General features: G+C 34.4%; 4 protein-coding genes and 1 long non-coding RNA gene across 11 annotated transcripts; 3 read left to right on the top strand and 2 right to left on the bottom strand.

Annotated features, from left to right (window-relative positions):
• Positions 1-1,407: 1,407 nt before the first annotated feature.
• Positions 1,408-21,315, bottom strand: LOC147078133 (uncharacterized). 2 transcript variants are annotated; one of them, XM_085961225.1, is made up of 12 exons: positions 20,640-21,312; positions 19,575-19,762; positions 19,258-19,399; positions 16,725-16,913; positions 15,819-15,951; positions 13,774-14,914; positions 12,888-13,316; positions 11,539-11,768; positions 9,909-10,094; positions 8,126-8,268; positions 6,120-6,478; positions 1,408-4,357 (listed from the first exon to the last, which is right to left on the bottom strand). In XM_085961225.1, exons 1-11 carry the CDS (start codon positions 20,980-20,982, stop codon positions 6,156-6,158), a joined length of 3,447 nt encoding a protein of 1,148 aa, XP_085817351.1. In that variant the 5' UTR covers positions 20,983-21,312; the 3' UTR covers positions 1,408-4,357; positions 6,120-6,155. The 2 variants fall into 2 exon arrangements, with proteins under 2 accessions (XP_085817351.1, XP_085817352.1); XM_085961226.1 differs by lacking the exon at positions 1,408-4,357 and having other exon boundaries at positions 5,208-6,478; positions 20,640-21,315.
• LOC147078134 (uncharacterized) lies at positions 2,081-5,735 on the top strand. Its single transcript, XM_085940176.1, has 3 exons — positions 2,081-3,088; positions 3,238-3,468; positions 5,619-5,735. The coding sequence occupies exons 1-3, from the start codon at positions 2,081-2,083 to the stop codon at positions 5,733-5,735; spliced, it is 1,356 nt and encodes a 451-aa protein (XP_085796302.1).
• Positions 21,316-21,624: 309 nt separating the features above from the next.
• Positions 21,625-82,812, top strand: LOC147078132 (uncharacterized). Its single transcript, XM_085961234.1, has 12 exons — positions 21,625-21,743; positions 25,648-25,704; positions 27,200-27,299; positions 33,279-33,394; positions 35,439-35,568; positions 41,572-56,875; positions 57,383-63,181; positions 67,374-70,265; positions 70,581-70,798; positions 74,253-74,438; positions 78,550-78,692; positions 81,317-82,812. The coding sequence occupies exons 3-12, from the start codon at positions 27,211-27,213 to the stop codon at positions 81,484-81,486; spliced, it is 25,047 nt and encodes an 8,348-aa protein (XP_085817360.1). The 5' UTR covers positions 21,625-21,743; positions 25,648-25,704; positions 27,200-27,210; the 3' UTR covers positions 81,487-82,812.
• A 14,811-nt stretch (positions 82,813-97,623) lies between these two features.
• On the top strand, positions 97,624-228,288 carry LOC147078130 (kelch-like protein 36). 6 transcript variants are annotated; one of them, XM_085961236.1, is made up of 17 exons: positions 97,624-97,847; positions 98,127-98,178; positions 205,559-205,698; positions 208,590-208,673; positions 208,856-208,987; positions 209,161-209,334; positions 209,593-209,754; positions 210,210-210,357; positions 211,424-211,576; positions 212,614-212,868; positions 214,431-214,546; positions 218,875-219,073; positions 220,670-220,879; positions 223,232-223,375; positions 223,578-223,796; positions 224,952-227,420; positions 227,959-228,288. In XM_085961236.1, the coding sequence occupies exons 2-16, from the start codon at positions 98,145-98,147 to the stop codon at positions 225,386-225,388; spliced, it is 2,607 nt and encodes an 868-aa protein (XP_085817362.1). In that variant the 5' UTR covers positions 97,624-97,847; positions 98,127-98,144; the 3' UTR covers positions 225,389-227,420; positions 227,959-228,288. The 6 variants fall into 6 exon arrangements, with proteins under 6 accessions (XP_085817362.1, XP_085817361.1, XP_085817366.1 ...); XM_085961235.1 differs by having other exon boundaries at positions 97,638-97,847; positions 208,578-208,673; XM_085961240.1 differs by lacking the exons at positions 97,624-97,847; positions 98,127-98,178 and adding an exon at positions 145,955-146,709.
• LOC147078131 (uncharacterized) lies at positions 143,291-145,015 on the bottom strand. The gene is made up of 3 exons (XR_015069253.1): positions 144,915-145,015; positions 144,321-144,526; positions 143,291-143,896 (listed from the first exon to the last, which is right to left on the bottom strand). It is a non-coding gene; the product is annotated as an uncharacterized LOC147078131 (long non-coding RNA).
• Positions 228,289-242,052: the final 13,764 nt, after the last annotated feature.

Genomic DNA, 242,052 nt, shown 5'->3' with positions numbered 1-242,052 from the left:
GAAACAGATCAAATAATTATGTTAGCTTATGTCAAAATGCTTTTTCACTCAGTGATGCACTATTTATACGTAATTTTCGATTAAACAAAGAGCTTGTGAGATATATTTTACAAATTCTCACGCCATATAGGTTTATTAGGTATCTTAAGTTTAATGTTACTACCTACCTACAAGCGTGAAGAGTATACAATGCGAAAAAATGAATATGGTTGTATAGATTAAAATTAATCAAAGACATAGAAGATGTATGTTATATTTTGACACATTATTACGTTTATAATAGTATATCCATGGAGAATTAAAAAGTCGTAGGTAGGTATAATGTTGAGACGGACATAACCTCACATACCTCATTTCAATTAAGATCACTTAATTGAAACCTCTCCATTCTTTTGCTACTTTTGCACGACGAAGGACGTGAATTCATGTAGGTACATATTACCCGATTTCCATGTTTATTTTGATATTTCGTTTCGTATGTGACAGTGACCTTGAAAATCAAAACGTCAAAATGAATGAGTTCGCTGACGGAAAGAACACGGCATTACCAATTTATAAACAATAAAGATGCCCAATTATTATATTACCTATTCACAATGTTACTTAATACTCTGTTATCTTGAGTTCAATTAATTATGTTAATGTTTTATAATGGTTTGTAATGAATAAATACCTAGGTACATAAAAATAAATGTTATTGAAGACACTGTGTTTATTTTGTTAAATCTTGTTTTACAGTGTAATAATATTATATGGTTTCGCATTTATGTAAGGTTATATTCTACGTACATATATCTATATCATATTATACTAAATCAATCGAATATTGTAGGAATTATACACAAACATAACCAACAAAAATAATGATTTCGTTTGACATTTCATTTTTGACGTTTCATCTTGTACCATAGACACCGATTTTCTCGGTTTTGGCGATGTTGCCAATTAGTCACTCGCGAGTTAAAATAGTCCGTAGCGAGTGGCTTCAAAAATAGGTGTTATCGTATACGGTATGAAACGGGCGATACTAACTTGTCATACCACACGGTTTTCGACCATACGACTCGCAAGTTCTAACATACCCGCCCTGGTTGGAAACAAAATGAATTAATTAACATAAAAGGTTTAACAGAACTGTAATTTTTTTGTCGGGTTCGCAATGTCTAGTTTACTTCCGTTACTCTTCGACGTCATTGGTGACCAGAAACGACACGTGCACGGATGATAAAAAATGGGGCAGCATGTTGGCGCTGCCCAAGGGCGGCATTTTGTCTAAGGATGTCATTGCAAAAATCACTAAGAATGCGGCAATATCTGACTTTATCCTTGTCTGGGATAGAATGGTGATAATATTTTCCCCTCAATTCACATAGGTCAGATCATGTAGGTAAAAAAAAACACATTTTAGTAATAGGGATATTATTATTTTATTTATTCTCACAAGAAATAATGAACGTGTAGTACGGTTGGGACCAAAGGTTGGTATGACTTCAGTGGGGTATGCCTTGATGCCAGATCAGGTGTGCTTCCATTTGAAATGCTGAGTATGTCGACTATCCATGATAACTCTGCCAACAAATCCTACCTCTAACCTCTCCGTGGGGGTCCCTAGGCAATGCAGCATGCTGTAGCAGATAGAGGAGGGTGCAAGGCGAATCACCAGCGCCTAAAAACTGGTACATTCTGGCTACGGGAAGGAAAACCCCTACAGAAAACCAGGGCATGTTCACGGGCCCTAAGGTGGCAGCCCCACCAGTGAACTCGGGTGCTGTGGGATGATCACCTGCACACCCTAAAACAACAGATTAATCCAAGCACAGGGAAGCCTCGGACCCCCGTTTCCATCTTGACGACCTCGCCTGAATTCGGTAAACGATTTTGTTTTGGAACCTACAATATCCGTACTCTAAATGTTCCTGGAAAGGCCGAGCATCTAACAGAAATACTTTCTCAATACAAGTTAGATGTTCTCGGGATCAGTGAGTGTCGACTCACTGGCATTGGCGAAAAGTTTATTCGTGGGTTTCGTCTATTGTACTCCGGACACGCCACATTGCGACGTAGTGGAGTCGGATTGCTGATGTCCAAGGAAGCTTGCAAGTGCCTCACCAGCTGGGAACCTATCTCCGAACATCTACTCCGCGCTACTTTCAAGACCAAGTCGGGCTCCATCACTTTTCTGCAGTGCTATGCTCCCACAGAGGCTGCTAGCGATGCAGATAAGGATACATTCTACGAAAGTTTGGCGGAAGCCGCTGGAAATATCCCCAGCTGTGATCATGCAGTTATCCTTGGTGATCTTAATGCCAAAGTAGGATCTGACCCCTCGCGTGGACCCTTTGTGCTGGGAAAACATGGCCTTGGCCAAATGAACGATAATGGTTCCCGTCTGGTAGATTTTGCCTCAATGAATGGTCTTGTGATTGGTGGTAGTCTTTTCCTTCATAAGACCATCCACAAATATACATGGACATCGCCAGACGGTAATACAAGAAACCAGATCGACCACATTTTGGTCAAAGCGAAATACCGGCATGAACTGCTAGACGTGCGGACATATAGAGGTGCAGACATCCACAGTGACCACGAACTCTTGGTCGGGAAATCCCGTATAGACCTCAAACGAGTCCCAAAACCCAAAAGGACGGTCAGACTCGATGTGGAAAAACTGAAAAGTACCCGTGTGCGTGCAACCTATGAGCTGGAGCTGCAGAAGCGCTTATATGATGCTAGAACTCTCACGTCTTCCATCGACTCGGATCCCTTAGAAGGAAAATGGATATTATTCCGGGATGCTATAATGAGCTCCGCAACTACTGCATTAGGAGAGCGGCATACGCACAGACCGGACTGGATGTCACCTCATACATGGGAGATGATTGAGAAGAGGAAGCTCCTGAAAGAATTGCGAGACAATGGTACATACGACCCACAGCGCAGCGCGGAATACCAGACAATGGACCGCGTGGTAAAGCGTTCTGCCCGCCGCGATAAGCGCCGACGCCTGGATGACCTATTCGGGATGCGGAATCTGCTGCCTGCAAGAATAATCCAAGTGCTCTCTTCCGCATCACCAGAGCAATTTGCGGTAAGAAACGTCCGGTGGTCACTGCATTACGCAACTCTGACGGAGTGACAGTCACCGAACCTGCAAAGGTCCAGGAGCTATGGCGCCAACATTTCAGTGATGTCCTGAATCGCCCACCTCCATTGCATCCCTTCGATATTCCGTCGGAGATCACTGCCCTCGGAATCACTACTGCATCGGGATTCTGCGAAGATCCTCCGACAACTGCTGAAGTTAAAGAGGCTGTCAAAAGACTGAAGCGCAGGAAAGCTCCTGGAGATGATGGCATCCATGCAGAATTTCTGCTCTGCGGACTGAGCGCTGTATTGCCGTACTTGTGTGACCTTCTGCACGAGGTGTGGGAAAGGGAGCAGTGCCCCAAAGCCTGGAGGGATGGTACCGTTGTTACTCTGCACAAAAAGGGTAACCCACAAGACTGTTATAATTACAGAGGAATCACTCTCCTCAGCGTTCCCGGGAAGGTGTTGGCGCAGATTCTCCTGTACAGGATTAGAAGTCCCATGCTGGACGTTTTGCGTGCGCAGCAGAGTGGATTTGTCCCGGGGAAGTCCTGCTCAGAGCATATTTCAACTCTCCGAAGCCTTCTGCAACAGTACCAAGAGATGAATATACCTGTCGCCTGCTGCTTCGTGGACTATGAAAAGGCATTTGACAGTCCTCATCGTGAATCTCTGTGACAAATTCTGCTAGGATATGGTGTCCCACGGGAACTGGTCGCCGTGATAAGTGCTCTCTACACCAATACAGAGTGTCGCGTGAGAGCAGCCGGAACATCCTCTGACCTCTTTGAAATCACGTCAGGAGTCAAGCAAGGATGTGTACTTGCGCCCTTTCTTTTTATCATCATGATGGATTTCATAATGCGTAAGACGGTTTGCCCCGACAGTGGGATACGCCTACATCATGATGACACAAGCGATCTATGCGAAGAAAGACTGTGCGACTTGGAGTATGCAGACGACGCAGTCGTGTTTGACTCGACGATCGAGAGGTTGGAGGTGACCGTGAACAGGCTAGCCGCGAACTCGATGCGTGTGGGTCTTCATCTGAATGCCGCTAAGACCAAATCCATGTGCAGTGCTGCTTGCATCGACGCCGACACTCCTCTGCGGGTTTCTGGTCTGCCCGTCGAGCTGGTGTCCAGATTCAAGTACTTGGGTGCCACGGTTGCCGATGATGGTGGTATTTCTAGTGAGCTTGGAATCCGCATGGGTGTGGCGGGCTCTGCGTTCAACCAACTTGGAGTCGCATGGAGGTCAAGGCTGTATTCTGTGAGGACCAAATGTCGTTTGTTTAACGCGTGCGTGCTACCTGTGCTCCTGTATGGCTGTGATCTTACTAAGCTTCAAGAGTCACGGCTTTTGAGCTTTGAGAATCGATGTCTCCGCAGAATCTTAGGGGTACATTGGTACGACCGCGTTACAAATATCCGAGTTCGTGAGCAGACACAACAGCCTTCGGTGATTGAAGTTATCACGAAGAGACGATTCACGTGGCTGGGACATGTATTCCGGATGCCGCCAAAGAGTGCGGCACTTCGTACCCTTGTGGCACAGCCTCAAGGGTTCCGTCGCCGTGGCCGGCCCTCCCTCACCCTGCAGCGATGCTACAAAAGCGACCTACGTGCTGCAGGTCTGACATGGCGGGAGGCACAGGAGTTGGCGATGGACCGAGGGAAGTGGCGCCAACTTGTGCTTGCCCTATGCCCCAATGTTGGGACGTGACAGGGTGAAAGAAGAAGAAGAAGAAGTACGGTTCAGAAATGTTTTCAAAACTAATATGTCCAAAGACGACGGAGGATGAATATTTTACTCGTATAGTTCATATATAATAATAAATTCACTCAGAACTCAGTAGGATGACTTATCGGTCTTTGTTTCTATAGCGGCCACGTTGATTTTTGTAAATGCTTGATGCTGATTGGCTGTCTACAAAGTCACATGGACTTATCGAAATTTGGAACAAACCGCACTGTGGACTTAAAGTAGTTAGGAATTCATCGTGATTTTGAGACTCTCTTTGAACTGATCAACATTTTATTACTGTGGAAATCGGCCGGCAGAACAAAATTTCCTCATTATCTTTTATTATTCTTTCTTATTTTCTTTTATATTTCTTTCATTATATTTTAAATCATGGTGGACTTATCGTACCTTGGAACTATACGACTCATTTATTGTACACAGTATTTTATTAAATTATTGACTCACATGATTATTTTATAATATGAGCCTTATCTCATAGCGTAAAGTCACTGAAAGCATAAGAAACGTTTGAATGCATAGAATTTATTTACTAATATGAGTCGAAGATAATAAAAAAAACCTTCATGAATACAGATGAAGAGTAAACATATGAAAATTAAGCGAAAAAACCATCCCCGTGTCCACTAATTCAAGCAGACAACGCTCAGCATTACTAGCCCTCACTAAGAGACTTATAGAACTACTTCCATTAGCTCGTTACCTGTCTTTGCTCGAGTACTTCTGCTAGACTTGCAGATTCAAGGCTACACGATTATCCTGCTCAGAGTTCGAAGGTTGGCAGTATCACAATATCGCCGCCGCCTGGTATTGATTCTTCGGGCCGATACGCTCAAAGAGTTGGTGTATACACTATGGCATATGACGCAGAATTGCGAATCTGAGAAGCGATGGACCTCCTCTTCCAAGGGCAGACAGACAGTTGTTTTTTCCAAATATAAAGTGGCAGATGAAGATAACCAAATTCATGTCCAGAAACTTGTACGTATGCAGTTGTTCATATTGAATCTAATAAAATTGGAGACCGTATAGTATATGGTCATATCTTTCCGATAAGAAAGCTCATGGCAAACTGTGCACTGTGAAATGTTTTACATACAATTTACATGTAACCAACCAAATCGACTCCAGGGCATTAGACTTCTCAGTTCTTAGGGTAAACTATTGGTATTAGAGTGTATATTGTACGGAACACATAGTGACAACTCAAAAACTAACACACATAAATAGGTTATGTAAAAACTGCTCCTAAATCATTTTTTACTTACATGTCACATGCAGTCTTTTAACAATCGGTTCCATAATTACGCACATTCCACGACTCTATGCGTAAACATATGTCTTTTGAGATGTGCATTTCTTTTAAACGTCTTAACGCACAAAGGAGCGGTGCACTGGAACGGTCTGTCTGGCGCATGCGTGGCCTGATGCTTAGTCCTGTCTCCACTACTCAAGAAGGTCCTCGGACACAGGCCACAGCGATGAGGTCTTTCTCCTCGATGCCCTCTCGAATGCGCCTCCAATGTAGCTTTTTGAGTGAACGACTTTGAACATACGTGACACACAAAAGGTTTTTCTCCCGTGTGGATACGTAGGTGCGAACGCAGGGACGATGGCTGGCGAAAACCTGTGCAGGGAGATAAAATTTCAATTATGATTCATGTCATATGTTTCCCATCATTTATTTAATTATCTATATAAATCCATTCATCAAAACCCAACAGTCGATTAGTGGTAGAGCGACAGTTACTCTGAAACTGTGAAGATTAGCAGCATTCGCAATTTATATTATTTTATTGACAGTGAAATTCCACAGGGTTACTGGCACGTCAGAAAAATAATCTTTACAACGGTCAAAGGTTTCACAAAAATACAGTAATCTAAATTTTAACGTTAGAATTTTGGTACCAGATTACAAGGAAGGAAGCTGAAGATTTGTTGATGAAACATCATTTATTCACTTATCCATAGTTGCTATTATGTAGTCGTTGCTGAGGGTTGGGGCTGAAAGACAATTGACAATGACTACAATATATCTGATGCCCTTGACAATCCTGAACCAGTCTTCACTACATCTTAATTTCTGAAGATTGTTATAATGGTAAGAACATGGCAATCTTGTGATGAATTTAATAGATAATGAAAAGACATAGGTGCCTACGCAAATTATAAACCAAGGAAGCATCAGCAAATTTTAAGAAACTGTTGATATATTCTTTAGAATAAGTAGATTTTCGAGTCAATCGAATGAGATATTCTAAATGTTTTTCTTAAAATCTATTCTTAAATAGTACGTACATGGTTATGCAGTAAACAAAGAAATGGTAAAATAATATGACACAGTTAAAATATAAAATACTGACTATTGTTTTCTGCCTCCTGAAAAGTTAATATGTTGGCGAATTAGGTAAATCAATTCTAAGGCAACATAATAGCACCTGTACACGTGCATGGATTTACTGGCAGCAATAGTGTGTATGTTAAACTATCGTGGCAATAACTGTTTACACGTAAAAGTACTGTTCCTCCAATCTCATTCTTCAAAAGTAAGCGAGACACAATGTACTATATGGTACTATTTGACAGATAGTGAAAATCGGTTAACCTCGAAATGAGTATAGTTAATTTTTTTGCTGGCAGGTTCGCCACTATCATTCTACTGCGCAGGCGCAGATCGAAAATATCCCTGTCGCATGAAAATTCAGAAGCTTCCAAACTTTTTTGATTCATGCATGCAAGCTTGCAAATGCAGGATAATACATATTTACCCATACGTTATGGCCTCGATAATACTTACTGTCAAGAATAAATCCATGCACGGGTAAACGGGGTATTACGTTTTTATATACAACATACGAACAATAATTAATATCGATTCCGACCATGTCCGATCCTAATAAGATCGTATAGGTCCACAGAGTGCAGGTTTGTATAACAGATTTTATTTTTACGAGTAATGGATGTCAGCCACTTGCTCAATCTATTAGGTCCATACTCTGACCATACACAAATTGACAAACAATATGTGTACTTATTAGACCCAGGATTCGGACCTGGGACCCACGACGCTATAGGCCGACGCTTAAGCCGCCAAATGAGAAATATTTACATACTTAGAGTAAAATAAAATTTGATTAACATTTTGTATAAGACACACGGCAGAAAAAATACCATAAACTCATTTTAAATGTTATGGTGGTGCTGAAATACATTAATTATGTAAAGGATAAAATTACAACACGTAGAATTTTGAACTGGAAAAATATTTACGAACCCTTTCCACAGAGTTCACATTTATACGGCGTCTCTCCGGTGTGGATGTTCTGGTGCAGTTTCCAGCCGACACGGTGCCCGAATCTCTTGTGACAAACGTCACACTCATATGGTTTTTCGCCAGTATGAGTTTTTATATGAGATCTGCAATTAAAGTAAATGAAACATTTTGTGGATTAACAGCATCGCTGCCTCTGGTTCCGATCGGAGCCGCGTCACCACTCATAGTCGGTGCCGCCGTATCCGATCGGAGCCGCCTGTATAGTAATCACGAAATTGTCATTATTTCACTGGCACTACCATTGAGTGAATTATTTCTTAGCTGGCATCGTAGATGAATATGTTACCGATATTTTTCGCTAATTGGTTTTTAATTTGTTTTTTTTATAGACATTTTTCGGCACTGTGTTTTATAAGGTCCTATCTACATACCACTTATCATTATCACTTATCACATGTTCAGCAGTGGCAGCATTAGGTTATTTAGAATATTTTTCAGTATGATTTTATAAAGATAAAAAGTTTTTTAGTCAAGCACGCCACTGTTCAAAGAAAATATTAATTGTTCTTCATATTAGTGTTACTAAAGTGGATTGCTTTGAAATTTGATACTTTTCATAACATGGTGAACACCAAATCTCATAAAATCAATTAGGGAAGGATAAATTTCATTATCTCAGGCCATAAAAAAATCCATAAAATAAATTGCATACCATAATAATATTTTCGAGCATTTTACAAGGGCCTTCATTCACAAATTCAATTCAATTCAATTATTGTAATAACATAACTTATTTATAAGAATACGGTTCAAGTTCAAGAGCAGTGCCGCTGGCTCCGACCGGTGACATTATATTTTACTGCCGTATTGACATGTTTATCTACTAAAAAAATATTATGAATATAGTCATCACTTGTTTTCATCTACCTTGACCTAATTTTTACGTTTTCGTGGATTGGCACATGGGGTCAATTCTATAGTATATACTAGGCAGCGAAACTGTTAATCATTGTAGGAATCTATTACATTGAAAAAAACGGTAAAGAAACATTTTAGGAACATTAGGATTTCTTTTAACAGGTCTATTCATTAAGTGGCACATAAATGCTCTGGCAAGTCTCACAAATTATATTTGACAGTTATCAAGCATTTCTGAATCCAATTTAATATCAATACATTCATTCATTGATTTATGTGATTTTTCATAATACATACGTATTCTGTTAGTTTTTTTTTAATTATACAGTCGAACTTGGTTATTACGAGAAAGATGGGACCGACTGAATTTACTCATTATAAGCATTACTCGTTATATCGTTATATACCATTTTTCGCGCCACGTTCTATTTAAGCATAGAACATAAAAAATCTGAAAACCATCGTAAAAATCCCCAAAACAAGCATGGCAACTCTTCTCATGGAAATTTAAAATAATATCAAAACAGAAATTGCCAGTTGATACTTAATACATAATGCATTTGAAGGATCATAAACAAGCCACAATGACCTACATTGGCTATTTTGTCTATTACTTATCCAAATGATGTCACGAAGCCTGATGAATAACTCTGTGAGTATATGTAAAACTCTACTGGATGTGAAGATGGTATGGATTACATTTATGACAAGAATCTTATGTACAATTGCCATACATTGACGATGGTAATGTTGACGACTATGAAAATGGCGAGCAAAACAAATTGTTTCACTTCTGTCATGTGTGCTCGCTACACTATTTTTTTTCAATACTTTGTCATCATAAAAATAAAGCATTTAAAATTACTTGAGATGCGTAGAGTTGACGAAAACTTTCCCGCATAGAGTACACTGGTAGGGCCTTTCCTTGGTGTGAGTCCGGGAGTGCTCCTTCATTTGTCCACTTTGCGTGAACCGGCGTGGACAAAACTGACACTGGAACGGACGCTCACCAGTGTGGCATCTCATGTGAACCATCAATGCATGGGATAGTCTGCAAAATCATCAGTAAAAATTGCAGGTGTACAGGTAACATACATGAACGGTGTGTGTGAAATATAATACTGGGAATAATACAATGACAATAACGGCCACTGTGAGTTAGTTGGACAATGCTCTTATAATATTATATAAACTGAGGAGCATTGTTTCAAAGTGAGACCTAACCTCTTTGTGACAATTTTCAGTTGATATGACTGAGGATCGTGATCGGGATAATTTCTTCTCAATGGGTTGGCCACACCCACTCCTTTCGGCATTTTAAGACACGCAAAAGAACCGTGGCACTCATGAATTGATGCCATCTGAGGCATTTAATTTTGCTTTAATATTCTAATGCAGCATGTTGTCACCTCCGAAAGGAGGGGGAGGGCGTAGGACGCGCTGGACCCCCCCTGAGATGATGTAAAGTCTAGGTTATGTCTGTTTAGGCTTTTTCTTTCGGGGACATGCGGGTTTAATTGACAACGCGGATTTACGGCGGAAACAGGGCTTTTTATTGTTGTAATATATATACAGTAACCAATACAGCGTCTAAAACATGATATTTAAAAAAAAAAAAAATTCGCGGAGGTGCGTCGGTTCCGAGCGACCGACACGAGAGAGGAAAAAACCTGAATCAATCTCTCTGGCAATCTCGCTCGAAGCGACCGGGCGGTCTCTTGCGTATGCGTCGGCGCGTGCTGACTGAACCATCTGTCATTGCGCACCCCAGAAATAGATTCGACTGCGCAGGTGACGCCATATTGATTCGATGCATGATTTGACATATTTTTACAAAATAACGATATTTCTTACGGGCTAGATATTTCTGTATCATAGTCGATCTGATCATGTCTGCATGAATCCGCCCAATGATGATTCAGGCCTCATGGCCTTGGATCCTCTGAGGATGCCATGGTTTAGGTTTAGGCGGTATCAATGTCTAAAAGACAAAACAACGCGGACAACATAAACGGTGCTTAATTATGATCGTTAGGCTATGCGTATTCAATAACCACTTGTGCATGCGACAGTTCGTAATAACTCGTAGATGATCACCCTTAGTTATACCTACATGCCAAATGATTATCACAGGCCTCAAAGTATGGTGTGTCTGAGCATGGGAAATGTACCAGGAAAAGTGAGGGTATCCACGATTAAATCAACAAGAAGCTATAAGTAGTAGACGGGATAAATGTGAAAGTCAGTGCCATCTGCTAAATTTTGTTAATCCCGCCCACTTCTGTCACCTTAAAAATCCATAATAAATTATTATAGATATTTTTTTTTTGAAATGAACCCCCCCTAGCCCATTTTTCTGTGTGCAAGCCTGAACAAAATATCACAATAAACTTGTGCTTCATTTTAAAATTAATAGCTAGGTACTCCAATGAATTGAAATTCGAATTCCATCAAGTACCCTCGATCGATAGTATTAGTAGTAAATAGCTACTCACTTGAACACTTTCTGACAGTCACTGCAAGAGTGTTCCTTCGGACCGTCTTCAGTTTTCCTTTTTTTAAGATTTCCCGATTTCCGTTTCTTGCTTGTCTTTCTTATAACTTTGTCGCCTTGAGATTTATTGAAAGCAGTACTTTTTACTATATTTTCATTTGCAAAGTTACATTTTTCATTTTTAATTGTCACAGAATTTTTTCTGGAAGTTATTATTCTTTTTGAAAGTGGCTGTAATGAAAAGATAACAATAATTAATAATATTAAAACGAGTAATTGACGCACCACCATCGCACGCCCATAGAGGTATTAAATAAAAAGAGGGGCAAAGAATCGGCTTTCTCATGCAACTGAATGAAGCAGGCCAACAATAGCCGACAACTTACGAGAAATGCAGGGCATCACGGAGGATTTACTTTGGTTATTATAACGTACCCATATAATATATTATACATTATAATGTTAACGTGGAAATTTTGCCACAAATTGATTACCAGCCCGCCGCACCATACTAGCCTGCTTCACCATACTTTCATAAAACCTGCCGGCCCTCTACCTTCACCTCAAGCCAACCCCTGCTATTAAACCACTACATATTTGTGATTTTCAAGCGTACTATTTTCGAAAATTTTTGAGTCGAGATAAAATTTTACGAAATCGGTGCCAGTTGTGCAGGTAAAAGTTTTTGACAGGCAGGCAAAAATTTTAAAAAACAATATTTTGCACTCGATATCCTGTAAAGGTCCCAGGTTCAAATCCTGGGTCTGGCAAATACACATTTTGTTTTTCAATTTGTGTTTGGAGTCAAGAATATGGACCTAATAGGTTGAGCAAGTGGCTGACATCCATTTCTCGTAAAAAACAAAATCTGTTATACAAACCTGCACTCTGTGGAGGCCTATGCGATCTTATTAGGATCGGACATGGTCAAAAAAAAAAATCCTGGACAAAATGATGTTCGAAATGCAAGTATTTCAAAATCACAGATATACTTCAATTTTATTTAATAGTATAGATCAGGGATGGGCATACATGAGGTCAACGAGAGCCACATTCTGAATTTTCATATATATAAAGACCCACACTATTGCCACATTCTCACGTAGTATTAAATACACAAATTCAACTTACTAATTGATTAATTTAAAGGAAAACTCACAAAAATACAAGTATAATGGGAAAAGAAAATACCTATAATTTTATCAAAAAATATTGGGAGCCGCACTTAACCCAACGAAGAGCCACATTTGCCCACGTTTGGTATAGATACAATACGTGGATGTACAGACAAGACATATGCTAATGCACAATCTTACTGCGTCAAAAATATACAAATCATTATTAATGTACCATATTATCGTCTTCTTCTGAGGAATCATTTAAATGATCGGATCCATAGTCATTCAACTCATTCAATTTGTTATCCATCCCATTATTACGAACTTCAGCATCCTGACTGCTAACATTAAATCCTAATGTATCACCATTATCATTGACAAAATTCTTTTGATTTAACAGACTTTCAGCTTTAAATCCTTCATTATTGTCTCCATTTAAGTCATGTGACATTTCTTGTGTTGCAATATTTTCAGTGTTACCATTTACAACAGGGATACTTGAAGTAATAATACTATTATTGTCTATGATTGTTGCTTTGTCATTTTTATTCACAAAATAGCTATTGACGATTGTTTGGAGTATTTCTTTGGGAACTATTTGAAGCTTCTTTCTAGGTACGATTTGGACCTCTTCTAAGATGCCTGATTTTGGATTTGTCACCTGTAAAAAAACATAACATTAAAGTTCAAATGTAAATATATCGACATTATGTAAAACTAACCCATTATAAACCCTATGCATAGTTGATAGTTTAGCAAAACAATAAATAACGTGACAATCTCATTTTGATGATTGAAAGTTCTGCCATTTTTCCTAATAATGCTTTTCAATTTTATTGACATACAATGGCAAACGTACGAGAACCCCACAATATAAATTCAATAATTATAATGTAATGTAATGTAATTAATATTATAAACATTATGCAACTAATTTAATAGTTGCTGTATCAGCGGTTTAATTTAATTGAATAAATACACGCACTACAGATAGTGTCCCCAAGTGGATAGTAGGAGAATTTATTGCAAGTATTGCGACACTACGTCAGTTAACACATGGCAACAACAAATGTCAAACTAATTTCAATAAACAAGGATGTAGGTATTTAAAGACATACCAGTTTTGTATATCTCATAGAAGAGGCATTATTTTTGTGTAAATTGACATGTTCCGTCAACTCGATCTGCACTGTAAAACTCTCATCGCAAATTCCACACTGCCACTTCTTGCAGTTCTCCGAAACTTTAATATTGGCCTCGTCGCAACTCGCCTTCAGGCAATAATTCGAATTTTGATACCGCCATTTTAAACTGTTTTTAAAATCGCAGCTCTTATTCTCCCTCTCGAACGATTGCGTCGCCAGTTTCTCCCGCATAAATTCCCCGTTTTGCGAATGCAACTTAGCGTAGACGTTCTCGATCTGTTCATAATTGCTGTAGCTCTTCGCACCGAGCAATTTGCAATCGTAACCCAAATTAATATTCCTGTCATCGAAATGATCCCTGGTGTTCATGTTAGCATTAAAACAATTTTGTTTATTTTGTTCTTCGTAGACATCTGTTGGATACCGGCAAAAGTTATCATTTAACTGCTTGTCATGACCGTCAACTAAATCTATGTGTGACACATCTATTGTATTCAACCGTTGCGCTTTATTAAATTCATCATGTAAATCAACATTCTTATCACAGATCATAAAAGAATCCAAAATAGACGTATCTCCTGAATGATTTCCAGACATCCTGCCGTTATTCGGCATAACATAATTGTGATAATCCACCATCGGCGCATGGTATCCATTACTTAAATTAACATTAGATTTTTGATTTAAAATATGTGCAGAACTGTCGTAACACGAATTAAACTGATTTAATTTGACAGAATTACCGATATCGTCTTTAAATTTATCGTAAAACGAACCAATATTATTTATTTCGTCGGTTAATACATCACTATTGCAATATTCATTGCCCAAATTATGACTTGTCTTGATAAGTTCATTGTCGGGAGGTATTTCATGTTTAGTGTTGCCGCTCTTTGATGTTTTTTTGTTTCCGAAATGTATTTTCATATGGCGTGTCAAGTGGTTGCTTCTTCCAAAACAGGAACTACACAGTTCACACTTGTAAGGCTTGACTCCAGTGTGTATCCGAGTGTGTTTCACGAGATCCGAATGACTTATAAACTTCTTTGAGCAAATTTCACAAGTATATCGCTTGTCGCCTTTATGCATTCGTAAGTGGCATATAAGAACAGATCTGAAAGAAAACCGAACATTAAAGGTTTATAACAAAAAAACAAAATATGTAGATACCAACAACAATAATTTATAGCGCCTGTACACGTGCATGGATTTACTTGCACCAATAATGTGTATTTTAAACAATCGCGATAATATCTGTTTACATGTAAAAATGCTGACTATCTCCCCAATTTCATTCTTCAAGAGTAAGCGAGACGGGATGTTGTCATTATATAGTACTATTTGACAGGTCGTCAAAATTGCTTAACTTCAAAATGAGTATGCGGTGTGGTTCGTTTTTTTACCGGCAGGTTCGTCACTATCGTTCTACACGCAGGCGCAGAGATATAGAACGAATTCCAATAGCTGTGTGAAAATTCAGAAGCTTCCAAACTTTTTTGATTAAAGCATGCAATATTGCAACTTGCATGATAATACATGTTTACATGTGCATTTTCTTATTATGGCCACGATAATATGTACTGTCAGCAGTAAATCTATGCACGTGTAAACGGAGTATTAAAGTTTGAAGAATTAATAGCTCACAATTGCGACATTAGTGCCAAAGTCACACCTTAAGTACAGCTGATGGTCTATAGTACATAATTCAGAACACACTAAAAACATCCCTATTGCTATCGAGCGGGACTCGAACCTGCATCTATCAGATTCTAGTCAATGTGCTTTATCAATTAAGCCACCGGCACCATACTTAATCACGTTAAAATTAACTAATAACTATAATACAAGGTGTTTCATGAACAATTTCAACAGCAGCGCATATGTATCTATTTAAACGACCTGTATCAACCGCAATATTCAGTCTGTGTGGATTGAGCCTAACAACTTGCAAGTCAAAAATAAATTATAGACCAATTATTGTTTGATGGTGAAGTAAAAAATGGGTAAAATGTTTTTACCTTTGAGCAAAGCATTTGGAGCAGATTTCACATTGATACGGTTTCTCTCCAGTGTGTGTTCTCATGTGCGAAGCCAAGAGGAACTGCGTAGTAAAACATCGACTGCACACACCACATTTGAAATGTTTCTCACCTGAAAATTTAACAATCTCAGTAAAATATTAAATTATGACCTTTAACAAAAAAATTGTGCTAAAAGTTTATGCTGTGGTAAAAATACTGTAAAGTTGCATGTTGGGCATAAGGCGTAACGATCACAAAAGAACACAAGTACGCGTCATAGAGGTCGCTGAGCAGATGAAATGGCAATGGGCTGGACAAATGCCGTGATACAGTGGTACCCAAAGGGCACTAAACTTCCACAGCCCTAAAACCCACTAGATAGACGAGCTCATAAAGTTCTGTGGATGTACGTGGCAACAGAGAACTAGGGGACCGAGAAGAGTGGAAAGAGCTATGGGGAGGGCTTCATCCAGCAGTGGATCGTCCCCTGCTGATGATGATGATGAAAAAAAATCATAGCTGCAAAATGTATAGCATTTTCAATACAAAATAATTTTATTGGCGATATGTAGAGAAACACTAATAATTAATACCTATGTACATATTTACAAGATGAATCTCACTGTCAGCGATAGTGAGCTTGCTGACCTACATGCTAGCCTCGATAAACATTTCTTTGTCAGCAAGAAACATTTTGATTTCCTCTGTCACTGAGAAGTAAGATAATATCCAACCAGATTTTGTTGGTGCACAATGCAGTGTTTTACGAGGAGACACGATCCCATCGTTTGCTTCAATTATCACACGAATAGTTTTTTTTTATGTTCGAACAGTTTTTTTTTATTTTTATTTTTTTATTTAATTTTTTTTTATGTTACGAACAGTTTATCACAAATAACTTACCAGTATGTCGTGTTGCGTGTGTTTTAAGAGCAGGCAGATGCGAGAAAGTGGCCCCACACGTGACGCACCTGTAGGAAGGTGAATTGGCTTTCTTTTTCTTGCTTAAAGATTTGCGTTTGCCGCTGCCTTCGTCAAGATGCCGACTGTGTGTCAACTCATGGCATTTTAAATGTGCAGCTTGCGTGAAACCTAAATTAGAAAATGTCATATCTTCAGAATAAGTTGATTTTAAATGTATGTAACTCATAAAATTATATTATGTTGCACAATTAATAAAAGTATAAAAGATTCAGTTCTATTGTATGGAGGTGGCAAATTTTCGACACAATAAAAAGAATGTTGATCCTTAGTAAAAATCATACATAATTGTATCACTAACAGAAACTGATAGAAACCGGCTATCTGCCTAGTGAAACTAATTTGTTCTTACACTATCCTATGAAAAGTCTTATGCTGCGTTCTCACATGTAATTTTTTATCGTTCAACTGCATGTTGAATGACATTTGAACGTCAATTGATATATAAGTGGAAACCATATTTCAACAAAGTTGATAAAATTGTAAGTTGAATTGAACAAAGTTGAGCTCCCTTCTACTTTTAGTCGATTCAACAGTGAATCATCATGAGTCAACTAGTTACCTTGGTAAACTTAACAACTCGCATCGACACGTGAGACTTATTTGGACATGCATGCGATTAACCGATGATCCTATCAATTTCTTTTGCAACAGTCAATATAAAAACCTGCAACAAAAATCGACATCTGCTAACGCGGCATTAGAAAGAGTTTGCAGAAATATGTGCTGATTATCATAGATCAATGATTACAGTGATAATTTAAAAATGAAATTTCACTCTATAATATTGTGAGATTAATTGGTTGAAAGTAAATAAAATTACCATTTTCGATACTAAGCCAAGAATATGGGCATTTACAGAGCGGAGGTTATAATAATAGATCTTTTTAAGATGAATGATTGTTAGCTATTCACCCTATGCTGTCCTTGTACTGGATCAAACACACTATTGAAAAAACAATGAGATAATTTTAGCAACCGTTGTTCAACATGCAACTGTCAGGGCACTCTGCTAACTGGGCCACTGTGGGTGCAATCGCTTAGAAATAAGGTGCTCATACAGAATCGAATTAACGAAATGACTACATTGAGAAAAACGACTGAAGATTTTATGAGTCTCATACCCCATTTACACGTACATGGATTTACTGCTGACAATACGTATTATTGCGGCCATAACAAGAAAATGATCATGCAAGTTGGAAGATTGCATGCATGATGTGACGTTGCAGATGTCACCAACGGCCTAATTAACAATTTTAATTAGTGGAGAGGTTTTTCTCTCGCGGGCAACACAAAAATCCTGCGGTTGGTACTTCGAGAAAGCATACGGGTTTGATGAGTGGTGGGTGGGATCGTTCCTTGGGCGATCGATTTCCGCTCGCATCTTTCTTTTTCTGGTAGAACTTTGACACAAGAGGTTGTTGGACGAGCGGCTGTAAATACCTACGTTTAATTTTTATTATTAATTAATCTTAAGTTATTTGTCTTAATTATAACCTCACTCACATGTGGATATTTTGTTTAAGCTAGGTTAAGTTGCCGAGGATATATTCTATTAATATCTTAGTTTGCAGACGATAGTGCGTTTTTTGTGTAACGTAAATATTCGTTTATGTATTATAATACCATCGTTTATGAACGATGGTGATTTGACTTCGGCGTTGTACCGCCATTATGTACTTTCGTAATTATTTGATATTACGAAATTGTACCATTGACTTTTAATTTACAATGTCATATTAAATACAGTGAGGTTAAATTATCACGGTGTTTCATTTAATTTAATTGTATCCTATATTATGTTCTTTTACGTTCTTTTCTTTCACAGAAAAGGCTTTGGCGTCCAGTTCGAGTTTAGTTTTCAATGCTCGCAATTAACCGCTGCAACGGTATGATAAACCCATCCATCGGATACCAATTGATTCCGATGGTCCTTTCCGTAACAGGATTGGAATTCACCAGAGAGATAGTGCGAAAACCCTGTACCCTGAGCTAGCGGTGCCTGTTATCCACATAGACTTGGATAACAGTGTTAATGGATCGTTAGATGTTATAAATTCTTTTAACAATGAATCAAAAAAGTTCGGAAGATTCTGAATTTTCATACCACAGTTGGGATTTTTCGATCTATGCCTGCGCAGTAGAATGATAGTGGCGAACCTGCCGGAAAAAAAACAAACTACACCGCAGAGAGACTCATATTCAGTAGTACCATAAAATGACAACGTCCTGTCTCGCTTACTCTTGAAGAATGAGATTGGAGAGACAGTCGGCACTTTTACGTGTAAACAGTTATTGTCACGATAGTTTAAAATACACACTATTGCTGCCACTACATCCATGCATGTGTACAGGCGCTATCATACTGTTTCGACAGTTTTAATTTAGAATTAATGAATAAAAAACTGTAGATGAGTCATTGTATTGTGAGGCGTTTATTAAAAAGAATTACCTTTCGAACATAACTGACAGACATAAGGTTTTTCTCCAGAATGGCTGCGTAGATGAACTTTCAAGGAATGACTGAGTTTAAATGCAGAACCACAAACTTCACAAGAAAATCGTTTTGGCATATTTTTGCGGTCAGGAGTGGGCTGGAAAAAAAACAATAATATTTAAATACAGCAGTTAACTGGAAATACATACATCAATAAGAAGTTAAATTATCTATTAATTACGAATTACATGTTTACAAATTAATTTACAATAAATTACACCAATACTAAAAATTACAAATCATTAAAAAAATTCTAGAGCAGTCCTGCTTACGTATTTATACTGAGACCCTCCCGTATGTAGATTGGCGTGCATTTTGAGTCCATTGAGATGTGAGAAGGACCTACCGCAGTGTGCACACGTATACGGACGTTCGCCGGTGTGCGAGCGAAAATGGGCGCGTAGGTGTGACCCATTTGTGTAAGATTTACCGCAGGACGTACATTGGTAGGGTTTTTCTCCTGAAATAAATATTGAGAACATTTTTCATTTTCAATTTGAACTAAGCAAATTGATATCTTAAAAAGTTCATAATATCAAATTTAAAAAATTAGTAAACTAGAGTGGAAGCCCGATTTTAAATAAGTTTTCCGTTATTCACATTTTACTATTATCTGACCATAATTTCTGCAGTCTCGTTTCTTTTTAGCATATTCTAGTACATTTAAAACCCGGTTTTATGTTTTTATTTCTGGCAATTTATGACCGAATTATTCAAAATTCAATTTAAATTATTAAAATTATAATTTCAACTTATTTTAGCACACTGAAGACAAATTTCAAATTTAGAATAAGAAAAATGGAAGTCAGGTTTAATTTTGTAATAAAAGTGCTGAGTACCTACAACTTTGTAAGTGTTTATAAAGTCAATATATTTTTTAAACTTGCTAAAAATTTATAATTTATATAACTGCGACTGGCGCGTTTGGAGTCGTTGGCCATTACATATAATTAACGAGTTATTTAAATGTCGTAATTAAAAGGTAATTAAAAGGTTAGCAGTGATTGTGTATAAAGTATAGAATGAGCATGTAAGCAAATATGAGAAAATTCTATGTAATCATGTATCAGTAAAGATAAATGACGGCAGGGCAAGTCAAGATTTTTGTTTTATTTTCTAAACTTTCTTTAAGCACCAAGGCGCATGGTTGCTACACCAGCCTCGTGCAGCTTCGTTTCGGGACAAGGAAATGCAGCACTAAAATCTTTTCATTCTGACACGTTTATAGCGTCATGAAAGACGGCCGTGCACAAATCGAGTCTGCATATACATAAAAGGTGGAGATGGGGTAACTTAAATCATTGCTCTAATGGTCAATATTATAGAAATTCAATTACCTGTGTGTGTTCTTGAATGCTCACTGAGATGTCCAGACTGTGAGAATTTCTTATTGCAAACTTTACATTGAAATGGTTTTTCTCCTGTATGCGTTCTCGTGTGGGTCTTCAACGTGCAACTCATTTTAAATGATTTTTCACAGTATTCACATTTAAAGGGTTTACCATCAGGTAACTCTACATTTTTATTCGAACTCTGATGTATATTTTTACTCCCATACAACGAGATTGTTGGTGTATTCAGCATTTCCGATTGAATTTGGAGGTTATTTTCTTTCCGACTTTCCAAATTTGAAATTTGAAATTCGTAAGATAGCGGTATATTCTCTGAGACGTGATCCATGATACTTGTAAAGTTAAGGGGAATGTCAATAATTGTTCAAAATCTAAATCTATTGGAAAACTGAATTAGTGTCATTATTTTTTATCGATTGTGCACAAACATAAAAGCTGTCAAAATATATTTTGTTATGAAAATATTAAAATTAAGATTCAAAAAGCGTTGAATTATTCAATAATTCCTGTTCATTGTTTATGAACATTACAATAACTATGGTGAATCCTACGAAAGATATAAATAAAATTAGTTAAAGATTGATATTCTTTCTTCGCTGCCAAAACATTGGAAATTATAATAACATAAAATAATAGACAATGTTATTGAATTGTCTATACTAAGGATCGCCTGACGCGATGAGAGCTGCCACATGGGAAAATATTATTATATATAAATGTAAATTATATAAATATTACTTTCAAAATTTCATTTGAAAACTTGAATGATAAAATTCAAAATACATCCTCATCAGTCAATTTGGTAAAAGATAAATGAGTTTTTCATTTTAAATTCATAGAACCAATGACGTTCAAATCGACCAAAGCCGTTATTTTAATATAGCCTAGTAAAAGAAAGTGGCATTCGAAAAAATATTTTTAAATATAGCAATGGTATTGACAGATAAAAGATAACCAAACGATTTTAAGTACATAACAATGAATTTTTCCGAACGTCAGGTTATGTTTACAAACTGTGCGTAAATTGGAATTTATTCCCATAATAAGTTGCTGATTTGTTTCAAAAGAATATGGAGTGCGTACACTAAGGTTTGTATTTATATTTTTGCTTAACATGTTCCTATGCTCGGATAAACTATCGGAATCGTAGTAAACAACATGTTTGCCGAGTTGTATAAGGTGCATGACAACATTCCTTAGAAACGTTGCATTTTCACACTATGAGTAATTACTGGACATTTTCAACTATTAAATAATTCCAGAACGGAATAAATCGTTACCAATTAAAGTCCTTATGAAATCTATATTTATTGTTTTTAGACGCTTTTGTATGGTTTTGACATGATCCTGATATAGAAATGAAAGTTTTCTCAACTTTGATTCCCTACACATAATACCTCAGATATACAGATTATGCTTTATCTATTATAAGAATGGCTTGTTCAAATTCTTTTATCACTTTTTCATTTCGATGGTGAGACAATACTGACTGGTCAAGATATTGGCCTAGTTATACAAAAACAACCGACACAACACTAGTTAACTGGTTTTAATTAGTAGACAATGCATTTTTATGTTGATATACAAGATGTTTTAATTTTAGCATTGCTATACAGGCCGTAATTAGAATATTTTATACCTTTGTTATGAAAATATCTAAAGATATACCATTAATGTAACGATTAAATAAGTATTCATGGAAACGGTTGCTTTTTACATAATATTATACAATCAACTTTAATTTTAGTATGTACCTAGTTAATTAGGACATAATTATTCAATTTACCACATTTTAATATTCCACCAATGACTTACATCAATTATTGAGAAACAATCAACTGTCATTTTATGGAATTCTATATTTTAAATTTCGATTCTTTATTCTTTCTGAGTGCAGGCATTATTAACCATAACTAATTTATTATCAATATAATACTAATGTAACATAGATAACAGTAATTTATTTTGTAAAAATGACAATTGAATGCAAAATAAATTATTGTTGATTGTTAGTTATAGGTTAGGTTTGTTTGCATTTATTTTTTGGTAAATGTGCTGCAGAGGTGGACATGAGATTTTACAACTTTCTTTTTAGACCAAACCAAACCTAATCTAACCTAATCTAACCTACCACAACCTAATATTACCTCATATAATCATAGTTTGTGATAATTGTTCATCAAAATGTACGAAAATTTCACATTTTCAATTAACGATTATTGAATCGAAAAGCTGATGCGCCGACAGAAAAAGGTACTTATTATAATTGTCTACATGGAATAAACTGTTTTCGAAAAAAAAATATAAAAGCTCATGGCCACCTCTGCGGCACAATTACCTACCTTTTAATCAAATATTTACAACTGTTTAATAATGGATTACAAAAGCAATCAATATAATAGGTAATAGTGCCACAGATACCCGCATGAGCTTGTATAACTTTCTTTTTAGACTAAACCCAACCTAACCTTTTTTTTTTTCGACCATGTCCGATCCTAATAAGATCATATGGGCCTCCACAGAGTAGAGGTTTGTATTAACAGATTTTGTTTTTACTAAAAATGGATGTCAGCCACTTGCTCAACCTATTAAGTCCATATTCTGACTCATACACAACACTTGCTCAACCTATTAAGTCCATATTCTGACTCATACACAAATTGAAAAACAATATTGTGTACTTGCCAGATCCAGGATTTGAACCTGGGACCCACAACGCTATAGGCCGACGCTTAAGCCGTCTAACCTAACCTACCCCAACCTAACATAATCTTAGTGTGTGATAATGATGCATCAAAATGTATGAAAATACCAAATTTTAAATTTACAATTTTATTATTGGATTGAAAAGCATCTGCGCCGACAGAAAAAGGTATTTAATATAATTGTCTACATAGAATAAACTGTTTTCGTAAAAAAAAGATTATAAAAGATCATGCAGCCATCTGCGGCACTATAACCATATAATATTACAGCTAGATGGATGATATTTTATATAAAAACGCCTGTACACGTGCATGGAATTACTGTCCGTAATAGTGCTTATTTTAAACTATCATGACAATAACACGTAAAAGTGCTGACTGTCTCTCCAATCTCATTTTTCAAGAGTAAGCGAGACGCGATGTTGTCATCTTATACTACTATTTGACAGGACGTATTGAAAATCGGTTAACTTCAAAATGAGTAGTTCGTTTTTTTACCGCAGGTTCGCCATTATCGTTCTACTGCGCAGGCGCAGATCTTACTTGCGCATAAAAAATCAACACAATTCAGAAGCTTCCAAACTTGTATGCTTCATGCACGCAATCTTGCCAACTGCAGGATAATACATGTTTCCCCATACATTTTCTTACTGTGCACAGTAAATCTATCCACGTGTAAACGGGGTATAACTTTATTAATATTGACAAAGCCCTGCAAGTTATTGCTTTCTCTGAAGGCCAAACTTTCTCTTTAATAATAATAATAATAAATATATAATGTTATCTTGTTTTTCCACAGTTTTAAAAGTAATTAAAAGACAGTTTACTTTATCATGAGTATATTATTATAAGTTTGTCAATCTATGAAATTATTATAATTGGCTATGGGCTATTTTGAATAGATGACACATAGGTAGTAGTGACTCGGTGCATTATTATTATGTTGCTATATTTAATGGCATTTTCCAAGACGTTCATGTAATCATCAACCTGGATCGATAATTCATTGCTGGATAAAGACCTCTCAAAGATAATTTGATTCCATTAATTACATTACCCTTTTTCATTGGGTTACATGCAAATTGTACGTATTACATTTCACCGTACCACAGTTCACCGTGAGCCTTCTTATCGGAAAGAGATGACCGTATACTATACGGTCATCTTTGATTTTGGCAGAATTCAAGAATGAAAACCTAACCTCACTTAACAAATAATCCAGTATATCGTCTATTTTCAAAAATTGTTTGCTGTGGTTTCCTGTAAATCGACAAGTACCAAGTTTTATTTAGACATGAATTTTATCTCAGTACTATACGACCCAAAGAGGTTGGACGGTCTTGAATATACAACCATTTATTTCCGATACAACATTTCACGGTGAAGCGTGATACGGTGAATTGCATACGTACATATTTCCGGACACGTTTTCATTGACCCTAACCTTGTTGGCCTAGTACATAGAGCAGCCGTTGTTGTATAAATATGAAACGATGTATCTCGGGTTCGAACCCATGGCTGGTCAAAAAATTCATGTTGTTTTGTATTGTATGTGCATTTATTTTATCCAGTGCAACGGCCTATTGGGTTGAACGAATGGCTAACAACTATTTCTCGTAAATAAATCTGTTACTACAGATTATCCCCACTGAATCTGCACTGTGCGTCCAAACACATATTAAAAAATAACATGTGAATTTGTCAGATCCAGGATTCGACCCTGAAACCCATCACGTCATTAAATTACTTATAGCCCTACCATTGTATCATGCCTGCAAATGTCTTAGTGGTGATCTGCAGAGCTATAAATTCCCACACTCTTTCACATATATCTACAGCATGACCCACACTCCTGTCTTTTACACTACATACATCGCCATGACATTTTGGTTATAGAATACATATGTTATTTTAAAATATTTTTCTTAGCGCTTCATCCCAATGCAGAATTCGGCCTAACGGACCTGCTCTTTAAGAGTCCCCTACGTATTTCTATTCCTCGTCAATCCTCTCCAGTTTCCAGGCCTTTCAATCCTATTTCAGTACCCCCCCACACTAATGCACACATTTTGGGGTCTGCCTGTAGGTTTCTTTCACACTCTTTCAATTTAGCTTATCCAACGTAGTCTTTGTAACTTAGATAATCTAATATCAATAACATTCAGACTTACATGTAGAACGATCACTATACAAATACCCGCAACGCATTTGTCCACTTTGAAAACCACCGTTCTAAATAATATAATTTCCAATGTTATTAATGATGGCATATTTAATATTTCTTTCAGCAACCGGATGCCAACATTCCGGATGATCAACAGCCTATCCAATATCCCGGAATGAACGTAAGAACACCTCTTTGCAACTTAAAGGAAGGATCCCCCGTCAACTGACTATTCCGACAATGGCTTTTATCTTCGTCACATAATAATATATTGAATTACACACTTTTCAATGAGTACAATATACGTGAGAATTGTGTTTCAGCAATGATGAAATTACTGATTATTCATAATTTTTTTTACATATGCAATATTGTCAACAATATAGCGTGAGAAATTAATTGCGTGGCGTTAGAATATAATGACTAATGAAAAAACTAGAACTGTGGCATCAGAGTTATGTTATTTTTCTTATTATTTTATTTAGATTTATCAGAAAATTGACTGTCTCGCAATTTCTTTTTAACACATTCACAGACACATGTTAGTGATATGACATAATTGAAATTATTGTATTAAGAATGTTTTCTTACATTTTTTAACTTTTCGATTTAGATATATATAGAAATGAAGTTTTAAGATACGACACTATCTAATGGAAATATGTTCACACTGTGACACAAGTAGATAAGGAACATATTGTTTTAATCCAAAATACGAATTCTTTAAACGTTGTTTCGTATTCCGTTCCACAGTAGAGGACGTCAATGGACGTCCTGTCATATCACATCTTACAGAATACGACGTTTATAGACGTCATGTCTGCGAACGTATTAATTGTAAAGTCATTTTATAATATGTAATTTCAATTATTTATTTACTTAAGCTGGCGCTACAGAACATTCATGTCCATGGTCGACTGCATAGGAATTTCTATATTGAGCTCTTTTACTCCAGTCGACACACTCAGCCTCTCTCTTAATTTGATGTTATCAGCTCATTTAATCCTGGAGCTGCCCAAGGACCGAATGCCTACTGGGATTCTTTTATAAACTTTATGGAGAGCTCAAGATCCATCGCGGATCTCTAGACTTTGCGCCCTCAAGACATTAACTATATTGGGTTTAAATTATTTACAGAGCTCAGCATTCGTATGGGTGCCATCTTTGGGTTTGTTTAATCAAGTATTCTTTGGGATTATGTTTCCAAATACTTGTATAGCCTTCTATTGTCAGTCTCCGGTTTCCCATGAGTTTTTTCAATTAATCAATAATTATTCTTATAATATGTTGTAAGTTGAAGGCGTAAAGCCCACAGAAGGCGCCAGATCGATAACACATAATATGTCAATAATAGTCTAATTTGTGTGTATGGTACCCCTTCAACCAACAAATTATGAAATAAAATTGGTATTACCGAATGACAGTATAATCAAAATTTGCATGGATTCTTTTGAAGTTATTGTCATTTTTTTTCTCTCTATTGCATTGCTTGAATAAAAATCTAATGCTAGACTTAAATTGCGCGTTAATTAAAAACCTTAGTTAGCAATTGCGGATGTCAATATTATTTTCTAATGTTGCCCATGATTTTAAAATCTTCACTAATTTTTAATGAAGTTATTCAATTTCATGTGCCAATTGTTATCCCTCATTTGTTTATAATAATACATTTGCAGATTTTGCAGAGATGTCCAGTTCAAAGAGCGATCTTAGAACGCACAGGAAAGAAAAGCCACATGTCTGTCAGACATGTGGCAAGGGGCATTCCTCCAAGAGGTAATTAACTATGTAATTTCATGGCGCAATGTTACCCCGTTTATACAGTAATCAATTAAAAATAATGTGTACCTAATCTATATTTGTGATTTAAAATGGTTTGCCATTGTACAGTAGTTTGTAGTGTTGCATGCTTGCGGTTTGTTGGTTTAGGGCTGGAATTCACATTTTTTCTCATTTATATTTGAGATTGGTGCTATTATATATCCTAAGAAGTATAGTATAGTATAGTATCCTAAGAAGATCATAAATAAGGGGCTACACTGAGTGGCAGTTGTATTAACAGATTTATGTTTTTACAAGAAATAAATGTTAGCCACTTGCTCAACCTATTAGGTCTCTCAGGTCCAAACACACATTGAAAAAATGTGCATTTTTTTGCCAGACCCGGGATTTGAATTCGGGACCCACGACATTATAGGCCGATACGTTACTGCCAAATTCCTAACTCTCACTCTACTCCTTCCCGACGATCATTTCCTATATTTTTTTTACATTTGACATAGTCTCAATGGTACGATTGGTAGCGCGCCCACTTGTCATTATTAATTTGTTTCTTTAGTTGCATTAGTTTAAACAACTACGTATCCGTGAATATGTTGATAAAATTTTTAATGCAGTGTATTGCACTGTGATCATATTTCCTTGTATCATGTTATGCTAGCTTGGTTTTGACAAAAGACGAGTGGCGGCTCGTCCATATGCACTGCGGAACTGCAGCACCCCCAAGCAAATTGAGAAAAATGTAATATTATAATATACATAAATTTATGTATATTATATGAAAATATCAATATTATTTCGTTGGTGTTTTGTAAAAAGGGCGAATCAACCATTTTGGCGAAATCGAGATTTTAATGAAAATATAATATGTACCCCACTAGCTTTGTTGTATAAAAACGGCGAATTTGTATCTCCACAGGAAAGTACTTAAAAACGATAATCGACTAAAATTAAATTAATTAAAATTACAAATAAAAAGCTAATGTGACATATTAGGCCATTTAAAATATTATATAATAATGCCTATTATAATGACAGTATTCTTTCTAAGCTTTCTTATAAACTTGTTAGATATTTATAATCATCCACAGGTCATAAACAAATAAATGTCAATAGTTAAAAATCCTCCTCCTGTAAAATAGCATTTTGGTTAATTCGCCCTTTTTACAAAACACTGATGATTTAAGCATGTAATAACCTCGCCCGCGCACAGATATATCCAATGTCCAATAGTATTATCATACACCGCGTTGGGTACTTGATTTTGCACAGTACCGTTTCCGATAGAATTTGTTCGAGTTGACGAGGGGGGGAGTGGGGCTCGCCGCTGGAAGCTTCATCAGTACTGCGGGTCAGACAGTCCGATTTCAGTATTTCGCCCATAGACGTATACATAAACTTTCGCCGTTTCTGCATCGCACGTGAGCACGCCCGCCACAGCAAGGAAAGAAATATAGCTATAATGATTTATTAACATTGTTAAAAATTATTTCTACATGCAATTTATGCAAAGTTCTTTATTTTAATTATTAATATAATTAATAATTAACAATTTATATTTAATTTTGATGTTAATAGTAAAATATAATCCAAGTATACATTTTTTTAATCAACCGCAGCACCCCCAAATATCTTATCCACGAGCCACCACTGCAAAAGACTATTACAATGAAAATATTCCTTATTAACAAATATATATCTAAACTTTTGTCAATCTACACTAAACTTAAAAAAAAGTGCATTTTTTTGGTTAAATTAATGTAATGTTCATTAATAACATCCATAGAGTTGAAAATATCATTGGTTTCTAAAACGTTTTTGGTGTAAGACGCATTTTGGCTAAATCTAAAAACAGATATAGGTAAACTGTTTGCCACATATTTAAGAACATTAAATAAGTTATAAATTTGAAGTTGTGAAAATTAGAGTGCAATAGATTAATAAGATAAAATACGAAAGCCAGTCGCCATAGAACAAGACTTTGACAGCAGTTTAGATTTATGACTCAATGAGGGGCAAGCCATTTAACACAAGAAATAGAGAGCTACTTGAATGTCATCAAATACTACCAATATTGAATACGCATTGCGTGTATGTGACACGTGACAATGTGTAAATATTAAAATAACATCATTTAACACATGTTATTTTTCCTATATTTCTTCACACTCTGAAACTAAAAACTGTCTATCTCGCTATAAAACTTAACACTGCCAAGAGAGGTGCTGTTAAAACATAGCACGATTAACTTATTGTAACAATTAACCACCTCAATACATAAATATGATGAACGACCCTCAATAGCCGCCGATAACAGCCTTGTGTATAGAATAGATGGGCAGAAAAGTAAATTTATTAACACACTTTAAGCATACTCAAAATACTGATTTTTTAATTAAAATTTGTTGCCAATTCATTATCTATTACGTTTTACTATGTCTATGTGGCCAATTTTAAAATTCTGAATAAAACATCCACTGTTGGCGCAGCAGCTGAAATTGTTGTCTTTTCAACAGAATAGACAAGAATTATATTTTAATACATTACGATATCTTGAGAATGACCTCTGCAATGAGTCCAAATGTCGACGAAGAACCTAAAAACAAATTACAATGACAGAAAACTGTGAAAGTCTCAACCAATATAATCATGAAATATTATGCACTATCATCACCTTGGTACATTCTTAAGGCTGCCCACCATACATACATATATGTATTTGCAAATAAATTGACATTGCGAAATATCAAATGTCTCGAAAAATTGCAAAATGCAAAATAAAATGATTTAGTTGTTGACACAGGCACACAGACATACCATTGTGTAATCTGATATTATTGTTACTATGGCTGAGGTGACCATATTTTCTTTGTCAGAAATATTCTTCTATGCATAAAAAATATCCAAAATTATGTATGGTTTAATGCATGGAGGTATTTTTTAGATAAATGAATATTTTTTTATCTACTATGACTTGGATTAGGCAGGGTTTAATTTAATTTTAAAAACTAACCAGCACCTTCTGCAAATTGTATTATTAGTTCAGTGAAAACAAATAAGTATGACTGGTAAAGTTTAGTGTGCACTATTTATGTCGAATCCAGCCTACCTCCACCTAGAGCTTCTAAACCTGTTTAAACCAGCTAAACGAGTATTCACGGGTTTCTAAACTAACTGAAAACCAGGTAATTTTACGCGGTTAACCGGCTAAATTCTAAGAAAAAATAGGATTATGTAAAAACCGCTGCGCAGCGCAACATACATAGTTTTATGTCTTCATTAAAATTTAAAGAAAGTATGGTTTTTAAAATAAAGGACACTCAAAAACAGACTGATGGTCAACATAACTAACTTAAGCTAGTTTCAAATCATGAAATCTTAGGATGGAAACATAAACTGTAATATGATATAAAAAATTCCACATAGTTATAGATTAAAATGTATTCTTAGCATTTAGTTATCTTTTAAGGCATATTTTCTTATTATAATATGACTAAAATAATCTAGTGCCATTTGCTGTTGAAAGAGGCGAAAGGAAAAATTGTTGATTGTACCCTATTTTATAGTTTTAAATATGGTTACAATTATATGACATCATGAGTTACTCATCGAATCCGTTTGGAATTCATTCAGTTGCCTGGCAATAACGTCGATGTGATGACGGATCGACGTTGTAAAGTTACACAAATCTACAATCTCCAACATCTTCTCGGTCACGTGTGGTCACACGCTAATCAGTTCATTGGCATGTCGGCTGGAGGATGCTGGGTGCTTATGGGCTCCCACCCGAAACTGTGACAATAATTGAAAATATTTGTGGACAGATTTTGCGCTGTTTCAGAAGTGGTGATAATGCTGTCGCACGATGGTTAGAAGTCACAACTAACTGGAGAGGGTTGTGTCCTTTTCGACTTCATACTGCAGAATTTAATTCCACCTGACCTAGGGATAAGTTTCCACGGCGACTACCTAGAACACACCGATGACATTATTTTATTCGAAACCCTTTTTAGGGCTATTCAGTAGATAATAGACAAACTGCACAACTGTTTGTTTTGTATTGACCTGAAAATAATTACATAGCAAGCGAGCATTGCGTGCACTAGCACCTGTCCCAAAAAACATTGCTCTTTGATTAACGATAGCCTGTGTTAATAGATTTCCAGAAAACTGTACGTATGCAGTTCACTGTATCATAGTTCACCGTGAACTATTGTATCGGAAACAGATTGCCGTATAACATTGAAGTAAATTCAATGTCTAAATAAAACTGTTAAAATATATGTAAAAAAACCATTGTGATATAAGGTAAAGGCAGAAGAAAACAGGTATGTAAGTTAATTATAAATACAGTCATATTATCATATATTATAGAATTCTGAATGATTCAAAAGTACGTGCTATTATCAAATATATGATAACAATCAATATCAAATTATTGAATCTAATAACATTACTGTCTGCAAACACACATCGCATCTAAATGGTTTTATAACATATTGTGTACTACTTACTTCATGGTGAAATGCTCCACGAACAACGTGTATTTTTATTTATGTCAATACTATACGCCCCTCTCTTTCTGATACAACAGCTCACATTAAACTGTGTTGAGGCGAATTACATATCTATAATTTACATGTATACACCCTAGGTATTCAAATCACTTCGGAAAGAGAGCTCATTATTCCAATAGGAATAATGCGGTAGTATTTAACTCAGTGCAAAATGTCATGTGTTCAACGCTTGCATTCATGCAATGTAGCTCTACGGTAGCGATTGATGGCACCTTACGTGGTATTGACTTCCGCAGTATAAAGTCGAAAAGGATGATGAAGAGAAACTTAGCAATAAAATTTTCAACAGTCAATAATATAGATCAGGGGTCAGCAACCGGCGTACCTCATTTGACCCATATTATGTGCATTTTTTGTTCCCTATAAATGGTTTACCATAGTAACATATAGGTTCTGCATGTTGAATTTATTATTTTAATTTGTAATAAATTTTATTTGAACAAAAAATCATAAATAATCTATTCTTCTATCCATAAAATATCTACTACTATGGCTTGGATTAGGCAGGGTTTAATTGAGTTTTAATATCTAACATACACTATCTATATAGTCTTAGTTCAATGTTTGTGTGTTCAAGTGACAAAGTTTAGTGTATTGTTTATGTCGGGTCTTAACAACCTACCTCCACCCTTCGCCACTGGTCTGACCACACGAAGTTCTTGTATATATTGTCATATAATTCTTCGAAGTACTTAATTCAATTGACAAATATCCTGTATCAGAATGTAGATCTTAAGTGTCAAAATGACGTGACACACAAAAATAGGCTTTATAGTTTTAGTCCCCACTGGTCACTTCGCCAACATGAATATCATTGTCACTTTCCCTCTATGGATTATTCGACATAATATTTTATGGACGTAAAATACTAGTAGGTATATGTTTAAAGCACATATATTAATTTATTATTATAGGCTGTTAGTTCAGTGAACGAGACAGAACATAATATGTTCTCATATTATGAGCCCACAAGAAGTGAAGTAGGCCAAGTGACATAATGGTGAAACTTTATTATTGAAGATTTTAGTTTAACGAACTTTTTACATTATTTTTTGTATGGAACTGTATTCATTTTTTTATATTAAATGGAAGTTTATTACATAAACAAATAGAAAAAAAGTATTTATGGATAATATTGATTGTAATAAGATAATAAAAGGGGTGGGTTTACTTCACCTTTACTTATTAATGTCACTTGGCTCACTTTAGCCTATGTTAGTCGTGTTCACCTCTACATACTAATAGTAGTTGGCTCACTTTTAGGTAAGTTAGTCATGTTCACCATTACAGTAACCTTATCTAATATTATTTATTATATTTTGATAAGTGACTATACTTAACCATGATGTGACAATCTAATGTCGTTGTATATGCTGTAATTTCGCTTGTATCTGTGTAGGGGACTCGCCATTCACGCCAATGTCCACACGAGAGAAGAATCACACAAATGCGATGTCTGCACGGAACGCTTCTCATCTCAGAGTCTGCTCAAGATCCACAAGCTTTCTCATACTGGTGAGTTAAAACAATTAATCATTCTTATCCGAGAAGTAAACTGGATTATTAGAAAAGTTCAACTTTTTCATTTTGTTCTTAGTCTGTAAAACGAATCCTTTATGTCAGTGTTTCTTAACCTATGGGTTGCGACCCAAAATTGGATCGATTGGTATATTTAGTGGGTTGCGAAATATTCTCAACAGAACAATATTCTTGACGGCATTTATAGTATATATGCCGGCAAGAATATTGTATTGAATACAATATTCTGGCAACACTGTTTAACGTTAACGTTTCATGTGTAATACAAGGTGACGAAACACTTCGCTACTCTTTTAGCAAAAGCCCCGAGTCTTTGTGTGCTCTTTGGTTGAATTTAAAAAATGAAAATAATTGTAAACGAAGCACTGAAAGTTCTACTGCCCTTTGCAACAACATACATGTGCGAATCAGGATTTTCTGCTTTGAGTGTAATAAAATCCAAATTTCGAAATAAGACTACAGCCAGAAGAAGACCTAGGATGCAGCCTGTCTAATATAACACCAAACTTTGATGAGCTCTCAAAGGTTATCCGAAGCCAGGGTTCACATTAATAGGATCAAATGCTGTTTATCAAAATAATAAAAAAAAAAAAAATTTCAGTTCATGCTATTTTATTTATTTTATCTTGGGTCGCGAACCGAAATTATTACCCTAAATTAGGTTGCAGATCAAAAAGGTTAAGAAACGCCGCTTTATGTAAATGCATTGACCTGAGATATTGGTCTTTTGCGGCAGGAGTCAGGCTGTTCCAATCACAAAAAAGACAGATTTTTATATTGTAGTCCCGAGGTGCGTGCATAGCAAGCATTCATCTATATTTTTAACACAACAACAGTCCATGCATGAGGCCCGACCCGACGGCCATACAAAGTAAATCTGAATTCCTAATAAAATAATTGTATAAACACAATACAGCAGGCGCTCAGTAATCCGGCATTCACCAATCCGGCACGTCCAATAGTCCGGAATTTTGCAACTCAGCTCTCCTGTTCTATAATCCGGCAGGTTTCACATTAAACTGCCGGATTAGAGCGGAGAGCCGTTCGCTCGGCAGTTGCCCGACTTTGATTGTGATAGAATTATTTCCTATAGAAATCCAATAATCCGGCATTTCTGACAATCCGGCATAGGTGAAAAAATATGGGTGCCGGAATCCTGGGTCTGGTAAGTACATATTGTTTTTCAATTTGTGTATGAATCGGAGTATAGAGGTAATAGGTTGAGCAAGTGGTTGTCATCCATTTATCGTAAAAACAAAAATCTCTTAATACAAACCTCCATTCTGTGGAGGCCCATATGATCTTATTAGAATCGGACGTGGTCGGATGATGATATTTTTTATCTTTGATACAAATCTTAATTCCATACTTGTAGATTCTGACGAGAGATGTGTCTGTTTACTTTTTACTTTGTAATGTCTTTAGTCTATTTTACTTAAAAGGTAGGTTAAAATAATCGCCTAGTTCGGCGATGGCAAATACGTGGCATGCTAGTTTTCGAAAACACGTCAAAATTTAATTTTTTAATATTCAAAACGATATATAGCGGAAAATATAAAATCAAAGCGAAATCATGTTGATGTATATGTACTGAAATTATTGATTTGTAATCTAATCCTATTTGGACAGAAAAATTTGCAAACATGTGAAAATGTATAGAATAGGAATGTCATCGGCTCTCCCAAATTGATGAATCGGAATGCCGAAGAAATAAATAATTAGATTATATCATGAATTGTGTAGACCTAAAAAGGCAGATATTAAAAAAAATCAAATCCTATTTACCATCCTTTGCCTAGTCCATATGTCCAGTGGCACTGTCCGTGCTCCAAATACACATTGAAGAACAACATGTGTGACTTCATTAGCAGAATCCACCACGAATCATTTGCCATCTTGCTAATTGATTCAATGATACCAACTTAGGGCAGTGCAAATTATTGATTGGCAGAATGTCAACCGTCTTTCAGCACCCTTTTGACAACTCAGATTAATAAAACTCGGTTTTGTATAATTACAGAGGTCAAGAAGATTACATGTCCAATATGTTCGAAGCAGTTTACCAGTCAAGTGGAGCTCACTTCTCATATCGTGATCCACAAGGCAGAACGACCGCATCAGTGCGACATTTGTGGCAAAAAATTTGACAGGTCTGTAGTATAATAACTTGGCTCTAACTTTTAATATGATGACATCATGTCAATCGTATTTGGAAAATTTGTACGTATGCAGTTGACCATATCACAGTTCACTGGGAGATATTGTACCGGAAATAGATGGCTATAAAGTATTGTGTCTAAAAAAACACAAAATATAACAATTATTTTGCAAATATTTATATAAAATTCTGGCCAGTGCTCGGAAGTATCAAGTTGTACCTATCAAATATCTGATATTAACCCTTTGATTAGTGAGTTAAATATTTAGAATATACATCTCGGGAGTGAGTTAATTTTGAAGATTTTCTTTTATTAAGTATTTTATTTTGGGTTAATTTACAAGTTTTTAGAATATTTTTTTATTATGTACCTACTATTACTATTTTTATTTCACAATACATTATAGCAGTGCTTCCCAACCAGTGCAGCAACAGCACAGTATAGAAAAAGCAAGGTCAGTTGTTCTCAACATTTTATAAAAATATATTTTTATAAAATATATATTTTTATAAAACTATATAACTACTTGGATAGTAAATTATAGTCAAATAAATTCAGTGGCTCTCAACATTTCATAAAAAGTTTTTTTTCTAAATAATTTTACCTCAGACTTTTTTCGAATGATTATTATTACACCTATTATAATTATTTTGATTGTATAATAAATTTAATTTTCTACAATTATTATTATTATACTTACTATTCTTATTTTGGTTGGATAGTAAAATATTGTAAAATAAATTCAGTGGTTCTCAAGATTTTATAAAAAGATTTTTTTTTCTAAATTCACCTCATATATTTTGTTCCAGCGATTGATATTCTACTATAATTATTTCGATTATATAGTAGACTATAGCAAACCAGCGGTTTCCATTTTTTGTACTTTATTTAATTTTTTTTCAAATGTTTATTATTATTCTGTTCTAATTTTGATTGGATATAATGAAATAAATTTAGCGGCTCTCAACATGTTATAACAAGAAATCTTCTTCTTAGTGTATCTCACATTTTTTTTCATTGATTGTTATTTTGCCCTGCTAAATTTCAATTATGAAAAAGTTGTTCCTGTCATTTCAAAAACCTCTAATAAAATTATGAAAAAGTGTAAACAATAAATGCATAACAATGATAAATAGTGTACTTGTGCAAGACAGAAACTGTTGAACAGACTGATATATTTCAACTATCTACCTAGGTAAGTTTATATAATAAGACTCAAGAGAGATTCAAATATTATGCCGATTTTAGGTAAACCTCACCCTCTGCACAACCCTTAGCAAAATATTTGGATATTATTTAGTTTTTTGCTTGAAGTCGGATTGCATGCATTGAAATTGGATCGCGATAATAATTATTCGATATTATTTATTTTGTGATTTTGCCATTTTATATCTATTTTTTACTATTTTTATTACACAATATATTATAGCAGTGCTTCCCAACCAGTGCAGCAACAGCACAGTATAGTAAAAGCAAGGTCAGTTGTTCTCAACATTTTATAAAAATATATTTTTATAAAATATATATTTTTATAAAACTATATAACTACTTGGATAGTAAATTATAGTCAAATAAATTCAGTGGCTCTCAACATTTCATAAAAAGTTTTTTTTCTAAATAATTTTACCTCAGACTTTCCTCGAATGATTATTATTGCACCTTTTATAATTATTTTGATTGCATAATAAATTTAATTTTTTATAATTCTAAATTTGGTTGGATAGTAAAATATTGTAAAATAAATTCAGTGGTTCTCAAGATTTTATAAAAAGATATTTTTTTCTAAATGCACCTCTTATATTTTGTTCCAGCGATTGTTATTCTACTATAATTTATTATTTCGATTATATAGTATATAGCAAACCAGCGGCTCCCATTTTTTTTGTACTTATAAGAAATTTCTTTTTTTTTCAAATGATTAGATATTATTATACTGTTGTTAGTTTGATTGGATAGTAATATAATGAAATAAATTTAGCGGTTCTCAACATTTTATAACAAGAAATCTTTTTCTCAGTTTACCTCACAATTTTTTTCAAGCATTATTATTTTGCCCTGCTAAGTAAAAAGACAGTGTTTGCGGTAATATACTATGACTATATTTCGATTACATAATAAAAATCAATTTCAGTGGTTCTAAACATTTTATAAAAAGATTTTTTTCAAAGTTTATCTTGCACTTATTCCGATGGTAATTATTATATTATATAATAGTTATTTCGAATGCGTTATAAACTATATAGTAAATCAATCAGCGGCTCTCAACAATTTATATAAAAAGATTTTTTTTCTAAATTTATCCCGCACTTTTCCCAATGGTAATTAGGTCTCATAAAAATTATTTTTATTGTGTAATAAACTATAGTAAATCAATTGCAGTACATTTTATAAAAATATTTTTTTATCTAAATTTATCTCACACTTGCTACTCTTGTTTTTCTTACATAGTAAAATATAGTAAAACATATTTTCTGACTCTCATCACCAAAAAGAATATTTTTATATTGCAATATATTGCAAAAGAAAGTAGGTATAGATAAAGTCTTATTATATAAACTTACCTAGGTAGATACTTGAAATATATCAGTCTGTTCAACAGTTTCTGTCTTGCACAAGTACACTATTTATCATTGTTATGCATTTATTGTTTACACTTTTTCATAATTTTATTAGAGGTTTTTGAAATGACAGGAACAACTTTTTCATAATTGAAATTTAGCAGGGCAAAATAACAATCAATGTAAAAAAATGTGAGATACACTAAGAAGAAGATTTCTTGTTATAACATGTTGAGAGCCGCTAAATTTATTTCATTATATCCAATCAAAATTAGAACAGAATAATAATAAACATTTGAAAAAAAATTAAATAAAGTACAAAAAATGGAAACCGCTGGTTTGCTATAGTCTACTATATAATCGAAATAATTATAGTAGAATATCAATCGCTGGAACAAAATATATGAGGTGAATTTAGAAAAAAAAATCTTTTTATAAAATCTTGAGAACCACTGAATTTATTTTACAATATTTTACTATCCAACCAAAATAAGAATAGTAAGTATAATAATAATAATTGTAGAAAATTAAATTTATTATACAATCAAAATAATTATAATAGGTGTAATAATAATCATTCGAAAAAAGTCTGAGGTAAAATTATTTAGAAAAAAAACTTTTTATGAAATGTTGAGAATCACTCAATTTATTTGACCATAATTTACTATGCAAGTAGTAATATAGTTTTATAAAAATATATATTTTATAAAAATTTATATTTTTATAAAATGTTGAGAACAACTGACCTTGCTTTTACTATACTTTGCTCTCGCGACACTGGTTGGGAAACACCGCTATAATATATTGTGTAATAAAAATAGTAAAAAATAGATATAAAATGGCAAAATCACAAAATAAATAATATCGAATAATTATTATCGCGATCCAATTTCAATGCATGCAATCCGACTTCAAGCAAAAAACTAAATAATATCCAAATATTTTGCTAAGGGTTGTGCAGAGGGTGAGATTTACCTAAAATCGGCATAATATTTGAATCTCTCTTGAGTGATTGAAACAACGATACCTAATGACCCGAAAGCAATCAAGCTGTCAACAAGTGTGAAAAAAATTGAAATGTGGGACACATGTATGGCCCTTATTCTTGTCGCGCCGCCGCGTTTGGTTATCTAAATGTAAACAAAATAGAGCTGTATTGGAAACTTTTGAAAATAATATTTTTTATAATAATTTGTAGACATATTATATGTATAAATGAATTTCTACATATTTGGGATCCAAACAGAACTGAAAACTGAAATTGCTATGCATAAAAAAATATTTTCGTAATAATTTATAAAATTTTGAACACATAGTTGTTTCCAATTTGGGCCTGGAATCTTCGACAGAACATCTGTTTCTGATGGTAGAATTTAAATTTTTTTTCAAAAGAGAATAAAAGGGGATGTAGGAATTTTACGGAATTAGATTTTGTTCGTAATAGTTGCGTTTATTTACGTATTTTTTTCTCACTAGAAACAAATATTTATTTTATAATAACATCTAAAAATTGATGATAAATGTATTTGTGTTGTCTGTAAATAATAATTACATCGAAATTATTCTATTATTATCTATTATTATTGAAAATTTCGAATGAAACGGTGTCGCCGCACATACGCGGCGATACTCTATTTGGATTACTACAGTGTCGCCGCATACGTGCGGCGATACTAATCAAAGGGTTAAGCTATTGTCAGATATTTGGTACCAATCAATATCAAATTAACGTTTAAAGTAAGTTGCACCAATGTGTTGCAAGCATATATTTATTTCAATTTGATTAAAAAAAGAGAAATTATTTTTTTTCATGTACAGGTTCCATACACGATTTACCATAATTCACCTTGTCCATAAAAACATTGCCAAAATGCATCAAGTCCATAAAACTTGTGTCAAAAATCTTCTTGTCCAAGACAAATGTTTAAATATTTCAAAAACTGTGTATGATATTTTAGAAAACAATGTGTTTTTCGCAAGCTTATATTTATTTGAATTTGATTAAAAAAAGAGAAATTTATTTTTTCACGTTTTTCTTGAATATCTCTAAATCAAACAAAATGGACAATTGTGAACTTTGGAAATAGGCGACTCATATATCAATCAATTAAAAAATTACGATTTACAGCATTAAGAATTAACATTGTGTTGCCATTAAAATTTATTAAAATCGTACTACTGAAAAGTACCATTTTGCAGTTACGACCTTATACTTGGGAGGTGTCGAAATGAGGACAGTGATCTGAGCGATTGTCCATGAGCTGGTAATATAGTGTACTTCTTCATTTCAATGACTGTTGGATCCCAAGTACACCGTTTAACCTGAAGTACAGTTCGTACTACTCTTGAATTGTTAACCACAATGAAACTTTTTCATTTTTTTAAATTATGTTTATTTAAGACGATACTTCAGTCAAACGGCAAATAATTTTCAACTATGGGTGCGACGAAATTTTGGACTCGCTGGCAATCGGAGAGCGAACATCGAGGTGTGAATACGTCAATTTGTTTCGTGATGGCGACGGGGTTATTAATTCTTAAATCGTGTAAAGATGACTAAAAACGTTACCCATTTACTTGAAAAAGAAAACATGTCAATGAATATATTATTATTGTTACTAATAGAACAATAAACAGAACGCATGTTAGATTTATATGACAAATTATATTTCGTTCGACATGCGTCGTTTGCACAATCTTCATGTCGCGTAGTCACGATCGTTTTAGACCGTGCCCCAGCTGAGGTATAGCCTTAAGGAGATTTAATTATTCTACAAAAAGAATTGAGTAAAAAACAATTTTATGACAATACAATATTTAGTTTTCTTGGTGACAATTTAATAATGTTCTGTTGTTTTGTAGTAGAGTTATGCATCGATTACATTATGATCACGTCACATGTTGTCACCGCGACAAATTTAGTCTATAGTTTCATCATTCCGCAGAGTATTTTGAATAATCACTATCTCTATAAAGTCAACTATGGAAAGTGCCGACTCTAATTAATTTATTAGTATTTTGAAATATTATTAATTATTCATGGTAATTTCAATTTATTTTAACAGATTCTATGTGTTCATTGAGTCATGCAGTTGGTGATGTAGCGCGATACGCATGAGGTGTCCTCATTGTTGTTCTGGCCATTTCAGCAAATTTTGCGAATCGACAATGTTTGTTTAAAGGTTCAAAATGAGCTATGGGATGTGAGCACCGGTCTAAAAACATTTTAAATACCAAGAAAAACGACTTTACACATTGTTTCTCGTAGCGGCAGCTTACTGTGACAGCATGTAACGTAATGATAATGTATTTGAAGCATTAGTGTCCTATCCTATATATGTAGTTGATAATAAGTATCATAAAAGTTACATTATTTCAGGAAATTAGTAATTTTCAATCGATAGATATTTTATGTTGAAATCTCTTAAAATTTTAGGCTAATTCTACAATGTCACATGGTAATACAAGAGGGAGAGAAGCTGTACCTGTGCGACTTGTGTTTCGAGCTCATCTCCAAGAGATCAGAACACAAGAAGCGGAAAACGGATGCAGAGAGGCACAAAAAGATACAGGAAGATGCAGAAAAGTACAAAAAGACGCAGGCGGATGCTGAAAAATATAAAAAGACTCAGGCAGATGCCGGAAAAAATAAGAAGACCCAGGCTGATGCAGAGAGACACAAAAAGACGCAGATACATGCTGAAATACAAAAACTTTCGCAGGCGGACGCTGAAAAACCCAAAAAGTTGCAGTCGGATATTGGGAAAAATAAAAAGACCCAAGCTGATGCAGAGAGACATAAGAAGGTGAAGGTAGAGCCAGAAAAACAGAAAATAGTACATACGGATGCAGAGAGACCCAAGAAAACGCAGGTGAATACGGAAAAGCAGAAAAAAGTGCAGGCAAATACAGATAAACACAAAATTTCGCAGTATGATGCAGAGAAACAGAAAAAACTTCAGGCAAATGTGGAAAAACAAAAAAAAGTGCCGGCGAAAGCAGAGACATACAAGAAGAGCCAGGTCAATGTGGAAACACCGAAGAAACCGCAGACAAATACAGCCAAATACAAAAAGACACAGACAGGTGTGGAAAAATATAAAAAATCACCGACAGATGTGGAAAAACACACAAAGACCCAAGTAGATGTGGAAAAACATAAAAAAGCACAGGCAGATACTGGGAAAAGCAAAAAAACCCAGGATGACACAGAAAGACACAAGAAAGTGCAAGTAGATACTGGAAAACAAAAAAAGGCACGGGTGGATGATACAGAAAGATCAAAGAAGACACAGATTGATGTAGAAAAGCAGAAAAAGGTGAAGGTAGGTGCAGAAAAGCAGAACAAGCCGCAGATAGATTCAGAGAAACTCAGAAAGGTGGAAGTGGAAAAACAGATAAAGCCAAAGGTGAATACAGAAAAACGTAATAAGGCACACGCCGATGTGGATAAACAGAAAAAACACCAGGTGGATTTGGAACAACATAAAAAGATACACGAAAATGCTGAAAAACAGATAAAGGCACAGGGTAATGCAGGGAAGCATAAAAAAAGCCTGGCAGATGTGGATAAACAGAAAAGAGAGCATGTGGATTTGGAAAAATATAAAAAGGGACAATCAAAAGTGGAAAAACTGACAAAAGTACATATAGATGTAGAAAAACAGAAAAAAGCTCAGGAGGATTTAGAAAAACATAGACATACGCAAGTAGATGTGGACAAACAGAAGAAGTCACTGGTACATTTGGAAAAACGTAAAAAAGTTCTGGAGAATCCGGAAAAGCAAAAAAGTGTACAGATTGAATTGGAAGTTCATAAAAAGGCGGATGTGAAAAAACAAAAAAATGTACAAATGGATTCGGAAATAAATAAAAAGGCACTGGAAGATCTTAAAAAACAGAGAAAACTACAGATGGATAATGAAAAATGTAAAGAAGTACAGATGATTGTGGAAAGGCATAAAAAAACTCCTGAAAAGCCAGATACCGATAGAACCAAAAAGACGCAGCCGGATGCGAGAGAACATAAGAAATCACATTCAGATGCAAAAATTTATCCATGTAAACTGTGCACTTCCAATTATTTAAGCAAGCAGGATTTGAAAAAACATGTTGAAAAACATACTCACCATAAAACTAAACCAGCCCAAATCGAGGAAACTATAGGAAAGGTAAACGACGCCGTAGAGTCGCAGGTGCCAGCTGATAAGCCGGTACAGAAAACTATTGAAACCAGAAAAAGTCATTTAATTGTTGACTATTTTGCTAATTTAAAACGTTTCATAAAAACTAAAGAAGATAGCTTGAACAGTTGCAGCACTGCACCGATTACGCTCACTCAAAAGGAACGTACTCCCGTCTTGACACCTGTAGTATCCGATGAAGATATCAGGCAGGTGGGCAGTGCCAGTGTTCCAGATTCACGACTGTCACAACCGACTTCTGTTCAAACAGAATACAGCAGAAGTGATTTGCTCGGTCGTCGGAGTGATGACAGAGTCAAAGATAAGACCGAGAGACACGGAATTAACGAAGACAGTGACAGCGTCAATGAACAGGAAGCCATGTTTTTGCGCGGCATCCGAGACTGTCCCATGATTGACGAAATGGCAATAGATGAAGAAAACGACATGCTCTCATTATTGAGCACCGATCTTCTACACTCCCAACATATTAATCTTGAAGAACAAATCTGCGAAAGTTACTCGCAGATGCATGTCAATGATTACTTCAACATAGACCTGCAGGAAATCGCCGGGCAATATGAAGACAGTGACCTTCTCAATCCTGAAAATTTTGGAACTGACATTCAAAGCACTTTGATCCCTAATGAGCATCGTGATATTTTAAATTGTGAATATAAGACAAGTGGTAATATCGATGACAGCTGCGATAGTAAAAATGCAACTCAAAATAGTGAACCTGATTCCAAAACAAATGATGATAAAGAAGTTCATCAAAATGATTCACAAAAACTTCACAGTAGTTCTAAAATCCCTCACCAACAATCAGGAAAACATTATAGACACCGAGTTAACGTTACTTCTGGAGATACCAGTAGTTTAAGTAATTCTTTAAATCGATTAAGTATAGACCCACAAAATGCTGTCCACCAAAATGATGTTGACGGCCATTTAGAATATGTCGATATTGAAGAACAGAATACGGAAAATTTTACGTCGTTACTCGTCAATGATCAATTCAGTATTGTCGATCATGGCGGTTTTGGCAATCACGATGATGATAAAGTTCACAGAAATAATATTAAAATTATACCAGCATCGCTCAGTCATCAGAGAAGCAATAACAACACTCTGCGAGATTTTATGGTTGACGATAATGATCTTGATTATTTGTATACTGATGGCGAGTTAAAATTGACAGAAAATGAAGTTCAAACACCGAGTGATAATCACTACGAGACGTATCACAAAAACATTGCAACAAAAAATGACTCTCATGTTCATCCTGATTCCGATGCAGAGTTGCAGAAAACCATTGCTCCAATGGCTGTCAATTTAAAACCTAATGAAGAAATTAAAAGATCACCTCATAGTAGATCAGATGATACCGAAAATAATTCATCTTTTCTTGACCGGAAAGAAGTGGGATTAAAAGATGAACTCAGTGTAGATAACAGACTTCAGGAACATGTAAAATCTATGGATGATACTTTAAACAATCGTCGACAAGAAATTATGATTGATAGACATTTAGAAGTTAATGAATTGAAAAATTCTGGAAGCAATCCTCCAATATTCATTAGTGCCGTTTCAAATACAGAAAGTGATGGTTCAAATCCTGATTGTCCAGAAATGATGACAGAAAATGATTGTCGTGCCAATCATCCTAAAATTCTTCAAGTAACTGAAGAACACTATGAAAACACCGATGATGAAATTGACAGACAAGAAATTGATTTTGATGATGCTTCTTTGATACCAGTCAACGTTTGCGTAAACAAAAACGATATCAGCGCATGCATAAATGGTGATCATGTGTCCCAATTAGATGTTAAGAATCAAGTGTTCACCGTCCATTTGGAAAATGAAGAAGAATTTAATTACGACACCCATTTGAATACTGAAAAGGCAATGCTTGAAGGGGAAAAAAGCATAGATTCACAAATTCTCATTTCTGATGAACAAGAAATTCAAGAAGACGATGGTGGAAGTATGGAAACTGTAAAGTGCGATCAGGAAGAATTGATAGATGAAGAAAGTTCACAAACCAGACTTTCTTGCCATGACAATGAAAGTGAAAGTGATGGATATGTCGAAATCAAAGATGTTTATGTAAGGTACGTTTACTGTCATAATGATAATGATACAGAATATGATACTGAAGAATTTGAAATACCCATTGATCACCAAGAGACAGTGAAAGAAGATAGTGAACAAGATAACCAATTACTTGAATATGAAAATTCAACCAATGATATTCAAGAAAGTGAGGTAGAATTCATTACTAAAGAAGATTCCACAAATGCAACCGATGAAAGTTGTAGCGAGATCAATGAACCTTCAACGGTAGACTATCAAGAAGATCTATATGACGAAAAAGATGAGCAACTCTCCGTTAGTGATAGTCAAGAAAATATTATCACAGATGGCGATGACGGTTTGACCACTGATAGCCGAGAAACGGTAGTATCACATGAGGAAAATAATAGCTCGATGGCTTCAAATGACAATTTAATAATCGACCAAGAAGGAAATGTTTTACAGTTTACTGAAAAAACTGATCAATCGCTCGTTAATAAAAGTTTGTTTATTGATCATCAGGAAATCATAGGACAAGACTCCAATACTAGTGATTCAAATCTTGCGCAAGATTATCTAATTTACGCAAATCAAGAATATGATTCTGATGTAAATTTGAGTTGTGATACTAACCAAAATGAATCCCAAAATAATTTTGAATGTCATACAGGCATTGATGGAGAAATCGTACAATCTACCGACTTACTTACCAGTTCAAATGATAGTAATATTGATCTAGATACAGAAAATGCTGAAGCACCAACAATTGAAACTCGTAATTATGAAATGGATGATGAAAACCGAGGAACAATTCAGCTTGACAGTGAAGCCGATCAAACGAGAGATGTAGAATATGTCATTATTCAATGCCAACAAATTAAATTACACGACAGTGATAGGGACAGCCAAATCAGTACTGTAAAATCTTTTGATATCGACAGTAATATTGTTGAATCAACTGGCAACTGTGAAGACCTTCCAATGATGATTAAAGACAAATCAATGGTCTGTCATCAAGAAGTTGACGCAGAAATAGACCACTTGGAAACCGATCGTCAAGGTGTTGATTTAAATGATCAACAGAGTGCCGCTATTTGTTTTGATTATCATGAAACAGTAGTGCCAACTGACGACAATGAAGTCATTTCTATGGAACATGATGATCGCCAGCACATCACAAGTGATGATAGCAAAGTAGTGACTGCCATTTCTAGTGGTAATCATTTGACAGCTTCCATTGATCAAGGTAATCTTTCAAGCGATGAAGAGAATGAAATTGATTTGAAAAATAATATGAACGATGAAATAGTGTCTATTTGTGGTGATGAACTAAATGTTAATGATCAAGAAATTACCGTCCAGAAAAATGATCCCGATTCTGATATGATGAAAGTACAACATGATAAAAATGAAATCCTCACTAATAATGGTGTTGTAGAGTTGAAAGATTCAGAGAAAGAGAGCTCAGCACATGAAGAAATTACTATACCAATCCAAAGCAGTGAAACTCCAGTTTTGGAACATTCCAGTACTGATGTACACTATATAGAAGCTTCTGAATTAATCGATTACAGCACAACAAAGGAAGGAGATGATGTAAATGATACTATTATATTGATAAACGAAAAATTGACATTGAATGATCATCCAACTAAGTTGAACGCAAAAAATAGAGTCACAGATAAATGTGAGGTGGCAGTCCAGGGTAAAAGAACCACATTAAATGATGATGCAGAACAATTACAAACTGATGACACGCGTAGTGTAGAACTTTCCGAAATTAAAATGGCCAACACCCTAGAATATAACTCGGTAATACTTATTGATGAACGGGATTTTGTAGAAGCTCAAGAGTCTGAATTGGTATTTGATTACAGTAAAATAATGAAAAAATATTATAGGAAACGTGAGTCAACCATAATTGAAAAAAAACCTTCCGCTTTGATCGTGGAAAAACTTGGAAACAAAGTCACGCCCGCTGAAGAATATGTTTCAATTATTGATGAGGAGGATAGAAGCCAAGATATCACATTCCCAGAATATGATATCAATTGTCATATGGATGTGAGCAATCGCTTTATTGTCGATCTAAATACACTGATTGATCAATACAGCATTGCAGGGTTACAGAGTTATCGCTCATATGGCGAAGAATTAGATATCGTGGTTTATCCAGAAGTTGACGTCGAACTTGACACAATTCCGGAAGATGGAGCAGTTGATCAAATATCTATATCTGAGGGTTACGAAAACAATTCGTCTGCTATTAGTGAGTGTTATGATTCAGAAGCCCAGAACAAAACTGTTGGGTTAGAAGAAATGAATATTGATAAATGCAGTAATGTTGATCAAACGATTGAATCAATTGAGGATAATTCAAATAAAAGTAACGATATCCAAGAGCAGAATGAAATGAAAGAAGATTGTCAAATATGGGACAAAACTGGGACTGAAATAGTGAAACATGAATGTACAATTGGAACCTTTAACTATCAGAATAGTGAAGTTGAAAAGAAAGCCACAACGGATTCAGTAGTTACGAATTCTGAAAATAATTGTGTATCCGATGGTGTAAACGATTCCCAAGAAACCTTCATAAACAAAAATATGACTGCTAGCGAATCAATTGAATGCACTGTCAAAACCGAACACACTCTTTGTGGAAACGATGAAATCACTTCACTAGATAATATGAGTCTAACCATCATTGAAGAATCTGTTGTTGATTCATCCAAAGAATCTGATGTTCACCTTCCAATAATTCAGCCAATTGATCAGTCCAATATTGAGCTGGACGAAATAAGGGCCATGCAACCTGTTATTGATGATGCTAATTCTCAAGAATCAGATAATGTAGAGGTCAAAACTGTCAAATTTGAAAAGTATCCAGACCACAGTTTACCTGAAATCATTGACCAACGAAATGAAACGTTTAAAATGTTACTCGGACTGACACTCACGCCATTAAATGAGAACTGTCTTAATACCGAGTCAGAAAATAGTAACTCGTCAAACGTCCACGATTTGGTGTCAGTAAAACATGAAATAGAGGATTGCCAAACAATGATTACGGATGTGGTGATAGATCATGATGAAATTATTGACCCACGAAATGACAGAGATGTATCTAATGATGTCTCAAATTTCCACCATCTGAACAAAGGAAATCATGAAACAGATGCCGATCAAAGGCGAATGACTGCCCTGATTGCAGTTGGTTTAGAAACTATTGAACTTCAAAATGTGTTGATGAAACCGGCATTAGCGTCCTTGAATGTGAGCTGTCATAACATCAACTCTAAAGAGCAACATGACGAATCGATTAAAGACATAATAGTTCATGGTGAAGTTCTTGAATCACAAACTCAACATCACGATACGTTACTCCCACTTAAGTTGAGACCTATAATTGACGTCAAATCAGAAAATAATGGTTACCAAAATGAAGGAAATGGTGTCGTCAGCCAGATAGCAACCAATAGTCTAGTGCTAACACCTTTGGATGAAGTTATCAAATCAGAAAAAAATTATGCAGACGAAGACAAGGTGTCTGATGATGCATTTGGACGGGAAAATCAAAGTTTAAATTTATTGGTTCAACCAGAATTAGCACCTTTGGATGAGGGCTGTCACGATGTCTTTGAAAATCGTCAGAAAGTCAAAGAAATATCCGCTGTGTCATCAAATGTCCACCAATTGATTGAAGGATATCATGAGACACAGGAGAACCAAATACCACCCACTGACAAAGTGACTGCTGAACAAGAAATTATTGAACCGCCAAATGTACAACCAAAGATTTTGGGTGATGAATATCATGATGTTATATCAGAAAATATTCTAAAACCGGACAGTGTAGTGCCTAATGATCACTTGTCAAATGGCCAAAATTTGAGGGAAGAAAATAATCAAACAGAGAATAGACAAACGCTAAATACTGAACTGTTGACAGTTGATGTAAAAACTACAACGATACAAAAAGAATGTTCAAATATGTTTGTTGAACCAGCAATAAATGCATTGGATGGTGAGTGTCATAATGTAGTATCTGAAGATAGCCGAAAACTGGAAACTTCACAAACTGACTCATGTGAGTTGACACCCATGAATGAAACTTCAGAATCGTATAACAGAGGAGATGCAAATATAGATGCTGTGGAGTCTGATGAAACAGTTCATAGTGAAATTATTGATTCACAATCTGACTCGTGTGGGTTGACACCCATGAATGAAACTTCAGAATCGAATAACAAAGGAGATGCACATATAGATGCTGTGGAGCCTGATGAAACAGTTTGTTGTGAAATTATTGATTCCCAAACTGACTCATGTGAGTTGACACCCATGAATGAATCTTCAGAATCAAATGACAAAGAAGATGCACATATAGATGCTGTGGAGCCTGATGAAACAGTTTGTAGTGAAATTATTGATTCACAAACGGACTCGTGTGAGTTGACACCTATGAATGAAACTTCAGAATCAAATGACAAAGGAGATGCACATATAGATTCTGTGGAGCCTGATGAAACAGTTTGTAGTGAAATTATTGATTCACAAACGGACTCGTGTGAGTTGACACCTATGAATGAAACTTCAGAATCAAATGACAAAGGAGATGCACATATAGATGCTGTGGAGCCTGATGAAACAGTTCGTAGTGAAATTATTGATTCACAATCTGACTCGTGTGAGTTGACACCCATGAATGAAACTTCAGAATCAAATGACAAAGGAGATGTACATATAGATGCTGTGGAGCCTGATGAAACAGTTTCTTGTGAAATTATTGATTCACAATCTGACTCGTGTGAGTTGACACCCATGAATGAAACTTCAGAATCAAATAACAAAGGAGATGCACATATAGATGCTGTGGAGCCTGATGAAACAGTTTGTTGTGAAATTATTGATTCACAAACTGACTCATGTGAGTTGACACCCATGAATGAAACTTCAGAATCAAATGACAAAGGAGATGTACATATAGATGCTGAGGAGCCTGATGAAACAGTTTGTAGTGAAATTATTGATTCACAATCTGACTCGTGTGAGTTGACACCCATGAATGAAACTTCAGAATCAAATGACAAAGGAGATGTACATATAGATGCTGTGGAGCCTGATGAAACAGTTTGTTGTAAAATTATTGATTCACAAACTGACTCATGTGAGTTGATACCTATGAATGAAACTTCAGAATCGAATAACAAAGGAGATGCACATATAGATGCTGTGGAGCCTGATGAAACAGTTTGTTGTGAAATTATTGATTCCCAAACTGACTCATGTGAGTTGACACCCATGAATGAATCTTCAGAATCAAATGACAAAGGAGATGCACATATAGATGCTGTGGAGCCTGATGAAACAGTTTGTAGTGAAATTATTGATTCACAAACGGACTCGTGTGAGTTGACACCTATGAATGAAACTTCAGAATCAAATGACAAAGGAGATGCACATATAGATGCTGTGGAGCCTAATGAAACAGTTCGTAGTAAAATTATTGATTCACAATCTGACTCGTGTGAGTTGACACCCATGAATGAAACTTCAGAATCAAATGACAAAGGAGATGTACATATAGATGCTGTGGAGCCTGATGAAACAGTTTGTTGTGAAATTATTGATTCACAAACTGACTCATGTGAGTTGACACCTATGAATGAAACTTCAGAATCAAATGACAAAGGAGATGCACATATAGATTCTGTGGAGCCTGATGAAACAGTTTGTAGTGAAATTATTGATTCACAAACGGACTCGTGTGAGTTGACACCTATGAATGAAACTTCAGAATCAAATGACAAAGGAGATGCACATATAGATGCTGTGGAGCCTGATGAAACAGTTCGTAGTGAAATTATTGATTCACAATCTGACTCGTGTGAGTTGACACCCATGAATGAAACTTCAGAATCAAATGACAAAGGAGATGCACATATAGATGCTGTGGAGCCTGATGAAACAGTTTGTTGTGAAATTATTGATTCACAAACTGACTCATGTGAGTTGACACCTATGAATGAAACTTCAGAATCAAATGACAAAGGAGATGCACATATAGATGCTGTGGAGCCTAATGAAACAGTTCATAGTGAAATTATTGATTCACAATCTGACTCGTGTGAGTTGACACCCATGAATGAAACTTCAGAATCAAATGACAAAGGAGATGTACATATAGATGCTGTGGAGCCTGATGAAACAGTTTCTTGTGAAATTATTGATTCACAATCTGACTCGTGTGAGTTGACACCCATGAATGAAACTTCAGAATCAAATGACAAAGGAGATGTACATATAGATGCTGTGGAGCCTGATGAAACAGTTTCTTGTGAAATTATTGATTCACAAACTGACTCATGTGAGTTGACACCTATGAATGAAACTTCAGAATCAAATGACAAAGGAGATGCACATATAGATGCTGTGGAGCCTAATGAAACAGTTCATAGTGAAATTATTGATTCACAATCTGACTCGTGTGAGTTGACACCCATGAATGAAACTTCAGAATCAAATGACAAAGGAGATGTACATATAGATGCTGTGGAGCCTGATGAAACAGTTTGTTGTGAAATTATTGATTCACAAACTGACTCATGTGAGTTGATACCTATGAATGAAACTTCAGAATCGAATAAGAAAGGAGATGCACATATAGATGCTGTGGAGCCTGATGAAACAGTTCACAGTGAAATTATTGATTCACATACTGACTCATGTGAGTTAACATCTATGAATAAAACTTCAGAATCAAATGACAATGGAGATGATAAAATGTTACATTGGTTTTTGCTCACATTATCCAATGAGGTCCGTGTTAATACCGATTCAGAAAATAATTCAACAGACAAGAAAGTATCAGACGATAATTCGTCAAATGTAAACGATTTGGCAGCCGTAAAACCTGAAACAGAGAATGGCCAAATACCGATTACAGACACACTACAAACAGTTCATGGTGAAATCATTAACCCACAAAATGAATGTTATAAAGCTGAAGAAGCCAATGACAAAGCTGATAAACTAAAAGACGTTGTGGAACCTCATGAAGATAACCGAAAACTAGACCAGAAGATATCAGATAATCAATCAGATGAGGGTCAAACACTGAATTCCGACATAATGATAGATCATGATGAAATCATTGACCCAAGAAATGAAATCAATAAAATGTTACATGGGTTGGTGCTCACATCATCCAATGAGGTCTGTCTTGATATCAAATCAGAAAATAATTCTACAGATGAGAAAGTATCGGATGATAACTCGTCAAATGTACATGATTTGGCAGTCGAAAAACTTAAAACAGAAGAATACCAAATACCGATTACAGATATACTACCAACAGTTCATAGTGAAATTATTAATTCACAAACTGACTCTTGTGAGTTGCCACCTATGAATGAAACTTCAGAATCCAATGACAAAAGAGATGCAAATATAGATGTTGTGGAACCTCATGAAAACAACCTAAAACTAGAGAAGAAGATGTCTGATGATCAATCAGAGGATGGTCAACAAAATGAAAATTATAAATTGTTACTTGAACAGGCGCGCACACCATCATCTGATGTCTGTCTTCATATCAAAACAGAAAATTCAATAGACAAGGAAGTATTTAATGATAACTCGTCAAATGTAAACGATTTTTCAGTCGAAAAACCTGAAACTGAGCATGGCCAAATACCGATTACTGACATACTATCAACAGTTCATAGTGAAATTATTGATTCACAAACTGACTCGTGTGAGTTAACACCTATGAATGAAACTTCAGGATCAAATGACAAAGGAGATGCACATATAGGTGTTATGGAACCTCATGAAAATAACCTAAAACTAGACAAGAAGATATCTGATGATAAAATGTTACATTGGTTTTTGCTCACATTATCAAATGAGGTCCGTGTTAAAACCGATTCAGAAAATAATTCAACCGACAAAAATGTATCACATGCTAATTCGTCAAATGTAAACGATTTGGCAGCTGAAATACCTGAAACAGAGGATAGCCAAATACTGATTACAGATATACTACCAACATTTCATAGTGAAATCATTGTTCCACAAAATGAATGTCATAACATGTTACCTGAGCTGGCTCGTTCACCATCACCTGATGTCCATCTAAATATCAAAACGGAAAATAATTCAACTGATGGAGAAGTATCTAATGATAACACGTCAAATTTAAATAATTTGGTGGAAAAATCTGGAACAGAGGGCAGCCAAATAACAGTTCATAATGAAATTATTGAATCAGAAGCTGATGGATATACGTTAATACCTGTAAATGAAACTGCAGAAGAAAATGACAAAAGAGATGCAAACATAAAAATTGAATCACAATGCAGCAAAAATATCAATACAACTTCAATTGACCTTGCAGAACATTTATCTTCACATGAAAGAGATAGTGAAATTGTTATTGAAGGACATTCTGATGTCAGTATGGAAGTACCTTCGCATGATCAGTTATCTATGAACCAAATAAAGGATGTGAATGATATTTCAAACATAGACAACTATGAAACTGATAGTACAAGCATTCATAATTTAAATAATGGTCCGGTTAATGATCTACTTGGTAGAATAGATAACAACACAGAGCAGCCCAATAGTTCAATGCAAATAGAATGTTTGACCGAAGTCACCCCAACACCGATTAGTGATGACTTGATAACCCCGGAAACAGTTGGAACAGCAATGAGACACGATGAAGATGAATGTGCAAAATCTATCGACAAAATGAATGCTGACATATTGACAAACAATGATTCGACAATCATCAAACAGGAAATAGAAACACAAGCTGCTCAACAACAGCGCAATACAGAAATAGAATCTAATGAGCAGAAATGTGTAAACATTGTTCAGTGTTTTTTAAATGTTATAAATAACCAAGAATTATCGATCTCTCACCTCAGTCAAACTGAACTCACCGAACAACAGACAGTTATAGTTAAACAAGAACATCGTGATGTACCAGTGGAACAGGTATGTGTTAAACTTGAGGATACTCAAAATAGTGATGTAATTGATCATAAAGAATCGCTCAGTAATATTAACGACCGACTGTTACAACTTAAACAATCCACAGAAGATAGTCAATTAGCGATAACTAATCAAAATTCTGATTCACCTAATGAAATTTTGAATACTGAATCTAATGATATAAAAGTTGACTTCATTAAAAGTGAAGTAACTGCAATACATCTTATAGACACTTTAAATTTTGATATTCATGATTTGAAAGTGGAATGTGATGAAGATGGACATTCACAACAAGTTAATGATCATTCAAATCTTAGTTGTCGAGAAATTGTTGTGCCAACTGAGGAAACGGGAAATAAAATAATTACAGAGCAACATGACAGCCTAACTGAAGAAAAATATTTGATCGATCACACCCCGACATCAAATAATAACGTTTTACCGATTGACCAACAAACACCTGAAGTTAAAAATAAACAAGTGACAGTTGAAGAAAATGATAGTCCACAACCTGTTGACACTTTAAATATTGATGGCAGACGAGAAGATGTAACGGCACTCGATGAAATAACTGTCATCGAAGAACAAGAAAATCATGAAATTTTAGTGCCAATTTATGAAAGTGTTGAAGTCAAAAAAGAAAATATTGAACAAACTCCAAATCTTGTGTACAGTAAAAATTTCATTAATGAAGAAGTTGTAAATCTAACTGTCGAAACAACCACCATTTTAGAACAAGGGGAAATTTTAAATGACAAACATAACACAGAACACGAGGGCCCGAACTCCATTGACAACTTTGTTTCACCAATTGCTGAACTGAGTGCTGATGAGAAACAGAATACATTTTTGAATACTGAACAACATGGCATCGTTACACTTGTTGAGAATTCAACATTAATTTGTCAAGAAATTGTTGCACCATCCAATGACACAAATATTGAACAAGAAAATTCGAAAGTTATTAATGAAATTTCAGATATGGATTGTCAAAAACTTATGTGTCCCATTCAAGAAACAGATGCTCTTCAAGTGCAATATAAACAATTGAATATAGAAGAAGAGTGTCCAACATTTATTGATAATTCAGATATCAATTGCCATGAGGTCGGTGTAACAATTAATGATACGAGAATAGTTGAAGTAGATAATGAACAGGTAAATGTTGAACACCTTGAAATAAAACAATCTCCACAAATTGTTGACCGTTCAGATATCAATTGTCAAGAAATTGTAGAGCCGATCAATGAAATAATGGTAGTTGAACCGCATAACTTTAATATTGAACACCATAAAATGGAAGACGAGGGTTCTAAAACAGTCGACAACTTAGATATCAATTGCCAAAATGTTAATGTACCAATCAATGAAACACATGTTGTTGATATACACGGTGACCAATTGAATATTGAACATCAAATAGAATATGTAAACCAAAAACTGGTTGATGATTCTAATATCAGTAATAACCGAGAAATTACAGTGAGCATTGACAAAACTCATACTGCTGAAGAACAAAATGTACAGTTAAATATTGAACAACAAAAATTTGTTGCACCGATTAATGAAACGAATTCTAATAAAGAACGAAATATATTTTTGAATATTGCACGGCAAATTATAGAGCAAAAAATACCAAAACTTGTTTACAGTACAAATATCATTCTCTATGAAGAAGTTGACACTACAATTAATGAATCGAGTGTAAGTGAAGTAGAAAGTGAACAGATTGAACAGCTTGTTGAGCAACATGAAATTATGAAAGGATGTCAAAAACTAGAAGATGAAGAATCGAATGTTGTTGAAGACAAAAGTAACTATGAAATAGAAAAAGAAAGTTTAACACCGATTGAGAATTTAAATATCAACATTCAAGCGGATGAAGTTTCGATTGATGGAAGAGATTCTTTTGGACTACAGAATAAACTTACAAATGTTGAACTACATGAAGTACAACAAGAAATTCCAAAATCTGTAGGCATTCTTTCAAATACCGACCTACATGAAGTACAACAAGAAGTTCCAAAATCTGTGGGCATTCTTACAAATACCGAACTACATGAAGTACAACAAGAAATTCCAAAATCTGTGGGCATTCTTTCAAATACTTACCTACATGAAGTACAACGAGAAATTCCAAAATCTTTGGACATTCTTCCAAATACCGACCTACATGAAGTACAACAAGAAATTCCAAATTCTGTGGGCATTCTTTCAAATACCGACCTACATGAAGTACAACAAGAAATTCCAAAATCTGCGGGCATTCTTTCAAATACCGACCTACATGAAGTACAACAAGAAATTCCAAAATCTTTGGACATTCTTCCAAATACCGACCTACATAAAGTACAACAAGAAAGTCCAAAATCTGCGGGCATTCTTTCAAATACCGACCTACATGAAGTACAACAAGAAATTCCAAAATCTATGGGCATTCTTTCAAATACCGACCTACATGAAGTACAAGAAGTTCCAAAATCTGTGGGCATTCTTTCAAGTACTTATCTACATGAAGTACAACGAGAAATTCCAAAATCTGTGGGCATTCTTCCAAATACCGACCTACATGAAGTACAACAAGAAATTAAAAAATCTGTAGGCATTCTTCCAAATACCGACCTACATGAAGTACAACAAGAAATTCCAAATTCTGTGGACATTCTTTCAAATACCGACCTACATGAAGAACAGCAAGAAATTCCAAATTCTGTGGACATTCTTTCAAATACCGACCTACATGAAGAACAGCAAGAAATTCCAAAATATGTGGGCATTCTTTCAAATACCGACCTACATGAAGTACAACAAGAAATTCCAAAATCTGTGGGCATTCTTTCGAACACTGACCTGCATGAAGTACAACAAGAAATTCCAAATTGTGTGGGCATTCTTTCAAATACCGATCTACATGAAGTACAACAGGAAATTCCAAATTCTGTGGACATTCTTTCAAATACCGACCTACATGAAGAACAGCAAGAAATTCCAAATTCTGTGGACATTCTTTCAAATACCGACCTACATGAAGAACAGCAAGAAATTCCAAAATATGTGGGCATTCTTTCAAATACCGACCTACATGAAGTACAACAAGAAATTCCAAAATCTGTGGGCATTCTTTCAAACACCGACCTGCATGAAGTACAGCAAGAAATTCCAAAGTCTGTGGGCATTCTTTCAAATACCGACCTACATGAAGTACAACAAGAAATTCCAAAATCTGTGGGCATTCTTTCAAACACCGACCTGCATGAAGTACAGCAAGAAATTCCAAATTCTGTGGACATTCTTTCAAATACCGACCTACATGAAGAACAGCAAGAAATACCAAAATATGTGGGCATTCTTTCAAATACCAACCTACATGAAGTACAACAAGAAATTCCAAATTCTGTGAACATTCTTTCAAATACCGACCTACATGAAGAACAGCAAGAAATTCCAAAATATGTGGGCATTCTTTCAAATACCGACCTACATGAAGTACAACAAGAAATTCTAAAATCTGTGGGCATTCTTTCAAACACCGACCTGCATGAAGTACAGCAAGAAATTCCAAAATCTGTGGGCATTCTTTCAAATACCGACCTACATGAAGTACAGCAAAAAATTCCAAAATCTGTGGGCATTCTTTCAAATACCGACCTACATGAAGTACAACAAGAAATTCCAAATTCTGTGGACATTCTTTCAAATATCGACCTAGATGAAGAACAGCAAGAAATACCAAATTATGTGGGCATTCTTTCAAATACCGACCTACATGAAGTACAACAAGAAATTCCTAATTCTGTGGGCATTCTTTCAAAAACCGACCTACATAAAGTACAACAAGAAATTCCAAAATCTGTGGGCATTCTTTCAAATACCGACCTACATGAAGTACAGCAAGAAATTCCAAAATCTATGGGCATTCTTTCAAATACCGACCTACATGAAGTACAAGAAGTTCCAAAATCTGTGGGCATTCTTTCAAGTACTTATCTACATGAAGTACAACGAGAAATTCCAAAATCTGTGGGCATTCTTCCAAATACCGACCTACATGAAGTACAACAAGAAATTAAAAAATCTGTGAGCATTCTTCCAAATACCGACCTACATGAAGTACAACAAGAAATTCCAAATTCTGTGGACATTCTTTCAAATACCGACCTACATGAAGAACAGCAAGAAATTCCAAATTCTGTGGACATTCTTTCAAATACCGACCTACATGAAGAACAGCAAGAAATTCCAAAATCTGTGGGCATTCTTTCAAGTACTTATCTACATGAAGTACAACGAGAAATTCCAAAATCTGTGGGCATTCTTCCAAATACCGACCTACATGAAGTACAAGAAGTTCCAAAATCTGTGGGCACTCTTTCAAGTACTTATCTACATGAATTACAACGAGAAATTCCAAAATCTGTGGGCATTCTTCCAAATACCGACCTACATGAAGTACAACAAGAAATTAAAAAATCTGTGGGCATTCTTCCAAATACCGACCTACATGAAGTACAACAAGAAATTCCAAAATATGTGGGCATTCTTTCAAATACCGACCTACATGAAGTACAACAAGAAATTCCAAAATCTGTGGGCATTCTTTCAAACACCGACCTGCATGAAGTACAACAAGAAATTCCAAATTCTGTGGGCATTCTTTCAAATACCGATCTACATGAAGTACAACAGGAAATTCCAAAATCTGTGGGCATTCTTTCAAATACCGATCGACATGAAGTGCAACAGGAAATTCCAAATTCTGTGGACATTCTTTCAAATACCGACCTACATGAAGTACAACAGGAAATTCCAAATTCTGTGGACATTCTTTCAAATACCGACCTACATGAAGTACAACAAGAAATTCCTAATTCTGTGGGCATTCTTTCAAATACCGACCTACATAAAGTACCACAAGAAATTCCAAAATCTGTGGGCATTCTTTCAAATACCGACCTACATGAAGTACAACAAGAAACTCCAAATTCTGTGGGCATTCTTTCAAAAATCGACCTACATAAAGTACAACAAGAAGTTCCAAATTTTGTGGGCAATCTTTCAAATACCGACTGCCAAGACATTATACCGATTATTGAATCGAATACTATTGTAGAACTGAGTGATCATTTAAATATTGAATCACATGAAACGGAACATACAAGTCCAGAACAAGTTGACGATTCAAATAACAACTATCAAGAAGTCATAGATCCAATCAATGAATCAAATATAGTGGAAGTACGAAGTGAAGAATTAAATATTGAACAACATGAAATGAAAAAAATAAGACCAGAACTTGTCAAAAGTTTTTTATATATCGACTGCCAAGAAGTTACGGCGCCTGTTGATGAAATGAACACTGATGAATACAAAGATCCTTTGAATGTTGAACACGGCATAAAACATAAAAATCTAAAACTTGCTGATATTTTGCTGACAATTTCAAATATAAATCGTCGTCGGGTTGATGCACTGATTGATAAAGAGCGGAAATGTGTTGTAATTCTTGAACGACTAAACCTAGAACAAGTTAGTCTAAAAAAAAATCATAATTCAAATGTCCACCGCCAAAAATTTGTATCGCCAATCGTCAAATCAAATTTTGTCGAAAGAAAGAGTCGGCGTTTGAATTCCAAACTTAATAACATATATCAAAAACTTATAAAGAAATCAGGTATTAATGAATTTAAAAAACTTGCAGTTCGAATTGAAAGAATGAATTTGACTCAAGAACAAGAAAAACATAAACAGTCAAATGTTAAGCACAACATAGAAATATATAGTCCAAATAGTGCCATTGCATCATCAATTGATAAATCAAGTAGAAATGAAAAACACGATGAATTTTTGAATATTGAGTCAAATGAAATTAAAAAATTAATGCCAAAATTGGTTGATAATACAAGTGTCATTTTTCAAGCGGTTGCAGTGCCGGTTCATAAAGAAAAAACTATCGGAGATGAGAATAAACTATTGAATTTTGAAAAACATAATACATATGAAGAAAGTCAGAAACGTATTGATGAATTTTTGCCAATATCAAATATTGATGGCCAGGTGGGTATTGCACCAATCAATAAACCAAATGTTGATAACGATGAGGATAAACTTATTAATGTTGAATTACTAAACACCAAACAAGCGAGTGCAAAGTATATTGATAATTTATTGACGGAATCAAATATCTATGATGTTCCACCAATAAATGAAGCAAATGTTGATGAAGAGGAGAATAAAGTCCTGAATTTTGAATCATGTGAAACGGAACAAGACAGACTAAAACATGTTGTCAATTTGTTGACAAAAACAAATATCAATTGCCAAGAGGATGTTATACCAATCGATGAAGTAAATGTTGATGAAGTGGAAAATAAACTTCTGAATGTTAAATCATCTGAGATAGAACAGGAAACTTCAGCATGTGTTGATAAAGTATTGACAGTACCCAACATCAATTGCCAAGAGGATATTTTATCAAACAAAATAAATGTGGATGAAGAATCAAACTTCGATGAAGAGGAGGCTCAATTTCTTAGTGCAGAATTATCAGACACCGAACAAGCAGGTACAAAGCATATTGACAATTTGTTGACACAATCAAATATCTATAGTCAAGAGGATGTTCCACTAGTCAATGAAACAAATATTGATGATGAGAAAAATAACTTTCTGAATGTTGAATCATCTGAGATAGAACAAGAGAGTCCAAGACGTGTCGATAACGTGTCAATAGTCCCAAACATCATTTGCCAAGAGAATATCTTACCAATCAATAAACCAAACGTCGATGACAATGAGGTTAAACTTCTTAATGTAGAATTATCAAATGATGAAAAAGAGAGTCCAAAATACATTGACAATTTGTTGACAGAATCAAATATCTGTAGTCAAGAGGACGTTCCAACAATCGATGAAAGAAATGTTGATGAAGAATCAAATGTCCATTGCCAACTGGCTGTCGCACCAACCAATAAGCCAAAAGTCGATGACGATGAGGTTAAACTTCTTAATGTAGAATTATCAAATGATGAAAAAGAGAGTCCAAAATGCATTGACAATTTGTTGACAGAATCAAATATCTGTAGTCAAGAGGACGTTCCAACAATCGATGAAAGAAATGTTGATGAAGAATTAAATATCCATTGCCAATGGGATGTCGCACCAATCAATAAGCCAAATGTCAATGATGATAAGACTAAACTTCTTAATGTAGAATTATCAGACGACGAAAAAGAGAGTCCAAAATACATTGATAAGTTGTTGACAGAATCAAATATCTGTAGTCAAGAGGACGTTCCACCAGTCAATGAAAGAAATGTTGATGAAGAATCAAATATCCATTGCCAACGGGATGTCGCACCAATTAATAAACCAAATGTCAATGATGATGAGGATAAACTTTGTAATGTAGAATTATCAGACAACGAAAAAGAGAGTCCAAAAGACATTGACAATTTATTGACAGAATCAAATATCTGTAGTCAAGAGGACGTTCCACAAGTCAATGAAAGAAATGTTGAAGATGAAAATAAACATCTGAATGTTGAATCATCGGGGACAGAACAAGATAGTCAAAAATGTGTTGATAATTTGTCGACAGAGTCAAATATTCACTGCCAAGAAGTGGTAGATCAAACAAATATTGATGTAACTAACAATAAACTTCTCAGTGCTGACTTACCGAATAGTGAGCAGGAGAGTCCAAAATTTGTTGACAATCCGTTGACAGAATCAAATATCCATGGCCAAGAAGGTATCCCAAAATTCGAATCATTAGACCCAAAACAAGAAAGTGGTAAACAGAAAAATATAGATGATGACATTTTCAATAATAGTTTTGAAAAATACAATAGTGAAAAAATTGTTCAAAATGATTCGAATTCATACATTGATCAATCTCAATATTTAACAATCCCTGATTCACGAGATATTCAGATGGAAAACGATAAAAAGGAAACTGCCGATTCAGCGATAACTATTTTAAAATATTTTAATCCCGATGAAAATATTGTTATTATGGAACAAATTGATAAATTTATGAATGATGGTGACGTCAACGAAAAGATAAATGGCGCTTTGAATGTAAATCATGCAGGAATCTGTGCAGACCCTAATAAAGTAATCGTACCCCTAATCACCGATGTCGCCGAGTTGATTTTGGATCCATTTAATGAAGCTGAAAATTTAGATGACGAATCAGACGACACAGATAATCGTTTGATCATCGACGAAGATGCAGTCGAACAACTTCAAGAATTGGATCTAGTGGATATTGCCAATGAACTTCCAGGTGAAAATTTAAATGATTCTCGAGAAAATATAGAAAACGATCCCGGAGTACTGATCGAGTATATCGGTATGGATAATAGCTTTATTGAAAAGGTTTATTCAGGAGAAGATTTCCCGTTGATCAACGACGATGATCAATTGGTTGATCTGGAGAAAGATGATCAATTGGTTGATCTGGAGAAGGATGATCTAAATCATGACCAAAATGTGCTCATCAACCAACAAGATATTAAAATACATACAGAGAATAATACAGACGGAATTTTAACACAGCGGGACAATCGCTATGCATTGAATATCGATAAAGGATTTTTCAACGATTTTGGCCCATTGAATAAGAGTCGTGTCCTTAAAGTGTTGGTCGGTATTGAAAATGAAAACGGTGACGTTGTTTATAAAGAAATTAATACCAGGCTAGAAGACAGCGTGAACCAAACCATTTTGAATCCGAATGAAGACAAATCTGGTAATCCAGCAAAGGATTTTATCAAGGTAATGATTTTGAATTTATCATTTATTTAGTTAAATTTGCCCATTCAATACATCATATTATGGCACCGATGTGATGATTATGAAATTTTCTGCCTTTTCATTTTTGGTCTAGTGCAGGGTTGGCGAAGCTTTTTACATACGCTTGCTAACATTTCCCAAATATTATTTTTCGACTTGACGTGCTGAACAGTTTTTCATGGGAAAAAAATGAAAATTTTTTTTAAGAAACCTATTGAAAAGAAAAATTACAATTAAGATCTCGAGACTCTATCTTTCACAATGTTTCTAGCCGAATGCATATCTTTTATTATTTGAATAATTTTTTCCTTGTTCTCAAAATTTGATTTGAGGAGATTGTGGGAGCCTTTTAACCACGCTTCTTTAATATATTCCCCATCACTGAAAGGTTCTTCATCTTTAGCAATTATGTTTGAGGCAACAGCTGTTATATTTGAATGACAGCCGATACATTTTATTAGGTTTATTGATTGAATATTTTTACTAATAAAACCAAAAAAATACGCATTGCTATGTCGTCACTATATTTTAATATTATATTACACATAAGTATACCTATCTAGTTGTATTTTTTTGTGATTTAAAATTATTTAATTAAAATAAATCATTTGCGTGCCATGCAAAATTATCTCGCGTGCCATAGGTTCGCCATCACTGGTCTAGCACTTCATATCGTCACCGTTCAGGCAAAAGTCACCAACCCTAAAAACATAGTTTTGAGATATCGCAATTTGAAAGTTTGAAAATGCAGGAAAAATCAGATTTTAATGTTTTTAAGGTTTTATCTACATTAAATTATTTTCTCATGTCTTCTTAATAATTTCTTTAAGGTACTTTCACTTTTTGATGCTAATTAAAACATATGGGAGGTTTTGAAGGAGGCAAGGTAGCTCAATTATGGTTTGGTGACTTTTGCTTGTTAATAATCTGAACAATGTTAGCCAAAAGAAGTATCAGTAAAACTCACCATCCATAGTATAGTGACTTTTGCTTGTATATTTATAACGAAGGATTTTTTTTTATAGAGTCAATAATGTCTATTCACCTATAATGACTTTTGCTTGTTAAGATTTTATCGAAAGTCATTTAGTGAAAAACAAATAATTCGGATTTAAGCAAAATTTTTCTAACTAATATACCGTGGTGAGTTTTGCATCTTAAAGAACATAATTTTACGCTTCGGGTGACATACTCAACTCAAAACTGCCATTTTCAGGGTTGGTGACTTTTGCCTGAACGGTGACGATATTATATTTTTGCGCGTGTATATACTTTTCAATTAATCATGTTGCATTATAACGTATTTACTGAACCTGACGTATCTATAAAATAAATAAATATTTTGACTGCTTGCGAATTTCATGTTAATTAAAATGTGTATTAATTTTTCTTCTTATTTATTTACACATTACATACCTATATACATATTAATATAGATCATCGTTTGCTAACGTTTTGTAATATATAAGATGAAATAATTTTTTAAAAATTGAAATGAATTTTTTTCAACAAGAAAATACAAAAACCTATCATAGTTTATATGTGTGCGTCTCTGCATTGTGTTTATATGACTTACCAGACGTGTGAATATTTTACTACAATCGTAAATCAATAAATATATATTTTTTGATGAATGGGCATTTGTTTAGAAACATCTGAATTTAGTAATTTGATTTTTATCAAACATTGCCGGTATTTGGCGTAATTTGCGTGATAAAGGTATGTAAAGTGTTGCAACAGTACATGAGTGAAACAAAAAAATTTGCAAGTTCACGAGACGCTTGTTTTTATAACAAACATCTTATGGATAAAATGACATAATATGATTCTTTTGGAAAATACATATTTATGTGAATATGAAGTATTTTTTATGTACTTATATACATTTTGTGTGTTTAATCAATTTTCAGAGATTATTTTATAATCCAACACAAACAAAATATCAAAAGTTCTATTGATAAGCTATTGTTTTTTTTTGATTCACTTCTAAATTAGATCGCCTTAACATAAACCATTTAAAATATTATTACACCGCGACATGTCTGTCTGTCAATGGTGTGTCAGATTCATTAGTCATGCGACGCCTCGCTAAGCAGTGTGATTTTGATTCCGCCACATACATTTTCAACCGCTGGATAGTAATTTGAAACACTAAATTATGACTTAAAAACTATATTCTTGCCCTTGAAAAATAAATCATTTCAATAAATATTTATCCCAGCACGAAAATAGTGTTAAGAAACCACAATTCGGATCTATTTAGTTAATGTAGAGCATGAATTATGTTATCTTGACGATTTTTCATTGGTTTTCACCCAAATTCAAAAAGCGGTGTTCATGTGATGTATTGTAGATGTAAAAATGGCATATAGCTACCAGTTTCCTTTATTAGGTATTTGAATACCTATATAGCCTCCAACCAGCATCTGTTTTTATAGATATTGTTTTATAAATCCTTGATTATCAAACGTGATTCTTTTTATTGCTTTTATTGCTAATATATTAATAAAATATATAATATAAATATATATTAATAAAAATATGATGTACATAATTTATTGTTAATCTTTTTAAGGCATTCAAATATTCAGTGTAGCGATTTTTGCTGATTTCGAGCGATTCAACAATTTGTTGCAAATTGTTATAAATGTTTCTACTATGTTGGTTTATTTAGACTATTATTAATGAATTTTTCTGGATCTAGGATGATTTGGCGCCGGAACAACTGGGCGCCACGCAATTCGAAAATAAATAGCCGTTAGGTACTTATAGATGAAATGAAAATATAATTGATATTAAATTCTACAGGTTTTTAAAAAAAAGGATCGACAAACCTTTTAGCTAATTTAAGTTGTTTTTTATATAATATTTTATCTACCATTGATGTTGCATATCCATTACTTAAGGCAATTTGTTTAATGGTATGTAGTTCATCCTACTAGATCCTGCTAGATCAACAATATACCCTAACGTTAAAAATTCAAATCGTTATTACAAGTCCATTGCTTATCACGGCATTATTTCAGACAAAAATTATCAAGAAAATTAAACATAGCGTTAACGTAGCATTCAAAGCTAATAATAATCTAGGATTAAACTTAAAAAATAGTAAAGATAAAATCAACAAACTGGAGAAAAGCGGAGTTTATAAAATAACATGTGGCACATGTAGTCTATGCTACATTGGTCAATCTGGCAGGTCAATAAAAACTCGTTTCGAAGAACACCTCCGGTCTTTCAAGAACGGTTAAACAGATTCTCAGTTTGCTAAACATTTGATATCAAATTCGCATAGCATCAGTAATAATATGGCGCCGGAATGTTTGCATATATGTAATAAAGGTCCAAAATTGAATTTACTCGAACAGTTGGAAATTAATCGCGAATTATCCAAAAGTAATCACATAATTAATGAAAATTTGGTAATGCATTCGTCGCCACTATTAAATATAATTTAAACACACGAATAATACAATTATGCTAATAATATTTTAATTGATTAATATTGTCAATCTCGAACACTGTAATTTTGATAAATTTTGATATCCATTAAAAAACCCACTTAGGGTTTTCAAAGTATTAATAATATTACAATTAATAATAAGTGTACAAATTCATAATATTGCTGGAACGAGTAAGAGAATGTATTCTGTCTCTATCTATACACGTGTAGTATTTAAGCAAGGGCAAGCGGCCTATCTGAATAGTCTTGATAATGGTGTTACAACCGAAATAGCTATCGACAAACCTTTTTTTTTAAAAACCTGTAGAATTTAATATTAATTATATTTTCATTTCTTGTAAAATGGAATTCTACCAAGTAAATGCTAACTCAATTAATAGTACTTATAGATATTTAAATTATTATATTATGATTTAATACTAGGTGAGAATTTAAATATGAACACGTAAATAATGATTTAATCATCTCAGGCATAATAATTCTCAATCTGCAATAAAAAACATTATGTTAAGGTCAAAATGAATTAAAACTACTAAGTAGTAGATAGAAACTGATCATAAATCCTCATCTATGTATTGTATAAAATCATAACCAATGTCTATTTATTTCATTCGACAGTGCGGCGTCCAGTTGTTGCATTCCCATTTTGTTGATCGTTTTATTGCTGCGGTATGATGAAATGTGCGCGAAACGTTTATTTTTATGTTCCAGCTCGACAATGACAACCGTGAGACTCGCGAGTTGCCACCGTCTGCGATCGATCAACCAGTCGTATCAGCGAGTGTTGATCAGTCAAAACCCGTCATCGATCAAAAAGTAAATTCTTTGCCACAGTTTTCCGGGTGGAAGAAGTACACAAAATACTTTTCTGAATGTAAATCAAATGGTAATAGCGCCTCAAAAGAATTGTTGACAAAGTTGAAAAAGAAGAGTGGCGATGTCGGTGTGGCGCTGGAAGGGCTGAAGAAGGCTAGTCCGTCAGTTCAAAATGTCTTTAATGAAATGCACGCACTGAAAAAGTTGGGTAGCGCGAGTGACAACTACGCAACTGGTGATCATCCCGAAAGGAAAAACAGAGAACTTAATACTGCCATTCAAATCTTTAAGAAAAGAGTGACAAAGAAAAATGATAAAGAAAAGAAAACAGAAAATAATATTGACGAGATATTAAATGTTGATGAAATATCAAATGATACTGACACATCTCTCAGAAACAATTTTAATGCACTGTCTAATAACTTTCAATTAAATACTATTAAAAAGAAGAAACCCATTTTGTGTCGTAATGTGAATCGTTATAATCCGGAAAATATACCAACCATTGGGCGTCCGAGAAAAAAGGAATCAATTTTAATTTCATGTATTTCTAGCTTCGATAAGTCACCTGAATCTCGAGCCACCATTGAGAATCTTATAAAAAAAATAACCACGCCATCAAAAATAACCGATAATTTAATACCTTCAAACGAAAATGGCGATGTCGCTACCTGTTCACTGGAGAATATTACCGATTCGTCACTTCCTATGACTAAAAATTCAGACACTAGCGATGCGAATAGAAAAATTAATAAAAACTTGTACCCTACAAAAATTAGTGATATATTGTTTGAAACTAATAAAAAACTAAAATTATCTTCAAAATATGTTAATCAAAATTCTACTACTAAACTAGACACCGAATACACCGGTAATAAGTTGGCTAACAATACAACTATATTAGATGCTGACTCAACTGTTATCAGAAATAATACTTACAATGAAATACGCCATAGTGTGTTATCAGACAAGAATATATCAAATGGAAATGAAAGCTCCAAAGTTATCAAGCCTGGTAGAAGGTTATTTAAAGTTATACGACGCAAAGATGAAAATATCAGCAAAGCACCGATGGAAAATAATGACATCACAAGTTTGGATGTCATTACTGAAGATTCTACGTTGCTAAATAAAAAGACCGAAATTGATTTAACTCCAGCGGTAAAAAAAAAGAATCAAATCTTGGAAAAAATAGTGCACACAAATGATTTTAACGAAACAACAATCATTCATTGTGAAAAAAATTTGGAATGTCCTTTGCCTAAATTTGTGATATCAAAAGTAAACAGTGACAAAGCTGAACAAAGCTCACTGATAAGCGATGGAGGCGATGTCAAAAAAAGAGTTAAAAAACCTAAAAGAAGAAAAAGTTGTAATATACCGCTAGAGGAAACTGCCGATAACAAAATACATATGTATAACACAAGAACAACAAAAGGTAGCCAGAAGAACAATAATACTTCAGGAACAAATAATGAATCTACTCTAGAAAATCACCTTCTAGACAAGATTGTCAAAAATAATCAGAATGTCATGAAAACCTTAGAAATGTATAGTATCTCTGATGAAGCTAGAAGTAATTTAATGGGTGTTAATAAAGATGGAAATATTATAATTAATGAAAAAGCTTTCGGTGAACTGCGGAAAATCATTGATGAAATAGAATTACCACCAGACATATTGAAAACCAATGACATATCCAAAATAATCGGAGAAAGAGCTGTAAAAGATAATGAAGCCACCGCCGATTTGACAATCGATAAATATGAATCGCAAAAAATCAAAGATTACATGCTCAACGCGATCAACAAGAGAAGGGTTTCAATGAATGTGATCGAAGATCTTGTTTCTATTCTTAAAAAAAGTCATAAAGATTCGAGGGTCATTGTAGATTCTTTGAATACTAATGATATTAACGGAAAGACAAATTTAGAAACGATGAAATATAGTCAAGAACTGTTGAATAATAATTGTACACCGAATACCAAACTAGGGGATGCCAATTTACCAACGAAACGACGCATCATAAAGATTCATGCTAGAAAAAGACAACTAAGTTATCCACCACTGAATATCAATGAAGAGGTTGTTAAATTGAAGAAGTTTGATTTAGATTCTGCAGTGAATATTAAAACAACAGAGAGCGGATTATTATCAGAACAGAGTAAAAATAATGAAGACAAAATTTTATCAAATAATAATGTGTCGAAAGAAGTAGAAGACGATGAACCGATTGTACATATTAAAAATGCAATAATACAAACAGGTATCGTAAAAAATACAACAGAAGTACAAAGTGATATTTTGAAAGAAAAGATCAATAATTCTGGGCCAAATAAGATTGTAAAAAATAGAATCAAAGTTTTTATTCGTAGAAAAAATCCAATAGCAGATGAAACAGCAGGTACAACCATTGTAGCAGTAAAACAACAAAACGCCTTAGAAAATACGGCACCATCTTTAGTCCAGAAAGAGCAAGTCAAAGTTAAAAGTGTCGCTGAAAAACGTAGAAAGAGTACAAATAGTATGGATAGTGAAGAGCCGTTTTCTCTATTAAAAAAGAAGATCAAAACAGCCGGAACTTTGACTGATGACATAATATCGTACTCAAGTTATGACGCTGGGAAAAAATCAGAAACTGAGGCGTCCGTCGGTGAAAACCAAGAGTCGTCTCAGTTGAAGCAAAAACAATTTGAGGATATTAAACTGCTCGACGAGTTGAAGGATTCTGATGACTTTATACTTCTCGTTGTCGGTGACAATAATAAAGCTATTGATATTCCAGAGGTAAGTTTATCAAAAAAATTTCATGGATCCATAAATATGTCGAAAATTCTTTGACGGTATTTTAAATTCGAATTTGTTGTATTTTTGCGACCAGGGTTTTGCATTTTGACATATTCAGGGAATATTTTTAAGTGCAAAGTAATACAGATACAGTTCCGGTCTTTAAAGGTTTGTTTTTTTTTGAAAAAGTTTGTGAACCCTTTGCTTTCAAATTCAATGTGGACATTCATATATACGAACTGTGGTTTCTGTGACAGCCAAATCGGGAGTTTTTGTTGATTACATAAGATTTAATAATAATCATTTGTTATTTAGTTGCCGGTGTCTGATAATATGGTCATTAAGGCCACGGATAATACCAAAACGAAGAAAAAGAAGAAAATGAGAAAAGGTAAAAGGACAATGATGAAGCCGACTCGGAAAGTCACCGGCAAACAGGGACCCAAAAATAATCCTGTCAAGAAGAAATTTAGAGTCCGAAAAAATTTTGGAGTCAAAGAATTTCCTTGCCCCAAATGTGGCAAAGTCTTCAAGTATGTATTCAATGAGATTTTTTTTTTCAATTATAACTGTTTTACATTCATGTAAACTGTATACTTCGATGGTAGTGCTAGATATCGATCACACTTCGAATGCAATTTGGTAAGCTGTACAAAATTATAACTCTTGCATGTTGAAATAAATAGTAATAATTTGAACAAAATATGCAATCGAAAATTTTCATTTATTGCAAACAGGTTACCGCATTGCATCGATGATAATCAATAATAGTAGTCGGGGTTTATATCTCTACGTCTGCAGAAAAGGCCGGGTGTCAAATTTTTGAAACTGTTTAGGAGTGAGCAGAATGTAAAATAATATATTATGGCTATGGTCTAAAAAGATCGCGGCTAGGCGATGCACGGATTGTGCAAATGACGCGTGCCGAACGAAATATAATTTGTCATATAAGTCCAACATGCGTCCATTTAATGTTCTGTTTATTGTTCTATTAGTAACAATAATAATATATTCATTGACATGTTTTCTTTTTCAAGTAAATGGGTAACGTTTTTTAGTCATCTTTACACTATTTAAGAATTAATACCCCCCGTCGCCATCACGAAACAAATTTACATATTCACAGCTCGACCTTCGCTCTCAGATTGCCAGCGAGTCCAAAATTTCGTCGCACCTATAGTTGAAAACTACAGTACAGTGTTACAGTACTAGTACAGTGAGAGTTTATGAAAACTTTGAAATTATAACTTTAAAACGAGTGGTTCCGTATTCAGTAGAGTGAGAGTTTATGAAAACTTTGAAATTATAACTTTAAGACTAGTGGATCCGTATTCAGTACAGTGAAAGTTTATGAAAACTTTGAAATTATAACTTTAAGACAGAAAATGCCCTCAGTTTCATGTTAATTTAAAAAAATGTCAACACCAAGTACAATAAAACTTCAATATAGCGGACTAATGCGGTTGAGGGGGCGTCTGTTATATAAAAACACAAACAAAATCCTATTTATTCGTCTTCGGATGACATATCCAGACACACCCGTTGTGGAGTGACGTTAATGTTCGATGTCGACACACAGTGACGTCCCTAGATAAAATGCCGCCCCTAGGCAGCGTCAAAATGCCACCCCATTATACAGTATTTTTTATTATCCTTTCATCACTCAATATCTAAGAAATACATTACTAACAAAATATATACTGCAAAATTTTATTTAAATGTCATCTCTACTTCAATAGACAACATTGCGAATCCACAGTTTCAGATATATTTAAAAATACACCTGACAACTTTCAAAACTCGTGAATGACTGGCAAAAATATTTAGATAAATTAATTAGATACCTACCTAAGTATGTACCTACCTATAATTCAAATATAATTCGCAAATCTGCACGTGTCATTGCTGGTCATCAAGGAGTGATGTCCAAAGACAACGGAAGTAAACTAGACATCGCGAAACCAACGAAAAAATACAGCATTGTTAAACCTTTTATGCTAATTAATTCATTTTGTTTCCAACCAGTGAACTGAATTTTTTAATGGAAAGATATTTCCGTTATTACTAAGTTTAGGTACTTATTCCTATATGAGGCGCCGAGTGCCAAAGGAGCTCAAGCGCCAACTTTACGATTTTTGACATTTGAATGTAGGTTTTTTCTATAAATCGATATGTATCATGCCACAAAGTCTTATCGCTCAAATAATTATAGATATTTTACAAAAGAGATTTATTTTCTGTGGCATAATTGTTTTGGTCGTTATGTCGGCACGCCACAGAAGCTTATCCGCCATTATACTATGGAGAGCGCGAGACCAAAACAGCTGTCAGATTTGTCTTATTGAATATACGTTCTCAACAGTGAAAAAGGCTAAAAATGAGGTCAAGAAGGATTAGAAAAATAGTTTCGATCTATGTTAAACCTGTAAACGAGGAAAATCGCGGTAAGTTTAACAAGTTTTATCCGTTTTACTTTCACATACGTTGTTGTTTAAAATATTTTAGATGACTTTTGAAATATGGTTATTAACGTCATTTTAGTAATTTTGTCCACTAAACTTTTACTTCCATGAAGGAAAATAACTTCTATTTCTAATTTCATCTTGTTTTATATCCAATTACGATTGAGTTACACTAAAAAAAGTATTTAAAAAATCACCCGAATCCTTGAGAAAAAAATGATGGTGTTAAATTTGAATAATGATTTTCTTATTTTGGCCAGTTTGGAGTAACGATTTGATTTAGTATTATTAATAATATTGGGTATATAGACGGTTATTACAAAAAAAAACAATCCAAAGGCTTTGAAATCATTGCCGTAATGGCAAAAACGTATTTAATATTATAAGGCAAATTTTATGCCAAACAAACTCATGTAACAATCATAACAAATTTGACCATTTTTTTCAGTGTTTATTTGGCATAAAAAAAATTTTATATCAAAATGTTTTTTTATTGCTATCCAAACCCTTACATTTAAACATTTTTTAAAATAATTGATTTTTTTAAATTAATGCCATTATTTGAGTTTGAAAATGTTAATGCCACAGAAGCTTATGCAACAAAAAAAAAGTATCAAGTGCCACCTTTTTTCATTTTTCTATATGCCAAAGAGGCTCAAACACCATTTTTTTTGAAATCCAATAGATATTTTTCATTAAATATTATTGCAAATAAAACTTTGATTTTTTTAAATTTACTTTGCTTAGAAAATAATTGTCCATTTCAACATTCAAGTTTAAAATTAAAAAAATAAATTCACTGAAAACTTGTCGGCCATTTTGTAGCACTTTTGTTAAATGGTGCTTGAGCTCCTTTGGCGCTCGACGCCTCATATATATTTAATGATTCTCCTCGATTTGCCGCCCCCAAGTAACGCTCAATCTGCCTACCCCCATGGGACGTCACTGTCGACACACTTTTTGATAATACTGCTTTGAAAAAAGAATCAAGTTTCGTTTGCACTTTTGAAGTCTATTGTTTTTATAATAGATTGTCGAGATGCGAAGTTATCACTGATTGATAACTTTGTTTTTGGGCGTGTTGTTTCTTCTTCCTCGCTATCTTCACTTCTATCCTCATTTTCCAAGATCATAACTTCATCTGCTATTTCACTTTCAATCATGATGTGATACGCGGGGTCGCCACCATCTACTTCTGACCATTGTAAACTTATTGAATGGAGAAATAGCATCCATTCACTTCGAGTAAACATATTGACTGTTGTGTAACTGTGTGAATTAGCGGCCAGCGTTGTAAACGTCAGTGCTAAGTTCAGTCTACGAGCAGGAGAGCATTATGACTTGAATTCTAATGCGAGAGTTATGACGTGATTACCATGCGCAGAAAATTGTTTACAAGCGATGACACTGAATTCAAACATAATAATTTTCACATTTAACCGGATATTTTTTCCGTTATATCGAGGTTCTACTGTATATGAAGTTAACATGATTATAGTAATTAAACAAAGATGTTTCTTTTTAGGTTCTCAAACGCATTACTTGTTCACATGCGAATCCACACAAACGAGCGTCCCTTTGTATGTAACCTGTGCAACAAGCGCTTCAAGGTCAAGAGCGCCCTCAAGTGTCACTATGTCGTCCACACGGCGGACCGCCCCTTCCAGTGCGAAACCTGCGCCAAACTGTTCAAAACAAAGACAGTCCTGGAGTAAGATGACATTTTCATTGAATACCGAACACATTCTGACTAACCGTCAAAATTTTGTAGTACTCTATAATAAATGATCTCTCTAAGGTAAAAATTTGTCTGCAGAAATGTTTAGAAACTCCACACTGATATTTTGTACAAAGTTGTACACAATAAGAGATATTTTATTTGGAATTGACACGTCATATAGTTTTTAACATGACGCATGTTCCAAAAAAATAATTACTTTCGTGTTAGGTAGGTAAATTATTTTGTGGCATAATAGCACCTGTACACGCGCATCGATTTATTGACACCAATAGTGTATAAATTAAACTATCGCAATAATAACTGTGTACACGCAAAAATGCTGACTGATTCTTTAAACATCAGCGACTTGTTTATCATTGTATTATCATTGTATGGTGCTATTTAACAGATTGTAAAAAACTGGTAATCATCAAAATGCTCTGCGCAGTGTAATTTGTGTTTTTTCAGCAGATTCGCCACAATTGTTCTACTACGCATACGTCATGCAAGTAGTAACTATCATTTGAAAATTCAGAAGGCGCTTAAATTTTTTGATCCATGCATATAATACGTGTTTATATTTGCATTTTATTGACAATACATAGTTCAGTCTGTAAATCCATGCATGTGGAAACAGGCAATGATTGACGAGTTCATTTATCTACGCAAAATATGATGAATATTTGCACACTTTTTACAAAATTTACTGTTCATATGAGTGTATGATCCGCACACATGATTGAATAATTAGAGGGAATTTTGGCTGTAATTTAAATTCTATAAATATAAATTAATGAAATTTATCGTCGAGGTGGATAACTGCTGTCACCAATAGTGTGTTGGTTATAGCTTAATATTTCAAATTCATGTATATCATTGACACAATACTATTATCTAATGCTGCCACACTTCCTTTCATCTCTGTCGTCAATTTGAGTTTACAATGTTAAACGGGTCGGGTCTAACAGCACACATTTTTAAGCATGCGTTTGTGTCTATTTTGTGTACAATTTTTCCATTTTTTCCTGCATTACAAAAAACATCCGTATAATATAGCAATACAAATTGGGCTGTAGCGAAGGGTGGAGATAGGCTGTTAAGATCCACCTTAAAAAGTGCACATTAAACTTTGTTAGTCATACGTATTTGTTTTTATTGAACAAAGACTACAATTTACAGATGGTATTGGTTAGTTTTTAAAAAACAATTAAACCCTACCCAAACCAAACCATAATAGTTTTGGTATATTTTGGGCGATACGATAAAATTGTGCACACTTTATCATTCATGCTTATTTGTTTTCTTTGGATTATGAATACATATTACACATATTGTTGGTTTTTTTTTTTTTAATTCATTAATCCTTGCCTAAATCAAACTACGAGGGTGGGTCAATAAGTCCTTAGAAAAGCCGACAGGTGGCGCGACTAGTACTGTAAGCGGTTTGTTTTCATGCAGCGGCACTACCGATTCAGTATGCTGCGAAGTTTCAATCAGATTGGTCGGGTTGTTGTGTGTTTCTCGTACATTTAAAAAAAAAATTTGCTTGTGGAAAATGGAAAAATGAAAAATGGAGAAAATTGAGTTTAGAGCTGTTATTAAACATTTTAATATAAAAGGGTTAACAGCAAAGGAAATAAAAAATGAGTTGGATTTAGTTCACGGCATATCTGCTCCTTCACTTGCAACTATTTATAACTGGTTAAATGAATTTAAACGTGGTCGTACATCAACAAAGGATGAACCACGCTCAGGACGTCCTGTAGAGGTGACTACACCAGAAATGATCAATAAAATCCACAATATGGTGTTAAGTGACAGAAGATTAAAGTTGAGTGAGATAATTGAGGTTACAGGGATCTCAAAAGGTAGCGTCATTTCTATTTTACATGACAAATTGGGCATGAAAAATATTTCTGCAAGATGGGTGCCGCGTTTGCTCACAGTCGACAATAAACGCAATAGGGTGGTGGCCTCTAAAGCCCTGTTGTCGCTCATGCAACGCAATCCGGATAAATTTTTTCGTCGCTTTGTGACTGTAGATGAAACATGGATACACCACTATACTCCTGAGACGAAAGAACAGTCAAAGCAGTGGATTGCGAAGGCAAACCATGTCCAAAGAAGGCGAAAACCGTAAAATCAGCTGGTAAGGTTATGGCTACTGTATTTTGGGATGCACGTGAAATTATTTTCGTTGACTATTTGGAAAAAGGAAAAACAATAACAGGGAATTATTATGCATCTTTATTGGACCAGCTAAAAAACAAAATTGAAGAAAAACGGCCTCATTTAAACAGGAAAAAAATCCTCTTTCATCAGGACAATGCCCGTGTTCACACATGTTTACGATCAATGGCTAAAATTGAAGAATTGAAGTTCGAATTGGTCGACCACCCACCGTATTCGCCAGATTTAGCCCCCAGTGACTTTTTCCTTTTCCCAAACTTAAAAAAATGGCTAAGTGGACAACGTTTTTTTTTCAAATGAAGAAGTCATCGATCGGACAAATGCTTATTTTGAGGACCTTCCGAAAACTTATTTTTCTGACGGTTTAAAAAAAATTGAGAAACGTCTAACCAAGTGTATTGAGCTCCAAGGAGATTATGTTGAGAAATAAAAAAAAAATACAAAAATAAAAACTGTTTTAATGCTTTTTTCTAAGGAATTATTGACCCACCCTCGTATAATAGATAAAAAATATTATTCTATCTTTAAAATATTCAAAGTTATGTATGATTTAATTGCATAATTTTAGATATTTTATTGATAGACAAGTATTTTTTGACTAAAATCTATTATGACTTGATTTTCGCAGGGTTTAATTTTATTTTAATAACTAACCAACACCATCTGTAAATTGTAGTCATATTTCAATGGAAACAACTATGTATGACTAACAAAGTTTAGTGGGCACCATTTATGGTGGATCTTAACAGCCTACCTCCACCCTTCGCCACTGATATACGGTAATCTACTTTAATAATTTTAACATATTGTGGCGAATTTCATTTCTTATTCGCCACACCTGTGGCAGCCTTGATAAATAACTTTGACTAGATACTTTTGATCTTTTAAGTTATGATCGGCAGGTATGTCACGAAAACCGCCTTACAAAATTTAGTTTCTGCGCTTGCTTAAGTTGTTTAAAATACAGTATAATACACAACATGTCTATCGTTGCATTTATAGATTCATTGCGTTGGGCGTTGTATATTGATTGCAGTGTCGTTTGCAATTAGCTTTGTTGAACTTGCATCACTATTGTGACTTTTTGGATTTAAAAACAGCATAATATGGAGACTTCTCTTATCAGCTCAGTAAACAATATACCTAGTTGCAATTGTGCATTTTGTCACATCAAAAAATTTTGAATTTCAACTTCTTATATATAACTAAATAATGACAACAACATTAACCATTTGCCGTTACTGTATATAAATTCCATTGAATATATGTTATAATTGTGTTGAATATATCGCACCGTGAGTGTAAAATCAAGGCATCTGCAAAAGAGATATTTTGGATATATTAGGGTTTGAAGTCTTCGTTTTGTTAGGACAAATAGAGTTTCTAAAAAAAAACCATAATATTTGGTTTATATCTACATTATATTGCATGTTCTTTCAGTTACTTCACTTTTATATTATCAAGTTCACGACTTTTGCAGTTGTTTTGCATTTAATCTCGAAATTGAAAAATTTGCAGATGCCTTGATTTTACACTCACGGTATGATATACGTAGAAACTGTTAAAATTAATTTTAATTAGCATGAATATTGAATAATAATTCAAAATACTAATATATTAGAATTGTCACTCTCCATCATTGAATTTTTAGAGATAGTGATCATTCAAAATATTCTGCAGAATGACGAAACCATAGACTAAATTTGTCACCGTACCACCATGTGACAGTACCGTGACGTGATCATAATGTAATTGAAGCATTAGTGTTTATTTAGTTATAGAGTTTTTGCTGGAAGGGGACAACACTGTTTTATGATTCCTCTTTTCTTGATATTTGCCCTGCGTTAAACCTGCCATTTTGATAACCTATAATTTAATAACTTACCTAATATTGTAATATCATTTCCTTTAGCTCTCACATGCGTTTCCATCTTGGTGAGAAACGCTTTGAGTGTGACATATGCAACAAGAAGTTCATCCAAAAACAGGGCCTGATGATCCATCTAAATTTTCACACCAGAGCCACTCCATGGGGCTGCGATATTTGCTTCAAGAGTGAGTTGATTTTTTTTACTTAAGCTACTACTTTTTTCAAAAAGATTTTTTCTATTGGTTATAATATATTTTCTCAGAAGTGTTTTTCAAAATTATGTATGTTCAATAATTAGAATGGTACATTCTTAAATCTTGTGAATTATTCGTTCAATAAAAGAAATAGGTAATTAAAAATTATTAGCAAGTTCGAGTAAGTCACAACATAAAATATTGGAGAAATCCGTGACATCGGTTAGTAATTAAAGTAGTAGGTACATACTTTGATTTAATAAACAAAAACCGATTGCCAATAGTAGCTTGATTTGGAAGAGCGCTGATGAGCAGGTATTAGAAGGCCAATAGTTAAAATTTGTTGTAATTAGTATGTCACCTTGTAGCATAGTCGACAATGCGCGGATAGGGCGTAAACCCAATAGATGCAGATTCGATTCCTGCCGGGTGTCTTACTATTTTCAAAAAGATTTTTCTTATTGGTTATAATATATTTTCTCAGAAGTGTTTTTCAAAATTATGCATGTTCAATGATTAGAATGGTACATTCTTAAATCTTGTGAATTATTCGTTGAATAAAAGAAATGGTTAATTGATAGATATGTTTTATTTTCTAAATTATATGATAGAAAAAAGTGACGATGATTTGATTATATTATATTGTCAGCACTTGGAGGCACACCCATACTGATTTCAATCAACGATTTGATGATATTCTTAAAATTAACATTCCGATTGGGTTTTGGATCCTTTTCAAATACAGACAGAGAAGAATCTCTAAAATTACAAGAAGAACTTGAGGGCTCTGGAAACAAAAGTGGCAGTTTCCATTTTCGCAATATGTCCTCGAGTCATTAAAAATGTGTTCCCATAGTTAATACAAAGTTAATATAGTTGATTTTAATAAATATTTTTTTAATAATAAGCATCACTCATTTTTTACAACACCATCTTCCTTTACAATGTTTTGTTTCGTAGGTAAAAAGATAGATATGTACACAAAGGAATAAAAATCTTCCTTTACAATGTTTTGTTTTGTAGGTAAAAAGATAGATATGTACACAAAGGAATAAAAAATTGCCACAGCATCTTTCTGTTTTCTTGTTTAACAGGTTCTATGCCTTCAGCGTGTTATTTCGTCCGGCTTTAAACTCAAATTAATAGCGACTGTCGATTGATTTGCATTATCTAAAAATTAAACACACAGTGACTTCTGTTTGAATAATTATGAAATACTAAGCCACAAACTATCGATATTACAGCGATTTTAGTAAGAGCTTCGCTCTGCATTCAACGTGTGTCATTAAAATTTTGCAGCCTGTCAGATACTGCCGTAGTAATATCGTGAGTAGGGAATCCAATCCCGAGCCAAAATTTTGATCCCGGGATTTCGGGATTACAAATTGACAATCCCGGGATCCATTTTTTTTCCATAGTTGATTTTAATTATTATATAATTATACAGATAACATTGTTAAAATCGGTCAAAAATAAATCTAGTATAATTTATACTATGTATTAAGACATGGAAATACATAGGTTTACTTAATGGAGTAAATAATATTGTAATATAAATAATAATGTGAAAGTAAAACAGTTTTATTTATTAATGAAAAGATAACAAATAAAATACAATTTCAAATACATAAATAATAATATATTTTGATGAAAAAAATTAAAGATTTACGTAATTAAAACATTATTCTGAATAATATGCCCAAAGTAATCTCCAGAATAGCATTTTATGGTAGTGCGCAATGGTTTACTTTCTATAAAAAGAAGACAGCTTAGGTGTAAATGGCTAAAACGTCTAACTAAATGTCTCTTGATTTATTTATTCTATTTCTCTAATTCACTTTACGGATGTTACCTGCATCGTACATATTATGTGGAATTTTTAATTTATGTTAAACTATTTACAAATCTAAGCGATTTTCATTTATAAAATTTCATAAAATTAATATTGTGTTTAGTGTTTAAATTTATTATATGAGATTGCTGTTTCTGATAGTAAAGACTTAATGAATGGGTTAGCGAGATTTAAAATAGTAAAGCAAATCATGGTGTATTGCCTTTCCGCTTCATGAATTATCTAATTAATCAGCCAAATATGAAACTGCCATAAAACGTATGAGATCATGGTGGAATTACTTTGTTGAAAGTGCGAAGCATTGTTTTTTTCCAATCTTTTTCATTTTTATTAAGTTATGTGTAAAAATAAAATGAATTGGCAACTTACACATGGGTAATAAATCAAACTTCATTCAAACTCAGTTTATTTCTAATGTAGTTATTTGTTATTAAAAGTATTTTTTCTGTTATATTTTCGTTTTTATTTTCCATATAAATTGATAAAAAAATCAATCCCGAAAGTTTCGGGATTATATTTACTAATCCCGGGATTCATAGGTCTCAAAAATAGTTCGGGATCCTGGGATTAGAACCCCGAATTGTGAGGCATAGAAACGATTAAAGAAGATAGATTTCCATGGAGGCAGTGGGCCAAATAAGTTTGGAAATCTATGGGTCTTACTTACATGATGTTCTTCAACTATTATCATATTTAATTTAAAATCATCAAAATGATTATTAAAGTGAACGGTGGTTAAAGAACATCTATTTTGTTATTCCAGGGTTCAGGCAGCCGGCATCCCTGGTAAGACATCACCGTAGTCACACCAACAAACACATCTTCAAATGCAAGAGATGTAAGGAAGTGCTCCCGACTCTGGCCAGCCTCAGAAAACACTCCAAAGCACATCTCAAAGAGAAAGACGTTTTAACCAATCTGTTACCGCCGTGAATGAAAAAAACTGTTGAACGCGTTGAATTTTTTTGTGCTGATTGACCAATGTAAGTTGGCTATCATGTAAACACGCTGCAGTATCCGCATAAGATTGTATTTCTTCTATATCCACAAACTGTTTATGGTAAAACTAATATACACTATAATGGTTTTGAATTTTTTCTTTATTGATTTTATGATATTTGAATTATTTATGTTGACAGCTCTTTCAAGCTATAAAGCTATCTTCAGAACAATCTAAATATAACTAATACCCCATTCACACGTGCATGGATTTACTGCTGATAGTATGTATTATCATGGCCATAACACAAAATTGCACGTGTAAACACGTATTATCATGAAAATTGCAAGATTGCATTCATTGATCAAAAAAGTTCAGAAGCTTCTGAATTTTCACTCAACAATTAGACTATGGGATATCTGTGCCTGCGCAGTAGAACGATAGTGGCGGACCTGCCAGTAAAAAAATAAACTACACCACGTAGACCCATTTTGGGGTTAACCGATTTTCACGACCTGTCTAATAGTACCACACAATGACAACACCGCATCACGCTTTCTTCTTGAAGAGTGAGATTAGCAAGACAGTTAGTTTAAAATACACACTATGGTTGCAAGTAAATTCATGCACATGAACAGGTGCTATAATGCTACAAATTCAAATCACGTCAGAAGAAGAAGATGTATTCTGTTATATCCATCTGCCTCGCCCCTTGCATGCGGCAATGGCATAGTTTTCATTGGTGATCCTTGTAGTCGAATGTATTTTCTCAGGCATGGGTGTTGCTGTGATTGTTTCACTGTTACCACTATAATACCACAAATGCATGTCATGGTGCTATTTTTTCATAATGAACATTTCAATTGACAGATTTCAATGGCTTACTAAAGGTTACCTCGTTTTCAATCGATCTATGCTCCATACTTGCATTAATTATATTTAGATAATTTTTATGATGGGTTTATATCCTGAAACACCAGTCAACATAAATAACTTAAATATTGCAACATTAACAAAAAAGAAACATTTCAAAAACATTGTAATAGAGTTATATCACATAAATGCCAGTTCAATTTAAACTAATACAATCGGTGATCTTATTAATAATTTAGTATTACACAAATGTTTTGGCAGCTTCTGCAATTTTTAGATCGTGGTGATCACAGCTCCGAATTCAACCAACAGCCAACTTATATAGGTTCTTTCGCCTATAATACTGCCTTACTGAACACAGATAGGGTGTCCACATTTTATTCATGTTGGGGAAACCATACATAAGCAATACTTTAAAAGTTTTTTTACCTACCTACCATAATTTCAACAAAAAAATTCGTACTAGACTACATTTTTGAGCTTAGATTATTGTCATCAACATCTTTAAAAATATACATTCTAAATTTGAAAAAATTATCTCTATCAGTGGTGAACAACTGTATTTTAGCGATGGCCAAATTAAATAGTAAAACGGCTGCATTTATACAATATGTAAGTAGGTATGTATATTTTTTTCGCAAAACTATCCAAACCGAATATTTTACAAAACAATAAAATCTTATTCCTTCTTCAACATGTTATTATAAAAAAATCTTTACTCTGTTGTAAAAAATCACTACAGCTGTAGGTTGCTAATCACTGAATTGTGGATTGTGCCGATATATGTGTTTGGTATGGCAGTATAAATATTGTATGAGTGAACTTCAGTGACATTTGTTCCATTTTCGACAGTGTTGTGTTACGAAGTTTATCTTTCATAAAACGACTCCCATTGGTTTAAGCTCGGAATAAATATGAACCAAAATTGAAAGAATCATGGAAGCCTTCTTATCTTATGCTCTGATTACATGAGCAGACTCGACGACTCAAACCCATAATAAACATTAAATAACAATACTCTACATGCCACGATTCAGGTACCAATTCGATCATCTCGACGCGCGTTTTGATTCTTTCATGACATACTAGTGCATCTTTATTGGTCAGCTTAGTGGCTATACTAAATAGTGTTATCTCGTATTTTCTTACATCAAATGTCACTAAAATTGTGGCTGATTGTATTTGAATAGGTAAGTAACAAGTTGAAAATATTATTTTTGTTTTGTATTATTATTGCATCAAGTCTACTATCATTATAAAAGCAAACGTCAAGCTGACAGCATCTGTCACCCCATTCGTAGAGCTGTATAAGGCTAAAATTGAAATGTTTTAATTTCACTCATGACTCAATAAATGGATTCAAAATGACATTTCTCGATAGGCCCAAATGGTCAGTGGTAGTTATTGTATTAGCGAGTCTGCTCTTGTAATTTCGGTATCAACTACTAAAGAAAGGATTCACTTTGAGTTGACAATAATTTGACATTTACGATATCTCATTGTATGAATTATGTACCATAACAATGAAAAACAATCGAACATTTTGCATTTCACACTGTTTATCTGTTTATGATAATGAAAATATTGTGACAGCTTTATTTCAATATAATGGTAGCGTGATGGCAAACGGTTATAACTGCTGTTTACACAATTTTACAAGAGAATGCAAACAAAGTTTTTAAATCAGTCTTAAGCGTCAATTCCATTGAGCTACTTTACGAGCTGTTTGTTGGCGAATTTAATAGCGGGCGATTCAGCTACTGCGATTATGATGATGACACACAAAACTTTCCATTCGCTGAGAAGCCATAAGCCAGCGACTATTTTGACAGAACGTAGTTCGTTTTTTTACCGGGAGGTTGTTACTGCGCAGACGCAGTAGGCCCACACGCCGGCGTGTAGTGTGTAAAGTTGACCGGCTTTCAACTTTTCTCGGTAGAGTGTTTACAATCTGCTTGTTAGCTTGTTCGATGATTAGACTGGGCGACTTTACAGGCAGATTGTAAATTCGCCAACAAACAGCTCGTAAAGTAGCTCAATGTAATTGACGCTTTACAAGTTAGTTTATAATATAATTTAAAGTGTTTTATATTAATAAGCGGAATTTGCATCCCAACATAAAACTTTAATGTCTTTTAAAAAAATTGAAGTTTTATTGTTATCTCGCATTTTATGCAGATGTGTATATATTTTTGCCTTATCAACCTTTTTTCACATTTGGTCAGATGCAGATATCTTTTAAACATTACTTTGTGACTAATAAAGTTGCAGCTCTGAAATTTTGTCACATCAAAGAATGTATAATTTGGAACATATTATGGAAGAAAACATAAGAAGTGAAAAAACCCCAATTATAACCGTCTGCCTCCACAGTACCGAAAATGCACACAAATGTAACAGTTGGTATAGTATTGTGTTCACTATGCTGGTTATAGTTGAACATTTCAACATTATTCAAATAAATGATCGGCCAATAGCAACCGACAACTGTTCTGATGATACTTAATGTTTTCTAGGAGAGCCTAGTAAAAGATGAAACCAAATAACAACCATTTAAAATTTTAATGGTTTATTTAATGTTGATTGAAGAAACAGAATCAATCTAACTTAATGTAAAAAGTAAATACTCAGGTCTAGGACAATTCGGCGCCACAGACTAGACCTCAGAACAACTGGACAACGGACATCTGGGTACCGCACAGATTAATGAAATGAACAAAAAATATGTGTACATTACGACTTGAACCAGCAGATAGACAAGCAAGTCTAATATAATGTGTCTACCTATAATAAAGCGATGTGTATGCATGTTGAAAGATGATGTGTATTCATATTACAATATTGCGTTGACCTCATGGCTCGAAATGAACCGGAGTACCATTCCGGTTCATAAAATTCCCAAAATTATCCGTCATATGGAAAAATTGATTTGACCGTCTGAAGTAGATTAGCCATATAACAAAGAATCTAACACTATTTTTTTTTTATAAAATACACATAAAATTAGATAACTATATATTTATCTATGTAAATATTTTCGTAAAATTATTGAGCGCTCCGGTTCGTAAAAATTTTCATTTCGAGCACTGATTGACCTGCAGAAACAAGGCAATAGTCCACAAATCATGCAATATATTTCAATGAACTTTCGATGGGCACAATATATTGCACAAACCTTTATTATAAAGACCAATCAACCAACAGTGTTGTTCAATATTTGAGATTGACCAATATTGTTAGTATTTTTATCAACATGATTGTACAATCTCGTATATTGTGCTTGCCGCCTGTAGATCGTTTGACCGATGTATTGTGTCAATCAAAAGGTTTTTTTTATTGTTTTATCTGTCAATTCATGGTGTATCTGCATTGTATTGTTAATCAATTTAATAAAAAAAAAATTTTAGTACTTATTCCACCTTTTAATAAATAAATCTGTACCAGTTTCGTCCGCCTCAGAGGGACAATTTCAAATGAAAATTGAATTCTGATTTGAGAATCCAAAAGTTGTTCCTCAAATTGCGGTATATTGCTCAACTTTTCAATATCAATGCAGTTCAGTGCAATATTGAAATGTGAAAGCACACCATCAACATATTGTGTTTTTGCAATAGCTACAAATTTCCTAGTAAGTAAATTACCTACATTATAATATTAGACTTGCCTGTCTACTTGCTCGTTCAAGCTGTAATGTATTTCTTTGCGCAATGTATTCATCTGTCTGGTACCCAGATATCCGTCACCCAGCTGCCCTAACGTCCAGTTGGTTGTACCATACCATCCAAGACTCGATAAATATGTACCATTCGTTTTAAACGTGGTGAATATTAATGTTAACAAAAAATATTGATTGAAAGACTGAAGAAGTCCAATTCAAAGTAGGGAATATTAATTCATTATTTGTAGTGGCAATATATAATTTTCTATTTGTTATTTAAGGCTATTAATAAAATCGTTTTGCATAATTTATACTTTAAAATCCATTCAAAGCAGTATTTATAACCAAATTAGTATCATCCATTTAATTAAAGTCTTTTCCATCCTAACAAGTCGTCCCCTTATTGCAGAACTAGCCTAACTGGTTTTTTGTGATTTTTTTTTTATTTGATAGAAAAATTCCTTTTTTGATTCTCTATCTGGAGTCGGAACAGGCGTATCTGAATTATCAATATAAAAAAAGTTATCAGCTTAGTTCATTCCAAGCCTAAATTCAATATTAAAAATATTTTGGAACTAAATTAGCCTAACTGACGTTAAGCTAGTTCTGCACGCAAAAGTACACCTACACGTTGGCAATATCGCCTCTTTCTATTGCAGTTAGGATTTATTTGTACTAGTTCGCTGTCAATGTCAACTGCCAACGTAATTACGCTGATGCTGTAATTACCGACAAGTATTGCAATTATTCTATGGACCATTTAGTGGCTCCTTCCACATCTAATTCGGTTGATGATGATGAGATAGTTATCACATTTTCTACCGAAATCAGTGGCATGACTGTAGTTCAATCAACACCAAATCGATTGATCCCGCTGACTCCAAATAACGAAGGAGAAATCAGTGCCACAGTGGCCCACTTTACATTAGAACAACGAGGTAATTATGAGTTTTATTTTTCACTTTTACAACAAAAATAAACACTTTCTTGACTGAAATAAGAACTGCAATTTGCTTCTATCCCGCACATTAGCTCAATGATGTATATATTTTCAGACTCTGTAATCATCGACAAGGTTTGCAATAATTTTATGGATGATCAAGAGGTTCTTTCGACATCTGATTACATTGATAATGATGGGAAAGTGGAACCATTTTCTACCGACAGTGGATCAGACTATGAACCACCACAGCATTCACTATCATCACACAGTGATGAAAACTCATCAAATGGTATTGGTAATATTGTAAATCGACTTTCAGCACCTGTCCTAGAGGTGTATAACTCAAGTCAAGCAGGAAAAAAAGACTAGGAAAAGACATCGTAATGAAGCTCTGTGGCGCAGAAATGTAATAAAAAAGCAGCTAAATTCTGGAAACGAATTTATAAACTGGAAAAACAATGTAATATGTGAGCGTCAAATGAAGGAACCCTCTCCTCAAACATGCAAATTTGGTTGTTCTATAAAAATTACCCAAGAACAGAGGGTTGCAATATTTCATCAGTTTTGGAATTTAGGTGATATAAATCATCAACGTGAACCGCTTCGTTGAATTTAATAAAAAAAAAGAACTACAATTGATATAAGTGAAGGTCGAGAAAGAAGTCATCGTAAAATGACTGAGAACTCAAATTTTCTTTCAGAAGATCTTAACAAGATTAAAATATGCCAATTGTTTTTAAACTCATTGAGCATACGTTATCAAATGGTTAAGACTGCTGCAAAGAATTCATACGACCTTAATTCAAGCACGGTTGCTGATGACAGCAGAGGGTCGCAGAGGATATTTGCAGTAAGCGACCACATGAAGCAAAACGTGAGGGATCACATTAACAGCTTTTCTACAGTAAGCAGCCATTATTGCCGAAAAAAGACCACGAAGCAGTACTTGGATGCAGCATTAAATATAACAAAGATGTTTGACCTATATAAAAAGGACCACGAAGAAAAAAGCTTGACAGTAGCCATTGCTTTAATGTACCTACATATAGAGGCATATTTTGTAATGAATTTAATTATTCTTTACTCCGAAGAAGGACCAGTGTGACTTTTTCTTGAAATATGAGCAGAGCAGTAATGAAGAAAAAGATATTATAAAAGCAGAATATGATACTCATCTAAAAAATAAAGAAATTACCCGAAAGTTAAAATAAATGTCAAGGAGCAGGCAAACTTAAATAAAATGTTCCTATTGCGCAACAACAAGTCTTACAAATCCCAGAGCAGAAGCCGCACAACTATACTATAAGCATAAACGAAAGTATGCCACATACAATCTCAGTATTTATGATCTAGGATCACAACAAAGTCATTGTTTTATGTGGCATGAATCAATTGGAATGAGAGGAGTGTGTGAAATTTGGAAGCTGTGTCTTTGATTTCATCAAACAACAGTTATCGGAAGGGATAAAAGAATTCATATTTTTTTCAGATAATCGTACTAGAAAAAATTGTATCCATTTCACGTACTGTATGTACATGTTCTGTGCGGCTCCAATTTCTCTTGTAAAATAACACATATCTTTTCAGAAAAAGGTTACACGCAGAATGAAGTTGATTCGATTCATAGTGTTATTGAAAAGGCTGCCGAGAAAATACCAGTATATACACCGAGCTAGTGGTATTCAATAGCACGATCAGCATGTTGGAAGAGACCCTACGCCTACATTGCTTGAAATCAACAACCAAAAATTGAAATAAGGATGAACGTGGAATCAAATTTTCTTGGCAAAAGATAAAACGAATCTCAGTAATGCCATAAAATCCACACACACTCCGAATCGAGTACAACTTTGAAGATTCGCCTGCACCAGTTAATACAGCTGAGCGTAGCCGTGGACCACTAATTCAAAAGATAACTGACTTCAAATTGAAGACAGTAAGAAGTTCGGTCATACCAATTATAGCTAAGCTAAAACATTGTGACCTAATGTATCTTTGCCCGGAGAAAATAATCCCTGTTGACTACCATTCTTTCTATACAGGACTGATCACCTCACCACAAGAAGTGAATAGGGATGAAACAGACAGTGATTAAATTAAAAATAGTGCTTATGAGTAATAGGTTTTATTGCCTTTTCATTTATATAACTTCTTGAACTCTAACTTTCATTAATAACTACAGTATATTATAAGTACCCATGTTCATTGAAGTGTTTGGTAGATTTTGTGAATAAAAAAACTATGTCGTGAGATTTAATTTTTATTTTGTAGTGCTATACAAATTTAGCCTAACTTCCTAATGCGCTAAGGTACCATTTTTTATTGCCTTATGTTCGCGTTCAAATACCTTAACTCAATTAAGATAGTTCTGATCTGAATTATTGTAGTACAACTATATCCTAATAGTTATGCAGAACAAGCTTAACTCAAATAAGATAGTGCTGATTTCAAATACTGTAGTGCAAAAGTAGCCTATCTGCATAAAATATGTGACGGAATATACTTTTTGGCATTTTTTTTTCACATAAACAAAGCATTTAACCAATGCATTATCATATATTTAAATCAATTTTTTTATATTTACAGTTTTCAAATTAATGACGAAATAAAGTTTAAAAGTGCTCTCCTGTAAAATGTCTAAAAATCAGTTAGGCTAGTTCTGCAATAAGGGGACGAAGTGCTCTAACAAATAAAAATCTGCAATTTTATTCTAGAACAATTATTTAATATAGAAAATGATATTAAATTTAATTCCTCTGAATAACCACCCACTACCACCAATATCTAAATTACACTCAAAATAGAAAACAATATCTTGGTAATTTGGAGAAAAATTTAATTACCATTCCATAGACAAGTAGATAAATAAAAATAAAAACCTAAAAATAGGTATACTTGATTCACATCTCGTATTTTTAGGTAGGTATCTAATATTGTATTGTTTATTCATTTTATAAAATTATAAATACACAAATCAAATCATAAAAATGTATACTGTAAGGCAAGGGAGTGCACAGAAGCCAACGTGGCTGGGGGTGGCATTTGCATGACTCTGGTGAAGCAGTAACTTGTCATATTAGATTCATTCGCGGCGAAATGAAATGCAAAATAATATATTTGATGTTAATCTACTTTTTGTCATAATTTATTTTGCTGCGTATTTTCAACTGGTTCAACTAACTTGATTGCCCTAATTGACAAAGCTTTTTTTGTCCGATCCTAAGAAGATCATAAATGGGCCCCACAGGGTGAGATTTGTATTAGCAGATTTTTGTTTTTATGAGAAATGGATGTTAGCCACTTGATCAGCCTATTAGATCTATACTCTGACTCCAAACACACCTTGAAAAACAGTATATGTATTTGACAGATCGAGGATTCAATCCTGGGACCCATGACATCATACGCCGACGCATCCATCCATCCACCTTAGTACGTTAAAATAAATTATATCCGTTATTATTTTTTTTAACTTCGACCAGAAAAAACCAAATGCATTTCATGTACCTATTTAAAACTTAAATTTGTAATTTGTTACAATGACCCAATGTAGAATGTCAAATGGTAGTTTTATATAAAAAGATTAATAATCTAACCAACTATAAAGCGCCCACGATAGTTGAGCGGCTTACGAGTCTACTTATAATGTCGTTGATCCCTGGGTCTGTCAAATACACATATTGTTTTTCAATTTGTGAAAGGCCAATTATCTTGCTTTTCAAAAATTTGCGGCATCTTACTGCGGACGTGAAGATCTCTTCGCATAAGTTTTGCTGTCCGTATGATTAGCTTCGTTTATTACATATACCTTAAATTCTTTTTATTTTTGTAATTTCCATGTGCTCTTCTCTCCCCGGCACTTTGCATTACAGTAAATTCATTAAATTCAGTCAGAGCTCACTTAGAGCGTAGCAACCTTAGTCTTGGGTATCTGCTCCCAGGACATTCCCAGTTATACATTAAATAGATGCTTCACATCGCCACTGTAGGGTCCCGTGATACGCTCGATTAAGTCTCGAGTGTGGTGTGGGGCGGGTTTGGCTTGAAGGGATTAACTTCAATGTGTGTTGGATTCAGAGTATGGACCTAATAGGTTAAGCAAGTGGCTAACATCCATTTTTCATAAAAACAAAAATCTGTTTATACAATCCTCCACTCTGCGGAGGCCAATATGATCTTATTAGGATCAGACATTGTCAAAAGAAGAAAGAATATAATTTTAACACCACATTCAGTATGATCCAACATTTTATAATAGCAAAATAAAATACGTGATCCACACGCCACTTTGTGGTGAGAAAGTGACCCGTCCCCGTCCTGTCACCGGCAGGCCAGTTGGTGTGTTGTTTTTTAATATTTTATTTTGTTTGAGTGCTCACACTACTCCTTAGAGTCGTGTCTACGCCACTGCCTCACCACACTATGTGTTCTCCACACCTAAGAATTCAGCAATGAACTGATTATGACTGACATGTAGTTTTATATTACTAATTTAGATGTTTAATTTCACATATTTGTTAAAAAAAATCATTGCTTGAGCCCGGTCTCTATCTACTTCTGCTTTGTATCGGAATCTTCAACTGCTACAAGACATCACTACTGAAATTGGCAAAAGCAACCCAGTTTTCCTCAGCTCATAGGATCTCGTTGCAGTTTCATTTCAGTGGGCATGCCTTGCATAAGAACAAGTGTCTGGGTTTAGGAGATCCCTCATTTCACCATATTGATTTGATTACACCCTATTTTCGTTGGAAATCTGTTGAGGCCCTCTTTATCCACTTCAGGATATAGACTTTTTACTTCACTTCTCTCCGTCCTTGCACTGCTGTAGACCATCAATACCACGTCCCAAAAACTATTCCATTACCTCGAAGGTTTTTCAGTTGTATATTATGATCTCCATTCACTTCATAAATCACAATCTGTCGCCTGGCATCTTCGCAATAATATGTTGGGCACATTTCTACTTCAACCAAGTAATCCTCTCCAGTATCTTGCTGCGAATCCACCCATTTATCCTCCTATCCGTTGTGATGAAAGGGAAATACTGCACTATAAAATAATCAGATATATTTTGTAATGTATATTAATTTGAAATACTTTAAAAAACTTTTAAAATTAAACATTTTTTTATTTTGATGACTGACACTGGATGTTAACTGAGATAGTTTTAGTATCGAATTCATTTTAGTATCTAAATTACTGTTACAATTTAGTATTAAAAAAAAATCTATTGTACATAGGTACTAATTTTAGTATTTTCTTGTAAATATTAATATTGATTGCAAAAAAATAAAAATACATTTTACAAAATAATTTAGCGATGCTATTTTTGGAATTGTGACAAAATAATGTTACACAAACAAATTGCATCCATTATAAATATAGCCTTATGTTGTTTTGTTCGCATAATATGATATTATGTTGTGCATGATAATTGAATGCAAGCTTGAACCTGCAGAGGTGTATTGAAATGTAAAAAAATATGTATCTCACAGTCTTTAGTTGTGTTTTCCCTTAGTGTTAAACTATAGAATATTGATTTCATATTTATTTTATATTTTTAATATTCCCATTTTTGAAAGATAATTCGAAAAGTAATGGTTTATAAAAAATTATATTAATTTGATAATTTAATATGCATATATTAAAATATTCCTCTTTTGCAGGTTAATAAAAATAAAATAAAAGCTTTAATAAATTTTAATTATTTTATCTATTATTTTTTATAATACTTCGAAAATATTGTAACATATTATAATTTTTATTCATAACAAAGTATGTTGAATATTTTTTTTTAAATGTAAATGTATTACAAAGATATTGAGGAAATCTTTCATCTGTATAGACCAGTGGTGCACAAGCTTTTTGAAAGAAGGGCCAATTTATCCATTTTCTAATTTTTCACAGGCCACAAAGGATAAAAGTGTTGAAGAATAATGATATACTAGCTGAGCCAGCTGGCTCTCGCCAGTCTGTCTCGCTAGGTCTTGCAGACAGCTTATATTATACTAGATGAGATATACATTTTATGTTTTATTTTTAATTTAATTTTTACATAATTTTATCAGCAATTTCAATCACTCTCCACTCCGCATTACGTGCTTATTTGCACTCATTGTAAAAAGATGAATTTCGGTCGCAAATCTAAACCCGTGAAAATATAATCATGTTAAATAATAAAAAATAGCATTAAGTTTTCTATTAGTGACGATTCAGATTATATACCGTTGCTACTGCATAATTTTTTCACATATTTTTATCATATTCAATGAAAAATTTGGTGATGAAGTACTTGTTATTTTGGGCCGCAACAAATGGCATTTCGGGACGCATGCGGCCCACGGGCCGCATTTGTGCACCACTGGTATAGACAGAACCTAAACATACGAAAATCAGGCAAAACAGGATTTCTCCGAATACTACTAATTTTCATACAAACTATATTTTAGTACAGTAGAACCTCGATATACCGTACAAAATGTGACAATATCCTGTTAATGTCATATATGCTTAATTCCAAATGTCATTGCTTGTAAACAATGTTCTGCTCATGATAACCACGTCATACCTCTCGCACTCGTATATTGAACGTAGCACTGACTTTTACATTTACAACGCTGGCCGCTAATTCACACTGCTGTACAGCAGTTTAATTTGTTTACCCGAAGCGAATGGATACATTTATTACTTCATTCATTAAGTTTACAATGGTTAGAAGTATATGAAGTTGACCATTGGTATCATGACTGATTTTCTTAATTTTAGACAGTTGATTATTAAAAAAAACAGTAGACTTCGTAGAAGTGTCAACAAAACTTGGTTCTTTTATTAAAGGAGGATTACTGAAAGCAAACGCGTCGACATCTAACATTAACATCTCTTCACAACATGTGTGTCTGGATATATCATCCGAAGATGAATAAACAGGATTTTGTTTATGTTTTTATATAACGGACTTTCGGCCTTAACGGACACCCCTTCACCCGCTGTTATATCGAGGTTCTACTGTACACCTATTGATAATTTTATATTAATTTGATTCAAAGTCAGTCAATCAGTCATAAGGACATGGCAGCCTTAGAGAATTTTATAATTGAATACAATCAATTTATACAATAGCTATTGTCAAAGCTTATAATAGCAAAAAATGTTAAGGTACCTCTATCTATACCATAATTTATTTTATTTTTTTATTAAATTTTACATTTTGAAAAATATCTATGGTTTTAGAGATTTTTTATTATTTATTAATAACAGTCTTATTTCAAATGTATTGTTTTATCACATTATAAATTTCATAGCTTATTTAATGTTTAGACATAAACAACTCGTATCTTTTTCTACCATTTTCATTATTTTTTCTGTAAATATTATACTTAATTATAATTTTTATAATAAATTAGCAAAATGCGTGATCTAATTATAATGTGAATATTGATTTTAGTACAATAAAATACCTTTTTTAATAATATTTTTTATTGTGTTTTATGGTGATTGTATGGACTGCCACCCTGGTGCCAGCCCAAAATTGCCCCCCCTCCCTAATACTTTTATAGAAAAGAATTTTTTAGTGGAAAGAAATCATATAACAAAAATAATGACATTTACCTATTGCATTGTAATATAACATTCTGAATTTGTAGGAACTTAAAACAATCTTGATGGAGTGTGAAACCATAATTTTATTTATAAAAAATATATTCATTGACATGGAAGAAAATTGTTCCGCAGGCGACTTTTTTTAGTATTCGTGAGAATTCGTAATTCATGAGAAAATTTGTTTTTTTATAAAATGTATCATGCCTCAGTTCATTATTTGGCGCTCTTTGTCGTATAAAGAATTATATTTTTGCATTTGTAATTATATATTTTAAAATGAGTCGCAGCTAAGTACATACTAGATTTTATTAACCTTGGCGCGCTAAAAACAAAAATAAATTATGGATAATTTTTCGAAATGTCAAGAACTTTTTTTGCTCCCTTCCTATCAAACAATTCGTCAATATGATCGACAGAACAGATTAATAAATATAATTCTGATAGGCTATACCTGCAATACAGTCAGTATTCGACGTATGACGTATTCTTGACACCTGTTTAAGTTTATCCTGTATTCTTCGGCACTCGAGATAGGTTGCCTGCTTCTCCACACCCGTTGGGTCCAGTCCAGAATTCAAGCCAAGAGCTTTTTCTATTTTATCATTTATTTCGAGTTCGTAAGGTTTTAACATGATGTTTTTAATTTTTAATCTCATGATGCTAGGTATTTATTTTCTTAAAAAATATTATTGTTTTATATACTCTGCGACACACTCAATACTCCAAGCGACCCAATTTTGGGTCGCTATACATAGGTTACAATGGGTACATGGGCATGGGACATTAATGAGCTACCTACACTATCAGAGTAATCTACGATTTATTTTGTAAATATTAAGGTTGTACCTCAGTTGAGGCACGGTCTAAAAAGATTGTGGCTAGGTGATGGGCAGATGCTGGTCGCGGGTGCAAATGACGCATGCCAAACGAAATATAATTTGTCATATAAATCCAACATATGTCCATTTCATGTTCTATTTATTGTTCTATTAGTAACAATAATAAAATATTCATCATCATCAGCCGGGGTCAATCCACTGCTGGATGAAGGCCTCCCCAAGCTTTCTCCAACTCTCTCGGTCCTGTGTCGTTCGCTGCCACGTATTTCCGCCGAACTTTACCAGTTCATCAATCCAGCGGCTCTTAGGGCGACCCTGTGGCCGTTTCGTACCCCTTGGGTACCACTGGATGACGGCATTTGTCCAGCGGCCGTCCTTTCGGCGAGCAATGTGCCCCGCTCATCTCCATTTCAGCTGTTTGGCAACGTCTATTACATCGCGTACTCTTGTCTACTTCCTAACCCATTCGTTCCTCTTACGGCCCTTTCGCGATGCCCAACATGCACCTCTCCATGCCTCGCTGTGTGACTCTTAGCCTTTGGACATCTCTCGTGTTGAGGGTCCACGTCTCGCAGCCATACGTGAGCACGGGTAGCACACATTGGTTGAACACCCTACGCTTAAGACATAATGGTAGGTATAATAATAATAATATATTCATTTACATGTTTTCTTTTTAAAGTAAATGAGTAACGTTTTTAGTCATATTTACACGATTTAAGAATTAATACGCCCGTCGCCATCACGAAACAAAGTGACGTGTTTTCAGCTCGACGTTCTCTCTCAGAATGCGAGCGAGTTCAAAATTATATAATAGTTGAAAATTATTTGCCGTTTCACTGATGTATCACCTTAAAGATAATGAGGTTTGATTTTTTTGCTTTACTGTACAAAAATCATACAGAGACACTTCAAGTTTGAGTCTCCTGCTCACAGGGCTCTAAATAAACCAGAGCGCCGTCCCAGTTCATAAAATTCCCAAAATTATCGATCCGTCTTGTAGAAAAATTAATTGGCCGTCTGAGCTAGATAAGCCATATTATAACAAAGAATCACACTTATTTTTATAAAATACACATAAAATTAGGAAACTATGTGTGTATATATATATTTATATACTTAATTTAAATATGTTCGTCAAATTATCGAGCGCTCCGGTTCGTAAATGTTTACATTTCGAGTGCTGCCCGCGCCTTAACTCATTGCCAACGTACCACATAATACGACTAAAATTAATGTCCCCAATTGCCTTCGAAATCGTCAAAAACGGCGTACTAGTCAAACCTATGCGATGTGAGCTATAATCTGTACATAGTATGGTAAACAGGTAAATCAATAATTGTCATTTTTTAATTCAACAATTTACTAACCTTCGTCCCTACGTGTAATACAGGTTTGTTCCTTTGACATTTAAACATAAGTAGGGAAAAAGAGGCGTTTTATATTAAAACAATAAAATATGTATCAATATTTGTAAAATATCTAAATCTTCAAAATTTTGTATATAGGACCTACCTACTGTGTTTTGAATAAAGTTTTTAAAAAATCACATCTTGTAAAACAACGCGTTATCGTGTCCTTAAATTTCCCGCGTTACAATTTAAAAGTTGCCATACACAAGTTTCTCTAATCCAGAGTTATCGATGTAAAGGATTTTTTTGAAACAATTAATTTCATCTTTGCTTTTTACAAGCTACATTTGAATTAAAACGAATAATCTTTTAAATCATAATCAGTATTATTAAATCTATGTCAATTTTATTGCCAATATTTAGTTGACTTAGGGGCAATTTTTTCATTTTTTAAACTCTTATACTTACAAATAAAATATGAGCCTTGTAAGTAGCTATGAGATGTGCTAGCATTGAAGTCAACTACATTTAAAAAAGCAATGATAATCAAATTGATAAAATCCACCATAATGGTGGATTGATGTTTATGAAGATAATGATTGTTAAATAATTAGCTTTGACATTGTATTCTATGAGAGAGAGAGAGAGACACGCAGTTGAATATTATCGTCACTAAAATAATGTCTATCTATATTCTATAACATAAAAAATATAAAACCTTATTAATTTTATAAAAAATTATAATAATATGAAGCTTATTCGATTAGAAAAATGTACTATTTTAAAGAATTATTTCGAAAAATATAAATTTTCATACTAAGATTAAATATCATTAAGGCTTTTTAGGGAGTCCAAACAATAATGTAGCAACACCGCCGTCTAGTGTCTGCTTGCTTGTCAAACATGGTGGCGGAGTCGTGTGTTGATATTTTGTATCTCGGTTTCTCCGGTGCCTAATGTTGTGAAAATACTTAAACCAGCGCAGTCCTTTTATTGTTTTAACCCCACAACTTAATTTGTGTTGATGTATCTTTCATCTTGACGACGGACACTCACTGGATCCGATCGCGTCTCCACTTTTTATCAGGTCCGAAATCATCAATGTTTTGACCATGCTTCCTTACACTTTGACGTGTGTTTTCAATTGAATTTATTCACCGACTCGAAGGCCGCTTTGTTCTACCATAATAATTGATATGCATAACAGCATATTTACGACATTTATCTCATGCCAAAACAATTGAACTTGTTTAATGTTAATTGTAGTGTAAAATCATTCAGTCTGGGCGCTTTGTTTCTTGCATTGTTTACGATGATTTTTACCTGTAAAACGTGTGCGCGATTTATAATTTATTTACCGTTTTAGTTTTGAATCTTCGAGATCATGGAGCAAGACACAGAGGCGTCAATCAATGAGGGTGAGTAACTTTTTTTCCTATACATTTTGCAACTGAATAAAATGCCTCGAATGTTCCAGCGTGTTATCGCGAAACGTAGAATGCCATAATTCGACCCATTTTGAAAGTACTACGATTTCCGACACGGCTACCAACAAAATATGCCGCCTAATATTTTAATTATCAAGCACTTCATCAAAATAAATATAGTACAATATACCTATTTAATTAATGACACGATACGTTTATTAATGCCACAGAAGCATATATACTAGAGATACTGGAAAAAATCACATTTGAAAAATTTGTATTTTTCCAACTAATTTTTAGATGTTTTAAGATAAATCAGATGATTTGATTACACACAATAATTTCTTAATTTATTATTAAAGAAAATCTTATCGAAAGCAGGGACAAATAATTGGGTATTAAGTAGTTATTTTTCGTTTACTAGTGCAGAAGACCATAGATAACAATAGGCATAATAGAATAATTAATAACGTTTTTCGAATTGCCATCATAAAGTATTTGCGTATACACTACAACTAAGTTTTAACAAAAAAAGGTTATTCGCATTTTGTTTGGCAGGTACATAAATAATCCACGACCTTTCTTAGAAGAAACTCGATTAGACATTTCGATAACATCAACAAGGGAACATTTTCTAATTTATATACGCATGTACACCTCTAAATCCCTCTCCGATCGTATCTATTTTTCTACATCTTCCCAATTAAAGTGACAGAAGGTTGTGAATTAAACTTTTTAAATATTGTTTTATGTTCTAAAGCTGGCATGAGCAAAATCTTTATTACAACGTTTTTCTAAGCTCGTATTCTTATTTGTCCGGTGGTTCTTTGTCTGTTACAAATCTTGCAATCGATTTTTAACTAACTTCCCGACTAGCTAGACATTTGAAACTTTTAGAATATATCAGAACACGATGCCAACGCATTTTTTAAATACTTTTAGCCATCTTTAAGTAGAATTGAATTAATTTTCAGTTAATTCTATTTTGTATGAAAAGTTATTTCGACACCATTATTGGTTGCTAGGGGTCTGGGGTCCTAGCAACTAAATTATTAATATTATATACGTGCGTTACTACGGAAATCAATATGACATGTCAAAATGACATTTCAGTATTATTTCCATCAAGTACAATTTTTTTGATCGTTTAAGCTAGTCAAGTCAGGTCAAGTTTATATGATTCAACAGAAAATTTAAAAACGTTGTACTTATATAAAAAGTTCTTTTTATCTTGTATTTTTTTTTTAATAAGCGTATGTTGAAACCACAGCACAATTTCTGGGTGAAACAGATGTAAATTATTACTCCTCGATAGTGCGACACTATATTTTGTAATTTGTATTCTTAGGCCTTTCGCTCAAGGAGAAACTAAAATCCGACGCACTGGTTGCTGATGGAACTCATAAACTGGTTGACTGATGCTTCGCACACGGCGCTACTGAAACCCACTTGCAATAATAATCTCATAACCTCAAACTGTCAACCCCACTATCTTTCCTACTTCATTCTAAGCCTTTTCCATAATATCTTTACGGGAATATTCTGACAGCCTATAATTATACAGACAAGAGTATTTCTCAACTTCTGCCGCAAATTTTAAAATAAAAATCGGTTCGCCCATCTTTAACTTTTTACGTCTTGACTTGTTATTGCTTGTTCAGTTCAGTTAAGTGCTACAAATTTTAGTAAGAAAATATGATTTTTCATCGAATCTACTGATATTGGCACCACTGTTTTGTGGGAGACTGAAAACTGAGAGACTGGGAAACTGGCAGACTGGCAAGTCGCGTCTCTTCAGTTTAGTAGTGAACGTTTTGAAACTGAGAGATTCCAGTTTTGCCGTAAGCGAGTCGTGAGCGGAAGGCCTCAGTTCAATGAAAACAAATACGAAAGACTGGCAATTTTTTTTTATTTTACCGAGGCTTTGACTACGACTCGCTATCATATCGCCTGTTCTCATCTAGAAGAGGATCCGCCGATCAGGCCCTCACTCCAATTCTGTTAAAGAACTTAACAATTCTGCTAAAGAACTTTACAATTCTGCCAAGCTCTACCGCCCTACCCACCGCCAGGGCACCACTGGCAAAGTTTACTTAGTGTGCACTATTTATGTTGCATCTTAACAGCCTACCTCCACCCTTCGCCACTGCATTGGATCCGTTGTCCTCTCATAACGTCAGCCTTTTTCGAAGGTAAAATGTTATTAAAATATTGATTAAATAAAATAAAATACAATTTAAAAAAAAACGATAAAAATTTTGTTTTAAAATTTCACCACGCAACAAAAATAGATTTGCGCCTGCCTATTTTGGGATACGCATAAATTTATTGTTAAAATATTATAGTATTATTTGCATTGTTGGAGTTGTTAAGAAAACGTTTAAATATGTTAGTTTGTTATCGTATAACTTAGATAGAATGACTGGTATAATAGATAATTAATAAATTATATTTTTTCCTTGTCTCTGCTTTTACATAATAAAACGAAATAGAATAACGTTTCGAGCATGTTTAATAAAAATGTTTCTTCCGTGAGCATAACATTATAGAATAATGGATGTCTAATTTTAATATTTAGGCTAAACGTTTCGACATTGAACTCATTTGTGAGATTGATCGATGCGCATAATCATACAATAATTGCCCTATCATTTAATATAACTATATAACTGTAACATGTACCGCACATATTTACTTAACATTTATATATGATTTATAATGTAAAGACAAAAACTTCGATGAAGTTAGGGGAGAAAAAAATTAAGCTCATTTTGAGGTAGTATTAAATTTGATGCCACATCCGTTCCTAGGCCGAATGTATAATATTTACCGACCCCAAAATCAACTGGATACATATTGTGTTTGTAGGTAAATCACAATATTACATGTGTAATATTATTATATAGTATTAGTTCTTAGGGTAGTATTTATTATGTATGTAGTAGCTATAACAATATAGAGAAATTAATACGTTTAAAAATTGGAAGTAGTTCCCGTGGGGGTAGGCAGATTGAGCGTCGCTTGGGGGCGGCAAATCGAGGAGAATCATTTGATATATGAGTATAGAAATAGCTACCAAACTTAGTAATAAAGAAAATATCTTTCTATTAAAAAAATCAGCTCACTGGTTGGAAACAAAATATATTAATTACCATAAAATGTTTAATATGACTGTATTTTTTGTCGGGTTCGCAATGTCTAGTTTACTTCCGTTGCCCTTCGACGTCCTTGGTGACCAGAAACGACAAGTGCAGATTTGCGAATAATTACAATCTGACTATTTAACCAGTGCGCATGGAAGTTGCGTTGGCCGTCAAAACTAAAGATGTCAACGATTTTAGTCTGTATCGAAGTGTCGCGCCGTCATTATATAGATAATAGTGCTTAAACCTTTGCGATCTCAGGCTAAAAAATAATATCATTACAAATAATGTCGCCAAGATTTGTGAAGAAGAAAAGCGACATTGATCGCCTTTAATTCCTCAAGACAGTAAATTAATGTATTTCAAAAATAACATGTAAGAATAATTACCAACATCAAAAAAAATCCCCACTTTTAGGGAAAATATTTTAAATTAAATTTTGTATGTTTTAGTGGGTGTATGTTTTGTTATTTCTTAGATATTGGGGTAATGAAAGGATGATAAAAACATACTGTATAAAAAATGGGGCGGCATTTTGGCGCTGCCGAGGGGCGGCATTTTATCTAGGGACGTCACTGGGTTCAGCGGATCTATTCTATACACAAGACCGTTTTCGGCTGCTATCGAGGGTAGTTTTTCATATGTTTGTATCGGAGAATTATAATTGATGCAACAAGTTAGCCGTGCAAACACTCCAAACTGTCTATCTCGCTCTAAAATTTACCACAACCAAAAGAGGTCCTGTTAAAACCACTTATTGTAACAATTATTAAGTACAACTAACTTATTGTTAATACAAAAATATAAAAAAACTACCGTCGATAGCTGCCGATAGCAGTCTTGTGTACTTGTGTATAGAATAGATGCGCAGGGACCGAAAAAGAAATAAATTGGTAAGGGCTCGTCCAAACGTCAATATTACCTGATCGAGGCATATCTGTCACCCCACGGTACAGCCCTGCTATAACTAAAATTCAGAGCATTCAAGAGAATGTCACAGAATTTTCGGTATTTTTCTGTATTCCCCCCCCCCACCCCTCATTTCGTTAGACTTCTTCACATATTTTTCTGTTAGATAATTAGTAATCTGTTAGAAATTATAATTATCGATTTTAGTTGTTCTCACGGAATATTTTCTTCTCGGAACAAATGAGTTCATAAAAGGTTGGCTTTGTCACAACTCATCACGTCATGTTCGTCGCCATGACGTCCCTTAAGGGAGCAAATACGGATATTGGATATGATACATAGTGACAGGGACCACGACGCTCAAACCATCGTTGGATAAAAATGTCATCCAGTGGTACACACTAGAAAATTTGTTGATATTAAAAAAACCTGGATAATCAGATTTAGTTTTTGGTACGTGGCAATACTTAGACAAGACGTGCATAGAGATACGCTAAGAGCGGAATGCACAATCTAAGATTTCGTTCCTAAGGATAAGTCGCCGAAAAGCATGACTTAACTATAGACAATCCTGAGTATAGAGTCAAGGAATCCTTAACCATAGACTACTTTTGTTATGAACACGCCCCCTTCTGTATTACCATTTACCACTGACAGCTGCTGTCAAAATAAATTCGCGTGTCTATAACACAGTCCATACACTCAAATTCATTTGACAATGTATCTCAATATGGATATTGATAGTGTTAATTCGTTTGGCATGTACTTGCAGAATATTATTTTATTTTTATACGCCAGCCCGCAGAAATACAAAATACCAGATGAAGAATGACACTTGATGCTAGTGTTACCATGTTAAAAAAAATCTTGTGGTGCCTGTGGAATCACGTATAATGACTTATAACGGAAACATAAGAGTATTATAATTAAATATTAATATGTATTTATAGTTATTGCATTTATAAAATGCAGTTGTCATATTTTTGTCATCGTTTAACGATTATAAAATAATTTACCTAATTTACCTAACGATAATTTTTAAATATGGTATTATTTTCAATAAAAATGATCTTAACTAAGGACAGTGTTTCTGCATAGTGTTTTCTGCTAAGGAAATTTTAGTTATGACAAATGTTTCTGCATTCCGCTCTAAGATGATAATAGTAATTCTATAAGTTCGATACATAAATCAAATTTTTCTTTTCCTTCATGTCCAGTCTCCGATGACTACGTTGTGTCTCTCTAGTATCTATAGAAGTTGGTAAAGGCAACAACATTTACTCACCCTGCAGAATCTTTTTTTTTTTCGACCATGTGCGATCTTAATAAGATCATATTATGGGCGTCCACAGAGTGGAAGTTTGTATTAACAGATTTTTTTTACGAGAAATGAATGTCAGCCACTTGCTCAACGTATTAGGTCCATACTCTGTCTGACTCATACACAAATTGAAAAACAATAACAGAATCTTACCGTACATTAAAACATTGACGTTAATGGCCCCCACCAAACCACTCCGCCCCGCACCACACCCGGTCTTAATCGGGCGTATCACGGGACGCTATGTTTGGTGTGAAGCATCATTTCTTTATGCCTGGGAATATCCCAGGAGCAGTTACCCAAGACTAAGGTCGCCATGCACTCAAATGTGCTTTGACTATTTTTACATTAAAACAAAATGGTTGAATGACGTTCATTTCGTAGTCCACCGAAACCTTATCGCTTATTTCACCACACATGATCTTAATATTATGGTTCGCTTTATTTAAGGGTTCTATGTACGTACCTCTTGTCACTCTTTGCCATATTATTGTTTAACAAAAATGATGATGACTCACAGCTTCCATGATGCTTATCGAGGCGAATTTGACAACTGGTAACCTTGATAATAGTCAATTATCAATGACGGAAAGATTCACTGCACGATTATAGTTTTGTTGTTTAGAAGTGCGTATATTTTTTATCGTTATTTATTTACGGAAATATCTACCTACCTATTTATTCCCCATTGAAAATGTGCATGGTACGCGATTGCACGTGATATTTTCAAACGCGTTCTTTTTAAGCAGGCATGCCAACGTAACGTTGCCAACCCACTTGGTTTTTAATTAATGACGTAGATGATTCATAATAAAATATTATGTAGCTCGTTGATGAATTTAATATTAGACGCATTAGATGTTTTTTTTATATATTGATTCCACGATGACAAGATATAAAGCAGGCACAGGACCGTCATGAGGGATATAAACGCCGTTGTGCGAAAAAATGTTGCTCTAAGTTAGATATTATAATCTAGTAATTAAATATTTTACTCTTTCATCACTGCATCAGTGACACATTTCGCATATAAAACGCTTTTCTCGCATACATAATAATCGTAAATAGCCGATCATTAACGTCGCGCACTTCAATATTTCAAATTTCGTTTATATTCACACTGTCATCATATTAAATATATCACACCAATTATCATTGTACTAAATAAAATACGCCGAAATAACAACACCCTCTGTGTATGTAAAATTATATTGATGACGTTCCCGTAGCTACGCCTGCGGGCACTACCGAATGTCCCCGTATACAATTCCCATGTCCGAACCGTCCCTAAAATAAACACCTGGCCTGACCTCTAGAGGCGTAGAGCCCCATGCAGAATCCAAGATTTCGATTTTAAGGATAAGTTGCCGAAAAGCATGACTTTACTATGTATATACTGAGTATAGAGTTAAGGAATCCTTAACCATAGACTACTTTTGTTATGAACACGCCCCCTTCCGTATTACCATTTACCACTGACAGCTGCTGTCAAAATAAATTCGCGTGTCTATAAAACAGTCCATACACTCAAATGTATTTAACATTTTATCTCAATATGGATATTGACAGTGTTAATTCGTTTGGCATGTACTTGCAGAATATTATTTTACTTTTTATACGCCAGCCCGCAGAAATACAAGATGCCAGGCAGAATGACACTTGACGCTAGTGTTACCATGTTAAAACAATATTTTGCGGTGCCTGTGGAATCATGTATAATAACTGATAACGTAAACATAAGAGTATTATAATTAAATATTAATATGTATTTATAGTTATTGCATTTGTAAAGTGCAGTTGTCATATTTTTGTCATCGTTTAACAATTATAAAGTAATTTACCTAAACTATAGGAAACAGAATTTTTAAATATCTTATTATTTTCAATAGAAAAAACGAACGAAGCTTTAGGACGAGGTGAACCATAGACAACATGATCCTAACTAAGGCCAATGTTTCTGCATAGTGTTTTCTGCTAAGGAAATTTTAGTTATGACAAATGTTTCTGCATTCCGCTCGTAGTTTGCGCACACCCAAAATCAAAAAGAAAACAATGCTAAGTTCAGCGAATATTTGAATATCCGGCAGTGGCGAAGACTGCCCGTTGGACGGAAGTAAACTGATATAGCAAACGAAAATAATAACACTACGTAGGTATTTACACGTTTAGACAGTAGTGAATGTGTTACAAGTTACAATATACCCGCAATATATATTATGTGGTAACGCTAGCGGCAATTAGATATACATAATATTATTCGGTTTTAGTACCCCATACAGCTGAATCTGTCCCATGAGTTTGTGATTGTCACGGGGAAGAGCCTTCCCTGAAAAAAAATATTAATATTCTAGGCAGATAATTTTTTGTACAACTCTCAAGTCAAATTCGGATCTACCATACAAAACTTACTATTAGATAATATATTGGGGCTACTCCGATTATTTAGCCGCCAAATGCTGGTTCTGCGCATCTATTCTATACACAAAACTGCTATCGGCCGCTTTCCGCAGCTATCGAGGGTAGTTTTTCATATTTTTGTATTGAAGTATTAGGCACTTATTGTAACAATTACAATAAGTTAGTTGTAATTGTTACAATAAGTGCTATGTTTTGACAGCACCTCTCTTGGGTGTGCTAAATTTTAGAGCGAGACAGTTTTGACTGTTTAGACGGCTAACTTATTTTAACAATTATACAAACATATGAAAAACTACCCTCGATAGCTGCCGATAGCAGCCTTGTGTATATAATAGATGCGCTGGTTTGTTTTCGGAGAGCGCCCAAAATGTAGTTATCAGTATGTACCTGTCTATTGCGTTGTCGTATTTAAATTGTTTTTACGCAGTCTCTGTTACTGCCGTCAGATTGTGAAAAGGGTCGGAAAATTTGACATGCCTAAAATCAGTGTACGCATAGTACATGCAAACATCAACCAGTCTAGACCAGATTGAGTATGCAATACTATTTTTCACATCGTACATACACACGTAGTAAACATGAAGTGTAAATTTTGATCTCATATAATATTGTCTTCGCCTATACGGCAGACACCAGACGTCGTGATTCCTCCATATTCAAAGTTCAACGTGTTGTTTGTTTTTGCGAACAAGATGATAATAAGATGCCAAATGTTTACTTCAGAATATATTTGCGAAATGTTTTTGCGGTATGGCCAAAAATACAATTTGCGTCAATTTGGTAAGGAGTTTCAATTATGTGGCTCTTAATTTCTTCAATAAACATTGTTAAATTCTTTATCTCAAACATGAAGGGGAGGCTATACTGGTATTTTCTTTTTGAGATGAATGCTTTGAATATTTAAATAGTGATCCTCCTTTACTCGGGGTTTTATGGATACTATCCTAATATTTTCATATAAAAGTAAGTTTAAATCTGACGGCTCTAAAGTATTATCCCTATCCCCGAGAATGACCCCGCTTGACCTTAGTGATGTAATCCTTATTATACCTAATTAAAATTAATTACATTGCAACACTGATTGTGATTTTACTGATTATGATTATTGATTAGTAATTGATTACTGATGTAGTGATGTGTTTAGGCATTACAATAATAATAAAATAATTAATTAACATATGATTGCTGTTTCTAATTAAATTGTGTATGGTTTCGTTTACATACATATTCGTAGTTTGTGCCGTTGACTTGTTTTATCATAGGGTAACAAAATATCGTCGGTGTTTTGTAAAAAGGGCGAATCAACCATTTTGGCGAAATCGAGATTTTAATGAAAATACAATATCACAGAACAGATAATAAATAGAATACCGATGGACTATATTCAATACCCTGCACGTTGAAGCAGGGTTTTTAAATGTGTGAGTGTCCTACGAAAATGAAACACGCATTATGCACGTGCAATAGTGTGTGTAAATGAGCGTAAATGCATGAACCGAAAGCAGTTTTCAGTATTCGACGTACAACGTACTTGACACGTGTGTAAGTTTAACCCGGGTCCATCCTTACTCGAGACGGTTACCTGCTATCGCCTTACCCGTCGGGTATTTCAGTTCCCATTATTTCTGAGTTCCCTGTACAATATGTACCTCACTACCTTTGTTGTGTAAAAACGGCGAATTTGTATCTCCACAGGAAAGTACTTAAAAACGATAATCAACTAAAAATAAATTAATTAAAATTACGAAATAAAAAGCGAATGTGACATATTAGGCCTTTTAAAATATTATATAATAATACCTATTATAATGACAGTATTTTTTCTAAGCTTTATTATAAACTTGCTAGATATTTATAATCATCTACAGGTAAAAAACAAATAAATGTCAAAAGTTAAAAATCCTCCTACTGTAAAATAGCATTTTGGTTAATTCGCCCTTTTTACAAAACACCGACGATATGTAGGTACCTCCATGTGTGTATTTTGCGAGCATGGACTAGACCATAGAGGAATTAAATTAAAAGAGGGGCAACGGATCGGTTTTCTCATACAGCTGAATGAAGCAGGCCAGCAATAGCCGATAACTTACGAAAAATAGCGACGCGATAAAAAAAATTCAGGGCATCACAGAGGATTTACTTTGGTCATTATAACGTACCCATATAATATAATGTTAACGTTCAAGTTTTGCCACAAATTGATTACCAGTCCGCCCCACCATACTTTTTCGCCATACTAGCCGGCTTCACCATACTTTCATATAACCTGTCGCCCCTAGGACTAGACTCAGTTTGGTTCCACGCATCAATATTCATTTCTTTTATCGCTTTTTTGTTATAAAATCTACCCAATATGTACTATAATATTATGTCTATACTTATTAATGGTAATCTGCTGAACTATGATCCCCCCGCACTTTCAGGTATATTCTATACGCTATTGGTAGAGTATAGGTACGCTTTTATAACCATTGCACTTTTTACTACACTGTTACGTCTCTGGCTGATTATAAAATTAGATCAAATGATATGTTCGAAGGTAGGTAGGTATCAATTAATTCCTTAATTACTAACCGACGTCGCGGATTACTCCATTATTTATTTTTTATATCGTACTTGGACTTGCTAATAATTGTTAAATTTGTAAAACATACTGTCGCGAATCCTGCGGATACAGGTTCAAGTCCCGTCGGGTGTCGTATTTTTTTCTGCAAAACGATTTTTTCTAGTGTATATGAATGGGATGTTTTCAAATTATGTATATTCATGATTTAATTGCATAATTTTAGATATTTTATAGATAAACGAGTATTTTTTGACTATTGTATTCTATTATGGCTTGGTTTCGCAGGATTTAATTGAATTTTAAAAACTAACTGTTAACACCATCTGTAAATTGTAGTCTTATTTCAATGAAAACAAATACGTATGACTGACAAAGTTTAGTGTGCACTATTTATGGCGGATCTTAACAGTCTACCTCCACCCTTCGCCACTGCTACCCTACTGTACTCTCGAGTGCTAATTCCACTATAGTAATTAACTTATAATCTTTTGTACATAACCTCTTGTGTCTTGAGTCTTGACATTCACACAAGCGCAACCTTCTTGATACATAATAATATTATATTAAATTAATATACGCTTATTTTACTTCTATATCTTTCTCCTCTCACATCCTGAAAAGGGTTTGAGCGTACGACTTATAGCCGAGTCTCGTATAATCATGTTATGATATTATATTATGCCCATAGGAGCAGAAATGTTGATTTACACGAACAAATTTATTATAAGTATTAACATATTATAATTAAGCGTCAATTACATTGAGCTTTTTTACGAGCTGATTATTGGCAAATTTATAATCTGCCTGTAAATTCGCCCAGTGTAATCATCGAACAAGCTAATAAGCAGGTTGTAAACACTCCACCGAGAAAAGTTGAAAGCCGGTCAACTTTATAAGCTACACGCCGGCTTGTGGGCGTATCGCGTCTGCGCAGTAGAGCGTGGTGGTGGAAAAACGAACTACTCATTTTGAAATTTACCTTTTTGACGTTTAATGGAAACATTATTATGGAGCGTAGCGACCTCCCGGCAAAAAAACGAACTACGTTCCGTCAAAATCGCTCGCTGGCTTGTGGCTTATCAGCGAATGGAAAGTTTTGTGTGTAATCATGAAGTCGCAGTAGCTGAACCGCCCGCTTTTAAATTCGCCAATAAGCAGCTCGTAAAAAAGCTCAATGTAATTGACGCTTTACGGTTATTATATCTAGGGCGCTAGTTTTTTAGTCAAATCTCCCGTTTTCTTTCCACCCCTTTAGCTTTAAATTGCGACTGAGAAACTAGAGATATATAACTAACCAAAAACATTTTCATTTAATGCGTTACAATATTATTATCAAACAATAGAGCATAGCGAAATTATATGAACGGCGTAGTACCCGCTACGCTGGTCGTAGAGGAAAGACGGGAAGTGGAGGCTGTGGCACGGAGGGGAAGGGGAGATCTTTACAACTTGTGGAGCGCTCAAAATCGCACGTAAGCCGAAAATGAATGGTATCTACGGTGCTTCAGCATAGCTTTAGCGAGTAATTGTTGGTTGTTGGGGGCTATTCGCCCATTCTTTATATGGATTTAAACAAACCTTGATTGAAAAAAAAACATCTGAATTTTACCCAGCTACGAGAATTGTTCCCGCAATTCATTGATTCATCAATGTGGCCACAATCCAATGTGGGCCTTGACTGCTTCCACGAAACTCTCCACCTGACTCATTACTGTATGGCCCGAATTTATATGCTAGTGCATGTTTTGTTAGGGTGTATGCACAGCTATGAGAGTTGCATAGAAATCTGTTTTGAAAGGCACAGAATCCAAAAATAAAATTTTATTGTGCATATAAATGCATATTTGAGACGTTAGTGCATATTTCATAAATAAATGCATATTTTAGAGTTTTTGAATTTATAATTTTAGTATTTTAAATTATTTTATCGAAATATAACCAAGTTAGGAAGGTAGATAGTTTAGATGCACTTGCATTTTTAATGCCATCTCTGAGCTGTGGATTTATCAGAAAAAGTCAACTCGGGCACTTTTATTTAAAGTTTGCCCCATCACTTCTGTGGACGTTGAAAGGTCGTTTTCCGTATATAAACAAAATACTAACTATGCGGAAAAGTGTGTCGTTTTTATTTTTTTAAGTTATGTTTGGTTTACATTGCATTTATTATTCAATTATTTGTACTTTTTAACTATTTTGAAAATTGTAATGGATTACCTTTATATTCATTGTTTGTGTTTTTTTGTTCTGCTATCGTATTATATCGAACTAGTTATTCGATTTTTTGTCAGTAATATTTGGTAAAGTGGGTATTTACAATTTTTTTCCCACAAAAATGTCAATTTTTATTAACTGCATATTTCTTCGGTTTTAGTGCATATTTTATTGATTTTAAGTGCATACGTGCATGCATATAATCATGTGTTTTGCTGCACATAAAACCGCTCCCTACTCATTAGCTCTGGTGCGTTCGTAAATATAACACAAAGGCCCCTTTATTCGAATGCAAATGCCTCCTATATTATATCGAACGCGACACCGGTGTCCCGGGCCTAAATCCATGCACGTGTAAACGGGGTATTATAGTTCCGACTTATATCACAGTCTTCTTAAAATGGGACAAGTTATATCGAAAACATAATATATAATTGATTATAGGTATTTGGTACGTGTCTAACAAAATTGACTAAACTGTGCCATGCAATATAAAATTTATTCAATTAATGAACACAATTCATTCAATGAACATAGATATAAAAAAAAAACATTTTGATAAAACTATCACATAGGAAGCTTTAATACCCACACGACGAATATCATATTATATTATTCTAGTAACGTACAGTAGCCAGTTGGCACTCAGGGTTAAGCTTCTAGAAAAAGATTATTCCAGACCGAAAGATTAGCAATTTCACTAGAATGAAAAGAAATGCATATCGTCGTTTCCATTGCAAAATTGTATATCTGCAAAATATGCGTTTTTGACATTTTTGTATAATTAAAACCGCAAAAATCACCTTTACACACATGCAAAATAACACAATTTACAAAAATTGCATTATCGATTAAATTATGAAAACCTTTTTTGAATTGATTCAAGTGCCACACATTTTGTAAACTGTTTTTATGCTCCCCTGAAAACTTGAGATTTTGCAGATATTCAATTTTGCAATGGAAACGACGATATGGTCCTTTTGCTTACCTATGTAATTCATACTGGTGTTAGTTTTTATTGGACCCTCTGTCAACACGTACCGCGTTCCCCCTTAATTTAAAATAATCCTCAATTATTTTCCACCTAGCGGAGTATTGTCCAACCGAATGATATTCTGTCTCTGGTCCAGTGCTGCCAATCGTACTATAATACTTATAGTATGTGTACTATAAGTTTGGCTAGATTCGCGTAGTACACCCAAAATACTACAATTTAGAATATCGGAAAAGTACTAAAAGTTTGATATTCCCGTACTATAAATTGGTGGCAAGTACTATTATAATTTTACAATAGAAGAAAATTTGGTGAACCAACAAAAAAAAAGAGGTAAAACAAGCCTTTGACTTTTTCGGTTTAAAATGAACTTTATTAAATTCGCCGGGAAACATTTTTGATCAGAAAGGGTAGGTACCTTAAATAAAAAAGGCCTCGGAATTTCTCATATTCTCCGTTATTTTTATTGATGAAAAACAAAAATCATGTACATTTTCAACAGGTGATAACGCATACTATATTTTTTTCGAAAATACTATAATTTTTGGACTTGGCGTACTATAATTCGGCAACGAATAAGATGGCAACACTGCTCTGGTTTCCGGAACAGTGTTCCCAACTTACTATAATTATAGTATTATTTGTACTATAATTTTGAAATTTCGGAAAAAAGAAGAAACAAGAGGAAAGTCGCCTGAGAGAGCTAAAAAATGTCTCTTTACCCTGCATTAGAACGGATTTTTTTGAATTCGCAATCATTGGCTGTAAGACCTAAAAAAAGGTTCTCGACTCTCAATCTAGATGGACTTATTTGATTTGGCCGCTAAGAATTTTGGTCGGACGAGCTAAAAAAATCTCTTGTCCTTCATAATTTTTGTAATTTTGTTCAAAATTCGGAAAAGTATTTAACGAATACTAAATTTTTTTTTTACGAAATACTATAATTTTTTCGTCTGCGTACTATATTTCGGTGACAAAAATATGGCAACACTTCAGTCTGGAAGGAACTGGAATGGAATCTGGATTCAGTCAAGCCTTGTCTGCCGCCGTGCACAGACGTCTTTTTCCGGCGCTCAGTGTGACGCCGCGACGCTTGCGCAGAATTCGCAACAGTTTCCGATCGATATTCGTTTGTTTTGAACTGCGTGCGACGAACCTGCACGTATGTATGGCGAGAAGAGGGTAACGTAGAAAAGTGTCGGCGTCCGAAATATTAAACCGTATGGAAAGCTTTCTATTTGTGAATCGTATAATATAATTTTCTTAAAAAATATTTTTAACTGGAACATTTTGATTGTTATTAATGACACCGGCTTTGCCTTTAGGCGTCTTCAAGCTGCACGCGGCGTGTGATTTGTTTTCAAATATATATTTTTTCCACATTAAAGACCGTACACACTCAAGTTGACAACGTCACAAAAATGGCAACTCGCGTACCAACTCTTGGAAAAACGTAATACAAATTGGACATAGTTATGCAGAAAGTAGCCAGTCCACAAAAAATAAAAAATGGGATATGATATAGATCAGATGCGAGAAGGTTTTCTCTACATTCTGCTGAAAATAGCCAAGCCGCAAAAAAAATATTCTTGAAATAAAATACTATTTACAATTTTACATACATTTTTTTAAGTCATGTTGTTACTAAAGTGTCATTATCTCAGCTCGACATTATTGTGGACTGGCTACATTCTGCATAACTACGTTCAATTAGGCTGTTGATAGCTCATCAATCCATTACCATTACATTGTATGGTAAAATTAATTAAAACAATTATTTTGTTCTCAACTTTTTTTATGCACAGCTGTAGATCATTTGTAATGTAGATCATTATACTTGCTCCTGCTTTCTCCCATGGCCATATTGTAGCTTATAATATGGTGCACACGATATGTACGAAATGTCTATTCGACCAATCTGCGGAGCTCCATTTGGCAAAGTGTGTTTTGTGAATAACGATGACATCACATCGACGCATTCGACACGTTGCAGGCGGACGAGTTTTGATGTGGGAGCCGGCTGACGCATACTGCTTGACGAATGCTTTCTCACTTGCACTTATGGTTACCTTATAGATTTGTATTTGTTGTAAAACAGTATTTTTCTATTTATTAGATACAAAACTATAAATAATATTCACCTCTTACGGTTAGGTTTTCTGATTCAGAAAACGCGCAGTGTTTTCAGCGAGATGCAATGTGAAAAACCGGCCCTCCGGATTTGTTGTGACGCCGTTTTCCACAATGCGAGCCGGTTCTTACTTAACTGAACGGGTTGAATGACAAATGATGCATTTTCAAAATTTTAAATATTTTATTGTAATACTACTAATAATAACCCATGTTTATTGATACAGTATTCAACATGTCAAAACGAGAATCGTAAATGTACATACCCATACGCCACACGCCAATCGAATTGAGCGGTTGTTTTATCGCGGGTTTGTGGTCATGCATGCGATTGCCGTGGCATTGCGTATCAACAAAGAAACAATATAAATTAGTACGGATTGAATGGAGTGGATTGCCAGTAATTATTATTGTAATGAAAACATCATTTTACGCCTAGACAACTAAAAATAATATAATATGTATATTTATTGGTTTTGAAATCCAGAGATTTCGAAACACGGATTCACGCTCGATTGCAATCTTGGGGATTAGGGATTAATAATTGTATCTATATGTATATTGCAGGGGCTAAGGTGGAGGTAGGCTGTTAAGATCCGCTATAAATAGTGCACACTAAAGTTTGTCAGTCATACGTATTTGTTTTCACTGAAATAATACTACAATTTACAGATGGTATTGGTTAGTTTTTAAAATTCAATTAAACCCTGCTAAAACCAAGCCATAATAGATAATAGTCATAAAATACTTGTCTATCTATAAAATATCTAAAATTATGCAATTAAATCATACATAACTTTGAATATTCTCTATAATAGTTTGGTTTTGGTAGGGCATAATGAATTTAAAAAAATTAACCAACAATTTGTGTAATATATACCTCTTCTTAATCCAACAAAAACAAATTTCTACTTAAGTATGAATGAAAAAGTGTGCGCAATTTTATCGTATCGCCCAAAATATACTATATAATACTACAATTATTTACAGATGGTGTTAGTTTTGAAAAATCAATTAAACCCTGCCTTAACCAAACCATAATAGTTTTGTTATATTTTGGGCCATACGACAAAATCGTGCACACTTTTTCATGCATACTAATTTGTTTTCGTTGGATTAAGAATAAGTAGATACATATTACAAATGTTGTTGGTTATTTTTTTTTAAATCCAATAAGCCCTGCCTAATCCAAACTATAATAGATAAAAAATATTTTTCTATCTATAAAATATCCAAAGTTATGTATGAAGGGGAGACCGTCGACGCATTAGTGGCGGGGTACACTGCAAGAAGCCGTGCGATGCGTGCAGGACAGCACTTGCTTTGCGCACAGTAAACGCATTTTTACGCCTCTTGAACCACATGCGCATCGCACGGCCACTTGCATTGTGCTCTGGCCCTTAGGTGTATTCGGGACCAAATCGCTATGCCTGGCGGTCGTATCGGAGCGAGGCCGTAACCTTTTGCGTGTTACCTTGGTAGGTCGGTTAGTACTACGGATTGTAATCCCGGACATAGTTTTAAATCCCGGGATCGGCGAAAACGTAATATGAAAGTGTCAACATGTTTTTCAGTATGTAGGTATAACAAAACGTAGAAAGGCATAAAAATGTATACATTTTTTTACATATAAGTGCCGATCTTGTAGTCATGAGAAAATTAATATAATATATACCAACATACATGCCATAATATATACCTACCAACATATATACATGCCATATAAATGTGAGTATTTTTTGAAACGTTCTTCGTGTAACAATCAATACAATTTTGACGAAAAGTAAAGTCTGCTTAAATAGTACACAATCAGAAAAAATCTATTACTTAATTGTGTACAACAACTACTGTCTCTTAAAACATAATAAAAAATAATAACAAGATAAAAAGAACTTTTTATATACAACGTTTTAAAATTTTCTGTTGAATTATTATGCTCAATATGCTCAAACTTGTACTTGATATGAAGTAAATAAAAAACAAACGTTATAGCGTACTGAAATGTCATTTTGACATTTCATTTTGATTTCTATAGTAACGCACGTACATATTAATAATTTAGTTGCTAGGACCATCCCCTTAGCAAACAATAATAGTCTTTTACTTTTTACGGATTTTTCTGAAATAATTTTCCATACAAAACAGAATTAACTGAAAATGAATTCAATTCCTCTTAAAGATGGCTAAAAGTATTAAAAGAATGCATTGGCATCGTGTTCTAATATATTCTAAGTTTTAAATGTCTAGCTTGTCGGGAAGTTAGTTAAAAATCGATTGCAAGATTTGTACTGGACAAAAAACCACCGGACAAACAAGAATACGAGCTAATAGAAACGTTGTAAAATAAATAGATATTTTGTCATAAACATTTAATTATTATGATGTACAACTTAAAACAGAAATTCTCTATTTTTAAATACTGTTTCTATAGACACTAACATTAAATATGTCAAACATATTTATTGCGCTAACTCAGTTGCTAAGGGTGGAGGTAGGCTGTTAATATCAGCCATAAAAAGTGCACATTAAACTTTGTTAGTCATACGTATTTGTTTTTTAATTGAAGTAAGACTACAATTTACATATGGAATTGGTTAGTTTTAAAAAATCAATTAAAATCTGCCCAAACCAAACCATAAGCGTTTTGGTACATTTTGGGCGATACGATAAAATTGCGCAAATTTTTCATTCATACATTCAACTTTTTGTTGGATTAAGAAGAGGTATATATTACACAAATTGTTGGTCAATTTTTTTAAATTCATTATGCCCTACCAAACCAAACTATGATAGAGAATATTCAAAGTTATGTATGATTTAATTGCATAATTTTAGATATTTTATAGATAGACAAGTATTTTATGACTTTTCTATTATGGCTTGGTTTTAGCAGGGTTTAATTGAATTTTAAAAACTAATTAATACCATCTGTAAATTGTAGTATTATTTAAATGAAAAAAATACGTATGACTGACAATGTTTAGTGTGCACTATTTATGGCGGATGTTTACTGTCTACCTCCACTCTTCGCCACTGATACCGACACATGATTTGGTTTATCTAATATTTCTCCACACATAAAATTGCAGTCTCGCCCGGAAGGCAACACACTTCCCTTATTTTTGTGTTGTGTTCCATGTTCACTGATTCAATCAGTGGCTTCTCTTTTAAGAATGTTACGTGAATACCCCTTCGCGCAATGTAATATATACTTGAAAGGTCATCGCTGCACGGGCTGGCCAGTGAGTACTTATATAAGATAAGTACTTAAGTAACTCTTTTTCATCGATTTCTATGTCAATACCATCACAATAACTTGGTTAATCCTACGTTCGTTTTCAAGGTGTGCACGAAATCACAAAATTCAAGGCCGCGGCTTTATTATTTCCCCGGGGGGAAACCAGTAATTTTCCTTGTGTCTACAAAAGGCTTTGACAATATTTCCCAAGAAAATACACGAGGCGCATATTTTCAATTACATAAATAAACGTGACACGCCATTAACCTATTGTAATTTGACACGACACGTGTTTGTGACAGTCGAGTAGAATTTTGTATTAGATCAAGTTTACCCACTCACGTGCAGGGGCGGATTGCCCTAGTGGCACACCGCTAGAAATCCCGGTGCCACGTGCAAAATGTTATACTAAACATAAATAATATCACAAAAACAATGAAAGCAGTAGTTGAATAAAACCGACCGTAGAGTATCCTCCACGTAACTTTGCAATTGTACACAGTGACAAGATTTGTGTGTAATATGCACTGCGTTTTAGTGTACATATTAGTAAATGCCAGGCGCCTGATTGGCTGATTTCATCAAATAATTCAAAAAATCTATTCCAAACTACAAGGTTACAATAGTTCCTGACGGCTTGTCATTTTGCGTTGATCACTCTTATTTATTTAAAACTTATTTATTATTCATTAGTTCGAAGCAGGCTTGAGAGTGGGTCGGTTGTTTGAGCCACGTATCCGTTAAATTACGGCATTATGGAGATGAGGGTTTATGGTGTAGACTAGATTATAGTCCATGAGTTAAAATACATCTTTAAGTAAAGAACAGTGCGTTTGACAGGGTGGTCAGAACTTGCGTCCGGATGGGTACCGTCGCAAAAAGGCGACGTCACTACAATTTTTCGTCTGTCTTTCCCTTGTTTTGTTATCGAATTTCGATATTCGAATATTCGAACCACCGATTGTTCGGTTATCAGCCTAACGCACTACCTTTACGCCACAGTATGATACTGCAATTATTATACAGAATACTATAGTTTATAATTGTTCCGTCGCCTAGGCAGCGAATTTATTATTGTCGGCCATTTGCAATTCCTTACGTAAACAAACTATTAAACGTCAGAGTGACAGTTGGTACTTTAAAAATAAAAACAACGAGAAACCATTATATAATTTAGTAATATAAGTTAAAGTGTATAGAAATAAACCAACGGCGTTCCAATAGGCGGTCCTTTTTCTTGAGTGTGTAATTTAACAAGATAATTAAGAGCTAGTGAAAGAATCTAGTTTATCACAAGTTTTGTTACGCCAAAGAAGTATAACTTCTAACGCGCGTACATAAGTACACACGCCGATTTTTTTTATTTAGAACAGAACATTATAGCATTACAACTTACTATTGGTCTATGTGCCATAATGCATAATAAAATACAACGCAAAAATATATATATAGTATAATATCTTTAACCTATTTAACACGTCCACAAATGAATAAAGAAATTGTGTTGTTTGTTGAAAACTAGCTGTTTTCTAGACGTTTTCAGAAGTATTTCGATTTTATGGGGCCTTTACCCCTAGCCGGTTGGCTATATAAAAACTTAAAGGGGTAACTTCACGCGATTCAACCATTACTTGTTGATCACCTCAACAACTGGAACAAGCAGTAAAGTATTCAATTACAAGCAATAATCACAATATAAAAATATGATTGACGAAATAATATATCGACCAAAGAATAATGAAAGTACAGAAACGGGTTTTTCTTTTTTTTTATTTTTGGTACCAACTCTTGGTACCAAAAATTTCACAGTCCTGTCATTTGTTATGTCCAGATCTTTCGGGAAAGTCTCGCTTCTCCACTGCACAATGCATAAAAATTGCACTATCATCACCAGACGTTTTCGCGCCCCTCGTATTCCGGTGTGTACCTTACCTCGCCTTATTACTTCCGCAGAAGTAATTCCCGCTCTCTTCATACTTAGACAGTATACAATCAACACGGACAGCATGTGGTTATGATCATGGCCCCCACATCTTGAAGCGGGCCCCCAGGCTAGGTTATTTGACGGGCCCTCTACCTATCGCTAAGGGTAAAGGCAGTATGACGGGCTGCAGTAACGTTTTCCAAATGGTCTACGCGGTAAAATTGAGTACTTACATCCATTTTAATTATGAAGTTGTCGAGTATCGGCACACAGTTAAAAATTTCATCGTACGTTTATAATATTTTTAATACCTATCATTGAAGTAAAATAGTGTCGCACTCGACTTTTTGTTACTATTAGAGCAAATTTGTGATCTGTGTTTACCTCACTTGTCTATTCGACTCTTCACGCCGGGCCCTTCCTGAGCCCGGGCCCCCAGGCTGGAGCCCTGTCAGCACCCCTTGTGAGGGCCATCGTTATGATCACCCACTGGCCGATGCGTGGAGTTGCACCGGCTGGCTTTCGTAATAACCAAATATTCAGTTTAATTGAAATATTATATTTGGTTGAGGGGTTAATTACATTCATACAAATATTAGTTACGATTACAGACCATATTTTGGTAGTGTTTAAATTTGTCCCTTGTACCTCGCTTTGTAATTCCATTACTGACTGATAATAATGCGCCGATCGTGGCAAGTGCATTGTATATAGAGCTACTGATTTCTCGATTTTTTTCATTTCTGGTGATTCTACAATTCTCGAAATCAAGAATGTTTGTTTTCTCGAGAATCAAAAAAGTAAAGACATATTTTTAGATGTTATAGCAGCTTAGCCCAGTGACATTTTCTCGATTTCTCGAGTAATGAGAAATTTCGGAAAAATTTTTAACAACCCCTACTGGTTTTTATCATATTTAAATTATTTTTCGTGTTACGTTATGTCGACTAAGCGATTAGTATCAAATACCTATATTAGTTTTTTCGTATAAGACGTATTTATACCTACATCCATTCTTTTATTAACATGCTAAGCGTTTTGAGTCAATACGTACTTTCAACACGACAATGTACATACAGCTGTTTTTTCCCCTTATAATATACGCATTAGGCTTATAGCAATAATATATTCAAGTAGATGTATGTAGTGAATTATAACCACCACACTCAGTACTGTGCAATAATTGTATCGTGTTGTAATTGTATAGAAGTGTGGAGGCAGGCTGTTAAGATCCGCCATAAATAGTGCACCGTTAACCATATTAGTCATGCGTATTTGTTTTTATTGAGCTTGGACTACTATTTACAGATGGTGTTGTTAGTTTTTAAAAATCACTTAAACCCTGCCTAAACCAAACCATAATAGTTTTGGTATACTTGGGCGATATGACAAAATTTTGCACACTTTTCATTAATAATTAAATTTGTTTTCGTTTGATTAAGAATACATAATATTACACGTATTATTGTTGAATACATATTACACCCACGGTGGCCGCGCGGCTTAAGCGTTGGACTATCACGCCGTGGGTCTCAGGTTCGAATCCTGGGTCTGGCAAGTACACATATTGTTTTTCAATTTGTGTGCGAGTCAGGGTATGGACCTAATAGGTTGAGCAAGTGGCTGACATCCATTTCTCGTAAAAAACAAAATCTGTTATACAAACCTCTACTCTGTGGAGGCCCATATGATCCTATTTCTATCGGACATGGTCAAAAAAAAAATTGTTGGTTCATTTTTTTTTAAATTAAAGATATTATTCCATATATAATATATCCAATGTTATGTATGATTTAATTGCATAATTTTACATATTTTATAGATATAATATGGGTATTTTTTGACTATTATTTATTATGGCTCGGTTTCGCGGTTTTTAATTATATTTCAAAAACTAACCAACACCGTCTGTAAATTGTAGTATTATTTCAATGAAAACCAATACGTATGACTGACAAAGTTTAGTGTGCACTATTTATGACGGATCTTAACAGCCTACCTCCACACTTCGCCACTGTCACACCACACCAAGCAATTGCCGTTCTATATTTTGTTATTCCATGATATCGACCCATCATCCCCGGGGTCACCTTTACCGAAAACCAACCTCTATACTAATACAATATTACCGCCCTTCTTCGACTTATATAATTTTTTACTTACTTACTGTTTCGTTGTCGAAAGAAAAAAACATTTTTTTTTTATTATTTTTCCTATCTCCCGTTCCACCGCGACCGCTGGTATCGCGATACGATGATTAGGAGACGGCCGGCGAAAGGTAGTCCCCAATGGGAAAATATTTTATACGTTGAATCAAATGAATGTTAAAATACTGAGGTAACTTTTATTAATTAGGCTTTTCATGGAAGTTTTGTAAGAATTCGCCGAAAAAGTAAAAACAAAAGCGCATTTTTAATTTTGTCGGAAAATACTATCGTTATTTTAGTTAGTAAATGTATTTCCTGAAACTGATTAGTGCTTGCGAAAAATACACATTACGACTACTTCATATAAACTTACAAATTCTGCTAAAAATATACGAATAAAATGCTTAACAACTTTAGGAGTTGAAAAGGGGATGGAAATCGATTGAATAAAATGATAGGTACAAATTAAATTCCATTTTTGTAGCGGTCACAAACGCCTCAAAAAAATTATATTAAAAAACGTCAATTAATTTTATATTGTTTTTATTTATTGCAATACAATACGGCGAACATAAATAATCATAGCTTAGTTTTTAGAGCACACGGCTTCGAATCCCGCTGGGCGTCGTATTTGTTTCAAAAAGATTTTTTTCTAGTAGGTACTAGGTGTTTGCAGATTATGTGTTTATGTGATACTTTATATTGTTATTCGAACGTCACCACCGTATACCGTACACGTATTCACCTATTTGTGTATGGTGACAATGAATAACGCCACTGTTTGACCAGCGTTATTTTCTCGAATGCTATTATCACTCCGGTAGTACGTCACAATGATGTCATATGACGTCATGTCGACCGGGCGGCTTGGACTCGCAAGTTCTAACATAGGGCCCCTGGGCCAGCGTTACTAGCGTTTTTCTTAACAGATCTAGCATTTTTGAATAGGCAGCTTGCAAATATTGCATCTGGCGGACGGTGGCGTTTTTCGATACCTAAACAGCTTTAAACTTCTCATAATAAAGGCTGAGTGTTTATTATAACAGGTGTGCATAAAAATCAATATATTGTGAATGTGACATACATAATGATTACTAAATTTCTTACCTGCATAATTTTTAATAGTTACTCAATCCGAAATTATTTTTCGATCTTTGTTTTGTTAAAAGAAGGTTAATAGGTAGGTACACACTTTTTGAGTTTTGAGAAATCTAGCATTTTTTCTGCCCTCTGGCTTATTTTCTTACCATATCTGTAATATTTTTGTGAATGACAGTTGGCAACACTGACCTGGGCTCAATAGTTTGAGCAGTCGACTTCTCGTAAAAACATATAAATAAAAAAAAAAACATTTGAGGCTACTAAGATGTAATTTCTTCATAAAACCCTCGCTTACCTTTTGCCATTTTTCTTCATACATTAATATAATATAGTACACAATACGTAAAGGTGGAGGTGTGTATCGCCTCGGTTGCATTACGTATTCATCAGCTGATTCCGGTTTTTTTTTCGTATTCCGTTGTTAGCACATTTTTTTTCACGTTTGTACGTCGTACCTTGCTTAAGTGCCTACCTGTCGCCATGGCACTTATACACGATTAATTACATTTTCGTTGTCGGTACAAGTGTCCGTTAACCCGAATGGACATGCTGTTCATTATCTGTTACATTCTGTTGACATCTCAACAACCCTTTTCTCTAATGAGTAATAAATTGTATTTAAGGCATTATATATTCGTTTTCGTGTCCTTTATCGTTGAGGATCGCGACCCACTTTTATTTGGCTACATGTAAATAATTGTACGTAAAACATTTCACAGTGGCAAAATATGTACTTATTATAAAACGTATTGTGAATGTAATTGTTTTTTTTTTTAACTTAATTCGCCTAACTATACTTAACATACTTAAGTGCTACTGTAGGGTATGTTCCAAAAACCACTGAGTTAAGTCGAAGTTTAGTGTTACTAGTTGGGTTACATGTAAATTGTACGTGAGACATTTCACCGTGGCACAGTTCGCCGTGAGCTTTCTTATCGGAAAGAGATGACGTATAATAGATATACTATACGGTCCCCAATTTTATTAGATTTAATATGAACATTAATTCAATTTTCATGGGTGGTTTTGGCAAAATTCATGAAATCTATAGTGTAAACCTAACCTAACAAATAACCCAGTATATCGGATATCTAAAAAAAATATTTACTGCTGGCTTCCTGTAAACCGACAAGAACCGTGTTTTATTTAGACATGAATTTTATGTCAGTACTATAATGACCCAAAGTTTGTCCGATCATTAATGTCGCGCACTTTAATATTTCAAATTTTGTTTGTATTGACACTGGCATATTAAATATAGTTACATGTAAATTGTACGTAAAACATTTCACCATGGAACAGTTCGCCGTGAGCTTTCTTTTCGGAAAGAGATGACCTATAAATACTATACGGTCTCCAATTTTATTAGATTCAATTATGAACATTAATTCAATTTTCATATCTGATTTTGGCAAAATTCAAGAATGAAAACCTAACCTTACCGAACAAATAATCCAGTATATTGGCTATTTTCAAAATTTGTTTACTGCTGGCTTCTTGTAAAGTGTAAACCGACAAGAACCGTGTTTTATTTAGACATGAATTTTATGTCCGTAAGTACTTACTATACAACCCAAAGAGGTTGGACGGTCATCTCTTACCGATAAGAAAGCTGACGGCGAACTGTGCCACGGTGAAATGTTTTACGTACAATTTACATGTAACCCCTTACCTAACCTACTAATATGTGTACCTACGTCAAGTAGAGGTCGTCCGAGATTTTATAATATATTATTATGTACCAAACGAAGTTGGAAGATGTAACATAACGTAATCCAGTAGGGAGTCTTTATACAAAATAACCTCGCATGACTATAGGATCATGTTTTCACATAAATATATAATTGATTTTTTTTTTACAAAGAAACTGTTGTATTGACATATAATAGACATCTTTCGATATTAATATTATTAATTTGACGATGACATAATGTATTGATAGAACATGCATGAAATGTGATGATGTGACCCAGTATGACCTGTATTTTTGTCAGAAAAAATAAGTCAAAATTTGGGAATAACAACTGATCGGCAACTGCGATGTAAAAATATTTGGTATGTAGGTACCACCTACTCGATTTCTTCTATCGCCATTCTTAATTTTGCAATAGTTATATTTTGTTTCGACGTGAAAAGTTGCCACCCATTATGAATACTCAGGTCCGTACCAATGAACGGGCAATCAAATTTCACTGATAAATTTCCGCAGTTTATTAAAGGTTATTTTTTTTAAATAGTATACGTTTGTTCACGTGGAGCCAGGTTGTCTGTCGATGATATGATAATCAAACTAAAATCATTATTTCTAGCACACAATCCCTTGGTAGCTCTTGGTCTCATCTAAAAACTTTTAAGTCCTGGAAGATCCAAGATTCAGCGTCGACGTTTTATCTTGCCCTCAGGCCGTGTCCGCTCACGGACTCGAGTTAGATATTCGAGTCGAGATTGATAGCTTCAGTCTTAGCCAGGCCGCAGCACTAAATCGCGATTTCCCATGGTAGTGAGTAACTTCAAATGTGTTATGTGGTAATATGTTCGTAGCAAATGAAGATTTGCGTTCATAATAATTATTAACGTATTACCATTTTTTCAATATGAATCAATCATCATTTTCCAGAAATAGTTTTCCATAGTTGCATTCAAAGTATAATCGATGACAAGATCTCGTCGATAACTGGAAGTCGCTGTAGTCGCATATAGAAGACTTCTCAGTGACATACCTGTCATGGCGGCAATGCGTGTTTAAATAATATATCCGCTCTATCTTAAGGTACGACTCCTTTATTTCTTCGCAATAAACAAAAAGTTTACTAATAATAATTTTAAAAAAATCCTGATCGTTTTAGACATATTTTATTATAAAAAGCATCAAATTACGTAATTTTATAGATTTGTAGTACACCACGGAAACGAAAAATGAAAAGATAAATTTAGGGGCATTCCTCATTTGAAAACGGAAGTGCGATTAACTAAAGAGGAAGGGCTTGTTTGTTCACAGTTATAACACGTGAACAAGAAGTTCTTGTTCGATGGTATACAATTGAAGTTCAAGCTTTCGTGTCGCGATCTGAATATAGTGGGCCTTGCTACAAACCATTATATTCATATTCACGTAGCTTTACTAGCAATGTATGATTTACCGATAAAAATACATATTACATCTTCTAATATAAATTATTTCGATGTGCCTTCTGTCATGCATACATTATATAATTAACCTACTCGGTTTTGTTGGCTTACCAAAATTAGTTTTTGCCCGGGCCATCGAAATGCCTCAAACCCGTCCTGGCTATAGTCTCACTCACTGTCAATATTATTTTCCCAATCTCTTCAGTAAAATACAGGTTTGTATTTTGGCATAACCGTTATGAATTTGCGAGATAGTAAATTTGTGAAATATTATTTTTATTATGCTCGTGGGTGTAACGGCTTATAATGACAACTTCTATGATTACTTACCTACAGAGTGCACGTTTTATAACTTTGCAATTTTTTTGCACTCTTTAGTACACTGATACGCCTATTTGCCTGATTACCTCGCATAAAATTAGATCAAATTAGAACTTATAATATGTAGTAATAAATAAATAGATAATAATATATTATGTAAAAAAAATATTTTTAGAATATATTATATAATTTTCTCTCTAGAGCCGGAGTGCAAAGTTATGCTTATACTCTACTTACCTAGGACTATCATACTCAACGCCAAGTGTCTTTACACACACAAAAATACAACATACAAATAATTATTATAAGTTGGTAAGTACTTCCTATTTATTTTATCATTAATTGTTTTAATTGGTTGTTCCAGTAATAATCACTTCATTTTTTTATTGGTTTTATTTCGAAATCTAATAGACGAGTGGAGCCGAGTTGCTGTTCTTATGATGTTGTCAACTTGTGTGTAGGTACACAGTAATTTAGAAAGTGAATATCAAAAATTTCAAATGCTGTAAATCAATATTTTTTACAACGTTTTTATTAGGTCGTATTCTTATTTTTTTGTTCGGTACAAATCTTGCAATCGATTTTTAATTAACTTCCCGACTAGCTAGACATTTGAATCTTTTATATCAGAACACGATGCCAATGCATTTTTTAATACTTTTAGCCATCTTTAAGTAGAATTAAATTCATTTTCAGTTGATTCTGTTTTGCATGAAAAGTTATTTCGGAAGAAATCCGTAATCCAATCCACTATTATTGGTTGCTAGGAAATTATTAATATATACGTGCGTTACTATGGAAATCAATATGAGTGTCAAAATGACATTTCAGTATTATTTCTATCAAATAATTTTTTTTATATCGTTTAAGCTAGTCAAGTCAAGTTTATATGATTCAACAGAAAATTTAAAAACGTTGTATATAAAAAGTTCTTTTTATCTTGTAATTATTATGACGTTATCCTCGTAGTCCAATGCGTAGGGTACTGTCTCTTCTATGTGGGTTCCGAGTTCATTCCCGGTGATACCATTGATTTTCTCAAGCTTGGGTGTTGTAGAGACAAATAGATGGCTCGTGTTATCAAAATTCGTACAAATTACGTTGAAAATGTCATTCGTTCTCAGTGCTATTCTGCAATCTGGAAAGGGTGCAAATATTTTCGTCCATACTGTATTCGTGCAAATTAGATATGCGCAATATTAATATGATTGGTATTTTGGTAAGCGGTAATTTTTATATCATACTCGATCCTAAGAAAATCATGTGGGCGGGTCTCAGTGGAGGTTCTATCAACAGATTTTTTTTTACGAGAAATGGATGTTAGTTAACCACTTGCCCAACCAATTAGGTTAACATGTGAATTTTTGCCAGACCCAACCAGATTCGAACCTGGAATCCACGGCATACATTATAAAGCCTGACGTGTAACTGCTAGGGCTATGTCATCGTAGGGTATAACTAATATTGAGAAGTTGTTTTTTTGTTATTTTTATAAATCTAGAAAACAAACAATTTCCCAAACTCAATTCCATTTTGACAAAAATAAGACTATTAATTTTATGAGGGCATTTATAATACATAATAAATATTATGTAGGTAAGAATGTACACCTACATGTATAAGTTAAAGTATATGCTATTTGATTAAAAAGCCTTGCCCACCAGACACCGCTAAGGTTTCTTTGTCATTTTTATTATTCATACACACATATGTAATCAATATTACGTTATGTAAAATGTCGTCCAACAAAAGCCTTAATTGAATTGTCTCTGTCAAGGTCATACTATGTGAACCCGATAGGTAGACTGGGTTATTTGAAAATCGAAACATTCCAGTCAAGTTAAAAATTGTGTTCACTTTAATAAGATTTTTTTTTCTCGAATTGAAAACAAGTTACGTTTTTCGGATAGCTCAGTTTTCTTATTGAGTCAAGATATTTTAGTACGGAAACGCGTGTTCGTAATTTTCAAAAGGGCATATGAGTCAATATAATAGTCGCGGAAATGGGTCCACGTAACCTTATTCTTATATGGAGATTAAAGTGATGTGACATTTTGACTTTTTGCATGACGTGACCTAATTGAGAGACTACACGCCGGTGTCGCTAATGCCCAGTTACATAGCGTCAGCTGAATGCAGAACTATTCTAACTTACATTTGAAATTTTTGAGGAGAGAGTTTTTTGAAACAACTTACTGAAATTATTTATTATCTTTATGGATAAATGGATGCATCATATTTTAGTAGGATTATTGATGAAAAAAATGGTGCATACACTTGTCCATATAAATAATAAATAACTGAAGTACGCTGTTTCAAAAAACTCTTCTACAAAATATTTCAAATGTGAGTTAGAATAGTTCTGCATTCAGCTGACGATAGGTTCGTGAACACATGATCATTGTATACAACTGTTCGAAAGTTGGATCGAAACTGTTTTAAGAACATTTATAATAGAACAATAATTGAGTTGTTTAAAAGCAAAGATGCCAAGGTCCTTCAAAGTCATGTCGTGAGAATTCAAATAAAACCGATGCTGGGGTAATTCTAATACTTTATACGAACATTTGTGTTTTAAGTGAACTGTTATAGATATTAGAATTAGATGGTGCAGAAACGCATATTTTTAAAACTAATATAATCCAAGTGACAAAATTTAATGATTTGGTAATGGACAATGGTGAGTTTGCATCTCAACATTCGTAAGTAATATAGGGTGCCCATTTTGCTAATTTCTTATGCTGTCTCCTAATTGGCTGGTTTAAACAATGGTGGATTTGAATGTCGTCACTACGTGTGAACAGTGGTGACTGCTATAAACCCAATTTTATTTATAAATTCACTTTTCATGGTTTTCTGGGATACTGCATTGCATCTGTTAAGTTGTACACACACTCAAGAATATGGAGAATTGTGGGTACATTCATATGTCATTTTCGAATATTTATGGCCAGTCGAGTTTTTGCTTTTATACAACTCAATTATTATGATCATTTAAAATGTATTGTATGTTTGTATTCCACTGCGGATGAACAATATTCTTTACGTGCCTAGATGTTCTTGGTCTGGAAAATAATCTCCACAATTGTTCAAACTCCTAAATATTGGCATTTCTTATCGGGAAACCACGTGGACTTTGACGTCTTAACGTCGACGCCAACCTGTCTGCAAGACCTAGCGGGATAGCTGGCTCTGATAGTCATCATTTATTGCACTACAATCATTGGCGGCTCTCGGCCTCCTTAAAAACTTCCTCCGTCTTGGACTATCCAGCGCCGACACTCGTTGCTTTGACCGAGCATTCTTAAATGTGGCGCAGTCCAGCAACCTCAATCTCGGTTCCGGTCTTCCATTACCCACGGGAGTTGCGTACATAGCCCGCCTTGATGGTACATCATCCGGCATTCAAGCGCGCGGTATCTGCATATGCAAAATATCGATTCATATTTGCTGCATTATATGTTTTTTTTCTTCTATCAGTCCGATAGTGGTTTACGTATTGTAATATTAATTTCATAAATAACATTTGTTGAGGATGTACGGTTTTTATTAAAATTTTCCATGTATGTATTGTCATTACAGATAACTATGTCTGAATGTCATACAACAGATTGTAATTCAATATGAAGTTTATGACTAATAAGTCGCTAACTGTCGATATTATAATTGATTAATTTTAATACTTCTCTAAAGAGTAGGTGCATAACGTCGTTGTTTTGTAAAAAGGGCGAATTAACCAAAATGCTACTTTACAGGAGGAGGATTTTTAACTTTTGACATTTATTTGTTTTTTACCTGTAGATGATTATAAATATCTAACAAGTTTATAATAAAGCTTAGAAAGAATACTGACATTGTAATAGGTATTATTATATAATATTTTAAAAGGTCTAATATGTCACATTTGCTTTTTATTTCGTAATTTTAATTAATTTAATTTTAGTCGATTTAAGTACTTTCCTGTGGAGATAAAAATTCGCCGTTAATTAGCCACAACAAAGCTAGTGGGGTACATATTGTATTTTCATTCAAATCTCGATTTCGCCAAAATGGTTGATTCGCCCTTTTTACAAAACACCGACGATAACTTCAATTAATAATTTGTTATTCACCACATATTATAAAGTATTGCTTTACGAATTGTGTTTCGCTGACATGGTGCATTTTACCAAGTATGAGTAGGTACCTATATTTACATTTAAGTTTATGCAATGTCATAATAATATATTGGCAATATTGTCTGGTGGGCTCAGATTATTAACTAGAGCCCACTACGCCAAGACATCGCAGGGTTTCCCCTACCCTCTATAGACCCTACGGCTAGCATTGCTGAATATTTAAATGCCGGTATTTATTATTGAATACCGGTATTAATACCGTCAAAGCATATTTATATCAAATATGGCCATAAAAATCTATTTACAACACTATTATATTAGCAACATAATGCCGGGTCCACACCGAAAACAAGTCGCGCGACAACTCGTTAAATTTTACGATAAGCATGATAATTATCGTAAAATTTCTTAAGCAATTATGATAATTATCGTAAAATTTAACGAGTTGTCGCGCGACTTGTTGCCGGTGTGGACCAGGCATAATGTACCTGCATACATTTTTTATGTTGACATTTATAAACATGTATGTATATATCATAATATTTTAGTCAACCAGGTACAGGAAAATCTTTGTTGCATGTTCTGTCAACGTTGGATCAATATTTACAGAATAATTGGAAATATTTGCCACGAATGTTTTCTTTTTTGAAGAAATATAATACATAATACGAGGGTGGGTCAATAAATCCTTAGAAAAGCCGACAGGTGGCGCGACTAGTACTGTAAGCGGTCATGCAGCGGCACTACCGATTCAGTATGCTGCGAAGTTTCAATCAGATTGGTCGGGTTGTTGTGTGTTTCTCGTACATTTAAAAAAAAAATTTGCTTGTTTAAAAAAATGGAGAAAATTGAGTTTAGAGCTGTTATTAAACATTTTAATATAAAAGGGTTAACAGCAAAGGAAATAAAAAATGAGTTGGATTTAGTTCACGGCATATCTGCTCATTCACTTGCAACTATTTATAACTGGTTAAATGAATTTAAACGTGGTCGTACATCAACAAAGGATGAACCACGCTCAGGACGTCCTGTAGAGGTGACTACACCAGAAATGATCAATAAAATCCACGATATGGTGTTAAGTGACCGAAGATTAAAGTTGAGTGAGATAATTGAGGTTACAGGGATCTCAAAAGGTAGCGTCATTTCTATTTTACATGACAAATTGGGCATGAAAAAAATTTCTGCAAGATGGGTGCCGCGTTTGCTCACAGTCGACAATAAACGCAATAGGGTGGTGGCCTCTAAAGCCCTGTTGTCGCTCATGCAACGCAATCCGGATGAATTTTTTCGTCGCTTTGTGACTGTAGATGAAACATGGATACACCACTATACTCCCGAGACGAAAGAACAGTCAAAGCAGTGGATTGCGAAAGGCGAACCATGTCCAAAGAAGGCGAAAACCGTAAAATCAGCTGGTAAGGTTATGGCTACTGTATTTTGGGATGCACGTGGAATTATTTTCGTTGACTATTTGGAAAAAGGAAAAACAATAACAGGGGATTATTATGCATCTTTATTGGACCAGCTAAAAAACAAAATTGAAGAAAAACGGCCTCATTTAAACAGGAAAAAAATCCTCTTTCATCAGGACAATGCCCGTGTTCACACATGTTTACGATCAATGGCTAAAATTGAAGAATTGAAGCTCGAATTGGTCGACCACCCACCGTATTCGCCAGATTTAGCCCCCAGTGACTTTTTCCTTTTCCCAAACTTAAAAAAATGGCTAAGTGGACAACGTTTATTTTCAAATGAAGAAGTCATCGATCGGACAAATGCTTATTTTGAGGACCTTCCGAAAACTTATTTTTTGACGGTTTAAAAAAAATTGAGAAACGTCTAACCAAGTGTATTGAGCTCCAAAAAGATTATGTTGAGAAATAAAAAAAAAAATACAAAAATAAAAACTGTTTTAATGCTTTTTTCTAAGGAATTATTGACCCACCCTCGTACATCACGACAATTATTGTTTTATTATTATATAGTTTTTGTTATTTGCGTTTAGGCTGCATTAATCTTATGCACAAAATTTAATCAAATCAAATTTATTTATTTTACATATAATGAACTAAATAAATTATAAATTCAAAGCGTTCACGATATGACATAAAATAAGTGTTAATAATTTTTAAAAATAAAAATACAGAGAATAAGTAATAAAATAAGTAACAACATAAAAGTAGATGGAAGCACACAGAGTGAACTTTGATAGACCCTATCTTAAAAACTTATAAAACAACGTTCAACTAAATTCACCCTCACGTAAGTGGAATATATCAATATCCGAAGCGATTTCATTAAACATGGTTACTGCCCTCCCAATTGGCATTACTAATGGCAGGTTAGTTCTGCACCGTGGGAGAACAAACAACGGATGCCCTCGATTCCTAAGGTAATTAAATTGCAGTAAGTAATGGAAAAAAAACATTAAATTCATTCATTTATCAAATATAAATGCGTATGCTTTCTGAATATCGAAAGTACTGGTATTTAGGATTTTTGAAACCGGTATTTCGGTATCGATAATAATTTAATACCGGTTTTGAAATACCGGTATTGCAATCTTTACCTGCGGCGGAAGGGTCCATCGGTCAAAGTATATTAGTCTATTGTACTTTCGCTGCCCCTTTCGACCCCCTGCACGCAAATCGATCTTTCCACCGTAGTGATTGTACTAGCCTGAGACCAACAATACCGTAGGAAAATCCCTACGGCTGACTGCACAAATGTCCTCCGGGGATCTATACCGAGCTCTCCATTCGGTCACACTCAATTTTCTGGGCATCCCTCTTGACGTTATTTACATGTTTGCAGGTCGACCTACCTACTGGGATTCTTTCAAAAACGTCATAATAGCATGACCGGCCCATTGAGTTTCAATGCACGAGTTTTGTAATCAATGCTTTTCAAAGTAGATATCACGATGAATGCTCCAGCCGGCATGCTTATCAGCCGGATAAATGTTTCCTACTCACTCAAAATTTTCTACCGTATATTTACGCGGAACGTGATGAATTAGTTGATCCAGCGGGCTCTTTAGGGTGGCCATGTGGCCTATTGGCTATTTTGTAGGTACTCTATCGGTCATTTGTTCAGTGATTATCTACTCGCCGAGTTGTACACCAAACGCATTTTCATGGACTCCCCATTTAAATCATACGTTAACAAATTCACAGTACATACTGTGATGTCCAGTTGTTGTAAATCAAGTGATTCATAAAATGTTCTGTGTGTATTTAGTACTAGTGATATGGTCTGGTTGTAGGTGGCAAACCATCACCTTATGTTTAGGATTGATTTTGTAGGTAAGAGAGAGGGGGGTCGATGATCTAACATTGACATATCTGGCATTCAACATTTTTGACAGGGGGAGTTAATATATTATAAAAAAGATAAGATACTGCAATGAAATTAAATAATTAATATAAAAATACACTTGTATTTATTTACGTAGGTACCTAGTTGTACGATAGGAGGTGTCGATGTTAGACGATCGATATTATGTTTTAGAAGGAGGTGTTAGTCCTATAAAGGTTGGGAAACTGTGGTGTAAATCACGTCAAAATGATATTGCGATGTAACAAAATTATGTTAAATAATAATAGATATAGGTAGGAACTACAAATTATGCAAGTTAATGTGTGTGTAACAAAATAAAAAATAAAGATTATCAGCTCTTCCTTATCACTTGGCTTCTTTTTTAAATTTATATCAGTCAACATATTAAAATAAACAAGATTAAAGTAACGTTTGATGGTATACAATCTAATGGTACGTTTACATTTGACATTTATATTGTCATATTTATGTATGACACCATATTCACCAAGTGTAAACAGTAATTATATTTGTACCAGCCACTTATTTTGCGTGTGTCGACACTCACCTGTCACTTATTCAATCTACTTATATACGCAAATGTAAACACCGCGTATTCGACAATTCCGAACTTGCCGCGATATATCACCGAAGTTGAACCACCGTCTACTTTTATATCAAGTACCTGACACATTATTCGTAGTTTGACAGGTACCTAGTGAATTGCATAGGTATATTTCTAAAACAACGGACAATCAATTATCATAGGTACACCATGAATGTATGCCCAACGATTACGTTAATAAATGAACTGTAGCGATCTGTCAAAAATCATAGACAGTGAGAAATAAATCGGATGTGCCGTGTTCTATGGATTTTGTTCGAAAATAAAATATCGCTTGTTCGCGGCACATACGATTAATTCTGATGCACTCTGTGAAGAAAAAATGCGCATCAAATGGTATTACCTAATTCATTTTGGCCCACACCTGCACTCGTAATACGATAGTATTATATTGAATATGCAATGACGATCAAGTGCTAGATATCGCAATGTTACTGTTTATCGTTCTTCTACACTTATGGCATTTCTAAATTGTGTGTCTTGTTTTTTGGCAAAAGATCCAATCTTGCAAACTAAAGTTCACAAATTGAGTTGGATCTTCGATTTTAAACTCTGACATTAAACGGAAGGCACCTAGTTCTTCTCGCTGAATCCATTCCCGCACCCATCTAGACCATTTTTTCCTCCTTTTTGTTGCCAAGACTTAAAATAATAACACTTGCTGCTTTCTTTTTTAACATTCCCATATTGACAACTGACATAACGTTTTTGAGAAGTATACAAAATAAGTGTCCGAATAAATTACAATATCATATGTAAACACCGCATATATTTATTCCAATGTTGCCATTGAATAAAGTGTCGAGACTTTATTTCAACGAGAAGTATACCAGAATTTTATGTCAGATCCATGCAGGTGTTAACAGTAAGTGAAATTTTATGTCAGACACATAAAATAAGTATAACGGTATAAGTGTCAGATGTAAACGTACCATTACACTATAATAATGTACGTCTTGATTCTTGATGCTTGATATGCTAAGGTAGCTTATACAAGTATTGTACACAGTACTGGGGCATAATGCCATAATGGTGTACCAGTCCTACTGCATATAATATGGGAACAGCTACCTGAAATATATTCCTTATGTATTCTAATATCAAGCCTTACCGGATGTTTTTCTTGAATTTGTGCCATTTGTCTTGTGTTACGCAGTGGCGAATACTCCATACTAGGCAATTATTTAAAGCCAATACCAACAGCGATATTATATTAATTTATTCTCTAAGTCTAAGTAACAGAACCACCCGTCTCTAATTTAGGTTTCACACACACACCAAGTCTATCGAATCTTCTACTAATACATGCAAACAAAGGCTTAATAATTTCAATATTGTTTGTACGAAATTGTATGGTTCTATACTTGTTCTTTATATCAGAAGACTGTCTACTTCACTGTGTTATGAAACGGGTAGTGCTTTTGTGACAACGCCTACATATATTTGCGGATTGGCAATGCGCACAGTAGGCAAACTCTAGTAAGCCGCAGATTTTTAAGCCGAAGCTCAATTCCCCGTTCGGCATTCATTAAATTGTACCATGATTTGAGTTACCCCATCTCCACCCGGCGATTTGTACACGGCCGCCGTCCATGATGCTATAAACGTGTCAGAATGAAAACATTTTAGTGCCACATTTCCTCGTCCTAAAACTGACTAAATTAGCAACCATGCACGTTGGTGCTTAAGGCTATACCTCAGTTGAGGTATGGTCTAACAAGATCGTGGCTAGGTGATGCCCAGATTGCGGGTCGCGGGTGCAAATGACGCATGCCGAACGAAATATATTTTGTCATATAAATCCAACATGCGTCCATTTAATGTTCTGTTTATTGTTCTATTAGTAACAATATTAATATATTTATTGACATGTTTTCTTTTTCAAGTAAATGGGTAACGTTTTTAGTCATCTTTACACGATTTAAGAATTAATACCCCCGTCGCCATCACGAAACAAGTTGACGTGTTCCCAGCTCGACGTTCCCTCTCCGAATGCCAGCGAGTCCAAAATTTCGTCGCGCCTATAGTTGAAAATTATTTGCCGTTTCACTGATGTATCGTCTTAAAGAAAGAGTTTATAAAATTAAAAAAGAACCTTGACTTGCTCTGCCGTCATTTATTTTTAATGACAGAAAGTGTCCTCTGTATAATTTTAAATTGTACCAGTCAAATACTGAAGATGAATCAAAATTCAAATCCAAGTCCCGTAAATATGGCTGTATTAGGACTTATTTTTTCAGTTACCTACTACTACAGCCTACCTTTCTTCAAATGAGGCACCTTTCCCACCGGTGTCACGACCTCAATCCATGATTGCGGCCGCTCCGGACATTGTTGAGAAAAAAACAAGCATTAGTCGGCTCGCACATTGGAACTCGTCTCGCCTAAAAACGCATCGAATACGTCGATGTGACGTCATCGTCATTTAACGAAACAACATAACACGTGTTGCCAAATGGAGCTTCGCAGATCGATCGAATGCAACTGTTTCGGCTGAAAAAAACATCTGGCTGTTGCATTCGACATGTTGCATCCTTCTCGGGCTCCGAGTCGGTGGGTCGAAGTCACAAAGAAACACATGCGAATTGGTCATTCCTATACCGGCTCGCCGATCGCCGCATTGAAATATCAATACGTTTCGAAGGCTACGCGCGACTGTCGGTAGATAGATGTGCGAGGTTGTGTCATGCAACACTGGCCGCCTGTTCTCGGAAGCTTTGATTTATGGCGGTAAGGCACACGAGGCGATTTGTGATGTGCGAGCCGGCTTACTCCTTTCGGAATTATTTTCTATTTATTATCAGGAATAATGTTCAGTGACCACAGTAAAAACTTCTTTCGGTCGCATTTGAAAACCACTGACAGTTATCAGGTTATCACATAATATTATTTCTCACGTAATAATCATAAATCTGTCATCATCGAAAAACCTAGTTTTTAATTACACAGTAGCAGAATGCTGGCGCCAATTTTCAAATAAACAATAGTCAAAATTATATTTTATTTCTGACCACTTTACAGGTGTTGATAGTTGATAGGCCTTGTTTAAGTTCATTGAATGTTACAAATTAGTGGATTAGTACATTAGGTATAATATTAAATTCATTCATATTGAACGTTATTTTGCCTATTATATTACGTTATTGATACCTTATCCCCCGTTTCAGACGGGACACCGGTGTCGCGCTCGTATATAATAAGGAGGCCTTTGTATTCGAATAAAGGGGCCTTTGTATTATGTTTATGAACGCCCAGAGCTAATGAGTCGACGCATAATTTTGCGATATAAATTAGAACATAAAACTGGCTGCGGTCATAAAAACATGTGTATCGGCGGCTTGAGAAAGTAGCGGCCGACGGGAAAGTGTACCATACACGCTTTGACTCATTAGCTCGGGGCATTCATAAACATAATACAAAGACCCTTTTATTTGAATACAAAGGCCTCCTTATTATATACGAGCGCGACACCGGTGTCCCGTCTGAAACCGGCCTATCAATCAATAATAATAATAAATAATTGTTGTCTATTGTAGTTTCTGAAGACGTCATAATATTATGATTTATGATGTTACCAATAGCAAAAATGATAGTACCTATTGTTGGTTTTCTCCATATCGCTCTTTATTGTTTATTATCTTTATATTATGCATGACTGACTAAAGAGATTACGATAACCCCAAACACAATATTAAATTATTATAATGATTGAAACAATTGTATTTCAGTATCAGTATGTTCCAGCACATTACTCTATTTAGTTAGTTATACACGCTATCGGACAGATATTTTTTTGTTTTAAGGGGGAAGGTGTTCCATGTCAGCTATTTTCTGGTATTTTCAGAGGTTAAGCCTGAATAGTACGTAAGATTTGTAGAAAAACTATTTATATCATTATGAAGCTTATTTATCGTCAAATATTTATGTAAAACATTTGATAACTACATAAAGTATTTTTATGACGTAAAATAATATTCTTTGAAACCGTGAAACGTGATAATTGAGAACGAAGCCATATTTTTGTGACATTAATAGGCTGTGATGATGACAAATTTTTCCCTTAATTATTATCTCAAACGATTTATTATAGATAGTTGTAATGTTATAAAACATAATGTAGTAAAATATATTCAGTATAATTATAATATTTGCAGTTTCTATTGGTTCTAAATCTAATGGAAGCGAGTGGACATTTTGTTATTTAAATATGCTACAATTATAGACATACGAAATAATATAAAGCTACGTATCAGAAGGTTTATCATTAATCATTGAATAAATGATGAAATATCTTGTTAGTTATAAATTTATAATACTAAATAGAGACCTTTTTAAAACAACTGTTTCCACGAAATATTCGACCATCTTGATATCCGCCAGACCCACCTGCGAATTGGTGTATGATGTATGGAATCTTTAGCTGGTATTATTTTAACTTTATATGACCAAAAAAATACGCCAACACACAAGTATTGTACAAAAATATGTTTATAAAAGTGAATGCTACAAATTGAACACAAAAATAGGCGAAACAAACACAAATTCGAACATATTATTCAAAAGGAAAACATATTTTGACATTTGAGGACAAAACAAAAAAAAATCTGAAGAAATTTGTATTTGCGTCAATTCTACGTTATGTCATACTAAATCATACATTATAATTTTTAACACTGTTGCAATCTATTTTGCCTAATATTGCAACATAGCAATCAGTTTTCTGTCCCTTTCTATAACTATCTCCCTCTACATTCAAAATAATTATGATTGTAGTAGGTATGTATTTTATAAATTGTGATAGATTTTATTTTATTTCAGTGACATATATCGGGTCGTCCAGTATTGCCATATCTACTAAAATATTATTGAATTGATATTTTAGTAAATAAGAGAATGAAGTTTTTCACCATTTGTATCTACTATTAGTTTTACTATTTTTATTTAATAAATAATACTTATGAGGTTTTACGAATTTCACATTTGTTATTAAACATACTTACATAATTTAGAACACCCCAAACACATCGCGAAGTAAAAATATCTATATTTTTTACTTAGCCAAAATTATGAATCAACATAGGTTAGGTACCTACTGATGTTTATATTACAGAAAATTTAACTTTTACTAAATTATGAATTTGCGAGATTATAATAATACAGATGATTTTAAAGAATACTTTCATCAAATAACATAATAATGGATGCCTGTACTTACATAATATTTTCCAATGTAATTTTTTTTTAAAAAACTAACTTTAATTTCGAAAGTTTAGCCTGGCAATACTATGAACGTCATTTATTTCAGCGGGAATGCGAAATTTTCATCCTCGGTTTTTGACATAGGTACCTAACAATATTATCACAATTATTTATATCGATTGTACTTACAAAAAATGCCACGAACTCACTATCCGATGGCTGGAAGTTCCAAAAAAAGACGTAGGAGAAAAGATGGAAATATTAATACATTAAAAACACAAAGGTTTGAAATTATTATTTTATAATTTGACATAATTATACATAGTTGAAAAAACCACATTTCACAGAAAATTTTGGTTCACAATATTTATTTATCTTGCAAAAGGAAGTTTTGCGTATTACTTATTAATACACACAATTAAGTATAATGATCATTTGTACTTATATTATTTTTATATTATGTTTGTGCAATGTCTTATTCGAAATTAGTGTGTCTGTGACAAAAATTATAATCTGGTACAATAATTAATAGCAGCTATACATTTTGTTTTCTGTTAACTATCTACTAAACTAATATTTTTGAATGTATTATAGTATTGATATATTGCCGAAGACTATGCCTGAGCATGGAAATCCTCAAAGCATACTACCTGAACCAGAATTTCATCCCACATTTGAACACGAACACGAAGAATTTATTATAGAAAATGAAATTGAAGATTCAAGCCCTAAATTCCGTGTAGAAGGCCGTAGAATTATAGACTTTTCATATTTTTTCCAACAACTTCAATTAATTAGCCACCATGATTCTCCATTTAATTGTAATTTATCACATTTAGAAATTTTTGGGGAAAATCGGGATAACTTTAGTAGTACATTTTTTATTCAATGTAAACTTTGTGGTAAAAAATTAAAATTATATACCACTGAAATGAACAAAAACAAAATGAATCTGTGTGACGCATTTGTATCCAGTATAATCAGTATCGGCAGTGGATTTTCAAATCTGGAAGAAATGTGTTCAGCAATTGACGTACCATCGATTACAGCAAGAACATACAGAAAGAGTCAACAGAAGGTGTACGAGTGGTTTGAAGAAACCAAAAATAAGAGTATGGAAAACGCTGCGAAAGAAGAGCGACAACTTGCAATCGAAAATGGTGACGTCGATTCTTCTGGTATTCCCATGATATCAGTTGTTGCAGACGGCTGTTGGTCGAAACGTTCATACAGATGCAATTATTCCGCAGCATCTGGCGCTGCCACGATCATTGGTCAAAGAACCGGAAAGATTTTGTACATGTCAGTGAAAAATAAATATTGCGATTTGTGCGCCAAAGCTAAAAATAAAAATATCCCTGCTCAACAACATAAATGCTTTTTAAATTATACCGGTCCGTCAGGTGGAATGGAATCTACAGCAATATTAGAAGGCTTTAAAGAATCTATTAATACACATGGATTGATTTATTCAAAATTGATTGCTGATGGAGATTCCAGCACATACAAAAAAATTCTTGATTGTCACCCTTATCCGAATGTAACTGTCGAGAAAGTTGAATGTAAAAACCATTTAATTAGAAATTATTGTGGCAAAATAGAGGCATTAACCAAAGACACAAGATATCCCTTGAATGTAAGAAAAATCATTGCGTCAAGAAAAAGACGTCTGCGGAAAGCCGTCATAGGTGCAATCAAGTATAGAAAACTACAAGATAGTACTTTCGAAGAAAAGGTTATCGCTCTGAAAAAAGATTTATTTAATGGACCGCACCATGTTTTTGGAGACCATACTTCTTGTCTACCATATTTTTGTACAAATGAACCAAATACAGAGGACATGCTTGATGTAAATTATGTACCAGCATTAAAAGAATGCAGTCTATTTTCTCAATTAATGATATATAATTCTCGTTTGGTGCTAAATTCAAAAAGTTTAATTTATAATTTTTCTACTAATATTTCAGAATCTTTTAATAACATGATTGCAAAATTTGTAGGTGGCAAGAGAATTAACTACTCTCAAAGACAATCGTACATGGGACGATGTGCAGCGGCGGTAATCGCATTTAATACAAATAAGTTACATTGCACAATTCAAAAACAAGTTTATAAAAATAGCCCAAAAGCCTTCATAAATCGCTTAGAATCAAGAAGGTTGAAAATAAATAAAAAAAAAAATAGGAAAATCTTGGCGAAAACCAATACATACTGTTCCTTTATCTAATCCAGATTATGGAGAGAGTTGCCAAAAACCTGATATGGACAAAAATCAATATCAATTGTTAAAAGAAACTTTTTTGAAAAAACTCAAACTGACAAACTATGAGAGGAGGGATATAGAAAGACGCACCGTATTACAATCTGAATGTGCAGAATGGCTAGAAAGGCGACGAAACCTTCTTACTGCCTCTGTTTTTGGTAAGGTGTGTAAGCGGCGAGAAAATACAAAATTTGGGCCTTTGGTAAAACGTTTATTATATAGCCAATCATTAGCCAACGTGAAAGCGGTAAAATATGGTAAAGAAAATGAATCAATAGCTTTACAACAGCTGAGTGTACAAGAACGGATTAAGATTGAGAGATGTGGATTGTTTATCGATGATGTGTATGATTTTATCGGTGCAACGCCAGATGGCATCAGCGATGATGATACAATTATTGAAATAAAATGTCCTTTCTCAGCTGCTGGAATAAGTGCAGATGAAGCTATTGTACAGAAAAAAATTAAATTTTGGAAAGTAGATAAAGACAGAAATATGGTAATAGATAAAAATCACGATTGGTACTTCCAGATTCAGGGGCAGCTTCATATTACTAAGAAAGATGTCTGTTTATTTGGAGTTTGGACGGGACATAATTTTCCTGTTAAAATAGAATTAATCAAAAAAGACGAGACATTTTGGATTGAAAAGATTGAAAAAAAGATATATCACTTTTATATGAATTGTCTACTGCCAGAAATAGTAGATCCCAGAACCAGTAGATCTATGAATATTAGAGAACCAGAAAGGCTGAATTTCTAAATTTTTATTTTAAATTTTATTATGCTTAATATATTTTCAACAAGTCTATATTACATCACTATTTTATAGTTCATCAAGATATATCTAATTTACTAATATAGTTTACTGTTACGAGACACCCAGAACGAGTGTAATTTTATGAAATTCAAAATAATATGTATACTTACATCTAAATAATGATACCTGCAGATCTTGCTGGCGATTCCACTGTGCCATATTTTGTATAAGCATTCGTCTCTGCAGCCGTGAGTTTTGGTTCCGTGTAAAAAGTACATTTTGTTCTCAAGGTCAAAAACCAAATTGGTTGTGCCAATGGCTTATAACCATTCCTCATAAATGATTATAACTGATATCACCTCATAACTGATCAGTGCCACGCACGAGTTAACTCGCGGGATCTTTTAAACGTCATAACTTCTGAATGAACTGTTTGTGTATATTTTCTTAACAATATTTATTATTTTAGTGTGAAAATATTCACGTTAAACATGTTGATTTGGTAAATTTTCACAAATATTTATCATTCTATTCTTATTTCATATTTTTTAAGGGATTCATTTTATTCCAAAAATAACTGACCTACAAGTACCCACCTGGTAAAAATTGAATTTGGATTGGATGGAATTTCCTAGTAGATTTTCCAACTAAACAACATGACGCTTTCTATATATTATTTACTGTTAGTTTTGAAGTTATTGTATTTGAAATAAATAATGTATCAATAATACACATAGAAATCAATAGATATATAAAATAGATATCACAGTTTAAAAATCAGAAAGATCAATGCATATTACCATTGTTTATGTTACAATATAAAACAACATTTATCATTGAACGTAGGTACCAAGAAAAATAGACTTCATTAAAATGTGTCAATATAGTATATACCCGATATAATTATATAAATTATTATATTGTTAATTACTCTGTGGGGTCCATATATACTGCTTCAATTGTAATTTAATTTTACAGTATAATTATTTATGTTAAGTACTTGATTTACTTATTATATGTACAAATGTAATATACTTACCTACTTATTAGGATATATCTTGGTGAATTTTAAAATAAGAGGAAATTAAATGGAGGTCATCGTGTCTAACTAGATGTCTAACTAGACGTTGTTAAGTCTTATATAAATATTTATACATTATTAAATTGTTTTTCTGTTTTTTATTGATGTAAAGACATGGCATGTATTCAAAGTAATAACAAATTAGCTGTGTACTATTTATTTAACTTATATTAAAACCCCAAGATTGATTTCGTCTTACGACATATTTTATTCTTCTAAGTTTTACTATGACATTGTAATATGAACCATGGATATAGTATAGTACTTAAAAAAATCAAAACTGGTAATATATTATTTCAATATTTAATTGTCAATTTTCATTTGAAGTCAGCATTTAATTACTGGTATAACACATAATTATTAACTGATATCTACAACTTCAGATGGACAAATTAATTGATATATCATATTATCAGTTTTCATTTCCTTTCAACAATGTATTCATTCTAGCAGCTATTTTAAATATCTTACTAGTTTTTATGTCATGGCACCTTACAAAGGCTCCGAGCAACCGTATACTGAGCTTCGAGAACAGATGTTTACGACGGATACTGGGTGTGCGGTAATTTTAGAAGTAACGGGAGATAAAAGAACGCACCAAATAGCCTCGCATCACGTTGAGAGTGAATACGCAACTTTGTACCTGGCCCGGCCACGTGCTGCGAGTGCCTGAAGAGAATCCCAATCTGGTTTGCCTGTTCTTCAAGCCAACCGGATTCCGGCGTCCTGGATGGCCGCTAAATACTATCTATATAGCATATCTGGCGGAGTTACGGGCTGCTAGTATGACCTGGAACGATGCAAAAAAACTAGAGTGACAGAGATTCTTGGAGGCGCCGCATTGTATCCATATGCTGCAACTAAGATGCAAATATAGCCGAAGAGAAGAATTAATATACAGCATCTAGAAAACTTAAAGTCTTTGAAATGGTGTTAGAAAGACAATGTTTCTAATATCAAAGTGATATTGAGGATGAAAAAGAAAAGACTTGGAGAGTAAGCTCTACCAAATGACATACCTGATATGATACAAGTAACTGATATGCAAAATTATATTATATTTTATAATATTATGAATTAATTTAGCAACTTTTATATCATTATCGATAATAAATTTAGTGCAAAAATGTAATTATAAAATTGTTTTATTTTTTAAATATGTATGCGAGATAGATATAGCTATAGGTTACAAACATTAGTCACTTTATATTTACCTTTTGTAATTGTACTATTAAATCTATAAAATGGGTATATATGCTTGATGGTCTACGTCATAAATAATATTATATGAATCACGCCATGTTCGAATCCTACGCCGAAAGTCGGATTTATTTCATTATTAATTAAAAGATTTATTTCATTCCATCTTATTCATATGAAACCGTCGACAAGCAAAGATCTCGGTAGACATTTTCTCCATCTGCAAAAAACATAATATGAACTGTTAATAGTGTGATTTTTAATCTTTTATAGTGTGCGACTGTTTGAAGAATGGTAATTAAAACGGATTAGTGATAATACAAAGCATCAAAAAAGATTGATTAACTAAAATAAAGTAATCAGGTAGGTAACATGTTTAATAACAACTAGAACGCCTTAGATTATATCAAACAAATAAATATGAAATCACAGGCATTCTCGCAATAACCTCCAAACTAACCACGCAACTAACCTCAAAAAAAGTAGTCGGAATTATGAAACATTGAAAGTATGTGTAGACTAAGAAAACAATAAATTAACACTTGAATAATATATGCAAAACACACAGAATACTACTACAGTAATAAATAACATAATATTGTACTTACAGATAGTGTTTCTTATTCCTGATATAAAACACAAATCCTACGTTAGGTATCTTGCAATTTGCTATCAACATAATCTGACAGCAGAGAGTTTTTTCTATTAGTCTATGGCCAAAAATACGGATTTACTTGGCCGGCTAAAAAAAAGATTTTAATATAGCAAGAACATTTTGAATATGCGACAAATAAATAAAAGTATATATAATATAGTTGTTAAAAAAATCTGTGTACATTATAAAATATATTTAATATTATAAATACATATATTTTTTAAATTCATGTTATAATTTGTAAACGACGAAGCACGTCAGCTAATACGCATAGTAAATGTTTAAACTTTGGTAATCAAATTCGAATGTGACAGAAAGAGAAAGAAAAACTTTTTAATCATATTAGCATGCGTAAAAGAGATGTAACATAATATCACTTTCACTTTAAAAATCATACCTAGTATTCAATGTCATAGTTCAACTTTAAATGAAAAAACAGAAACTCTAGGTAAGCATGTGTGCCCTTAATACATACTGAATTTTTATAAACTCACGTATTATGTTATAGGTATTGTATTTTTTTTTACGTTTTGGTATTCCTTTGTTTTTGTGTACATAATTAAATAGAAAGTTTTCCTTTAGTTGAATAATCACTAGGTACATATTAATAATCTGGTGTTATAAACAGTATTTTATCAATTGAGGAAAAGTTTCTTTAATATATTGACATTTGTGCTAAAAACTGGTCTATCACATGACGATCATTGCATAAACACAAAGTGCCACACAAACATAAATTGGGTCGTTCAGTTGGTGACTAAGACAATAATTTAAGTGTTTATTGGGAACAGATAAGAATCCAAGTGTAGATTGATTGACTATTTGGTTCTGGCCGAGTGCATATTGTGCACAAATATAGGTGAACGAGGAGCTCGGGGAAGGGGAAGTGGTGGGGAAATGAGGGTCGCGACCCTTCCAAGGCCAACGGGTGGTCCGCCCCGGGAGAGATCGCGGCCTACAAGTTAACACACGGGGAGGAAGCCGTGCTCCAGCGCAGCAGATAGGAGAGGGCTCTAAATAGGACACCAGCACATCCTTCACCGGGACGGATTGTTGGACGTGGTTGGAATCGCCACGGGAGAAGATTCTAGAAGAAGTAGAAACGATGGGAACTCCCTCTCAATACTTGCAATACGTTGAACGAAATCGCTTAACGCTGTAGCAATATTGAAAGTTGGGGCGAAAGAACTAGGGCCAAGGCCATAAACATAATAATTGGAGAAAATAGATTGGAAAGATAAACCCCCTGGCGCAGCGAACATACACCTATTCTCACAGTGGAGAAACTCTTGGTGAGATGTAACCAAAATACGAATAAATAAAGACAACGTCCGATTCTTGATTGAATGACATCATTTGCGCTTTGGTGATTGACTTTATTTAACATCGCTTGCTAATTATTGAATCAACACATGATATTTGTCTTCTGTGAGTAATTTTTTTTGGCATCATCGACCTGTGCAAACGGAATCTTAAATGATAATAATTGCTTATCAAAACAAACACATATTGGGATTGTTCTCGCATGTGAGATAATTATTATCGTCGGTGGATTTTCGTGACTTTCTTGATTCAATAACAGTGATACGACCCGTCACGTTGAGTGGTATTAAAATTAAAGTATACATGCTGCTACTATTTTAAGTCATCGAAAGACACATTATTGTTGGATTGCTGCATTTTTGGAAGCCGGAAGACACTTGGTTTTCAGTCAGGCAGTTTCTTCTGGACCGGGACGATGGAGTTCGGTGAGCTATTTTTCATCTATAAATGTATTTTTAATATTTTATTTAAATTTGGCTATAATTTGTTATGTTATTTATATATAATATTCTAGTGACTTCACCCAAGCGTGTACTGACGCTGACTCAAGCTCAGAGTAGTGGAAATATGCTGTGGAATATTCAAGTACCTATTGATTATTTTTGATCATGTCCGATCCTGATAAGATCATATGGCCCGTTTCAGACGGGTTTTTCAGTTTGTGTATGAGTCAGAATATGGACCTGATAGGTTAAGCAAGTGGCTGACATACATTTCTCGTAAAAAGAAAACCTTTTAATACAAACCTTCGCTCTGTGGAGGCCCATACCCCCGTTTCAGACGGGACACCGGTGTCGCGCTCGTATATAATAAGGATGCTTTTGTTTTCGAATAAAAGGACCTTTGTATTATGTTTATGAACGCCCCGAGCTAATGAGTCAAAGCGTGTCCGATACACTTTCCGTCGGCCGCTACATTCTCAAACCGCCGATACACATGTTTTATGACCGCAGCCAGTTTTAATGTTTTAATTTATATCGCGAAATTATGCGTTGACTCATTAGCTCTGGGCGTTCATAAACATAATACAAAGGCCCCTTTATTCGAATACAAAGGCCTCCTTATTATAAACGAGCGCGACACCGGTGTCCCGTCTGAAACTATGGGCCTCCACAGAGCGAAGGTTTTGTATTAACAGGTATTCTTTTTACGAGAAATGTATGTCAGCCACTTGCTCAACCTATCAGGTCCATATTCTGACTCATACATTAACTGATAAACAATATGTGTACTTGCCAGACCCAGGATTCGAACCTGGGACCCACGACGCTAAAGCCGCGCGACCATCGTATCATTGAATATACAATAAATAAAAAAAATTGCGACAGAGCCATCTGTGTCAGCTATTGTATACATACGATTATTTTGAAGGATTTCACATATATTTTGTATGACGGTCGGGTCACGTGACATTAGCTTTGTCTACCGAAATGTATGTAATACGGTAGGCTTGAACAACAAAGCCTTAAACCTTTGCGCATAATATTATTGCCTATGACCAAAATAATTAATAATAATTAAAAAAAAATATTTCTCTGGCATTCAATCACATATAAATCTTGATTGTTTTTAAAAATAAAAAATCATTTTATCTCATGATTTTTATTTATCAGTTAGTTCAGGCATTAACATCTAACATTATTTATTAGGTTATTTATCATGTCGAGATATGGAGAAACGCTATTTTGATTTGTAAGATTTGTGATCTACATTGGATAAAACATCTGATAATGTAACTATGTCATTCGTCAATGTTATAATTATATAAGTATTTTTTTGAAATGTCTAATTTTACGGGTGAAATAGTAAATTGTTCTGTAACAGACCGCATCTTAGAGATAGGATCATCAGGGAGCCTATTCATAAGTACTAGTAATATCGTATTATCTTCATATTTCCTTTACCTGCCAAGTATGCTCTTCTTCTCTAATCTCCACGCCCGCCTCTTTCCAAAACTCCCCTTTCGCCACTGATGTCCATATATGACGTAAAGTGGTTATCGGTAAATGTTCACGATCAAAGGAAGGCGAATAATTATTCAACTACATAGGTACTTAATATTTCCAAAATACACCAATAATTTGAATAAACACTTTTGTACTTGTGGACGATTGCATGCTTATTAAATTTTCACATTTGTCAATTACACCGGTCGTGGGATTCTACCTTTACGCGAACATTGGGTGAATAAAAAAATATGAATTATGCTTATTATATTTTAATTGATTTAAATTTTGTACTATTCCATTTGAGTAACTCAGTAAGTCAAATAGAATAATACATACTAACCTTAATCCATTTGAATGGAAATCATGGTCGATAGTATTAATATTAAGAGCATACTTCAGTGAAACGGCAAATAATTTTCAACTATAGGCGCGACGAAATTTCGGACTGGCTGCCAATCGGAGAGCGATAGTCGACCTGTTTGCACGTCAATTTGTTTTGTGATCGTGGCGTCGAGGGAATATATTCTTAAATCGTGTAAAGATGACTAAAAAACGTTCCGCATGTACTTGAAAAAGAAAACATGTCAATGAATATACTATTATTATTACGAATATAATAATAAACATCACATGAAAAGGACGCATGTTGAATTTTTATGACAAATTATATTTCGTTCGACTCGCGTCATTTGCACAATCCGCGCATCGCCTAGTATCGATCTTTTTAGACCATGCCTCAGCTGAGGTATAGCCTTAAGAAAATTCGGGTGTGTTTATATGCCCAGCGCAATGTACAGGATAACCTCTTACTATTACTCAATGGCGAAGGGTGGATGTAGGCTGTTAAGGTCCGCCATAAATAGTGCACACGAAACTTTGCCAGTCATACATATTTATTTTCTTGGAAATAAGACTACGGTTTACAGTCGGTGTTGGTTAGTTTTTAAAATTCAATTAAACTAACAAAGTTTAATGTGCAATATTTATGCCGGATCTTAACAGCCTACCTCCACCCTTCGCTACTTCGAATATTACTATCAACCGCCAAAGATGCTAGATTTCAATAGTTTATTGACCCTTTCCAATACTGACGGAAAAATAAATTTGATATTATCATTATTTCAATGAAAATTTAATCAACATTCCGCTAATAATTTTTTTTTATTCGTAACGCGCAATAATTTAGAATTTGCAAGGCGCAATTGTATCGATTACAATAACGTAGTAGTTAGTCTAATGGTAAAATTTGAATACTAAGGTGTATTCTATCTACTCACTAATAGGATATGCTTTTTTATTTTTGAGAAAACTTTCAGACATTTAAAAATGTTTTTTTAACACGGGAGCTACTACGTCATACTTTATTTTTATTACATCAGCAAAATACGTAGACAATCTTTCATCGATGTACAATAATTAATCATTCTGCTTGCAACGCAATAGATTCTCGTGTCCTGCTTAAATTTTAATACGGGGTACACAAAATGTGTTCTCCTGTCGGTTTAAATTTTAATTGGGCGGGAGACGGCTTATTTTGCTGTGTGATACTCAATGACATTTAATATGTCATTGGTGATACTCACAAAAAGAGCTTGAATCACCTGCATACTATCCACTCATCTTATACAGAATTTAAAAAAAAACAAATGAATATCACATCTACTGTCACTTACATACTACGTTCATAATATGACAATTTATTATTTAATGTCAGAAAGTGTCTTTCTGTTATTATTATTGTTTGTAACTAAAAACCAACTAATTACAAACATAATCACGGCTGACCTGTTAATTAATATGTAATCACCACATTTAAATATCATGTTAATTATATCTAATAGCCAATTTATACAAACGCGCCAGTCGCGGTGTCAGCACTAAATGAGTTAAGAACGGTGGGTATGTATAAGCCATAGATGAAAATGGAACGCGAGATATCGAAAAGTGTCTTAACAGGACAACGTCGGTTTTCGCGATGTCATAAATACTTCTTGTTCACGTGTTAAAACTGTGCACTAACAAGCCCCTGCTGTGCAGTTAATCATACTTAAGTTATCAAATGAGGAACGCCTCCAAATTTATCGTTCATTTTACGCTTCCGTGGTGTACGGATCTATTTTTCATTTACATAATTTTGCTTTTTATAATACAAAAAAAATGTCTAAAACCGTCAGGAGTGATGTTAGAACTATTATTAGTAAACTTTTGACCCCTTTGATCTAAGGGTTGCAATACTGAATTTAAATGCCAATACCGGTATTTCGATATTTCCTTTTGAATACTGTATTCGTAAAACAATTGAAAAACAACAGAAGCATCTAATAAATATATAGGTACCTAAATGTGTAAAAATCTCTTTAAAATATTAATATTTTATAGCACGTGTCATTGCTGGTCACCAAGGACGATGAAGAGCCACGGAAGTAAACCAGACATCGCGTAACCCGACAAAATAATACAGTCCTGTTAAGTCCTTTATGTAAATTAATACGTCATATTGTTTCCACTTCCATCGGATTGTCTGATTTTTTAAACCGGTATACCTTTATCGAAAAATACTGGAATACCGTTTTGACATACCGTTATTGCAATCCCTACTTTTATCTCGAAGCTTCCAACCGAATCTAGGCTCAATGGGAAAAGCTTTTTCATTCGGTCCGTTGAGACTGTTGAGAGTGTTGCAAGCAAACTGTGGAGAATTATTAAAATCAAATAGGTACCTTAGACTATATATTATACATTCAAATACCTCCCGCTAAACTAGAACAGGTTTTTCCGTATTATTATTTACATACCTACATAATATTTGTTTCTTCTGAGCACGTGTAATCTTTATTTACTTATTCAAGTCAAGCGATAATATTTATATATACCTTATCGCCTCCATTGTTCATTCTACATTGTATATCTTTTTAGTTTAGTATTCATTCTTAATTAATTAGTGTTTGTTTGTTTGTACACGTGATGGTAACCTAATTGAAATTATATAAGACCTTACACGCGGTATGATATTTACCGGTCTTCTGTGTTAGCAAATCGTCACCCAGCTTTATCTTATTGTTTAATCTATTCATTGAGATAAAACCATGATTCAAATTTGACAACTACATTAACCGTGCCAAAGTGATTTCGTTGTGGTCACCGCAATGCCAGAAGAATCTGCCCTTCTACTCAGTATTTTGATAACTTCCCATGGCCTAAAGTGCCCTAAAGCGTTGGATCAATATAATATGACAGTACATAGTCTGCCATCAAATTTAATAACAGTGAGTTACCCCCGTTTCAGACGGGACACCGGTGTCGCGCTCGTATATAATAAGGAGTCCTTTGTATTCGAATAAAGGAGCCATTGTATTATGTTTATGAACGCCCAGAGCTAATGAGTCAACGCATAATTTCGCGATATAAATTAGAACATAAAACTGGCTGCGGTCATAAAAACATGTGTATCGGCGGCTTGAGAATGTAGCGGCCGACGGAAAAGTGTACCGGACACGCGTTGACTCATTAGCTCTGAGGCGTTCATTAACATAATATAGAGGCTCTTTTATTCGCATACAAAGGCCTCCTATATTATATACGAGCGCGACACCGGTGTCGCGCTCGTATATAATAAGGATGCTTTTGTTTTCGAATAAAAGGATCTTTGTATTATGTTAATGAACGCCCCGAGCTAATGAGTTAAAGCGTGTCCGGTACACTTTTCCGTCGGCCGCTTCATTCTCAAGCCGCCGATACACATGTTTTATGACCGCAGCCAGTTTTATGTTCTAATTTGTAAGTTTTTCTAAGTTGACTCATTAGCTCCGGGGCGTTTATAAACATAATACAAAGGCCCCTTTATTCGAATACAAAGGCCTTCTATATTATATCTAGCGCGACACCGGTGTCCCGTCTGAAACGGGCCTTTCCTCATATTAGGTGCATAGTAGTTATATGACTCAAATTTTTTACACAACATGTCAACAATCAATAAAGCAATTGAATGAGATAATCAACCGTTATGTTAATTAAAATAAAATACAATATTTATAGTAAATACTTCATTCAAATAATTAACAAATTAACGATAAGAAAATAACCGTTTTCATATTGCTAATAACGTCTACAAATTTAAAATATTATATGTTTCTTTTTAAATCGTGATAATATATATGCCCAATGTTAATATTTTTGATAAAATATACAAATAACAAACAACTTCCCATACGTTTTTACAACAATGTTAGGTTATGGTTATTTTATGAGGGCAGCATAGGAGACCACAACTACACATTACCTACGCGGTAGCGAAAAAGAATTTTCAAAAGTCGATTTTTTTTCATTCTGACAAGATATAAATGGTGTGCCTAAATTTTTGCGCATTTAACTAGCGGTCTTTGAACGATATGTTGGGATTTGACGGTTTACATGTTTCACTCCGTACTGAGATAAACTTAAATTCTGTATCGGAAAAACCTGTTTGTTGAGACGTCATTTCTAATTTATATGGACAAATTCTGAGCATTCAAATAGTTTGTTGCGTTGTCGGGCAAACGAGGTTTGCTCTCGTCAGGGTTTTATTACATCAGAATCAACCACAAACCCTAATGCAGGCCGACCAAGCTTTGGATCCATGTAGTAGGGTAAGTATGGGAAACTGCAAAGAAAAAATAAATTACCGTACGCCAGCGATTTCCAAACCGGGTGGCGCGGAAAGTTTAACACAATTAATATAGACACAGGTTTGCAGTTTGCAAATGCATAGTTTATAAAACGGCCGCTAGTTATAAACTACACAAAAACAGTCCTATAAAAGGGTGTTTGCAAAATATGGAGACTAATTTTATAATACCTCACTTCAATGCTATTGTGATGCGCGCTGGATATCTCGTGAAAAATATGAAATAAAAGGGTCAAATCATAATGTTGAAATTTGAGGAAAACTTCTCTAACGATAATTTTGTTTTTAAACTTGTCTATTTATTTGGTTGAAATTAAAAAAAAAAATGAGTGAATAAATTAATGCAAGGACCATTAATGCTGATAAAGACAAAGTGAAGGCATTCATAAAAAATTGGAGCTTTGGAAATCAAAATTACAAAAAAATTATTTCACCATGTTTCCACTTTTAAATAATTTCTGCGCCATATATATTCGTTACAGGTCTCTTAAATATGTGGTTGTGCGTTGCAATTTAACGTGCTACCTATATTATGATGATTGATGTACTTAAATAAATAGTAACTCCTGTGTATAATTTAGGAAACACTACATTAGAGCACCACACTGCCCTTAACCTCAGCGATAGGTAGGTGGGTCTTGGTCCTGGCCTGGGGGCCTGCTTGAGGTGGGGCCCACGAATCCATTTGTCAATGGACGATGATGAATTTGGATTAACTACTATTGACATTGATTGTGCTAATAAACAAGCACATTCATCGCATGAAAAACAAATTAATTTAAAAATGAATATAATATAAGTAGTAAAACCTTGTTAATTTTTATATTTTTTTTCATTCTTGTATTAGTACTCACGTTGTTGACCATTTAAAAAGGTGTCTCTATTATTTAATGAAATAAAGGGGGGGCTAGGCGCCAAGGTTATTTTTTTTAAAGGGAGGCGTAGTAACATAAAGTTTGGAAAGCACTGCCGTACGCTATCCTCAGAATAATGTTAAATATGGTACGCCTATTTTGTTTGATTTAAAACCATTTCACAGCTGATAAAGCATGTAATAATAATACATAAGTGTATTTTCACTATCGCTTAATGTCGGTAGTGTGCCTAGGCATAAAGCTCACCAAAGCGGCGCTCGGTGCGCTCACTACGAAGTAGGCCCCCTCCCACCCGCGCATTACCCTTCACCTATGTAATAAGGGGCACAAGAAGCACAAAATAATTATTATTATCAGCGTCTCTCATAACAAAGCAATAAAAATATTATTAAATATTATTTTCGTTAATTCGTCCCGCTGAGAAGCCAAACATGGTGAATCATGGGGCGGGCGGGCACAATGCGTCGTCGAATCCAGTGTGCGCTGGCGTGTTTGATTACGTTGTATTTTCGATGATTTACGCACCACTTGTGAAATTTTGCGCGAGTGCCCCACTCGCTGCGTTAAGCGGGTTGTACGCCTAAATGTGCTAAAGAAGCGATAATCAGTTAAGTAGCATTAATAATTAAATTTCGAATTCTGGGTCTGGCAAGTTCAAAATATATTGTTTTTCAATTTGTCTATGAGTCAAGAGTATAGACCATAGGTTAAACAAGTGGCTGACATCTGTTTCTCGTAAAAACTAAATCTGCTGATACAAACGTCCACTCTGTGGAGGCCCATATAATCTTATTAGATCGGACATGGTAAAATAAGAAGAATAATTTAATTTTAACTATATCATAATATTGTAAATGATTGCTGAAAATTTAATTCCTATTATAGTTTACACACCTAATTACACCCAATTAGTGTTAATCCGACTACCAAATAAGTTAACTTCTGTACACTAATAAATTGTGTTATTTATTATTCTACGACCTTTCCCTCGTGTTACAAAGTAACTATAGCTAAGTAATAAATAGCTTCTTGGTAAATGGCTCCTGCATATTGTGGCTAGGGTTGCCAACCGTCCCGGAATGGAATTTACTACACGGGATACCGGTTAGATCGTATGTATCCGGGGACGAAAAATGCGCCGGGATTTTAGAGAAATCCGCCTATATTTATAAGATCCCGCTCTTTAAAAGAGTTTTTTAGTACATTTTGGGAATTCGTCGATAATGAGCATAAGATGTAACTAAAAGATACGGCTTTTACATTTTGTTTTTGAATGGAGCGCGTGATATAATTGGCTAATGTAGAGAGCTTACTTTCTATACAAAATAATAATGATTTAGAGATTTACGGTTACCAACATCGCTATACAGGATACATGTACCATGCCATACAATCGTGTCTGCAAAATTATACTTATACAGTTAGTCCTAGCGCTCGAAATGGAAAAGTTTACGAACCGGAGCGTTCGACAATTTCCTGAAGATATTAACATAGTTATCGAAGTTTATGTGTATTTTATAAAAATAAAAAAATGTGTTAGATTTTTTATTATATGACATATCTAGTTTAGACGGTGAAATTAATTTTTCCTCGAGACGGAGCGATAACTCTACCGATATCACGAACCGGATCGGCGCCCCGGTCCATTTCGAGCCCTGGTTCGTCGTCTCACAGTTTATTGTGAGCTATTTTATTAGAAATAGACGGCCGTGTGGCATTGAAATCAAATTAATGTTAAAATAAAAAAACTTAATAAAACTCACCGGCATAAGAACCGGAAAGGGATAGAGTGATAGACAGAAGAAACTAGGAGCAGATACACATAAATTAGAAATATAATCATAACGTACCTATATAACATTCTAAATGATTCAAAACTGGGCTAGCACGTAGGTGCTCGTGAAATACTCCATGAACAAGGCGTCATTTTTTAGGTCAGGTAAAACGTATACTGTCGAACAACATCTTGGCTACGTGTTAATACTGTGAACTAACAAGCTCCTCCCATTTAGTCGACGACAGCGCCTTGCGGCTTGTGCCTAAATCTTCTCTTTGGACAGTAGTATATACGTCATACGAGCTTACGGCTCTTCAGAACGGTCGACTATTCCGTGGATGGGCTAAAAATGGGATCAAATCAGCTATCAACGTAAAAACTCAATTAAAATAGAATTAACAAACATAACTTTACTTTGTAGCAAAACCATTATAGTGGACTTATCATATTGTATTCCTATTTTATGCCGTCTACCATAGAAAATAATCAGGAAAAAGTTCAATTTTGGAACTAGACAGTTTTGGAAGAAAAACCGTTTCATGTAAGAGAAGAGGTCCCGGAATTGTGTCAACCCTAATTGTAGGTGAGAAAAATAACTGTATATAATTAATTGACTGCTACATTTTTAAACACATTAAACATTACTGTTAATAATTCATTCGCGGATATAGACAAAGTATATTTTTTAATGCTCTCCGTAACGGCTTGAAACCGGTATCGCCGACGGTTCATTTGTCATTTTCTCGATCGAACTATTCGTCTGGCCCACTGCCAGCGCGTTTTCGTGAGTGGATGCATCCCGGTTCGATGAACGTTTCACTTTTTCACATCTCGGCGCATGCGCGAATCCACATGCACCAGTCTGCAGATGACCGACCAATAATAAATACTTACGAATCGATTCATTGAGTGATTTTGTATACTCTCCAATGTTATTTCATACAATGTAAACAAACACATTGCTAATCTAGTACGAGCCAAAGTTTAATATCAACTATCAAGTAATCCATCGTGAGGCAACTACATCAGTACTTGCCTAATTTACGCATTGATCGAGCGATCGTACATGGCTTCGTCCTCGTGAAATAGGGAAAGAAAAAATAAACAGATATGCACAACGAAGAAATAAACCAGTGATGGCGAACCTATAGCATTTTGCATGGCACGCCAATGTTTTCTTTTGAAGAGAAAAAAATACCTTTTTACAATTTTTTTTACAAATAATGACGAAATAGCCATGCGTGTTTTCTGTTCTGTTTTTTAATATATATTTTTTATCAATAATATTAATTATCAATCGATGCGCAAACTAAAGCGACGAAATTCATGCATAAATGACAGATTATGGTCATACTCTTCAAGAATAAGCATTACGTTTGGTTTAAATATATAATTGCATAGTTCGGTCTTTAAGAATTTATTGATTAATGAAGATAATCGCTAAAAATGGAAAACCATTAATGATATTATATGAAAGAAGCGTGGTTAACATGCTCCCACGATCTCTTTAAAAAAAATTAAAACAAGGAAAAAAACATTCAAAGAATAAAAGATATGCCTTCTTCGGCTAGAAACACTGAGAAAGATAGAGTCTAAAGAGCTCAATTGTAGTTTTTAAACTTTTTTTTAATAGGATTCTTAAAAACTATTTTTTTTTTTCGTTTTTTCCCCCATGAAACACTCCTCGGTAGGCACCTACGTCAGACAGTTGAATAATAAATAATATTTGGGAAATTTTGGCTCGCGTACGTAAAAAGTTTTGCAAACCCTGAAATATACTAATTGTAGTATTAATTCTTCGATTTCTAGGCGCGCGCTTCTCAACCTGCGTATCATCTCATATTATTCAAACTGCGTCATTTTCCATAAGTTCGTTTTGAGATATCGAGAATCGGTATGAATATATTATACTTGACTATGATGATACCTATAATACAGTCAAGCTGTGCAAATTTCGTCAATATTGGTCCAGTAGTTTTTCAGTTAAACTGGAACAGGCATAAATATAAAAAAAACTAGCGCATTTTGTGTTTAGGTATCAGGTCAATAGTCAAAACGTTGATTGAATGCAGATTCTTCATTTTTTGCGCAGGTGCAATTTCTTCTACTGCGCACAAATTGCATAGGGCAATTTTGCGGTTTCTATTTCCAACTTCTCCAACAGCCTATCGCATGGGTTCCCAACCTGATTTTCACCAGGAGCACATTTATAGCCAAAAATCTAACGGCGGGTACATTTTTTCCACTGAAATTTAGACAGATATAATATATCACAAATATATATATTAGTTCTATTGTTTTTAACAATTCGTTGTCAATATCTCTGTATTAATGAAGTATTAAATATTGTCTAAAAATATTAATACCTAACGAAACAGATTTGTAATCACAGAACAGATAATAAATAGAATTCCGATGGACAATATTCAATATGAAATAATGAGAAAACTTTTGAAAAGATGAGAAATTTTTATTACATACTAATAAAATTCAATCCGTGTGATTTTCCGGAAATCCGGATTCTGTAACAAATCTATCAACCCTAATTCTGGAGGAGAAAAAATTAGAGAAAACTGAGTGGACCAAAAAATTACTTGAGCTCTGCCAAAAAAAAAGTTGGATATTAGTTAATTTAAAACTTTAAAAAGATCTCAACTTTTATTCAGGACGATTTTTATTTTTCTGACAGACGAAAATTAAAACAATAAAAGCTCATTAAGTACATTAATTCCGGGGAGAAATTGACAATAGTGAATAAAAATCTAAAAGATGTCCAGAACCCCAATATATTCTTTTACATTTTGATACAGGGTTTTGAATGTGTGAGTGTCCTACGAAAATGAAACACGCATTATGCACGTGCAATAGTGTGTGTAATACACCAATAATAAATGAGCGTCAATACATAAACCGAGAGCGGTAAATTGTCAGTATTCGACGTATGACGTATTCTTGACACGTGTTTATCCCGGATGCTTCCTTACTCGAGATCGGTTACATGCTACTCCTTACCCGTTAGGTATTTCAGTTCCCATTATTTCTGAGTTCCCTGGGTAAGTATAATGAACGTCTTATGCAAAAAATAATGAGATTTGAATTAATGGGATATTATATGGCATTGGATTTCTTCAATAAAACTTTCATAGTTAAGAATGTATATGGATATTCATATTCTTAAACAGTCAATTGAGTCGCGATCTGTATTTCAATTTTATTATACTCATTGTTGAAAATGATACTTATACAAGTCCGTGGGCGCACACAAACATGCTCAAAGGTGCACCTACACAGGGTTGTAAATCCCTAACATATTGCATCGCTTTCTCTCGATCGTCACCCGACTGTGACTAATTTGCTATCAAAACTATCAAACGTTACGCTGATGTTAATAAATTCATTTTACCACCAAATTGATTATTTTAATACGTTTTATTATAAACATTCGTTTGTTTTTTTTTGATATATTAAATTGATTACAAAATGTAAATGATATATCATTCAAATGTCATATTGGTTTAAGTATCTTTTTTTTTTGTTTTGTCGGTCAATAGTTTTTTTTACAGACGCATAACTGAAATTGATACGACATTGAAATTACGTAATTTTCAGTGTTGCCACTTGCCACTCGACAAAAATGATTGTAATTGAGACGTTCAAACAAAACATTGCGGGAAAATGGTATTTTCCGAAAAGTCAAACCATATTATTATTGTGGTCGCCGTTGTGAAAAATTCAATGCAAAGGTCACCCCAAACACTGCTCGAAGAAACGGTTTTTATATTCTGGGTCACCTTTAACCCGTTAATTCCTTCGATATGGATGACAGTATCGATTCTGCTAAGCCAAAGGGCTTCGGTAACAATTAATAACTCATTTTTTAATGCAGTTTGCTAGAATTTTATTGGATTCGTTACATGGCTGAGCGGTAACGTGTCGGCTGATGATTTCGTGAGCTCTGAGTCTGGAAAGTTCACATGTTATTTTTTTTCTGTGTTTTGAACCTAGATTGTGGACCTTATACGTTGATCAAGTTACTCACATCCATTTCTCATGAAAACGAACATCTCTTAATACTATCTCCACTCTCTGGAGGCCCATAATTAATTATGATCTTCTTAGGATCGGCTTCCCGTAAACCGATTTATACCACAGATTTTTGTTTTTATGAGAAATGGATGGTAGCCACTTGCTCAACCTATTAGGTCCATACTCTTACTCAAACACAAATTGAAAAATAATATGTGTATCTGCCAGACCCAGGATTCGAACCTGGAACCCACGACGCTATAAGCCGACGCTTAAGCCGCTCTATGATCATGTGTTATCTTATCAGCTATTTCATCCAATTGTAATATTTTCTTTTTACTAAGTATATTATTTTTACGGTTTCTATACGAGTATTGCTAATGTAGTTGTATTATAAATAATCCATTCTTATTTATGTCGTAAACTGCAGTTTTTTTACAATAGACATGCGCCGTTTGTAAACAATTTAATTAATTAATTAATTAAATGTCCAATAGAAGGGTGAAGTGGGACCAAGTATTCTTTCATCATTGCTCTTTACAATTGAACGTTCCGAGAGTTCCATTCGTAGCCAGACAGATTGATGGCTTGCCACTTGCCTGCCTCACTTTATTTGTTTGTTTTGTACGAGGCTGCGGTATCCAGCTAGTTTGATATCCATTCCACGTGAGATGTTCGCGATAGCACTGTTATAAAGTTAATTTAACCCAAATGAGTATACTTTGTTTTTTTTTTGTTTTGAATCGGATAAACCCTGCGAAAACCAAGCCATAATAGATAATAGTAAAAAATACTCGTCTGTCTATAAAATATCTAAAATTATGCAATTAAATCATACATAACTTTTGATATTTTATAGATAGAATAATATTATTTTATCTATTATAGTTTGGTTATGCAGGCTTAATGAATTAATAAAAATAACTAACAATATGTATAATCAACTAAATATGAATGAAAAAGTCTTATCGCCCAAAATATACCAAAAGTATTATGGCTTGGTGGTTTAGGCAGGGCTTAATTTATTTTTAAAAACAAACCAACACCATCGTTCAATGAAAACTAATACGCATGGCTGACAAAAGTTTATTGTGGACTTATGTCGTATCTTAACAGCCTACCTCCACCCTTCGCCACTGACCTTTAGCCACTGAAAATCAGACGTGACAAAGAAAAATAAGAGTATTCCGAATCCTAATCATTGTAGCCATAATATTTACCAAGATTGATCGCTGCTGACCTTCGGTGTAGTAAATCTGGTAGTAGATGATGAGTAAACGTTCATACTTGAGGATGCCTGCATCAAGATGTGTGTCAATATAATCTGCAGTTGATAATATCATTAATATTTAATTGATAACGCTTTTATAATGAGCCTATCTGAGTGTCAGGCAGTCCACCTTGGCAAATGTCCACATCCCAGCTGCGGAAGTCTCCAAGACAGTTGACAGATGTAATTAATTACTCCGTGTCTTGGCGTGTCTTCTCTAGTGATGTACATTAAAAATATCAACCGGTTCTGTCAAATATTCATGCAGGTAGTTGATCATCATTCTCTTTAATATAATCCATCTACAACGTGGATATTTTTTGCCTATAATATCGATGATTTTTTTCCCCCGACCATGTCCGATCCTAATAAGATCATATGGGCCTCCACAGAGTGGAGGTTTGTATTAACAGATTTTGTTTTTATGATAAATGGATGTTCAGCCACTTGCTCAACCTATTAGGTCCATTTTCTGACTCATACACAAACTAAAAAAACAATATGTGTACTTGCCAAACCCTAGATTTGAACCTGGGACCTACGACGCCATAGGCCGACGCTTAAGCCGCGCGACCATCGATGAATTTATAGTATGAATATTCTTTTCTTTTATTGAGTTAAGGGAATTCATAAAATTCTTCATAAATAGTTGGTTACCTTAGCATTACATGGTGATTTTGGAGTTCACATGCCCTGTCTTGAGCAGGGAAGAGTAGCGCTCCTTCACTTTTCATATCCAAAGTAAATTCATTATATAATATTAAGTACCTGCAACTCAGTTCGTTGTAATTTTTTTCGTGAATTTTTATAAACTTCTCCTACCGTGTTCTTCTCATTGTACGATATGTAATAGCATCTTTATGGTGTCCTAAATAGAGTTTATGAGTCGTAGTTACATCCTCCACGAAGTCGCCGCAGCCATGAATCGCGTCTATTAGTTAGCATATCGTGTAAACATGTATCTCATTTAGCTTCCTACCTCATTAAGACCTGCTCCGTACTTTCAGCACTTCAAGACTACCTATCTCACAAGTGTTGTTGTATTTTCCAAATAATGCCATTCTGAGACGATTTCGTGAAGCATATTTCTTGCATAATATGAATTAAGTACATTTTTTTCTTTGTGGAGTTTGAAAAAACGCTCTCAATTTTGATTATATATCTGTGTCAATGTCTATTTTGTAACTGTTATGCGTAGTGTTGCATATTTTTCTCTAATTCAAAAATCCATTTATGAAATTGTGTCATTCTGTCTTAAATGAGAAAGACACTGGTAATGGTTCTTCTATTTCATATTTTTGGTGGTTAGCGAAATCCACACCCGCTCCTTAGTTCGAATATTTGGCACATCCAGGATTACCACACCAATGTATTCTTAATTCCTACAATCCTTTGAAACACTCGCAGAATCCTGAATGAATAGTTTGTATTCCTAGGATAACGGATTAGAAAAAAATATCTATTCCCATGGCATCTATGGTATTCCTCAAATCTGTACCATCGTCGTCAATATTTTAGAGTTCAGATCATTGCTTTGTCGATGGATTTTTTGTGAATTTATGAAAAATGTGGGCATATTAATTATACGCCTTGTCATTGAATATATTTGTATGCAGCTAAATCAAGCTTTGTTTACATTATTTTGATCAATTCATCTTCCACTTCACTTCAACTTTTTGATTTTGGTTTTAACACCACGTAGTTCTGCGCACGCTTTGGGTTGAACGCGTGTTTTGCACCTCGCCAACTTTACTGTCTATTTGTACGTCAAATGGTTTTTAAATTTTTCACGGGATTTTCAAAAAACTATAATAGTACACAACACATTATAGGATTTTTGACATATTTGGCGTACGATTATAATACAATATAATAATACACTTTTCGCAAAATCATTCGGTTCGCAATACTGGCGTGATGTTGAAAAGATGTCCATTGGTGATGGATCTACGTGCGCTAGCACTTTCATCACGAGAAACGGCCATTTTGAATCCGGGCTGAGGCCGGCTACGCATGCACTGCGATAAATTCATATATCGAACGATAAAATGCCATCATTATTATTGACTTCTTTTGTTTTCTTTACATGCCAATAATAAAGTTGTGACTTGCGAGAAAACATAACTTCTCATACTTTTCGTACATTTTAAAATTTCATATTTATCTACCGGTTCTTGACAACCGGACCGCCCATTTATAAGGCGAGCATCACTAATTATACGTCAACAGCCGTGCCCACTTTTTATAATAAATTTTGATAAATAATTTATGATTCATATGAAAAGTAGGTACATATTTTATAAAGCACGTGAGGAAATAACCACGTGGGCGCGATACAAAATTATATCGCATATTGTAGGTAAGTAGGTATCACCAAGTCTCAATAGATAGACTCATTGAGAATACCCACAATTATATCGACAGTATCTATGTCATAAATGTTGATGAAATTATTTTTGTTTACTTATTGGTTAGATACTAACTTGATTGATGTAAATTCCTCAGTTGGTAGTAATTTTTTTGGCGGCATTTGAAATATGTACTTCAGATACGTACCTACCGTAGTTTTTAGTTTATTATTAGAGCAAAATAAAGATGGATCGTTACTTAGTGGATAAAAGCACTCATCCAAAAAATTAAAAAATGTGAGATCGAATCCTACTCTGTCCAAAAAAATAATACACCGTCTGGCAAAAATCACATGTCGTTTTTTTATCTAAAGTACCTAATGGCAAAGTCGTTTGTTCAACGCGTGCTTGCTGCCTGTGCTCCTTTGTGGCTGTGAGACATTGCATCTTACTAAGCTTCAAAGGTCTCGGCTTTTGAGCTTTGAGAATCGATGTCTCCGCCGAATCTTAGAGGTACATTGGTACGACCGCGTTACAAACACTCGAGTTCGTGAGCGGACACAGCAGCCTTCGGTGATTGAGGTAATCACGAAGAGACGTGGCTTGGACGTATGTTCCGGATGCCTCCAGAGAGTGCGGCACTTGCCCTTGTGGCACAGCTTCAAGGGTTCCATCGCCGTGGCCGGCCCTCCCTCACCCTGCAGCGGTGCTACAAAAGCGATATATGCGCTGCAGGCCTGGCATGGTGGGAGGCGCGAGAGTTGGCGATGGACCGAGGGAAGTGGTGCGAAGTTCTGCTTGTCCTATGCCCCAATGCTGGGGCGTGATAAGATGAAAGAAAAAGAACAAGAAGAATTGCAAAATCATTCCCCATATTATGATCTTAGCTCTTTGGAAGACCCTATTATCCTCATGTCAATAAAGAAAAACCTACCACTACTTGTGGTCTTTCTCTTGTTCGTTTCTTCTCGACTAAGGATCGTAACCACTCTGAAATGCAGTCGTCTTGTGAGTCTTGTGACCAAGGTTCTCCATCTCTCACGGTCATCTAGTTCTCCCGAAGCAGATCAAAAGTTGCACCCAATAAGCTCTTTCTTCATCACCCCAGCACGCCGATGCTCTTCCATTGTTCCCCTGACCTGAAGGCTACCCAAAAACAACTGGCTGCATTCAAATGCAATACGAAATATACCTAAGTATTTCAATCTATGAACTACGTCAAATACGAGACTTGTAACATGTATTTCCATTCATGTATTGAACTAAGTTACATTGATATTTGGCAATAGTCGGGATGTTTACTATATTCTGCGCGCGAATAATTTGAATGTTTATTGACGTTACTCATTCTGATTTATCTTCAATAAGATAATACAAATACACCTACAAGAGAAATTAATCAGACAGATATGAGCGAAAGTTTTAACCGATGACTTACTTACAAAAAATATTTTGGCAGTGATTCATTAGAAAATAAATTAATAAAATATTATTTCCCACACATATCTCGTGCCATCGCTCCAAGTGCGCAAAGTGAGCTAAATGAGTCAATTAAAAATATTAGAATTATTTTCTACTTCTGTTTTATTCATGCCACTTTTTCTATGTTTTCTTTTGATTTTTTTCTACGTCGGTATGTCCGGGGTTTTTGGCATCTGTTGTGGGACACCTGTTGGAAGCAGCTGATTTTATATTCTTAGTCTCATTTGAATCCTTCTGTCATATTGCCATATAGCCAGGGGACTCGGAAATAATGGGAACTGAAATACCTAACGGGTAAGGAGAAGCAGGCAACCGATCTCGAGTAAGGAAGAATACGGAATAAATTTAAACACGTGTCAAAAATACGTCATACGTCGAATACTGACAACTGCTCTCGGTTTAAGCATTGACGCTCATTTAATTTTGGTGCATTACACACACTATTGCACGTCTATAATGCGTAGTTCATTTTCGTAGGACACTGACATATTCAATACCCTGCATCAAAATCTACTGTATTGGTATTAGCCTATCGGAATTCCATTTATTATCTGTCTTAGCCGTAGCCTTCATGAAAATAAATAAATCGTCTTTTGGACGCCTTAATTTGATAAATTAAATTTTATTAAAAACACACATAACAATAATATACTTAAGTATTATACATATATTATATACTTACTTAATATTATTTTTAACATAGCAACATGCCATGAGGCCCAATGATAGTAGTGCATTTAATTTAGTAATATAAGATAAACAATCGCAAACACCCAAGCGCTTTGAGAAAATGACAGATATATTGTAACCTTGTCGAGATCGAACTCGGGGCCCCCCGGATGAAAGACCAGTGACTTACGCACTGGGCTACGAATAAATTATCACTACACTATCTCGTACTTATCTATGCATTGAATTATTAAAATCATTATTACTATGGTTACCGATTGATGGGATTTCATATCAGTCAAGTACTTGTGGCTTATTGTGCTATGTTTAAAAATCAGTTAGGTACGTGCGCACACCTATTTTTTGTTGGAGGGGGGGGGATTGGTGCAGCATAAATATATTATTGCCCATAGATGTGTATTGCCACTACATAAATGCGCGTGCCCGTTCATGTTGTTCTAAACTCAACTCGCAAATTAAATGTTTGGACAGTGAACATCGCACAGTTTTGCGCGCTGTAATTAAAATAACCGATCCTTCCGATGAAAGGATAAATTACTCCAGCAAATATGTTCATATTTGCTCATTTACCGAAATTTTCACTTTTTTAATGAATGTTTAAAAAATATATTCAAAACTTGCGATAGCGAATATTGCTAGAAAATAGACATAGAGCATGAAGTTTCATAAATTTAATATAATATAAGCACACAGACAAATTAAAAACAAAACTACATAAGTAAAGTTATAAAACTAAATATTTGAAATCATAGATATATACATACTGAAATTTTACCTAAAAGTACATGGTTTAATATCGATGGCCGGGGAGAAAAATCACATAGGTAAGTCAATATTGCATGTTTTTCAGGACGCAGTCTGGTGACATTTTTTTAAAGAAATCTTTCCCTAATTTTTAAAAATTATCATTTCAAAATATGTCATTGATTTAAGCAACATTAATTAAATAGATACAATAAAAAATCTTTAAATTGGACTTACGTGATTGTTCCCCCCGGCCATCGATGTAGTACCCCGACTCGCTACAGACAGTGGGGTGGTAGGGATGGCTACGTCAATTTTGCGCGCCGTTTTACGCTTATACGTTTTTTTCTAATGGGGAGCAGACATCCGGCGGACGCCAGATACCTTGGCCAGGTGCCAGAGACGCGTCCCGACGCGAACATATTTCACGCCGAGCAAAAATATACTCGTACTTACGTTCTTTTATTAACAATGTATTGTCTAAGTTACTACATAGATTTGCATTTATTGTGCCAGCAATTTCATGCAATGTTTCGCAACCAATTCATATCATAATGAAAGTTGTAAACGGTTGGTGTTTTGCCTTTTATCAATGGAGTTTTTCGCTGTAGTATTTTGATTAATTAATATTATATGACGCATTTGATTACGGGATTAGCGTTTACTTATGTGATATTCAAACTACACCACCCACTAGTCTCAACCAGCGGCGGCTCCTCTAATACCATCCAAGTGCTACGCACTGCCTGCATTTTTGAAGACATCACTCAACTTTTCATTGTTATTCATATGTGTATCACTTCAGTCATTATACACTAAGATATCGTCGGTGTTTTGTAAAAAGGGCGAATCAACCATTTTGGCGAAATCGAGATTTTAATGAAAATACAATATGTACCCCACTAGCTTTGTTGTGTAAAAACGGCGAATTTTTATCTTCACATGAAAGTACTTAAAAACGATAATCGACTAAAATTAAATTAATTAAAATTACGAAATAAAAAGCAAATGTGACATATTAGGCCTTTTAAAATATTATATAATAATACCTATTATAATGACAGTGTTCTTTCTAAGCTTTATTATAAACTTGTTAGATATTTATAATCATATACAGGTAAAAAACAAATAAATGTCAAAAGTTAAAAATCCTCCTCCTGTAAAGTAGCATTTTGGTTAATTCGCCCTTTTTACAAAACACCGACGATATTATCTTAGCTTATTGACACGGCAGCCTTCGGTGATTAATGTTATCATGAAGAGACGCTTTACGACCTCTACGTGGCTAGGACAAGTGTTCCTGATGCCGCCAAAGAGTGTGACACTTCGTACCCTTATGGCACAGCTTCAAGGGTTCCGTTGCCATGGCCGGCCCTCCCTTACCCTGCAGCGGTGCTACAAAAGCGACCTACGTGCTGCATGTCTGACATGGCGGGAGACGCAAGAGTTGGCGTTGGACCGAGGGAAGTGGCGCGAACTTGTGCTTGCCCTATGCTCTAATGCTGGGTAAGGTAAACCATTGCGCACTACCTGAAATTGCTATTCTGAAGACCACCGGCCGCCACTGGTCTCAACGATGAGACTTGACAGTTTTCATTTGACTTTTCGGATCGTCAGTACAATTCGTCAATGTTTCTTTGCGTTAACGGTTAAAGTGTCTACGTATCATGTATCTGTCACTCGATTATCGAAACAATTGTGCATTGCAATTTTACATAGTTGGTTTAAAAAAAACAGTGGACACATCCCTACCTAAATATCAAAAGTAAATGAAGTCTGAAATTAGATCTTCATTAGCCACTGCTGCATGAAGGTCTCTTCTAGCTCCTTCCACTCTTCTCTCTGCCTAGTTCGTCGCTGCCGCGTATATTCACTAAACTGATTGAGTTAGTCCGGTCAATTGCCATTTCATCAGCTTGGCAACCTCTGGATTCTAGAACATCGCGAATTCTTCTTTGCTTAATTGTCCAATTGTTTCCTTTGTTGGGATTTCCGCGTTATGCTCAACATGCACATTTCCACGTAGCGCTACTTCTATAAGTACTGTAGAGGTTTTGTATGTTGTGTCATGTTGTTGTCTATAGACCATAGACAATGACGCAAACGGAAATGGAACAGTTATCATTGATGTTGTATATTGATTCCAAAGTATAATGTAAACCTTTCTACTCAAACTAAAATCAATAGGTATGACAATCATTTCTTAATGCCGTGTTATCCGAACTTTATCACCATAAAATAAAACCAAAAAAATACCAACTCGTATATTATTCATCACTTCCCGAACATATCCTATTCACACACAAGCCGCCATCTGAACTTAAACATAACATCGGGGGTAATAATAACTCTACATTCACCCCCCGATAGAACCTACCCATGTGGTAACTAACTAGTATGTAACTTGTGTAACCTTGTTAAAATGTGTCTTTTATTAAAACTAGATTCTGCTTAGCATATTATCGTATCATTTCGTTCGTCTAGCCGCCGTTTAACGAATGACCAGGTTATTTTTTTTTACTAACTGACAAATTATTATCACCAATCTTTTCAAGAATTGGGCGACGTTGACGGACACATGTTAGATTTAATCATTTCTGTGGAAAGAGATTTATATATTATTTAACATTAAATGTTGGTTTACTTTCAAAACTTATACCAGCACTCAGGTGTCTGCTTTCCACGAGACTGTCTTTTGGCCACCCGCCTGGCTTCCCACTGGAGTGAATTTAGTGCTTTTTCATTGGACATGTCCAATAATACAATTGGCCACCGGACAATGGCTCGAGATCTAAGCATTTCTTTTGTTGTTTTTGTCTAATAATAATATCTGAATTTAATTTAAAAGCGTAGTACGACATGTACCTAATTTATATTTTGCTTTTAGCTTTGTAATGAAACAGCTAGACAATTCTATAGCTTTTTGTGAACAGGAATATCGTTAAAATAAGGTAAATAATTGGCAAGCTACCGGGCTGTAGCCTAATAAATAGCTAGTAATATAATATAATAAACAACATAAAAGGATCATTTCATTAAATTGTAAAATCAATGGACATTTAAAATACGATTGTGTTTGACTAACAAACCGCCATTGTGGGTCAGGACAAATACTGTGTGGAATTGCAGGAAGGGATGGGAAGTTTTTGGCTAGAAGCTGGAAATGGATCCAGAGGGGATGCCATCCAGGCCCTCTACCTATCGCCAAGGCTAATTGCGATGTGTGATATGTGATGATCTACAGCAGTGTTCGCTAATTGGTATTTCGTGGAACCTCAGGTTTCCGCGAGGTAAAACTAAGCGTATTCCATGTATTTTTAAATAACTCCCTATTATCCAAATTATTGAGTGTTGGCACTCGTCATATTATGAAGCACTGATCGCATCTCCCTTCTGTGGTGGCCATGTAACATGCGACTCTTCGCCGTATTAGATAAATAAATAGCCATTTTTATTAGCCAGGAAACACTCTAAATATAATTATAAAATAAAATTCTACACGTGTATTATTTTACCAATCAGTATATCACAACAAATTGCATCGCATAGCCACATAGATATTTTAAAATGTTAAAACCCTTTTAGTAAAAATAGCGTCGCAGGCCACTTTTTTTTACTATTACAGCAAATTCGTGGTGCATGCTATCGTATTGCATGTTATCGTATTTAACTGGTCGACGCGCCACGTCGGGCCCCCAGGCCCTATCACATAAACGATGTCAGCACTTACCTATATCTCAAGTTTTTCGTGAGTCATACATAATGTGTTGTCAAACATCATTGACTAAATAAACTATGTACTTATGCCAGGCAAGAAAACATACCTACTAGATTTTCTCAATATTAAAGTTAAATTAAAATCATATGACGTATGAACATTGTTTTCGCGAGAAGAAATAGTAAAGTATTTTGTTTCGTAGCGTAATTAATTAATATTTTTTATGTATAATATGGCTTTTAATGTGCTGTTTATATTATCTAATATATAAAAATTAATATTTGTGTGTTTGTTTGTTCGTATTGAATTCGCAGCCACACCGTTCATCCGATTGCAATAAAACTTTGTAAACTTATTGCTTGCACTTGCGGGAAGAGTATAGGCTATACTAATATATAAAAATGAATGTCTGTCTGTCTGTATGTCTGTCTGTCTGTGTGTCTGTCCCGTATGCGTTCCTATACCATTCATCCGATTGCGATGAAATTTTGGTAAGTGGTTATATGCACACCCATGAAGGTTTCTGAATTAAAAAAAATCATCATCATCTTCTTCTTCTTCATTCAATTTTCTTTTATTCGTATGGTTCCTATACCATTCATCCGATTGCAATAAAATTTTGGTAAATGGTTGTATGCACACCCATTAAGGTTTCTAAATTAGAAAAATTATCATCTTCTTCTTCTTCATTCTATCTTCTTTTATTCGTATGGTTCCTATACCATTCATCCGATTGCGATGAAACCTTCGTCAGTTGTTGTGTTAACACCCGCAAAGGTTTCTGAAATAGTACAACCATCTTCTTCGTCTTCTTTTTCTTCATTCTATCTTCTTTTATTCGTATGGTCCCTATACCATTCATCCGATTGCAATGAAACTTCGTCAGTTGTTGTGGTAACACCCGCAATGGTTTTTGAATTAGTACAGCCATCTTCTTCTTCTTCTTCTATTCGTATGCGTTCTAATTCCATTCATCCGATTGCAATAAAATTTTCGTCAGTAATTGTGCCAACACCCGCGAGGTTTCTGAATTTTACAACCATCTTCTTCTTCTTCTTCATTCTATCTTCTTTTATTCGTATGGTCCTTATACCATTCATCCAATTGCAATGAAATTTTCGTCAGTAATTGTGCCAACACCCGCGAAGGTTTCTGAATTAGTACAACCATCTTCTTCTTCTATTATATCTTCTTCTATTCGTATGCGTTCCTATACCATTCATCCGATTGCAATGAAATTTTGATCAAGTGTTGTGCTCACGCCGCAAAGGTTTCTGAATTGATACAACTATTTTCTTTTTCTTCTATTCTATCTTCTTCTATTTGTATGCGTTCTTATACCATTCATCCGATTGCGATGAAATCTTGAACAATTGTTGTGAGCACGCCCGCAAAAGGTTCTGAATTAGTACAACCATCTTCTTCTTCTTCTATTCGTATGCGTTCCTATACCATTCATCCGATTGCAATGAAAATTTGATCAAGTGTTGTGTTTACGCCCGCAATCTGAATTGATACAACCATTTTCTTTTTCTTCTATTCTATCTTCTTCTATTCGTATGCGTTCTTATACCATTCATCCAACTGCGATGAAATTTTGACCAGTTGTTGTGCGCAAGCCCGCAAAGGTTTCTGAATTAGTACAACCATCTTCTTCTTCTATTCTATCTTCTTCTATTCGTATGCGTTCCTATACCATTCATCCGATTGCAATGAAATTTTGATCAAGTGTTGTGCTCACGCCGCAAAGGTTTCTGAATTGATACAACTATTTTCTTTTTCTTCTATTCTATCTTCTTCTATTTGTATGCGTTCTTATACCATTCATCCGATTGCGATGAAATCTTGAAAAATTGTTGTGAGCACGCCCGCGAAAGGTTCTGAATTAGTACAACCATCTTCTTCTTCTTCTATTCGTATGCGTTCCTATACCATTCATCCGATTGCAATGAAAATTTGATCAAGTGTTGTGTTTACGCCCGCAATCTAAATTGATACAACCATTTTCTTTTTCTTCTATTCTATCTTCTTCTATTCTATGCGTACTTATACCATTCATCCAACTGCAATGAAATTTTGACCAGTTGTTGTGCGCAAGCCCGCGAAGGTTTCTGAATTAGTACAACCATCTTCTTCTTCTTCTATTCGTATGCGTTCCTATACCATTCATCCGATTGCAATGAAACTTTGGTGAGTTGTCGTGCGCACGCCTGCAAAGGTTTCTGAATTAGTACAACCATCATCTTCTTCTTCTATTCGAATGCGTACTTACACCATTCATCCGATTGCAATGAAACTTTGGTGAGTTGTCGTGCGTATGCCCACGAAGGAATCGAACCCTGCATCTCCTACGGGTAAACGCCCCAACCGGCGCATTTTATCCAATATGCTACGGTGTGACATACTAATAGCGACAAATTTAAACTATTGGTCATTTGAATACCTACTCATTAGCGTTCTTCGAAATCAAGCTACTTTGGCAATCGGTTTTTGTTTCTTAAATCAAAGTAGGTAACTATTTTACTATTACTATAGATTACTAACCGACGTCGTGGAATTTCGAGCTTGCTCGATTAGCTTGATTTCGAAGAACGCTAATGAGTAGGTATTCAAATGACCAATAGTTTAAATTTGTTGCTATTAGTATGTCACACCGTAGCATATTGGATAAAATGCGCCGGTTGGGGCGTTTACCCGTAGGAGATGCAGGGTTCGATTCCCGGCCGGGTGGCTTACTTTTTTCAAAAAAGATTTTTTCTATTGGTTATAACATACTCTCTCAGAATGTGTTTTTCTAAATTAAATAATGTAGTAGCATTAGTTGCCTACTTGCAATTTGAATATTATGCACAATAACGTGTTTTCACATTATGAAAGAGTCATTTAACATTTTAACGCATGATTGATATGAAATGATCATTGATTGTAAATTTGTTTACATCGTTTGCTTTGGCCTACTTTTTATTTGTTTACTATGCCGATATGTGTGATATCCTGATATCATAAAACACGTGTGAAATGTCACGTACGCGTGTGTTCCACGTGGTTTTAGCTAGAACATAATATATTAATTTTATTTATATTTATTGTGATCCAAGTTTGACATGCTTGATTGAAAAATACCCAAAATCGTAACATCGGCTTGTCTTGATGTGGAACTTGATGAAATTGTACATGCACCTCTGTGAGAAAATATTATTTCGCCCTAGAAATAGGCTATGACAGGCACAGAATGTCACTAATCACAAAACACTAATTTAATTGTATTATTACCCGTTTTTTTCTACGCACGTAATGCCGGGTCCACACTGGCAACATGTCGCGCGACAACCTCGTTAAATTTTACGATAATTATCATACTTATCGTAAAATTTAACGAGGTTGTCGCGCGACATGTTGCCAGTGTGGACCCGGCATAATGGGTAACCTTAAAATCTGACATCTGTCATTTTAAAACCAGAAATTAAATACCTATCTAATTTTAAATTTACTTGTTTCCGATAAAGGAAGTTATTTTGAAAGTTGATTATACATCCACACACACGAAAGACTAGCAGTAACACACGCGTTAGTATATTATCTTCACTGTGACATTTAAAATGTAAACATGATAATGCTGGTAATGTATGATTTTTTAATGCCACGTAAATTTATGTATATGTCGACATATTATTTACCTCTAATAAAGCAAAAAATAATATTACATTATTTGATGTTTATAATATTTACTAATAATTTAGAATTGCAATTTTATTGTGCAGTCTCCATACGTTTACCATCGTATTACCTGTGACAATTAAAAATATTTTAATAATGCCTAAAATCGAAAAAAAAATGACAACAATTCTGATTGCGGAACGCGATGTTGCCTTATTAAGATGTTCGTTGCTGTCATTATATTTTACATGCGTGGAATTTTACCGTCACTTAAATTTAACGTGGATAACTTGACATTGTATGCATCGTAGGTCTAACTAAGCCGACGATATAGTGTATATGATGATACAGATATCAAACTGTCAGGGCACGTGATTTAAGTAGGTTCTTGCTTGATATGATAACAATGTTCACAACAGTACACACCGTCGTCTGATCTAGCTTGTTTATTGGTTGATTGTTAAATTATCCAATCACGCTCTGTGACGTGTATCCCATATGGCAAGTTCCGCTGTTAAAATTTGCACGGTCGTATTCGTCTATCTATGAGTTTATCATTGGTTTCGTTACTATCCAAAGTTGCTTTGGGTTGCCTACTCCAGTGTTTCACAACCTTTTTATACCTGCGGACCGGTAAAAAAGAGAAAATTTTTTCGCGGACCACTAATATGAATTTAATATGAGATTGCTGTTTCTGATAGTAAAGACTTAAAGAATGGGTTAGCGAGATTTAAAATAGTATAGCAAATCATGGTGTACTTATGGCCTTTCCACTTTATAAATCTAATTAATCAGCCAAATATGAAACTGCCCTAAAACGTATGAGATCGTGGTGGAATTACTTTGTTAATAGTGCGAAGCATTGTTTTTTTCCAATCTTTCTTATTTTTATTAATTTATGTGAAAAAATAAAATGAATCGGCAACTTACACATGGGTATACTTAAATCAAACTTCATTCAAACTCTTTTTAGTTCTCTAGTTTATTTCTAATGTAGTTATTTGTTATTAAAAGTATTTTTCTGTTATATTTTCGAATGATAAACATAATCCCGAAAGTTTCGGGATTATGTTTATCAATCCCGGGATTCATAGGTATCGAAAATAGCTCGGGATCCCGGGATTGGAATCCCTACTTATTACTAACGAGAGCCTTGTTTGTCAGGTTTGTTGACAGCCCGTTCACTGCACAAACCTTGCAACACCGAATGTGCACGTACAACAATTTTATTATTTGTCCTGCTTTCTACTATGATTTTATGTAAGTAATTATCTTTTTAATAAGCATACAATTCGATTAAAATGAAGTGCTTTTTACTGCGCGACCAATAAAAATATGTTTGCCAGAAGAATTTATCTAGGTATTTAAAAAGCGCTCTGGTATGCAATATTGATCCAACATTTCGAACAAATTACCAACACCAAAAAACATCCAAAGCGACATAATGAAAACGTGACGACACATTCCTAAATATTTACATAATTTAGTTATTTTCACAAGACGTTAGCGTACTTAGTGTAGCATTATGTTTCTTTATCTTTTCGATATCTTCCTCATTCAACTGTCATCACGCGGCTTTGCGGCCACGTGACCTCCCCATTAAAACACCTGTCAGCTGTTTCAGACTGTCGCAGTTATCACATGCCTCGAATTTTCGCAGCACGCGTATAATTTTAAACAAGCATGCGCGAATTGTTTGCGTCATGATTTTGTTGGTTTTTTTCTTACATATTATGGTACTTATCTATTTTTTTTTTATCTTCGTTTCAATATGTCAATTCTTCTAATTGTTTTTAAAAAGTACGCCTTATCTTAGAACTTGATAGAATGCTGTTTTTTTATAATAAAATTGTGTGGGTACACTTACACTATATAATATGTGGTTTATCGATGGAATAGTTTATTCTTTTTATTGATTTATCACAACGGTAACCGGACAAAACAGACCATGAATAAACAGAACATGATAAAACAGAACAGCCAGGGGTAAAATAAAACATTTATTTTTGTCGTATTTATTTATGAATTATTAAATACTTTAAAACTGAAGTTTATAAATGAAATATGTATAAATATGTAATATATTTATAATCACTGCATGTTGGCCATTTGGCGTAAAAACCTCAATTTATCTGCTTGGTTTCGATAATCATGCTCAAACTCCACCGAATTATTAAACTCATTAATTCGTTGAACCAAGTCACCCAAACATATTGAACATATTAGATTGATTAAAACAAGATAATATCGATGAGATTGTTTTTACAAAAGCAGTACTGCGAAATAACTTATAGCATTTCTTTTGGTTTAGTGAGTTTAGTCACTTTAGTCCTTGTCTGCTTCTTAGCACAATACCAACATGCATACCACGCGATACGTCCAGGAATCCCTGTCACTCGCCAGTCGTTTTGCGTCTTCACTTAATATACGCTTAGTCGTATATTATATTCTGTGGAAGGTACGAGTATTTAACACCCTACCAGGACGCCGGAATGTGTTATGCTTGAAAAACAGGATCCAATGGAATATACAGATACCTACTTCTTTATTAGTAGTATAGAATAGATAATAATATACGCATCTGTGACTTCGTTATAAAACACATCTAATATAATAATTGTATTGGGAGAAAAGAGGAAACATCGTTGCGCCGTGCGATATGTTACATACAATTCTGAGTAGGTAATCATTTACGATACTAATAATTCTAATTATTTGTCGCGCATGAATGGGATACCATCAGCTGTTCCGAACTGTCACTTACTCCTACCTCACTAACTTCATTTTGATTCATGCTCGGAAATAATATTCACGTACACTACTGCGCCCTAGGTTGAGTTGTGCTTATGGATCGGCTACACCGGTGAAACATTTCCCAACTTGCAACACAATGTTGCTTTCATCTTACAATATTATCAAAGATGCTAGGTATAATTTTTTTATGAAAATTATATTGAATTTCTTGCGAGACCTACATACGTTTCAAATAGGTACGTTTCTGATATGATTAAAGCATGATTTTAAATGCTTCAAAATAACGTTTAATAAAGGAATTTCGACACAAAAAAAACATTTTGTCATGGTCACATCTAGGTAATCCAATCCCGAAATTTTTGATCCCGGGATTTCGGGATTACAATTTGACGATCCCGGGATTGGCATTTTTTCGATAGTTAATATTAAATTTTTATATATAAGTACAAAAAACTTAAAACGTAAAACTTTACGTATGTACTAAAAAAAGAAAACATGTCAATGAATATACTATTATTATTAGTAATAGAACAATAAACAAAACATTAAATGGACGCATGTCGACTTTTTATGACAAATTATGTTTTGTTCTGCACGCGGTCATTTGCACAATCTTCGCGTCGCGTAGTCACGATCGTTTTAGACCGTACCCCAGCTGAAGTATAGCCTTAAGATTTTTTTTAACTACGATGTCGGTACCTAGAGTCCGATTTCTATAAGCTGGCGTATACGTCATCACGGTTCTTTTATGAACTAGTAAAACTAAATTCCCCCCGTTTCAGCATCTTAACACTGCATTACGTCCGCCCCCCCCCCCCCCGCCAACTCCATCGTCAATGCGAGGCTGGCGACGCGATGACGTGTACGCCAGCTTATAGAAATCGCAATCTACATACTTTCTAACGAAGCGACCGCATAATCCGCCGTATTCGTTCCTTCATTTGCCGCCCCTAAGCAATTCATGGTCTGACAACCCCCACGGGACGTCACTGCCCGATTATCTCACTACGCATCGTATATCGTAAAAGTTTCACGCGATATAAAATCTCGCAAGTTATTGCCGCGCAATTATCGCAACTTTGGCATTTGTTTAGTTGGTTCTTCCGGCGAGGTCGCCAACATGCCTCACGGACGATTTATTATCTTGTCGCTCGCAGTTCTTCGGAATTTCGCCGAAGAAAACAATACGAAATACAGAGATATCTTGGAATTGTTATTGTTGTGATGAGACTTGCAGGGAATTTGGAGTTACGTAAATTGAATTCGCTTGTGTCAAGTTTGGATCAAAATAACAATATCTTTCCGGAAACTGCTACCGGATATTGTAAATATTGTAATACCTGTCAACAATCCGTAGTTAGTTGAGGATGAAGTATGTTTATCAGTGGCGAAGGGTGACTTTTGGAAAGAGGTAGGCTGTGGAGATCAGAGAAGAAGGGCACATTTATCAGGTATACCTACCTACTTACGGAATGAGAAGATAATACGATATTACACTCGCGTTTGAAGTGACAATAATGACTGCATGATAACATGATATAAATTATTTTTGTCTATGACCGAACTAAGTAACTTAAACAATAATCACGATATACAATTATTATTTTTAAAAACAATTTATAATTATATCTGATTGAACTCAATAGAAATTATTTTTTTAAATGATCTTATTTATTTATTATGTGCTTAACGGCCCACATGCCCAACGTAGGTCAAAATGGAGTTTTATGGTATTTTCAAAGCATTAGCCTGAACATTCCTTAAACGTTGTAGATAATCTATTTATAGATTTTTTAAGCCTTATTATCCTTTATTTTTATTACATAAAATAGTATTCTTTTAAACCTCTCGCTCTAATGTTTTAGAATATAGTCATATTTCAGTACATGAATGTGCAGCGGTGTTAAAATTTTTGCATTTATTAATTTTTAAACGCATTTATAAAACCATTAGTATAATTTATGACGAGATGATTTTTGTAAAATATTTACAATAAAAATTATATTGATAATCTCTGTGATCCCAAATTTGACAAGAATTAGGCATTTTATTATTCAAAAAATGGGCAAGATTAATACATTTGAAGATAATTGTAAAGATACTAATTATAAGCTATGTCTTTGACCATTCAAGTGTGATAAACATTTGTGTTTTTTTTAAATACGCCATTTCTATCTGCATTTCCCAGTTATCACTGTTAACACAGCCATCCCCTATTAATCTTTTATTTTACAACGTTTTTTACAACGTTTTTCTTAGCTCGTATTCTTATTTGTACGGTGGTTCTTTGTCCGGTACAAATCTTGCGATCGATTTTTAACTAACATCCCGACCAGCTAGACATTTGAAACTTTTAGAATATATCAGAAAACGATGGCAATGCATTTTTTAATACTTCTAGCCATCTTTAAGTAGAATTGAATTCATTTTCAGTTAATTCTGTTTTGTATGAAAAGTTATTGCGACACCATTATTGGTTGCTAGGGGTCTGGGGTCCTAGCAACTAAAGTATTAATATATACGTGCGTTAATATGGAAATCAATATGACATTTCAGTATTATTTCTATCAAGTACAATTTTTTTTGATCGTTTAAGCTAGTCAAGTCAAGTTTATATGATTCAACAGAAAATTTAAAAACGTTGTATACAAGCCCTCCGCATGAGCCGATTTTAGTGAGTAAAGTTTTTACCAAGTGCATAGCCAACACGCCAGTGTTGCCATAATATAATTTATAAAAACATCGCTTGGAAAATTATAACACTGGAATAAATATTCGATATCTGGCAACACTACGACACGCACACAGTCACACATATTTTCGAATAACCCTGGAAAGGGTCGCGGAGGAAGCGTGAAGGGGGCGAGGCAAGTGCGTGAAAAAGTTCTGTCATGTTTTGAGGGACAAACACTTGCAATAGCTCTATCTATATTTTTCTATAATCTAGGGTTGTATATTAAAAGTTCTTTTTGTCTTGTAATTATTATATTTCGGTTCAAAACTCTTCGTTTAACCTACATTTTACTAAGCCCATCGATTGCGGTACTTATACGATATGGAGATTATGATGGAGATTAGATTGGATGATAAAGCATTGAATGCCTATCTCGAGACTGCATATTTGACAACTGATAACGACGATGGTCCTTAAGTAAAGTAGGTCCGTAAAGTCTTAAAAATCCTTAAGTAAAAAAGGTCCGCAAAGTAGCACAGGCAGATAACAGATGTGAATTGTTGTTTTGTACTTCCAATATGAATGCAGAGGTTTTATAATAATTTTTTCGAAGAAATTAAGCGTTTAATTGGTGGTAAATATACTCATAAACTTCATATTCATCACCACATAAAAACACTATTCACGAGTTTTGTAGTGTTTTTTTAATGTCGTTTTGTTTTTTTTTATCTGGGAATGTCCTAAACTAAACTGTGTACAGAAAACGAAGATTTTGCTCAAGTCGGTCTAACCAACTATTGGGCCCATCGGGCTGTCCTGTCCGACCTGATCGCCAAAAAGACAAATTTTATTTCATTTCGACATCATTCTGTGAGCGTTGTCAATACCTCTTCGTGAAGTCCGTTCGGCAGTGTTGTGTTATCTTTTTGTTATATTATATTGTACCTATCGGTATCTTATTTTGATTCCGGCGTCCTGGAAGACGGCTAAATACCATCCACAGTGTGGATGACTGGGATGATGCAAGAACACCAACGAACGAATAGGATTGTTGTAGACTCCGTGTGGTGTCCATTTGCTCTAACCGAGAAGCGGATATGGTCAAAGAATAAGAAAATCTTATTTTATCCTGTTTCTCAAGCACAAGTCCACAGTCTTGGATGACTGTTACCAAGAAACTTTCAGGCATAAAAAACTGAATATGCCCCACAACGCGACCCAGTGCTTCGAAGTACTCCCGAGTAAGGCTGGATGTTGTATTTGTGCGGAGTGGGTTTGGTTTGGAGGGCATGTTTGTGTTGTCGCAATATGAGAAGAGCCCTACGCACCTAACTAAATGATAAATAGATAATTTCCCATGTAAAATGCTGGAATGCCATGGTTTGATTTGAGTTCTTAGACGATGAATAAGTTATATAGAGCAAAGTGCCCTGTAAGGTGTGCGCGCGCACACCTACCAAAATGTGTCCGCACACATGTTTTCATCTCCCGCACAGTCCCCACACAAAAATATTATAAAAGAAAGTTTCCTTTGCTAGATTTTAGTTTTGCTTGAATGCATGAAACCTTCACATGCACAATTCTTCGACTCATTTCTCGGAAGGCGAAGGTCAAGTGCGACTAACGCGAGCACGCAAGTGAAATTTTACGTCGTGCCAAAGTATACGAAAAGAAGATACTTACGTATTTTAGTGTTTATCAGTGACCACCCGTGTGCCGCGTTCTCTACATTTCTTAGTCTGAGATGTTTCAACTTGCAAGAAACATTGTCGTAGAGTCTCATAGTAGTCCTTATTGTGAAAACAGCCACAGTTCTTACAATATTTTTTAAACGGTAAAATTAGTGTTCGTGCCTAAAAGTAGTGTTCGTGCCTAAAAGTAGTGTTTTTTTACATATTATTTAATTTATTTATTATTTATAAAAACATGTATGTGTGTGTTTATGGGGGGGCTTGTAAATTTACCTCACCGGGTGACGGCCCGATGCAGTAATGCGGATGCCGATGCCCGACGGCGTTCATGATCCGCACACACACAATAGAAAAATTAGAGGGAACGTTGATGTAGAAACCTAGAGAAGGTAGGAAGGGGATGGAAGTAGGGATTTTCAGCAGTGTCGAGAATATGTTATTTGAAACACCGATAAGAGAAGGGGAAGAATACAAATTTAAATACCCAAGCACCAAAGATGTGACACCCGTTGTCGGAAGTGTCTGTTATTGATGTTTCGCACGACGTTGTGCACGAAACGAAGACTCAAATAACTTCATTGAGTGAGATATTATCTCGGTCCACGCGTGCCGCTGATTAATATTCTCAATGAGTTGCCCATTGCCAATTAAATTTTTAGACCGCAAACAATATTCGCGTGGGACGATCATCTGTCACTCGATTTGATCGCCCCACAACTAACTACTCCTACGTATCACTATTACGGTGGTTGCTACTTTTTGTCAACGAGTTTGCAAGATACTTGTGCAGGATTACGGGAACTAATTTTATTATAATATTATCAATGCAGAAACTCATGATTGCAAGATTTGTGATGATAGGTTATCTTATTAGTATTGGGCAATGGGTGTATGGAATTTATGAAATCGTTCAGTTCCTAGCAACACTCGTGTAAGACAACCATGGTGTTATCTAAAAATCTAGATAAACAATAAGATTATATCAGTACAAATGCAGAAACGCATGATTGCAAGATTTGTGGTGATTTATCTTATTATTTGGCAGTGGCGAAGGGTGGAGGTAGGCTGATACGATCCGCCATAGATAGTGCACACTAAACTTTGTCAGTCATACGTATTTGTTTTCATTGAAATTAGACTACAATTTACAGATGTTAGTTTTTAAAGTTCAATTAAACCCTGAGAACACCAAATCGTAATTGATAATAGTCACAAAGTACTCCTCTATTTATAAAAATCTAAAATTATGCAATTAAATCATACATAACTTTGAATATTTTATAGATAGAATAATATTTTTATCTATTATAGTTTGGTTTATGCAGGGCTAGTGAATTAAGACGGTAGGTACTTCAGTGAAACGGCAAATAATTTTCAACTATAGGTGCGACGAAATTTTGGACTCGCTGGCAATCGGAAAGCGAAAGTCGACCTGTGAACACGTCAATTTGTTTCGTGATGGGGACGGGGGGTATTAATTCTTAAATCGTGTAAAGATGACTAAAAAACGTAACCCATTTACTTGAAAAAGAAAACATGTTGATGAATATATTATTATTGTTACTAATAGAACAATAATCAGAACATTAAATGGACGCATGTTGGATATATATAACAAATTATATTTCGTTTCGGCTCTTTCATTTAGGTACACAATCCGCGCATCGCCTAGTCACGATCTTTTTAGACCGTGTCCCAGCTGAGGTATTTATTGCCTTGAATAATATTGAACCAACGATATGTATATGTATTCTTAATCCGACGAAAACAAATAAGTATGAATGAAAAAGTGTGCACAATTTTGTCGTATCACCCAAAATATACCAAATTTATTATGGTTTGGTTTAGGCAGGGTTTAATTGATTTAAAAAAAAACTTACCAATACCACCTGTAAATAATTGTAGTCTTAGTTCAATAAAAACAATTACGTATGTCTAACAAAGTTTAATGTGCACTATGTATCGCCGATCTTAACAGCCTACCTCCACCCTTCGCTACTGAGTGGGTGTTTGGAATTTATGAAATCGTTCAGTTCCTAGCAACACTCTTCTAAGACAGCCATGATACTCGTATTATCTAAAAATCTAGATAAGCAAGAAGATTATATCAGTACCGATGCAGAAACTCATGATTACAAGGTTTGTGATAATGTGTTGTCTTGGTTACTATTAATCGCTGTATCTACGAATTATTATAATGTGACATGGTTCAGTTTTCATATCAAGAAAAAGTGTACCTAATATATCTACTATAAAAAGACAACTCGGCTACTTAAGTTTGAGTTGCTACTTTCTCGTTCGTAGAAACAACACTCTTGTTGCAAGATGATGCTATCTAAAGATCCTGATAAGGAATGAAGATTGCACACACGTCTAGACTATCAAAAATAGATCAAGCAATTAAGACTATTTGAATGTATTGACGTACTACGTACTTATTCTTCTGTGATTTCCGTGATCCATTCCCTAGTTACTGACATGCCTGCGTCATTATCATCCAACAGATCGTCGTTTGTGCTGGGTAAGACAAGTGGGCAGGTCACCAAGTGTTCCGCCGTTACGCGGTTTCATCATTGTCGGTAGGGGGTTTAGATTGATTTTGAAATTCCGCGATATAAAATAAAATAAACACCATAAATTCTAGCTTTCTACGTTGGGGAAGATTGGGTTAGTTGCAGCAATCGATTTAAAATAGCAGCCAATTACGATTTCAACGAAATTGATTAGCTGTACAACAGATGATGGTGTAATACATAATGTGGTCTAAAAATCAGTTGAATATATTGCGTCAACCAGCGGGTCTATTCTATACACAAGCCTGGTAGGACTACCCTATTTAGCTACCGTAGCGGACCAAAAACAGCCTTGTGTATAGAATAGAACCGCAGGAGACCCTGCGAAAACCGATATATTTTGGGCGATACGACAAAATTGTGCACATTTTTTCATTCATACTTTTGTTTTCGTTTAAGAATACATATTGTTGGTTTTTTTTAATGCATTAAGCTCTGCCTAAATGAAACTATAAGGATAAGGCCACATAGGCAGGTGCCTTGCTTGGTGGCTACGTGCTAGGTAACATATCCTAGCGAATGGACGCACACTATACTATCGCAATTGCCACATTCCACGATTCGCGCCTCGCTACGTGATTATTAGTCACCTCGTCAGTCTCCCGGCGAACAAACGTGTTGTTATTTTTATTGTGTCACCTAGTTATTTTGCAAGATGGCGAATGTTTCTTCAGTATGACAAACGTCAAACACCGTATATTTTGAGGTTATTAATAATGACGCATGGGATGAATTGACATTATGCACCCAACAAGTTCGAATTTAAGACTTTCGAAATTTTAAACTTAAATTCTCTGTGAGAGTAGCTTTCTGGTTAGTTTTGAGAGTGAATCGTTGTTGACTTGAGCGCTCCCAAATCTCAAATGAATTTGTACCTCAGCACGTAGCGTAAAATGTGGCAGTTATTTTTCTATAATCTAAGGTGGCAGTAGTGTTTTTAGTAGGCAAGCATAACACCTAGCTCAGCACTAGCGAAGCACCTGCCTATGTGGCCGAAACCTAATAGAAAAAACATATTATTCTATCTATAAAATACTCAAAGTTATGTATGATTCAATTGCATAATTTTAGATATTTTATAGATATTTGAGTATTTTTTGATTATTATCTATTATGGCTTTGTTTATTTATGCAAGGATTTAATTGAATTTGAAAAACTAACCAACATTATCTGCAATTCGTAGTATTAGTTCAATAAAAACATTTACGTATTACTGTTTATGGCGGATCTTAACAGCCTACCTCCACCCTTCGCTAATGGTACAGATACTTACCACGATTTCTTCATAATCATACTAGACAGAATAGTTTGAATACAATCTTTAACTTTAGACGTCTTTGGAGCATATAATAGTATTAATTTAATCTCGATTCCATGATAAAACAGAAAAAGAAATATAAGAAAATTTGCTGCCACACTGAAGATAAACACATACCGAACTTTCAAGGGAACAAATCAGTCATTCTGTGATAAAGATTTTTTAACGATAATGATAGATATTATTACTACGACCTCTAGACATATAATTACGCACTGCATTCTATGTCATATTGACAATTCGCCTAATGAATGGGTGAGATTATTTTCTCTCTTGAGACGTATTGGAACCATGTGCTGCAGTTCCGTCCAGTATGTAATTAGTTCTCGAACTGATGACCGAATTACCGCCCTCGAAAATATACTATCTCTGCTAATATTAGAATTCGTACGCTAGCGATAGATTGTATTATTTTTGAGTTTTCTTCAGTGAAAAATTGGCAGTGTACCGTATACGTTTCAAGCGTTTTGTTTGACCATTCGTTGTGTCTGTTTTGTGACACAATATTTGGGGAAATACCACATCACAATTGGATTCATAGGTATACCATAAAATTAATATTATATGAATCCTTAGGAAATCGTGGGAACAAAAAATCGGAACGATTGGGTATCCGGGGTATCCATGAGAAATAAGAGAAAGAATGCGCATTTATTTCTTGACTGAAGAGCCTATACTAGTAGTTCGACCAAAGCACAGCATCACTTTTTAGAGTAGTAATGAATTAGACGGGAATTAAAATGCCATTCATCATAATACATTGGTACTTGTAATGGTAATGCCTCTGCAAAAAAATCGCAACGATTGGGATTTATCCATGAGAAATAAGCGAAAGAATACGCATTTATTTCTTGACTGAAGAGCATGGCCCCCACATCCTGAAGCGGGCCCTCAGGCAAGGATATTTGGCGGGCACCCCTACCTATCGCTAAGGTTAAAAGTAGTCGTAACTCTACAGTGGCGTTTTTCAATAGGTGTTCGAGTTTAAATAAAATTCAGTGTATTTTTAGCAATTGTTTAACACATCGAATTATGGATCTGTCGAGTATCAACACACAACAAGCAAAAATTGCATCGCACAACCATATATTTAAAAATGGTAATAACTCAGAAGTAAAATAGCGCCACATGCGACTATTTTACTATTGGAGCAAATTTAAGATTATGTGTTTATCTCATTTATCTGATCGACCCGCCACGCCGCCCCCCTGAGCTCGGGCCCCTAGGCTAGAGCCCTGTCAGCCCCTCCCTTGTGGGGGCCATGCTGAAGAGCATTATACTGGTAGTTCGACCAAAGCACAGCATCACTTTTTACAGTAATGAATTAGACGGGGATTAAAAAGTCATTTATCATAATACATTATTTGTACCTACGATGCCTCTGCAGTGGCTGGTTTAGTACCTTTCAGATGTCGTAGTCACACGTACAATACGTAGGTTCTGTTATAACACGACTTAACGAGACTGCTATGATTATCCAAAATTAGTAATTAACGGGTATATATTGTTACTTGTGATGGTCCCATGGATAAGGGTGGTGTTCAATAGAACCATCATAAAATGTGGGTTTTATGATGTGAATATAACAATTCGCAGCCTATACAATATTTATTTCTAAATGGATTTCTTATTTAATGATTTAAAAGCATTTCTTATGCAATAATGTAACAATACACACATCACTTATCTAGTTTTTTAATTTATACAATAAATCTTAATTTGAAGCGCCTAGTTTCAAAAGCCCCTAAAACTGTTTTTGAAAATTTTTGAGTTAGATATGTATTTAGATGGATATTATGTGTTAACTGTATTATGATGGCCAAAGATTGAACATTAAAAAACGCCAAAAACCGTCAATACGTATGATCAAAATTTAGAGTAAATTTCAAAACCCGCTAAAATGGTTGGGTGTGCTTTTCAAATACCCATAAAATGGAAAAACAAAATACTCTTTAGAATTTAACGAATTAAAAAATAAATACATAAAGTTCACAGGTTTAATAGATACTTATGATTTTTTCTAATTTTTCTCAAAACTACCTAAAATCGTTTTTATCATTTTTCTCAGATCTACCTAAAATCGTTTTAGGGGCTTTTGAAACTAGGCGCTTCATTTAGTATAATGAGTACTTAATCTAAATATCGTCACTGTTCTGGCAGAAGACACTAATTCGAAAAAATGACATATTGAGTGCCAAAATGTTCCTTATTTCAAACTTTACCGTCTGGAAACCTTCTTAATAAATAAACAGTCTTTATTTTAAAGCTATTTATTTTAAGCTATACTCAAAACTAGTATTCTCCAGTTAGTGTGTTCTGCCAGAACAGCGACGATATATATCTTTATTATTATTGATATAAAACATTCCTTGCAATAATATTTAACAATACAACATATTGCTGTGGGAGTTTGGTCCGTTATTAAATTACTTATTGATTCATTTATTATATCTTATGTTATCTTATGATATAATAATACCTATTGTAATATAAATCAATCCGTGAAAGCCTGTCGGCTCTATTTTCTATCGAATGGCCCAGTAAAACTATACCTGCCTACAATTAATTTTGTTAAAGTAATAAAATGAATAATTTGTTATTAAATAGAAAATATGACATATAGCTACTTAAAAGAAAACGTTAATTAATATGTAGGATGCATTAAATTTCTCCAAAGCCGCCCCATGCATATGGCTGCTGACCTCCACTATAATACGCATGTAACTTCGGAACAGAAACCGTTATGAGGATGTTTCTGTAACCCGAACGACATGCCAAGATCACTCAAGTAGACTCAACAACGTTTGTTTCTCATCAAAAAAAAAAAAACTTACATGAAACAGAATACGCCTATAGGACAAGACAGTTCATTGCAAGATTGTCGTAGTATTATGAATGCCGCGACACTACAGTCAAACCAGTTTTTAATATTCAAATCACCCTGATTTAAACACGAACAAGCCTTGGTGTTGCCCCAGTCCTTTTAATAATTTTCGCGCGTCATTTTTTGGTATACGTGACAATGGCGGTGATCGCCTGTCTTCCACACCACACCCCCAGCACGTTTTCATCTCCCAACTCCTGTTCCCAATGGCAATAAACGCATGCTTTATTGGTAGACTTTGACACTTTTTGGCACTCTTACAAAATTTGTTAAGTATACTTAGTCAACTATAGTAGATATAATATTATGTTGACGTTCTCATTGTTTTTATCTAAGTATACCTAATATTAGACGAAAGCACCCGCTTAATATATGTTTTATTTATTTATCAATTATTTAAAGAGGTAGACATCGTTATAGTGGATGAGTTGCTAATGTTCTTTTACATGACATTTACAGATATGAAGTCGAATAATGATGCAGGCTATCTGTACCATTTTCGGAATTCAGTCACGCACGTGGAAATCCCGTGGCACTTTTGATTTGGTGTCCCCATTAGACCCCAAGAGTTTTTACAAATGTTCAAAAAATTAAATTGTGGCGCCTTCCACGGGCGGTGTCCTTCCCTGATATCCACCCCATTGACAAACGTATTGTCTATCGTATTTTAAATGCGGGTATTCTTTGTTATTAAAATCAGTAATGGGGTATGTGTATCCATTATACTATCTTAGCACAACACGGCTGACGGCACGTGTAGGTTTTACCTATCTGTTATTTTATTTAGAGTAGCACTGCATATTTAACCTACATCGGTAGCCTATTTTTTCACATCGCCACATGTATGGCAAAAGAGAATTGCGATTTTTTAAGATACCCAAATGTATCATTGAAAATAGTTTCTAATTTTAGACGTTTAAAACTAATTGAATTAGCTTTTGTACCTACCAGAACTAGAAGAAGGTTCAATATATAAGAAGTCAAAATGATTACCGAATGAGAGAGGATTCTGAAATATTAAACTAAAAGAATGATGAATTAGAAGAGGAAAGCGCTGCTAATAACTAAAACATTAGTTGCAATTTAGTATGCAACCTTCAATAGAAGACATGACCCGAAAAAGAACTATCAAAGTAGAAGCAAAAAAATGAGCAAATAAGCCTCCGTTCCCAGATGACGAAAGCCAACTCTTCTTCCGCATACCACGTAGGAATGGTTACACAAAGAGTGATGATTGACTAATGACTACCTTAATTACTATAGATATATTGTTGTAAGTATATATTTTGAAATTTTTGTGCTAACCCAGATTTCCTTGGGTAGCAGTTCCATTATTCGATCTGTTTAATCCCATGGTGTATCCCACGTGGTGAAGTCAGACAAATAAAGTCTGGTTTGGGTTACTCTATTGGAATCTCCCAGGGTCATAGACTCTGTAATATTACTCTACGTCTTATCCAGCCATAATCATATCACATTGGCTTACATTTTCCAACAGAGATGAGCGGATCGGGATTAGGATTAATAATAGACTGGAAACTGTTTAATGATGGTAATTTAAATAGATCTTTCACTCACAACCGTTGGCTTCTGTACTCAAGATTTCAGTGCATTAATTTTATTATTTGAACATTTATTTTTGTAACATTCACTCGTGCTATACATCTACATTTTATACCTATATCAGTGGCGAAGGGTGGAGGTAGGCTGTTAAGATCCACCATAAATAGTGCACATTAAACTTTGTCACTCTGAGTTGAATCTTCGTGAATCGTGGCAGACGTAAATAGGATTGGTTCCAATTTGCTCACTATCGTTCACGATTCCGAAAAACCATAGATAGATAATAGATTTAATAGATTTTGGCAATCGTGGCAGACGATCGGGCCAGACGCCGCAATCTGCCAATGTAATTTGAGCATTAGTATTGTTTAGCAGTCTTAACGTATTTTCTTTGTGTTTCATACCATGTTGTGAACGTCTTTAACTTGTACTAATTGAATTGTCTTTAATCAACGTTTGGGAGTGGCCTAAGTGGTCCAAACTTGAGCTCAGATCCCCACAACTACATTCCTTTTTTTATTTAATGAAATTGCTATCGATCTACAATGCGTCAATAAAAACTCATATAAGTACGAAGATAACGAATCATTGATTTACATTTTAATCAGTTTATTTTTGTTATCATATTATTATAATCATACATATTGATTCAATACGCATTACTTATTACTACTATCATCTTTTATCAGCTCATTTTTAAATTGTCTAACCTTTTGGCCCCTTCATTGGTTGTTTTTAAAACTTGTTTTTTTTGAATCCTTGTCTTCGAACTCTTTCGTTAGTTTTTGGGACAAATTATCTTTTATCTGATATTCCACGCCCATTTTTTTTAGATTTCGTTATTATTTTGGTGAAATAACAATTATTGATAAGTAAAATCAGTGCTGTTTTGTGTTCAGACCACTCAATACGTCTATCTGCAGTTTGTGTTTGTGAAATGTTGTCAGTGTGAAGATGAGAAATATTCCTTGTTTAGGTAGGTACATTTAACAAAATATTATTAGTGAATTGTTTATCATAGTGGAATTGTCTTAAATGATTTAACATTGAAAAAATTACAATACTATTTTGGCAATTAATCCAACCATCATCTCAGATTCCTAGTGCCTTATTCACTGCAGCATACTTACTCTGGCTCTAGGTCTTGCGAGGTGCATGATACTTCCAATTAGAGTTGGGTATTTCCCGAGAAAATCTCAATCTCGAGATTCGGGATTTCCAGAAAAGAATTCTCGAGATTTCGGGGAATTAAAACAACCTGTAAAAATCTTAAAATCAGTGTAAAAAGAGACAAGTTCCGAAAAAATATGATTTTTTTTTTATTTATGTAAGAAGCCAAACAAAATAAAAGTAGGAAAACAAAAATAATTCAAAACATTACTTATTAAAATGGAATTTAAGAAAACACAGACAGCTTATAATCAGTATCTTTATAATTATCTTCAAATGTGTTAATCTTGTCCATTTTTTGAATAATAGAATGCCTAATTCTTGTCGAATTTGGGATCACAGAGATTATCAATATAATTTTTTATCGTAAATGTTTCACTATAATAATGTCACTATAAATTTTACTAATGGTTTTATAAATGCGTTCAAAAATCTTAACACCACTGCACATGGATGTACTGAAATATGACTATATTCTAAAACATTAGATCGAGAGGTTTAAAAGAATAATATGTTATGTAATAAAAATACTTGCAGTCATCAAATGTTTAAAATAAATATAAAGGATAATAAGGCTTCAAAATTATATAAATGGATTATCTACAACGTTTAAGGAATGTCCAGAAAATACCATAAAAGCTCCATTTTGTCCTACGCTGTCATACACTGTCATCATCCTCCAGTGGCTAAGGGTGGAAGTAGGCTGGTAGATCCGATATAAATAGTGCATACTAAACTTTGTCAATTATACGTATTTGTTTTCACTGAACTAAGACTACAATTCACAGATGGTGTTGGTTAGTTTTTAAAATTCAATTATACTTACATTACAATTATTCAAAATTGAATCTCATCCATTATACTATTTTTGCAACAGTTGGCAACGACTGCAGTCTTTCGTCGCATTATGGTTTGCTTGCCAAAAGCGGCTCGTGCTGTTCGTTTCAGAGTCGAGCCGGGCGGCATTCGACGCACGTGGCTCCGATCAGTTAGCCCGCGACCTCAGCCGCCCAGTCGGCGAAACCGGTCGACAGACAGATCGAAGTCACTTATCGACACATTTTGATCGACAACCATCGATCACCGCCGCGGCTCCATTATCTGTGCGCGAATCTACAGTGTCCTTACCGTTGTGAATCATACACCAGTAGTTGTATTATTAATAATATAAAAATAAAATCTAAAACTTTTAATTGTGTTGATAAATAATTATATTATTATGTTCATCAGTCGCCGCTGTAATTAATATAGGTACGGTCTAATTAAGTCGTCTGTGAAAAAAATTAAACTCTGTTCAAATTTCGAATAGTGCAAAAGTGATATTCTTTTCATTAGAAGAGTTTGCAACTTTAATTTCTCACTGTAAATTGAAAAAAAACTGCAACATACATACTACCTAGTTTGCACTATTGTAATTTGATCAGGATACAAAATTATTCTTCTCGGTTGTTGAAGATCGTGACCATTATGATCTGTTCACAACTCTGATCGTTCCATCTTCCATTGGCTGTTTTTCTTCTTCCTTTATTTACAATATTCGCTGCCAATCATGACTATTACCTCCAAGCTGTGCCGAAAGAACAGAAAAGTTCGTCTCGGACAGACAGTTGAGAGTCAGTATTTTATTCTTAGACCTTTAAAGATGATCTGTTGGTATGTGGTACACATGACTAAATAATTTCGCCTCATATATTATTTTATTTAATGCCACATACTACTTTAATATTGCTCAATATTTTCTACTTTTTCATCACTTCAGCAATTAAGTGCCAATTTAATAATTTTCGTTTATTTCTGAATATTTCACCTCGAAGAAGTTTTGAGATCTTTACAGTGATACACAAGGGGAATCAGTTTTCAACTGTATTTTCATTCTTCAACCAAATCCTGCTTTACCACTCTCCGCGTACATTTTACAACGATTTACCGTTGGCCATTTTGTCAAGTCCTGATATTATAGACTCAGCTGAGTATCAGAAACTACCATTCTAATTTCTGATAACTATCTACCAATAATTGCAGCAACCTAACCTAACCGATCCAAAAATGACTGCATCCTCTTTCATTCGTGCTACTATTAATTTTATTTTTCGTTTTTAATTCCAACAGATTATCATCAGTACCCAGTGCGTTGGGGTATATTAAAATATAGCTATAATAAATCTTGTAATAAATAATAAGTTATAAAAAATAAGCACGGCGCACCTGTGAGTTGCCGACTACCTTGGTGATTTGCATACCTGTGGAGTGTCGCAGGAAAAAAAATAATTGATTAATTCTCGAAACACATGCATTCGATAATATCAAAATTTAATTCAGTTCTCGTTCATTCGGTGAATCGGTGCGGTCTCTGACATAATTACTGCCCTAAGTAATTTGGCGGGATTGGAATACTCAGAAATGTGCTTTGATCTCGGTAAGTCAATAAACAAATCGTAATTATTTTAATTTACTAATTTCAAACTGTACAATCAGTGGACGCTACGATTTATTTAAAACCGTATTATCTCTACCCGGACTAGGGAATCCAATCCCGGGATCCCGGACAATTTTTGATACATATGAATCCCGGGATTGATTAGTAAGCACTTTCGGGATTGATTTTGTTATTAATCATAATCAATTAACATGCGTACAACATCAGTATGTTAGTGACGTCTATCATATCTGCCTGCACATGTCACAGGGGGAATCGCCGGATGCTCACGGGTAATAAATATGTAACCACATTTTGCTTCCCTACGCAATCGTATCAACATCAAAAAAAATAATAAATCCTTAAATGCTAAATTTTATGAATGTATGTTTTAATTTTCTCGAAGAATTTAATTATCAATTAATAATCAACACAATATCTACGAATGATTAGCAATTGTTGGAATATCGGAATGTTTGTGAATTTTATTATGACGTATTGTATTTACTGTCAACACAATAATATGTTATTTTTTATTTTCATTGAACTCGTATTATTTGTTATCTTTTCTTGAATAAATAAATACAACTGATTTACTTTCACATTAATATTTATATTACAATATTTTTTACTCCATTAAATCTATGTATTTACAAGATTGAACCTACACAATATTAACAATAAATATCTTAAATAGTAACTATAAATTAGACTAGACATTTTTTATCAATTTTATCAATGCTTTTTTTATATATAAAAATGTATATTAACTATCGAAAACAATGCCAATCCCGGGATCGTCAAATTGTAATCCCGAAATCAAAATTTTGGCTCGGGATCGGATAACCTAACCCGGACCATATCGACTGCAATGAATATAGACTATAGAGAGGCGTTTTGTGTGGAAATAAATCTAACTTGTGTAGCAGTAATTCACATAGAAACTCATCCCAGGTTGCTTAACATGCAATACAATCAGACCATCCCCCGTACATATTATGACAGGATGAAAGGCAAGTATTGTGTAAAAATCAACGTGGAAATGGAAATGGAAATAAAGGTGGTTGTTCCAATTTGATTCCAAGATTTGAGAACAATAGACTCAGACTCCATTGTCCCACTAATTATTACTGATTGCTAAAATATGTATTTATTATAAAACGCATTGTGAATTTCCTGTAAGTAATAGTTTTTTTTTAAACTTAATTCACCTAACTGTACTAACATACGTGCAAGTGTAGTGTATGTTCGAACAACCTTTTTCGTTTTTTCGAACGAAATTTGTTTTGAATTTGAAAATAAACTTACAATAATATGTGCCTACGTATTTTGTTTTGTACATAATCTTTTTATGGTAATTTTACGTTGATTTTTTTTTAATTTGTACTAAATTAAACAGTAGATACGATAATCCTAAAATAATTTCATTCATTCTCAATGCTTTTCTGCGATCTGTAATAATTATTAGTACACCCGATCCTCTTTTTGCACGGGGGATACGTTCCAAAGACTACAGTGCCTATTCTTTACTTTAAGGCCATGCATTAGTTGAGGCACGGTCTAAAAAGATCGTTGCTAGGCGATGTGCGGATTGCGGGTCGCGGGTGAAAATGACGCCTGTCAAACGAAATATTATTTCTCATATAAATCCAACATACGTCCATTTTATGTTCTGTTTATTATTCTATTAGTATCAATAATAATATATTCATTGACATGTTTGCTTTTTAAAGTAAATGGGTAAAGTTTTTAGTAATCTTTACACGATTTTAGAATTAATTGGCCCGTCGCCATCACGCAGCGAAGTGACGTGCGTCCGACTCCACGTTCTCTCAATGAATGCAAAGCAAGTACAAATTTTCGTCGCGCGTACAGTTGAACATTATTTGGCGTTTCACTGATGCGTCACCTTAAGTCAACTCTTACTTCCATTACTTTTAAGTCAACTCAAAATACGAAATTCTTTAACTCAAAAATAAATCGAATTTATTTATTATTTATACATTAAAATATGCATACATAAAAATAGACAGTTTTCGATTTAAATTAAATTTAGCATAGAGAAATATATTCATGCACTCTTGTTACTTGAGAACAAATAAGCTGATACTGCTGTTTTTCTCTGGCGAAAAATCACTCTCATCGCTGGAAATATTTAATGACGCTGACGCCGAAGCACGGGGCGCGTCTTTCGTGTCGAACCTGAAGTTACTGGCTAGTGGCGCCATGTATGTATGCTGGGTGGCATCCGGTGACAACATATGTATGCACCAGTGGAGTGCGGTCCATTGCAACGCAATTTTTTTGATAAATATGTACATACATACGTATTTTTAATCTTTTTAGTTTTTTTAAACCGTGTTAAAGAAAAAAATCAGTGTAAATAAAAAATTATTAGTACTTTTTTTAAACCGTGCAAAAAGAGGATCGGGTGTATTTACAATATTGTTTGGGCTATACGTATTTTGTAAAATTTACGTGTAACAATAGTTATTATCTACCCAGAAAAACAACCCCTGTACGCACTGCACTACTGGATTTCTAATCATTACTAATCGTCGATCCATGATCAATCATGCGGATGACATAAACAGCGTAGACTCCCAATCTTGATTGATTGGGATGCGCTAGAATCGGTAAACAGAGCGTAGAAGTCGTCCTTTTAATTTGTTTGCAATATCTGATCGGCCGTAGATATGTTGGAAGATTTAAAATTGGAAAATTATTTTCCTTCCATTCATTTCGCTGATTCAGGTTTCGAGGCGTTAGCAAACATAGTTACTATAAATGGCTCACAACTTTTTTTAATAGGTACCTACATCGGTAAACTACATTTTAACATTTTTTATCAATTAAATAAAGTCGTAGATAATATGTAATATCTCTATCTAGTGTATTGTCGTGTATATTATAATGTTGCACAAAATGATCTAAGTTGAGATTTCGTAATTACAATATCACATATTTCAGAGTCGATTCATCTTATCATAATATAAACCAGATTTTTCTAAAACCAAAACGCCGTCTATATAAAGACAACAAAACTCCATAGACACCACAGAACAGACTAAGATATAAATACAAAAGCTAGTCGCCATGGGCCAAGGCTTTGAAGCCAGTTTCGTTTTGAGGTTTAATGACGATCAGGCCACACAAGAATACAAACCTCGCCTGAATTTTCTTAAATATTTCCAATATCGAATGGGCGTTTTGTTTACGTGACAAACGTTAATGCCAAAATTTTTATAAATCGTGTTTAAAATTAAGAATATCATATTTATCCATACTAGAGAATTAAACCCTCTTAGAGCCTCACCCAGAAACGATGAAAAATATTATATTCTTTTATCTTTGACAATTTAAGATACACTAGGTTTCACGTACATATTTCAATTATTCAAAAGTTGGTAAGTCACGAAATCGTGTTATTATATTTATCCATACTAGAGAATTAAACCCTCATACAGCCTCACCCAGAAACGATGAAAAATATGAAATTCTTTTATCTTTGTCAATTTAAGATACAATAGGTTTCACATACAGATTTCAATTATTCAAAAGTTGGTAAGTCACGAAATCGTGTTATGGAGTAATTACAATTTGAAGTCAGACATAAGTCCCTCCAAAATCAGGCATAATGCTAATTTCTTTGTGCTTTGTGTGCATGTTCTATATATCAGATGACCTTGAATATTTTTTTAGCATATCTCCATTTATGTACTTATATAGACACATAGACCCTTAACTCTTAATACCTAAATTATCGACTTACCAACTTTTGGCAGCATAAGTATTAAATTATTATTTTGCAGCTGGGTGAAATAATAATAAATGATCAGTACTTTACCGGGGGTGCGAATATTTTATCGCGTTAGATTTTTCTCAAGTGAATTTCTGTCCGATATTTCGCGGTTCAATAATTATTTTCGTAGAACGACTTTAGGATATCTATGTTCAAAACTGTTTGTTAAGATATATGTTGTTTCTTGGATTATCTTTGATTAGAGTGAACCTTATTTTGCCGGCGCTAAGCAAACTGTAAACGTAAACATCATAATATTATAATCAACAGCGACCTTAGCTTGTAAACAAATTTGTGATCCGTAAAATTTCCCCATACCTTTCTTGTTGGCTTTGCGTTTTGTGTGTTAAGGCAGTGTAGCCATCAAGTAGTGATAATAATCGATAAATAATTTCATTAAATTTTAGGTCACGGTCCCAACCTTGAATCGATATGGCTGTTCTTTTTTGCAAAGTGGCGTCGGCAAAAAAGAATATTATATTGTCGTAAATTAAGTACGCCCGATTGGCTTTGCTAAATCAATGTCGCCATTATTTAGAAGAAATATATTCTGCAGGGTCGTATGCAGGTTTTGGGCAGCGGGTCTCGTCGCACTAGAGCGGCAAAGTTGCGTTTTGGAAACGATGATTTTTTTAATTAAGCGTTTATTGATATATTATTTGCGTATTACGATTTCTATATTGTATAATTTCGTAAGAGCTCAGAGTAATGATACATAGAGAGCCCATATTTTTCGGCGAAATGAAGCCGTGTTTCTTGCGTATAACGATCAGTAGAACCTCAATTTTATTATTATTAACTTAACTATGAAACGTTATACCATCATGTTCCTTCTCAGTACGGCTACCAAATTTAAACACAACATAGTTAAACGTTCTACTAAAATAACTAAAAGTAATTACCACTAACTTTATATTTAACACAAAAATCAGCAACGCGTGCCCGCAGTTTTTAAATTAATGTAATCAGTAAAATCCATATTTACCGGCTACGTTTACAAAAAAATATTTAATTCAGCCGTAGAAATTCTATCTTACTCTAACGCAAAGAGCGGAGATATAAGCGTGCCGAATGCTTACTCACTCTCACTTATGGTTCGTTTTTGTTCAGGCCTTGCGTGAGAGACTCAGGTATTTATTGTTACTCAATACCTTCAGTTGCATGACTATTAGTTATTTTCGCCGTAATTAGGTAGAATGCAGGTGGTTAAATTGGTAAAGCATATTATCCAAAAAATCCGATGTATGCTAGTTCGAGTCATGTCCGACACCATATTTTTTCAAGATGTATTTTATATTTCTTATGTGTACAAAATACAAAGTTTGGAATAAATGTGTTAGGTTTCTAATTATTATTCTTCTTGGATTTTTTTCTGTAGTAGTGATATACATTTCCTATATATTTTTTATTGTTGTCCATGACAGATTGAAGTCGATATGATAGAATTTTATTTCTTCATTCATTCAAAAAACTGGACTCTAAAATTATTTTATACGCCTCTGTTGTGGATTTGTCGGTTGCAACACACTATTGCCAGTCTATAATGTGTGGTTCATTTTCGTAGGACACTCACACATTCAAAACCCTGCGTTAAAATGTAGTGTATTAGGATATAACCTATCGGAATTATATGTATTCATTATTTGTTCTGTGTTCTGCACCGCGATTTCCTAACTATCGACTCGTGTGGCACCAGACGACATGACGTAATTGTGACGTCAGCCAATACACGCTCGAGGCATGCCGCCCAGCGCGCAGTGCTCACCGTAGATGTTATTACGATGAAACACCTATATGTGTATGGTGACAATGAATAGCGCCGCTGTCTGAGTAGCGTTATTTTCTCGAATGCTATTATTATCTATTATTAATGTATTTGGCTATGTTGGTAAAGCAGTAGGTATTATAAAACTATAGAAAATAAACAACCTCCATTTCGACGAAAATGTGAGAAGGTTACCTATTTATTTTATGAGGACAGAGTAGTTACCCACTGACATTTTTAAATGTCACTTTACTCTGCTTCCGTAACGTATTTTACGCCACTTGAATAGAAAAAAATGTAAACAAACACTTAACGTGAACCAAATTCAAGCGCGCTGTGTGAATCGGAAGCTAACATTGACTAGGAAGGCACTTGGGAAAATCGACAGTTTTTTCGCCAAGTGTATCAAACCTTGAGGTTTTTATTTTATTTGCCTTATTTCGTTGTCACTGTTGGTGTTCTTTTGTTGAATTATTTCCGGGCTCCGACCGTTTATTGATTGCCTTGAAAAGGGCTTTGCGCTCACTTTTTTCTCGACACAGAAGTACCTTAATAAATTCTGTACATATTATCAGGTGTAATCATGAGTTTTCTTGATTTTTTATTCGGTTGGTATAATAGGCAGATGCACGCTGAATTACTCGACTTTTTTATTAACCGGATAGTTGATTTTTCTCGATTCATTGCCGGTTTTAAGAATTTATAAAATTAATCCAAAAGAGTTTTACAACACTTATTATTAGCATTATTTATTATTATTGATTTAATTTAATAAACCTGGTGAAAATGTCCCTCTAAGGCTGACGAAATCGGTCCAGATTTATTTAATAAAAGTGGGAAAAGTACTTAAAAAATAAAATCAATAATACAATGCATTTCCACGACGAATTGACTGTTAACACAGTAAAATATATATTTTTTAAATTTATTTAAAGTTTTCTACATAATTAGGACCGATTTCGTCCGCTTTATTAATTTAATGTCTCTCCATCAAGAATTGACAGTTATCACCATTATTACTATTAAAAACATGTCACTAACTAAAATTGAGTAGTTTGTTTATTAAATTGGATTTCTTTAATTAGCAAGCATTCGTATTAATATGGCAACCACTTTTGGTGACTTTCTTCGTCGTGCCGTCCATTGTCATGTTTCTGCCTATGCGGCCTTTTGAAATAATAGTGACTTGCGCTCTATGAATAGTGCGGATTTCAAAAAAAAATGTTAAGGAAAACTTGGTTATTGCCAGTAAGTTGACAGGAAGCCAGCGGTAAACAAATTTTGAAAATAGCCGATATACCTACTGGATTATTTGTTAGGTTAAGTTAGGTCAAGTTTAGTTAATTAATTAGTTTAGGTTAATTAGCGCGGTTCCCGCCTGGCTTCCTGTAAACCGACTTGTACCGAAAACTTTATAGGTAGTCCAAGTTCTTCGATGGGTTATATGCGACATGCATGACGAGCGCCTTCCAACTATGTTGCAAGGTCTGATGGATGTTTTTTAAACATTAAGTTACATGTGTTTTATAAATGCCAACAAAATCACATCCGCAAAATTCACGTGATGCATTCGTACCCACTTTAGATCTGCCATCGTCGTACTGTCGTCACAGGTCCTTCGATGTCACCAAATTGAACCGGTAACCTTTTTAACGATAGCGTTATGCTTTCCCGATCAAGCCACACCCTTTTTATGTACAAACAATAAGAAATAATATAAATCCTATGTAACGTCTAGAACTTATCTTATTTTCGAATAGTGTCATGAACCCAAACTTGGCAACAGAACAGATAACCTGAATATTTTCAATAATACTTGACTTGTCCCACATAATAATGTTATTAATGTAGAAGATTATTAATCACTGTTATGTCTACGTCTGTCATGGTAATGCTATCATTTTGTGCGAATATTATTAATTTCTTACTACATATTCCAAATCTACAATGTATGTAATAATAATGTTTATACAGAGAATGTTAATTGCCATCCATTTGTCAAAAATTACTGTCGCTGGCTGGCAATTTGGCGAAAATTTTAAACGCTGTTTCTAGGGAATCCAATCCCGAGCCAAAATTTTGATCCCGGGATTTCGGCATTACAATTTGACAACCGGGATTGGCGTTTTTTTCGATAGTTTTTTTTTTATTATTTATACAAACAGCATTGATAAAATCGGTCAAAATTGTCTAGTATACTAAGACATTATTTAATGTTAATATTGTGTACGTTCAATCTTGGAAATACACGGGTTTAATGGACTAAATAATATTGTAATACAGATAATAATGTGAATGTAAAACTTTATTTTTATTTATTTAAGCGAAGATAACATTCATAACATTCAGCGTAGAAACAAGTGGCTGCCTGCACGTCCGTGGCACTGGCGGTTAGACGTTATTCGCATGCCAGAACGTCAATGGCGTCTAGCTGCTTATTAAATGAACAAATTTCCTTAAAATAGTCCTTACGATTGCGTATAACAAGAAAAAAATGTTATTTATTATCCGTGAGCATCCGGCAATTCCCCCTGTGCCATGTGTAGGTACTTACACTTCACTAACATAATTTTGTACACATACTAATTGCTTATGATTGATAAAAAAACCAATCCCGATTATGTTTACCAATCCCGGGATTCATAGGTATCGAAAATTGTCCGGGATCCCGGGATTGGATTCCCTAGCTGTTTCTATGTGCCTTGGCAGTGATTTCGTTCTGATTAATATGGGTCGATTGGCTATTTATTACACGTCCAAGGCAAAAGAGATTATGAAAACCAATTACCGTGGTTTCCTTCGTAGATATTAATTTATTCATTGGACGGCGTATTGATTGGTTATTGAGCGTTCACAATATTGTATTGGCTGTTGGCGTTCAGGGATTATTTATTCAAACAATTTCATCCAGCGGTGTAAACACTGGAGGCGAATATTCGATAACAAGTGATGATTAATAATAATTAATGCTTACTTTGACTCTTAAAAATTAATTTAATCACGAGAATTTTCTAAACATAATACCTATGAACAATTGCCAAAGAAATGCACTAATTGATTGAGGCTCTATTTTAGCCGTAAGTAGTAAATAATAAAATTACACCGCGAGAAACTAGTGACAACTTTAAATATTATGATATTATTGAAACTATCATCACAATATTTCAATACCAGGCAACTCAGAAATAACGGGAACTAATACCTAACGGGTAAGGAGAAGCAGGCAACCGATCTCGAGTAAGGAATAATATAGGATAAATCTAATACGTCATACGTCGAATACTGACAACTGCTCTCAGTTTATGCATTGACGCTCATTTAATATTGGTGTATTACACACACTATTGCACGTCTATAATGCGTGGTTCATTTTCGTAGGACACTCACACATTCAAAACCCTGCGTCAAAATGTACTGTATTTGTACCTATAGGTATAGCCTATCGGAATTGTATTTATTATCTGTGTTATTTTGTGCTATGGTGCAAATAAAACTTATTGAATGGTTGCGTGTTATGTAATAAGGAGAATTTGGGTAAAATATTAAATAACAATATAATGGATTCTGGACATTATTTCGTTTTTTTTTTACTGTTTACTCCTCAGAATTAATGTATTAAACTTTTATTATTTTAGTTTTCTTCCTTTACAAAAAATAAAAATCGTACTGAATAATTAAAGTTGCGGGATTTTTAATGTTTTGAATTAACTAATATCTATTTTTTGGTAGAGTTCAAGTAATTTGTATTGTCCACTCAGTTTTATATATTTTTTTTCCTCCAGAGTTAGGGTTGAGAGACTTTTTTTTCCAGAATCCGGACATCCGGAAAACCTCACGGATTGAATTTATTAGTAATAAAAATTTCTCAGTTTTTCAAAAGTTTTCTCATTATTTTTCATCGGCGGGGTGACCTTTAAATTTCCGTGCGTGTAATGGATTTCCCACCGCTATTATATAATATATAATGGCGTTCGAAACTATGTACCTATTGCACAAATTCACTTTATTAAATTTTAAAAGCTCTAGCGAGACTACATTTTCAAACACACGTCAACGCTTTCAAATATTCGAGCAGCGTTGTGCTTTTATCGATCAAACGATTTTTTTCTCTGTGGTTTTTTTTAATAGGTTTTTTTCTGAGGCTTTTGGGATGAGAAAATTATTTACTTGTAGTACTGACTCGCATTTTCCTGTCAATCAAATTAAGTTATACAAGGCAATCGATACCCATCGGAGGATAAATATCTCGTTTTAGCTCACGTTCCCTCAACGTGTCTGTCCAGCCGTGATCGTTCGCGTCACTCGTTCATGACGGCATACAAAATCGGCTTATGTCTATTTCCTTCTGCATTTTGTTGATTTCCCCCGAAGCAAGCTTTTCGCACGCTTTTTTTACAATTCAGCACAAATCGGGATTTCTCATTGCCCCGTTTACCCTCCAAACCGATGACAGCTCCCGCCAATATCGCTTTTACACGGATATGTTGTTTATCGTTTTCAAGTGTGTTCACGAAAGCATTCATTGTTTTGTTCGTAATTCCACGTTTTATTTAAATTACAATGATAACAAAATTCTATCTTCTATCGGCTACAACAATATAATTTATGGAAATCGGCTGTCGTTTCTGAGAACAGTGCATTAATTTAGTAGATATATATAAGATATCATTATTATTCATTTGGTACCTAAAAAGTAACTTTGATAAGATGTATTAGGTACAGATTATTATGATATTCTATGGTATTTTAACAACATTTAACGTGAAAAGTCATTGCTCGATGTAATGGTGCAGATAATCATATTATCTAATAGCGCCTGTTGTACACGTGCATGGATTTATTGGCAGCAATCGTGTGTATTTTAAACTATCGCGCTAATAACTGTTGATACGTAAAAGTGCTGACTGTCTCGCCAATCTCATTCTTCAAGAATAATCGAGATGCGATGTTGTCATTTTATAGTAGTATTTGACAGGTAGTGAAAATCGGTTAACCTCAAAATGAGTGCGCGGTTTAATTCGTTTTCTTACCGGCAGGTTCGTGGTTCTACTGCGCATGCGTAGATATAGAACAAACCAAATGTCGTGTGAAAATTCAGAATTCTTTGTATGGCCGCGATAATACGTAGGTACTGTCAGCCGTAAATCCATGCACGTGTAAACGGGATATAACGTATAACGCGTTGATCGCGAGATGGACTTTAGTCGATAGCACCATAGGCCCGGCCCCCCTAGGAATCGAGTCGTGAAAATGTAAAAAAGCACATACATTCAGTTGTATTATAAAATGATTTCATTGAGATCATAAACCATTTTTATTTTCATAACGAGCTTACGTGAAAGTCGTTTTTAAATTAACCATGGGGAAAAGCCCGCATGACCTCGTCGTATCACTTGATTCGTATTGCGTCACTCACGGCCTGCCGCAAAAGTCAGAGAAAGAGAAGGTGTGATTTCCCGCACTTTAAACGGATACATAGTTTCCCCTTGCCTTATGCTTGTACATTAGTTTATATTGTGGTCTTCCACGTTATCCGTAACATATATTTTCGCGTGCAATGTTACTCAATTAATTTTGGGTGTCTCCCACAATGATGATCCAGAGTTGATGTCATTTAAATCAAATCATATATTGACAATGGGAAAACTTGAAATAAATAGGGGTTGATTAATCTCCCTATATAACTCAATTTATATTTTATCTTGTTGTGGGAATAAGTATTTTTCATATTATGTTATATCTCAATCTCTTCCTGATATATTAATTTTCTGCAAAATATATATCATAACTATTGTAAAAAAAAACATCGATCATTCGTAAATTCCTGTTACTAGTAAATTTCGCCAATTACCTTATATTCTCGTATATTTCCGGGATTGGGAGTTACATACAGAAAGGTCGATAACAATATTATGCGAGCTTTTCCCTAAACTTTATCGAAATAAAGATTCTATTTTCCGAGCTTTTTTGCTATATTACATTACGTTGAGTATATACGTAAATTGAAATAAGATAAAATATTCGTGTGAACATCTTTATTTACAAACTTTCCAATAGCAATATTACTTTCGTTTCAAAGCTCGTATCCTTTAGAAAGCTTTTACTGAACACTGCATGAAAGCTTCTGTATCTGTGTATGTACCTTATGGGTAGGTACCTAAGTAATCAGATTTTTTTTTACATTTTATTATATCTATGTATTGTCAATTATTTACAATAACTATTAGGACGGGGGACGGATGTATTGGACTTAATTGGTATTTAAATTGATAATTTTTCAATTATGACACCATTTTCATTGTTTCAAGTTCATTTAATATATTATCTGGCTATCGGGCGGAGTATACGACCCAGCCCTATGTTCTAACTAGTGATATAAAGTCACCCGACGACATGACGTAATTGTGACGTCAGCCAATACACGCTCGAGGCAAGCCGTCCAGCGCACACGGCTCACCATAGATATTATGCTGAAACACCTATTTGTGTATGGGGACAATGGATAACGCCACTATTTTAGTAGCGTTATATTCTCGAATGCTATTATCACTCCGGTAGTACGTCACAATGATGTCATATGACGTCATGTCGACCGGGCGATTTCAACTCGCAAGTTCTAACTTATTATAAGGCCCCTGGGGCCAATCGAGAAAATAACGCTAGTCAAATACTGGCGTTATTCATTGTCCCCATACACAAATAGGTGTTTCATCATAATAATATCTATGGTGAGCAGTGTGTGTTGGGCGGCTTGCCTCGAGCGTGTATTGGCTTACGTCACAATTACGTCATGTCGTCGGGTGACACACGAGTCGATAGTTAGGAAATCGCAGGCCAGCACGTGTGACACTTAATGACATCGATTGCCAGACCCACCCCCTCCATAAATTGTGCAATTGCACGCGGGCGTGCGAATTTGGAAGGCGGTCGAAAAATAGGCCACAAGGGAAACTTACTTAGGATTCAGTCATATGAAAAATAAAAGGGGCTTCGTAAACGACTCTGCCCATAAAGATCTAGGTCTACTTTTACAAATATCATACTTTCGTACCTAAATAGCAAAGGAAGTCTACTTGTAAAGCAATAAGGGTCAATATTACAAATCTGCAGTCAATTCTATTTATAGTACATATTATTGTCTTATGTAATTCATCTACAATCTGTCTGCCAAATGTTATTGTGAAAATACATACTTACCTATATTGTTCATTGCAATAATAGGGTGATTATTGTAGATTTTCGTTCATGCCTTTGACCTATTCTGCTATCGTGTCCATTTCACTATTGAGATGTCATACGGCAAGAGACAAGGTATATTTTTTATCTAGGCGCAATATAACAATAACGAGGTGATCTCATATGAAAATTAAATCGATGATGGCCACCTCTGTCCAAGGTGTAAACTTTTATGAAGATGATGAAATACCGGATTAATCAATGTGTTTTTTTTTCTATTGTTGCCAGGTTCCGCGGGGGGCGCGTCGATGGGCGAGGATGGAGGGGAAGTGGTGCTGTCGTTCGAGGACGAGAGCCTCGTCTCTGGAGCCATGGAAGCCCTGAACACCATGCGCAAGAACAAACACTTCTGCGACGTTGTCCTCCATGTAAGTATAATAATTCAACTCCAATATTCCATTAAGCAACATGATAAATTTTTTTCTAATTCTTTGACCATTTTGATTTCACCATAAGGCTCGGTTCAGACACTGCGGATTCCGTGCGGTTTCAACCGCGCGGTGACAATTTGTGCTAGCTTTCGGATTCCGCGCGGGATCCTTTTTTTTGCGGTTGACTAGCGGCCATAGAAGCTAGTACAAATTGACTCCGCCTTGTCCGAACCGAGCCTAAAGACGATAATAACTAGAAAGGATATATTATAGCATCTTTATAATACTGTAGTAATGTCGATTGCTTGTTGATATTTGTGAAACAATCTATCACTGCACCTCGCCAAAACAAATTATATCAAACCATTAAAACTACAATACCCACATAAGTGAGATAAACGATGCTGAGCAGTCAAACAGGCGCATTCAGTACTGCAAAACTTGAAAATAATTGAATTCTATATTTTCACAAAAAAAGTGACATGTTGCAAAAATCTTCATATTACCTAAATACACAAAATGTGAGGTAATTTTTAATTTTAATAATATATTTTACATAAAAACTTTTCACTATTTTTATATAGGATGTTTTCACTATTTTGACTAAAACACAATAGTGACTTGTAACGTTTTCGATATACAGCATTCAATTTGCCATCATCGTAATATATTTATTTACCCCTTAAGTATTCTTTTTTCTCTTTTGATTCCAAGTAATTGCCTGCTTCTAAATCTTTTGTTTGCACTTCCAGAGGGGTAGGCCATTAATCGGTTCTATGCCTTCAGCGAGTTTTCTTGTTCTATGAGGCCGTAATCGACAGGAAGCACATACGACTTTAAACTCAAACTACTAGACACCGTTGATTGATTTGCATAATCTAAACAATTAAACACTGTGATATTTGTTTGAATAATTATGAAATACTAAGCCACAAATTATTGGTATTACAGCGATTTTTAGAAAAGCTTCGCTCTTCATTCAACGTGTGTCGTTAAAAACCTGCGGCCTGTGAGGCATAGAAAAGGTTAAGATCCAACATAAATAGTGCACACTAAACTTTGTCAGTCATGCTTATTTGTTTTCATTGAAATAAGAATACAAATTGCAGATGGTACTGGTTAGTTTTTAAAATTCAATTAAGTAAACCCTGCCTAAACCAAACCATAATAGTTTAGGTTAATGCTTCGGGCGATCCCTCAATAGTGGATACTTTTTCAGTCATACCTATTTGTTAAAAATAAGTACATATTACAGATGGCGTCGGCAAGTTTTTTTTAAATTCATTAAGCCCTACCTAAACCAAACCATAGAGTTCCGCTAAAAACCTCACATGGAAATGGGCTGGACATATAGCTCGAATAAGGAACTATCGCTGGACAAATCTAGTCATCCAGTGGTACCCAACAGGTACAAAACGTCCACAAGGTAAACCTAGAAACCGCTGGATCGATGAATTAGTTAATTTCTGCGGAAGTACGTGACAACGCAACGCACATGACCGAGAGAAGTGGAATCAGCTTGGAGAGATAGAGGGATAGATTCAGGCTGATGATGATGATGAAACCAAACCATAATATAAAATATTTTTTGACCATTATCTATTATGGCTTGGTTTCAAAACAGATACAACACTATCTGCAATTTGTAGTTTTAGTTCAATAAAAACAAATACATATGACTAACAAAGTTTAGTGTGCACCATGTATGTTAGATCTTAACAGCCAACCTCCACCCTTCGCCCTACTATAGAGAGACCAAAACTACATATTATATTTTGTGATATGTGATGCCGATTCAAAAAATTCATTTTACCTTACAAGTTAGAAAGAAATGTAGTAACAAATGAATTCAGACCATCTATATGGGGAAACGTAATACATAATCAGAGACAAGGACTGATTGACTAACCAGGCTTAATTTGTCAAGGCATTTGAAATATTTGCAATGCCATGCGAAAAGAGAAACCGATTAATACCGTAGGAATTTGAATGATTACGTATTATGGACAATGTCAGCTAGGACAATAATCATGTGGAGTAAGTGGACCATCAGGGGCGTTAGCCATTGACAAAAAAAGTAAAGATTATTATTTCGTAAAGGTGTTCAGTCAAGCCGGATATCATAAATTCGCATCCGGCATCTGGCAAATTCACAAGTTGTTCTTGTAATTTATGTGTTTGAATCCAGAGTGTGAATAGATGTGTAACCATTTCTCATAAAATAAACTGTTAAACCTCTTCAGTCATCTATTCTATACACAAGACTGCTATCGGCAGCTATTGAGGGTAGTTTTGTATAAAAGTATCAGCACTTCTCTTTGATGTGCTAAATTTTAGAGTTGACTGTTTAGACGGCTAACTTATTGTAACAATTATAATACTTCGAAACATATGAAAAACTATCCTCAATAGATGCTGATAGCAGTCTTTTGTGTATATAATAGATGCGCAGAATGCGGCTTAGGTCCATACTAGATTGTAGAGTCAAAAAAGTTCTCTAGTTCTTTGCTGCCACGTGCGCATCCACCATACCTACTTTATAAGCTTGTCTTTCCAGCGAGTTTTAGGGCATTCCTGTGGGCGTTTAGTGTCCCTCGAGTACGACCGTAGGACGGCTTTTTTATCCTAGGGATATTTCGCACAAAAACTTGAATTACTTATCAATGATTAACTTTTCTGTCTTTTTCGTTTTATTATGTATTATATCATGAATCAAGTCTCGGAAAGAATCTCTTGAGATGATCATGAGAAGCATAATCATTGTTTCATACTTGATGCCGGACATCAGTTATCCGACTGCGGGGCCTATGCTGGTGGTGGACATGGAAATAAATTCAATTGTGTAGAGTGAGGTAATTGTCTACTGATTTGTGGAGTGTTTCTTCCAGACGGGCTGCGCGGAGGTTCCGGCACACCGGGCTGTCCTGGCTGCCGCATCACCCTACCTCTTCGAACTCTTCACAACAGATCAGGTATATTCTACATTGAATACTCCACCATAATGCTTAACTGCAGATTATAATTATTGTTTTTGAGCATGATGTACCGCAAGGTTTACATCTGAGTCCATTATTATTTTTTAACGCATCCTTTTTCTAATTTTCCTGGTAACATTTTAAACATTCTAGCTAACTTCAATGTAAACATTTTGCAGGACCGAACCGGAGGCTCCGGCGCCGTGGTCTTACCCCTCTCCTACAAACTGAGTGGTCCATGCGAGAGGAAAGCTCTTCTCTGCCTCGTTGACTATGCCTACACAGGAAAACTATCCGTTCCTGCCCATCAGGTATATTATGCAGTTCAGATTTTATAAGTAAACCCTGTCATTCATCTAGGCCTCTATGCATAGTCATAAATCATTCACTCAGAAATGGCCAGTGATATATAAGACTATAATACACTTTTTTGACAAATCTCTTCTTTTATACCTTTTAAATAATGTTCCATTTCACTCTGCAGGTGCGTTCAGTATACCTGTGCGCGTGGCAACTACGCATGGATGAAGTGGTAAAGCGCTGCGGCCGATTCCTCGCCGGGGCTTGGCTGGCAAGAGACACCTGCCTCTCCGTGAGGGCCCTCCCTGGCCTTCACGGGTCAGCCAGATGCACAGTTGACAAATACATTGCGGAGAATGTAAGTTTTAAATAATAAAAAGAAAATCTTAATCTTTTCATACTGCAGTACTTCAAAATATATTTATTTAGCGATTTTTATGAGGAAACCACAGCAAGCTCCATCTGGAATGAGATTTAACATCTTTGATTACAACCAATATTCCATTATTGTGTGAGTGGAGTATTAATAATTGATTCGTATGGAAGTTTCCAGTCAAAATTCCAATCTTTTGTGTAACATGGTTAATTTTTTTCATGATAATCCTGTTTCTTTCAGTTTTCATCACTGTATAAAAGCAGTACTCTGTCGGCTCTACCGTTGGTCCAGGTGGAAGTACTTTACACGGCCCGCAAAGACATGGACCTCATGGAACATTCCATTTTGGCCGAGCTGCTACTGCAATGGCTCCGCGACCTCATCACCGATGAACAACTCGCTGTAAGCTGATCAATCATATTATTGTACTCAAAACTGTTGGAAGAAGAACTTTCTCTTATGAAGAAACGGCTTTTATATTTGAAAATGAACCTGATAATTAGGCTAAGACTTAAATCATTAAATTAGCTGTACATTGTTTTTCACTGAGTTTGCATTAGTTGGCCATTAGATATAATTAACATGATATTTAAATATGGTAATTAAATATTAATTAACAGGTCAGATATACACATAATCCGTTGTTAACTCTAAATACCTAAATTATTACTTACTAACTTTCGGCAGCAACCCCATGATATACACATTACTTTGTCGAAAATGTGCCTAAGTACTTCACTCTTTGCTGACATTTAACGATTCTCATTAAGAGAACCGAAACAATGGTAATAATTAATTTATTATGTTGTCCTATTAGCTATCGAAGTCCTTCAACCATTTTCTTTGATGTTTCTCAGGTGAGCTCGTTTGTCGGCCGAACGCATTTACTTTACATTGCTGGTGGGCGTGGTCTACGAGACTGCGCCGGCCTCCCTCCTGCCCATTCCGACACACAGCTGCTGCAGGAGTACCGGCGGATGCTGCTCAAGTGTCCACCCACCAAAAGTATGTGCAATATCTAATAACTAAACTCATGTATTATCATTAAAAATGTATATAATAATACATTCCGTTTTCGCTACAACAGAGATGAAATTATATTAACAGACTTTTTATAATGAACGGTTAATCGGGTCCTAGCTCTGGATCCAACAAACATAATTTTTACCAGACGCTGGATTCGAGACTGACACCATCAACCACTTCACCAACGGATTCAAAAGTCTATTTCCAATTTTTATGTAAAGGCTTGCTGCACACATTGAGTCCAAGAGTGAGAAATGATATGTTTAATTGTATGCAAACAATGCCGACATTAAGAGCGTACATAAGTGAAACGGCAAATAATTTTCAACACTATGTGGAACGAAATTTTGCAGCACGTTGCCATTCGGAGAGGGATAGTCGACCTGTTCGCACGTCAATTTCTTTTGTGATGGAGTCGGTTGAAAATATTCTTAAATCGTGTAAAGATGACAAAAAAACGTTCCGCATGTACTTGAAAAAGAAAACATATCAATGAATATACTATTATTATTACGAATATAATAATAAACACAACATAAAAAGGACGCATGTTGAACTTTTATGACAAATTATATTTCGTTCGGCTTGCGTCATTTGCACCCGCGACCCGCAATCTGAGCATCGCGTAGTCACGATCTTTTTAGACCATGCCTCAGCTGAGGTATAGCCTTAAGATACATCCACACTGTGTCCTTTCAGCAAAAATGACTACAACATTTTGAGTATGTATCTTTATGTCACTATTCTGGAAAAATTCTGCATAGACATTATCATTAATAATTGTTAAATATAATGATACATTACATTTTGATAGAAAAATTATATCATTTTTTATTTAGCAATCAAAATTTGCTGACTTTTATCAAACTTGATTTAATTAGGTACCCACTTTGTCTAATTTTTTTAGAAGTAAAATGTTAACTGCTGCATCTATAGTAATGACAACATTCAATTGACACCTACGTATTTCTAAATTTCCAAACAATGAATAGGATCCCCAGAGTCAATTATATGTATTTGTTGTCATTTATGCATTTTTTTTTAGATGGCAAACGCAACGGCAATGGTGGAGCCGCAAGCAACGGTGCGAATGGAAACGGTGGTGGACGAAGCGCCGTATACTCAAGAGACATCATGGAGAGAGCTCACCGACAACCCGGTGATGACTGGGCTGTCATCGCCAGTGAAAAAGTTGCAGGTGATTAGATTATTTATCATTTACTAATCCGTTTTTTTTAATTATTTAATTTGAGTTGATCATGTTAATTTGATCATATACTAAATTATAGCTTATGGCTTTGTATGAGTTTGACATGGATTAACAGTTAAAGAAATATATTTAAAAAATAATTATTGCAAAACCTTGATCTTTATTAAAAACAAAAACTATGTACTGTTCCATGCTACCTTCAAAGATTCCCAAAGCAAGTAGGCAAACAAATGAGGATACTCTACTATAAATCTCCCCGCTCATTCACATACATAGCTATATTCCTGGCCCCTGCTTCCATCTTTTACACCACATCCAGTGCTATAAACAGGTGAAAAACTACATCTATCTGGGACAACAAGTGTCTATAGATGGATTTATATTTGATGAAATTGTTCGCAGAGTAAAAATGCTAGGCTGGAGTGCTTTTGGCCGCCTGAATAATGTCTTCAAAAGTGACCTTCCACTGTGCCTAAAGCGCAAAGTGTTCAACCAGTGTGTGCTTCCCGTAATCATGCATGTGAAACATGGACCCGTAGTAAAAGAGAGATCCAGAAACTTAGAGTAGCACAACATGGTATGGAGAGGTGCATGCTGGGCATAACGCGAAAGGACAAAAAGAGGAACGACTTTATAAGGAAACAGACAAGGGTTTGCGATGTAATAGAGTTCGCTAAAGGCTTCAAATGGAAATGGGCTGGACATACAGCTCGAAGAAGGGATAATCGTTGGACAAATCTAGTCATCCAGTGGTACCCAAGAGGTGCAAAACGTCCGCAAGGTGGACCTAGAGACCGCTGGATTGATGAAATGATAAAGTTCTGCCGAAGTACGTGGCAACGCAATGCACAGGACCAAGAGAACTGGAATCAGCTTGGAGAGACCTTCATCTAGCAGTGGATAGATACAGGCTGGTGATGTTGACAGTGCTATAGTGCGAAATCGCAGCCATAACATTGTTGTATAATAGTAATAATCGCTCAATGCATATCACATAACAATAATATTTTTGTTTTTATTTCCAGAACACACATTCCTATCCTTATCAGCATTAGACGGTCATCTGGCATTGCTATCGGCATCCCTCCGCTTGAACGAGTCACCCCTGCCGTCACCTCTCAGCGCGAGCGTGAACGCTAACGGAGTGACGATCTGTGCCTCACCTTCAGCACTCATCGACACCTCAGGCGCCATTGTGGCGGCGCTTGCACTGGCTCAACTGGAGAGCCCCAGGTGTGCGCATGGAATGGCCGTCATGGACGGGAAACTGATTGTCTGTGGTATGTAAATGACTTTTGGCTTTGTTCTTCGTTTTTGTATTCATTACTGTTTCAGAGCGTGACTCCTTTCGAATATCTTAGTTATATCCCTCTAGAAATCCCCGTATTCTGCCTTCCGCATGGCTGAAGGTATTGAGAGACTTTTTGCATCCTTCACTTGGTCGAAGCATCGTATATGCAACCTCCTTCTTCCGCGTCAACCATTGATCTTTCTGCTGACTATGAGCATTTCCTAATATTATTATTGTTAAATGACGCGATGTTTCACCTTTCATACTAGACAGTTAACGTGTCTGGCAAATTCACATGTTGTTTTTCATTCTATATTTTGGATTAGGGATTAGAGTATGGACCTAATTAGTTGAGGGAGCGGCTAACATCCATTTCTCGTGAAAATAAAAATCTGTCAATACACCCCCCACTCTGTGGAGGCCCATATCGTCGGTAATTTTCTACAAACACGTATCTCAATTTTTGTCAGTTTTGAGTTGTTTGGTGTAATAAATTCAGAATTTGAATATGCACATATTCCACTAACACGTATCTCAAAACATAATAGATTTAAGCAATTACAAAAACTCGTATCACAATAAAAGACTTCTAAATATTATAAACTCGTATCTTGAGTTACGTGTTTGTAAGTATACAGAATACTGAACTCCAACAGATGATTACACTGAAGCTCTTTCTCGTAAGTCAAGATACGTGTTTACTGCAGTAATATTCTCAGTAAAGTTGCTACGCATTCTCGTATCTTCGACAATATGACTGATCGGTAGAAAGTATAGTGCGATAAATTGAAGAAACATAACAGTTTTTTCATGAAAATATGTGTAACTATACTAAATGGACATTTCATAGAAGAAAATTTATTTCTAAATTAAAAACTGAGAGAATAAAGGTGTTATTTGCCTCTCCTGAAAAGTTGTATTTTTTTAGATACGTGTTTGTAGAAAATTATCGACGATATGATGTTCTTAGGATTAAACATTGTTTAAAAAACAAAAAAACCTTTCAACGTGCGTTAAAACCCTTTTATAGATCATGACTAATAAATTATATCGCCATACCATAATTCATAACATTGAATAGATGCAAATTATTGTTATTCGAAATTTAGTTTGTGTATATTTTTTGTATTCAGTTTAACATTTTACATACAATTTAATCTCAGCATGTCATGTAACATAATATGAATAGCCAAAGAATTTTTTTTTATGGTATTTAAATGATAGGTACCTAAGGAAAAATACAAGAATAAATTCTAGGAAGTAGGTATACAAAGAGTGTGCTAAGATTAGCCTATTTTAAAAGTTAATAAACAGTGTTTACCTAAAATCTGGTTTAACCCACCCACCTACATAATTCACATTACGGTTGTACCCTTTGTGAGATGAAACCACTAATTACCGGTGACAGTTATCAGCCAGGACAGACAAGTCAAAATTAACCAAACACCATGTATATATTTCTATCTTTTCACCTTATAAGGTTGTGTTGATAACATACACAAAAGCATGTTCAAAATGATTGTTGATTTGATAGAATATTGTTGTTTCCAGGTGGATATGACAGGTACGACTGCCTGAATTCCGTGGAGAGTTACGACCCGGAGCGGAACAGATGGACCCGACTGCCCGACATGAGGCAACAGAGAGGAAGATTCAACATTGCACAGGTCAATATCACATATTGTAACAGTTATTAAAAGGTAAATTATGATGCATCGTACGTAAACGAAATTGTGTCTTTTTTTAACTTTCTTAATACCTACCTGATAATATGAAAGATTATAATAAGTACTAATTCTTGTAATTTTATCATTATTATAAATGAGAGCAAACTGATTTTTGGAAAACAATATTTTAGATAGTATCCGGAAACTTGTACGTATGCAGTTCGCCGTATCACACTTCACCGTGAAATGTTGTATCAGAAATATATGGCCGTATATTAAAGACTGACCCTTTTTGGGTCGTATAGTACTCACATAACACGGTTATAGTCTGGAAGCCAGCAGCAAACAAATTTTGAAAATAGCTGATATACTGGATTATTTGTTAGGTTAGGTTAGGTTTTAATTCTTGAATTCATGAATTTTGTCAAAATCAGCTATGTAAATTGAATTAATGATCACATTGAATCTCATGAAATTGGAGACTTTATAGCAAGGGTCGGCATCATGCCCAAGATTTCGACTTCTAAAATATAGAAGAGAGTATTTTTAACGCTCCGTCTTCAAACAGAGCAATCTATACAGGACATAATAATTACTCTGGTGACCACACGAAATTAAACAACATGACACAATAATATCTTACATAATTGCGATCCCGATTTTTCGAACAATCTAACAAGAGTCTAACCACTTTAACCCCACACCTATTTCATTCACTGTCATTAATTCTTAAAGATGCACTTAACTAAGACCAATACAATTTAACCTAACCTAAAGTTTCAAATTGTACTGGAATGTTTGTTGTGCCTATGCGTAAATTTGATTGTATTCTGGGTGCCTTTTTGTGTAATGATTTATTAGGACGCACTCCCTAAAAGCCTAAAATAACTGTTAATGTACATTTTAAACATATTATATTGTTTTCGCGTTCAATGCAGAAATACGAAAAATCTCCATGCTCCCCCTATCAAAATTTCATAGTTAACTAATAAATTCTGAAAAAAATGAATTGCTTAAAATAAAAAAATGCACATAGGTAATAAATACTATTTACAATTTTACTTTCGTAAGTAAGTACCTACCTATGTATAATAAATATTATATTAGATGTACAACTCGGAAAAAAAATAGTGCGATCCTTATGCTTGATGTGAGCTGCAAAGAGTTTTTATGTGAGGACTAATTTGGTCAATTTTAATCTTAAATCTCCACAGTTTGTGAAAAAACGATTTTTTTCGGTAACATATGATTTACAGCGCTAAAGCGCCGCATTCAACTAAATATTATGATGGGAATGGCAACAGTAATTTTTGCGAGAAGTCATGGTTGCAATATAAAAAAAATATTTTCGAAAATGCATTTTTAACAAAAAAAAATGTACCAAATATTTAATGATTTGCACATTGCCCCCCGGTGGGGCGTACACCCCACGTTGGGAAACACTGGATTAGTGCTTACCGATTATGTAACATGCGGTATAAATAAACTGAAATTAACTTTTAACAGAACTGCTCACAAACAATATATTTTTGCACTGGGGGGTTACCCTATTTGGCCTATTTCAATACACAATACTTCTATTGTTCTTAGCCTAACTTAAATTTTATGTCTTACTCATAAAAAATGAATATGCGTTGCGACGATATACAAAAAAAATGTGCTAACTAATAAATACATATTTATTTTGTTTGGTAACTATTTTATGATGTTTAATTACGGTATTTCGTATACTTGTTATAATTATTTTAGTATACCTATCTATTATAATTAAATACTATAATGTTCCTCAGAAATAAAACATTATAAAGGAATCACACGGAATAAGTAATTACAATCATATTAACGTGATGCTATAAATGTGAATAATGACAATTATAATTGAATCTAAAAGAAGTTTGTGTTTCGATACCTCACTAATCATCTAATACTGTCAACTTCAGTTTTCCCTCTCCACTAAACACTTGCAAGCGGAATGATTTTGTTTACTGAAAATTCTGTGGACAATTTCTAGATTAGCGTAACTATTTGAGCTCGTAAAGTTGTTTCATCAAATTTAATGTTCAATGAGCTACTGCTGCAGCTTTTTTAGTCAAGAGTACGCAGTATAAAAACGAAAAGTATTAACGGCATTGTTACTTACCTATGTTCTTTTCTAGATTGAAAATTTCGTAATTTGAGTTAGAATTAGAAACATACGATTTTTACAAAATACTTATACTGGGTGGGAAATGAACCCACCCGCAATGTTGTGCTTTCAATAAAGATTACTACATTCTTAATTCTTGTGCATTATTTGTTGAAGAAAACATACAATGATGTTCCTGAGGTAAATGCAAAGTGTGTCAGTATTGTAGAAGGTTGTTCACTTTACAGGGATCTGTGAACCTTTACTTAAAGATGGTAGCAAAATATGGTCTATTGCCGTGTGTACGTCTGACAGTTTTTGTAGTTGATTTATTGCACCACCTTAAAAGACAAGGTGGACAAAGATTTTGATTCAAAAATAGATTGTGTACAATCTCTATATACCAAAGTACGATCAAGCACAGCGATTATTATAGAACAGGTTGTATCAAATTTTAATATAGGAGTATCAAGTATAATATACTGTTCGCTATACATCTTTAATTCACTTCAAAATTTATTTTGAGTTGATTGTATGATGAATAGATATCGAATCGATGTGAAGTTATTTCTTACCAGTTGGACCAGCTTGGGAAACTTCTTCCGCACCTCTGTGCCAAATGTTGGAAGTCAGAATTACAATTTTAATAAAATTATATATTAAATCTTAAGTATAAGCAATTATTTTGACAAATATTTTTCATTTACGTCAAATTTCGAGTTGAACATGTTCTTGTCAGCCGGCTTTTAGTGCAACTACATAAGTTTTATGGTACAACAAATACGTATATTCAATATCAAATACTTGCGAATATGTTTTAAATAAGATGATTTCGCTTTTTTGACAGAAAAAGTTACGTTTTCCACACCTATACTCTCGGATCCAGTGCTGTTGACATAAATTTTTGTTCAGACAAATTAATTTTTTTACTTGAAGAATTTTGCAGTTTAATATATTATATTGATAGACACGAATAAATTTTGTGGTTTGAATACTTTTTTTGTTACCCCGTCTTATCTGTTATGCGTCATGTGTTCACACTCGACTTTGAAAATTTCTTCATCGATACGTATCTCTGTCTTATTCCTTCATTGACTTATGCAATACTGTAACATGCGTTAGAAAAGGACCGACGTGTATAATTGTGACATACCATATAGGACAATTTTATTTAAAATACTCTATTTCACCTCTCATTTCATAAATAGGTATGAATTCTGGGCATGGTGCCGACCTCTGCTTTATAGTATATGGTCATCTCTTTCCGATAAGAAAGACGGCGAACTGTGCCACTGTGAAATGTTTTACGTACAATTTACATGTAACAATTTTAGATACATACATGTATACTGTAAATTAGTGTTACTACTCCGTTTGTTAGTATCGTCACTGTAATTACAAAAAGCTCAACATATATTGTAAATCTGGTTGCTTTCTATCACAACAGAAAACAATGGAAATTGTGAAATTGAAACAATTACTAAATAATGCTTTAATGCTCAGTAAATAGTCAATAAATACACCTTTTAACAGAAGGTATTTTGAAGTAATAACTGGCATACATTTGGGAGTTATTGAATTGGACCACTTTTAATATAATAAAAAGTAAATTTGTGTTACCATTTTTTTCACACAGTAAATATGAAATGTTTTTTTGTTTTAAAATGTTTTGAACATAAGACTTTTTGTAACTATAGCGATGATATTATTATTTAGTCTGTAATGGTGTTACCAGCTATTGAATTTAAAATTAACTTTGTGAAAATTAATATTATTTTTTTTCGATTTTAAATGTGTTCCATGTTTCGATATGGCCTTCAAATCTTTCATTGTTTTAATTTAATCATCTCTATAGCTGTGTAAATGTATAGAAAATCGAACACAGTAAAAATAAACTGCCATTTGTTGATGGTTGGCACAGCATTTTAATGAGTGCATATTAGAAGTTTTTTATGGGCTCGACTCATGTAAACTAAACATCATGGTGTATGATTTAATGGCTTGATATGAAGTGATAAAATAATTTAAAAGATATATTAGTGCAGGGTATAGATAAGTCTATATCATTGAACGATGATGACCTGCAATTATTATTTATTCAAAAAGTTTTTCAATTGGCACAACACTAAAGATTTCTTGAAGATATACTGTCGTAATATTAATTTCATCGTGGCTGGTTTTACAATAATGCTTTGGCTTCCAGATCGGCGACCGGATATACGCAGTTGGAGGCAGCGACGGCCACCTAGAGCTGGATAGCGTGGAGATGTACCAGAGGGAGGCGGACGGAGGGCGCTCCATGTCAGCCTCCCTCGAGAGTCAGTCCGGCAGCATTGACACGCCTCCACTCTCAACCGACGAACACAATGGCAACACCAATGGTACAACTAATGGCACAAATGGTGAGTAACCGTCTTGATTTATTTTATTTGGATATTTGTAAGCACAACACTGCCACAGACCTAGTTACTTATTTTTAGTGTAACTTTTTTATACAACGGTACAGGAATTTTGCCGGTAGATCTAACAAAAAAAAAACATTATAACCAATTCGAACATTAAATAACATTCACGGTAGGTCAGATTCCTCAAACCACCAACCTTTCTGTTGACAGTCAAGCGCTTTACCAAATGCATCATTAAGTCTGTCACATATGTGACAATACAGTACAGGGGTCGAGGTAGGTTATTAAGATTCGACATAAATAGAACAAACTAAACTTTTGTCAGTCATACTTATTTGTTTTCATTGGACTAAGTGACGAAGCCCACTAGAAGCCGCGTTCGGGGCGCTCACCACGAAGTAGGCCCCCTCCCACCCGCGCATTACCCTTCACCTATGTAATAAGGGGCACGAAAAGCTCAAAATAATTATTATTATCAGCGTCTCTCATAACAAAGCAATAAAAATATTATATTATTTCTCGGGGCTTGTAATTAATATTCACCATGACATCATTCTACCAGCAAAATATCGGACACGCAGCAACTAAACAATGAGTTCACTGTTATTAAATAATGCCTACCATGCCCGTCTATCGACAACGCGTCCAGAAGCGGATAAAGTAAAACAGCGTGCGCCTCTTTTGCTTGCTGTGTTCAATGAATGGGCTACGTTGTATTTTCGTTAATTCGTCCCGTAAGAATGCAATTTGCAGATGGTGTTGGCTAGTTTTTAAAATTCAATTAAACTCTTCCAAATATAAACACCTTTACAGGTGGTGTTGATTATTTTTTTTTAAACTCATTAACCCTGCCGACCAAACCATAAATCAATAAAAAATATTCTTTTATCTCTAAAATATCTAAAATTGAGTTGGCCGACCAACCATGAGATATCGATAAGACTCTCATAGAAATTGAAACAATAACAGAACAGAAATCGCCTGTTGACATTTTAATTAAACACATCATCTATTTTATCTTTTACATTATTATATATATACATATGTTACAGAGCCAATGTAACGGACTAATAACTGTGAGTATGCGGAGAAAATGAATAGCAAAACAAAAACTTTCATGTGCTCATCACACACTCACTTTTGTTTCCATATTGTGATTTTTGTATGAACTATTCTTTTTATTGGAAGGTCACTGAGTGAAAATACATTAAAACTTTATTCACTATGTATCTAAATAGAATATTTATCGTCTCTATTCTGGCAGAACACACTAACTGGAGAATACTAGTTTTGAATAATTTGACTTTGAAGTTGTTAAAATGTTTGAAATGGTCTATAATGTGAGTTTATTAAGGAATCGTAAAAAGGATGACTTTAAAATAAAGATGTTTATTTATTAAGAAGGCTTCCAGACGGTAAAGTTTGAAATAAAGAACATTTTGGTATAACTAACTCAATATGTCATTTTTTCGAATTAGTGTCTTCTGCCAGAACAATGACGATATTATTATGAAAACATTGGGTAATTATTTAAGTAGATTTCCTTCAATATTTCACGTGATTATTATGAACGCTATCTTGTTTATTATGCAGGCACAGCAACGCCAATGATTGTCCAACGCAAGAAAGCGTGGTCGAAACGAGCCAAACTACCGCTGGCCCGCAGCTATGCAGGAGTCTGCAGTGGGCCAGAGGGGAGACTATTCTGCGTGGGAGGTTGGGCGGGGCAGGCGGGGGTTCGCGACTGCCACGTCTACAACACTCAGGAAGACCAGTGGACTGAGATGGCACCACTCAATGCAGGTTGGTTTCTGTCATTTTTTTTCATTGGCTCTGCAATCCGATGTGGACCTTGGCCGTCTCCCGAAGAGGTTTTCTTTTATAAGAAATGTCCATGCTGTAGGTCCAAATACATACAGTTGATAAACAACATGTAAATTTGTTAAGATGTGGGATTCGAATTGACTGCTATTAAACCGTCCAAAAACCTTATCTGCTTTTCATCGCCAGATACCTACTTTGTTTTAAAGTAAAAAAGAATAATATTTCAGTAGGGGGATTTATTTTTTTTATACAAAATGTTCACTGTTATCGAAATGCATGTAGCCCAAGGCCTGAACAAAAACGAACCATAAGTGCGAGTGAGTAAACATTTGGCACGCTTATTTGTATCTCCGCAATATGCGTTTGAGTAAGATAGAATTTCTACGGCTGAATTAAATATTTTTTGTCATGTCGCCGGTAAATATTGATTTGAATGGATACATTCATTTAAAAACTTCGAGCATGCGTTTTTTGAAATTTATTGTTCTAGTGTTAAATATAAAGTTAGTGGTAATCAATGGCGGCTGATCCTTTAGGTCAATTGGTCAATGACCCTCCAAAAATAATCTATGTAGGTTATAATCTAAGATGTAGGTACAATTTATTATAATAATTATCGGCTAACACGTCAAGGCGAGACGCACACGGACGAACGAACTGTGTGTATAAAATTCAAACAAAAGGAATCCGCTCGGTCGCTATACCTTGGGTCATTTGGGAATACGCCGGGATAAAATATTTCTAAATATTTCTCTTTCTTTCTCATTTTCCATATGTGAAACGGAGAAAGCACACATTTCGCCAGTCTTTTTTTTAATTTGTTTTGACGCAGCATAGGCAAGATTTTCGTCATTGTCCAAGAAAGAGATAACAATACATTTTTCAGTGTGTTAAAGAAAACAGGTATAAAATGTTGTTCTGTTATTAATTATTATTGCCTTGCAATTTTATCGAGCATGTATTGTATTACCTACCAAGCATTGTTTCAACCATATTATTTTTATCTGGTTAACCTTTTTATATTTTTATTATTTCAAACTTCCTATTGTTGTCTGAAAGTTTCATATGCAATGTCATTGTTTATTTTGTAATATTATAGTACTCAACCAAAAATAGCTTTTTAGTTTAGTTTAAATACAACCTTTGACTAAAACGCATCGACTGCATTCATTGTGTTAAACAGTTAAACCATTGTATAAATGTTACCCTTTAAAATGTAATCTGCTATATCAATCATAAAAGTTACCTTCTAAAGCAGTGGAAATATATAAAGTGTTTATATATAAATGATCCCGCCATTTCATAACAGTACACAACACTTTTTCTGATAGTGACAAATGAAAAATGAAGCTAAAAAGCTACGGAGTTTTTATTAAATATTTTTGATTGTTTGATGTGAAAATAGACATTTTTTGAAGGGTAAGTAGGTACCTATCTTTTTAATCTAACTATCTAACAATTTATAGCACTTCTTTTATAATGTATAAAAAGCCAATTTGCTATACGTCTTTTAAGTGTACAACGAAAAGGCAAATTAAAATAATATAAAATTATTTAAAACTGACCCACCAAATTATCTAGCAAAGAGCCGCCAATGGTGGTAATTATTGTTGTGTTGAAATTTGGTAGCCGTACTGAGAAGCAACATGGTAGTATAACTTTCCATAGTTAGTTAATAATAATATTGAAATTGAGGTTCAAGAAACATAGATTTATTTCGCCAAACGATACCCACTCTCTTTATATTATTACTCTGAGGTGTAGCCGTGCTACACAGACAACCTTTGAAAGATTATTCCAAGAAATCTTAACTCCCTGTATATCGCATGATTGAAAAGCAGCGTTGTTAGAGTTTCCAGCCAAGCTGTTTGACATTCAACATCTTTAATTTTTACTTCAGAGGTGCTTGGCATCACTTATTATTCCATACAATAAAACAGTGAATAGTTTAACCAAGAGGCATTCAATGCGCTGATGATAGATTCGTTTGCTTCGGTTTCTGTTTTCTTTTTGTGATAAAAAACGTTTAACGTAGAATACTGCTCTTCCCTTATCTCATACACGACATATAGAACAAAACAGCATCACCGCTAATTTGCTTTTTTTAAGCCTAATTAATGACTTATTTTCGTTTCTTTGTGTATTCATTGATGATAATAATATCATATTATTTTTAACATTCTTACATAATTTTGATTGTATTAGTGTCGTTTCATCATTATCCCAACAAGTAAACAACTGACCGGGGTTTGCTTCCTTGCAGGCAACTGCCAAGTGTCCTTAAAATTGTTTAATGTAATGTGTGACTCAATATTCTTCGTTTTTCACCAGGTCGTTCGCAGTCAGGTGTGTGCGTGTGGGGAGGTGCTCTCTGGGCAGTAGGTGGCTGCGACGCATGGCGTTGTCTCACCTCCACTGAACTCTTCGGCGACATAAATTCGACAGAATTAACAACTCCTGGAGCCTGGCACTTTGGTTAGCAACTGAATCGTTTTAATCAAAATATTTATCTAGTAGACATCAAATTTGGAGGACGTTTATTTGTTCATCAATGATTTTGATTCCTGATAACTGTTACAGATATGCATAACAGATAAAAAAAATTCTTAATTCCTATCTGTTATATATATCTACATAGAAAAATTAAGATAACTAAAACAAATACCCATTTCTGTAGGTCCCTCTCTATCGGTACCCCGTCGTGGATGCGGAGTCGCTGCGTTTGGTACATATTTGGCTTGCGTGGGTGGGTCCGATGGCCAACACTCTCTGAAGTCAGTTGAACTCCTGGATGCAGCCGGATCGTGGGAGGCAGGCCCTCCTTTGAGGGAAGCCAGGGCCGGGTTGGCTTTGGCCTCACTCGGGGATCGCTTGTACGCAGTTGGAGGATTCTCAGGTAACTTTTTAGAAGACTTCTATGGTTATTTTCATTTCGTAAGATAGCTCCTGTGAGAAACAATAGCACAATATTACCAAAACTTATCTTTTTGTGAAATCATTTCCATTCACTCAGTGAAAATTAGTAAATTAGAGTAATTTTATTCTTTCCTAATATTAAATGGCGCACGAACATAGTTAGATTGACTCCAGACCATTACATGTTCCAATTCTTAATGGGTTATGATAGTTTTGCCACCAAACTCAGTTTGGACATATCCATACATGCTTAGGGGCAAAATGAAGAATGCCAATCGCACTCCCCATTTGTCAATTGACATATTGAAGGGTAAGCGGAAAGAAAGATGTTAAAGATGAATTAAAAACAAATTAAAAAATCTTTTTAATGTTTTCAAATACATAATAATTAATTAATACAGTTGAAATTGTAAATTATCAAAAAAAAATCTCAAATTGCAAGCTTCGTATTTTTCCGCTAGGTTCTCTTTTTTCGTGCCTCTCCCCCTTAAGTTTAACTCATTCACTGCGGACCAGTTAATTAATATTTAATTACCACATTTAAATAATATGCTAATGGCCATCTAATGCCGACATGGCAGCCGTGTCGTCAGCGCTGTATGTGTTAATAAATAATATAACAAGGAAGTTACTAAATTCATTCACTTCATCTCAAAACCGAATTAATATAACAATGATTTTTCTTTCCGCTTACCTTTCATATGTGTGATTTTCTTGCGTCTTCCCAGGTCATGACAGCATCCTATAGCTCCACCGTATATACTTTGTGGATGGTATTTAGAGGTCTTCCAGGACACTGGAATCTGGTTGGCCTGAAGAACAGGCGGGCCAGGTTGATATTCTCATGAGGCATCGGTGGCATGTGGCCATCCATGCCAGCCCTATTATTGTTTCCACACTCTCAATGTGATGAAAAGCGGCATGGTCTGCTCTCTTATCTCCTTGTCACTCCTATTAATTGGTGTATACACCGCACACCCAGTATCCGCCACAACCATCTATTCTCAAAACTCAGTATATACCATGAAGCAGCACCATCGAAATGCAAGCGTCGAATAACCAGTATTTGGTTTTAACTGAATACGGTCATGAAATAGTGGATATATAATAATATTTTACCGTCTTCTTTTCACAGGTAAACTGTTCCTTTCGACGATGGAATACCTCGCAGAGGGCACCGACGAGTGGACCTCCTTCACCCTGCCATTCCCCACTCAACTATTCCCCCACGACATCACCAGCCGAGGACCTTCTCCGGCTAAGAACGATGACAAAACAATGATCTCAAACTTCGGCAAAATAGCCATCGCCACAAATGGTAGCGCGCCATCACAAAATGGCAGTGTCGCTTCCGTCAACGGAGCGGAGGAACTCAAAAACGGAGAGGTGAACGGATCAGAAGTGAACGGAGCACCGGACAAACATGAACACGAAGAGATGAAGACTTTGAAAGGGCAGCGGCACAGTAGTGTGGACTCTGCGAAGGATTTGAACGGCTCGAGTGATTTGGAGAAGAACGGGGATGCGACCAGTGATGTCAGCGAGGCTGAGGAGATGATCATTGCCGAATAGATGCGTGATGGAATGGAAAATGAAAAGAATTGAGCGAATGTTGAGTGATTGATTGGTTGTGGCGTGTGGTTATTTTGGCTAGTGAAATCAGTGTAGCCAATTATTGTCGTTGAATTAATATCCTAATTATCTTTTTAGTTCGGATATGTATACTTTCCAAAACTGTTGGTAAACTAACCTAACTTATCCTGCACAGTTATAAAACATATTATATATGAATAGTTACTCTCAGCACATGAGGGTATTCAATTTACCTATCATTTTCTATTGAGAATTTGATACATCCAACATTTTAGATGTCTGTAAAATTGTTTTTAATTACCAGTTAACTCATAATATTATTCATCAATGTTCATTGTAAACCAAATAATGTCAGCCAGCGTCAATAATTGACTTCGCCAATTTCACTGATTTATGTATAGATATAAGGTGAAAATTGAATGTTTTATTTTTAAGATATTTTGCATTTCCTCTTTGCTATATGCAAGTTTTATATATTTTCCAAAAACAAAACGAACGACCACAACTGGGAATGGAGACGCGGCAGTGTAAACCGCTGGAAAAAAATATTTTCCTTAATTTACCTCGCAGATTATTTTCCCCCCGTTTTATTGAAAGGTTTTTCTTATTTGAATTTTGGTTACGATAGGAACATATTGAAAGTATTATTATTAAGAAGTATATAAACGTTAAAGATTACGCCTGGCACTTCTCCTTGTCTCTAATAAAAATAGGCAACAGTGTCAAAAAATTGGGCAACCCATAAAAAGCTTTATTAACGCAAGTAAATAATTGGTGTTTGAATTTGGAATTTACATCAATTGGGGGTTTCCCAATTATCGGCCAAAATGTCCAATAATTATTTATAAAGCAAGGCAAAATTATAATTGAATGTTGCAACTTTTATGGATGAACGTTTAGTTGAACACAAGCAATAATTATTTCGTTAGAATCTTTTAGACTCTTATTTAGTGTTTGTTGTATGCTTTTTTGGTGGTCAATTCTTTATAAGTACATTATTTTTTTTATATTACGTAAATATAGCGAATTTGTAAACAGATTATAAGAAATCAGTAACGATTACTTTTAATTTTTCAGCGCATCTATTCTATACATAAGGCTGCTATCGGCGGTTATCGAGGGTAGTTTATCATATTTATGTATTGAGGCGGTTAATTGTTACAATAAGTTAACCCTCTGAACTGGCAAAAAGCGCTATGTTAACTTTTGGAGTGAGATAGACAGTTTTGACAGTTTAGACGACTAACTTATTGTAACAATTATAATACCTCAATACATAAATATGATAAATACCCTCGATAACCACCGATAGTAGCCTTGTGTATAGAATAAATGTGCAGGTCACAGATATTAATTGGCCAAATGTCCTAACTATTGTTTGATTTCATTAAATTGTCAAAAGCATATTTTTTTATTGATATCGAATCAATCGGAGTTAGTTGTAGGTGCTTACTGTGTTGACAAAATTGACACATAAAAAATATAAACTATAAAAATTTTCAAATTTATTCATGATTTTCAATTTTTTAAATTTGAAATGACTATATTGTATACTGTTGAATTTACTGCCTTCTCATTGAAGTTTACAAGAGAAAATTATATATACATTGCGGACCTGGTTGGATTTGTTTGAAGTGTTTTCACAAATTAAATTTTAATATTGTTGTACACAATGTGAATGAAAATAACATGGTCATGTGAAGTGGCGTTAAAAGCCGGTTTACACCTCCAATAATATATCTATGCAATGGTTTCTACATGATAATTTTATCTCAATTATTTGGAATATTAACCAGTTCTATGTCTTTAGCGAGTCACAATCACTGCTGATCTTTTAATTACCACATTTAAATAACATTATATCTAATGGCCAAATACTCCAAACGCGCCAGTCGCGGTGTTAGCACTAAATGAGTCTAATAACTCTAGTTACTAGTCACTGTCGATTGATTTGCATAATCTAAAAAATTAAACACACTGACTTGTGTTTGAATAATTATGAAATACTAAGGCCATCCTCCCACGGCGCAACTTATGTCCGTCGGAACTGAAACTAAAATTCCAGCCAGTATCTAGCTAATGTATTTCAATGGCGGCTCGCTGACGGCGAGACTGGAATCTCTCGGCTTCAAAACGGTCGCGAAGAGATGCGACATGCTAGTCGCGCGGTCTCTCAAGTTTCCAGTCACCGTAAAACAGTGGTACCAACATCATTAGATTCGGTGAAAAATCATATTTTCTTACCAAAATTGGTAGCACTGCAAACAAGTGGCATGCTATAAAAACCATTTACAACACAAGACGTCAAAAGTACAAGACAAGCAAAATTGAAATAACCTAATTTTATTCAAGTAAACGCGGCAGCGTGCGTGTTGTTGGTTTTTGTACAAAACAGCTGGTGGTCCAGTTTGACAGTTTGAGGTTATGTGATTATTATTTCAAGTGGTTTCAGTAGCGCCGTGTGCGAATCATCACATTGGTCAGTTTATGAGTACCATAACCAACCAGTTCCACCAGATTTCAGTTGCGCCGTGGGAGGAGGGCCTAAGCCACAAATTATCATTAGCAGTATTACGGCAGATTGTAGTAAGAGCTTCGCTCTACATTCAACGTGTGTCATTAAAAATCTGCGGCCTGTCAGATATTGCCATAGTAATATCGTGAGGCATAGAAAAGGTTAATTGAACTGACATCAACTATTTCGACATAATCTTCTTTTTTCATCCTCGGAAAAAATATATCTTTTTTAAAACCAAAAGTAAACAGTCACTGCCAAAATGCTGTCCTTTGAAATTTTTGTATAATACGAAATGTCCAATCAGGTCCAAACATAATTAAATATTATATTTTTGTATTTGTATATATGACGCTATCACACTAAAAAAATGTATTTGTACACTTACGCTAGATTAATTTACACGCGTTTTTACGTTACAAAGGAGGCTGCCTTGTTTGTCGTCATTTTGAAAGTAACAACATATAAATGAGACGTGTTTAAACTTTTTTTTCTTGCCCATCATACAAGTAGCGTAATTAATGATTATCTATCTATCTGTATATTTCTGATTGATTTATTTTAATTATAATACATAATTAATGTTGACAGGATGCATTTTAATGATTGTGTTTTCATACCGACAATCAAAATTATTCATTATGAAAACATTCTTTGTTATACTATTTATCAATAAAGCTTGAATTATTAACTCGCAGAGAATAATGTTGCGAATGACATTTCTTAATAACAGTTTTATTATTGAGTAGTTGTATCACATCGTAATGTATATTAAATATTATGACATATCATTGATAAACCACTCATTAAAACTACTTTTCAAATATGATTTGCTGGGCAACGATCTCTGGGCTATTTTGCAAACATCACTCAATTAACTGACATTTTAATAAAGTCCTGGACGTCATATTCACTCCAATTGTACTTCATAGGCAAAAAACATTCAAATGTTACATAAGTACAGCTTTGTAATCATAAAAGTAAGCATAGGTTGTTTGTTACTTATATAAGACCAGCTTGTAATGTCTTTCCATCATGAATTGACAGTTGGCGCCGTTTAAGTGTTATACCCTATTTACACGTGTATGGATTTACTGCTGACAGTACATGTCGCAGCCATAACAAAAAAATGCTCATGTAAACACGTATTATCGTGCAAATTGTAAGATTGCATGAATCAAAATAGTTCAGAATAAAATGACAACATCGCGTTTCGCTTACTTTTAAAGTATGAGATAGCTGAGACAGTCAGCACTTTTACGTGTAAACAGTTATTACCGCGATAGTATAAAATACACACTATTGTTGCAAGTAAATCCATGTATGTGTACAGGTGCTATTACTTCAGTAATATAATGTTTGTTACTCATATAAGACCAGTTTGTAATGTTTTTCCATCATGAATTGACAGTTGGCATCCAAATGTTACATACAACCTTGCAATATTTAATCAAAATATATACAGAAGTATTATTTGACCTGTATAATTGATTGAAAATGAGGATTATGAATGCAAATTAGCCCAATTTGTTTAAATTCAATATTGATATTATATAAAAACAAAAAAAACTATTCTTAGAATGCTAGATTCGGTGTTTTACATGTTTTGGTCAATCCATACAAATGACATTATATGTTTAGAGATAATTAATAAAATAAAACATCATCAATATAATATGAAGTTAATTCCTATGTGTTACATGTATGTATATTTAGGTATTGTACCCAAATAAATTACAAGAAAAAATATGATATGAAATGTATTGTTTTTATAATTTGATACAGGTATATTTTCCTAGTCATAAAAATCAGTCGATTTGCCATTGATTACAAAAGTCTTTATTTTCACTAATTAGATAGTTATATAGATGGGTAACTATGGTTTCTCAGCCTGAATATCAGATATTAAAAAACATCTCATGGTGCCGTCCTCCTTTGAAGGATGGCAACCAAACAGCAATACGACTCACTGCAAAAAACCTCCAACACACAGAATATCTAGAAAAGCCTCTGGCGTCCATTATTAATGCTTGGCCCTTGTAGTTGTAAAGTGCTAGCTTCTCATACCGAAAGTGTGGTCACAATACATCTCTATGATTCTCTCAAGCCTGGGTCTTTCTGTGATTTACACTACTATAATTGAAAATTGTTTTGAAAAATCAAATCAAATCTTGATAAAAAGGAGTCAGCATATCGTCGGTGTTTTGTAAAAGGGGCGAATCAACCATTTTGGCGAAATTGACATTTTTAATGACAAAACAATATGTACCTCACTAGATTTTTCGTGTAAAAACGGCAAATTTGTATCTCCACAGGTAAATACTGAAAAACGATAATCGTAAGGCAAATATCCACCTAGTGTTACGGATAAAAAGCGAATGTGACATATTAGGCCTTTTAAAATATTATATTATAAAGACAGTATTCTTTCTAAGCTTTATTATAAATTTAAACATTTATAATCATCCACAGGTAATTAATAAATAAATGACAAAAGTTAAATATCCTGTAAAATAGCATTTTGGTTAATTCGCCTTTTTTACAAAACACCGACGATATGCATACAATTAGGATTCACAAAGTTGCTGTCCCATTTGTTCCTTATCATAAGCCCTTAGGCCGCAGTGATTTAACAATGCCGTTTAAATAAAATGCGGTCTCAGCACAATTATAAACTCCAGGAAGAACAAACCATGAAGTATTACTCTCTCTAATACGGTAAATTTTTTCATATCAGAGAGTAAATAAACAGATGTGTATGTTGAGTATTTATATACAGAAATGCTACAAAATAGTTAGCCGTGATATTTAAGCTAATCGCTGAGAACGCCAGAACACATCATCCTAGTATTTTTCGGATTCGTCACACTACTATGCCAATCAATATCGGACTTACTAATCTAAAAGCTCTGGCACATTTGCGATCACGACTGGCTCGCTTCGACAGATCACCCTGTGTGTAACGAAGATGATACAATTGTGTGTTTACAACTAGATCGCTGCCCGCCGCAACAGATCACATTCTGTGTGCCAGAGCCTTAAATAGTGACACTAAAGTTAAGTGTCATTCTAAAAGAAACAAAGATATTGTCTGACGTAATTATAACGTAAAATTTAAATTCGGTTACGTTATTGATTGAATATAGACTACATAACCGAAAGAAATACAGTCTGGTAAAGTGTGCCTGTATCACAATTGTGTATAGATTTGTTATCGGCCCATAATTCTGAACGCTTTGCTCTTGAAAATGCAATAATGTAAATGAAATATTACAAAGATATATTTACGTCAATCCACCGTAATCAGCTAATATTATTACGTGTTAAATAAATCTCCTTTACAAACAAATTGGTAAACTCATAGTAGGTTAATTCTAGAAATTAAACACCTTTTTATTAATTGTCAATTTTACACATATTGTTAATTTCCTATAGAAACGTAATAACAATATACTTTTTCCAGCACCCTAGCTTTTGAGTTTTCAGTCATGTATGTAAAGGGATTTATATAGAAGCTATTTTTAGTAAATTTAAACATGTATAACATAAATATTCGTCGTAATATGAGAGAGAAATTTGTCATAAATGAAAAAGAGAATGTTCAATATTGATACTAATATGGAAAGAGTGATGAATTGGTAATTAAATTGTGACAAATATTTAATTGAATCGTGAGGAACCAGAGTGAATTAGTGATAAAAGATTCTAGGTAATACTTATCATTAATGCAATATGAATATATATTATAATATGTATTAATTGGTCTATTCAATTTAAGTGAATATTTAAGCCTTTGAATTAGAGTCCTATATCTAAAAATAACAACAAGAAGTAAACTAATAATATTGAGATCAAATAGAAATGTTTGGCGTGACTCTCTCTGTCTATAAGATATCGAAATCCTTCATTTATGAATTCTGCGATCTCTATACAATTGCAAATATATGATCTTTTTTAAAAAAAAAAACTTTTTATATATCAGTATACTTATATTCATGAAGACTCTCTCAGTTATTTTCTACTGTGGCCTTTTTTATTGAATTAATTTAAGAGAAGACCTACTTTAACTATTCCTTATCTTTTAAAGCTATTATTATTTTCAAAGGAATAGATTAAATTTCTGTAATATAAAAAAGCCAATTGTCCAAAACGTTTAATTTTAATGGCTTAATTTGTTACAGCCTTATAACGATGGAATATTAAATGTCGCAATGTAACAGACATTTTTTTTTTTATAGAAACAGCCATTTTGTGAAATAACAATAATTAACGAACCAATCACAAAATGGTGGCATCTGTAATACTAAACAACAACAATTCCAGCATTATACTGAGGCTGATTGTCTTAAAAACAATAATTATTTCCAACATTGAAATCCTTTTCGAAAAAGACATTATTCTTATACATAATATTTTTACCGTCTTTATTTATAATCTTATTGAAATAATATTCTTCTTTATAATGTGCGCATTTTATTAAATGCTGCGAAATAGTTATTACCCGTATTACCAATCACACATCTAATTTAAGCTGCGATTACATTATGATCACGTCACGTGCTGTCACATGCTAGTACGGTGACAAATTTAGTCTATGGTTTCGTCATTCCGAAGAATATTTTGAATGATCACTTTCTCTATAAATTCAATGATGGGGAGTACCAACTCTAATTTATTAATATTTTGAATTGAATTGAAGTAATTTCGATTAATTTTAACAATTTCTACGTGTGCGAACCGTTAAAATAACTTGCGATATTGCATCCATAGATAATAATTTGAACGGAACCCAATCTGTAGCCCATAGATAATATTAATAGAAAATCCATAGAGAAAACCACTAAAAACCAAAAACATGCGATTTTGACATGAGTCGAAAATGTGTAGGCATGCAGAACATAATAAAAAATGTTCTTTGAGTTATGCGGTTGGGGATGTAGTGCGATACGCGTGAGGTGACCTCATTGTTGTTCTGGCCATTTCGGCAGATTTTGCCAACACATTTTCAAAATGTGTAACGGGATGGGAGCAATTTTAAATACCAAGAAAAACGACATTATACATTTTTTTCCCGCAGCAACAGCTTACTGTGACAGCACATGACGTGATGATAATGTATTTGAACCTTTAAACACTTCAAATAAGATTAATATTATGTCCAAGTCATGGGCCAAATAACATTTCAATTCCACCGATTATATAAAAAGGTTCTTCTGAGAATTCACAGGGGGAAAATGATTTTCCCTTTCAATACCCATCATACCAAATAGTGCACATTCGATGAAGTGTGATCCAATTAAATCTTGATAGCTTTATAAACCTCCTAAAAAGGTATGTCCAAACTCATTCACGTTTTATAACGAGAAAGATTACACTTATTCTGAAATATTTGTAAACTAATTTACAAATTATTAATTCCAGCATGATCTAAACAAGAAAATATAATAATGAATTATTTTCCAATAATTTTAGAACATTTATTATGTTATCATAGTCTAAGTTTCGTTTGCCGACAGAGTGGTTCGCAAAAAAGTAACAGATCATGAGCCGAAAGATGGATTTCAAGATATTTTGGAACCGCTCTGTGGCAGGACGCCGTAAACACGCGCGTAACTAGTAAATATTTTAGCGAGTTAATTTTGAAAAGATTGCGCTTTATACAAAAAGATATTATGGAATGTGGGAGTTGTTTTTATTCTGAAATAATCTTTGAACAGAGAATTATTCTAAATTTAAATTCCGGCTGCCATCATTGTTCGAAATTGAATATTCAAATATTTTACTAATTTTATATTGTAACTGAGCTAGAGCAAAAAATATTGATTTTTGCGAAACTTTGAAGTGGGTGTATAATTGATTATAACTAGAGATGTTTAGTGCCACTTTTAATGATTTTTAAAATGAAAAATTTTTAAAGCTTCAAATATCGACAAGATAATGAGGTAAAATAATATAACAAAATTGTTGTGAGGATGATTGACAGTATGTAAGTTTGTATGGATATAATTAAAAGTTGAAATGATTTTATTCTACGGTTTATTTGCAATGTTAAAAGAATTTCTATTGTTGATTGTAAAACCATACTTGCCTAAGTTATCCCAATTTAGTATGTAATAAAATATCTAAAAGTTTATTTCTGTGTTTTATTTAAATATTTCAAATAATTTTGGTTCTCGGTAGGTTTGGGCAACACAAACACATTTTGGAACTCGATTTCATTGGGTGTTTCTTCATGCATTTTTACTGGGCTTTAATTTGTTGACATTGGCATGGGCTTCAAGCAAGGATTTTGAATTGTCTTTCAGATGTAGAACCCTGTATGGCTTTTCCAGGGCTTCAAACTGGAAAAATCGTTATTTTTCTCGGAAACGAACCGGAAAAAAATATCAGTATTTTCAGTTCGATACATGTTCAACCACACCCATTAACACGATCTTACTCCCCACCATAGATAACAGACGTATATATATAGATTCGTAAGTTCCATGCAAAAAGATGCCCCCTATAATTGGCACCGTCTATTGGCGTGACTAGAAGTTTTAACTATGACAGAACCATAGATCCGAACCCAAAAAAGTATTTATGATTATAAAAATGAAATTGTGACAAAAATTAATAAAAGTCGATATTTCAATTCAGATAGGTACACTTTATTGCAATGATAATCATATTTACAAATTACGAATAACAACATAAATTTATGAGGACATAAATATGTAATAATAATAATAGTAACGCCTCCCACCATGGAAATTATTTGTCAGCACTTCCTGGCAGATTGATGACTTCATTAATTATTTCATATTGTGTTTCATTATAAATTTTCATCGCTTGGTGTTATTCTTGCAGTCAAAACCCCAACGATCGTCAACATATTGATGTAGATTCTGAAACAATAATTTTAAAATGTACTTAATGTCAAAATATAAAATGACAATGATCGCCATTTACACTTTTGTAAGAATGCGCAAATATAATATGGACATTTCATATAGGTAGGTATGTAATTTACTCAAACGTAACCTTTTTTATACACCTACCTGTTTTTTTGTTTTTTTAAGTTGGTAGATTTGCAAACGTGAAAATTACAATAGGTAGCGTCATCAAATACATCCTCTCCCCCCCCCAAATCACGCATCAAAACTCCATATCAAGGCAACACTCTAACTTATGGTTTACCTCCCCTGATTTACGAAATAATATTATTGCAACACGCATTTTGGCAGCCGCAAATAGGGCCAAGTACCTGAATGCCTTCTGGGAAATTTCAGGCAACCTTGAACACCGACCGGCTACGACATTTCTGATGTATTAGGTGGTCACTTTCGCTGTATGGAACTTTCACCCCCCTGCTCCCCACTTCAGTTATCGTTAATCATTGACGGAAACACCAATCGACAAGCATAATACATATAGATACGAAATAAATATGCTGTTGTTTTTCATTTGAAATATGTGTGTCAAATTCCAAGCGCTAAGAAATGATTCACGATTGTGTGACACATCACGACATAATTCTCTTTATTTATAATATATTATTTTAAAAATTTATGGTAGAAAATAATTTTTTAATACAAATAAAACTCGGAGCCGTAAAGAAAAAAAATAACAGTTCGAAGCCCTGGTTTTCACGATTTAAATATTTATTTTGAAAATTATCAATATGCCATCGAAAAGAAAACGTTTTGTACTATCATTAAAAGACAAAGTGGATATAATCAATACTTCGAAAAGAGGTGACTCAGGATGTTTTTTGTCTAATAAATATGGCGTCGGCACCTCAACGATCTCGGATATATAAAGACAAAGTCTTAGATTATAGACAAAGTGAAGGAATTACACAGTTCACGAATTGTATAATTTCTGAGGATGGCAGCTTAGAGCGGAAAGTCGAAGAGTGTATTTTGATGACATTCAAAATCGATCATCTGGACAGCCAATATATGGTCCATTATTATGTGAAAAAGTGAGATTTTTTAATAAGATTGAGTGGAGATTCAAACTTCAAAACAAGTTCGAGTTGGCTCGAAAATTTTAAGGGTGACATGATATTAGAGAAGTGGAAATTCACGGGGATAAGCTAGCAGCTGACATACCTTCAACAATCACTTAAAGACACGTTAAAGATGTTTTTGGAGAAAGAAGAATACGACGAAGTGCTTCTTTATAATGCTGGAGGAACAAGATCGAGAAGACAAAGAGGAGATTCCCGACTATATTTATATAAGGTGAGTCGGGGTAAGTGTAACTTTGGGGTAAGTATAGCTACTAAGATATCTCAGTATCTACTACAAATTGGATGATGCCATCTATGGAAAGGTGATAGCAAAGTCACCGATTTATAAAAATAATCAGTAATGGTGTCAATACTATGTTTTTTGAGGTGACTACATGGATTATTCTCCAGACGACATTTTGAAGTTAACGAGTGAGATGGTAGCTGTTACTAAAATATTTTTTTAAGCACGGAAATCTGCACATTGTGGTTGTAAAAATTGGTGAGTATATGTGTTTTGATACGTTGCTTCACGTGGTGTTATCGTTTTACTGAATTATAAGCATTTGAAACCTTTAATCAAGTAGACACACTTCCCCCACGAAAGTAAACACGTGGGGTAAGAGTGCCTTTGTATTGTGTCACACTTCCCCCATATATTTTCTATGAATTTGCAAAGTCAATATTTTAACTAGTGATGGAACATGACGCATTATTTATATCGATCAAAGTATCGAAGATCGAAAATGTTCGTAATTGAAATAAAATGTTTATAATATGTAAGAATTTGTATACCAGTATAACCTAGATAATTCTAAATCCAAGGGACTCTGAAAATTTGATTTCGAATTCGCGAAAATCGCTATAAATCGAATTTTCTGAAGAAGAAAAAAAAATCGTCAATTTGTATGGGGACTGTTTGACTAAAAAATGTTCTTCTAAGCCTATAATTCTGGATTGCAAAGTTGTTCAATTACCAAATAAAGAAGTTACCAAAAGTTTAATAGAAATGCCACTGTTACAAAAGTTTCCTGCAGAAAATATAGAAAAAATTTTGTTTGAAACACTTTTGCTGAATTCTATCAGTAGTAAGGCGCCTATAAAGAATAAGAGAAAAATGGTTGCCCCAGTAGCAGAAGTGATTACATGTTTATGATGTTATAGAGCGAATGAAAAATAATGTCCTAATAGAAAAGAAAATAAAGCCATTGCAAGACAAAACTAACATGCAGAAGAAGGTATTGAAACCGATAAAAGTACAACAAAACAAAAAAAAAACACGAACCCATGTCATCGGAAGAAGATTTGTCATGGACATCAAGTGACGAAAGCGAAAATTATATGCAAGACTATATCAATGTTTGATCAGTTTGATGATACTGCAGTTGCATCTAATTCAGAAACGTTAGAGATTGGAAAATGGATTGTAGGTAGTACAATTTACTATAAAAAAAACTGTGAAACATTTTGTCGGAGTTATAATAAAACATGAGCAAGATGACAGAATTCTGACAAAGTTTGCTCGAAAACTTAAGACGATTAAAAAAGAAAACGAAACTATGTTTTCATTTCGAAGAGTAGAAGACATTTACGAAGTGAAAGAAGAGGATGTCATCTGCATATTGCCTCAACCATCAACTGGACGAAGAGGCGAAATAATTTTCAAAACAAAAATCTCTGGTTACAATATTCAGTAGGTGATAGTCATGCAATTTCAAATATTGCAATTCGAAATAATTAAGTTAGAATAAATAGTTTTGTAAGTAAGCACTTAACTTCAATTGTAAGTACAGTAAAAACGAAAGAATGATTCGAGAATGAGACCCAAAACGTTACTAGAGATTTAATGTTTTTGTGTATTAATTATTATTTTTTCTTTTATATCTTACTCTCTATTTGTATCCACATTTTATTTTTGCTGATTGTTATTTAATTTTGTAATAATACGAAAATAATCATGTTAGGTATATTAAATTTCATCAACTATTTGTTAATGCTCACTGTTTCGAGCTAAAAAAATAATGTTTTACCCTGTTAATTCTTGGTGAAGCTATTATAACATTTCAAATTTAGCTCATTCTTTCGTACACTTATTCTCACGCCGCACACAATCGACAAACCTCTTTATCGTTTTGATTTTACTGTAAGTGCTTACGTCTTTGTCATGTAATTACTGACTATTTTTAGGGTTACTCTGCATTCCTGTATTGTATACTTTGTATTTGAGCTCTTTCGAGACGAATAAAATTATAAGTTAATCTTCAAAAGACTTTGATTGATTTACCTACCACTCCTGTTGCTGAGATAACCACATTAAATAATTAAGTACCTACCTAATAAAAACGTCATTTTTGTTTCGGGACATCACTAGCTCTACATACATTAGTATGACACACTTACCCCAAAAAAAATGATAGAGATCATTTTTGTTTAAAATCTATACAAAAGTTTTAATTTAAGAATCAATATCCATTAAATGATATATTATCTTTCTATGCATGTAATACGTTATGGTTTTGAAGAACTTTTGGAATAATGGTGAATTTAGTTACACTTACCCCATTATTGGGGTAAGTGTAACAAGCTGACTAGTAATCAAAAAATATTAAAATGTCGTATTATAGTAAGATATACAGTGGGTTCCTTCTGTACATATTAATTGTAATGATATTGTAGATCATATGGTAAAGTTTTCAACTGTTTAAAACATACCTATTCATCATGAACCAGGTTGAAATTCATCTCATTAAATTCTATGTCACACTTACCCCGACTCACCTCACTTAAAGAAAAATATAAGTAAACACAAAAATAATAAAAATAGACCCATTATGATAAAAATCGCTTTATTAATTGTAAATATCGAAGCATTGATTATATTGGGAAAAAAAGAATTAGAAATCTATGGATACATGCTTTCCCCTCCACCACCCGCCACGTCTCAACACCCTTTCAGGCATATATCGTGGAGTAACGAACAAGAAGCGTTCTTCAAAATTGTGCTGGGAGCATTCCCTTTCAACCGATGAATGGGAACACTATCTTCTTATTATATCAATCCATCTCTCTTGATTAACAGCATCTCTAGGGAATCTAGAAAATAAGAACAACTTATGACAACATACTTATGGTGATACGAATCCGATAAATAAGTGAGAAACAATATTTAAAAACTACCGCTATATTTTATACACCAGCAGCCAATGCTCGATCTTTCGCAGTCGACTCGTTTTTTGACTAAATTGTGAAAGCTCAAAAATAATTCACGCGGACTTCATAATTATCACTTACAAATTTTTTGGAACGACTTAATACCAGTAGATTTCATAAAATATCAGTAGATTAAGTATATTGCCAAAAAATATTAGTTATTCTACTGAAATTTCAGTAGACATGGCAACACTGCTCGTGAGTCGTGACGGCAAAAAGCCGTGCATAAACCGTATGTGAGAAAAGAGAGCCGTTTCAGATTTTGACCGTTCGATTTTCTGCCGTGACAGCCAAAACCATATAGTGTTGTTAGCACCTAAACCATGGCATCCTCAGAGGATCCAAGGCCATGAGGCCTGAATCATCATTGGACGGATTCATGCAAACATGAGCAGATCGACTGCGAGACAAATTTCTAGCCCGTAAGCTTAGATGTACCGTCAAATCCCCTAACTTTGACCGGTTTTTTAACAGAAAGTCGTTTTGGCACCAAAATACTCACCAATTTGAATTCTTATAGACGTTATATAGTGCACAATGATTGTGTTTATTTTTATTTATATTGAAGTAACACCCTTTTCATAATAAATAATACAATAAATCACTATTTTTTATATGGACGAAGTTACGGCACGATTCCCTAACTTCGCCTAGCGTGTTTTACTAGGTCCAGTACAAAAATATTGTCTATGGATACTCCGAAATTTATTAAAAAATGTCCTCAAGCAAATGTAGGTCCTATGCCAGAGGCAATTTGACATATTTTAAAGAAATATCTACGTAGGTGAAGTTAGGAATCACTTCAATGACTGTTTCATACAACCTACCAGTTTACGTTAGGGCTGCCAAAACCTAAAGCATTAGAACGAATTGAACATAAGTTTTGTCTTCTCCTCTTCTAATAAACAAATAATTATTAAAATTAAATCAAAAAAATATTAACATGGTTATGTAGCTTTAAAAGGTTTTTTAGGTAAGTGATAAGAGAAAAAGATACACAAATGTAAAAAAAAAGAAGTTAATTACCATCTTAGCTCCTAAGCAGAGCATATGAACCTCCACAGAGTGAAGGTTATATTAAGAGACCCTTTTTCACGAGGAATGGTTGTTACCCATTCACCCAACCCGTTGGGCCCTTGCACTGGATCAAGCACACATTGAAAAAACAACATGTACTTTTACACAAATGTACCTATTATGTATAATAATGACATTTATTTACGATCAATAATTTAATCACAATATTTTTTTATATAAACGTAGTCTGAGTAATTTTTAACAGAAAAAAAATATTATAAAAAAACTATTATTTGAAACGAGGGAAGTTTACGATCACACAGATTTTATTTTGTTCAGGTAGAACAATTACAAAAAAGTACGGAAATAACTAAAATAAAAACAATTAAGGTGAGTTAGGGTAAGTGCGGCATATAAATTGACTAGATGAACTTTAAGCTGATGTTGAAACTTTAAACGATCTCTTTAAATATCTCTTCTAAATTTTTATTGACTGTCTCTTTTTCGACTACCATATTCATTAGATGTGTTGCATGACCTAAGTCCTAACCTAACCGTTTTTTTTTTTTTTTTAAACGGTACATGTTCAAACACGCGCGTTAACATCATTTTACTCCTTACTTCAATTATAGTTTGTCAATTTATGGCTACGGCCGTATGTTGTAGCTTAACCACTGGGGAATGCCAAAAGAAATGGCGTATTTCAAAAAAACACTACCTTATTCTTAGGTCAATAATAATTATTATATAGCAATCATTATTCGTAGGACGTCTATAGCACTTGAATGGTCAAAGACATAGCTTATAATGAGTATCTTTAGAATTATCTTCAAATGTGTTAATCTTGCCCATTTTTTTAATAATAAAATGCCTAATTCTTGTCAAATTTGGGATCACAGAGATTATCAATATAATTTTTTATCGTAAATATTTCACTATAATAATGTCGATATAAATTATACTGATGGTTTTATAAATGCGTTTAAAAATTAATAAATGTAAAAAATCTTAACACCACTGCACATTTATGTACTGAAATATGACTATATTCTAAAACATTAGAGCGAGAGGTTTAAAAGAATACTATTTTATGTAATAAAAATACTTTATGCAGTCATCAAATGTTTAAAATAAATATAAAGGATAATAAGGCTTCAAAATTATATAAATAAATTATCTACAACGTTTAAGGTATGTCCAGGATCATGCTTTGAAAATAGAACAAAAGCTCCATTTTGACCTACGACGGTTCAAAACATCGTCATAGGTAATTATTACTTCTGCTGCTTGATTTTTTAAATTTTACAGGCTCCTCCCTTTTTATCCGCAACAACAGTTTTTTTTTATATCAGTAGTTCCTACTGGCGGTTTTATTATTTGACAATCCAAAATTTGTATTCGCTTAGTAGATTTCACTGGTGTCATTCATTCATTAGAAGTAGAAGGTGCTTGAATAAGTATGTTATTTTCCTCGCCAAATATTGAAGAATCTGTTGATTTTTGATGTGTTGATTCATCCGCAGATTGTGTCATTGCGAATGATCCGTGATCAATACAATGTTCACAATCAATTAGAGTTTCCGTAATAATTTTACTGTCAATCATAGGGTCAAACTTGTCTTAGTCTATAACATTTCAATTAAATGGCTGAATCCCGCCTTTTTATCATCTGTTTTTGATTATGTGGTAGTCAAGTTTTTTCTAGGTTTCTGCGATTATTCTTGAAAATTCATTTTTAAGCAGTTTTGAGTCTACGTGTATGTAATCTGCCATTTCACAAATGATTCATCCCAAGCATCTTTCTGGAGGCAATTTTAAAATTGTGACATTATTTTTTCTTGCTTCTTCTATTAAGACGATACATCAGTGAAACGGAAAATAATTTTCAACTAAAGGCGCGATGAA

Source organism: Rhyacophila brunnea, unplaced genomic scaffold (genome assembly GCF_057557595.1).
Source record: "Rhyacophila brunnea isolate RB1 unplaced genomic scaffold, BYU_Rbru_1.0 scaffold_12, whole genome shotgun sequence".
Taxonomy (NCBI): Eukaryota; Metazoa; Arthropoda; class Insecta; order Trichoptera; family Rhyacophilidae; genus Rhyacophila; species Rhyacophila brunnea.
This window is presented reverse-complemented; position numbering and strand designations above follow the sequence as displayed.

What these genes read in the sequence shown, in the direction of transcription:
- LOC147078134 (XM_085940176.1), top strand. Translation starts at nt 2,081, where the DNA reads ATGTCCAAGGAAGCTTGCAAGTGCCTCACCAGCTGGGAACCTATCTCC. An exon ending in CATCACCAGAGCAATTTGCG is followed by an intron (nt 3,089 to 3,237) that starts GTAAGAAACGTC and finishes ATTCCGTCGGAG; the next exon opens with ATCACTGCCCTCGGAATCAC. An exon ending in AAGCCTGGAGGGATGGTACC is followed by an intron (nt 3,469 to 5,618) that starts GTTGTTACTCTG and finishes TATCCTGCTCAG; the next exon opens with AGTTCGAAGGTTGGCAGTAT.
- LOC147078133 (XM_085961226.1), bottom strand. Translation starts at nt 20,982, where the DNA reads ATGGATCACGTCTCAGAGAATATACCGCTATCTTACGAATTTCAAATT. An exon ending in CTATGAGATATACAAAACTG is followed by an intron (nt 13,317 to 13,773) that starts GTATGTCTTTAA and finishes GTTTTTTTACAG; the next exon opens with GTGACAAATCCAAAATCAGG. An exon ending in ATGTGAACTCTGTGGAAAGG is followed by an intron (nt 6,479 to 8,125) that starts GTTCGTAAATAT and finishes CTCCCTGCACAG; the next exon opens with GTTTTCGCCAGCCATCGTCC.
- LOC147078132 (XM_085961234.1), top strand. Translation starts at nt 27,211, where the DNA reads ATGTCCAGTTCAAAGAGCGATCTTAGAACGCACAGGAAAGAAAAGCCA. An exon ending in AAATGTGGCAAAGTCTTCAA is followed by an intron (nt 70,799 to 74,252) that starts GTATGTATTCAA and finishes GTTTCTTTTTAG; the next exon opens with GTTCTCAAACGCATTACTTG. An exon ending in CTGCGATATTTGCTTCAAGA is followed by an intron (nt 78,693 to 81,316) that starts GTGAGTTGATTT and finishes TTGTTATTCCAG; the next exon opens with GGTTCAGGCAGCCGGCATCC.
- LOC147078130 (XM_085961235.1), top strand. Translation starts at nt 98,145, where the DNA reads ATGGAGCAAGACACAGAGGCGTCAATCAATGAGG. An exon ending in AACTCTTCACAACAGATCAG is followed by an intron (nt 208,674 to 208,855) that starts GTATATTCTACA and finishes AACATTTTGCAG; the next exon opens with GACCGAACCGGAGGCTCCGG. An exon ending in CGGGAAACTGATTGTCTGTG is followed by an intron (nt 212,869 to 214,430) that starts GTATGTAAATGA and finishes TGTTGTTTCCAG; the next exon opens with GTGGATATGACAGGTACGAC.